This window comes from Hyla sarda, chromosome 11 (assembly GCF_029499605.1).
Source record: "Hyla sarda isolate aHylSar1 chromosome 11, aHylSar1.hap1, whole genome shotgun sequence".
Classification (NCBI taxonomy): Eukaryota; Metazoa; Chordata; class Amphibia; order Anura; family Hylidae; genus Hyla; species Hyla sarda.
Genome location: NC_079199.1, coordinates 37536306 through 37774146, shown reverse-complemented (window position 1 = coordinate 37774146; position 237841 = coordinate 37536306). Strand labels below are relative to the sequence as shown.

Below are 237841 nucleotides of genomic sequence, written 5' to 3'. Positions count from 1 at the left end.
TAGACCTTATGGCGTCACAATTGAAGAGATTAAATTGATTTTTTATGTAATTTTTATTTAATAAAATTTTAATTTATTTTAGTCTTTTTTAATCCTTTTTTTGTGGACCCATTCTGGTGAGCATGGAGCTGGTGGTCTACCACCTGGTCCAGCCCCTGCCTCTCAGCACCCCCAACTGTCTTACTCTGTGTGGAACAGCAAATGTTTCATTTAATCAGTTATGGTTCATTGTTATCGCTCCAACCTGTATAATTGGATTCTTGTGGTAATTCCAGAGGTAATATATGATGACTAGAGAGGAGTGAATTTAAAAAAAATTGATTTGTCCAATTTGATTTGCTTATCTCTATTGAGGACCCATTGGAGGGCACCAGCTACCACTAGCCGCGGTAATTCCTGCTCCAATAGTGTATAATTGCTGCAGTGTATAATTTTCTGTAGTGAAAAAGCTCGTACTTGTATCTTAAAATCGAGCTGGCGGTCCACCGTGAGGCCAGCTACCACCCATCCCAGCCCCTGCCTCTCAGTGCACCCCTGTACTCTGAATGTCCACTTGAAAAGGGAGGGACTGCAGTGCCAGCATCTTGGACAGGAGCACATTCAGCTTCTGTGCCGTTGGATAAGTTGGCGGATAAAGCTAGAAGTGGCTGCAATGAAAAAAGTTTGTACTTGTATCTTAAAATCCTCTGCCAGGCGAACTACCACCTGTTCCAGCCCCGCCTCTTAGCCCCCCCCCCCCCCCCCCCCCCCGACTGTGAAAGTGTGAATGTTTCATTTAATCAGTTATGGTTCATTGTTATCGCTCCAACCTGTTTCATCGGATTCTTGTGGTAATTCCACAAGTAATATATCATGTCAGCGACCATAGGACCACAGTCTTGAAAAGATTACATACATTTTTTTTTATTTAAACTTAAGATTTTGATTAGATTCACACGTTTAATGTCCCAGGTGCTCAAAGATTTTACTTTGAACTAATACTGTATGACCACAAAACCCAATATAACAAGGAGTCACATGGCAGCACAATAACAGAGCCTAGAGGTGACAGCAGCTCGACAAGACAATAGCGCCTCACAATAGAAAATATTAAAGATATTTTGTAAAATTCAAATTGGAGATTTTATATAGATTAAAATTTTAAAAGTTTAATTTAAGGTGCCAACAGCACGAGGAGACCATAAGGTGGCACAATTACACAGCCTGGTGGTGGTGGCAGCAGCATGAGGAGACCATAATGTGGCAGAATGGCACAGCCTGGAATTGGCGGCAGCAAGAGGAGACCATATAGTGGCAGAATGACCCAGCCTGGAGGTGGCAACAGCCTGACAAGACCATAGGGCCTCACAATTGAAAGGATTAAAGATATATTTAAACATTTTAATTGAAGATTTTAATTAGATTAACATAAAAAATGTTATGTAACAAGCCAGCAGCATGAGACCACATGGTGGCACAATAACACAGCCTGGAGGTGGCACAGGCATGAGGAGACCAAAATGTGGCAGAATGACCAAGCCTGGAGGTGGCAGCAGCCTGACGAGATCATAGGGCCTAACAATTGAAAAGATTAAAGTAATTTTTTTAAATTGCATGTGGCAAGGTTAACATCCTCCGAATACTTGATGCAAGACACCACAGAGTAGCTGATTTTCTCCCTAACAGTCCGCACTGACTGACTGCTACTGCCGCCGACTCCAGGGACCCCTGTTCCACTACCTCCCAGGCAAGTAGGCTGCCACGAAGCAGGTGATTTACCCTGGGTACGTTTGGCTCCAGACTTCCCACTGCTGCTTCCATGCTGACTGCCAACCATGCTGCAAACTTTCTAGCTCAACTGCGTCCTCAGGGGCAACCTGCAACCCTCTTCTCCTGATCATGATGAAGCCCCTTCTGCACCCAGCTCCCAAGTGCGATTGGCTTCACCATCATCGAGTTGTGTCTGCGCGTCACTGATGTCCTCCTCAGGTTCCTCAACAGTGTGTGCTTCAGGAGCCTGAACAATCCCAACACCACCTACCACGCCACTCTCCTCATCACTACTTGCCCACCTAGCGAAGGAAGCGGGGGATGTCTCTTCCACTTCTTGGCTGGGCAGTAGCTGCTGACTGTCCTCTAGTAGATCGTCCTGACTAAAAAGTGGAGCTGAACCCACAGCATAGGATACTTCTATAGGGGGAGGGAACAGCATAGGACAGAGGCAATTGGAGGACAGGGACTGCTCCCGGGCCATGCCAACTGAGGGTTGTGCCTAGGGAACCCACCGACTGTTGACTGGGGTGTCAGATGTCACTTGTGATGAAGTGGATGACCGAGTTAGCCAGTCAATGACAGCAGATGGGTTGCTGGTCGAGACAAGACCGATAGCTGATACCAGGAGCTCAGGCATCTCGCTGTGACTTCTGCTGCCACCCGCCCTTAGTCTGCTTTGACCTTTGCCTGCGCCCAATGAATTTAGGCCTCTGCCAATCCTCTGTGCACATCCTGGCACTTCTCTGCCTGACATACTTAGTGCATACTGTATATGAGGGGAAGGACAATACGCTCCACTACGTAGATGTATGTATGTGGTATGCACTTATGAGGGGAGTACAATACGCTCCACTACTCTGAAAACAGTATTTGTCTACAACACCAGCAGGTGTGTACTTTTGGCTGGCCTTTCACAGTAACTAGGCTCTAAGACTTGAACAGGAACAAAATGGTACACCACCTATGTACGCACAGGTTACACTTAATAGAGGACAATACACTGATGTGACTGGCTGCAAGATGGCTGCCAATTATATAGGGCTGTGACATCACAGGGGTGACTGGTTGCTGATTGGCTGCATGCTGCACGTGATTCAGGGTCATCCCGCCTACCCGTGTTCCTGCCTTCCCAGCATTCCTTGCCCCATATCCTGACATGTGGAGCCACCATCTTAGATGCCCTGGAACCTGGACTGCACTAAATGGAGTTTAATGAAGTTATTTGTGCAATCAAATCGTGGCGATATTCTGATTCGTTGCAAAGCAAATGTTTCCTGAAATTCGTAATTAATTCAAATTCGGCAGGTTCGATTCGCTCATCCCTAAGTGTGACTGCAGAAAGATAGAAAATCCAAAGTAGTCACAGCACTGGTAAAATGTCCATTTACTTTATTCCATTAAAATCCATAGGTTCAAAAAGGTGCAATCAAACATATTTAAGATAAGAACCTCCCCCCACTGATGCATTTCAACCCTAATGGGCCTTAATCATAGATACAGGGGATAGTATTCACAGGTATTTAAAGCGCAAGTAGCTCCACCTATCCTGGGCGTGAATATACAGCAAATTAAAAACAATCAGCAAATGCAAAAAGGAAAAACAAATAAAAGCTTCAATCTTTGAGACGGCGAAGGAGGACTGACTGCAGAAAGAGTCCATAGAAAGCTCTCACACTACAACACATTCTGGGCAAGGTATTGCATTTCTAGCAGCAGAGTTTACTAGGCGTTTTACCCCACGTTACCTTTTTTTTCTGGATGTATCCAAATATAATGAATTTCCAGCTAGTTTAAAAAAAGAAAAAAAAAAAAAAAAACATTACTAGCATTAAGAGTGAAAGTTTACTGGGCTGGCACTGTGGGCACCACCCATACCCATTTGCCCCGTCCCAGTACAGCAGCTGCCTGGGGTGTGGTGGTAGTGGTAGGAGAAGCATCAGCAAGCACAAGTTGTACATTTCTGCCTGTGGATGTGTTGCTTTGGAGGATAATATGGCCATTTTGGACTAATTGGCTCATTCTTGGTCTGATGATATGGCATTGAGCCAGGTGTCAGTGGTTTCCTTACCATCTACAGTTACACAGTGTGGTGGAAGTGGCCTTTCTAGATAGTCTGTTCCATCATCTCTGTCTTTGCTTTCCCTACAAAGGAATAGCATTAGCCAGGAGGAGGAGTTGTGTAAGGACAGTCAGCCTTTGGAGTGTGTTTCAGAGGCGGTGGAGGTGGAAACACTGGCTGAGCATAGTACTAGTGGGACTGATGGTGGTAGGCATGGTGGTGATACTGTAAAAGCACCATAATAGATATGCTGAGGGGAAGCAAGGAGCCTATGATCAGACATAGCAAGTTCATTGTGTCTTTATTTGCCAGACTCAAAACCTGTTGCTACTTTTAGAATGGATTATAATAAGGTATTAAATTACTTTATTTACCAATATATGTTAATTTATTGGACACTTGAAAATAGTTATTATTATTGTTGGAAAGACAGTAAGAGAAAAGGGAACCAGAAATGGAGGAGCATACAAAAAATATAGGGCGGGAGGGACAAAAAATCCCACCGCTGAAGTTCCAGCGTGCACCAAAGGTATCCCAAGGGTGTCTCACTGTAAAAAAAAGTTTGGTGTAGCCAAATCCATCACAACAAGTTCTTCCATTCTACAGATGTGATTCACATTCTCCACAAACTCCCATTTACTGGGGGATAACTGCCCTAGCCACCCCTAAGACGTGACACAGAAACCATGTTTCTCCTTTGATATAGCTGGATATACATACGTTTTAAAGACATTTAAAGAGTACCTGTCATGATCTTTTTCAATTTTATAATCCTCCCAGTTCACTGCCCCCATCATGATAAACCACCCCCTGCCTTTATTTTTATTATTTGTTAGTTTTCTACCTTGATATTGCTTTGTATTTTCTGCTCAGTCTCAGCCAGATTCACAGACTGGGAAGGGGCGTTTCCCAGCAGGTGTGACATCATCTGAAGCCATACAGGGCAGAACTTCCTCCCTCACTCTGCTACACACAGCCCAGAGCAGTTCAGTGTGAGATGAGCTATGATTGGATAAGGCTGCACACACCCTCCTCAGCATTTCCTGATTTTGGACTTCTGCCAGGCCAGCAGGAGTCTAAAGTCTGTGCAAGAGATGGGGGAAATGTGCTCTGGAAAAGTATGGAGACACCTAGTGGCAGCTTTTTTAAACACAAATAAAACATAAAAAACTTCAGTTTTTTTTAAACAAAATACATTAGAAAGTTTTTTTTATTTACCATAAGGAGTGCAACAGCAAAAAAAAAATTTTAATGACAGTGCCCATTTAAGAAATAAATTGTATTAAAAATAACCAGGCTGCTGGGAAAAGTTAATGCCATAGACAGCAAGCAAAAAGTATTCAAACTGCCGTCAGCACTTAATATGAATAAGCTTTTTACCTTACTTAAATCTGTATATAAGAGAAAACCAAATGACGTAATCTTTTAATAATAGATTTTATTACTGCTTACTTTGGATGCCTTCATTTTTTATGCAGTACAGACACAATGAGGAACAATCACAGGAAGCCTCTAAATCGATTCTGAAAATACAGCTATAGTTATGTTTATAGACAACTTGTGTTATTCACATCTCCATTTTCATAATCTATAGAAGATAAACATTTAACCTCTTAATGACCAAGCCTATTTTGGCCTTAAAGGGGTACTCCGCTGAAAAACATTTTCTTTTAAGTCAACTGGTGACAGAAAGTTAAGCAGATTTGTAAATTACTTCTATTTAAAAATCTTAATCCTTCCAGTACTTATCAGCTGTATGCTCCACAGGAAGTTATTTTCTTTTTGAATTTCCTTTCTACCTGACCACAGTGCTCTCTCCTGACACCTCTGTCCATTTCAAGAACTGTCCAGAGCAGGATAGGTTTGCTATGGGTATTTGCTCCTACTCCGGACAGAGGTGTCAGCAGAGAGCACTCTGGTCAGGCAGAAAGGAAATTCAAAAAGAAAAACTTCCTGTGGTGCATACAGCAGCTGATAAGTATTGGAAAGTTTAAGATTTTTAGATAGAAGCAATGTTACTGTGTGGTGGGGTCACATGTAACAACAAACCTGTGGTCAATCACATACATAGGGGGGAGTGTCAGTACGGGAGAGGCCGTGGTGCGCCTGTACTTTCTTGCTGCAGCAGTATGTCTCGGCTCGCGCAGTGTCAGCGGTGTGCGGCAGGGGAAGTGAAAGGAAACTGTGATGTGTAATAAAGAAGGAGCTGTAATGAATAATGTAGAGAGAAGTGGAATAGGGAGAATTAATACAATATAGAAAGAAGTGGAATGAGGAGAATAAATGTGTGCATGTGGGGAAGGGTGGATGAAAAAGAATGAGTGCAGGGCTAGGACCGGGGACAGGGGAAAGATAAGAGGGATGTGGGAGAGAGAATAAAGAGGGCTCAGAGGAAAGCAGGACTAAGAGACAAGCTGAGGGGAAAAATTAGTGGAGGTTAAAAGGAGATGAGGGTAAGACCGTAAGAATAGGAGAATAAAGAGGAATAAAAGGAGTAAGGATAGGGAGAGATACAGGTGGGATTGGGGTGGAAGAAGGATGACAGCAAGAAAGGAAGCAAGAGGAGAGAGGGAGAAGAAAAGAAATGATGAGGGGATGGATGTTGGCAGAAGAGCATATGAGGGGTGTTTGTGTATGTATATGGAATGGTCAAATAGTAAATAAAGGGACAATGGGTATGAGTACTATTAAGCATAAACAATAATGTGCCAGTGCTACTAACTCATATAGCTGACGAAAAAAGGCATATAGTATAGTCAATGTGTTCCTCAAGGTTACTGAGGAGAAGTGTAAGGTATGCCGTAATTCCCTAGATGAAAAAGCCAGGAGGAACAAAGTGTGCGTACATGCAATCTAGTATGATGCAATAACGTAAAACAGATACAATCATATCAAACATATTACAGTATGAGAAGATGCTGCAAAATGTGATAACCAAAGAATACAAAAAGAATATATATACATATTTACAAAAAAGGAGATACCAGAATTAAAGGTTACATTATATTAGTTCCTTGAGACCCCCATATAACAGTATGAGATGATGTGTCTTGGCATAATGTGGTAACCCAAGAGCCCAAAAGGAATATATATATATATATATATATATATATATATATATATATATATATATATATGCCTGTGTGAAATCTCTTTGCTGATTTGTTGAATGGGGGTGGCTTTGATGAGACCAAAATCTCCTGCATGTCATGTGGCGGGATACGCTATGCAACAGAAAACCGTCAACTGTGTTTCTCCGGTGTTTATTAATACATTCCCTAAAACACTGGATGGTCCTTCCAACATAGTGGAGTCCGCAGGGACATTGGAGCAGATAAATCACACATTGGGAACCACAATTGAACAAGGATTTAATTGGGTATGTTTTCTGTGTGGTGCTGGAAGTCAAAGTTTTGCATGTATGCGTGATGGAAGTACATCATTTACATCTGGAGAGCCCACATCTGTAGTTCCCAGTGATGGTAAGAAAACTGGAGGTGGCAGCCTTGGTGGTCTTGTTCTTGAACTTACTGGGTGCCACTATGTTGCGTATGGTGTGTCCCCTGTGGAAGGTCACAGGGGGTTTGGGGGGGGGGAAATCAAGCTTAAGTGCTAGTCTTTAAGCAGGATGGGCCAATGTTTGGAAAGAATCTTCCTAATGGAAGCATGTTCCCTACTGTAGGTAGTAATGAAATTGAGTTCTCTGTTGTGAGTGGGAGTCGCAGTGGGGGTTTGGGAAGTAAACAGTCTGCTTGAGAAAGGGTGCTGGCCCTGTTGAAAGAATATTGTACCAACATATGGGGATAGCCCTTGGCCTTGAAACGTGCCTTTGGAATGTTGCCTTGGGCTCAGAAATCACCTTTGCTGGTACAATTTCTCCTGATTCTTTTGAATTGACCGTAGGGCACATTTATTAGTCTATTCTTATAGTGCCCACTGCCAAAATCCAGGTAGCTGTTACGCCGAGCGCTCCGGGTCCCCGCTCCTCCCCGGAGCGCTCGCTTCACTCTCCCCGCGGCAGCGCTCCGGTCACGTCCTCTGACCCGGGGCGCTGCGATTCCGCTGCCAGCCGGGATGCGATTCGCGATGCGGGTAGCGCCCGCTCGCGATGCGCACCCCGGCTCCCCTACCTGACTCGCTCTCCGTCTGTTCTGTCCCGGCGCGCGCGGCCCCGCTCCCTAGGGCGCGCGCGCGCCGGGTCTCTGCGATTTAAAGGGCCACTGCGCCGCTGATTGGCGCAGTGGTTCCAATTAGTGTGTTCACCTGTGCACTTCCCTATATCACCTCACTTCCCCTGCACTCCCTTGCCGGATCTTGTTGCCTTAGTGCCAGTGAAAGCGTTCCTTGTGTGTTCCTTGCCTGTGTTTCCAGACCTTCTGCCGTTGCCCCTGACTACGATCCTTGCTGCCTGCCCCGACCTTCTGCTACGTCCGACCTTGCTTCTGTCTACTCCCTTGTACCGCGCCTATCTTCAGCAGCCAGAGAGGTGAGCCGTTGCTAGTGGATACGACCTGGTCACTACCGCCGCAGCAAGACCATCCCGCTTTGCGGCGGGCTCTGGTGAAAACCAGTAGTGGCTTAGAACCGGTCCACTAGCACGGTCCACGCCAATCCCTCTCTGGCACAGAGGATCCACTACCTGCCAGCCGGCATCGTGACAGTAGATCCGGCCATGGATCCCGCTGAAGTTCCTCTGCCAGTTGTCGCTGACCTCACCACGGTGGTCGCCCAGCAGTCACAACAGATAGCGCAACAAGGCCAACAGCTGTCTCAACTGACCGTTATGCTACAACAGTTACTACCACAGCTTCAGCAGTCATCTCCTCCGCCAGCTCCTGCACCTCCTCCGCAGCGAGTGGCCGCTCCTGGGATACGCTTATCCTTGCCGGATAAATTTGATGGGGACTCTAAGTTTTGCCGTGGCTTTCTTTCCCAATGTTCCCTGCATCTGGAGATGATGTCGGACCTGTTTCCCACTGAAAGGTCTAAGGTGGCTTTCGTAGTCAGCCTTCTGTCCGGAAAAGCCCTGTCATGGGCCACACCGCTCTGGGACCGCAATGACCCCGTCACTGCCTCTGTACACTCCTTCTTCTCGGAAATCCGAAGTGTCTTTGAGGAACCTGCCCGAGCCTCTTCTGCTGAGACTGCCCTGTTGAACCTGGTCCAGGGTAATTCTTCCGTTGGCGAGTATGCCGTACAATTCCGTACTCTTGCTTCAGAATTATCCTGGAATAATGAGGCCCTCTGCGCGACCTTCAAAAAAGGCCTATCCAGCAACATTAAAGATGTTCTGGCCGCACGAGAAATTCCTGCTAATCTACATGAACTTATTCACCTAGCCACTCGCATTGACATGCGTTTTTCCGAAAGGCGTCAGGAACTCCGCCAAGATATGGACTCTGTTCGCACGAGGCGTTTCTTCTCCTCGGCTCCTCTCTCCTCTGGTCCCCTGCAATCTGTTCCTGTGCCTCCCGCCGTGGAGGCTATGCAGGTCGACCGGTCTCGCCTGACACCTCAAGAGAGGACACGACGCCGTATGGAGAACCTCTGCCTGTACTGTGCTAGTACCGAACACTTCCTGAGAGATTGTCCTATCCGTCCTCCCCGCCTGGAAAGACGTACGCTGACTCCGCACAAAGGTGAGACAGTCCTTGATGTCTACTCTGCTTCTCCACGTCTTACTGTGCCTGTGCGGATGTCTGCCTCTGCCTTCTCCTTCTCTACAGTGGCCTTCTTGGACTCTGGATCTGCAGGAAATTTTATTTTGGCCTCTCTCGTCAACAAGTTCAACATCCCGGTGACCAGTCTCGCCAGACCCCTCTACATCAATTGTGTAAATAATGAAAGATTGGACTGTACCATACGTTTCCGCACGGAGCCCCTTCTTATGAGCATCGGATCTCATCATGAGAGGATTGAACTTTTGGTCCTCCCCAATTGCACCTCGGAAATTCTCCTTGGACTTCCCTGGCTTCAACTTCATTCCCCTACCCTGGATTGGTCCACTGGGGAGATCAAGTGTTGGGGGTCCTCTTGTTCCAAGAACTGTCTAAAACCGGTTCCCAGTAACCCTTGCCGTAACTCTGTGGTTCCTCCAGTAACCGGTCTCCCTAAGGCCTATATGGACTTCGCGGATGTTTTCTGCAAAAAACAAGCTGAGTCTCTACCTCCTCACAGGCCTTATGATTGCCCTATCGACCTCCTCCCGGGTACTACTCCACCCCGGGGCAGAATTTATCCTCTCTCTGCCCCAGAGACTCTTGCCATGTCCGAATACGTCCAGGAGAATCTAAAAAAGGGCTTTATCCGTAAATCCTCCTCTCCTGCCGGAGCCGGATTTTTCTTTGTGTCCAAAAAAGATGGCTCCCTACGTCCGTGCATTGACTACCGCGGTCTTAATAAAATCACGGTTAAGAACCGCTACCCCTTACCCCTCATCTCTGAACTCTTTGATCGCCTCCAAGGTGCCCACATCTTCACTAAATTGGACTTAAGAGGCGCCTATAACCTCATCCGCATCAGAGAGGGGGACGAGTGGAAAACGGCATTTAACACCAGAGATGGACACTTTGAGTATCTGGTCATGCCCTTTGGACTGTGCAACGCCCCTGCCGTCTTCCAAGACTTTGTCAATGAAATTTTTCGTGATCTGTTATACTCCTGTGTTGTTGTATATCTGGACGATATCCTAATTTTTTCTGCCAATCTAGAAGAACACCGCCAGCATGTCCGTATGGTTCTTCAGAGACTTCGTGACAACCAACTCTATGCCAAAATTGAGAAATGTCTGTTTGAATGCCAATCTCTTCCTTTTCTAGGATATTTGGTCTCTGGCCAGGGACTACAGATGGATCCAGACAAACTCTCTGCCGTCTTAGATTGGCCACGCCCCTCCGGACTCCGTGCTATCCAACGCTTTTTGGGGTTCGCCAATTATTACAGGCAATTTATTCCACATTTTTCTACCATTGTGGCTCCTATCGTGGCTTTAACCAAAAAAAATGCTGATCCCAAGTCCTGGCCTCCTCAAGCAGAAGACGCCTTTAAACGACTCAAGTCTGCCTTTTCTTCGGCTCCCGTCCTCTCCAGACCTGACCCTTCCAAACCCTTCCTATTGGAGGTTGATGCCTCCTCAGTGGGAGCTGGAGCTGTTCTTCTACAAAAAAATTCTTCCGGGCATGCTGTCACTTGTGGTTTTTTCTCTAGGACCTTCTCTCCAGCGGAGAGGAACTACTCCATCGGGGATCGAGAGCTTCTAGCCATTAAATTAGCACTTGAGGAATGGAGGCATCTGCTGGAGGGATCAAGTTCTCCTGTTATTATCTACACCGACCACAAGAACCTCTCCTACCTCCAGTCTGCCCAACGGCTGAATCCTCGCCAGGCCCGGTGGTCTCTGTTCTTTGCCCGATTTAATTTTGAGATTCACTTTCGTCCTGCCGATAAGAACATTAGGGCCGATGCTCTCTCTCGTTCCTCGGATGCCTCAGAAGTTGAACTCTCTCCGCAACACATCATTCCACCTGACTGCCTGATCTCCACTTCTTCTGCCTCCATCAGGCAGACTCCTCCAGGAAAGACCTTTGTTTCTCCTCGCCAACGCCTCGGAATCCTCAAATGGGGTCACTCCTCCCATCTCGCAGGTCATGCGGGTATCAAGAAATCTGTGCAACTCATCTCCCGCTTCTATTGGTGGCCGACTCTGGAGACGGATGTTGTGGACTTTGTGCGAGCCTGCACTATCTGTGCCCGGGATAAGACTCCTCGCCAGAAGCCCGCTGGTTTTCTTCATCCTCTGCCTGTCCCCGAACAGCCTTGGTCTCTGATTGGTATGGATTTTATTACTGATTTACCCCCTTCCCGTGGCAACACTGTTATTTGGGTGGTCGTTGATCGATTCTCCAAAATGGCACATTTCATCCCTCTTCCTGGTCTTCCTTCTGCGCCTCAGTTGGCTAAACAATTTTTTGTACACATTTTTCGTCTTCACGGGTTGCCTACGCAGATTGTCTCGGATAGAGGCGTCCAATTCGTGTCTAAATTCTGGAGGGCTCTCTGTAAACAACTCAAGATTAAATTAAATTTTTCTTCTGCATATCATCCCCAGTCCAATGGACAAGTAGAAAGGATTAACCAGATCTTGGGTGATTATTTGCGACATTTTGTTTCCTCTCGCCAGGATGACTGGGCAGATCTCCTCCCATGGGCCGAATTCTCGTATAACTTCAGGGTCTCTGAGTCTTCCTCCAAATCCCCATTTTTCGTGGTGTACGGCCGTCACCCTCTTCCCCCCCTCCCTACTCCCTTGCCCTCTGGTCTGCCCGCTGTGGATGAAATTTCTCGTGACCTTTCCATCATATGGAGAGAGACCCAAAATTCTCTCTTACAGGCTTCATCACGCATGAAGAAGTTCGCGGATAAGAAAAGAAGAGCTCCCCCCGTTTTTTCCCCTGGAGACAAGGTATGGCTCTCCGCCAAATATGTCCGCTTCCGTGTCCCTAGCTACAAGTTGGGACCACGCTATCTTGGTCCTTTCAAAATTTTGTGTCAAATTAATCCTGTCTCTTATAAACTTCTTCTTCCTCCCTCTCTTCGTATCCCTAATGCCTTTCACGTCTCTCTTCTCAAACCACTCATCCTCAACCGTTTTTCTCCCAAATCTGTTCCTCCCACTCCTGTTTCCGGCTCCTCGGACATCTTCTCGGTCAAAGAAATTTTAGCTGCCAAAAAGGTCAGAGGGAAAAATTTTTTTTTAGTGGACTGGGAGGGTTGTGGTCCTGAAGAGAGATCCTGGGAACCTGAGGACAACATCCTAGACAAAAGTCTGCTCCTCAGGTTCTCAGGCTCTAAGAAGAGGGGGAGACCCAAGGGGGGGGGGTACTGTTACGCCGAGCGCTCCGGGTCCCCGCTCCTCCCCGGAGCGCTCGCTTCACTCTCCCCGCGGCAGCGCTCCGGTCACGTCCTCTGACCCGGGGCGCTGCGATTCCGCTGCCAGCCGGGATGCGATTCGCGATGCGGGTAGCGCCCGCTCGCGATGCGCACCCCGGCTCCCCTACCTGACTCGCTCTCCGTCTGTTCTGTCCCGGCGCGCGCGGCCCCGCTCCCTAGGGCGCGCGCGCGCCGGGTCTCTGCGATTTAAAGGGCCACTGCGCCGCTGATTGGCGCAGTGGTTCCAATTAGTGTGTTCACCTGTGCACTTCCCTATATCACCTCACTTCCCCTGCACTCCCTTGCCGGATCTTGTTGCCTTAGTGCCAGTGAAAGCGTTCCTTGTGTGTTCCTTGCCTGTGTTTCCAGACCTTCTGCCGTTGCCCCTGACTACGATCCTTGCTGCCTGCCCCGACCTTCTGCTACGTCCGACCTTGCTTCTGTCTACTCCCTTGTACCGCGCCTATCTTCAGCAGCCAGAGAGGTGAGCCGTTGCTAGTGGATACGACCTGGTCACTACCGCCGCAGCAAGACCATCCCGCTTTGCGGCGGGCTCTGGTGAAAACCAGTAGTGGCTTAGAACCGGTCCACTAGCACGGTCCACGCCAATCCCTCTCTGGCACAGAGGATCCACTACCTGCCAGCCGGCATCGTGACAGTAGCTATTGCTATCAACCTGTTTGAAGTATGTTTTGGTCAATAAGGACTTGCCATTGTTGTGTGAGACCATGACATCAAGGAATTTAGCATTGTCAGCAAACACACTTTGGGTGAATTGAAGTGACCATGTATTGTTGTTGAGGTGTGAGAGGAATGTGTCAAGGGAGGCCTTGTCACCTTTCCAGATTAAAAAAATATCATCTATGTACCGCCGATAGTACATGCAGCTTGTGAATAGATGGTGCATGTAGACATGAAGATCCTCAAACATCCTGACAAAAAGATTGGCAAAACTTGGGGCCACCTTGGACCCCATTGCGGTGCCTTTATGTTGTAAGTAGATTTGGCCATGGAACTCAAAGTAATTGTGAGTGAGTATGAACCAGTGTCCATCAAGTATGAATTCTATATGTGCTGGTGGCATGCTGGAGTCTTTTGCTAGGAAATAGGAGACTGCTTGAATACCCAACTCAGGATCAATAACGGTGTATAATGAGGATATATCCATGGTGAATAAAGTGTAGTCAGGTAGGCAGTCAAATGGAAGGATGGTTTTGATAAATTCGGTGGTATCTTTCAGATGAGATTTGAGCCCTGTAACATGCTTCTGTTACAGCAGATCAATGTAGTGTGACAGGTTGGAGGATATGGAATCAATGCCGGAAATGATAGAGCGACCTGGGGGGTGAGTGATGTTCTTGTGGATTTTAGGGAGGTAGTAAAAGATGAGTGAAGCTTAGGTCAGTATCCCTTGTGAGTAACCTGAGTTATTGAGTTTGGTGAGTTCTTCTTGGAATGTTTTGGTGGGATTGTGGGTCAGTGGTCTGTAGTATGTAGTGTCTGAAAGTAGTCTCCTGGCCTCAGTAATGTAGTCGCTCTTGTTGAGAATAGCAATGCCACCCCATTTATCTGCTCAGGGGATGATGATAGAATCATTCTCAGAGAGGGTTTTAAGAGCTGTTCTTTCAGCATGGTAAGATTGGATGGGTATCTGTTAGGTTTGTCTGCCAGAAGTGTATCAAAATCTGATTGGACCATAGTGGAAAAGGTAATGAAACATCCTTTAGCGTGAATAAGATATAAGGTAGATTTGGGATGTAACTAGGTTTGTATGGGGAGAGGCGACAGAGTGCAGTTGGTAGGATCAGATGCACCGGTGCATGCCTGTCCGTGGTCCTCTTTTCTGGCAAAAATTTTTTGCATGGTGATTTTACGGATGAAGCTATTTAAATCTAGAAATAAATCAAAGCTGTCAGCTTTGTTGGTGGGACAAAACAACAGCCATTTCTTGAGTAATTGTAGCTCGATATCTTGCATGACATAGCTGGATAAATTGAAAATCTTGACTATATTCAGTTCATTTTCTTTTTTGATATGAGCTCTTTTTTCTTCTTTCCTTTCCCTCCTAATGCGACTTCTCCTACACCCCCTCTTTCTTGGTGTTTTCTTTTTGTGCCCATCGGAGGTGCCAGGTGTACCCTTTTTAGCGGAGGGAATTCGATGGGATTCTTGAGTAACGGGGTTCCTTGATGGTGGGAAGAAGGCCTAAAAAAAACTTGGAATTTGCAGTAGGGGAGGCTTCTGATTGTGGGGATGTGTCTGAATGTGGGGAGTGTGTGGGTGGAGCGCATTGGAGTGGGGTGTCAGACTGAGGTGTGCTGATGGGGGTGAAGAACTGATGTAAAGAAAGTCGTCTGTATGGTGTGGTGGGAGAAGCGACGTCTATGAGCGAGTCCTCAAAGTGGTGGTCTGATTCAGATTGGTATCTGCCGGATGGTAGTTTGGGGGGCTTATTGGAGAACTTACCCATGAGCTCGAGAAGATCCTGTGTGAGTATGTCCTCTGAGGAAGAGGCCGGATAGAGAGGAAAAGGATCGAGAGTGGAGGTAGAGGTGGACAGGGGGGGGGGGGTAATGGTGAGTAATCCTTACTCAATCGTGGTTCACAATACGTGATTTATCTGCTCCAATGCCCCTGCGGATTCCCGTATGTTGGAAGGACCATCCAGTGTTTTAGGGAATGTATTAATAAACACCGGAACAACACGGTTGGCGGTTTTCTGTTGCATAGTGTATTCCACCACATGACTGAGTCCCATGCAGGAGATTTTGGTCTCATCAAAGCCATCCCCATTGAACAAATCAGCTTTTTATACTGTGTATTTTGGTAGTCGATACCTATTAACCGGATGAGAGCATCCAACATTATGATCGGTGTCAAACACATGATGTACAATTTCTCCTCCCATAGAAGAACAACGAAGATGAACCTCTTTTCTTACCATTCAGAAATGGAGAACCAGCACTAAAAATTCTCCCTATGCAAGTGATCCAACTAGAGTGGCCATTTACTTTCAAACATTTTTTTTCTAACCAGAGACTATTGTGTTTCCTTTGGTTTTCCCATGTACCACCACAATGCCTTCTATTTTTTGAGAGTGTCTGAAGCTTCAGCCAGAGTCTTTCAGTAGCCAAAAAAGTCTAACCGTCAAATTGATGCATGATACTTGGGGGAGTATGGATTTTACATTGGGACCTGGACCATCTAGTTCACCACTGATGGTATGGAACTGTTTATAAAAATCAACCAGCAGAATCATTTGCGTCAGATAATGGTTACTGGAGCATGGATAGCTCTGGTACAGCACGTGTATGTGTGTGTCCTACACTTAAAACAGTACAATATTTAGTTAACAATATCTGAAATACTTAATCTACTGACAGTATGTTGGCTCCAAGTAATTGGTAACAAAAAAAAGAGAAATGTTTGCTGCAGGGTTCCCATGTCCTAGTTTTATTTTTAGTAATTATGAGAATGTAAAAATGTGCCAATCACATGATGCCAAGTACCCTGCTTTGAACTTTTGAGCAGGTGCCTAAAGTAAGACATAAATATTTTGCAAGTGTGCAGATCAGGTTTCCCTGCGCTGTAGTGACACGAGGAGAGAATGAACCACCATTGACAGATGCTTTGTCTAAGATGGAGATATTTGCAATCCTCCATACGAGGTCTGACTAGATAATGGAACAGTGTGGAATTGCTACTTGTATCCATAGTATGAAGGGCTTTGTTATATAACAAAAGATGTTTACCAAAAGAAAAAAAACACTATCAAAGTTAATGGTGTTTTTTTTTTTTTTTTGTGTAGGACTAGAGAACCAGCTTTCTTTCTTCTTGCGGATAACTCATTTGCATAACTTTGTTCCCAAGGAGCATTGCCTGGCCTATAAGACTCCCTATGCCAGCTGACACTACACACACTTGGGGGGATTTATCAAAACCTGTAGAGAGGAAAACTTGCCCAGTTGCCCATAGCAACCAATCAGCTCGCTTCTTTCATTTTTAGGAAGGCCTGTGAAAAATGAAAGAAGCTATCTGATTGGTTGCTATGGGCAACTGGGCAATTTTTCCTCTGCACAAGTTTTGATAAATCTCCCCCACTATGTTATTCTCCATAAATGCTGACTTGCCACTAGGGTTGCCAAGTTCCTTGCAAAAAAAATACCAGCCATGCTAATTTGCATTATTAATTATATATGCGTAACATCACAGGATACACATATGCAGGGGTACGGTGTCCATTTTAGGACGTCGTCAGTCGTCAGCCATAACTCTGTCCTCCGTCAGGTGAAACGGCGCCTGGCCTCCTCCCTCAGACCAATCGCCATCAGTCGTCAGCCGCAACTCCGTCCTCCGTCATGTAAAACGGCGTCCCGCCTCCTCCCTCACACCAATTGCCGTCCTCCTTCAGCCACAACTCCCTTGTCCAAAACGCCGTCATGCCTCAGACGCAACTTCCTGCCGCATAGCAGAGCCGATGCTCTACAGCATGTATAGCAGAGTTGAAACTGTCCAACTTGCACGTGTGTACTACAGACACTACATGTGCTACAGAGTCTGTATAGCAGAGCCGACATTGAATAGCGTGTACAGCAGAACCCTTATAGCAGAGAGCCGACACTGACTCATCTCTGCTACACGGCAGGAAAGTTTTTCGTCTGAGGGATGACGGAGTTTCCGATAAGAGACTTTAGGATGACAAAGGAGGAAGGAGGGAGTTGGAGCTGACTCCTGATGGAGATTGGCCTGGGGGAGGAGGCAGGATGCCGTTTCACCTGACGGAGGACGGAGTTACGGCTGACGACTGACCATGTCCTAAAATAGACACCGTATGGGGGAAATTTTGTCCACTTCTGACCCCTATCATTTTTTATTTCTCCTTATACAGGGCTGTATGAGGGTACATTTTTTGCGCCCCGATCTGTAGTTTTTAACAGTACCATTTTCGATTCAATGTGACTTTTTGATTGCTTTTTTTAAATTACGTTAGTTTCTAACTACAACTCCCAGCATGCCCTGATACAGCCTGTGGCTCAGCAGCTGCCGCAAACAGAAACTACAACTCCCAGCATGTTGGACTATGTAGTAGTATATAGTATAGGTCAGTGTTTCCCAACCAGGGGCGCCTCCAGCTGTTGTAAAACTACAACTCCCAGCATGCCCGGACAGCCAACGGCTGTCCGGGCATGCTGGGAGTTGTAGTTTTGCAACAGCTGGAGGCACCCCTGGTTGGGAAACATTGGTATAGGTTATGGTGCAACATTCCGGGAGTTGGAGGATTTGTTGGATAAATAACCGGCCATTGCATAGCCGGTATTTTTAATATAAAAATACCGGCAGGGTGGCCAAAATACCGTCTGTGCCGGTAAAATACCGGCCGGGTGACAACCCACCCTGGGACTTGGCTATGAACTTCTTAAAACTGGGCACGTATTATTTTTTGTTACCGCATTCAGTTTCAGCAGACATCCTCGCATTGTGTCATCGGCAATACCCAAGGAGTTAAAAACACAAATTTAGAAAGGTAAAGCTTCCACTGACCACGCTGCACACCTTTGTGTTGGCAGTTGTCATGGTAATCTCCGTTTTACAGAAGACTGACTAACCCAGTAAACAATGAACAATCCTCATACACTTTTCCCAGCTGGCATTCCATTGTTATGTTGGTGTGTTGCTCACTTTATTTCTTGATTTCGTACTTTTCCTCTCAATAGCAAAGTCTTTTAACACCCACTGTTTGACAGCGTTCCTCTGGATTGGCGGCTTGTGAAAACTATAGGTCGTAAATGGCTTATTTAGACAGGTATAGTAGCTGACAGAGAGTGATTTATTTCCCTCAGTACAGGAGGTTTATTGTCTCTGAGAACTGATAACAGGGTGTGACCCAGAAATGCGCAACCGAGAAATCCTAGAGCAAAAATTCATTTTGCATATCGGCATTCTGTGCCATTGTGCCAAAGCTAAGGTGATTGACAAGCGGGAAGAGAGCTAAAAGCTGTAAAAGGCTGCTCCCGAGTAAGTGAAAACCTTGACAGCTGAATTTCATTCACTTTAAGTCCAAGCAATGAATCACTATAAGGTAATGCATAAAAAAAAGAAAATACATTACATGGTACTAAAATACAGCAATTATTCCCAATTACTCATACCATGGAGGCTGGGTTCTCTCACATTTCTATATTAAAGCCTATATAATATGCTTCATTAAACATTTTCTGTGCTTATTCATCAATAACAAGACGTACAGACAACTTAAAGGGGTACTCCGCCCATAGACATCTTATCCCCAATACAAAAAATAGGGGATAAGATGTCTGATCGTGGGAGTCCCGCAGCTGGGGATTCCAACGATCTCCCTGCTGCACCCGGTGTTCATTTAGAGTGTCAGGTGCAGCGCCGGAGGCTCATGACGTCACGATCATGCCCTGCTTGTGATGTCACGGCCAGGGGCGTAGCTTGAAACCGAAAAATTGCCCTGGGCCCCACTACCACCTGATGACTCGCTTCCCCAATAACGGACGACCCCTTACTCGGTTGCACAAAGATACTGCATGGGACACAGTAAGGAGAATACACAACTATATAAGTGACTAACTGGCAGGGCCAGACAGACAAAACAGGCATTGAAAAATAGCCCATTTTTCTGGTGGGGGTCCAACAGCTGGGACTCCCACCAATCACCCAATCACCAATCAGCTGTTAGAAAGCTATAACTCCCATCATGTCTGGAGAGCCTCAGACATTATAGGAGTTGTAGTTTTGCAACAGCTGGAGAGCCACAGATTAGGGACAGCGTCACCCATCATCACTGTGGAATTTACAAGTGACTACAGCTCTGATAGGACAGTCAGGAGAACACACAATCATATGGGCGACCTGAGTGACGTCTTCTCTGTTCTCTTATCTTCTCTTCTCCATCTGGTCCAGACGTCGGGACGTTTTCCTGCTCCATCTTCTCTGCAGAGTCTGACACCCGGACATCATAGGCTCCTCACTTTGTCAGTAGATCCTCATCCTCTGTATGAACACAATAATCATTATTATCCTGCTAAATACTGTATCCCCTGAATATAATACTGCCACACACTGTATCCCCTAAATATATAACTACCATCCACTGTATCTCCTGCATACTGCCACCTACTGTACCCCCTGAATATAATACTGCCACCCACTTTATCCCCTGAATATAATACTGCCACCCACTGTACCCCTTGAATGTAATACTGCCACCCACTGCACCCCCTGTATATAATACTGCCACCCACTGTACCCCTTGAATATATTACTGCCACCCACTGCACCCCCTGAATATAATACTGCCACCTACTGTTCCCCTGAATATAATACTGCCACCTACTGTTCCCCTGAATATAATCCTGCCACACACTGTACCTGTCACGCCGAGCTCTCTGGGTCCCTCTCCTCCCCCGGAGCGCTCGCGGCGTTCGGCTCATGTTCGCAGCGCCCCGGTCAGACTCGCTGACCGGCAGTGCTGCTCTGTTTCGCCCGGCGGGGATGCGATCCGCGCGGCGGGACGTGCCTGCCCGCGGGTCGCATCCCATTCTGTTCACCTGCCCCGTCCTCCTTCTGCTCAGTCATGGCGCGCTCTCTAGGGCATCGCGTGCCGGGTCTCTCAGATTTAAAGGGCCAGTGCACCATTAATTGGTGCCTGGCCCAATCTGTTCCAAATCACTCCCAAACACTTATAAACCCACTTCCCCTTCCTGTCCTCGCTGGATCTTGTTGCCTTGTGCCAGTGAAAGCGTTCTTGTGAGCCCATTGCCTGTGTATCCAGACCCTTGCTGTGGCCCCTGACTACGAACCGTTGCCACCTGCACTGACCTTCTGCTATGTCTGACCTTGCCTTTGCCTTGTCCTTGTGTACCGGGTGGAACGACCTGGGGGTTACCTGCCACAGCAAGTCCATCCCGCTTTGCGGCGGGCTCTGGTGAAAACCAGTAATCCCTTAGATTCCGTTCCCCTGGTACATCCCACGCCATCGCCTCTCTGGCACAGAGGATCCACTACCCGTGTTCTCCCCGCATACCAGTCCAGATCCTGACAGTACCCCTGAATATAATACTGCCACACACTGTACCCCTGAATATAATGTTGCCACACACTGTGCTCTATATATAATCCTGCCAAGACTGTACTCTATGAATATAATACTACCACACACTATACCCTCTGAATATAATTCTGCCACACTGTGCCCCTGAATATAATACTGCCACACACTGTGCCCCTGAATATAAACCCTCAAAAATAACCATGCTATACGCTGTACCTCCCCACACATCATACATACATACATACATCCTTCTAGCTTACACACATCTCCACACATCATACTGTACATACATCTTGCTGTTACACATCTATCATTCATACACACACATTATTCATACATACATTATACATACAGTATGTACACGCATCATTCATACACACGCCACCTCTGGACCCCCCCCCCCCAACACATGCATAATACATACAAACACACACATCATACATACACATCATACATAAACACATATCATACATACACCCGCCGCCTCCAGATCCCTTTGCATAATTCATCTCTACACATCATACATACATCCTTCTAGCTTACACACATCTCCACACATCATACATATACATCTTGCTTACACACATCTATCATGTATACACACACATCACTCATACATCATATATACAGTAAATATACACACATCATTCATACACATGCTGCCTCTGGACCCCCACACATGCATAATACATACACATCATACATACACATACATAAACACATATCATGCATACACCCGTCGCCTCCATATCCCCACATAATACATGTCCACACATCATACATACATCCTTCTAGCTTAAACACATCATACATCTTGCCTACACAACATCTATCATTCATACACACACATCATTCATATATCATACATACAGTACATACACACATCATTCATACACACACTGCCTCCAGACCCCAAATGTCATATCACCCTTCCCCCCATATCCTCCCCAAATCTCATAAAGCCAGCCACAGTCCAATACTCCTCTCCTCCTCTGTCTAGGGGTGGAATACCCCTTTAAGGGAAGGGTTTACTATCATGGTCTGGTGGTTCAGAGTTGGGACATCATGAGAGTCCAAAGTTGGATCCATTTAGTCCATGACTTTGATGATCTGATGGTTCAGAGTTGTCATAGGAACATCAGGTGGGTCAAAAATGATATGTATCCATGTATTCCACATTCAAACTGCAGTTTTTTTTTTAAGTCTGTTGAAATCTAAGACTGACTTTACACACAGTATCTTGGGTCTTATTTTGGTCAGCATTTTTACCAAAACCAGAAATGGAACCAATCTAGAGAAAAAGTATAATTAAAAGAACTTGCCACTTTTTCGGTGTTTTGGACCCACTCTTGGTTTTTCTCTAAGTACTGACCAAAAGACTGAGTACGAACCTAGCTTGTATGTACTACGCAACCAATTTAAGATTGTAACAGTCGATATAAATATAAATTATTTTATTAGTTTGTGTATGCAGTTCTTATGTAGGTCTGTGTGTCTCCATGGATACATAGTTTCTATTTTTTCAAATTGGTAGATGCACCATGCAGGGCCCTGCTGCTCCACCTGTTGTAGTTTTATTTTACTCTATTATTTTTAATTTCATTTTCAATGTGTTATTTTAAATGCAGCTTTGGACCAGTTTAATAAGTGAATAGGATTGGAAAGTCCAAAAATTGGTTCCAATAGGAATGACAAGTGGTAATGGGATATGAGAGATTATCTACCCAACCACTAAAATAACCACAAATGGTAGTGTATAAAACAACCCCTATCTGACCCAAAGTTTGTGATTTTAATTCACCAATTTTTGATTTCTCACATAATAGTACCTTTTAAAAAACCAAAATAAAAGTTATATTTTATATTGGGGTTCCCAAGTTTTGGGAAATTAGTCCCAGGAAGGCGCAAGCCTAAATGGGAAATTGAGATAATATTGTAAATCCCAGGAATACTCCTTATGGATAATTTGGATTGATAGATGACAGGGACTGACTGGACTTGACTCTGTGACTTTAGCTTACGTGAAATGATGGTGGCTGCAGGATTTGACTTTGAGGTCTCCAACACTCTGGACACACACATTAGGCGACTGCACTGGACCTCAGCAGGAAGCAAGAGCTAAGAGCTCCAAGAGAGAGAAGCTCCACCCAGGGCTTATATGGGGGAGACTAGCAGGGAGCCCATAGGTCACTCTTGGGGTCAGTCATCTGGTCACTGATAACTCCTGGGTAATAATCACATGACATATCACATGGTATAACTCTTAAGCAACATTATGTATTATAACACTTTACATGGTAAAACATATTAGGTGCACAGTTTGGAGACCTCTGCTATATCCAATGACGCTGCCAATCATATGAACTCTACAGTAGTTTTGTGCTTAGCACAAACGGGGAGATTTATCAAAACCTGTCCACAGCAAAGGTTGCTGAGTTGCCCATAGCAACCAATTAGATAGCTTCTTTCATTCTTGAAAAGGCCTCTGAAAAATAAAGTGATCTGATTGGTTGCTATGGGGAGCTCAGCAACTTTGCCTTTGGACAGGTTCTGATAAATCTCCCCCAATCTCTACAGAAAGCTATTATCTTAGTGCTTTCCATATTTCATAACTACCAGGCACAGAAGCTGTCATAGGACCCAACAACTAAAGGGGGGCCCAGTGCAGTTAGTTGAATTATTGGAAAATCTAAGCTAAAAATGTATCTTTTGTATCTATCTATGTATTGTCTATAGGAGCGCCGGATATACCTGAGTACAGCGCTTTTGTATCTTCGGCATTAAGCACGTGTCAACTTGATGCTCCATGCACTGGGCCCCATTCTGGACATCATGGGAGGTCTCAGCAGTCGGACTCCTCCCGAACAAACACTCATCCCCTATCCTGAGGATAGGGGATGGGTTTTAAAATAATATAGAGTACCCAATTAATGTGATTTTCTTCCCCCTCTCCCTGGAAATATTTCTGCGGACACCCCTCTGTGATGTCACTGGGTATATTATTTTATTGCTGTGATGTCACTTTTCCCTATGCTGTCACATCACAAAAAGATTTTCATGTTCTAAATTTGGTGAATGTAGAATGTGTCACCTAGAGACAAATTTTGAAATATGTTCTTTTTTTCTAATCTGTTTCCATTCTCTGAATGTAATTTTTTTTAAATTACATTTTTTGTACATTATTATAGGGGCAGCCATCTTGTCTGAGCTGCAAGACCCATGAACCATAGACAAAAATGGACTGAAGCTGTCCCATTCAGATGAGCATTATCTGTGACCTTTTCAGAGCTCATTTGACAGGGAGGATGAGGCTGTGAATGATAGTAGATCAAGTGTTATCTATATACTAGTGTCACCTTTACTCCTGTCTGTGGTTAAAAGAAAGACATTACTGGGAGATGTTTTGTACAGAAAAGGAAAGTCTCATCTGAGTTTTATACCAACTGGGCAGAATGAAAACAGCAAGATTTCAGAATTATAAAATATAGATAGCATAATGAAATAAAAATAAAAAAATAAAAAATCATAAAAAATGTAAGAAATAGGGTTAACATAAAAATTTGAGTTAAACAATAGGTCATTCTCTGATGACACATTTCCTTTAATGTGGCCATCATGATGTGGCGCCCCATTCCAAGGTGGGGACCTAAGGCTCAGGGATGGTGCAAGGATTTTTGCCACTCTAGACGAAAGCTAATTTTGCCACCCCTTGACCCCGCCCATTGGCTCCACCCTTTTTTGTGCCCCACCCTTACTACTGCATGACTCCTCGCCATGTAATGACCTTATTACTGTGATGACACACTGTAACAAGCCCACTCCTCCTGTAATTTCCTTACTACTGGGTTGACACACTGTAACAAACATACATTATAGAGACAGTGGTGCTGGCTGGCTACAAACTTTTTTCAGATGCTTCAGATGCTGGCTGGCTACAAACTTTTTTTGCAGCGGGTAGAGCAGCGCCCCCATCAAGAGGGCACTCTAGGCGGCTGCCTATTTTGCCTATAGGCAAAACCGGCCCTGCTAAGGTTACTTGTTATATCCCTGCTTCAACTTTTTCTTACTCCATGTCTAAAAATAATCACAATACAGAATTCTCACATAGACATCATGAGATAAAGTTCAAATTTATATTCCAGTAGTGAAATATTTTAGGTGGATTTAAAAAAATAGCTGTGGATTGCTGGGAGCACTTTATGAAACTGGTGCATAACATATAAACGAGGGAGGTAACATCTGGCATGGAAAACAACTAAAAATCAACATTAACAATGGAACAATTTTTTTTCTTGATAACTATAAATAGAATGTCACAAACATTGAATCTCAGTCTTGTTCCTTCTTACAAAGTAACTCTTCAAATTAGGAGACTGTAAAGGGTGAATTGATTTTGGCATGGCTTGTTAATGTGTTGTCACAACACCAAACCTTCCCAAAGAATCTTCTGTCTTACCGTCAGGAAAAGTAATCAGTACTGGTCCGACCCCTCGGGAGGAAAGCAGGCTGTAATGTAGACAAGTCAAATAAAGAAAGGATAGGAAATGGTTCTCATGTTTATATAAACAGTAGCTGAGATTTTCAATTATTTCTCTTGCTGTTGCCAAAACCTATTGTCAAAAATTGTCTTACCGGCAGACGCGAAACCATGTTATGTCTGGGCACAAAATGTAATTCTCGGTAACAGAAACCATTGGAAATCCTTGTGGGTTGTTTTAAAAAGTTGGTCTTCCTTGTAGAATGTTAAAATCAATGTTACCTATAATGTGAATTAAGTGGGTTGTCCAGTATTTGAAAAACATGACTGTTTTATGCTGTAACAGTGCCACACCTGGTTATCTGTGGCATTACACTTAGTCCCATTACAGTGGTCCCTCAACTTACAATGGCATCAGGTTACAATATTTTCGATACACAATGGTCTGGACCATTGTAGCTTAAAGGTGAACTCCAGTACATAAGTACCTATCCCCTATGCACAGAATCCTGTGGATAGGGGGTAAGTGTCTGATCTCGGGTCTGCCCAGCACCCAGCTTTTCCAATGCACTGATTACTATCGACCACGGCACAAAGCCGTGGCTAACATGCCCCCCCATGTATCTCTATGGGAGAGCTTGTGGATCTTGGTCCCTCCCATAGAGCTATATGGAGGGGTGTGTCGGCCACCGCTTCATGCTGTGGTCCACAGTATCTGTGCACGAAGGGGAGGTCGCTCCATGCATGGCGAGAGCCAGGGTGCAGGGCAGGAGATCACAGACACTTAACCCCTATCCACGGAATCCTGCAGATAGGGGATAAGTACTTATGTTCCAGAGTTCCCCTTTAAAACCATACTCAACATATAATGCTACGGACAGTCCAGATCTGTGAAACGTGTCAATGGCTGGAATAATCACCAATCAGAATGGACATTTCACTGGTAAAACACCTGTATAACTGAAGTGCGTGTACTGACTGGCTGCCTGGAAGTGCCTCTCTACAGTACAAGGAGGTACTACATGTTTTGTACTACTCTTTACACCAGGTGAGGCCACAGGTTCTTTAAGACACACAAACTGTTACTATCTATGCATTTTGTGAGCTTTACGTTTTTCCTCACTAAGCTTGTCTTCAAAAGTGTCTTCACCTTTGTGTCCACGTTTTGTGTTCTTTTCTACATTAGGATTGGTCAGGGTGTGGTAGCCCTTCTGGGTGTCCCTCCTACCAGTCTAGGGGAGGTGTGTGTGTGGCCATCAGGTTCCTCACCTCCCTGCCATGCCCCGGGCACCCTTGCTTCGGCAGGATGCCAAACCGGTGTTACTGGCTCCTCGGTGACAACTTGGTTTTTGCCCGGTTGTTGCCAGGAGCACTTTCGGTCCTTGAGTAGCTTCAGACAAAGGGGACATTGTATCTGGAACCTTGCAGGTGCCTTTTGGCCTGGAGGCAAAGGGTTTGGTTTATTGGGGGGGCTCTCTCCTTTCGGGGAAGGGCTTGGGATGGACGGCATCCTTGTGCACTGTTTTTTATGTGAACACTTGCACTTTTTACTTGCACTTGGGTGAATTGAGAGCACGTACCTTGGCTCTTTATTATGTGTTTTTCAGAAAGAAAGAAAACATTGACTCTTTTGCATTTTGCTACCAAGATAACACTATTCCTTTACTTGTAGTGCAAGTGACAACAAGGAACAGATTGTGTTTCTTTGGAGGACTCGTATATGACTAGATATTTGTATAACTTATGTACTGTATATGCAGAGAATATTACAACTTTAACCATGCATCATTTTGAGATCAAGTTATAAATTATTAACATAGGACATCAGCAACTGTAGATCCCCAAAAGGATGTTAGTAGTTGCAAACTTTGTACAGAACACTGTTTGTTCTGTTTTTAATTTAATTTATATTACCAAGGAGGAAGCTTAGAGGAACACATTTTCCACTCCCAGGGAATGCAAACTCCCATTTCTATCCGAAAAAGTGACTGCATAGCGAGGTCCCATCTCTGTCCAGGTAGCTCTGTGTTTCCGATGTTTCAAGCAGTGTTTCCCAACCAATGTACCTCCAGTTGTTGCAAAACTACAACTCCCAACATGCCCGCATAGCTTTTGACTGTCCGGGCATGCTGGGAGTTGTAGTTTTGCAACAACTGGAGGTACATTGGTTGGGAAACACGGCTTGAAACATCAGAAAGAATATATATGTTAAAGGGGTACTCCAGTGAAGAAAAACATTTTTCAATCAACTAGTGCCAGAAAGTTAAATAGATTTGTGAATTACTTCTATTTAAACATCTTAATCCTTCCAGTACTTATCAGCTGCTGTATGCTCCACTGGAAGCTGAATTTCTTTCTGGAATTCTATTCAGTCTGACCACCGTGCTCTTTGCTGACACCTTTGTCCACATCAGTTCCTGATACACAGAGAGGTGTCAGCAAAGAGCGCTGTGGTCAGACTGAAAAGAACTCCAGAAAGAAATACAACTTCCTGTGAAGCATACAGCAGCTGATAAGTACTAGAAGGATTAAGATTTTTTAATAGAAGTAATTCACAAATCTGTTTAACTTTCTGGCACCAGTGGATAAAAAAAATGCTTTCCAAAGGGGTACCCCTTTAATATATGTTGATATTGTTAATATGTGAATATTGTTTGGTGTGATTGACTCAGCTCTATATATGGCCAGATAGCCGTCGGCCAAATGCTCATTCAGCTCTCTTTGCCACATACACATGCCACCTGGCACAGCAAAGAATGCATGTATTCAGAATTGAGAGAAAAAGCCACTGCCAAACTTATTTGGCAGTGGCTTATCTCCCTGAGAAGAAAAGAATTTGGCATGTTGAAATCCTCATGTATCCAAACTGAATGTATATGTACAGAACCATAGAATTAATGGACATTTTAAGTAAATAACAATAACATGCCCAACCATTCTTTCCCCACACATTTTCCATCTGAAATGGGTTGGGAGGCTCCCATTCGCATTATATGGTTGGCCAAACCCAAATTTGTATGGCTAGCTTATGTATAAATTCTCCATGGTCAATAAGAAGAGATTAACCCCTTAAGGACCAGGCCCATTTTTGCCTTAAGGACCAGACCAATTTTATTTTTGCATTTTTGTTTTTTCCTCCTCGCCTTCTAAAAATTATAACTCTCTTATATTTCCATCCACAGACCCATATGATGGCTTGTTTTTTGCGTCACCAATTGTACTTTGTAATTACATCACTTATTTTACCATAAAATGTACGGCGCATCCAACATTTATTTTTTATGTGGGAAAATTGAAAAGAAAACTGCAATTTAGCAAATTTTGGAAGGTTTTGTTTTCACGCTGTACACTTTCCGGTAAAAATGACATGTTTTCTTTATTCTGTGAGTCAACATGATTAAAATGATACTCATGTTATATGCTTTTCTATAATTGTGCTGCTTAAAAAAAATCGCAAACCATTTTAACAAAATTAGTATGTTTAAAATTGTATCAAAAAAATGGACCTCATGTCCGGGATGAGCAAAAAGGATTGATGTATATATTAAAACATAACGTTTAATTCTATCTAATAAAATAATCAATATATCAAATTCTATGGTCAATAGAAATCGAACTAGGCAGCTCTGGGTTCTGCAGGGCCCAGCCAGCCCAGGGCTGCCACCCACTTGGGGTATATATATAGCAAGAGCCACAACAAGTAGGACTATGATGCAAAATGCCAACGCGTTTCTGCCAGTTTGTATTCACTGGCGTCCTCAGGGCATCAAGAAATTATCTAACACAATTGACCATTGGTTAAGAATATATAAAGGTCACTATAATTCTAAACATCAATATTTATGCCAGCAGTTGTGGCTTGGTCATATATACTGTGACAATCGATTCAATTAGACCAGAGACTCTGCAAGAAAATATTTATACGATATATGCTTTCCCTAGTTTACTCCTGCAAGGGGAAACAGCATGCCAGGTTCCTGCAAAGAAAAATAGGGGGACGAAGGGAGAAGTCTATCCCTATTAATGGTCTCTGTTTCGGTCTTCTCCCTGTAAGAAAGATAATCCACATTTACTAATTGACCCTGTGAAGAAAAGGCACTAGAGCTGTACACGGACAGGTCCAGTCCTACTCACGGTTTTGAAGTGTCACAGCAGCATACGACGCTGTCCTGCTGATCAGCAGGACGCCTGTTTCGGCATCTCTCACCTAGTGCTGTGAGTTGGCGTCTGACGTCACGTCCACCCGCTCTTCCTTTATACAGCGCGAGGCGCCGCGCCTCCCATGACGCGACCTGGGAGGCGCGGTCCGGCTCTGCCTATCCGCGCTGTCACAACAGACAGCACGTGGGCGGGGCGGCGAATGTAAACAAACTAACAAACTAATTTATGTTTAAAATTGCCCTATTTTGACCACCTATAACTTTCTAATTTTCCGTATATGGGGCAATATGAGGGCTCATTTTTTGCGCCATGATCTGTAGTTATCAGTACCACTTTTGCTTAGGTTTTACTTTTTATAAATTTTTTTAAAAAATTTTGGGGAATAAAACGTGACAAACATGCAGCAATTTGGGACTTTTTTAAAAAAAAATTACGTTTACGCCGTTCACCGTACGGGATAATTAACAATATATTTTAATAGCTCAGACTTTTACGTGGCGATACCAAATATGTGTATTAATATTTTTTTTAAAGCTTTTTGGGGGGTAAAATGGGAAAAACCGACGTTTTACCTTTTTATTGGGGGAGGGGATTTTTCAAATTTATTAACTTTTTTATTTTACATTTATGAATAGGGGACTATTCATAGCAATCAGTTGATTGCTAATACTGTTCAGTGCTATGTATAGGACATAGCACTGCTCAGTATTATCGGTGATCTTCTGCTCTGGTCTGCTCGATCTCAGACCAGAGCAGAAGACCCCGAGAGATGGCCGGAGCCAGGTGAGGGGACCTCTGGCCGCCATGCTGGATGATCGGATCCCCGCGGCAGCGCTGCGGGCGATCCGATCATCCATTCAAAGTACCGCACTGCTGCAGATGCCGTGATCTGTATTGATCACGGCATCTGAGGGGTTAATGGCGGACATCCGCACGATCACAGATGTCCGCCATTACCGGTGGGTCCCTGGCTGCTGATAGCAGCTGGGACCTGCCGGGCATGACGCGAGGACAGCGTCATGGTGCGCTAAGTACTATGTCACCATGACGTACATTTACGTCCATTGTCGTTCAGGGGTTAAAGGGGCACTCTGCTGCTCAGCATTTGGAACAAAATGTTCCAAACGCTGGAGCCAGCACCGGGAGCTCATGACGTCATAGCCCCATCCCCTCAAGACGTCACGCCCCTCCCATAGACTTGCTTTGAAGGGGTGGGGTATGATGTAATTTGGGGGTGGGGCTATGAGCTTCAGGCTCCAGCATTCGGAACAGTTTGTTCCAAACGCTGAGCAGCGGAGTACCCCTTTAAGTCTTACAGGTCAAATCTCATGTACAGAAACATAAAATGTGGGTCGACATATAAGAACCATTTGGCCCATCTAGTCTGCCCAATATTCTGAATACTATCAATAGTCCCTGGTCCTATCTTATCTGAAGAATAGCCTTATACCTCTCTCTATCTTATATGAAGGATAGCCTTATACCTATCTCTATCTTATATGAAGGATAGCCTTATACCTTATCTCTATCTTATATGAAGGATAGCCTTATACCTATCTCTATCTTATATGAAGGATAGCCTAATAACTATCTTTATCTTATATGAAGGATAGCCTTATGTCTATCCTATGCATGCTTACACTCCACTGCACTTGCAGCTATCACATCTACTTTATATGTATGATATGATGTATAATTTCATACACTTACATCTACATCTTACAATCTACCATCAAAGTGTACAGTGCAAGCAAAATTTGGTTGTAAGCAAATATAGAATAATATGACAACTGGTAAACCAAGAGCGCATGTTAAGTAATGTCATATGAAATATGTCTGCACTCTACACAAAAGCATTTCCCTTTGTTGTTCTCCACTTTGTGTGTCCTCGAACCACCTTCCATTCGTATTATCCTCAGAGCCTTTTTTTTCTTGATGTTTCATCTAAGAAAGAAGTTGACAGTGGATTCAATTTTGTCATTTTACCCTCACTGTGAAAATGGGGGCTTTTAGAGTCTAAATATTGCAAAGATGTGTTTCCAACTCAAACAAAACTTTAAAGGACAAGTATCATGTAAAAAATGTATCCCCCATCCTATGGATAGGGCATAAGTTTTAGATTGCTGGGGGTCCGAACGCTGGAGCCCCCCGCGATCTCATGTTTAGAGCCCCGGCTCTCCTATACAGCGATGAGTCACGACCGTCACGCCCCCTCTATATAGTTTGATGGGAGAGCCGAAGATTGACGAATGGCTCTCCCATAGAGCTATATGGAGGTGGCATGACGTCCCCTGCTTCGGGCAGGGGTCATGATACGCCGCTGTATAGGAGAGCTGGGGCTCTAAACAGTAGATTGCAGGGGCCCGCAATTTAAAACTTATCCCCTTATCCTCTGATACTTGTTCTTTAAGAAAGAAATAGTGTACAAAGTGTGTAGACCAAAACCATATCTAAGAACTGTAGATCCAATTTGTCTAAATCTAAAGAAAAAGGCTAAACCATAAAATCTTAATAGAAGACATCTGTGAGTATGGACCCTCGTGATTCCTAAATGTCATTCCATGTTCCCTAGAGAACTCATGCCCTTTGGAGATAGATTGAGCCTATTGATTCAATACATTTAGCTCTATTAAAAGGTTGCTAAAACTTGCTATCACACAGACCCCAACTGCTAATTTAAGGGAACATGGGTGAGGGAATAAATTGATGGCCTACTCAGATCGCATCCTTAGATGTACCTTGTTTACAGAAATCTCAATGGACCAGTACATGTCATCCTAAAGATCACCACTCTGGATCCTATATTGATAAGTTAACTTATGATTAATCAATATGTGCAGAAACAAATCAGGTTTTAGGGTGGTTGGTGCCCTGTGCAGAACCTTCTATTGATGCCCCAAAACTAATGGTGTACCATAAAGTGTCACAATAACACAGCCCGAATAATAGTCTTGAGAACTGAAATTTCAAAAGTCATTGGATAAGGAATCAGGTTTTGTGGGTGCAGATACCAGGTGCCCAGGTCATCATGACCAGTGACCCAAACTTCAGTATAGTGACAAATGAAGCATTATGTTTGACTCTACAGGTTGCCCATATCTAACGCTGACGCTGCCTCTTAAACAAGACCACCAATTACTCCCAGTTTGAGGGACCTGGTTATAAATAGATTAACGATTACCATTGCAGGCCTAGAACAAGACCAATATAGACAAGAGACCTAAGACATCCAAGTTAATCCAAACTTTTTAAAGAATGTCTAAACCTGGATCTCCTAGCTATCAGCGACCATCATCAATATATGTGTAGAAATGTACCAATGCAAGGTGGGATTTCAGGACTTCTATTTAATCAATGCTATAAAAAATGAAGCAACAGGATTTTGGAACCCTTTTTTAATTCGACATTACTTCACGTTGACTTGCAGCATATAGTTCTACAGCGACTCCATGCAATACATGTTAAGAAGATATTTATTTAGTTTTGTTGTCAGACCAATGGTTACAAAGTCAAAATTCAAAGTCGCTCTTTTATTTACTGACATGACTATCTGTCCATGTCATTGGTACAGTAGAAAATTGACAAGCACATACTAGCATTCAAGAATATTTCTACATATGTATTAGTATTGCCATGTGTTTACACTATATTGGAAAATGCTGCAATTCGGATACTTTATATATGTAATATATTTCATGGTTGGCCTTAAGCTGAAGGCCAATTGTATGCTGTAAAATCCTTGTTCCTATAGATGTGCAAGTACAAATAAGAACTTTAAGTAAATTCAAATTGGCCTTACAGCCATTAACACCCAAAGAGGATTAAAAGGGTACTCCCCTCCTAGACATCTTATCCCCCAATCCAAAAGATAGGGGATAAGATGTCTGATCGCGGGGGATCACCTGTGGGACCCCCCCTGCAACCCCCGGCTTGGCACCACAGTCATCCCTTGTACTGAGTGAACTCCACTCTGTGCCAGATGATGGGTGACCACAGCCATCACGCCCCCTCCTTTCATGTCTATGGGAGGGGGCGTGACAGTTGTGTACTAGCCGACACGTCCCCTCCCATAGACATGAATGTAGATGAAGTGGGCGTTGCGTGACATCATGAACACAGAAGCTCCAAGCTGGCCTTAAGATCGGGGGGGGGGGGGGGCAGTGGCCAGACCCCTCACGATCAGATATCTTATCCTCTATCCTTGGTATAGGGGATAAGATGTCTTGTGGCGAAGTACCCCTTTAAAGTTGCTTAATCTAAAATGCATTGGATAAATAATAAATATATGGGATGCAAACTCCTGGTGGACTACCATGCTGCATGATATGCCCAATAGTTAAAATGTCTTAAGGAAAATTTACCCATAAGTTTTTATAATAATCTTCCCTTTAGTGGGTGGTCAATATGAGAAATCAAAGAAGGAGCCAATTGAATAAGTAATATAGTTGGGATGGTTTACAAAAACAACGTACTGAACATTTAAGTTCTTTCATGTCTTTACTGGGGGAAAAAAAGAAAATAATAATATAGATTCTCTGTCTGAATATTTTGCTAGACTAGAACATATTCTAGCTGTGACATATTGACAGAAATTCATTGATGTAAACCACCTATTGAAGATCAAAATGGACCTTGTTCTTTTTCATCTTTATTTGATCATTTATGATGATGAACATCCATTTATTCTTTTGTATTGTTGGTTATAGTAACCCCATCCCGTCACATGCGATGGAGTACTATGGTCAATATTAAGCTGGCCATACACAAGTTGTCGGCCAACCGCTATGTCGCCTGATGGCACAACAAGCATGCACCCTGGCTTGGCTCAGCATATACGATTATTTTAATGGGAAGAGAGGAATAGAGACCTTGCTGGCACCTATCCCATTTTTCCTAACATAAGCTGTCATGAGAGAGGAGGCCCCTACACACATCATTGGCCAATCCACCCTAAATCACCAGCCAACCTTTATCGGATGAGTATGGCCAGCAATAAAGAACAACCATAAAATACATTACATATAAAAGTAGTAAGGAGTGATTCAGTTTTTGTTCACTAGGCTATTGTGAAATTTCACTTTTTACAGAAAACATGTGAGAAGAACAATTCACATTTTGTATATTTGCTAACCGCCTGGTATATCGTGCCGTAGACTGTAAAAAGGCACCCAATCTTTTCCATTAGTATTATGTTCCAGGCTCCAGCATTTTCATTACATATCATCTCAAATTATTGCTCACTCCAAAATGAATATTGCAAACAATTTTTCAAAGCTAGGACATATGATGCTATCACATTATACAGTGATCTTTAGTAGAACATTTAGTAAACTTTTAACTCTGATTTGCTGCTGTAGGGATGCAGGCACATGATTTCTCATTGTACTGACTTGTTACCACTGCAGCCTATCATTGGCCTCGTCATTCACAAGCTGGCATATTTCCCATGGCAAGTGACTGGCTGCAGTAGGCACATGCAAGTACAGAACATTATTGCTGCTGTGATGTAAACGGTGGCTTACAGGGTACCATCAGAGCTGGAGCAGTAGGGCTATGTTAACATTACCGCAGTGCTCTGTCCCGTTCTGGTTCCATTTGTCTATTTATTTATTTTTTTGTGGCGACTGGCCGCACAATGGGTTGGAGCACAACTGACTCCACCGGGTCCCCACCAGGTCCTAAAGTATCCCACTGACTTGAATGGGGTCCATCTGGGATCTGGTAGTTTACTGGAGTCTAGCGGAGAAATAAAATAGCCAACGGAGCTCCATATAGTGGAGCATGACGGCAATATGAAAAAGGCCTTAAAGGGGTAGTTTGCTGCTCAGCGTTCGGAACAAACTGTTCCGAATGCTGGAGTCGGCGCTGGGAGCTTGTGACATCATAGCCCCGCCCCCTCATTGATGTCACACCAGCCCCCTCAATGCAAGTCTATGGGAGGGGGGGTGACAGCCGTCACGCCCCTCCAATAGACTTGCATTGAGGGGGCAGGGCGTGACATCGTGAGGGGACGGGGCTATGTTCCGACCGCTGAGCAGCGGAGTACCCCTTTAAACAGGTGGGCACGTGGCTGCTTTATACCCAAACACAGGTCCATTTTTTTACTAACCAAATTTTGGTGAAGACACAGTCAATAGTCTAATTTCCGAAATAGTTTAGTGATCTAACAAATTGTTATTACATAAGAATACAAGAGCCTACTGTCTACTAACTCCGACTATTTCATTCCTGTAAATTGGAGAGATTCTCTGCCTGGTTTATGCTGGATAAACCTTTGTACCTTCACTTCAACAGTTAAAAGGAAAAACAGATGATAAAATATTAGATTTGTTTGAAACTGACATATAGGATAGGTAAAGGGGACTAAAGGCACAACAATAGGTCAGTTCTACTAATGTAGATGAATAATTACAAAGTGTTACAAAACCTTTCCTTAAAGGTTCTTAAATTCATATACACAACTATTTCTTGCACATCCCAAGTTGCTAAGGTTACCATATTTGTAGTCAAAATTCAGAGAACATACTCAGAAATTCTCCTGTAGTATGCATCTTACATACCGATAGTCTTACATTAGCCAGCCGTATGCTAAAAGAGTGTCTTTTGGCTTACACCTGGGCTAGTATGCATTTGTATATCTTTGCTATATTTAACTATGTAGTCAACTATGTTTTCATTACATCTGCATTAAAGTGAATGGCAGATATAATCAAGTTCTATAGGCGCCCAATTGTGGGGCTAACATTTTTCTTTACGGACCTTATTCATTTCTATGGGGCTCAAAGCCATGATTACATACACCAGTTTATATGAGTCCTTTTTAATTTTCAAAGGGCTTCTCTCACCATGATAATCCCTGTCCATATGCCATAGAGGGAGGTCCTATACTGCTGGCTAAGAAAAATTTCTGCCATAGATTCGACCCTGTCATATATTACCTGGTCCCTATTTATTTAACTGGCTGCCTTACCTAGCAATGTCTGTTCCTTGGATGGGAGTAAGAAGGTGAACCAGCTTATTGGCAGAATGTTCTTTAGAGTAGAGGTTATCTTGTTGAGAGCAGTTGTAGAGCAAAAAAAAAAAAACATACTGTGAAAAACCAACAGACCGGGTCTTGTTTCTAAAGTCTCGTGAACCGGGGCACAAAAGGGACCATCCCAGCGGGTGTCACAGGGTGTTTCTAGATGGATTTAGGGTCGGGATTAAAGGCATACCCAAATACTTTAAAACACATTCCCTATATGCATGCACTGTCTATGAGAGCACTAAAGAGACACAAGTACAGTGCTCATGTATCTCCGCCACTCCCAAAGACAGTACATGAAGGGTGATTCGAACCCACTCTATGCACATAGAAAGCTGGGGCCCCATTCTGGAGGTCACAGGGGTCTCAGCTGTTGGACCCCACAATCAGACACTTATTTCCTAGGGCAAGGAATAGGTAAGGCATACATTTTAAAGTACTGAAGTACCCTATTAACTGTCCCAATTTTGGCTTTTAAAATTTTGGTAACTACGTCTGTAATAAATCTTCTTTGAAACATTCATCAACATGTTTTATTTCCTTTTTATGGCTAGGGCAACATGGGCTACTTTATTGCTGTAACATTGTTTTAGCAGTTCTGAAAACCCTGAACCATAGTGACTTATACCTCATTTTCATTACAAACCAATGTTGCCATTGGAATTAAGGGTAAACCACTATGGTTTCAAGGGGTTGTCCAGGATTCCTTACATAGTGCCACACCTGTCCATTGGTTGTATCTGAAACTGCAGCTTGGTCCTAGTACCAGAAACAACCGATACACAAGAGTGGTGTTGTTTCCTTATCTAGGACAACTAGTTACTAGGTCTGTCGGCATTGGGATCACAAAGCTGCCCATGTAGCACCAGCCCAGATTTGTTCATTCCTACTATTTACATCTCCTGCATTTTTGACAACAAATTCTTACAACGTACAAAAAATAGCTTGCTATAAAACGTATCACACGTACACTAAAAGGACTTTGCATATTAACACGTATCATTTCACTGTTGTATAAAAACAAACATGTACAAGACAGCATGCTGTCGACCTCAATGCATGATAATCACTACGGGGTGTTATACAGCTGGCTGATAGCAGTGATGTTGCAGGAACTGTATTCACTTTCTCGCAAAACTGTCATTGAATCCCAGGGTGTCTTGAAGCATTTCCAATCAAAATTCATCTTCTGAACTGTCCGCCAAGAGCATGACGCGGTCTTGCATGCTGTTAAACTCTCTCTGCTTAGGGACACAAAGAAGACCAGCCATTAACCTGTGTCCTGCCACCCCAGACATGGGCCTAGAAGCCTATGATAGGGTATTTGGCTACCTAGTAATCTACTTGAAGTTATGTCATGATGAACGGATAAGTCAAGACTGTTGCTTACCTTTCTTTTATGTCGTTTGAAGCCATTTCTCCTGCGGCGGTTCATAATCTTTATGCTGTACAGAACTCCAAGGATAAAAAGTGCTCCAGCTATACCAACTCCCACAGGTACCAGCATCCCAGACATGTATCCTGCCTGCATGGGAAACAGCAGACACATAAATATTCAGCATTCTGTCTCTCTGGTGCTATTAACCCTATGAAATCCCAAGATTAAAAATAATACCTTACACAGCCCAGCATCAGACATATTTTGCATTACAATTCTGTCATTTGGCTTAAACTCAGTCAGCACTTTAGGATTAGTCTCACTATGTTGCTTTAAGTGTAACTTCATGCCGAAAATATATACTCCTTTTTTTATTTTTTTTTTTGCTTGGCAAGACTTAAAGAGAACCTGTGGTAAGTTTCCAAAAAATTTAATATTTATTGTTACTTGATAGTAGAGATGAGCGAACTTACAGTAAATTTGATTTGTCACAAACTTCTCGGCTCGGCAGTTGATGACTTATCCTGCATAAATTAGTTCAGCTTTCAGGTGCTCCCGTGGGCTGGAAAAGGTGGATACAGTCCTAGGAGACTCTTTCCTATGAATGTATTCACCTTTTCTAGCCCACCGGAGCACCGGAAAGCTGAACTAATTTATGCAGGATAAGTTCGTGACGAATCGAATTTACTGTAAGTTTGCTCATCTCTACTTGATAGCATTGGGGGTGCCCCCCTCCCCATCAAAATTTATAGGGGTTATAGGGGTTTCCTGTTTGGTTGACCTTCCCCTGAGCCTGATTCACACCCCTCAGCCTCATATTCATACCCCCTTTACCTTAACCCAGCATTCATTCGCCATTTTCACATTTCTTAAATGGGGTTTTCCAGGACTAGAAAAACAGAGCTATTTTCTTTCAAAAACACCTCCCCGTCTGTCTCCAGGCTGTGTATGGTTCTGCAGCTCAGTTTCATTGAAGTGAATGGAACCAAGTCGTAATACCACACAGCTCCAGGCTAGTTAAGATTTCTTTGAGGGTGCATAGGCAGCTGGATATGTGCCAGGATCTATGTAAAAACATGCACCTCTACATATATCAGCGTGCCCAAGTGCCAGCAGGGGATTTTTAAGGACCATTTACTAAGATGTGTGCAATTTAGTTCATTTTTTAGTTCTTTTTTTTTTGGGGGGGGGGGGGGGGGTTTGCGTGACTCTGCCAAATTTATTACATGGTCGCAGGGCATGTGATACATTTTGTGCAGGTCACATTTTCTGACATTTCACTCTTCACATACACCAAAAAGGTCTGAGCTGGTGTAGAATTGCGCCTTATTGGGGGGTTTTGCGATTTTTTTGTGAAAGTCGCAGGTGATAAATTCATTACCACTGCACAAGACTAACCCTTAACATCTGGCCTGTACGCTCTTAAAAAAAAAAAAAAAAGTGTGAATCGAAAAGGCCCAAAAAATAGCCTGAGGCGCAGCGCTGCGCCTAAATAGAGACAAATCTACAGACAAAAACAGCTCTAAAGACAATGATAAATGCCCCCAGCTGTGTAAGGAAGTGGTCTTGGTATATCCCCCCCCCCCCCCCCCCCCCCCCTAGTATTTAAAGCAGGACAGATCTAAGGAATTTCTTCTCACCTAGGAGTTTCAGGAGCAGCTTACACATATATCTTTGAATACTACTAGTAACTCTTTTATGGAAGGTACTGGCATATATGGCATTTTATTTCAATTCATATTAATAATAGCAGAACAAAGCATTGGTTAAGATTATAAAATAAAAATAAATAATTGACCATAAAAAACAACTATTATTAGAAGTGCACAGGAGCCAGGAGTTTTAAAGGGTACCTCTCATCAAAAAAACTTTTGATATATTATAGATTAATGTATGCAGAATAACTTTACAATTGCATGTTATTAAAAAATATGCTTCTTTCTATTTAATTTTCCACTTTGAAGAAATGACCACTAGGGGTCTCCCTACCAGTCCTGGCAGCAAGCATTTCAGACTCATGCTGGAGTCCTAAACACTACGAGCTGCCAGTCTGCTTTGTTCACCAAGGAGAACACTCAGAGCTGCCAGCCTGCTTTGTTCACAAAGGAGAACACTCAGAGCTGCCAGCCTGCTTTGTTCCCAGCCTGTTTGGCTGTGAACAAAGCAGGCTGGCAGCTCTGAGTGTTTAGGACTCCAGCATGAGTCAGAAATGCTTGCTGACAGGACTGATCGGGAAAAATACAATAGAAAGAAGCATATTTTTCATTAACATGCTATTGGAAAGTTATTCAACATTCATTAATCTAAAATATATCAAAAGTTTATTTGATGAGAGGTACCCTTTAATAATATTATCACTGGCTATACAGTGCAGGACTCTCAGAAAGTAGTTGTCACCTCCGAGGAGAGGGTCACTTCTAAATTTACACATCACGAGTGCTGACAACATGCACCACTGGTCCAAAAATGGCTGTCCGAAACCTGGGGATTATGTACTGCATTGAGATGGGATCTATTAGCAATTTTTCACAACATTTCTATTTCAGCAGGACATTGGATGCTCTAATGGGTACATACAGACGTGTTTTATGCCTTTTTTCTGAACATTTTTAACTGTGCGGAAACAGGAAGCTAAACCATAGGTGTTTAAAAGGGTTATCCAGGAAAAAAAACTATATATATATATATATATATATATATATATATATATATCAACTGGCTCCAGAAAGTTAAACAGATTTGTAAATGACTTCTATTAAAAAACCTTAATCCTTTCAGAACTTATGAGCTGCTGAAGTTGAGTTGTTCTTTTCTGTATAAGTGCTCTCTGATGACATGTGTCTCGGGAACCGCCCAGTTTAGAAGCAAATCCCCATAGCAAACCTCTTCTACTCTGTGCAGTTCCCGAGACAAGCAGAGATGTCAGCAGAGAGCACTGTTGCCAGACAGAAAGAACAACTCAACTTCAGCAGCTGATTTAAACATTATAGGGAAAATATATCAATGCTCATAACAGAAAACTACACAGCAAAGAGTTTATTCATAGAGACATGAAAACATCCCTATTGACAGCTCTGACGACCTAGGAATCATCAAAATTTGTCCTCATCTTAAAAAACATAGAGGGTGTATGAGGATATACTGGGATACGCTCCAGCATGTACATTATTTGGATGTGGATGTTTTTAAGGGTGGAGAGAAACTGACTACAACATTATATTAAAAAGAAGCTATTCACAATAATTTATTGATGCGCCACAGTTGTCATGCACCAAAAACATTCGGGGGCATCCCTAGTAGTCAGTTTGTTAGGGCTCGTAGGATATGTAGTACGAATGAAGAGTACCATAAGAACAATGAAATGATTATTGATAAATTTGTTGAAAGTGGGTATAATAGAAAAAATTTGAAGAAGGTTGGAGAATAGGTTGGTATGACACCTAGAGAGAGTCTTAGACATAAGAAAAAGAGGAAGGAGATGGTACATACAGAAAATAGGATCACCAATGTAATCAAATACAATGGACATTCCCGTCTGATTAAAAACATTTAGAAAATACTGGAAATAAATATATACAGGGCAGTGTCTCAAGGCACATGCATGCTCATGTAATAGACAGAACCCTATTTTTAATATTGAAGGAATCTATAGTGACACAGAAGGTTCCCCAGGACTGGCACATTTCAGATGTGGTTCCGATATTTAAAAAGGGGTCAAAAGGTGACCCTGGGAATTTCTAACAGATGTTATTTTGGAGTATCTTGATAATAATAAATGTATGACTCCATATCAGCATGGCTTTTTGAGAGATCAGTCCTGTCAAACTAACCTGATCAGCTTTTATGAGGAGGTGAGCTCCAGACTGCACCAGGGGGAATCGCTGGATGTCGAATATCTGGATTTTTCCAAAGCATTTGATACGGGGCCACATAAAAGATTGGTGCATAAAATGAGAAGGTTTGGGCTGGGGGGAAATGTGTGTAAGTGGGTAAGTAACTGGCTCAGTGATAGGAAACAGAGGGTGGTTATTAATGGTACTTATTCTGATTGGGTGACTGTTACTAGTGGGGTCAGTATTGGGTCCTATTCTAGTTAATATATTCATGAATGACCTTGTAGAGGGGTTGAATAGTAAAGTAGCAATCTTTGCAGATGATACTAAACTCTGTAAAGCGGTAAACACAATAGAGGACAGTGCACTGTTACAAATGGATCTGGATAGGTTGGAGGTTTGGGCTGGGAAGTGGCAGAGGAGGTTCAACACTGATAAATGTAAGGTAATGCACATGGGGAAGAAAAATCCTGGCTGGGATTATGTATTAAATGGGAGTAGACCTGGGACGACTGCCATGGAAAAGGACTTAGGGGTCTTAGTTAACAGTAAATTTAGCTGTAGTGACCAGTGTCGGGCAGCCGCTGCCAAGGCAAATAAAATCATGGGGTGCATCAATAGGGGCATAGATGCCCACGACAAGGAAATAATTCTACCACTGTACAAATCACTAGTCAGACCACACATAGAATACTGTGTACAGTACTGGGCACCAGTGTACAAGAAAGATATAGTGGAGCTGGAGAGGGTTCAAAGACAGGCAACCAGGGTAATAAGGGGAATGGGAGGACTACAGTACCCAGAAAGATTATCAGAATTAGGGTTAATTACCGTAGTTTAGAAAAAAGAAGGCTTAGGGGCGACCTAATAACTATGTATAAATTTGCTGCGTCCGGGGCTACTGTGGCTGGACATAAGAAGGTGGACGACGTTCGGCTGGCGGATGCGGCGAAGGGCGAGGTTTACGTTTGTTTCGAGGGGGCGCTGGGGGCTCACCTGAAGGCTGAGGTGCGGGATGAGTAAGGTGGAGATTTTCTCCCTGTTACCTCTTGAGAAATTTTATTTGGACAGGGGTAAACCAGATGAGTCGAAAAAGGAGGAGGAGCGCAGGAGGTATCGGTTGATACCTCGCACTTTCTCCAACTGGTTACAGGCTTTTGCCATATTAGCTAGTGTTGTATATAAGATATAGTGGAGCTGGAGAGGGTTCAAAGACGGGCAACCAGGGTAATACGGGGAATGGGAGGACTACAGTACCCAGAAAGATTATCAGAATTAGGGTTATTTAGTTTAGAAATAAGAAGGCTTAGGGGCGACCTAATAACTATGTATAAATATATCAGGGGACAGTACAGAGATCTCTCCTATGATCTATTTATACCCAGGACTGTATCTATAACAAGGCGTATCCTCTACGTCTTGAGGAAACAAGGTTTCTACACCAGCACAGATGGGGGTTCTTTACTGTAAGAGCAGGGAGACTGTGGAATTCTCTCCCAGAGGAGGTGGTCATGGTGAACTCTGTGAAAGAATTTAAAAGGGGTCTGGATGCATTTTTGGAGAGTAATAACATTACAGGTTATGGATTCTAGATTTATAGGGACAGAAGGTTGATCCAGGGATCTATTCTATCTATGCCATATTTAGAATCGGGCAGAAATTTTTACCTCTAGTTTGAGGGTTTTTATGCCTTCCTCTGGATCAACTCAGTAGGGACTCATTAGGGATATAGGATGAACTTGATGGGCTCTGGTCTTTTTTCAACCTTATGAACTGTTACGCCTAGCGCTCCGGGTCCCCGCTCCTCCCCGGAGCGCTCACGGCGCCTTTCTCCCTGCAGCTCCCCGGTCAGCGCTGACCGGGAGCGCTGCCCTGTCATGGCCGTTGGGGATGCGATTCGCACAGCGGGACGCGCCCGCTCGCGAATCGCATCCCAGGTCACTTACCCGTTCCCGTCTCCTGCGGTCATGTGCTGGCGCGCGCGGCTCCGCTCTCTAGGGCGCGCGCGCGCCAGCTCCCTGAGACTTAAAGGGCCAGTGCACCAATGATTGGTGCCTGGCCCAATTAGCTTAATTGGTTCCCATCTGTTTCCTGGCTATATCTAGTCTCCTCCCTTGCACTTCCTTGCCGGATCTTGTTGCCCTAGAGCCTAGTGAAAGCGTTTTTGTGTGTTTATACCCTGTGTACCAGAACTTTGCTATCTCCCCTGACTACGAACCTTGCCGCCTGCCCCCGACCTTCTGCTACGTCCGACTTTGCTTCTGCCTACTCCCTTGTACCTCGCCTATCTTCAGCAGCCAGAGAGGTGAGCCGTTGCTAGTGGATACGACCTGGTCACTACCGCCGCAGCAAGACCATCCCGCTTTGCGGCGGGCTCTGGTGAAAACCTGTAGTGTCTTAGAACCGGTCCACTAGCACGGTCCTCGCTATCCCTCTCTGGCACAGAGGATCCACCTCCTGCCAGCCGGCATCGTGACAGTAGATCCGGCCATGGATCCCGCTGAAGTTCCTCTGCCTGTTGTCGCCGACCTCCCCACACTGGTCGCCCAGCAAGCCCGACAGATTGCCCAACAAGATCACCAGCTGTCGTACTTGACCACCATGACTCAGCAACTCCAGTCGCAGCTACAGCAGATTCAGTCTCAGCTACAGCAGCAGCAACCATCTCCTCCGCCAGCTCCTGCACCTCTTCCGCAGCGAGTGGCCACTCCTAGCCTCCGCCTGTCTTTGCCGGACAAATTTAATGGGGACTCTAAGTTTTGCCGTGGCTTTCTTTCCCAATGTTCCCTGCATCTGGAGATGATGTCGGATCAGTTTCCTACTGAAAGGTCTAAGGTGGCTTTCGTAGTCAGCCTTCTGTCTGGAAAAGCCCTGTCATGGGCCACACCGCTCTGGGACCGTGATGACCCCGTCACTGCCTCTGTACACTCCTTCTTCTCGGAAATTCGAAGTGTCTTTGAGGAACCTGCCCGAGCCTCTTCTGCTGAGACTGCCCTGCTGAACCTGGTCCAGGGTAATTCCTCCGTTGGCGAGTACGCCATACAATTCCGTACTCTTGCTTCTGAACTTTCCTGGAATAATGAGGCTCTCTGCGCGACCTTTAAAAAAGGCCTATCCAGCAACATTAAAGATGTTCTGGCCGCACGAGAGACTCCTGCTAGCCTGCATGAACTCATTCATCTAGCCACTCGCATTGACATGCGTTTTTCTGAGAGGCATCAAGAGCTCCGCCAGGAAAAAGACTTAGATCTCTGGCCACCTCTCCCACAGTCTCCACTGCAATCTGCGCCTAGGCCTCCCGCCGAGGAGGCCATGCAAGTGGATCGGTCTCGCCTGACCCTGGAAGAGAGGAATCGCCGTAAGGAAGAGAATCTTTGTTTGTACTGTGCCAGTACTGAACATTTTCTGGTGGATTGCCCAATCCGTCCTCCACGTTTGGGAAACGCACGCTCACACTCAGCTCTCGTGGGTGTGGCGTCTCTTGATGCCAAGTCGGCTTCTCCACGTCTCAAGGTACCTGTTCGGATTTCCACTTCAGCCAGCTCTCCCCTCTCAGCCGTGGCCTGTCTGGACTCTGGAGCTTCTGGGAATTTTATTCGGGAGTCCTTTGTGAATAAATTCCATATTCCGGTGACCCGTCTTGTCAAGCCACTCCGCATCTCCGCGGTCAACGGAGCCAGGTTGGACTGTACCATACGTTTCCGCACGGAGTCCCTTCTTATGAGCATCGGATCTCATCACGAGAGGATTGAACTTTTGGTCCTCCCCAATTGCACCTCGGAAATTCTCCTTGGACTTCCCTGGCTTCAACTTCATTCCCCAACCCTGGATTGGTCCACTGGGGAGATCAAGAGTTGGGGGTCCTCTTGTGCCAAGAACTGTCTAAAACCGGTTCCCAGTAACCCTTGCCGTAACTCTGTGGTTCCTCCTGTATCCGGTCCCCCTAAGGTCATTAAGGACTCTGCCTGCCACAGGAAATGCCCCTCCCCCCCTCCCAGGCAAGCTTCTGTGTCCCCTCATGGCCCTCGTCCTGGTGTCACACTGCCCCGTGCCAGGTCTCGCCCTCTGCCCTCTCTCCCCATTCCTACTCCTGCGGTTCTGCCTGCCGTTGAGGAATCCCTCCTTCCTTTCCCGGTGTCCTCATCCCAGGGGAGGCAGTTACCCGATAAAGAGAAGGGGAGACCTAAGGGGGGGGGTACTGTTACGCCTAGCGCTCCGGGTCCCCGCTCCTCCCCGGAGCGCTCACGGCGCCTTTCTCCCTGCAGCTCCCCGGTCAGCGCTGACCGGGAGCGCTGCCCTGTCATGGCCGTTGGGGATGCGATTCGCACAGCGGGACGCGCCCGCTCGCGAATCGCATCCCAGGTCACTTACCCGTTCCCGTCTCCTGCGGTCATGTGCTGGCGCGCGCGGCTCCGCTCTCTAGGGCGCGCGCGCGCCAGCTCCCTGAGACTTAAAGGGCCAGTGCACCAATGATTGGTGCCTGGCCCAATTAGCTTAATTGGTTCCCATCTGTTTCCTGGCTATATCTAGTCTCCTCCCTTGCACTTCCTTGCCGGATCTTGTTGCCCTAGAGCCTAGTGAAAGCGTTTTTGTGTGTTTATACCCTGTGTACCAGAACTTTGCTATCTCCCCTGACTACGAACCTTGCCGCCTGCCCCCGACCTTCTGCTACGTCCGACTTTGCTTCTGCCTACTCCCTTGTACCTCGCCTATCTTCAGCAGCCAGAGAGGTGAGCCGTTGCTAGTGGATACGACCTGGTCACTACCGCCGCAGCAAGACCATCCCGCTTTGCGGCGGGCTCTGGTGAAAACCTGTAGTGTCTTAGAACCGGTCCACTAGCACGGTCCTCGCTATCCCTCTCTGGCACAGAGGATCCACCTCCTGCCAGCCGGCATCGTGACATGAACTATGTTACTAAGAACTTTTTCTGTACTAAACAGCAGCTGATAAGTACTGGAAGGATTGAGATTTTTTAATAGAAGTAATTTACAAATCTGTTTAACTTTCTGGCACCAGTTGATTTAAAAAAAAATGTTTTCCAGTGGAGTACCCCTTTAAATGAATCCCCCAGTAGCGCACATAGATCCCTTTGCATTTGAGGCTGCCGATGCACCGTGGCTGAAACCAACTACTGTAAAGCGCAAACTATAGTAAATTTGGCACACAGTCCCTTTTGTTAATTTGGAATTAGTATTATTGTGTAGTATTGTGTTTTTGTTGCAAGGGCATGCTGAAAACAACAGCTGCAGACACCCTGGTTAGAAAACACTGGTCTACAGATGTTGTCTGCCAATGACTGACCAGTTGCTGCGTTGCTAACATGATCTAGCTGCCTGCAAGCACGTCAGAAATTCATGTAATCCAGATAAAAATGTGGATAGAATTTCATCCAAATGCAAAAATGGGTTGTTATTAATTTGTTGTAACGACATTTGATAAAAAGAATTTTTTTTTAAAAGTCAAAATCTCTACTAATTAATTTTCCATAACCTTTAGTGCTTTATGGGCAATTACAACCTTGATATTGATACAATGAATATTCAGGTTTATAGCTTAAAGGTCACTTTTGCGTCAGACTCCTCAGTCATATAAAATATATATTAATTCTGGTAAAATGTTCTGTTATGCGCATTAACGTATCAATTTTTCAAAAGCTGTCATCTACGCTTTTCCACACAATGATCAAACAATATAATAAATCTTCATGATTTAACACTCCGGTGACTTGGAATATGTATAACACTACATCAGAATGTTAGGTTTATGAGATTTCTGCCATAGAAAGGAACTTTATGTTACAAATCTGACAATCATACTGTTACCTCAGCTTCTTGTCTTCTCTTTATGACAATGAATAACAATGTTATGAAACCATTTTGTGTTAAAACGAAAGTAAAGGGTTAATAAAGAGGGCCACAGCACAGAACAGCTACGAAGATCATCTCACGTTTAGCATGTTCATGTATTACACAGATGGCCCTTGATTTCAATAAGTAGAATGGTTCATCACCCCACTGGGGGCGCGCCAGAGAGATTGAAAGTTAGCTTTATGGTTCTATCAGCTGATTATTGGGGTCTCTACCCTTGAAGAGGTTCTGGCAATTTCCTTATAAATCTATCTTCAAGCCAATTGGTTAAGTAAATGAGATACTTAGTTGATATTTGAGCAATGAAGTGCCATCAAAAACTGGAGTGGCTTGTAAAAACGGACAACAGGCCAGACTAAATGTACAGTGACCCCCCCCCCCCCCCCCCCGATCTACGATGGCTCCGACATACGATAATTTCAACATGCCATGGCCTCTGCAGCATCAACATACGATGCTTTTGTATGTCGGGACCATCGCAGAAAAAGCTATCCAGCAGCGCTGACTGCTTCAGCTGCCACCGGATAGCCGTTTACGGTGCCCCGTGTGGTCCGCTGATGATCACTTACTTGTCCTCGGGGCTCCGGCACGTCCTCTTCGGGATCCCCTGCATCGTCGGCGCTCTCCATCGTCGTCATCACGTCGCTGCGCACGCCGTCCCGTCATCCAATAGGAGCGGCGTGCGTAGCGACGTGATGGCGGCGACGGAGAGCGGTGACGGAGAGCGAGGATGCCGGGGAAGTAGAGGCCTTGACGGAGCATCGGGGACACCCCGGGGACGCGGCGACAGCGATGGAAGGCGACATCCAGGGCAGCAGTGACGAGCAGTGACGGTCCTGAGCAGTGGGGACAGGTGAGTACAACTTCCTATACCAGTGGTCTTCAACCTGCGGACCTCCAGATGTTGCAAAACTACAACTCCCAGCATGCCCGGACAGCCAAAGGCTGTCCGGGCATGCTAGGTGTTGTAGTTTTGCAACATCTGGAGGTCCGCAGGTTGTAGACCACTGTCCTATACTTTACATTGCACGGATCCCTCAACATACGATGGTTTCAACAAACGATGGTCCATTTGGAACGGATTACCATCGTATGTTGAGGGACCACTGTACATGGAACCCAAACCAAAAAAGGATCATGCAACACTTTGGTTCTCAACAGCCAGAGGCAGAGATCATATGGGGTGTTGTGCCCATATGATTGGCTGAGTGTCGCACCAAAACAGTCAAAGAGGGAGGTGCATCACATACACACAATGGGGGAGATTTATCAAAACCTGTGCAAAGGTAAAGTTGCCCAGTTGCACATAGCAACCAATCCGATAGCTTTTTTTTCATTTTGCACAGGCCTTGTTAAAAATGCAAAAAGTGAGCTGGTGGGCAACTTTTCCTCTGGAGAGGTTTTGATTAATCTCCCCCAATGTGGCCAGCAGAAAACAAGTAGATGAGTGCCGAACCCATACTAAGTCATAGAAAAGCGAGTGGTATAAAGTGTCAGAAATGGGGTACAAATTTCAGCTACAAGCAGAGGAAAAGAAGTACAGCAAACAAAAAGGGGGTGCTGTACCCTGCTGTATACACTGGAAGTAAGGAGCAGCAAAAAGTGGTAGTGTATTAGTGAATCAGCTAGTTATATACACAGTATGAAGAGATGCAACAGACACAGCCACCATGGACATACAAAATAAGTGGGATTCTGCTATCTTACAACTAAAGAGGAGGGGGCAGTCAGGGGTACTCCAACCAGTCAGGGGTACACCAACCGTCTGGAGAAGAAAAAGTTTAGTCTCAAGGGGCGACACGCCTTCTTTACCGTGAGGACTGTGAATTTATGGAACGGTCTACCTCAGGAACTGGTCACAGCAGGAACAATTAACAGCTTTAAAACAGGATTTGATACATTCATGGAACAAAATAACATTAAGGCTTATGAAGAAATATAAAATCCCATCCCTTCCCCAATATCGCGCCACACCCCTACCCCATAATTCCCTGGTTGAACTTGATGGACATATGTCTTTTTTCGACCGTACTAACTATGTAACTATGTAACTAACTATGTAACCAGTCCGGGGTATTCCAACTGGCGTAACTCTTCAGTTACACAGGGAAAGGATTTACAAGTACTACCCACACATGGCACTACCTTCTGCTTTCCTGTCCAAACTCCTTTCCCTCCGCTCCTCGGTCACAGTCATGGTCACTATCTGGGAAGCACATCTGTGTTTCACACCGAGACTCCCCAGTATCTCCTTCCCCAGCTCTGAGTCGCACCATACTGGAGTCCCTCATCTCAAACACTGACCAGACACACTATTACCATAATGGAGGTTTTCACTACTGCACATTCTACGCACACGGTAAAAGAAGGTAAAAATTGAGTGACTACTGAGTGATGGGGGGAGGGGGCAGGTTAGTTGACATGTCAGAGGTCCCTTTAAAAAAAAAAATTTTGGTGACATCAATATATTTCGCCAGCACTTAAGTAGGATAATGGCTGACTATTGTTCAAGAAGGAATGGAGATCTATCATAGTCATCCACTGATTGCAATTCCTGTTGCTAGGAAACAGCAGAAACTCTTTGTAGGCCGCCTGGCAAAACCCTTGAACTTCTCTTTAATATAGTTTCATACAATTGACTCTATGAGCCTAATGTATCATGAATTCCCTTTTTTCCTTTTTATAGTAAATATTTCCATTCACTTTTTAATCATATGCATGAATGGAGTTCTACATGTTTTAAGATTTTGGTCATCGAGAGGTTTTAACTTCTCTGTTGAAAATGAGAAATAACAGCCTGAAGAGATGGCAAATGTTCACATTTTAGAAAATAAGCAGCAAATGACAGATTGGTCAAAAAATAGCTTAAAGGGATTATCCACCATAAGGTTACTTTAATACTTACTTGCCAGACAGTAATGGATTTGTAATTGTCTTGGAGCTAAATGCCTGGGTTGTGAAATAATGCTGTGTCTATCTTTTAGTGAAATGGCTATTTCCTGTCGAAGTTCCCTCCATCCAACTACAAGTCCCATGATCCCTTGTCTGTAAGTGTGAGGTCACTTTTCTCCCTCCCACACATCAGCCTAGAAGCATAAAAAAGCTGCCTTCCATGCTGTGCTGTAAACAATAGACCAGTGTTTTCTAGCCAGGGTGCCTCCAGCTGTTGCAAAACTGCAATTCCCTGTAAAATGATCTCCCTACCAACCAGCAGTCGCGCCACCCATTGAAGCTGACAGGCTCCCATTGAACACCTGACTGGTGATGTAATGTCTCAGACTGCACTACAACCTGGAAAAACCTGAGACAACACTCATTTTGTATGCTGTTAAAAATAAACATTGGGGCAAAGATCACATAAGTATTGTGAGACCAGCTATCAAACACAGGTAGAGACACTATATTATGAACTGCACTATCTTTACTGCCCCTGTAGCATAGTCAAATAAAGAAAATCCTGGAATATCCCTTTAACTCCCCCATGTTTTCTTCACCACTTTTTGAAGGGAAAAGTGATAGTACATAAGGCCCTATATGACTTAATGAAATGTTAATCTATATATATAAAACTCAATGGCCCTGATTTACTAAGAGTGTTGTGTAGTTTTCTTTGTGGGTTTTTATTCCCTACCATTTTTTCCATACATTTTGCTTTTTTTTTACACCTGCTCTGATCTGTAGGGGATAAGATGTCTTAGCGCCAGAGTACCCCTTTAAGTCCCATGAAAGTATATAGGACTTCAAGTACCTTACTCTACCCTTTTTGTGCATTGGTCCAGCTTGCAAGTCATGCCCACTTCCACAAAACCATGGCGCCTTCTATTTTGGGCCTACAATCTCTTCATCACAGCTCAGCCCCACTTGAGGACAGGATATGAGGATGCCATATAAGGTCCGGATATGAGCACAAGTTCTTCAACTCATATGTTGCTTTTCCTCCCTCACAAGGATTAGGTAGGAAAAACCGGGCAATGCCGGATACTCAGCCAGTATACCATAATATCAGAGGAAATTCAGCTTAAGACATTTTTCTACTTCAAGTTTACTTGAAATATTCATAAAATATTATGGACAGCTGTCAGAATCGGTGACGGATAGGACTTTCGGCTATTCATAGCATCAGCCATCTATGTCATTTTGAAGAAAGAAAATTGTATCTTGTATATTCTTCCTCATTAAGAGTGACTGTGGGCCTGGGAAGTCTGATGATAATAGATGGAGGTTGAGAAGAAGTGGTTAAAGACTGCGGTCCTCTCCAGGGCAAGCAATCCGTTAACCTTGAAGACTGTGATGTCATTTCTGACACTGATAGGATTCTTGCAGACAACACATGGTCTCAGCTCCTAGTACAGCCCTTATCATTTGCTCCAGGGATCTATTGTGAGACTGGAATATTTAGCCTGCTCTTCTCATGACGTAACAAAATCACCTCCCTAAGGACTCAGGACAGTGAGGGCCTCTGCTGGAAAAAGAAGATCTCAAATAGATAACGGGTCTCCATTCTAAAAATACGACAGCAGATAAGAATATAGCGTGCATGGTGTTATCACAAGTTAACATTTCCTTATTGCATTTTATATATGATGTGCTGGACATGTGACTTGACCATTTGAGTCATGAACAAAAACTTATTTTGCCCATTCCTTTGTCAATGTCAAAGATGGTTGACAACCCATATGGTTATCATTACAGTTCTTCAAGAACCATCAATCAGAGGGAGGAAATACCTGTTTACGCAACATTAACAAAATATTGGTTGTGCTGAAAACCAACATAACTCTAACTCACTAAGCTTGACTCCTGTGATAAGTCCGAATGAGTGACCACAGGTCACTTCTGCCAGTGTAATCTGTGAAATCAATGGCTAAAATGTCCAGGCGTGGTATTATAGCAGTAAGCAGAAGAAGTCATACAGGCAGAGGTCAAGTGGAGTATGGTAGTCACTGGCAATAGGTCAGGGCAAGAAGACTTTGGTTGTGACAGGTAAGAGGCAGTAGGCCAGGGTAGGCAGCAACAAAAAGAATGGTAATGAAACAAAGGGGATTTGAACCTTAAAAAACAATAATGAAGTATAGTTTTGTTTCTCACTTGAACTTAGGAACCTTATTACTCAGGTAGGTGGTGGTTTCTGAATTCACAAATAGGATGTGGTGTCAGTGAAATGAAGGTGGAGCAGACCAACCAGTGCACCTACTCTAATAGAGCCTAAGATAGCAGCTTGGAGGAGACTGCAGAAGGGATGTCAAGTTTGGTGAATGGAGGTGAGCTGCAATACCAGATACATCCCACAGGCAAGAGTGGTGCTATTGCTGGGGGGGGGTATTTGATCATACCTTGATCAAAAGTGTCCATTATCAAATAGTAATAAAAAAAAATATATATTTTGGTAAGTAAAAATACTGCATTATATTGAAAGGTTTCAACAATTATAAACAAAAAAAATAAATGAAAAGTTTTAGAAATACCATAACAGAGTCCCTCGCATGTTGTTGGGTAGCAGTTGAGATTTCATTACCACAGACTGAGTGGGGGGTCAGCAATGCGACTATGTGATAGGGGTACATTAATGAAGGTTGACGCAGGTTCATTACAAGGGCCCTGTCTCGATCAATACATAGGAGCAATTCCACTTTGAAAATGGAAAATCGGGCTGTGGTGACAGTAAATAGAGAAGAAGAATTGGTAGATAATACCACAAACAGGGACAATCACAGAATCCCGAAAAAGGCATTACAAGTCTGAAATGACTGGAAGCGTACACGTTAGCGGGTGACTTAATGCATTTTCTATTGTATTTAACATTACTGTTGATTGTCTGATTTATAAGCTATAAGGGAAATAAACTGGGCCCAGAGATGGTCTTAGTTGTATTTATTATACTTAAAGAGGAACACTGGTATATAACATCTTATCCCCTATCCACTAGTGTTGAGCGGCATAGGCCATATTCGAATTCGCGAATATTCGCGAATATATGGACGAATATTCGTCATATATTCGCGAATATTCGCATAGTCGTTATATTCCCGTTTTATTTTCGCATATGCGAACATTCGCGTATGCGAAAACTATCATATGTGCATATTAGCATATACAAAATTAACATACGCGAAACTTCGCATATGCGAAAATTAACATGTGCTAATTTTCGCATATGCTAATTTTCGCATATGCGAATTTTCGCGCGCCAGTCTCACACAGTAGTATTAGAGCCTTCTTTACACCACACAAGCTGGAAGCAGAGAGGGATGATCACTGTGATGTGTACTGTGAAAAAAAAAAAAAAAAAAACCAATATTCGTAATTACGAATATATAGCGCTATATTCGCGAAATTCGCGAATTCGCGAATATGCGATATTCGCGAATAATATTCGAATTGCGAATATTCGTGAGCAACACTACTATCCACAAGATAGGGGATAAGTGTCTGATCTTTGGTGGTCTGACTGCTGGGACCCTCTGCAATCTCCTGCCCGATGCCCCAGCACTCCTCGTGCACAGAGCGATCTCCACTCCGTGTAAGGAGACTGTCGATCACCACGCAAAACTGTGATCAACACGTCCTCTCCATGCATCTCTATGGGAGAGCCAGACATACATGAGCCCTGTATCTCTGGCTCTCTCATAGAGAAGCATGGAGGGGACGTGTCGACCGCTCACAGCAAAAGAAGAGCCGGTGTTCTGAACATAAATGTTCAGAACACAGGGTGACGGGCAGGAGATCGTGGTGGGTCCAAGCAGTTGGACTTCCAGCGATCAGAAACTTATCCCCTATCTAACCAGACAGCTAAATTACTCTGACCCCAGACAAGAGCATGGTAAATCAGAATCCAGATCAGGACCCAAAATAAATCAGACCCCAGACCAGAGCCAGAATGAATGAGATCCCAAATCAGACTAGAGATGGTCGAATTTTCCGAAAAAAATTGTTTTGATCCGAATATATTTGCTGTGAATCACTTTTAAAAACGTCTATTTCTGGCATACAGAGAGCCTCAAAAGGGGTGTAGAACTTAGAGCCTTGTCGTAATACACATAGGGAGTGTACTGGGGTAGTGAAATAATACTGTTATTCAGTATGACATGCAGATTACAGAGTCTGGATATGGCTTGAGACCATATGGCGTCACAATGGTTGCTTGCAGTCTTTGAATGGGGAGTGCTTCCTGTGATGATCTCAATTGGCAGACTATGAAACAACCTCTAAACTCTCCCTGTCTGCCTGCCTGCAGTGATGCTGGCTTAAGGCAGTAACGCTGATTAGTGACCACACAGCGCCCCGTTTCTTCTTTCTACTTTTCTCTAGTCAGAAGGAATGCGGGCTTGAGGTGAATGGATCGTCGTTGTAAAGATCTGTATTGCCAGTAACGGTGATTAGTGCACACACACAGTCTCTGCTCCCTCAGCAAAACAGGAAATGCCGTCTTCGGCAATGGCTGCAAAAAAATATAGGGCTGTGACATCACAGGGCTGGCATGCTGCTGATAGGCTGCATGCCACCATGTAATTCAGGGTGACCCCACCTACCCGCCTTCCCAGACTTCCTTGCCCCATGTCCTCACACGTGTAGTTGCCATTTTAGCCCCCCTGGCCCGCACAAAATGTAGTAAATGAAGCGATTCGTTACCACAAAGCGCGAGGAAATTAGGATTCATTCAGAAGTGAATTTTTCATGAAATTCAGAATGAATTCAACTTCGTCAGCTTCGATTCGCTCATCTCTACCAACAACCAAAATGAATCAGACTTATACCAGAGGTCAAAAGTAATAAGACCTAGACCAGACTGAAAATTTTATAAAACCACAAGACTAGAGCCCAAATTTAATCAGACCCCAGACCAGAGCCCTAAATGAATCAGACCTAGACCAGGGGGGCCCAAAATTAATCAAGGCCTAGACCAGATTCCAAAATTAATCAGACCTATACCAGATGTCAAAAATAATCAAACCTAGATCACACCTCAAATTTAATTAGACCAGAGCCCAAAATTTATCAGACCCAAGACCAGACCTAGAAATTGATCAGACCCCAGCTCAGACCTGGACCAAACCCCAGACCAAAGCCCCAAATAAATCAGACCTATACTAGACCACAGAAGTAATCAGACCTAGACGACACCTTAAATTTGAATGAACTCCAGAGTAGAGCCCATATTTAATGAGATCCCAGACCAGGGCCCAAATTAATTAGACCTAGATCAGACCCTAAAATGAATCAGAACCCAGACCCAGACCAGAGCCCAAAATGAATCAGACCCTAGACCATATCTCAAAATTAATGAGACACAGACCAGATCTCTAAATGAATCCTAGACCAAGACCCAAGACCAGAGGCCAATATGAATCAGAGCTAAACCAGACCCAGACCAGAGCACAAAATGAATCAGACCTAGACCAGAACGCAAAATGAATCAGAACCCAGACCAGAACGCAAAATGAATCAGACCCTAGACTAGACCTCGAAATGAATGAGACCCAAGACCAGAGCCCAAAATGAATCAGACCTAGACAGTACCCCAGAATTAATCAGACCCAGACCAGAGCCAAAATGAATCAGAGCTAGATAGGACCTTAAGATAATCAGACCTAGACAGACCCCACAATGAATCGGAACTCAAGTTTAATCCAACCCCAGAATAGCCCATCATGAATCAGACCCCAGACAGAATTCAAACGTAATCAGACTCCAAACCAGATCTTTAATTAAATTCCTACAAAGACATAGCTCTGAAATAAACCAGCCTAGCCCCTTCATTAAAGGTGTGGGATCTCACCATGTTACTCTGCCCTGGCCCCCTAACCTACACCTATCTATTTGCCTATCTAATCTAAAAATAAAAATTTGGGCAAAGCTTGTGCAATTCTGATCAAGCTCCAGCGCCACGATATCAGTTTAAATCTTCCGAGACTACAGAGATAATGGATACAGATTTTCCGGAAGTCCCATCAACCTGCATGGGACTTAAGGCAATTCTGTATCCGGATTGTTGTAGTCTACGGACATGAAGTATAAACATATAACCTGCTGGATCGTGATCACAGTTTTGCTTTAACCTTTCATCTAAAACTCTCCACTTATAGAAATGTGGTAATATTGTAGCCTCCAGCCTTACAGTCCTGACTCTTATGAATATCCATTTCCATCAATCAGTGCGGATTAATCAAACTGCACCAAAATGAAGGAGAGACGATTGCTAATTATAGGGCCCGGGCTGTCAGCGACCTGAGTAAATTCAGCGCTTCTCATTCAATTACCAACATGTGGATGTGGTCTGATGGACTGTTTATTGTGGTTTATTAAATTCCTCACCAACAAGTGCCTGCGTTCCTTGCCTTAACAGCGTGCTAGGAAAAACAACAGGCACGCTGTTACGAGTTAGAACATAAGGGGAGCTTAGAGAACGCAATGGCTTCAGCATATGGTTTTTCTTGGCAGACTTCTAAAGAGACACTACATGTACATATCATTTTAGGCACAATATTACGTGCTGATTTATAAGTATCTTTACAGCAGTCAGATCTTCATTTTTCTAATACAGACCTCCAAGCACTCAGCAAAGACATAAATGATGCAACGAGGTACTCTGAAACGACGTGTCCAGAGCAAAATCTATCAAGCACTTTCCCAGCCTCTCCTCACGTCCAATCAGAAGACAGATAGGACTGTTAATCGTGGCTAAGAGGAGGAGCTAGGGATGCTCTCTACACAGGGAGCTCTGAGTCCCTAATACAAAACTCCTGCATCCTTGGCAATTGCCATAATGGCGGTTGGGACAAACAATATTTTTCATGTAGGTTACAGAACTGAAACAGGGGAGGGGAAGGTTGGTTCATGAATTAATGTGTGCAACTTTTGATGTCCCCCGTATCAGGTGCACACCTGTGCACAAATGGTGCACCTATTTTATTATATCTGCACAGTCTGTTGTGTCCCCTCAAAATAACTCAACAAATAGCCATTAAAGTCTCAACCTTGGCAACAAAAGTGAGTACACCCCTAAGTGAAAATTTCTAAATTGGGTAAAAATTGACAATACATTTTGTGGCCACTATTATTTTCCAGCAATGCCTTAAAGGGGTACTCCGCCCCTACAATCTTATCCCCTATCCAAAGGATAAGGGATAAGATGTCTGATTCCGGGGGTCCCTCCGCTGGGACCCCCGTGATCTTGGCTGCGGCACTCCAGACTCGACTGTGGCACCTTTTGTTGCCAAGGTTTAGACATTATTTGATGTGTATTGAGTTATTTTGAGGGGACAAAACATTATTGCAGCATTTGTGACCGTTATGAAATGCACATATTAGACCTCCAATATTTGCCAGTTTTCCCTTTTAGGGTAGGGTCACATGTGCCATATTTTGCTGCGTATTTTCTGAAGCTGATTTTTACTACTTATTGAATTCAATGGGTTGGAAAATACGCAGAAGCAAATACACAGCAAAATACGGCACATGTGACCTCACCCTTCATGTATATTGGGAGATAAGATTTAGCAATGGAACTTACCTTATCTTTAAGCTTCTCCATCCAACTTCTCACTAAAAAAAGACAAAGAAAAAAAAAACATTTAGAAAAAGTGTGCATGTGTATAGGGAGTATGGGAGAGATAGCTATCTATTATGTATGGTCAGCTTTAGGATAGGCGTACGTACGTTCAATGTATGCAACTGGAGAACTACTAGTGCACAAACTAAATAATATCAATAAGGCTTCACAGACCCAACTTGTACCATACTTAATGGCATACAGTGCAGGGGTCAAGTCCTGGGGAATAAAATGTGGGAACTCACCCTAGATTTCCACTTGAAGGGCTACTAGACATCTTATACCCTATCCAAAGGATAGGGGATAAGATATGTGATCCCGGGGGTCCTGCCGCTGGGGACCGCCACGTTTTCCCTGCCACTCGGCGTTCGGTTAGAGTATTAGGTGAAGCGTCAGAGATTCATGACATCACGGCCCCTCAATGCAAGTCTATGGGAGGGGGCGTGACGGCTGTCACGCCCCCTCCCATAGACTTGCATTAAGGGGGCATTACTGTGACGTCACGAGCCTCTGCCCTGCATCACCAGTCATCCAGCACAGAGTGAAGTTCGCTCTGTGCACCGGATGTCTGGGGTGCCGCAGCCAAGATCGCGGGGTCCCCAGCAGTGGGACCCCCTCGATCAGACATCTTATTCCCTATGCTTTGGCTAGGGGATAACATGTCTATGGGTGGAGTAACCCTTTAAGGGCTGGTCCTGCAGGACTCCTGCTAATGGGAACTGTGTTCCTGCTGTGGAAAAAGTGCAGGAACTCCGTTCCCATGAGTTCCTGCAGGACTTGAGCCCTAGTTATATGTTGGAGCTCTATATATTCTCACATACACTATGAGATTTAGCTTGTGTTACTAGGGAAGAATATTACCATAATAAGGCATCAAATGGAACATCCAATTTTTTATTGTTGGACTACAAAATCTGACAGAAAAGAACCTTGGTATGCTTATGTGTGAAATCAAAAGGCATACAAAGGTGTAGTGGGGGCCCCAAAGATTTGCACGGTTGCCATATTACAGTTTGTTACAACTCAGGGCCTGCAATAAGCCATGATATGGCCATGCACATAAAGCTTAGGGGGCTGCACATTCTATATTAGGAAGTATTAGCTCTTGATGCCCCTTGCGCCGTCAATTCTAATCACAGCTATGGTGCTAACAAATTTAGACAAGCACAAAAGCCATGTGGAGAAGGGGAAAAAAAGCCACACTCCAGTGTAAGTTTATTCAATATCAATGTCACCAAAGCCTCCGGGGTACAGAGGCGCATGTGTTTCCCATTGGGACACGCTCTATCATTTCACTAAATGCAAAAACATGATTAGGTTGAAAAGCTCTCATTGTGATACAGAGGCGGTGTCTTCAGCCGCCACGAGGCATTCCAGCTCTCTTTTGAAGAAGATATTAGAGTTGTGTTAATATTTAATATTGCAGAGATGTTCTTTTTGTTAATAATACCCCGAGGCTGTTGAAGACCTTAAATACAGCTGTGACATAGCATTCACCGCGGAATAATCACCCAATTGTATAAACAGAACTATTGTGCTCCATGGAGGCTAAACTGCAGTCGTTCACATATACAGGGCCATTTATATAGTTAATTTGGTGCCTCAGCAAAATAGATTGGTGCATTGATAAGACCATACACAGTTTCCACTTTTTGTTCCCTTTTGGCCCCCCATCAGGGGCACCGATCAGCCTCCACCCTCCCTCACTCTTCCCTGTCATGACTGATTGACATACAGGGCTCTTTGCTGGGACCCAAGCCTTGTAGATTAGTTTTGCAGGACATGCTGTGGGTCAGCACCACTTCTTTGGCAATTGAGCTTCTAAGAAAAACATGCTTTTATAACTGAGCAAATTTGCTTCTACTCTGGACAGCTCCCGAGACACACGTCATCAGAGAGCACTTAGACAGAAAAGAACAACTCAACTTCAGCAGCTCATTAGTACTGAAAGGATTAAGATTTTTTAATAGAAATAATTTACAAATCTGTTTAACTTTTTGGAGCCAGTTGATATATAAAAATAAGTTTTTTCCTGGATAACCCCTTTAAATACCATTGTACCTTTTAGCATACAGTCTATTTATTACAGCATCAATGACTTGATTAGAAGGTCAATGGGTTTCCTGCCTGGCTACAGTAAAGGACCTATTTCACACACCGCATTGAATTACAGGAAGCTTAGCTTTCAGTATTTCCACCCAAGACAAATGTGTGAGGCAGCAAGGAATAACACTGACTGCATCCTTGATGGTGCCACTTGAATGAGAGACTGTCCTTCCATTCTTCTTCCATCTGTTGACCTTCAGTAACCCCAGACCTAAGATAAACCAATTATGTAATGGAAAAAAAAAAGAGGCATCTTGCCAAGAGGACTCGGAGTTTTTTGTATACCGTATACACTCAAGTATAAGCCGAGTTTTTCAGCACGATTTTTCGTTCTGAAAATGCCCCCTATGGCTTATACTCGAGTTAACTCTCCGCCTGTCAATCCCTTCTCAGTGGTCTTCAACCTGCGGACCTCCAAATGTTGCAAGTTGTAGTTGGAGTTGTAGTTTTGAAACCTCTGGAGGTCCGCAGGTTGAAGACCACTGCGGCCTTCGTCATCATCCAGACCCCCCTTTAGTTTTCTACTCACCTCCCCTCGTTGGGAAGGAAGGGTGAGCTGTTCCGGGCCATCTATGCTGCAGGGACCGTTTGGTGGGGAGGGTTAGTCGTTCCGGGCTGTCCATTTTCACCGGGGGGGGCCTCTTTTTTGCTAGACTAGTGACGTTGCCTTGACGACGACGCACAGGGATGCGCATGAACGTCCCTGTGCGTCGTCGTCAAGGCAACGTCACTAGTCCGGGCCCGGAGTGCGGAGAAGAGGGCCCCCCCCCCCCCATTGAAAAAGGACAGCCCGGAACGACTAATCCTCCCCACCGGACGGTCCCTGCAGCATAGATGGCCCAGACCAGCTCACCCTAACTTCCCACCAGAAGGGGAGGTGAGTAGAAAGCTAAAGGGGGGTCTGGATGATGACGAAGGCCACAGTGGTCTTCAACCTGCGGACCTCCAGAGGTTTCAAAACTACAACTCCCAGCATGGTGGGATTTGTAGTTTTGCAACGTCTGGAGGTCCGCAGGTTGAAGACCACTGATGAAGGGATTGACAGGCGGCGATGATGAAGGGGGGGGGTAATGATGACATGGGGGGGATGATGTATTTCCCACCCTAGGCTTATAGACGAGTCAATAACTTTTCCTGGGTTTTTGGGGTGAAATTAGGGGCCTCGGCTTATATTCGGGTCGGCTTATACTCGAGTATTTACGGTAGATATAGATTTACCCGCTGATCTTGTATTTTTTATCACAAACAACCACAAATGTCTTTTGCTTTTGCATCTGTTAGCAATTATATGGCGCCCTGTGCCACAATTATAGGTGCATCATGCAAAACACACTTATTCTCTATCAAATCTTTTACAGCAGCCCAGCATGGAGCACACCCCCATACAGGGGATGATGGAAAAGTATACAGTAGTTCCCACTCATAACGGATCTTCTAGTAAAATGACACAGTGTGGACAGAAATTAATGAAAAAGTTCAATTTAGTAAGTCGGGCAAAGAATCTTGCATGCTGCATAAGTGACAACATTCTGTAAACTATCCTGTAGATCAGTGGTCTTTAATCTGCGGACCTCCAGATGTTCCAAAACTACAACTCCCAGTATGCCCGGACAGCCATCGGCTGTCCGGGCATGCTGGGAGTTGTAGTTTTGAAACATCTGGAGGTCCGCAGGTTGTAGACCACTGCTGTAGATCAATAGTACATCAAAGTTCCTCAGTCTTCAGTTTACCCTCTGTCACAAGAACAGATGTATAATGGAGGTTTGGAAATAAGTCAATATAGATTTGGATTTAAACCGTTATATTTAAGGTATATTTATTAAAAATTGAATGGTACAACAAATCTAATAATAGATAGATTCACAAACCGCAGGGCCCTACAGCTGTGTAATCTATGGACATTAATATATCTCTTGCACACACATAAATGGTTACCTATGTTAAATGTGTCTACTTGGAATTGGGATAATATACTGCATATTTGTTCCACCTATTAGTCATATAATGGAATATCTCTTACTAGGAAAATATAAATAAGTAAGTGACGTTTTCTGTAAAATCAATACGATAGCATTCAGGACAATACCAGTTATCATGCAATTACATAATATATATTAGTTGTTTGTGGTAATGGCGGGGTGTGTGGGGCAGGGCAGATGTTGTTACCCTAGGGAACCCTTGTGTTCGTGACGCCAGGGCGTGGTTTGGTCTTAACCACCCGAAGGTATACCGCAGGATCCTGGGCTAGGCACGGGGGCAATGAAGACAACGGCCCCAAGATACGGACAAAGGTTGCTTTACTGAGGATAGACAGTTGGTAAAGTCTATGCAGTACAGCCAGGGCCCAAGGAGGTGACTAGTGACTCAGAGACCTCGCAGGTTTGCTGGGACTTGTAGTAGACAGGAGAATTTAGTGCAGGCCACGCAGGATAGAAAGAAGACTTGATTTCACTGACAGGACTGCGACTTTAGCTTACTTTGCACTTGACGTGTAGCTGCAGGACTTGACTTAAGACCTCCAATGTTCTGGGCACACACACTAAGACGACTTGACTGCACTGGACCTCAGGAACAAGAGAGTGAAGCTAGCTCCACCCAGGGTTTATATGGGGGAGACTAGCAGGGAGCCCATAGGTTACCTTTGGGGTCAGCTGGTCTTTAGTACCTCCTGGGTAACAATCACATGGTACATATATTAAAGACACAACACACAATATAATACAAAAGAGATTAGCTATAGTGCCATAGGTTGCAAACTTCTTGATAATGTTGCGCACTGTGGACAAAGACAAATCTAGATCTCTGGAGATGGATTTGTAACCTTGAGATTGTTGATATTTTTCCACAATTTTAGTTCTAAAGTCCTCAGACAGTTCTCTTCTCCTCTTTCTGTTGTCCATGCTTGGGGTGACACACAGAGACACACTGTCATGACCGACTGTGGGACAGGGAGAATGAGCCCTGACTGACCCTAAAGAGACTCTCCCTGCCCACTTGCCCATCCATCCTAAACGATGAATTAACAACTGGGCGCCGGTCCCTTCCTGCGTTAAAGGGCAGTGGCGTAAAAACACATAATATACATAGACAGTCAACAACTAGACAACCAGATATACCAGACAGAACACAAACACCAACAGGCAGAATATAGTGAATTAACAAACAGTTCATAAACCGGATATCAGATAAACGGCAGACATGATAAAATGAACAAGACTAGGTATGATAGGAGTATACAGCAGAATCCAGGAGATGAAGGGGATAAGCAGAAGAACTGAGACCCAAAACACTAAACTGAACAGGTAACATAGAACACTGTTCACAAACAGGTACAAGTACAAAGGACAAAGATCAGATCAACTAAACAGGATATTAATATAGGACACTGTTCACACTGGGACACAGAACATACAAACTGGACTCCCCACTGCACTATAGGAGTAGCCATTAATAATAAAGCCAAATAGGCTACTGGCCAGCGGACACACTCAACCATGTGGACAAAAAGCTAACCCAGGAAATGGAAATATAATACATGAAACACTAGACTAGAACCGGATGAGTCTGAATAGACTCCAGAATACCGAACAAGAATATAACATACAGAGCACAGAGTACAAGCAAGACTCAGACACAGAGAACACAGACAGAGCAGAACGAACAGACATAATCCTAAAACCGACTAATATAACACAAACTAAAATACAAGGAGCATGCCATATAACCATGGCTAAAAACCCAGATAAAAAGACAAGATAAATACAAGGTAAATGCTCAAGCAGAATATAGCACAAACAGACATAGTAGTATTGCACTCAATAACCAGCCCCAGAATGCAAGAGAACTCTGGCTAAATAACTCCACCCGAGTTCTCATTCGCTCAGAGCATTAACTATTCCCTATCCAGGTGGAATAGCAAACTGCTCTGAGCCAACTAGTGTGTGAATACACACCTAAACAGAAAAATACAAAAATAAATAAACGGACATTACACACACAATGCAAAGACTAAGTGAACATCTCTCCTTTTTATCTGCCTTCAGGTGTGATTTTTTTCATATTGCCCACACCTGTTACTTGCCCCAGGTGAGTTTAAAGGAGCATCACATGCTTGAAACAATCTTGTTTTTACACAATTTTGAAAGGGTGCCAATAATTTTGTCCAGACCATTTTTGGAGTTTGGTGACATTATGTCCAATTTTCTTTTTTTTTTCCTCCCTTTTTGGTTTAGTTCCAATACACACAAAGGGAACAAAACATGTGTTACTGCAATCCTTTTCTGTGAGAAATACCGTACTTCATTTTCTTGAAAATTTTCAGGGGTGCCAACATTTACAGCCATGAATAAATCTCCAATCCCCTTCAGGAGGGGAACCCCCCCCCCCCCTTTTCCGGGGAACAATGCCCTAACTTATAACCCAAATAAAATTTAACTTTTATTGTGATTGATTAAAATAACATGGGAAACCTGAAAATCAAATGTAGTGATTTTAAACTATCAGGAAATACAGGGTGTCTTCTAGTGCTACAGTGTAAAGTTATGGACGCCGATATTTTTTGTGCCACTGAGGATGCCGATATTAAAATGAATGCCTCCTAAACTAACGTTTCACCCGTGGACCGGCTTTCTCAAACCCCCCCCCCCCCCCCCCATTTTTTCACTGTACATACCACAAGCACGTTAAGTTCTTCTTTCATATAAAGAATTAATAAAAGCTAAGTTTTAATAAGACTGTAGGTAGTCTCTAGTTTAGGGCAGTCCTGAGGGGCTTGTCTCTAAAATTGTGATTTATATATTATTTGCCCTGAGACTCCTAGGGAACCAATTTGGTGTTGTTAATGGGGTACCAATGTCCAAATGTCCAGAAATAATTCAAAACTAAACACGTTTCAGGATGTATAAAAACAAGAGCAAATGGTGCAATACCCCTTCTTCAGTGATGTATCAATATTATGCCACTGAAGAAGGGCTATAACACCATTTGTTCTTGTTTTTATACACCCCGAAACACGTTTGGTTTTTAATTGTTTCTGGACTTTTGGACATTAGAACTCCATTCACATTGAGGAGGACTACTACTGGGTTTTCCTTTTACATTATTTTATATTTGAATTTTGTTTCTGAAATAAGGTCAGTCACTAATAGAAAGTAATGCCTTGACATGTTTGGCAAGTGAAAAGTACATTGACTTAAAGGGGTACCAGGACACAGGTGCCAGAAAGTTACGCAGATTTGCAAATGACTTCTATTTCAAAATCTTAAAGGGGTACTCCACTGGAAAACAGAGTAAGAAAAATCCCCATAGCAAACCTCTCCTACTCTGGACAGTTCCTGATATGGACAGAGGTGTTAGCAGAAAGCACTTTGGTCAGACAGAATGGAAACTCAAAAAGAAAAGAACTTTCTGTGAAGCATACAGTAGCTGATAAGTACTGGAAGGATTAAGATTTTTAAATAGAAGTAATTTACAAATCTGTTTAACTTTCTGGCACCAGTTGATAAAAAATTTTTTTTACAGCAGAGTACCCCTTTAATCTTTCCAGTACTTATTAGCTGCTGTATTCTCCAGAGGAAGTTGTGTAGTTCTTTCTAGTTTGACCCCAGTGCTCTCTGCTGACACCTCTGTCCGTGTCAGGAACTGTCCAGAGTAGGAGCAAATCCTCATAGCAAACCCCTCCTGCTCTGGACAGTTCCTGACATGGACAGTGGTGTCAGCAGAGAGCACAGTGGTCAGAGTGGAAAGAACTACACAACTTCCTCTGTAATATAAAGCAGCTGATAAGTACTATAAGGATTAAGAGTTTTAAATAGAAGTAATTTCCAAATCTGTATAACTTTGTCTTTGTTTTCCACTAGAGTACCCTTTTAAGGGGGTTATCCCAGCATAATAACTTACCACATATCCTTAAGATAGGTGATAGGTATCTGACCAGTGGGGATCTAACTTTTAGGCTAGGTTCACACTACAGAATTTCCGCCTGCAATTCCGCTTTGAAATTGCAGGCAGAAATTCTGCTTGTTATAATGTATAGTGCAGTGAATGGGTTTCCGTTCCCAAATTCACACTTCGGTATTTGTGAAGCGGAATTTGTGAACGGAAAATCCGCTTGAAAATTTCCGCCTGAAGAATGGTGTTGCTCATTCTTCAGGCGGAAATACTCGTGGAACACATTGCAGTCTATTGGAGACTGCTGTGTCCGCGCGGTCCTAGCGCCGACTGATGCAGTCGGTGCTGTCCGCAGTCGCAATCTCCGGACGGAAATTTTCTGCCCGGAGAATCCGTAGTGTGAACCTAGCCTTAGGATCTCCAATGGTTACACAAGGTAAATGGAGCAGCAGTTGAGCTGCTCCAGGACTCTTTTGGTCTCTGCTGTGTGCTTTCGTTCTCCGGATCACTGGGGTCCTAACAGTCAGACCCCCACCTATCAAATACTTATCACTTGTCCTGTGGGTAGGTGATTAATCTTGAGTTCACCCCTTTAACCCTACATTATGTGTAGCTGTATGGAAGTACCGTAACTTCTTAAACTCCGTTCCTTTCCTACTATCAGGTTGCCACTGCCTTTTAAAGATAAGAATAGTCTGGCACGTTGCGCTTCTCTATCCATTACAAAATGACACTTGACAGAACAGTCAATGGGATAGGAAACAGATCATGATGGCCTAAAACTCGATTTACACTCGGAATACATCCTGGAAGTCATGATACTGGAATCTCATTTTCCCCCCTTGTGTCAACACTACTGAATTTCTTATAGTCTAGTCATAAGCTGGAGCTGAATTCTAAAACAGGCGTCTACCTTCTCCTCTCTCCGAGATAACACTTTTTTTCCCAAAAACAGCACCACATCTGTCAATAATAATATTTAAATGGTGCCAGCAAATTCTGCAGCGCTTTACAGTTAAAGGGCTACTATTAAAGGGGTGTTCCAGGAAAAAACTTTGTTTTATATATCAACTGGCTCCAGAAAGTTAAACAGATTTGTAAATTACTTCTATTAAAAAATCTTTTTTTTTTTTTTTAAACTTAAATTTTATTGAACATTTTTCAAGATTTTACAAAAAATTGTATTAAATGTAGTATGGTTATAAGATTCTAAAAAAAAATAAAAAAATAAATTAATCCTTTCAGTACCTATGAGCTGATGAAGTTGAGTTGTTCTTTTCTGTCTAAGTGCTCTCTGATGACACGTGTCTCGGGAACCACCCAGTTTAGAAGCAAATCCGCATAGCAAACCATTTCTACTCTGTACAGTTCCCGAGACAAGCAGAGATGTCAGCAGAGAGCACTGTTGATAATTATTGAAAGGATTAAGATTTTTTAATAGAAGTCATTTACAAATCTGTTTAAAAGGGGTATTCCGCCCCTAGACATCTTATCCCCTATCCAAAGGATAGGGGATAAGATGTCAGATCGCCGCGGTCCCGCTGCTGGGGACCCCTGGGATCCCCGCTGCGGCACCGCGCTCTCATTACAGCACAGAGCGAGTTCGCTCAGCACGTAATGATGGGCGGTACAGGGGCCGGAGCATCGTTACGTCACGGCTCCGCCCCTCGTGATGTCACGGCCTGCCCCTTTCAATACAAGTCTATGGGAGGGGGCGTGGCCGTCACGCCCCCTCCCATAGACTTGCATTAAGGGGACGGGCCGTGATGTCACGAGGGGCGGCGCCATGACGTCACGCTGCTCCGTCCCCCGTATCGCCCGTCATTACACACAGAGCGAACTCGCTCTGTGCTGTAATGAGAGCGCAGTGCCGCAGCGGGGATCCCAGGGCTCCCCAGCAGCGGGACCGCGGCGATCTGACATCTTATCCCCTATCCTTTGGATAGGGGATAAGATGTCTAGGGGCGGAAAACCCCTTTAACTTTCTGGAGCCAGTTGATATATAAAAAAAAAAAAAAAAAAGTTTTTTTCCTGGAATACCCCTTTAAGCTGTGCATTGCAGTTCTATTCAATTCACTTGGAAAATAAGTAGGCCCTCAGGTGCTATCCTGGACAACCATTGTAATGTGAAGATCTATAGGAAATGAGGTAGATACTTATCCAGGCAATACGGAGTAAATGGAATCATTAGCACAAGTTTTATTTCTGCAATTCTATTTTTTCCAAATTGCCCTTTAGATGTAATGACCAAACTTAGAAGTGGCTGAGAAATCGATAGTTCCCTGTCTGCTCCTGCTGAAAAATTAGCAGCAACTACTTCATTTATAACATTGATTCTACGAGCCGTTTTCTGCTTTCTGGCGTTCGCTTCCGAGACAATGGACATGATCTATTAATATTCAATTAATCTCAATCCTTGGGATTTAACATAATGCTAATCAGTTTTTGTCATGATTCCTGTTGCAACCGTCCTGTGCTGTAATAAGCAATGGCTTCTCTTTATTATTTCACTACTGCAATGTGATGTTGGCTCTTTTTAGTGAAATGAATATTTGATGAAGAAAACAGGAATTATTTTTCGTATACACATAGAAGATAAGTCTCAGCACCTTTCCTTACGTTGCATAGAACTCAAATGGATGGACACTTGATCCACACAGTCCCTGGAAACCAACAGCAAATGACATCAATTGAAAAGAAGATAGCAGAGCACTCACCAGATCAGTTAAAGGCTTCTTTTATTGATCATGACGATCAGTCGGGATACATGCAGGGGAGGATGGAATGGACGCGGGGGTACAGGGAACGGCGTTGCCGTTCCCTGTACTCCCGCGTCCATTCCATCCTCCCCTGCATGTATCCCGACTGATCGTCATGATCAATAAAGAAGCCTTTTACTGACCTGGTGAGTGCTCCGCTATCTTCTTTTCACTTGAAGGAATTCTTTTTCAATATGTGATGTTTCCCTGTGCTGCAGTGCGTATAATGCAGATATATCATCTACTGCTTATTGAATATTCTATAGATGTGTTTGATTCTATTCTCTATAGAAATGAATAAATGTGATCTATCAAGGATGACGGTGCTGTTTTATTATTGAAATTGTTTAAAGGTAGCACACTGTATTTGCTCTGCTCTAAACTACACAAAAAATTCCCTTGACCAGGATGAAATATTCCAGTTTGGACTACACTGTCATTTTTTTTTTTAACAATTATTGGCCGGAGTTATACTCCTTTATGGCCTATGACAGGGTGGTTGGAACTACATGACAGCATCATCAGCCTCATGTGGTCCTGACATCAACAACAAGACATAAGTGATTTCTTTAGTCTCAGCAGCACCCAATTCTACCAATAATGCAATGCTCTGTCAGGCTACTTTAACAGTACCAACTCCTGCCAACACAATGCTCATTCAGGCTGTTGTATGAGGATCGACATTTGCCAACAGTGCAACAACTATGCTCTTGCAGGCTAAAGGGGTACCACGCCCCTAGACATCTTATCCCCTATCCAAAAGATAGGGAATATGATGTCTCATCACGGGGGTCCCGCCGTTGGGACTCGGCTGCGGCACCCCAGACATCCGGTGCACGGAGCAAACTTCGCTCCATGACGAATGACTGGCGATGCGGGGCGAGGGCTCGTGACATCACGGCCACACCCCTCCATGCAAGTCTATGGGAGGGGGGGGGTGATGGCAGACACGCCCCCTCCCATAGACTTGCATTGAGGGGGCGTAGCCATGACTTCACAAGTGGGGAATGGCCGTGACGAACGCCGGGTGCAGCAGGGTGATCATTTGTCTACGGGTGAAGTACACCTTTAATAGTGCCACCCCGAAGCTTGGCAAGACTACCTCATCAGCATCAACTCCTATAAACAGTACAGCTGCAATGCCAATGCCAATGCCAGGGTGCCAATGCCAATGCTTAGTTATGCTACTCGAACAGTATACAATCCCAATGTTCACTCATGAGTTAGCAACAATATAAACTTCTGCCAACAATGTCACCATAATGCTCAGTCAGGCTACCTCCCCAACATCAGCTCCTGTAAGCCATCTAGTTCCAATGCTCATTTAGGCTTCCAGGACAGCACCCATTACTATAATTCATGCAGCCCAAGTGTTTAGTTAGGCTGCCTTAATAGCCCCATTTCCTACCAGTGATGAAATCCCAATGCTCTATGGGGGAGATTTATCAAAACCTGTCCAGAGGAAAAATTGCCCAGTTGCCCATAGCAACCAATCAGATTGCTTCTTTCATTTTGCAGAGGAGAGATCTGATTGCTCAACTTTTCCTCTGTACAGGTTTTGATAAATCTCGCCCACATGAGGCTAATTCAACAGAACAAACTTCTGCCAAATATACAGCCCTGATGTTAATTCATGATATTGCAAACAGAGCAACAACTATGCTCATCCAGGCTAACTCAACATCATCAAAGCCTGTCAATAGTGTCACACTAGGGCTTAGACAGCCTACATCATTATTATTTACGCCTATAAACAGCCTATCTACAATGCTCAGTCAGACTGTTTCATCAGCACCCATTACTGCCAATTGTGCAGCCCCAATGCCCAGTCAGGCTACCAGAATAGAATCGACACCTGCCAACACAGTAGCCCCAATGCACATCCAGTGTTCCCTAATTATCTCAATTCCTACTTACAGTGCATCCTGGTGGCTCAATCAGGCCACCCCTATAGCACCAACTATTTCAGGCAGCCATAACTATGTCAGGCTGCCTTAATAGCATCCCCAGCTAACAATTAACCCTTAATGCTGTGTCTGGGGTTCACTCAACTAACGTCTCTTTGTTCCGCTACCTACCTTCATAGTGTTCCGGGTAGTACTAAAAAGACCCCCCTTTACCAAACTTAATAATATAGGGGTTACCCCCATAAGGTGATTTTAGTATGTACCTGGCAGACAGTAATGGACATGCTTAGGAAGGATCTGCACTTGTCTTGGGGCTAAATGGCTATGCTGTGAGATTTCCATAACACTGTGGCTAGCTTTTTGTGAACTGGTATTTCCGTTGGTTTGAATGTTCTTTTTTTTTTAACTATAAATCCCATAATTCCATTTTCCTCCCTTCCACACATCAGCCACCCCACCCATTGAAACATAAATGAGCTGCATCCATTCAAAAGACCTGTGGTTTTCAATCAGGGTGCCTACAGCTGTTGCATTATTTGCAGATTGACCTCTCTCCCACCAAGCGATCGCTCCACCCATTGAAGCATACATGCTCCCTGTCATCAGCTGACTAGTGAGTCAGGTCTCGGCCGCATTGTAACCTGGGAAAAATCTGAGACAACAGTCATTTTGTATGCTGTTAAAAATAAATATTGGGGTGAAAATCACAGAAGAATTGTGAGAAAACCATCACACACAGGTACAGACACTATATTATGGACTACACTAACTTTACAGCCCCTGTAGCATAGTCAAATAAAAACAATTCCTGGAATACCCCTTTAAGATTGATCACAGAGCAAGCCTACACCTGACCATTATACACAAGAGAAAAGCTAAACCTGCTGATATAAACAGGATCAGATATATTATGTTGGATTTAACATGCCTGACTCTTCGTTCCTGTAGGAGATAACCCACTGACAGTGGGGTCTGGCGGTGGCTCTATTCCTTTTATCATGTAACAGTTTATTGTCAGTAAATGCACTCCTGTAAGACGAATGTTCTGTGTCTGAAGGCCACTTTTCTATATTAACTTTAGCATATTTTGTCAAAAAACTGGACGCTGTATCAGACAAGAAAAAAAAAATTAAGGCAAAAATATTTTCCCAGTCCCACAGCTGAACGTCTGCCAAGGAATTTATGAGAATTTTCAAAGTTTTACAACAGATTGTAACTTCTCTGTTCGGAACAAATTTGCATTAAATGACTTATGAGTTTGTGTAGGATGTCTGACATTGAGTGGTGCCCTGAGGATAGCTCATATTTATGCGTATGGGAACTTATATTAGATATATCATAGAGCTGAAAAGAAGAGAGAATATTTACTGAAGTGTGACCAAACCATAGGAGGCCCAATGCTCTCCTCTGCCAGGAAGACAGGTTGGACTATACAGAGAATACATGTATGTCAGATGGATACATGTAATACAGGTTTCAATGGACCTTACAAAAGCCTCAAATCTGCTATATAGGACCTTGTAGGATTATTTTAATGTACAATAGAAGAAAAAACTGAAAAAAATGAAAAGAATACAAGTTCAGAGACCATCAAATGAATATATGAAATCACTTGTATTAGTGGTTGGATGTGAACTAGTAAGTTAGAGAAAATACTTATTAAAAATGTTAACGTTTGGGCGATTACCTTTAGTTTTATGAATTCTTAGAAATAATATTGCTTCAAAGACATGCACATTTGACTTGACTGAAGTGCATATATAATGGTGCACGGAGAAAGAATTCCCATCTGCACTCACCTGGGTACAACTTCACTATATTTCATCATCATCATGAGTGGGATTGGGAAAAGGAGCGCAACAGCCGGAGTTGTGCGGGTGGGCGGCAAACAGCTGGTTTCGTGGCAAAAACCGCTTCCTCTGGCCTCCTCAGGAGGCCAGAGGAAGCGTTTTTTGCCGCGAAACCAGCTGTTTGCCGCCCACCCGCACAGCTCCGGCTGTTGCGCTCCTTTTCCCGATCCCACCAGGCCGGCTTTCCTTTACATGATGATGATGAAATAAAGTGAATTTGTACCCAGGTGAGTGCAGATGTGAATTCTTTCTCCGTGCATTTAATACAGATGTCTCCATTTCTAATGCATCTTTCACCCCCTGCTCTCCGGACGTTACTATTCCCCGCTCAGGACATTCCACTTGTATTTTGCACGACCTTATCTTTAGTAGTGCCGTCTCCTCTTTCGTCCTACCATCTCTATATTTTGTGCATATATAATGGTGCTTGGCAGGTAAGCGTTTTATTGCACGGGACGATTATCGGCCAAGCAGGACAAGGAATGACCAAACATCACTGCGCATTTCCCTGTATAATAGGGGATGTGCAGCTGAAGAATGATGAAAGCACAGGGCCACATGAATGATAAGCTCCCTAAACAAACGCTGATCTATGAGATCAGATGATTTAGAGTGCTCTTCAGCCCGTGTAATAGGGTCCTAAGGATCTGTTCACAATTCAATTCGGAGCCTCTGACGTAATTCTGTCCACAAGGAATTCCTATTCTTGCCTTCAAAACAACGAAAACCACAACAGATGGTTAATAGTCAATAGGGTTTGTTGGGCACCATTTGGATTCAGCACAGCATTTTGGCCACTTTTTTAAACAGATTGCACAATGCCGACATAAGATCCTTAAAGGGGTTATCCAGGAAAAAACTTTTTTATATATATCAACTGGCTCGAGAAAGTTAGACAGATTTGTAAATTACTTCTATAAAAAAATCTTAATCCTTTCAGTACTTATGAGCTTCTGAAGTTAAGGTTGTTCTTTTCTGTCTAAGTGCTCTCTGATGACACCTGTCTCAGGAAACGCCCAGTTTAGAAGAGGTTTGCTATGGGGATTTGCTTCTAAACTGGGCGTTTCCAGAGACAGGTGTCATCAGAGAGGATTTAGACAGAAAAGAACAACCTAAACTTCAGAAGCTCATAAGTACTGAAAGGATTAAGATTTTTTAATAGAAGTAATTTACAAATCTGTTAAACTTTCTGGAGCCAGCTGATACGTAAAAACAAGTTTTTTCCTGGATAACCCCTTTAAGGTAGCCAAACAAATAAGACACTGTTCATGTGTTCAGAAGGGAGCCAGATGCCTCTGGTGGTGGATTATGTCCCTCAGAATGGAGGGATCAAGAAGTTGAAATTCAACATGCCTAATCTTTCTTTTTCATTTAACATCATATGTCTGGGAAAAGTTGCGTAACCTCCATACACATTAGTTGGTTAGTCACTCCCACTGAAGTTAGCGGATATGGTTGATAAATGTGTATGGGGGCCTTTATTCCAGGTACTGCTCACCCTTTTGGGGGGGGGGGGGGAGAAAAAAATAATGTGAAGAAATTCGAAGTGGATACAGCAATTCCAATAAAACATCGATTTTATTAGTAGTTAAAGGGGTACCCCTTTAACTACGAATAAAATCGATGTTTTATTGGAATTGCTGTATCCACTTCGAATTTCTTCACATTATTTTTTTCTCCCCCCCCCCCCAAAAGGGTGAGCAGTACCTGTGAAAAAAAAATTTTATTTATTTTTTTTAAATCAACTGGTGCCAGAAAGTTAAACAGATTTGTAAATTACTTCTATTAAAAAATCTTAATCCTTCCTGTACTTATTAGCTGCTGAATACTACAGCGGAAATTCTTTTCTTTTCTGTCTGCTAACATCACGAGCACAGTGCTGACATCTCTGTCCATTTTAGGAACTGTCCAGAACATCCTATGTTTGCTATGGGGGATTTCCTTTTACCCTGGACAGTTCCTAAAATGGACAGAGATGTCAGCAGACAGCTCTGTGTTTCAAACGGAAAATAATTTCCACTGTAGTATTCAGCAGCTAATAAGTACAGGAAGAATTAAGATTTTTTAATAGAAGTCATTTACAAATCTGTTTCACTTTCTGGCACCAGTTGATTTAAAAAAAAAAAAAAAGCTTTTCACCGGAGTACCCCTTTAAAAAGCATAAAAATCTTTCACAGATAGCACTCACAGCACACCACCTAGCCAGTGATACACAGCAACATGGACGCGAACGCGTCCATGTTGCTGTGTATCACTGGCTAGGCGGTGTGCTGTGAGTGCTATCTGCAAAAGATTTTTATGCTGGTTAACTACAAATAAAATCGATGTTTTATTGGAATTGCTGGATCCACTTCGAATTTCTTCATATACTACATATCAAGCTGGGCCAAGCTGAGGACCCATGCAAAACCATTGGGAGGTGAGCTGAAGATTTTTCTTTTCGCTTAAAAAAAAAATATATATATACATTAGAATAATCCAGAGAGATTAGATTCCAAATGCATAACATCAAGGCCTTTCAGGGTCTTGGGAAAGTTTTCTTGACTGCTTCCACCAGGTAATAAAAGCAATTTTATAGATTACAGAAGCACAGACAGATACTATGTGTCGTCTCCTTCGCTCTAATAGCTATCTAACAGTGTCAGCAGTTTGGACCATGAACTGCAGCTGACAGATTCCCTTTAAAAACGCCAGCCTGTTACCATGAATAGAAATCCACGTGTGGACCAATAAAGAGTGGCATATCACTTGGTGACGCATTTCTATATGGATTCCACATTTGCAGCAATTTCTCAGTGAAAATCTGCATCAGAAATCCAAGGATATACAGTCTGTACATATCCTAACAACAACATGCAGGACCAACATGCATGATATAAAATGGCGAGATGTCTGGTTACTGGTAAATCTCAGTCATAATCTCGTTAAATTTTTATCTTTGGTATTAGGGACACATCACCCAGACCCCCCCATAGGTCTATAGAACAAATTTTGGACCACCATAGCACCATAGTTCAGTGCAAGAGAGCCAAAGATACCTTGGCGCAACACAGGGCTGTAGTTTCACCACCAGAGAAGTTGCTTTTGTGCGTAAACGCCATTTAGGTAAATAAATAAAATAATTTAGTATTTTACATAATTTAATATAAAATAATTTAAAGGAAAACTGTCACTTATTTTCTCCCGCACTATCCACAGGCACTGATGGATAGTGCGGGAGACGCTGATTAAAACGAGCCCTACCTTGTCCGGATCTGCGCCGCCGTTCTCCCGCAATTGTAGTTTTACTATCTGTTGAAATCTTCCTGTAACTGGCACGGGCGGGGCTTCGGCGATTAACTGGTACTGACGTCAGCGCCGCTTATGAATATTCATCCCCCCTCCCTCAGTTAGGAGCGGCAAAGAGAGGGAGAACTGGAGGGAGGGGGGATGAATATTCATAAGCGGCGCTGACGTCAGTGCTAGTCAATCGCCGAAGCCCCGCCCGTGCCAGTTACAGGAAGATTTCAACAGATAATAAAACTACAATTGCAGGAGAACGCCGGCGCAGATCCGGACAAGGGAGGGCTCATTTTAATCAGCGTCTCCCGCACTATCCATCAGTGCCTGTGATAGTGCGGGAGAAAACATGACAGTTTTCCTTTAATATAAAACAGTGAATATTACATTTAAAAATACAATTCTTCCCTAGCATTCTAAATACAATCATTTTTTCAAGAAAAATCTTTGTATGCTGCATTAGTGAGTACCGCAGTCTTTGAAAACACAGCGTAAACCTAGATTCATCAATGATACATTTGCTTTCTGACATCGCCACTTTTCAGAGCTCCTTTCCTTCCTCTATGCTGAATCTTGTAATAAAAAGTGTTCTGAACAAAAGAATGAGAACTGTGAATCTCCCGTTTTCCATTTATGTTGCTTTAATGGTCTCTATTTTACCCTACCGTCCTCATTTGTATCAAAAAGTGCTCCTAACACTAGCTCCGTAACGCCCACCAGTTACTGAAGTGGAAAATTGAAAATTCCGGGGCTGTTTATAAGGGGATCAGAGCTTAAGACGGAGCTCAAGGTACAGCAATGGCTTCTCAGGCAATTTAACTCTTTATCTTCCAAATAGGTTGCAAATCATTTTCATGGCTGGTCCATAAAGGTTTAATGAAAAGAATACATATCAGACAGGAATGTGGCTGCTATAGAATCTATAGAGACAGGGAGCCCCGGCCTTTTTGGTTCTAGTCGCTTTGCAACTCCACTCTAGGGTATGGTCACACACTGCAGATTTTCTCCAAATGATTTTGAATAGATCACATACATTTGTTTGGGTGCAGAATCGCTGGAATTTTTTTTTTACTGATCTGCTTTAGATCTGCAGAATGTGAACACACCCTAAAAGAGGAAATATACATGAAGCGTTTATGCACTCACCTCCGGGCTGGAGTCAAGGCGTTCCGGGGTCCGGATCATGGGTAGCGGGATCTTACTTCAGACGCATGATGGGAGCGCTCCCACCATGCGTCTGAAGTAAGATCCCGCTACCCATGATCCAGACCCCGGAACGCCTTGACTCCAGCCCGGAGGTGAGTGCATATAGGCTTCTTACATGTTTGCTCGTTTGATATTTTATCTGAGTGTATGCACCCCGGAGGTGTCACACATACTGGATCACTGAGGACTGCTGTCAGCTCCGCTAACTATTAGGTATTAAGGATTGAGTGATAGCAAGGATTCTGCTGAGTGTGACCGACCCGTTCTGTTCTCTCTTGTAGACACCCTAAAAGAGCAACTACATTGCTAGAAAACAAGGGAGTCGTGAAACAAAGAGCCAGGTCCTAGAGTTACTCCACTTCCTAAAGCCGGCCAATTTCAGTGAGATTAACTGGCCCAAATTACCCCAGCTGCTGCAAAACTTCAACTCCCAGCATTCTCTGCTTATTGATTTGGTATCTTTGTTGCTTATTGATTTGGTACCTTTGTTGCTATCTTGGTTTGGGTCTGGCTTGTTTGATCATTCCTTGTTGGTGTGTTTATTCCCCATGTTTTGTCTCTTGTACTTTGCCTGTAAATGTTTTGTTCCCTGAACTGCTTCCCTGATGTCTATACTGTGTTGTTTACTGTTTCAGACCTTTTTACGCCCCTGCACTTACTCAAAATAGGGACTGTCACCCAGTTGAGGATCCGTCACTGTAAAGGCTGGTGGTGTGGATCCACTGCACCTGTGTTGACAATTGCTTGAGCTGCACTCGGGAGCGGAGTCTAAGGAGCCACTGGTTTTCAAAAGCAGGATGGATTTGCTACGGCAGGCGGCTCCCAGGTCGCTACCCCTGGCACGACTTGTCTGCAAAGGCAGCCGATGTGATGCATGGCACAGATAGGAAGAGACGAACTTGTAGTGAAGACAGGCAGTAAGGTCAAGGGCAGGCGGCACTGAAGCGAGGTCAGGGAACGTAGTAAGGAGGTCTGGTACACAGTAAGGCAGATCACAAGTATGGAACGCTTTCTCTAAGGATGTGGGACACAAAGATCCGGCAGGGGTCAAGGGAAAGTACGTCCCTTTTATAGAGTCAGTGCCCAGCAATAGCCAATTGCCGGGGCGCTGGCCCTTCAAATCTCAGAGAGCCAGCGCGCGCGCACTAGGGAGCAGGTGCGCGTTCCAGCAAACAGAGGAAGAGGAGACAGAAGTAGCATGGCGAGGTAAGGACCTGCCGGCCACAGGAGAGTGCCCGCAGCAGGACATGCGAGCCGTGGCGCTGCCCGGCCCTGACATGGAGCAGTGAGACGGGGGGAAGCGTGCGCCCCTGGCCGGCATGTCGGGCCGCAGCACCGCTCCTTACAGTCACTTAAGGCAGATACTCAAGTAGGTAGGAAAAGTGGCTGTGGGCGAGCTCAGGGCTGTATTTATGCTGCCGTATGTGACATCTTAATTTTCAATACATGTTTATTTATTGGTTGAAAATATATTTTATCATCAGACAACCCCTTTTATATATCACTAGGTTTAGTAGAAGTAATCAGATACAACATTGTGCATAAGACAAAGATATTTCTAGCTTACCCATAAAAATAAATGTATTTATGGTAGACTTCAGCACAACAGCCTTCCTGGAAACCATTATTACCGAGTACACAAATAAATGTTTTGGACTATAAATAAAATATGCCTTTCCTGTTTCAGATTACATTAGGTTGCAGGTATAGATCTCTGCATGGATTAAATATCAGGAACATCTATCCCTGGATGTACTTGCTGCTGCTTCCACAGCCAAAACAGTGTTTGCTGGTGCTGCGTGGTCTGGTTTCATATGACTCTGCAGTTCTTAAGAAAAAGGAGCAACAACAAATAGAAAACTGAAAGATAGGATGCGGCGAGCTGATGAAGTCGGGAAGATTGCTGCATTTTCTATGAAACAGTATAAGGCAAAGCTTGGGCCACGTATAAAACGTTCAGCTCTCAGTAAGATCCTGCAAGCAAAGGGGCATCTAGCCTTATTGGTGTCTAATACACCACCTAAAATCGTGGTTTTCTATTCTTACCCTTGAAGATAGGAAGGGTACACAGTCTATTAATCAAAGTACTCTCTTTTTTGAAGCACCTAGAAGATCATCTCATCTGTAGAGGTTTTAAGAATCACAAAGTATAACAAAAGATTCCATACAGGACCACAGGGTCATATTAAAATCAATAACCTCCTAGATTTAATTGGACACCCCGCAGTACTCTGTAGGGAAGATTGGAATTTAGGGTATTTTTACACATTGTTGATTTGTTGCAAAAATGTCTACAATTGAAAATCTCTTATTTTAATCTCAATGGGGTTGTTTATGTAGCATACAAGGATTTCTACAAGCCCTATAATGATGAGCTATACCACTATACAGCAGATCCCCTTACAATAAACATTAACTGCAAAAAAAACAACAGCAATTAGATCCCCCACTAACAGATGCTGGTGGGACCTACAATATGGCATTGTTCACACCATGTAGACTAAGGCTGTGCTCACATATGGCTGGATGTCTGGCTGTCCAAAGATACAGAATAAGAAACTCAGCACTCAACGATAATGCTTAATCATGAGGATTGATTTATAGTAGAAATCATGACATGAAGGACGCTTTTCGGCATATTGCCTTCCTAAGCTTGCGGCCGAGGCAGCAAGCTGAGGAAGGCAATATGCTGAAACGCGTCCTTCGTGTCATGATTTCTACTATGGATCAGTAAATCCACATGATTTAGCATTATCGGTGAGTGCTGGGTTCCTTATTCTATATACTGGCTTACTCCCAACTCGTGCACCACCACCACGGACGCAACTGACGACCTGACCATTACCATGGATGTCCAGACATGTCCTGGTTGGGAACGCCAGATGGAACAAATTGGATGTTTCTTTAGACTTTCCATGAGCTGAAGGAAGGCACCTCAGCAGACCTATAGACCATACAGCATGGTTGCTCCGGAGTGGTTGCACCAGATAAGAAAAAAAAGCTGCATGCAACTTCTGATCAGGTGCAACCAAGCCAGACGGCAGCTATGCCACTTTACAAGATATATGTAAACACAGTCTTCCTGAACCTCCACCATTGAAAAAGGGGACGCAGCTCCCCTAAAACGCGTCTGGGGTTAAGACAACCCTGTACATCATCTGAGACAATCCTTACCGCATTGCCGGTCCTCACCTACCCTCTCACCAGCTCCCCGTGCCGTCGAGGTAGAGAGGATACCTTTAGCGCTGCCATACGCTGCTACGATCGCTAGGCTTCACATCGCTGCCACACGCTGCTTCCCAGCCATCATCTCCGACCCCCAGCACCGGATCATATCACCGCTCCTACATTTCTCCCGTGCCGCCGGGACAGAGGGACGTGTATCCGGATCGCAAGCACAGCCGCACACATCTGACTGTGCACACTGTAGCCGGTAAGAGGCACAAAGTGCCTGAACTGTATAGCGATTGCCCTCTTGCATTCACTCCCGGGGTAGGGGGGCATAACCTGTATCTCTGCACCTAAAAACATTTATAGTGGGCCCCAATCTTGGAGGCTCCAGAGCTACTGAAAATTGCCCTATTGGATTATTAACTTTTTTGCCATGCACTTTCATCTGGTTTAATCCCGGCTCCTATAATATGACTTTGCAGTATAACTAGATACTGTTTGTACTGTCCCATTGCCCCACTTTCATTGTCTCATTGTCCAATTGTTGAAGTGCAATATCACTGTTTATATTTTATATATTTTTTGTATTTTATACCATTGTAAACATTTTATCTAATGACCAGTCTGCGACAAGGGCCCTGCCGCAGACCTCACATCATCTCACATCATCATCATCATCATCATCTATTTTAGACACGTTTTCTCTTTCTCTTCTAATATTTTACCATATATCTTTTACTCTTACCTAGCCTAGCAGGACTGCCTCCTTTTTATACTATTAGTACTCTTTTTTGGCACATGGGTATGTGCAACAAAGTATCCTCGGTATAGGTTTTCCCTCTTTTTTACGTTGAGCTCCCACATTTTTTGTATATATGTAAACACAGCCTAGTGATACTGTACATACCCAACATACATAAGGCTAACATTTTACGGTTTAGACTTAAAGGGGTTATCCAGGAAAACGCCCAGTTTAGAAGCAAATCCCCATAGCCAACCTCTTCTACTCTGTGCAATTCCCGAGACAAGCAGAGATGTCAGCAAAGAGCACTGTTGCCAGACAGAAAACAACAACTCAACTTCAGCAGCTGATAATTATTGAAAGGATTAAGATTTTTTTAACAGAAGTAATTTACAAATCTGTTTAACTTTCAGGAGCCAGTTGAATACCGCTTTAACAGAAAGCAGAACGTATATTTGGGAAACAGCCGTTTTAATATATTATGGAATGCCTTCTAGAGAAAAATACATCTACAGCAAGATAACCACCTCAAGCAATTGCTATGAAGGTCAAGGTGTTCTTCTCAAACATAGAAGATGCTGAAGTCCACAGCACAATGGGATGACCACCCCCAAGCCCAAACCTTGATGAGTTGAATGGGGTTACTTTAATCATAAGAAGCAAAAAAATACTTGTAAAACTTGAAAATATACCCTTGTCGATTTCTCCAACTCTTGCACAGTAAACATATAGTAGTACAAAGAACAAGACTGTTGAGACCCAATTAGCTCCTAGCCGGCTATAACTACCCCTCCCCCTTACTACAATAAATAATTAAATAATAACTGACACAACAACAATTTAACTTTTCCGTGGTTGGGGATCGGCCACAGCTTTATTTATAAAATTACTTATATAAATAACAATTAAACTGTAACAAAGACACCGATTGGCTTCTTGCCAACCCGAGAGGTGCTGCCACACCGTCCTGTGTGGAGGTCTACCCCGGGATGACCCCGCTTTCACCGTCTTCTTACCGCCAAGCTGTGACTTACAATAAAGAGAGATACAAAAAGGGAGGGAGGGAGGGCAAAACTCCGGGTCCTGGGCAGATTGAGGGGGGAAGGGAGGCACCACAGCTATAAATACCCAGGGGAGGGCCCCTGAAAGCCCGGGAAACTATTAAACCCCTGATTGGTGCACTCCTCCCCCCCCCCCACACACCCAACCATGGGACATACCACTGTAGCCACTGGCAAGTTTTACAGGCGGAGGAGGGGGCTAAAAACCTTGCCTGTATATTTCTTAACCTCTTACTGCTCACCGGTCAGGGGGCAAGCTAGTTATGCACAGCTTGCCCCTCCAAAACGTCTGTGCAATGGAATGAGAGGAAAATCCTTCCATTATTTCATTCTACATTATGCAGCAGCAACGCCGGAGAAAACTAGGTCTATTGCAGTAAGACTGTATCATGTTTTGACTGCACAAAGGGTTAATGTTTACCCGGTGGCAAAGATGATGATTGCTTATCTGGAAAATAATCCAAAAATTAGTCACAGCTTCCTACGAAATGCCAGAGACAAGCTATATATTTGGCTAGCCCTGTGTCTACAGCTGCAAGCTCCGCTCCCCACACCGAGCGGCCCGCTGGTGCTGAATACTAACGAATCTTGTTAGCTCGAACCTTCCATAGATGCATACAAATAAATTCTCCTGCAGCATTTCCTGGCCATTGATCTTACTAGCAGAATGCACGATAAAGGAGAAATCCATCATTAACACCAAGACCTATTTATTTTAAATGACCCAGACGATGCTGCACACATACATCTGCCGTACGCAAACTGCGACAAGCTGGGAATATCATAGTCCGAAATATTACTATCCTGCAATCAATGAAAACAATGAACCCGTCTGGTAATAATAGGACTGACACAAAACAAGAAGGGGCATTCTTCTCTGAAATTAAGATAAATATCCAGAAATATAACCCCTAAAACAAAATCTTCTGAGCAGTATTTCGAAGGGGGTTGTCTACTTTGGAAAGTCTCTTGTTGTTGGAATGACTGCCTCAAAATAAACCGATCACAAGGGATCCCAATACTAGAATCCCAGTAATCAGTTGCAATATATATATATATATATATATATATATATATATATACAGTGGTCCCTCAAGTTACAATATTAATTGGTACCAGGACGACCATTGTATGTTGAAACCATTGTATGTTGAGACCAGAACTCTATGGAAACCTGGTAATTGGTTCTGAAGGCACCAAAATCTCATCCAAAAATATAGGAAAAAGGGAGAATTAAAGAAAAATAAGTAGATAACTAATACAGATAAAGAAAATCCTTACATATAAAAGTAAGAAAGATCTGCTGGGAGCTGTAAATCACTGTCTATGTCAGTGTTTCCCAAGCATGGAGCCTCCAGCTGTTGCAAAACTACAACTCCCAGCATGCCCGGACAGCCTTTGGATGTCCGGGCATGCTGGGAGTTGTAGTTTTGCAACAGCTGGGGGCACCCTGCTTGGGAAACACTGGTCTATGTAGAGGACAGGGGGTCCTGTACAGTACACGCAGTACTGTAACATGGAGTAAAGTAATATGGAGTCGCCCTTACCTGGTGTCCACAGGAGCAGGTAACCCTGGTACAGGTAAAGAGTACAGAACATGTAATACCTTCCTGTACTGTAGGGGGCGCTACCAGACATCAGTCAGTGCATACGCTCCAGTAATACAGGGGTTTTACCAGTGAAATGCCCATTCTGATTGGTCAGTTCTTCCGGTCATTGACACGTTTTACAGATCTGGACTGTAGGTAGCATTGTATGTTTGTTACGCCTAGCGCTCCGGGTCCCCGCTCCTCCCCGGAGCGCTCACGGCGTCTCTCTCCCCGCAGCGCCCCGGTCAGTCCCGCTGACCGGGAGCGCTGCACTGTCATGGCCGTCGGGGATGCGATTCGCACAGCGGGACGCGCCCGCTCGCGAGTCGCATCCCAGGTCACTTACCCGTCCCGGTCCCCTGCTGTCATCTGCTGGCGCGCGCGGCTCCGCTCTCTAGGGCGCGCGCGCGCCAGCTCTCTGCGACTTAAAGGGCCAGCGCACCAATGATTGGTGCCTGGCCCAATTAGCTTAATTGGCTCCCATCTGCTCCCTGCCTTTATCTGACCTCCTCCCATGCACTCCCTTGCCGGATCTTGTTGCCTTGTGCCAGTGAAAGCGTTTAGTGTGTCCAAAGCCTGTGTACCTGAACTTCTGCTACCCATCCTGACTACGAACCTTGCCGCCTGCCCCCGACCTTCTGCTACGTCTGACCTTGCCTCTGCCTAGTCCTTCTGTCCCACGCCTTCTCAGCAGTCAGCGAGGTAGAGCCGTTGCTAGTGGATACGACCTGGTTGCTACTGCCGCAGCAAGACCATCCCGCTTTGCGGCGGGCTCTGGTGAAAACCAGTAGCCGCTTAGAACCGGTCCACTAGCACGGTCCACGCCAATCCCTCGCTGACACAGAGGATCCACTACCTGGAAGCCGAATCGTGACAGTAGATCCGGCCATGGATCCCGCTGAGGTGCCGCTGCCAAGTCTCGCTGATCTTCCCACGGTGGTCGCTCAGCAATCGCAGCAGATTGCCCAACAAGGACAGCAGCTGTCGCAGTTGACCGCCATGTTACAGCAAATTCTGCCTCTGCTACAGCAGCAACCATCTCCTCCGCCAGCTCCTGCACCTCCTCCGCAGCGAGTGGCCGCTCCTAACCTCCGCTTGTCCCTGCCGGACAAATTTGATGGGGACTCCAGACTCTGCCGTGGATTTTTGTCTCAGTGTTCCCTGCATATGGAGATGTTGTCAGACTTGTTTCCTACAGAACGGTCTAAGGTGGTGTTCGTAGTAAGCCTTCTTTCAGGAAAGGCCTTGTCTTGGGCCACACCGCTCTGGGACCGCAATGATCCTGCCACAGCCACAGTCCAGTCCTTCTTTGCTGAAGTCCGAAGTGTCTTTGAGGAACCTGCCCGAGCCTCTTCTGCTGAGACTGCCCTGCTGAACCTGGTCCAGGGTAATTCTTCCGTTGGCGAGTACGCCATACAATTCCGTACTTTTGCTTCTGAACTATCCTGGAATAATGAGGCTCTCTGCGCGACCTTTAAAAAAGGCCTATCCAGTCGCATCAAGGATGTGCTGGCCGCACGAGAGATTCCTGCCAACCTCCAAGAACTCATCCATTTGGCTACCCGCATTGACATGCGTTTTTCTGAGCGACACCAAGAGCTCCGCCAGGAAAAAGACTTAGATCTCTGGGCACCTCTCCCACAGCATCCTTTGCAGTCTATGCCTGGGCCTTCCGCCGAGGAGGCCATGCAAGTGGATCGGTCTCGCCTGACCCAGGAAGAGAGGAATCGCCGTAGAGAAGAAAATCTCTGTCTGTACTGTGCCAGTACCGAGCATTTCTTGGTGGATTGCCCTATCCGTCCTCCACGCCTGGGAAACGCACGCACGCACCCAGCTCACGTGGGTGTGGCATCTCTTGGTTCTAAGTCTTCTTCTCCACGTCTCACGGTGCCCGTGCGGATTTCTCCTACAGCCAACTCCTCCCTCTCAGCCGTGGCCTGCTTGGACTCTGGTGCCTCCGGGAATTTTATTTTGGAGTCCTTTGTTAATAAATTCAGCATCCCGGTGACCCGTCTCGCCAAACCGCTCTACATTTCCGCGGTCAACGGAGCCAGATTGGACTGCACCGTGCGTTACCGCACAGAACCCCTCCTGATGTCTATCGGACCCCACCACGAAAGGATTGAGTTCTTCATTCTCCCCAGTTGTACCTCTGAGGTCCTCCTCGGTCTGCCATGGCTCCGGCTTCATTCCCCCACCCTTGATTGGACCACCGGGGAGATAAAGAACTGGGACTCTGCCTGCCATAGGAAGTGCCTCTCCCCCCCTCCCAGTCCCGTCAGGCAAACCTCTGTGCCTCCTCATGGCCCCCGTCCTGGTGTCACACTGCCCCGTGCCAGGCTTCGCCCTCTGCCCTCCCTCCCCATTCCCACTCCTGCTGTACTACCTGCCGTTGAGGAAACCCTCCATTCTTTCCCGGTGTCCTCATCCCAGGGGAGGCAGTTGCCGGTCAAAGAAAAGGGGAGACCTAAGGGGGGGGGTACTGTTACGCCTAGCGCTCCGGGTCCCCGCTCCTCCCCGGAGCGCTCACGGCGTCTCTCTCCCCGCAGCGCCCCGGTAAGTCCCGCTGACCGGGAGCGCTGCACTGTCATGGCCGTCGGGGATGCGATTCGCACAGCGGGACGCGCCCGCTCGCGAGTCGCATCCCAGGTCACTTACCCGTCCCGGTCCCCTGCTGTCATCTGCTGGCGCGCGCGGCTCCGCTCTCTAGGGCGCGCGCGCGCCAGCTCTCTGCGACTTAAAGGGCCAGCGCACCAATGATTGGTGCCTGGCCCAATTAGCTTAATTGGCTCCCATCTGCTCCCTGCCTTTATCTGACCTCCTCCCATGCACTCCCTTGCCGGATCTTGTTGCCTTGTGCCAGTGAAAGCGTTTAGTGTGTCCAAAGCCTGTGTACCTGAACTTCTGCTACCCATCCTGACTACGAACCTTGCCGCCTGCCCCCGACCTTCTGCTACGTCTGACCTTGCCTCTGCCTAGTCCTTCTGTCCCACGCCTTCTCAGCAGTCAGCGAGGTAGAGCCGTTGCTAGTGGATACGACCTGGTTGCTACTGCCGCAGCAAGACCATCCCGCTTTGCGGCGGGCTCTGGTGAAAACCAGTAGCCGCTTAGAACCGGTCCACTAGCACGGTCCACGCCAATCCCTCGCTGACACAGAGGATCCACTACCTGGAAGCCGAATCGTGACAATGTTGAGTCTGGTTTCAACTTACAATGGTCCAGAAAAGACCATTGCATGTTGAAACTATTGTATGTTGAGGCCATTGTAAGTTGAGGGATCACTGTATATATATATATATATATATATATATATATATATATCTCAAGTGGTTTCAGCAGCTAAATACTTCCCATCAAAATCAACGTGTTGTCCATGTCTTACAGGTTAGGCTTCTTTCACACTACCGTCATGTTGCTCCATTTTGATGCTGAAAGACAAAATAGACAAAATAACTGAACATAACGGATGAGAACGGATGACCAATGTCTGTTATTTTAATAGGCATTCTGTCAAAATAACAGACATGTTCCATCCGTCATCACATTATTTCATCCATTATAGTCTGTTATTTTATGTCCGTTATTTTATGTCTGCTAATTATTTCCATGTTCTGAGCATGAGCAGTACAAATAATGGATCATAACGGACGTTAAAATAACGGGCACTAACAGATGTCAATTATGAACATCCGTCACCCATAGACTTCAATGTTAAAATTTTAACAGCCGTTATTCCATGTTATTAGTGCTTGCACCGTCTTTTGTGCCGTCAAAAATAACGGACGTTAGTCATAACGGGACATAATTGGTGCTGCATGATGGTCAAACAATCCCATTGACATGAATGGAATTTTTGGGGACTTTCTAACGTGTGTTCATGACGGAAGTCTTTACAGGTGCCTAACGATAGTGTGAAAGGGGCCTTAGACCAGTTAGGTCCTCCATAGAGAACGGTGCTCTTGGTGCTTGTGGCCTGGATTGAGTACTCAATGGAGATCATCTATGATACATTCTCAATTCTCTAAATCAGATATTTAAATTATTTTCCTAAACCAGACACCCTACATTATAAACACAGAGAAAAACTTCCCACCAACATTAGCAACACAAACCCTAGAGAGAGGTTGCTTTCTAAACAGTTATAACTTCTAATAGCATTGTTTAAAATGTTCTCCCAACATATACATTTCATCATAAAATAGTAGTAATGTGTCCCAAAGATCCACAATGTGGAAAACACATTATTTACTTGGTTACCAGGTTATTCAGTATATGTTCAAAGGCTCCTTCTTTTGTTTGGATAGAGGGACAGCACCAAATGGTTGTTTCAACGGGCAGCAGCACCAAATCTGTCTCTATATGCTCAATGTATATCCTCCGTAAATCCCTAACTGTTAGTACGCAGTTGGGGCACCTGCCCTAATACCTCTCAAACCTAAGCCTTACTATAGTAAGGGCAATATAACCACTGCGAGCAAGAAGAATGGGCACTGTACTGCATAACACAAAGCCACTGTCATGATCCGGACTGGCAGGAACTAGCAGTAGCTGGAGGTGGATTCGCTGTGCCAGAGAGGTGATGACGTGGGCCGTACCAGGGGAACGGAGTCTAAGGAGTTACTGGTTTTCGCCAGAGCGGGATGGTCTTGCTGCGGCAGGTAACCCCCAGGTTGTTCCATCCAGTAGCGACTCAACCTCTCTGGCTGCTGAGATGAGGCAAGGTACAAGAGGATCAGGCAGAGGCGAGGCCAGACATAGTAAAAGGTCAGGGCAGGCAGCAGCGGTTCTCAGGCGGTAGTCAATAGCAACAGGTTCAGCAACAGGCAGGGAATGCACACAAACGCTTTCTCTAGGGCACAAAGGCAACAAAGATCCGGCAGGAAGCTGTGGGAGGAGATGGTACTTACAGGCAGTGCACAGGTGCAGGCCTAATTAAGTCAAAGCAGAACCTTTAACCCTAGATTAACCACTTTGGACCAGGCACCAATCACTGGTGCACTAGCCCTTTAAATTTAAGAGTCCCGGCATGCGCGCGCCCTATAGAGCGGGGACGCGCATGCCGAGACCGGGTGACCGGAGCGCTGCCTGGGGACACACGCTGTGAGCGCACCGAGGTAAGCAGGGTGCCCGGAGCGCTCAGCGTAACAGCCACCAGCTAAACCATGGGAACCAGGGGGCACTGGGGTGCCAGGTAAGCATAAAGGGTAGAAGCAATGGATAAACCGAATACAGTAGAATTGTTAGTTGATGCGAAACAGACTGTCGTCTGGTGATACGGCCCTTTTTGCGGCTTTGTGCCGCTCTCCCTCTCTGCACCGGGTGATGTCTGCCTGGTGAGTGCAGAAAGTCTTCTTTTCTACTGTGTTCGTCTGTAAACCCTAATTACTTAAAGGGGTTATCCACCATAAGGGGATTTCAGTACGTACCTGGCAGGCAGTAATGGACATGCTTAGGAAGGATCTGCGCTTGTCTTGGGGCTAAATGGCTATGTTGTGAGATAACCTTAAAGGGGTACTCCAGCCCTGAGACATCTTATCCCCTAAAGGATAGGGGATAAGATGTCTCACCATGGGGGTCCCGCCGCTGGGGACCCCCGCAATCTTGTATTCGCTACCCACCTGTTTGAGCTGCACGCCGCGGTGCCAGCTCACAAACAGCCGGGTGGCGACCACGGGGCCGGAGTAGCGTGACGTCACGACTCCGCCCCCGCTATGCAAGTCTATGGGAGGGGGCGTGACGTTATCCATCGGGTTTTTAGAATGATGCTCAGCATTTAACTGGACAATATTTGGCAGACTATTTTGTCCAGTATTTTTGACAGAAGGAGCCTGTAATACAGGTGTGAACTGAGCTTTATAAAGCCTTTTGACTGTCATTGTTATGAGATCAAAAAGCCCCTCTAAATGTAGTGCTTTACTCTGCCTGGTATTTACAGACATAAGTCTTTGTTATATGTTACCTAAAAGAGTTAATTCAATCCCACAAAGCAAAATTGCTCTTCTTGCTCCTTTTCATTTATGGCACATGGGCCGACAAAATACCTCAGCATTGCTGATCTGAGCTTTTATTACAAACCACGTGATGTCCATCAACTACCGTATTTTTCGTCCTATAGGACGCACCAGCGTATAAGACGCACCCAATTTATAGGTGCAAAATCTAAAAAAAATTAAGATTTTGAACCCAATAGTGGTCTTCAACCTGCGGACCTCCAGATGTTGCAAAACTACAACTCCCAGCATGCCCGGACAGCCGTTGGCTGTCCGGGCATGCTGGGAGTTGTAGTTTTGCAACATCTGGAGGTCCGCAGATTGAAGACCACTGCATAGGAGGTAATACTCACGTGTCCCCGCCGCTCCGGACCCGTCACCACTGCCCTGGATGTCGCTCCATCGCTGTCGCCGTGTCCTCGTCGCTCCGGAACGTCTCTGCTGCCGGACGGGTATCCTCGCTCTCCGTCGCCGCCATCACGCCGTTACGCACGCCGACGCACGTACGCGACGACGGGATGACGAGGAAGGAGAGCGTCGGCCATACAGGGGATCCCTGAACGGAGAAGACACCGAGGAGGCAGGTAAGGTCCCTCCCGGTGTCCTGTAAGCACTAACCCGGCTATTCAGTCGGGCTGTTCGGGACCGCCGCGGTGAAATCGCGGCGGTCCCGAATAGCCCGACTGAACAGCCGGGTTAGTGTCACTTTCCCTTCAGACGCGGCGGTCAGCTTTGATCGCCGCATCTGAAGGGTTAATACAGGGCATCGGTGATGTCCTGTATTAGCCGCGGGTCCCGGCCGTTGATGACCGCAGGGACCACCGCGATAGGGGTGTATTCGCCATATAAGACGCAACCGACTTTTCCCCCCCAAAACTGAAGAAAAAGTGCGTCTTATATGGCGAAAAATACGGTACGTGCTACCTGCATGAGAAATGAGAGCACTGCTGGAGCATGGCAGAAGTCAGGAGAAATGCCAGACCCCAGGAAGCTGGCAGCGGAGGTAAAATGCCAGCTGCTAATGTTCTGCTGCAGTGTATACCTTACACCGAAAAATGGCATTTAGATTTTTTTCTTTATTTTTTGCATTTAAATGTCTCATTTTCTAGAAGAGTAGAATTTGAAAAAAAAATTAAACTACAATATAAAGAGCTACTGCTAATAGTTGTAAGACTGTATTACATAAATTTCAGTATAATATGCATATTCTAAGTTATTCTTTTTAAAATCCTTCTAGACATGAACCTCAGGGTACAAATGCTATAGGTATATGTCTGTTGAGATTATATTAGAGTATTTTAGTTGTTTGCTACTTTAACAATACTACCATGAAAATGAATGGACTCCCTAAGACAACAGGGAATTTAGGAATATTGTGGGGTCAGCATTTCTCATGTTGTTTTCTTGACTACTGTGTGAAACCATTTACATTTTTTTAACCCCTTAAGGACCAAGCCCATTATGACCTTAATGACCAGAGCATTTTTGCACATCTCCCTACTGTCACTTTGAGTATTACTCAGACCGATCCCTCCAAGGAACAGCACAGGATATAAAAGCGGCGCACAAGACTTCAAAAGTAAAGTGATTTATTTACCCGACATGAAACGCGTTTCGCTGGACAACCAGCTTCATCAGGCAGCTGGTGATGAAGCTGGTTGTCCAGCGAAACGCGTTGCATGCCGGGTAAATAAATCACTTTACCTTTGAAGTCTTGTGCGACGCTTTTATGCTGTGCTGTTCCTTGGAGGGATCCGTCTGAGTGCTTCACCTGTGTTACCAGGAGCGGCTGCCGATATTCGCCCGTTGAGGGTTATTCCATGTTTACACTATAGCTGCACTTGGCTGTAGTACAACTATACTCAGTGAGCATTTTTGCTTTTTTCATCTCCTTTTTACATTACATTATCACACTAGGAGCGCTTCTCCTTGTCTATATTTACTTTAAGTATTAATAACTCTGGAATGCTTTTATTTATGAATTTGATTCCGAGATTGTTTTTTCGTGACATATTCTACTTTAACATAGTGGTAAATTTTCGTTGATACTTGCATCATTTCTTGGTGAAAAATTCAAAAAGCTCTCTGCTCTCAATTATATATTGATTCACATATACAATATGTCTACTTTATGTCTGCAACATAAAGTTTACATGTTTTTACTTTTGGAAGACATCAGATGGCTTCAATTTCAGGAGCAATTTTCCAATTTCTCACAAACTTTTCAAAATCGGATTTTTTCAGTGACCAGTTCAGTTTTTAAGTGGATTTGAGGGGCCTTCATATTAGAAATTCCCCATAAATGACCCCATTATAAAAACTGCACCCCTCAAAGTATTCAAAATGACATTCAGAAAGTTTCCCAGGAATAGCAGCAAAGTGAAGGAGAAAATTCAAAATTCAAAAAAATGTCATTTTTTTACACTTGCATGTTCTTGTAAACCCAGTTTTTGAATTTTTACAAGGGATAAAAGGAGAAAAAGCCCCCCAAAATTTGTAACCCAATTTCTCTCGAGTAAGGAAATATCTCATATGTGTATGTTCAGTGCTCTGTGGGTACACTAGAGGGCTCAGAAGGGAAGGAGCGACAATGGGATTTTGGAGAGTGAATTTTGCTAAAATGGTTTTTGGGGGGCATGTCACATTTAGGAAGCCCCTATGGTGCCAGAACAGCAAAACAAAAAAAGCCAACATGGCACAATATTTTGGAAACTACACCCCTCAAGGAACGTAACAAGGGGTACAATGAGATTCTACACCGCACAGGTGTTTTCCACAAAATTTGGGTGTGAAAATGAAAAAAAAAAAATTTCTTTCACTAAAATGCTGGTGTTACCCCAAATTTTTCATTTTCACAAGGGGTAATAGGAGAAAAAGCCTCCCAAAATATGTAATACCAATTCTTCGTATGGAGATACCCCATATGTGGATATAAAGTGCTCTGCGGGCGCACTACAATGCACAAAAGAGAAGGAGCACCATTGAGCTTTTGGAGAGAATTTGGTTGGAATGGAAGTCGGGGGCCATGTGCGTTAACAAAGCCCCCACGGTGCCAGAACAGTGGACTCCCCCACATGTGAACCAATTTTGGAAACTACACCCCTCATAGAACGTAATAAGGGGTTCAGTGAGCATTTACACCCCACTGGCGCTTGACAGATCTTTGAACCAGTGGGCTGTGCAAATGAAAAATGTAATTTTTCATTTTCACGGACCACTGTTCCAAAAATCTGTCAGACACCTGTGGGGTATTTCCGTACTCAGGAGAAATTGCGTTACAAATTTTGGGGGTCTTTTTTCCCTTTTACTTCTTGAGAAAATGAAAAGTATGGTAAAACATTTTTACAATAACATGCTGGTGTAGACCATAACTTTACCTTTTTACCTTTTCCCATTGACCGCGACGAACATATCGGGTGCCACTGTCTGCACCAGCACAGCACCCCATTTGCGGCTAAATTGTTGCCTTGAAATACGACAGGTCTCCAAAGTGTGAGAACATCATGCACATTTGAGGCCTAAATTAGGGATTTGCATAGGGACAGACTCGGATGAAAGAATTACACTTGCCTCCGATACCGTTTACCAAACAGAGTGCCTCCAGCTGTTGCAAAACTCCCAGCATGCTTGGACAGTCAATGGCTGTCTGGAAATACTGGAAGTTGTTGTTTTGTAACAGCTGGAAGCTCCGTTTTGGACACAGTTCTGTAAGAGACGTTTTTCATTTTTATTGGGGGGGGGGGGGGTAACTGTGTAGGGGCATATGTATATGTAGTGTTTTACTTTTTATTTTGCGTAGTGTGGTGTAGTGTTTTTAGGGTACATTCACACGGGTGGGTTTACAGCAAGTTTCACGATGGGAGTTTGAGCTGCAGTGTAAAATTTGCTGCATCTCAAACTTGCAGCGAGAAACTCACTGTTAACCCCCCTGTGTGAATGTACCCTGTACATTCACAATGGGGGGGGCAAACCTCCAGCTGTTGCAAAACTACAACTCCCAGCATGCCCTGTGGCTGTCCGTGCATGCTGGGGGTTGTAGTTATGCAACAGCTGTTGGCACACTGGTTGCAAAACACTGAGAGTTTGTTAGAGTGTGTCTCCAGCTGTTGCAAAACTACAACTCCCAGCATGTATGGTCTAATCAGTGCATGCTGGGGGTTGTAGTTATGCAACAGCCGGAGGCACACTGTCACGATTCGGCTTACAGGTTGTGGATCCACTGTGTCAGCGAGGGATTGGCGTGGACCGTGCTGGTGGACCGGTTCTAAGAGGCTACTGGCGTCCACCAGAGCCGGCCGCAAAGCGGGATGGTCTTGCTGCGGCAGTAGCAACCAGGTCGTATCCACTAGCAACGGCCCAACCTCGCTGACTGCCGAGAAGGCGTGGGACAGAAGGACTAGGCAGAGGCAAGGTCAGATGTAGCAGAAGGTCGGGGCAGGCGGCAAGGTTCGTAGTCAAGATGGATAGCAGGAGTTCAGGTAACACAGGCTTGGACAACACTAAACGCTTTCACTGGCACAAGGCAACAAGATCCGGCAAGGGAGTGCAGGGGAAGTGAGGTGATATAGCCAGGGAGCAGGTGGAAGCCAATTAAGCTAATTGGGCCAGGCACCAATCATTGGTGCACTGGCCCTTTAAGTCTCAGAGAGCTGGCGCGCGCGCGCCCTAGAGAGCGGAGCCGCGCGCGCCAGCACATGACAGCAGGGGACCGGGACGGGTAAGTGACTTGGGATGCGATTCGCGAGCGGGCGCGTCCCGCTGTGCGAATCGCATCCCCGACGGCCATGTCAGTGCAGCGCTCCCGGTCAGCGGGACCGACCGGGGCGCTGCAGGGAGAGAGACGCCGTGAGCGCTCCGGGGAGGAGCAGGGACCCGGAGCGCTCGGCGTAACAGTACCCCCCCCCCTTAGGTCTCCCCCTTTTTTTGTCCGACAACTGCTTTACCTGGGACGAGGACACCGGGAAAGAATGGAGGGTTTCCTCAACGGCAGGCAGTACAGCAGGAGTGGGAATGGGGAGGGAGGGCAGAGGGCGAAGCCTGGCACGGGGCAGTGTGTCACCAGGACGGGGGCCATGAGGAGGCACTGAGGCTTGCCTGACGGGACTGGGAGGGGGGGAGAGGCACTTCCTATGGCAAGCAGAGTCCCAGTTCTTGATCTCCCCGGTGGTCCAGTCAAGGGTGGGAGAATGAAGCCGGAGCCATGGCAGACCGAGGAGGACCTCAGAGGTACAGTTGGGAAGGACGAAGAACTCAATCACTTCGTGATGGGGTCCAATACACATCAAGAGGGGTTCTGTGCGGTAACGCACGGTGCAATCCAATCTGACTTCGTTGACCGCGGAAATGTACAGCGGCTTGACGAGACGGGTCACCGGGATGCAGAATTTATTCACAAAAGAATCCAGAATAAAATTCCCAGAGGCACCAGAGTCCAAGCAGGCCACGGCTGAGAGGGAGGAGTTGGCTGAAGGAGAAATCCGCACGGGCACCGTGAGACGTGGAGAAGCAGACTTTGAACCAAGAGACGCCACACCCACGTGAGCTGGGTGCGTGCGTGCGTTTCCCAGACGTGGAGGACGAATAGGGCAATCCACCAAGAAATGCTCGGTACTGGAACAGTACAGACAAAGATTTTCTTCCCTACGGCGATTCCTCTCTTCCTGGGTTAGGCGAGACCGATCCACTTGCATGGCCTCCTCGGCGGGAGGCCCAGGCGTAGATTGCAACGGATACTGTGGGAGAGGTGCCCAGAGATCTAACTCTTTTTCCTGGCGGAGCTCTTGATGTCTCTCAGAAAAACGCATGTCAATGCGGGTGGCCAAATGGATAAGTTCTTGCAGGTTGACAGGAATCTCTCGTGCGGCCAGCACATCCTTGATGCTATTGGATAGGCCTTTTTTAAAGGTCGCGCAGAGAGCCTCGTTATTCCATGATAATTCGGAAGCAAGAGTACGAAATTGGATGGCGTACTCGCCCACTGAAGAATTACCCTGGACCAGGTTCAGCAGGGCAGTCTCGGCAGAAGAAGCTCGGGCAGGCTCCTCGAAGACACTACGGACCTCAGCGAAGAAGGACTGGACTGTGGCTGTGGCAGGATCATTGCGGTCCCAGAGCGGTGTGGCCCAAGACAAGGCCTTTCCTGAAAGAAGGCTCACTACGAACGCCACCTTAGACCGTTCTGTAGGAAACAAGTCCGACAACATCTCCATATGCAGGGAACACTGAGACAGAAATCCACGGCAGAGTCTAGAGTCCCCATCAAATTTGTCCGGCAGGGACAAGCGGAGGCTAGGAGCGGCCACTCGCTGTGGAGGAGGTGCAGGAGCTGGCGGAGGAGATGGTTGCTGCTGTAGCAGAGGCAGAAGTTGCTGTAACGTGGCGGTCAACTGCGACAGCTGCTGTCCTTGTTGGGCAATTGGCTGCGATTGCTGAGCGACCACCGTGGTAAGGTCAGCGAGACTTGGCAGCGGCACCTCAGCGGGATCCATGGCCAGATCTACTGTCACGATTCGGCTTACAGGTTGTGGATCCACTGTGTCAGCGAGGGATTGGCGTGGACCGTGCTGGTGGACCGGTTCTAAGAGGCTACTGGTGTTCACCAGAGCCCGCCGCAAAGCGGGATGGTCTTGCTGCGGCAGTAGCAACCAGGTCGTATCCACTAGCAACGGCCCAACCTCGCTGACTGCTGAGAAGGCGTGGGACAGAAGGACTAGGCAGAGGCAAGGTCAGACGTAGCAGAAGGTCGGGGCAGGCGGCAAGGTTCGTAATCAAGATGGATAGCAGGAGTTCAGGTAACACAGGCTTGGACAACACTAAACGCTTTCACTGGCACAAGGCAACAAGATCCGGCAAGGGAGTGCAGGGGAAGTGAGGTGATATAGCCAGGGAGCAGGTGGAAGCCAATTAAGCTAATTGGGCCAGGCACCAATCATTGGTGCACTGGCCCTTTAAGTCTCAGAGAGCTGGCTCGCGCGCGCCCTAGAGAGCAGAGCCGCGCGCGCCAGCACATGACAGCAGGGGACCGGGACGGGTAAGTGACTTGGGATGCGATTCGCGAGCAGGCGCGTCCCGCTGTGCGAATCGCATCCCCGACGGCCATGTCAGTGCAGCGCTCCCGGTCAGCGGGACCGACCGGGGCGCTGCAGGGAGAGACGCCGTGAGCGCTCCGGGGAGGAGCAGGGACCCGGAGCGCTCGGCGTAACACACACTTTTTCATTGAAAAACCCCCAGCATGCAAAAACTACCAAAGGGCATGCTGGGAGTTGTAGTTGTGCCTTCTGCTGTTTGCTAACAACAACTCCCAGCATGCCCTTTTGTGCATGCTGGGAGTTGTTGCTAAGCAACAGCAAGAGGCCAGCCTTACCTCCTGCTGCTGCAGGATCCTCCTGCCTGCCGCCGCCGCTGACACCGCTCCTTGGGCCCCGATCTTGCCGCCAATGCCAATGGGGGCCCCGCTCAAGGTACATACTCCCAGGACCAGCTCTCGCCCTCTAGAATAGGGGCGGAGCAGGTGCCGTTAAGGACACTCCCACAGCAGGAGTTCTGATTCAGGACCATCGTGAGGTGGCACCAGTGCCACCTCACTCCTGCCGCTAAAGAGTGATAGGTGCCGTCTCGGACGGCACGTATCACCCTTTTTTCCCGGGTCACCTAGGACCTGATTGACCCAGAATTGCCGCAAATCGCCGATCTGAATTGATCGGAGATTTTGCGGCTATCACCGACATGGGGGGTCTCAGGCATTGTCACGGGATGCCTGCTGAATGATTTCAGCAGGCATCCCTGTCTGTTCCCAGCCCGGCGAGCGGCAGCGACCGGAACTCCCACAGGCATACAGGTATGCCCTGGGTCCTTAAGTCCCAGGACGCCAGGGCATACCTGTACGCCCTGTGTCCTGGATGGGTTAATGTGTCTCACATTACCCAGAATTTGTCAAATCTCAAATTGTGGCCCATTGCACCCAAATCTCTTACATATATACCATGGTTCATCTTTACCTCACAAACTTTGGGATAGAGGAAAGATTACTTGGTGTGAAGACCCCAGGAAGACACCAGAGGTCATATTAACACTTTTTAAAAAATTCATAGAGACACATTTTGCACAGGAGGATAAACCTAGGTGCTAGTGTCTCCAGCAACCAAAATGTGACCCCATCTCTATCTACAAGCATAATAACAGAGGCAACCATGGTGGCTGAGGTGAATCCATCTCAAAATTCACCTTGTGGTACTGAGGAAGATGGAGGAAGTGGCTGACCAGCTCAGCAAGAGTTGGATATAGAAAACTTTTCACACCAAGAAAAATTATGAATATTGAGGAGATATGTTTGTAGTTGATGACTATAAGGGCGGCTGGTGCTAGGACCAAATGGACATTGCCAGTCCCCACAGACGGCAATGTATTCCACAAAAAGAATGAACGTGTTCATTACAAGGGTGGCTGGTGCTAGGACCAAGTGGACATTGCCGGTCCCAACAGACGGTAATGTATTCTGTCAAGACAACGAGCATGTTCATCCTTTCAGCGAAGTAGGAAATCCAGAATTTCCAAGGTTGAACATTCACTACAGAAATTCTGCAGTGTGAATGATGCAGCACACAACAATGGGAAATTTGAGCACTGGAATTTCCGAGCCCTTAACTACACTTGGAAGCAGAAATAGCTTAAAAAAAAAAAAAAAAAACATGGCCATTGAGAGTCAAAGTGATGCTGGTAGTAGGGGTTAAAAATATTTCATAAAAGTGATTTCAGATTTAAAAAAAAAATAGGTTGGAGAAATATTTATGTCCACAAAAAGAAAAGCAGAAATAATGAAAAAACTATTGACAAATATAATGGTCAATTTCCCTACATTTGGCAAATATTTTCAGCAAGGAATCCTATGTAGATCCTGACCTGACACTTCCCACAGGGTTAAACAGATAAATCTGATTGTAAATCAGGCTTCCCTATGTATGTGTCACGATGCCGGCTGGCAGGTAGTGGATCCTCTGTGCCAGAGAGGGATGGCGAGGACCGCGCTAGTGGACCGGTTCTAAGCCACTACAGGTTTTCACCAGAGCCCGCCGCAAAGCGGGATGGTCTTGCTGCGGCGGTAGTGACCAGGTCGTATCCACTAGCAACGGCTCACCTCTCTGGCTGCTGAAGATACTGAAGAAAGGCGAGGTACAAGGGAGTAGGCAGTAGCAAGGTCGGACGTAGCAGAAGGTCGGGGGCAGGCGGCAAGGTTCGTAGTCAGGGGAGATAGCAAAAGTACTGGTACACAGACTATTAAACACACAGGAACGCTTTCACTGGCACTAAGGCAACAAGATCCGGCAAGGAAGTGCAAGGGAGGAGACTAGATATAGCCAGGGAACAGGTGGGAACCAATTAAGCTAATTGGGCCAGGCACCAATCATTGGTGCACTGGCCCTTTAAGTCTCAGGGAGCTGGCGCGCGCGCGCCCTAGAGAGCGGAGCCGCGCGCGCCAGCACATGACAGCAGGGGACGGGAACGGGTAAGTGACCTGGGATGCGATTCGCGAGCGGGCGCGTCCCGCTGTGCGAATCGCATCCCCAACGGCCATGACAGAGCAGCGCTCCCGGTCAGCGGGACTGACCGGGGAGCTGCAGGGAAAGAGACGCCGTGAGCGCTCCGGGGAGGAGCGGGGACCCGGAGCGCTAGGCGTAACAGTACCCCCCCCCTTAGGTCTCCCCTTCTCTTTATCGGGTAACTGCCTCCCCTGGGATGAGGACACCGGGAAAGGATGGAGGGATTCCTCAACGGCAGGCAGAACCGCAGGAGTAGGAATGGGGAGAGAGGGCAGAGGGCGGGACCTGGCACGGGGCAGTGTGACACCAGGACGAGGGCCATGAGGGGACACAGAAGCTTGCCTGATGGAACTGGGAGGGGGGGAGGGGCATTTCCTGTGGCAGGCAGAGTCCTTAATGACCTTAGGGGGACCAGATACAGGAGGAACCACAGAGTTACGGCAAGGGTTACTGGGAACCGGTTTTAGACAGTTCTTGGAACAAGAGGACCCCCAACTCTTGATCTCCCCAGTGGACCAATCCAGGGTTGGGGAATGAAGTTGAAGCCAGGGAAGTCCAAGGAGAATTTCCGAGGTGCAATTGGGGAGGACCAAAAGTTCAATCCTCTCGTGGTGAGATCCGATGCTCATAAGAAGGGGCTCCGTGCGGAAACGTATGGTACAGTCCAACCTGGCTCCGTTGACCGCGGAAATGTGGAGTGGCTTGACAAGACGGGTCACCGGAATACGGAATTTATTCACAAAGGAGTCCCGAATAAAATTCCCAGAAGCTCCAGAGTCCAGACAGGCCACGGCTGAGAGGGGAGAGCTGGCTGAAGTGGAAATCCGAACAGGTACCGTGAGACGTGGAGAAGCCGACTTGGCATCAAGAGACGCCACACCCACGAGAGCTGAGTGCGAGCGTGCGTTTCCCAGACGTGGAGGACGGATTGGGCAATCCACCAGAAAATGTTCAGTACTGGCACAGTACAGACAAAGATTCTCTTCCTTACGGCGATTCCTCTCTTCCAGGGTCAGACGAGACCGATCCACTTGCATGGCCTCCTCGGCGGGAGGCCTAGGCGCAGATTGCAGTGGAGACTGTGGGAGAGGTGGCCAGAGATCTAAGTCTTTTTCCTGGCGGAGCTCTTGATGCCTCTCAGAAAAACGCATGTCAATGCGAGTGGCTAGATGAATGAGTTCATGCAGGCTAGCAGGAGTCTCTCGTGCGGCCAGAACATCTTTAATGTTGCTGGATAGGCCTTTTTTAAAGGTCGCGCAGAGAGCCTCATTATTCCAGGATAGTTCAGAAGCAAGAGTACGGAATTGTATGGCGTACTCGCCAACGGAGGAATTACCCTGGACCAGGTTCAGCAGGGCAGTCTCAGCAGAAGAGGCTCGGGCAGGTTCCTCAAAGACACTTCGAATTTCCGAGAAGAAGGAGTGAACAGAGGCAGTGACGGGGTCATTGCGGTCCCAGAGCGGTGTGGCCCATGACAGGGCTTTTCCAGACAGAAGGCTGACTACGAAAGCCACCTTAGACCTTTCAGTAGGAAACAGGTCCGACATCATCTCCAAGTGCAGAGAACATTGCGAAAGGAAGCCACGGCAAAACTTAGAGTCCCCATTAAATTTGTCCGGCAAAGACAGGCGGAGGCTAGGAGTGGCCACTCGCTGCGGAAGGGGTGCAGGAGCTGGCGGAGGAGATGATTGCTGAAGAAGTTGCGACTGAAGTTGGTGCACAATGGTGGACATTTCTGACATCTGGTGGGTTAGATGGGCGATCTGTCGGGCTTGCTGGGCGACCACCGTGGTGATATCAGAGGCAACTGGCAGGGGACCTCAGCGGGATCCATGGCCGGATCTACTGTCACGATGCCGGCTGGCAGGTAGTGGATCCTCTGTGCCAGAGAGGGATGGCGAGGACCGCGCTAGTGGACCGGTTCTAAGCCACTACAGGTTTTCACCAGAGCCCGCCGCAAAGCGGGATGGTCTTGCTGCGGCGGTAGTGACCAGGTCGTATCCACTAGCAACGGCTCACCTCTCTGGCTGCTGAAGATACTGAAGAAAGGCGAGGTACAAGGGAGTAGGCAGTAGCAAGGTCGGACGTAGCAGAAGGTCGGGGGCAGGCGGCAAGGTTCGTAGTCAGGGGAGATAGCAAAAGTACTGGTACACAGACTATTAAACACACAGGAACGCTTTCACTGGCACTAAGGCAACAAGATCCGGCAAGGAAGTGCAAGGGAGGAGACTAGATATAGCCAGGGAACAGGTGGGAACCAATTAAGCTAATTGGGCCAGGCACCAATCATTGGTGCACTGGCCCTTTAAGTCTCAGGGAGCTGGCGCGCGCGCGCCCTAGAGAGCGGAGCCGCGCGCGCCAGCACATGACAGCAGGGGACGGGAACGGGTAAGTGACCTGGGATGCGATTCGCGAGCGGGCGCGTCCCGCTGTGCGAATCGCATCCCCAACGGCCATGACAGAGCAGCGCTCCCGGTCAGCGGGACTGACCGGGGAGCTGCAGGGAAAGAGACGCCGTGAGCGCTCCGGGGAGGAGCGGGGACCCGGAGCGCTAGGCGTAACAGTATGTTTTTCTCCCTATCTACAGCCTGTGTGAGCTGCCCTCTCTGCTGCTGTCTCTAACACTGAGACAGCAGATAGTAGATCTGATGGATTTGTTTTTCTCTGAGCAGCCTCTAAAAATGGTAGGAAATATTTTAATGGAGGCTATCTAAAAAGTTTTAGGAAACAATAGGGAAAAAAATCAGTCCAAGAGTGTATTTAGCCTTTAAATACTGTAATAGATATTTGCATGTCTATATTTATCTTTTTACAATGTTTTCTGATCATATTTGGTTGTGGCCTCCCCCAATAGAATAATAAACAGACAAAGAGATTAATGTGTGATTGGATAAGTCATTAGTCACTTATGCATTCGATATAAAATACGTAATTAATGTAATTACAAGATAAGCTGTACTGTAGGCGTCTGATTACCTCTCCCACATATTACAAATTGTACTATAGCATTGACTTACTCCTTAAAAGAACACAGAATCTAGTTGCTATTATAGTAGGTGTAACCGATGAAGAAAATTAATATGCAGTAATTCCCTAACATAGAAATCTAGAATTATTAAAAGTGCCATATCTAGAGCAAGCAAAGTCTCTAGATGAGAATACCCCTATAATACTGCATGTAAGGGACATGAGCACTGTACTAATATTCAAGTGTACATGAGGCCTTCAAGGGATCACTCACCAGGAGAGGTTCAGATTAGGGCAGCCTATCATAGCTAACCTATTAGGCACATAACCAGGGACTAAATATTGGGATTGGAGAGGCTTCCTGTATTAACAAATGCCAAATGACCGAGCTAACCAAATTGTCACCTATACCCACGGTGACCAAAAGGAAAGTAGTGCAAAAGGAGCTTTGGGGCCCAAAGTCACAGATGCAGGACAACCTGGCTGATGGACTATCTATCTGCATAATTGAGGTGACCGCCATCTCCCCCCCGCAGCGATCTCTCCATGCCACTGAGAGCGCTTTTGCTAGATTGCCGGCTAATAAGGTGAGCGGTATTTACTCCGTTATGCCTGCACCTGCCTGGACCTCTATTTGCACGTCTGAATCGGTGAGTGGTGCACTGCACTGACCTTTTGCTATCTGATTATTTACTGATATATTACCAGTGGACATAGTGGACAAGTGAAAGCGGATGCCAGCTGCTCAATTCTGCATAATCTTCTGCATTTCCTACATCTATCATTGGTGACCAAGTAGCACTTTAGGTTTATTGGACAATTCTGCTGCTTCATTTATGAGATATTGCAACTATGCTATATTAGCATTTTATAGGTGGTCTCACCTATTTACCTTTTACTATTACTATTTCTATCATTTTAACTGTAGCAGTGCACAAGGGCCCTGTGCACTGCAGGTTATTATTATTTTTTTTTTTTTCATTTTATTCTTAAAGGGGTACTCCGGCACTTAGACATCTTATCCCCAATCCAAAGGATAGGGGATAAGATGCCTGATCGTGGTGGTCCCGCTGCTGGGAACCCCCGTGATCTTGCAGGCAGCACCCCAGTTAAAATCAGTCTCCGGAGCATTTTCGCTCCGGGTCTGATTACCGGCGACCACAGGGCCGGCGGCATGTGGCGTCACGCCTCCGCACCCGTGTGACGTCACGCTTCGCCCCTCAATGCAAGCCTATGGGAGGGGGCGTGACAGCTGTCTCAAAGGTAACAGGAGTCATGTTGTTTCTCTTAAGCCGTGTCATTTCTCCGAACTGAATAGCCCTGTGTTTGGGGTGATTGCTGTCAGCCCATAGCAAAGTATTTCCCAAAATGGGTTTTCTGTATGACTGGGATTGAACAGCACACCCGTCCTTACCTATCAGGGTTAAATCGAGAAATGACACAGTATCCCTGTACACTTTAAAACTGAATTTCAAATAAGGAGCAGATCATTGATGTATCTTCTGTACCATTGGATGTCAGCAACAAAAGGATTGGTGTCAGGAAATACAAAGAGGGATTCCCAATATGACATAGTGAGGTTTGCAAGTAACAGGGAGTGTCTGGCCCCCATAGAGACTCCACTCATCTGTAAAAAATAATCACCATTAAATGAAAAGTAATTATGAGACATGAGAAATTGTGCCACTTGCAAAATAAATTCACATAGGTCTGGTGAATAATGACTATGTTTGGCTAGATGAAATTCTAGAGCTGATAAAGCCACATCCCATGGGATGCTAGTATAGAGCGAGGTGACATCACATGTCACCCAGCTATACCTAGAATCCCATTTGATGCCATCCAACTGCACCAATACGTCCTTCCGTGTCTCTAAGAAAACCAGGGACACGAACTAAAGGCCATGATGGTATCCATGACTGTAATGATGCCCCCTTTATCTGACATTTTGATGGTTAGATCTTTATCCTTATTTAGAGACTGCATCGCCAGTAGTTCACCACTTGTTGGATTGTTGTGTCTACGGTAATCTGAATGACATTCATTCCCTAGGGCTACAAAGTCCCGCATTACATTTTCTTGAAATTGGTGCATGCATTCAGACCTTGACTGTACTGGATAACAGTAAGGATTGGAATTACCATGGGCAATATTGGTATGAACATCCCGAACAACTATAGTGTTGGAAGCTTCCAATTCTTGTAGTGCCAAAAGGGACAGTTGTTCATTGCAGTTCATACCTTTGTATTCATTAACAATAGGCTGCTGTATGTACATATCAGTATCACCACCAGTGTAAAGTAATATAAAACAAATCTGTAATATACAACAAATCTGCAAACAATCCAAACCCACACCGCAGATATATATATATATATATATATATATATATATATACACATATCCTGTGTGAATTCAATGGTATCGTTGTCAAATGAACACCATGCAACAACCTAACTTGAGTGGGGTGTAAAAAGAATTAAGTGACTAACTCACTTTAAAAAGTTAGTGCTTGTTATATTCGCAGACAATGAAAAGCAATTTCCTACTGCTATGACAAATAACCTGAACCTCTATAGTGAACGATTTTAAGTAATCATCAATATCACAAATAATTGTTGTTTTTCCGTCTCTGCGGCTCCCAGAATTTCTCATACAATGACTTTCTCTAGCACATAACTGTACCAGTGAAGACGAACAGTTCAATTTATTCCTTTAATCAGCGATCTTATTACAGAAATGTCGCAACATCTTATGACTATTGTACAGCTGTTGATTATTGTACAACCTGTACAGCTACCGAGGGACCCAGAGCATAAGGGAACCTAGTGTCACCTGAAAGGGAACCTGTCAGTTTTATGCTACCCAAACCACATGTAATGGTGCAGGAATCGCGATCCCAACACCCTCAGAGAATCATAGTTTAAAAGTGCCCCTGGGACCCGGGTTACTAGTCATTGGGGAGGTCCACTGGAGCAGCCCTGCCAGTATAGGTCCCTTTCACACTGAGGAATTGGCGAGGAGGAATTCCGCTACAGAATTTCCATTTTACTTTCACGCAGAAATATACAGAAAAATATGTTTTTTGTTGATGACAACCACCAATTAGAATTTTCCCTTTTTTTGCGCAGAATACTCATGCAAATCTGCGCAAATTCCGTGCAAATTCTGCGCGAAGACAGTGTCGGGCGGACTTTTTTTTTACAATTGAGTTCTATGGGATTCTGCTTCAGAATTCCACTAGAAGAATGAACATGCTCTTTCTTCAATCGGAAAGGAATTCTGCCACGGAATTCCACAAGCGGAATTTCCGCAGTGTGAACGAGAAAGAGCAAAATACATTAAGGTATAGAAGAGATGTTGTATCATTAAGTCACGACTCCGCCCCCATGTGACGTCACGCCACGCCCCCTCAATGCAAGTCTATGGGAGGGGGCGTGACGTCATACACTTGCATTGAGGGGGCGGGGCGTGACATCACAAGGGGACGGAGTCGTGACGTCACAAAACTCCGACCCTGTAGTCGTGACCCTTCAGACATGGAGCGAATACCGCTCTGTGCAGCTGCTACAGGTGGGTGTCTGCATGAGAGATTGCAGGGGTCCCCAGGCATCCGCCCCTGGCATCTAATCCCCTATCCAAAGGATAGGGGATAAGATGTTAGATCGCCACGGTCCCGCTGCTGGGGACCCCGGGGATCGCCGCTGCGGCACCCCGCCATCATTACTGCACAGAGCGAGTTCGCTCCGTGCGTAATGACGGGCGATACAGGGGCCGGAGCAGCGCTACGTCATGGCTCCGCCCCTCATGACATCGCGGCCCATCCCCTTAATGCAAGTCTATGGCAGGGGGCGTGATGACCGCCACGCCCCCTTCCCATAAACTTGTAGCGACGGGGGCGGGCCGTGACGTCACGAGGGGCGGAGCCATGACGTAACGATGCTCCGGCCCCTGTATTGCCCGTCATTACGTGCAGAGTGATCTTTGGATAGGGGGATAAGATGTCTTGGGGCCGGAGTACCCCTTTAAAGACACTATAGAAAGCATAAAATAGTGAAATAACCTCTATAAGAACATATAAAAATATATATATATATATATATATATATATTTTATATATATATATATATCTGTGCAACAAACAGCAGCAGACATGATATATTGGAAACTCTATATGGTGCCATGTAAGGCTATATTACTGTGCTGTAACAAATCTTGAAAGGCCTCAGTTTATTCCCTCCACAGAGTGAAACTTTAATACGCGCCCTATGATATATAGACCTTGGTATTTTTCCTTCAGCATTTGCTGCATTACAAGCAGGGTAAATCCCATGAATGTCTGCAATATATCAACTCACTTCTTTAAACATAGACAATTTTCCTGCAGATGACTGAACCCTTCCCCGATGCCAACCCCGGGAGGCTCTGGTTGTCTTTTGATAGGATATTGACAGGTTTATACGGAATGATGAGCTCCTGTCAGTGATATAGAGCGCTGACAATGGAGACAATCTAATGGCTGTCCCTGCAAGGAAGGAAGGGAATGCAGCATTTATCAACATGACCACATAGACCAGCGGTCTTCAAACTGTGGCCCTCCAGCTGTTTCAAAACTACAACTCCCAGCATGCCCTGACAGCCAACGGCTGTCCGGGCATGCTGGGAATTGTAGTTTTGCAACATATGGAGGGCCACAGTTTGAAGACCACTGACATAGACAAATAAATGTTAGAATTGTTATAATGTAGAATTGTCTAAAAAAAAAAATACAATTTTAATTACAATATCAACCAATTGGCTGTCTTGTTTGCGGTAAGTTGGACATGGAGTATTTAAAAGGTACCAGTAACTGTATATTGTTTTTAAAGGGTACATATTATCTACAAGATGCAAGTTCAGGGTTTAACAATTCAGCATCATATGCATCAATCTACATTAGTCATACGGCTGACATTATACCCTTATCTGCCTGCTGCCTCTATAATGCCTCCATTACATGGGGCAATTATTAGCGACCTGTCGAATAATTGTCATGTGACAATGTGCACATCTCCCTGTCCAAGGGCACGTTCCCACTTGGCGTATACGCAACGTATTTCACGCTGTGTAAAATCAGCAGAAGCAGCGGGAAAATACGCTGCGTATCCCTCGCTCACCATTCGCACAGGGCTTTCCGACGGCAGCCCTATGTGTGAAGTGGGTGTTGGAGGCGGGGCCGCGTGTGTCGGCGTGACTGTGACGCGCGGCTCCGCCTCCAAAACTCACTACACACATAGGGATGCTGATGGAAAGCCCTGTGTGGATGGTGAGCGAGGGATACGCAGCGTATTTTCCCGCTGCGTCTACTGATTTTGCGCAGCATGAAATACGCTGCGCATACGCCAAGTGGGAACGTGCCCTTATAGTACAATGGAAGCAAAGAGCTGCACAAACGACCCATATACATCAGTATAAAGTTGGATTAATCTAGCAGATTTAAGGATGTTTGGACAACCGTCTAATGTGTATAAAGCCACATTAGATGTTCAGTGGGTAAATTATATGATATATTTTATATACACTGCTCAAAAAAATTAAGGGAACACTAAGATAAGACATCCTAGATCTGAATGAATGAACTAATCGGATGAAATACTTTCGTCTTTACATAGTTGAATGCGCTGACAACAAAATCACTCAAAAATTATCAATGGAAATCAAATTTATCAACCCATGGAGGTCTGGATATGGAGTCACACTCAAAATCAGAGTGGAAAACCCCACTACAGGATGATCCAACTTTGATGTAATGTCCTTAAAACAAGTCACAATGAGGCGCAGTAGTGTGTGTGGCCTCCACGTGCCCGTATGACCTCCCTACAATGCCTGGGCATGCTCCTGATGAGGTGGAGGATGGTCTCCTGAGGGATGTCCTTCCAGACCTGGACTAAAGCAAACAATCTGTGGTGCAACGTGGCGTTAGCGGATGGAGCGAGACATGGTATCCCAGATGTGCTCAATCGGATTCAGGTCTTGGGAACGGGCGGGCCAGTCCATAGCATCAATGCCTTCCTCCTGCAGGAACTGCTGACACACTCCAGCCACATGAGGTCTAGCATTGTCTTGCATTAGGAGGAATTCAGGGCCAACCGCACCAGCATATGGTCTCACAAGGGGTCTGAGGATCTCATCTCAGTACCTAATGGCAGTCAGGCTACCTCTGGCAAGCACTAGAGGGCTATGCAGCCCCCCAAAGAAATGCCACCCCACACCATTACTGACCCACTGCCAAACCGGTCATGCTGGATTATGTTGTAGGCAGCAGAACGTTCTCCACAGTGTCTCCAGACTCTGTCACATGTGCTCAGTGTGAACCTGCTTTCATCTGTGAAGAGCACAGGGCACCAGTGGCAAATTTGCCAATTTTGGTGTTCTCTGGTAAATGCCAAATGTCCTGCACGTTGTTGGGCTGTAAGCACAACCCCCACATGTGGATGTTGGGCCCTCATACCACCCTCATGGAGTCTGTTTCTGACCGTGTGAGTGGACACATGCACATTTGTGGCCTGCTGTTGGTCATTTTGCAGGGCTCTGGCAGTGCTCCTCCTGCTCCTCTTTGCACAAAGGCGCAGGTAGCGGTCCTGCAGCTGGGTTGTTGCCTTCCTACGGCCTCCTCCATGTCTCCTGATGTACTGGCCTGTCTCCTGGTAGCGCCTCCATGTCCTGGACACTACACTGACAGACACAGCAAACCTTCTTGCCACAGCTCACATTGATGTGCCATCCTGGATGAGCTGCACTACCTGAGCCACTGGTGTGGGTCGTAGACTCCGTCTCATGCTACCACTAGAGTGAAAGCACCGCCAGCATTCAAAAGTGACCAAAACATCAGCCAGGAAGCATAGGAACTGAGAAGTGGTCTGTGGTCACCACCTGTAGTACCACTCCTTTATTGGAGGTGTCTTGCTAATTGCCTATAATTTCCACCTGTTGTCTGTTCCATTTGCACAACAGCATGTGAAATTGATTGTCAATCAGTGTTGCTTCCTGAGTGGACAGTGTGATTTCACAGAAGTGTCATTGACTAGGAGTTACATTGTGTTGTTTAAGTGTTCCCTTTATTTTTTTGAGCATTGTATTAATTGGCTTCACTACAACATTTACACTAGGCAAAACAACTACATCGTATAGGGTCGTATACCGTGGGAGTCCAAAAATAGAAACCTGATTAGCTTTTAGGGCTAAAAATATTCTTCATAAAATTAGCTTTCCACCCATGGAACTAAATGCCAACTACCGTATTGTATCATCAGAATTCATCCCCAAAACACCCTCAGGTCACTTTGTAATAGGCTGTTAATTAGATTGAATTAATCAAGCTTTACGACTATTGTAGCATGTCTCTCGCTTTTCCATGTCTCACAACGATATCTGATTTTGCCTTTCCAGATGCCATCAAGGTATACGATCCGGTAAACACTAAGGCTGCATTCACACGGCCGTCTAGACCTGTCACGTTCTTCTCCCGTGAAAAATAAAAACAGACTTTAAAAAAAAGGACAATAACGGATGCAAATGGATAACATTAAAGGCTCATCCGTTTTCCATAGACTTCAATGTAAAATTTACTGTATCCATTTTTTTGACTGAAAAAAAAATACTGCATGTGCCGTTTTTTCTGCTGTCAAAAAAATGGAAATGAGTGCAGATGGGTACAAACGGATGTAAACAGATTGTAAAAAAAAAAATCCCATTGACATGAATGGGATTTTTTTTAACCGTTTTTAATCCGTTTACAGCCTGCAAGAACAGAATCGAAATGGGGATAAAAAAAAAAGGGGGACAGACGGCCTTGTGAACGCACCTTAGAGAAACATAGACGCCTTTGTTTACTGTTCCTTGCACTCCTTTCCGGAATCCGACTCATTCTTGTAGAAAATTGCCCTGGCTACAAGGTGCCTTTGAGCAGCTGAGGTTTGTAGATAGATGAGGTCATTACTAAACATTTATAAAGCTTTAGAAGAATGGCTCATTACCATTCGCATTTAAATAGGTGGAAGATTGTTCAATAATGGCAGATTTATACCAGTCACTTAAAGCGACATTGTAAATGTCATCTCCTTGTCACTAGTGGCTACATGACATAAACCACTCGAATATACACAATGGAAGACATTTATCATTACTGTCTTTGGTAAGCGAGTTCTGAAGGTATTTTTTTTTCTTGCTTTAATTTTGCTTATGTGCTACATATTTATCATACTAACATGGGGGGGGTGGGGGGCAAAAAGAAAAGTCTCAGTTGAGACTTTTTTGCGACTTTTTAAAAGTGCTTACCACAGGCAGATTTGTACTCCAGGTTAGACCTGGAGTAGACTTTTTTTTAAGGGGTTTGCACCTTTTTTGTTTTTGCCTACATGCGACATTCACACATCATTAAAGGGGTATTCCAGACCAAAACTTTTTTTCATATATCAACTGGCTCCAGAAAGTTAAACAGATTAGTAAATTACTTCTATTAAAAAATCTTAATCCTTCCAATAGTTATTAGCTTCTGAAGTTGAGTTGTTGTTTTCTGTCTAACTGCTCTCTGATGACTCACGTCCCGGGAGCTGTGCAGTTCCTATGGGGATATTTTCCCATCATGCACAGCTCCCGGGACGTGACATCATCATTGAGCAGTTAGACAGAAAACTTCAGAAGCTAATAACTATTGGAAGGATTAAGATTTTTTTTAATAGAAGTAATTTACAAATCTGTTTAACTTTCCGGAGCCAGTTGATATATATAAAAAAAACATTTTGCCTGGAATACCCCTTTAATTCCCGACCACTGCAAAGTGAAAACTTAACATTGCTTAGGTAAGGTTGTTTGCAACTTTAAAGGGGTACTCCGTTGCTAGACATCCTTTCCCTATACAAAGGATAGTGGATAAAATGTCTGACCCCGGAGGTCCAGTCGCTGGGACACTCTGAGATCACCATGCAAACACATATGGGGGAGATTTATCAAAACCTGTCCAGGGGAAAAGTTGCCCATAGCAGCCAATCAGATCGCTTCTTTCATTTTGCAGAGGCCTTGTTAAAAATGAAAGAAGTGATCTGATCTTGCTATGGGCCACTGGGCAACTTTTCCTCTGGACAGGTATTGATAAATCTCCCCCTTGGTGTTCTGAACATTATGTTCAGAAAGCTGGGTTCCGGAGGCCGTGGTGGTGACGTTACACCACGCCCCCTAACTTCATGTCTATGAGAGGGGTTGTGACAGCTGTCACGCAGCCTCCCATAGACATGAATGGAGGCGGTGTGGTGTGACATCATTCGGAGGCATGACGTGACATCACAACCACAGCCTCTTGAATCCAGTGTTATGAACATAGGGGGAGATTTATCAAAACCTGTGTAAAGGAAAAGTTGCCCAGTTGCCCAAAGCAACCAATCAGATCGCTTCTTTCATTTTGAAAAAGCCTCTGAAAAATGAAAGTGATCTGATTACTATGGTTACAATGGGCAATTGGGCAACTTTTCCTCTTCACAGGTTTTGATAAATCTCCCCTATAATGTTCAGAACGCCAAGTGTCTGCATGGGAGATCGCACGGCCGGACCCCTGTGATCAGACATCTTTTGGATAGGGCATAAAATGTCTAGCAACAGAGTACCCCTTTAAGCTTATCCCCAACTTGGTGTGTACCCAGAGTACGCAAAAAAAAAAAAAAAGGCTCTAATATATTCAGAAATGTTCCCCAATGTGTACAGAATATTCTAAATATTGCTGAATTTACCTTTTTTGTGTCAATGTCAACCTTTTACCACCAAGTTGTTAATAAATTCAGGAACCTGTGTAGTCAGAGCTGATAATAATTGGGCATAATGTAACAAAACCATTTCAAAAAATTATTGTGAAAGATTTGGTACACGTTTAAAATTCCTACACACTAAATACACAATAAACAGCTGCCTAAAAATATTTACCACACAAACCATTGTCTATTTTTTACCTTCTTATGAATATTAGAATTTAAATTAAAAGTCATTTTAATCCTGCCGGTGTTCGTGACTTACTCTATGACACACACATTCTAGCATGAAATAAATTAAACTCCCCAATTCCTGTTATATTGCACAAAGAATACTATCATCAAGGTTTCTTGCATTTATTGGTCTCCATGGTGAAGTATCGTCCAGGTCAGAGGTAATTTATATTTGTTCGGAATGGTTCTTAAAATTGAAGTTATTCTGACTCATTCTATGTCTGTTTTGTTCTATGGTGTTAATGCACTTTAAAAAAAATATACATTTTATTTTATTGCTTGGAAACTAGTAGGAACATTTATGGTAACTACAATTGCTTTATCCTGCAGTGGATCTAACATGCCGTCAATGTTGTTTCTCTGCTTCTATGATTGAGCAGAACAGGAAGCCCAAAGGAGATGTGAACAAGGCCTTTCAGCTGCATTCTGTACCGATATATTATAAGGTTCCTATGGGGGTGAATGAGCCCCCTAATGTACCTCCCTACAGCTCCAATTGCATACATACTGTACATAATTCTACAGAAAAATTGCTCCATGTTGCTTTAGACTTTGTATGCACAAAGATATTCTCCCCTAGAAATAATGCTCATATAGTAGAAGATTTCTCACAAGATATCCAGAGCATCCAGCTCCATTACTAAAAATCAGGCTCTGTACGCAGGGCTCGGCTTTGTCCATGAGGCATAATACTGGCAATTAACCAGAAGCTGCCACCTGCACCATATACCCAGGACCAGTAACATGGTAGTATGCTGATGTCTGGTGGTCTTATGGAATAGAACAATAGCAAAAAAAATAATAATAATAATAATAATAATAATAATAAAAATAATTTGACATTTCACTTGAAAGAGTAGTTTCACTAATATATAGAGCAGTTTCCCCTCTTTGGTTGTCACTTACATACATGAAGTGAGAGAATGACATCATCCAGCCATCCACTCAGTCTCTGAAAGCAGCCCCCACCCTCCTGCGAGACACAGACCACATGGTTTCTGCTCTGCACTGATGAGTCATGCTTTCTTTAGTGCTGAGAACTGGGAGGTGTGTGCAGCCTCAGCCAATCAGACACTAAATCTCTCTCTGCTGCTCAGAGCAGGAGGGTGGGGGCTGGCAGAGAAGAGCAGCAATGATTGCTGGGAGATGTAGACAAGGGGAGAGAAGGATGGCAAAAATATCAAGAAGCCAGAGAAGACAACAGAGGTCACAGGAACCAGCAGCCATGCATATCAGGGAACACATCCAGGTTGTGATGGCTTTGGAGCTTTATTTTCCCTGGAGTATCCCTTTAATGAGATGATCCCATAGACTTGAATTATAAGACCAACTCATTCATGTGACACAGTGTGTGGAAAGAACCCACTACTCCCACTTACTATGTAATGCAAAGAGTATGTCTCATAGATAACTACAATAATTTTCTTTGCCCTAATAGACCATGCTAGGAAAAGGTGAGGTTCTTCGGGGTAAGGTGTGAACCGTTAAACCAAGGTTGGGAAAGGGTTAAGTAAACTTTGCAATAGAATAACCTTTTGCTAGAATGTTCTGTTTTGATTTTGATTATTTTTTTTAAATCATCAACTATACAAAAAAAATCTATAAAAGACCAATGTAGCAATGAAAATGTCGTTAGAATATTATTAGTCATTGACCTCTTTCTGCCAACCAAAAGCTTAACCAGAGGGGTCTATGGATTGCTGTGAGCGCTAGCAAGCAAACCAGGTTATGGACTTGTTGCTGTAGAAACAGGACATTGTAGTACTCTGAGCTTCATATGTACTGTGAGTAATCTTCATACATCTTATTGACAGGGTGCTAGACTAAGTGTGGAAGCAACAAGCAATCACATGAGTAACATTCATTACAATCAGACTTTTTATGACCATATTTTGCAGTAGGGCATCAAACAGCTTGACCATACTTAGGTCAGTGTGAGACGTCTATGCTTGATGCTGCATGAAACAGGCCTAACTTAAAGGGGTACTCCACCCCTAGACATTTTATGCCCTATCACGAACCACTGGTGCTGCACCCGATGCTCTAAAGGAACGCTAGATGCAGCAGGGAGATCGTGGGGGTCCCCAATGGCGGGACCCCTGCAATCAGACATCTTATCCCGTATCCTGTGGATAGAGGATAAGATGTCTAGGAGCAGAGTACCCCTTTAAGAAGCCCTTCCTATCCTGGGAATAATATATAAGATACTATACATAGATAATATTCCAATAGATCACATTGACTGTTAGAATACTCATTGAGTTGCCATTTTTAAGCTCTCTCCATGACCTATGTCAGCAGGGAACATCTAATCTTAAGGTGGTGTTACATGGGCAGACTAGATAGATCAGTTATTGTCCTCGGCAAAAGCCATGATCTTAGGCCTCACAATAGGCTGATACTTCCTGTTTAGTAGAGATCACTTCTGCGCAGCCATCTTATTGGCTGCCACGCCCCCTCCCATAGACTTGCATTGATGTCACATGCTGAGGGAATTTGCAGACTGTGTAGCCATTAAAAATGTTCAATAACACTTAAAGGAGTTGTTAGATAAAAAGTCTGTTTTTATCCCAAAAGAACAGCACTTTAAGCAATAGCAGCTCAGCCTGTTCAAGTGAACATTGCAATACCAGACACAGACAAATGGATAAAGTGGCACTTCCTGGGAAAAAAAAAAAAGGATTTCTTTTTATTCTTATAAAATTGTTTCAAATTATCTACTTACTGACACGTTTTGGATACAATCAGTTCTAGAAAATTTTCATGAAAAGTAAAAGAAATACACACTGCAAAAAGCATAGCAAGGATGGAACATGCAGAGTTTTCAAACACAAGGGATTTTCTGGGATATTCTAGAACTTATATACCAACTGATTACTAAAAAGTGGGGGTCCATACCGGACAAGGAGGATGGCTTCACAGGTTTTTGTCAAGGCGACAAGTCATTTTTAAAGTGGATCTGTCAGCAGGGGGTGCAGTAAGCTCATGGCTACAGAGGACTAGGCACCAGGATCCTTGGCATACATTTTTTTTTTTTCAGTAGGCCTCTCCAGCACTGAGAAATAAGCCTTTTTGTTATTATGCAAATTAGACCCAAGTGCCTAGGGGGTGTTTCCCAGCACAGCAAGAGTCCATGTAAGTCCAAACTATGTCATATTTATCTAGTCCAACAGGGTAGGTGGGCCGGACTTGACGCTAGAGAGGACTAACAGAGTAAAAAGGGTAAGCCCGGAATCTTGATGACTATCCCTATCTAGCCATGGGCTTATTTACACTTTCCTGCTGACAGGACATCGCTAAGGCTTCATACAGTTGTGCTTTGGGACCTATACAAGACTGTTGAGACCCAATTAGCTCCTAGCAGGCTATAACTACCCCTCCCCCTTACTACAATAAATACTTAAATAATAACTGACACAACAACAATTTAACTTTTCCGTGGGTGGGGATCGGCCACAGCTTTATTTATAAAATTACTTATATAAATAACAATTTAACTGTAACAAAGACACCGATTGGCTTCTTACCAACCCGAGAGGTGCTGCCACACTGTCCTGTGTGGAGGTCTACCCTGGGTTGACCCCGCTTTCACCGTCTTCTTACCGCCAAGCTGTGACTTACAATAAACAGAGATAGAAAAAAGGAGGGAGGGCAAAACTCCGGGTCCTGGGCAGATTGAGGGGGAAGGGAGGCACCACAGCTATAAACACCCAGGGGAGGGCCCCTGAAAGCCCGGGAAACTATTAAACCCCTGATTGGTTTAATAGTTTTGGTTTAACCCCCCCCCCCCCCCCCACCCATGGGACATACCAACGTAGCCACTGGCAAATTTTACAGGCGGGGGAGGGGGCTAAAAACCTTGCCTGTATATTTCTTAACCTCTTACTGCTCACCAGTCAGGGGGCAAGCTAGTTATGCACAGCTTGCCCCTCCAGTCTATCTGGCCATACTTTACTTCCATATGCCACCAATTTTATATGTATCATGACCTATTAGATGCTGTATTATGAAAAGAATCCCCTCAGTAAAGCATGTATATAGAGAGAGAAAACCCCCATGATATGGTGTTGTATGGACAAAACATAAAGCAGCACACAATGTGGAACTGTAGGGACTCCTAGTACAGCCATACAGGCTCACTGCACACAGCTCTGCCCTATGTATGAGGTCAGGGAATAATCTAGGAACTAGGGGACATTTATCATAGTCTTTAGAGCCATTCTTTTTATTATATTTGGTGCATTAAATGTTACACGTGTGAGATCATACTTTCACAGAGCCTGCGTTAGGTTCTATATGACTGGTTTGAATATGGATTATTATGCATGCAGCGGCTGAGCAAATACGCATGAAATTACAAATCCATTTTAGAAATTCCAGACACCTTTCACTTCAGGATTTACATTCTAAGCATACCCAATGAAAGCCATCACTAACATTTCAAGGGAAAATAATTTTCATGTCAAGTCCTGCGAATTTTAATGGAAGAGGCAGCAATGCCACAATAAGAGTCATTTATAAGATTTAAAAAAAATCTGCACGCGTGTTATACTTCTAAGATCTGAGGGGAGAATTTACATGTCACTGCACTATTATTCAGCCTCATGGAAGATGTATGGAACTGCTTTTATACTAGCAGGAATCTATGTGAGCCGTGCAATGCTAAAACAGATGAAGAAACCATTTAAAGGGACACTCAAGTAAAAAAAAGTGAACCAATAAACAATTTTAAGGATGTCTTATGGGCCCTTGAATTGTCCTGTTGCAGATCAAAATCTATGAAATATAGTCTTTCTATACATCTCCCTACTTATTACCATAGCTGAGAAGCAGCTTTCTGCAATGAGACAATCAAAGACCTGTGCCCTTTGGCTTTGCCCATTCTCGAATGTTCCCAGATGAAATAGAAGGAATTGGGAAGGTCTTATCTTATTTGTTTTTCAATTGTGTCTATCTAAGGCTTTAGTAGACATTTGGAGCAATGTTTTTGGATGTAGTTATCCTTGGATGGAGCAAAACTTGGTTTAGTGCCAGTGGAAAACATTGATATAAGGCTCCCAATCTTCTAAGATCAAAATATCAAAATAGTATGTCTATTATAAAGCCAGGGTAGGCACCCACACTTTCTACAGGCCAATTACTAACCCTCTATTTACTTACAATGTAGTTCCTCTAATAGATTGTTGCCACCCATAGGGAAAGGAACCAGACCGGGCACCCTCTCTCCAAGGGTCATATAGCAGCCTTAGGGCCCGCCCCTGGTATGTACAGTCTTGTTATTTAGCACCTAATTTGGAAATGTTTTCACATATTTTTATACCACAATATATATATATTATATAAATATATTAAGACAATGTCAGGAATTGATGTTGGGGATCACTATATTTCCCTAAGATGCTTGTCATAGGTAGACACTAGACTTCTGGAAGTGCATATGGGTGAGATATGGGGAATTCAGGAAATAGTTCAAATTCCTGGCGAGACGTAGCTTGCTAAGAAATTTGGTAGTTCCTGTATCAGGCCTGGATTTTTATGGAATGAAAGACCTTTTACCTGGGCCAGTCCAGATTTTCAGGTTGGCCCCAAGTCAGCACAGGTGCTGAAGCTGATTAATACTGGTCTTACAAAAGGTGTGAGGCTGGGTTCACATCACGTTTTTGCCATACTGTTTTCAATCAGTTTTTCTAAAGAAAACCATATGGTAAAAAAACGGATGGAACAGTATGGGAAAAAGTAAACCGTATGCGTTTTTAAACCATATACTGTTTTTAAAAGTGCATACAGTTCCGTCCGTTTTTTTTTTTTTTAAACATACGTTTTTGAAAATGTTGGCCATTTTTAATGGGAGGGGTCTTGGGTGAGGACTTTAGGATGCAAATGCGCATGTGCAAAGTAAAAACAGTATACGGTTTCCCATATGGAACCGTATGTATGTGCGTTTCCCATTGACGTCCATGTTAAAAAAAAACGTATGCGGTTGCAGTACGGTTTTTAAACCGGAGACAAAACCGTGGTCAACTACGGTTTTGAGTACGGGAGAAAACCGTATTGCAAGCAAACCGTACGCAACCGGATGCATATGGTTTTCAATTATTTGTCTATGTATATGGTTTTCAATACGGTTCCATACGTTTTCAATAATGAAAACGTATACAGGAAACGTACTTGAAAAACGTGGTGTGAACCCACCCTAACCAAGTCTGAGTGGCTGGGAGGAACCTCTTATGCAAGCTGGAGTCATGAGGTGGGCAGCTTTAAAAAAGGGACATTTCCCTGGGTAAAACATATCTGGTGATTGTTCTGTTGGGTGGCTGGTAGTAAGCCATCTGTAAAGAGAGGACATTTTTTGTGTAGTTAATGCTGGACAAGAAGGATGTTTTTGTATTTGTTTCAATAGATATACACACATATAGATAGACACATTTAGCTGTAACTTGCTTTTCTATCTTAAGGGACTGGATGAAGTAATATAATCAACAGAAGCTGAAATCTAATCATTATTCATTATCATTGGGCACTGCTTCTATTATTAATGGATCAGCATTATAGATTACTCTCAGGTTTTGTCTGCTTGCAGTATTCGTAGTGTTATGGTACAATCTGAAGGGAGAAAACATTGGCGTATTCCTCTGAGCTTGCAGGAACACCGCCATCTAGCAGCTGTTTATCCTCCGTGCACCTCTAATCACAGACGTAAATTGCACAACCCACGTGAGATTGCAGCCTTCAATATTTTATAGATTTTTTACTAGAAGTCGAGGATGAAGAAAGGAAAACAAAGAAAAAAAAGAGTAAAAGCTTGGAGCATTAGACCGCATCAGCGCTGTTATATCTGCTGCAGCCTGACCCTCTGCCAGAAACAGCAACACTGCTCACTTATTAGGATTGGGGGAATTGTCGCTGCTAGGAAACGGAAGTTTTGTTACTATGAAAATGTTGTTTAATATCCCAACATCATGTTACAGGCAAGAAGAGCTGAGCAGATGCATAGGGAATAGCTTTTTATTGAAATCTCTGCTCTTTCTATGCTTAAGAGTCCAGTGGATGGTCTCACTACATGACTGACAGCCTTCCCTATGCATACACTAATTAGGACCTCCTACTTGACACCTGAACACAGAAAGAGCAATCAAAAGGTTACTAGTTGTACCATATCTTCTACCACAAAACTACAGTGGTCCACCGACATACGATGGCCCTGACATACAATCATTTCAACATACGATGGCCTCTCAGATGCAGCATCAACATACGATTCTTCTGTGTGTCGGGGCCATCGCAAAAATGGCTATCCAGCAGTGCTGACTGCTTTTGGCTGCCACCGGATAGCCGTTTAATGTACCCCATGTGCCCCGCTGAATGATACTTACATGTCCCTGCCACTCTGGCCCATCATTTCGCCACTCCCCTGCGCCGTCGCTCTCTGTCGCCATCATCACGTCGCCACTCACGCCGCCCCATCTTCCAATAGGGGCGTGAGCGGCGATGTGATGACGGTGACGACGCAGGGCAGCGGCGATGTAGTGATACGGCAGCAGAGGAGCAGCAGAAAGTTAAATAGATTTGTAAATTACTTCTATTAAAAAATCTTAATCCTTCCAATAATTATCAGCTGCTGAAGTTCAGTTGTTCTTTTTTGTCTGGCATTAGTGCTTTCTGCTGACACCTCTGCTTGTTTCGGGAACTGCACAGAGTAGTAGAGGTTTGCTATGGGGATTTGCTTCCACTCTGGACAGTTCCCGAGACAGGTGTCATCACAGAGCACTTAGACAGAAAAGAACAACTCAACTTCAGCAGCTCATAAGTACTGAAAGAATTAAAGTGTACCTGTGGTCAACAAAAACTTTTGATATAATGTAGATAATACCATTATATGTATATTTGTATTATAAATTGGTTAAAAATTGTGTATATTTTTGGGTGAAAAAATGCTGCCCCTGCTGCTATTGTCTGTGTGTCTCTATGAGGAGTCCAAAAACAGGAAGTGAGGGCGGGAAAAGCAGGGCTCTGTGCAGGTTTTTGGCTTGTCAATCATCCTGCTGTAGGAGTTAGTACCATGTTATAGAGCCTCAGCGCACACTGTTCTGCTTTTCCTCAGTGTACAGAGCCCTGCTTGTCTACCCTCACTTCCTGTATTTGGACTCCTCATAGAGACACACATGCAATAGCTGCAGGGACAAAAATATGCAAACTTTTTAAACAATGTATATTACAAATATACATATAATGGTATTATCTACATTTTATAAAATGTTTTTGTTGACGACAGGTATACTTTAAGATTTTTTAATAGAAGTAATTTACAAATCTCCACAAACGCAGCAGAAAAGGGGAGAGCACTCTTAGGAACAATATCACCTTATATCAGTAGAACGGTCCTCGGTGACCTGTGGCAGTGTCTCCTGCGGGGTGCACATACAATAGTATGAAGTATCCGAAGTAAATACAAAAAGGGGTACGTACGTGCACTCACCGCAAAGTAGAGACAATCAGGCGTGTAGGTCCGGTAACGGGGTGCCGGGTCTCGGCATCGGCGCTGGCGTGTGGCGCTCCGAGCGCCACACGCCAGCGCCGATGCCGAGACCCGGCACCCCGTTACCGGACCTACACGCCTGATTGTCTCTACTTTGCGGTGAGTGTACGTACGTGCCCCTTTTTGTATTTAATTTACAAATCTGTTTGACTTTCTGGAGCCAGTTGATATATATATATATATATATATATATATATATATATATATATAAAGTTTTTTCCTGGATAACCCCTCTAACTCCTTCACTGTATTTGCAGCTACCACTTCTGCAGGAAGGCTATTCCATGCATCCACTACTCTCTCAGTAAAGTAATACTTCCTGATATTACTGCATAAACCTTTGCTCCTCTAACTTAAAACTATGTCCTCTTGTGGTAGTTTTTCTTCTTTTAAATCTCCTCTCCTCCTTTACCGTGTTGATTCCCTTTATGTATTTAAAAGTCTCTATCATATCCCTCTGTCTCTTCTTTCTTCCAAGCTATACATGTTAAGGTCCTTTTAACCTTTCCTTATAGATTTTACCCTTTAACCCTTCAACCTGTATTCTTTCTTTGGTGTTCTTGGAACCCCTGTTTGATGTTCCACCTCCATCTGGTTCTCCACTAAGAATAACACAATGTATACATTTTACCCGGAGTCTTTCTTTAAAGCACTGTATATGCATATCTCCCTGCCAATGAAACAAAACTGGAGCGCTCTGTAATTCTGCTGTTCTTATTCCATTCAATAAGCTAAAACACAAACACCCTCGAAGTGTGACATATCCAAATCCTAACATAAAGCATTTTCTGGGCTCCATATAATATCAACCTGACAACTTTCTAATCTTCCATAGTCTGGTAAACAGGGCTGTAATCCAGCGTGGTATTATTATTGCCTCTTGTGAAAGATGTCCAATTAGTAGCTGCATTCAGGAGAAACGCCGCAGTCTGCATGTGCTCGGAGTTTGTGCGGATGGATAAAAGCCATACTATGCCATTCATGAATTATTTATGTCCATTCAATTCCGCCAATGATCTACTTGTTAATATGCACGTAGGACTTTTCTAGACTGTGAGTACACCATCCGAGGAGGGGATAGAATTACCGTATTTTTCGCCGTATAAGACGCACTTTTTCTTCCCCAAAACGGGGGGGGGGGGGGGAGTTGGTGCGTCTTATAAAGCGAATGCACACCTATCGCGGCGATCCCTGCAGCCATCAACGGCTGGGACCCGCGGCTCATATAGGACATCACCGATCGCGGTGATGCCCTGTATTAACCCTTCAGACGCGGCGATCAAAGTTGACCGCCGCGTCTGAAGCGAAAATATCACTAACCCGGCTGTTCAGTTGGGCTGTTCGGGACCGCCGTGGTGAAATCGCGGCATTCCGAACAGCTTACAGGACACTGGGAGGGACCTTACCTGCCTCCTCGGTGTCTGCTCCGTGCCGGGATCCCCTGAATGGCCGGCGCTCTCCTTTGTCGTCATCACGTCGTCGCGCACACCGTCCCGTCATCCAATAGGAGCGGCGTGCGTAGCAACGTCATGGCGGCGTCGGATAGCGAGGATACCGGGCAGCAGAGACGTTCCGGAGCGACGGGGACACCCCGGGGATGCGGCGACAGCGATGGAGGGCGACATCCAGGGCAGCGGTGATGAGCGGTGACGGGTCCGGAGCGGCGGGGACACGTGAGTACTACCTCCTATACCAGTGGTCTTAAACCTGCGGACCTCCAGGTGTTGCAAAACTACAACTCCCAGCATGCCCGGACAGCCAACGGCTGTCCGGGCATGCTGGGAGTTGTAGTTTTGCAACATCTGAAGGTCTGCAGGTTGAAGATCAATGTCCTCTACTTTACATTGTATTTGGTTCAGAATCTTTATTTTCTAGATTTTAATCCTATAAAATTAGGTGCGTCTTATATGCCGGAGCGTCTTATATGGCGAAAAATACGGTACCTGCAAATCTTAGTTTTTTTTCCTAACATATTATCATTAAAATATTTAGTTTCTACACTCATTAAAGAAATCAGACACAAAATACAATATTATTCATATTAACCTAAGTTTATGCAATGTGGAAATCAAGTTACTTCCCACCTTCCATTAAAAGGGGTGTCTGTGGGTACAAATGAAGGGCCACTTTTTTTCCACTTTTTTTCCACTTTTTTGTACTGTCGTGTCCCAGTACAGAGTGTGGTTGTGTACAGTTCCTAAAGTCCCCTCAGGTAGAGTCCCTCAAGTCCACAGGGCTCCCCTGCAAGATCCCCCTAGGTCACTATTATGATTTCTATTGTACATTAATTATGTATGTTTATTATCAGTATTGTACAGTGAATATAAGCATATATATATAATATGAATATATGTGCAAAGGTTATTAGGATGTTTAAACTGTATAGGACCTTCCTAAGGTCATGTGATATAGTCATGTGATATGTACAACCAGAAATTAGAAAAGAAAAAGCAGAAAGTGATAGCACGCCAAAAATATATATATCAAAGTAATTCTTTATTATACAAAAATAGCCATATAATGTTAAAAACATTTAAAAAGGAGGTCCACAAAACATCTCGGACCGACCTAAAGCCATAGGGAGGGATCCCAGACTTACTCTGGTACTCCCCCCACAAACAAAGACACCCGTCTAATATCTATGGGGGAGATTTATCAAAACCTGTCCACAGTAAAAGTTGCCCAGTTGCCCCTAGCAACCAATCAGATCGCTTCTTTCATTTTTAACAAGGCCTCTGCAAAATGAAAGAAGCGATCTGATTGGTTGCTATGGGCAACTGAGCTACTTTCCCTCTGGACAGGTTTTGATAAATCTCCCCCTATGTGTCTAAAAAATGAGATGCAATAGTCCCCCTGTGACTTCTGGCCCCAACACAGTATATTCTAAGGTACAGAGATAGCAGCTCTTGTGAGTAAAAAATGTATACAGTCTTGCTGCAAAAAGTGCAGTTTCTATATCAACCAAGCTTAAAGGGGTACTCCGGTGAAAACCTTTTTTTTCTTTTAAATCAACTGGTGGCAGAAAGTTAAACATATTTGTAAATTACTTCTATTAAAAAAGCTTAATCCTTCCTGTACTTATTAGCTGCTGAATACTACAGAGGAAATTCTTTTCTTTTTGGAATACTCTCTGATGACATCATGAGCACAGTGCTCTCTACTGACGTTATTATGATAAGAATAACGCTTTATTGTTGTCCTTAGTGGGATTTGAACCCGAGTCCCCAGCACTGCAAGGCAGCAGTGCTAACCACTGAGCCACCATGCTGCCCTTAGCATACATCTGCTATGCATGGTTGCTAAAATGGACAGAGATGTCAGCAGAGAGCACTGTGCTCGTGATGTCATCAGTGTTCCAAAAAGAAAGGAATTTCCTCTGTAGCATTCAGCAGCTAATAAGTACTGGAAGGATTAAGATTTTTTAATAGAAGTAATTTACAAATATGTTTAACTTTCTGCCACCAGTTGATTTAAAAGAAAAAAGGTTTTCACCGGAGTACCCCTTTAACAATCCATACACTGCTGCTGCAACAATAAATAATTCAAATAACCAAGTCACATGATATAATCAAGGGAGCAAATACATATACATCACACTATCATGTAGAGAGCGGGTGTCTCACAAAGTCCCTAAGTCCATGACGGTGTGATGTATATGTATTTGCTCCCTTGATTACCGTATTTTTCGCCGTATAAGACGCACTTTTTCTTCCCCAAAACTGGGGGGAAAAAGTCGGTGCGTCTTATACGGCGAATACACCCCTATCGCGGCGGTCCCTGCAGCCATCAACGGCCGGGACCCGCGGCTAATACAGGACATCACCGATCGCGGTGATGCCCTGTATTAACCCTTCAGACGCGGCGATCAAATCTGACCGCCGCGTCTGAAGGGAAAGTGACACTAACCCGGCTGTTTGGTCGGGCTGTTCGGGACCGCCGCGATTTCACCGCGGCGGTCTCGAACAGCCCGACTGAATAGCCGGGTTAGTGCTTACAGGACACCGGGGGGGACCTTACCTACCTCCTCGGTGTCTTCTCCGTTCAGGGATCCCCTGTATGGCCGGCGCTCTCCTTCCTCGTCATCACGTCGTCGCGTACGTGCGTCGGCGTGCGTAACGACGTGATGGCGGCGACGGAGAGCGAGGATACCCGTCCGGCAGCAGAGACATTCCGGAGCGACGGGGACACGGCGACAGCGATGGAGCGACATCCAGGGCAGCGGTGACGGGTCCGGAGCGGCGGGGACACGTGAGTATTACCTCCTCCTGCAGTGGTCTTCAATCTGCGGACCTCCAGATGTTGCAAAACTACAACTCCCAGCATGCCCGGACAGCCGTTGGCTGTCCGGGCATGCTGGGAGTTGTAGTTTTGCAACATCTGGAGGTCCGCAGGTTGAAGACCACTATTGGGTTAAAAATCTTTATTTTTTTAGATTTTGTCCCTAAAAATTGGGTGCATCTTATACGCCGGTGCGTCCTATAGGACGAAAAATACGGTATATCATGTGACTTATTTGAATTATTTATTGTTGCAGCAGCAGTGAATGGATTGTTAAGCTTGGTTGATATAGAAACTGCACTTTTTGCAGCAAGACTGTATACATTTTTTACTCACAAGAGCTGCTATCTCTGTACCTTAGAATATACTGTGTTGGGGCCAGAAGTCACAGGGGGACTATTGCATCTCATTTTTTAGACATATAGATATTAGACGGGTGTCTTTGTTTGTGGGGGGAGTACCAGAGTAAGTCTGGGATCCCTCCCTATGGCTTTAGGTGGGTCCGAGATGTTTGGTGGACCTCCTTTTTAAATGTTTTTAACATTATATGGCTATTTTTTGTATAATAAAGAATTACTTTGATATATATATTTTTGGTGTGCTATCACTTTCTGCTTTTTCTTTCCTAATTTCTGGTTGTACATTTCGCTTTGAAGCAGGGATAAGCACCCATTATTTATAATAGTTTTGTGGTCGAGCCCACTTATTTATTAATAATATAGTCATGTGATATGTGATCACCTGATACCCAGAGTTCCAGAGGCACAGGTAACCCCAAGGCAACCATCTACCAATGGGCTTTAGTCCAGCCCCCTGATATATAAGGGGCTGTAGTCTCCACACTAACTCTCTTCTCCCTTCACTTCCTGGGCAGTAAAGCACCAGTCCTGTACAAGTTCAGTCCAGTCCAGCTAGACCAAAGCCTACAAGTCTGCAGTCACATCTAATCTGTAAATCTCATCTCTGTCTACAAGTCACGTCTCTACTGTCCCTACCAAAGTCATAACAGTAGCACAGTGGCCGCATCATCATTATTATCACTACAAGTCCAAGCAAGCCTGAGAGATTCCCTGTGTCCCGGTCACCTCTGTGGAAGTTGGCTTTTTGTAAAGACTGTCTTCTTCAGTAAAGTTCCAGTTGCATAAAAACCTGCTTTGGACTCTTATTTAATACATGCCGTTCTGGGTTGGTTGTCGTTGGTTGCCCTACACCATACAACCACATCCTGGCGTCACGAACACTACAAGTGATTACTTCAGAGTTGGTCTAGGTTCCTAAGTCTGGTGCCCTTGTTGTGTGTGGGATGTGACATTAACAAATCTGGTGCAATTAAAGCCATCCCTCTTTTCCTTAAGGCGCTCACCTGCTAGTACAGGCTTATATGGGGAGATTTATCAAAACCTGTGTAGAGGAATAGTGGTGCAGTTGCCCAAAGCAACCAATCAGATCGCTTCTTTCATTTCTAAAAAAAAAAAAAAAAAGCCTCTGAAATATGAAAGAAGTGATCTGATTGGTTGCTATGGGCGACTGCACCACTCTTCCTCTACACAGGTTTTGATAAATCTCCCCATAGTATAGGTTATGCTGATTACAATGGTCTTCAATTGTCCTCCATTCCTTAGCTGTACCCGAAATGTAAATGTGAAAATAGGGTGGCTTGGTGCACTCTGGGTGTTCCCTAGCCTCAAGCGCAACGTAACGTCCAGCACACATTTTTCCATTATAAGGCCCTATTTTCAAGTTCCTTCCCTGTAAGCAGAGAGATCTCATGTACTGTCTGCTCACAGTGACAATTGCGCTTGCAATATAATATTTCTCTGTGTCGGTTTAACTCCTGGTTTGGGATAAAAATACTGATAAAAAACGCATTATAGCGTATAGTTTCTGCAATTCCGCAATAAACAGCAATCAGCTGTTAATATTAAAGGAGAAAGGTAGTATTACATAGTTAATAATAATAATACTCATCATGGTTTTGTTGAGATCACCAAAAATGGAGCTTCTCTATCTTGCTCGGGACACCCTACATTATACCAATATGCCCTAATAGGGGGCTGCCTATTTAGGACAACATTTTTTAAGGGAATGTGTCATTAGAAACTAACACAGAGTTTAAATCAAGTTTTTATGTTGTATTTTTTTTTCTGTGCTGCTAACTATGTAAAAGAAGACAAAATCTTGCAATTTTTTGGCCACTAAGCCTAATAATAAACTGACACTTGCTGTTCTGTAAAAAAAAAAAACTTTCAGCAGTCTCCTTACTATCATTACAGACTGGATTACAATGAAAGTGTGAAACTGGCCTAATCTCTAAAACAGCCACATTGACTTCTATGGGAAAGTATCCATCCCATGATACTTTCCCATAGAAGTCAATGTGGCTGTTTTAAAGCTTTGGCCGGTTTCACACGGGTGTATTAAAAACACATACGGCCACGAGTCCAGGCCTGACTGCTGTTAGTTCGGAACATCAGACCTGCAATCAGGCCACGGCTTACAGCTCTAATAAAGATGCAAAACTGTGGCCATAATAGGCTTATGTAAAGCCAACGCCAACCTTGTCCTACATTAACAGCTGCTAAGGTAGATACAACCACCAACAACCCCCCCCCCCCCCCCACCCCAACCCCCACCATTGCATATAGAAATATATGCAATCAAAAAATAAAAATAAGAAAAAAGAATGTTTATTAGTATCTGGGTTTGATATGTAGGTGATAAATTCCATTTAAAGTTGGTATATTTCATATTGATAGATACAATATACTCATACATGCCTCATTACAGAACAGAGACTATAACCTCTTGCTGAACCTAAAGGAGACAGGTTCATACACATTCATGATTCTGAATAGTCTGACAATGTTTTACAGAGTAACGATTAAATGGCGACTAAAGCCCCAGAGATTTATGCTGCAGGAGGGAAATGAAATAGTATTGACAAGCTGAAAGTGCATGAATCTGCTGATAGAGTTGTTGATAGATTATTGTGGAATATTCATTAGGAGAAAGCGGTGAGACCAAGGCAGATAAGTGAATACGGTCTTCATCCGGCTTCTGCCATGCAGTTGTCTCTTCACAGCATATATCTGTATGTCCTGAGCAATAAGGGGGGACAACGGCAGCTTTACTGAGGTTACACAGGTGGAAAAGTCTACACAGTTCAGCCAGGGCCACGGAGGTGACCAGTGACCAGAGACCTTAAGGGCTTGTTGGGACTTGCAGTGGTTTTGGACAGTTAAGTGCAGGCTACGTTGACTAGACAGATGACCTTGACTTGACTGACTTGTGACTGACAAGACTGTGACTGTGACTTACTTGCAGGCTCCTATGACTCTGGACACACAGGAATGACTTGACTGGACCTCAGCAAAAACTAAGAGAGAGTGCAGAGTCTCCACCCAGGGCTTATATGGCGGAGGCTCTGGTGGGGTCCCAATAGTCCCCCCCAGGTCACTGATACCTCCTGGGTAACAATCACATGACAAATCACGTGGTAAACAGTCCTAAAGATATAACACTCTTACATATATGACATAGGGATTATATACAATAACAATAAACATATGCGGGGGAGGGGGGGGGGATGTTTCCAAGGGGACAATGCAGGAGGCTGCCTGACAGGGCAGCAATGGTACTGGGTAACACCTCCCATACTGGGCCACCACAGGAAGGTGCTGTTTGGGCCTAATTCTGACTTTACCAGCTGCATAGAGAAACAGAAATCCGGATTCATCTGACCAGGTTTTTCCACTACCCAATGATTCAATTTCTGCTCAGTGGAGTCTTGGAGTTTTCCATAGAGAGTAACGACACTGGAGCTGGTCCCCTACTATTACAGCCCATCTGTGCTTAGGAACTAGTTGTACGTTTGGACATGTTAGTTGGACACCAGCATTGCATTTGGCAGTAGTTTCCTTGACTGTGCACCTCCTGTTCATCAGAATGGGTCTTGACATCCCTGACCATTTGTTTATATCCACAGGATCCTCTTTCACTGGATGTTTTTCCATCATCGTACCATCTTGATACAATCTCAACACTGCTGCATGTGAAAACCCCGCAATATTGACTGTTTCTGATATTCTAACCCCGGGAAATCTAGGACCAATGACCCAGAGGTGTAGCGTCGGGGGTGCAGGGGGGGGGGGGGCCACCGCAACGGGCGCAACATCTGGGGGGGGGGGGCGCGCTCGAACTCGCAGCTCTCTGCCCCTGCCTGGCTCACCTACTCTTTCTGCAGTGCTGGTTGTGCGAATCCGATCCGAGCCGCGGGGTCGCCGCCCACTGTGGAGGCAGTGGTGGATCCAGAGGGGGGGGGGGGCAACGGGGCAACTGCACCCCCCCCTCCCCGAGATTGTTGCCCCTCTTCCTGAACTATCGCATGGTGGAGCGGGAGCTGTTGGCTGTCCTGCTCCACCACCCCTTTCTCACCCCCGTCACCTTGCTATCACACGCCGTGGCTGCTCCATTCCTGCAGTCAGTGAGAGCCAATCACGGCAGGCCGGCGCGATAACATCACATCATCGCACCGGCGCCTGGAGATCACGTCCCCGCAGCTCTCACTGACTGCAGGAATGGAGCAGCCACGGCGTGGGAGAAACGTGACGGGCGTGAGAAAGGGGAGGGGGGAGCAAATTATAAGTGAGAGGGGCAAATGATGAGTAAGGGGCACATGTCAGGGGGGCAATATACGTGGGGGCACATGACAGGACCCCCCCCCCCCCCTGTCATGTGCCCCTCATATATAATGCCTCACATATAATGCCCCCCGCATTATATGTGAGGGGCACATGTCAGGGGGCAATATATGTGGGGGCACATGACAGGGGCCCCCTGTCATGTGCCCATATAATGCACATATAATGCCCCCCTGACATGTGCCCCCACATATAATGCCCCCCTGACATGTGACCCTGACTTATAATGTCCCCTGTCCTGTGCCCCTCACATATAATGCCCCATGTCCTGTGCCCCTCACATATAATGCCCCCCCCCCCCCCCGACATGTGCCCTTCACATATAATGCCCCCTGTCCTGCCCCCTCATGGGGCATTATATGTGAGGGGCACATGTCAGGGGGTCATTATATGTGAGGGGCATAGGACAGGGGACCTTATAAGTCAGGATCACATGTCAGGGGGGCATTATATGTGGGGGCACATGACAGGGGGGCATTATATGTGAGGGGCACATGTCAGGGGGCAATATATGTGGGGGCACATGACAGGGGCCCCCTGTCATGTGCCCATATAATGCACATATAATGCCCCCCTGACATTTGCCGCTTATAATACCCAAAGTCATGTGCCTTGGATCATCTCCAGGGTATGGTTCCATTTTGATGTTTAGTTTTTGTTCTTGATATTTTTTGTAGTTTACGATGGTTGTGAGACGACATATAATAGCGCGGCCCATGCTAGGTTACTACATTTGTAGATTTGTATCCATAGACCTGCTGAGAATGTGGAGAATGTGTAATGCATGTTCGCACTCAATAAAGTGTTTGAAAATAAAATTGTATTTAGATGCATTTTACTTTAATGACATCAGTATTTTCATAACAAACAATACATGTGCTTAGGGGGTAAGGGTTTCTTTAACTAATCTAGTGGAAGAGACTCGAGTGCTAAAATCCACGTGTTAGGGGGCGCAAATGACTTGCCTTGCCTCGGGTGCTGACAACCCACGCTACACCACTGCAATGACCAGATCTCGTGGAGTCGCTTAGATCTCTGGATTTTCCGAACATAGATTCACTATGAATCTTATCCACAGAAAACTTGGTCACTTGATTTTATGCTGCACTTGGGGGTCACGAGTCTAACAGCTGTACAGGAAAGCACTATTGGTAAAAGGGCAGTGGTCTCTAATAAAGTAGCCATTCAGTATATATAGATATAGATAAGTATAGAGATGTGTTTCTTGCTTTCTTAGACATACACAAAAAATTCATATAGATGACTAAAACAGCTGCAACATAACTGCATGCATAATTTGCGCAATTAGGTAAACTAAGTCTTAAAATCTACACCACAGATTCCGTACACCTGATGATACCATAGTAACTAAAAGGAAGAGTAATTGGAAGAATAAATCACCTCCGCTTCCTACTGCCACATATAATTGACTGAATAAATCACTTTTGCTCCCTCACATTGATGTGCACTTATCTCAATCACAATTCCACCATCAATGCATTTAGGAGACATAAAAAGAGACCTCCTGTGTCACTTGTGTTCTTACTGGAGACGCCTTTTTATAATATGCAGAACCAGAATGGTATTTGTAGGTTTGGAGAAGAGTCTCAACTAGTAACATACATATGTAACACGGGTGTCATTTCAGTATCAAATATATTTATTTAATTTAATGTTTTAACACAGAGATTATTAGGCTCAACTAACAATGGGCAAAGCAGGTTTTACTGTAAGATCCTAATATGATATAATACACTCTATAGGGTACATGATCATATTATGTACCATATGATGAATAACCTCTAAATCAGTGGTTCTTAACCTTGTTGGGTACCCCACCAGTTTCATATGCGCATTCACCGAACCCCTTTTAATTGGAAAAATAAAATATGATTTTTTCAAATTCAAAACATAGGAGGTATATATTTAAAGGAGTAGTCCAGTGGTGACTCAGTGGTGAACAACTTATCCCCTATCTTAAGGATAGGGGATAAGTTGCAGATCGCGGGGGGTCCGACCGCTGGGGCCCCCTGCGATCTCCTGTACGGAGCCCCGAGAGCCCGCGGGAAGGGGGCGTGTCGACCTCCGCACAAAGCGGCGGCCGACACGCCCCCTCAATACAACGCTATGGCAGAGCCGAAGCGCTGCCTTCGGCAATCTCCGGCTCTGCCATTGAGATGTATTGAGGGGGTGTGTCGGCCGCCGCTTCGTGCGGGGGTCGACACCCGCTATCTGGCCGGAGAGCCGGGGCCCTGTACAGAGAGATCGCAGGGGGCCCCAGTGGTCGGACCCCCGCGATCTCAAACTTATCCCCTATCCTTAGGATAGGGGATACGTTTTTCACCACTGGACTACCCCTTTAAGTATATATTTATACATAGGTGCACAAAATGAACAAAACCATTAAGAACAAAACCATGAAAACATGATTTTCACACAAAAACAAAAACATAATGAATATTTACTGCAAATCAGTGTGACTTCTGCTGTTGTCTTTCAGAGACCAGTTCAGAAATGTGCGGCTTTACCTTGGCAAGTGCCACTCTCATGTCATTTTCGCAACAATGGCAAAGTTACCCCACATTAGGCAGGCAGTGTTCACCCACATTAGGCCGGCAGAGTTCCCCCACATTAGGCAGGTAGTGTTCCCCCACATTAGGCAGGCAGTGTTCCCCCACATTAGGCAGGCAGTGTTCACCCACATTAGGCAGGCAGTGTTCACCCACATTAGGCAGGCAGTGTTCCCCCACATTAGGCAGGCAGTGTTCCCCCACATTAGGCAGGCAGTGTTCCCCCACATTAGGCAATGGCAGGATAAGACTTCAAGGTGTGATGGGATTCAATGGCGCTGAGCAGGAGCAGACACGTCAGGTAAGGTGGAGGATGACTTTATTAAAACAATGCTACGCGTTTCACCGCGTTTCAACGCGTAACATTGTTTTAATAAAGTCATCCTCCACCTTACCTGACGTGTCTGCTCCTGTTCAGCGCCATTGAATCCCATCACACCTTGAAGTCTTATCCTGCCATTGTCTCGCTTGGATGGGAAGGCTGCAGACTGGACTTTTCTCTCACTCACTGTGAGTTTACACAACCGCTCATGGTAAGGGCATTTCCTATTTTACCTGTGGATCCCCTACCTTGCGGTATTACGCTATGGAGCGCTCTTTCCTTCTTTTTTTTCTAGTTGCCCACATTAGGCAGGCAGTGTTCCCCCACATTAGGCAGGCAGTGTTCCCCCACATTAGGCAGACAGTGTTCCCCCACATTAGGCAGGCAGTGTTCCCCCACATTAGGCAGGCAGTGTTCCCCCACATTAGGCAGACAAAGTTCCCCCACGTTAGGCAGGCAGTGTTCCCCCACATTAGGCAGACAAAGTTCCCCCACGTTAGGCAGGCAGTGTTCCCCCACATTAGGCAGGCAGAGTTCCCCAACATTATGTAGGCCAGTGGTCTTCAACCTGAGGACCTACAGATGTTGCAAAACTACAACTCCCAGCATGCCCGGACAGCCGTTGGCTGTACGGGCATGCTGGGAGTAGTAGTTTTGCAACATCTGGAGGTTCACAGGTTGAAAACCACTGATGTAGGCAGTGTTCCCCGACAGACATACAGCCTCCAGCCATATACAGTATAGCTGGAGGCTGTATGCCTGTGTACTGCCCACTTCAGTGCTCCGACCGGAGCGGCTATAGCAGTAGGTCTCGGGACCGGTGGTCGGAGCACCGAAGATGACGTGCCGCTGGTCACTTACCAAGCTGGCCAGCGTGTGTCTTCCTCCTTCTCTATCCTCCGGTCTACGGCGCCTTCGTTTACATGGCCGCACATACGGGACGTCAGTGACGTCCCGGCGGCCCTGCATTTTTAAACTTAACGCGGGGCCGCAGGGAGTTAATAGTGATGGGGGGAATTGCCCCGTCGCTACAGGACGGGCAAACACCAGCTCTGCTCGGGGCCCCAAGCAATTGCTTGGTTTGCCTGTCCTGTTGTGACCTCCCCCGCCGAACCCCCGGGACTGACTCACCGAACCCCTGGAGTTCGATCGAGAGTAATTCCACATTATGGTGCTATACGTAGCGCTATACGTCACCACATAGATTGGCACTATGGGCACCATGACATAAGGCTTAAGGAACTCTACCTGCCTTTGTACAACCTCCTGGATATAAACAACAATATTCTCATTCACTGAACAGGCCTCTTGATGGTGAAGAATTTAAACAAAAATCCTATTAGAAAGTTGCAGAACTTTAGCTTTATGTATATAAAATGACATGGTATCTAGTTTATCATGTTTTATATCCAAGACATATCCCAAGGTAATGGTGATAACTGGCCCCACTATATGGTATGTACAGTACCAACCAACAATATATAATCCACTTAATTTTCTACAGACGTTTCGGTTCTCAAGGAGAATTTTCAATGATAATTCAAAGGGCACTGAGAACATCCTTTAAATGGAAGTCACCTCAAGAAGTAATCATCATATAGTCAGTCACTCTGTGTGACCTTATTCCACCATATGTGACTCCCGCTGCATCAGGGATCATCCACTTATAGATCACTTTAAACAGATGTCTTTGTAGTGACCCAGCGCTCTGAGTGACTCCATGAAGTCTGCACAGAATTTGAAAATGTAGTTTGGGAATCATTACTCTATGGGGGAGATTTATCAAAACCTGTGCAGAGGAAGAGTGGCGCAGTTGCCCATAGCAACCAATCAGATCGCTTCTTTCATTTTCCACAGGCCTCTTTAGAGGCCTGTGGAAAATGAAAGAAGCAATCTGATTGGTTGCTATGGGCAACTGCACCACTCTTCCTCTGCACAGGTTTTGATAAATCTCCCCCTATGTGTAGGGGATGAAAGGGAGAGATAGATGTTTGCCAAACATTCCGTTGACAGATATTTAAAAGGTGCATGGGGACCCTCAAGGGGTTATCAAGCTTTAAGAAAACGTATCTATCCCCTGATCTCTAGAATAGGACCTGATTCTTCCCGTTAAAGGGGTACTCCGCCCCTGGCATCTTATCCCCTATCCAAAGGATAGGGGATAAGATGTTAGATCGCCGCGGTCCCGCTGCTGGGGACCCAGGGGATCGCCGCTGCGGCACCCCGCCATCATTACTGCGCAGAGCGAGTTCGCTCTGTGCGTAATGACGGGCGATACAGGGGCCGGAGCAGCGCGACGTCATGGCTCCGCCCCTCATGACATCACGGCCCGTCCCCTTAATGCAAGTCTGTGGCAGGGGGCGTGACGACCGCCACGCCCCCTTCCCATAGACTTGTATTGACGGGGGCGGGCCGTGACATCACGAGGGGCTGAGCCGTGACGTAACGATGCTCCGGACCCTGTATTGCCCGTCATTACGTGCAGAGCGATCTCGTAATGATAATGATAGCGGGGTGCAGCAGCAGCGATCCCCGGGGTCCCCAGCAGCGGGACCCCGGCGATCTGACATCTTATCCCCTATCCTTTGGATAGGGGATAAGATGTCTAGGGGCGGAGTACCCTTTTAAAGGTTATAGGAGTCAGAATTGGACAAAATTTCCCCCACATATATGTATCCCGTGATATTACGCATATATAATTAATTATGCAAATTAGCATGGCCGGTATTTTTTTGCAAGAAAGGTGGTAACCCTAGTCAAGAGCAGTTCTTCCGTGATGAGTAAGCCCTTTAACAAGCAGGGGTTTCCCTAGGCAGACAATGGGAGAAATGAATCAAAACCTGCCCAGAGGAAAAGTTGCTGGGTTGCCCATGGCAACCAATCAGATTCACAATATAATATTATTGCAGCACTTGCTCTCTTCACAAGCAGAGGTTTTTCAATAGTAATCCTACAGGGCTGAGGGTCCTCTCTGCAGTTCAGCAGGGACTGTCAGCAGAGCACATGGACTGTTTACTACAGGCTGTATTTACTCCAAGTTCTTGAAGGGTAATAAAAGGGACTCTAACAGCTATGTATAATTACTGATCCTTCTTGCCTATAAATGGAGCATTTTGGTATGGAACTTTTCTAGTAATGCGATCTCCTACTATGCTCGTTACAATTCTAAAAGACTCTGTCTGCCAGTGGTAGAGTTATTATCCAAAGCAGAGAATGTTCACAAAGAGCATATTTGTGGTAATTTGCATCTTTTCTTGGTGAAAAATTCCCAAATTTGATGAAAAAATTGAAAATTTTGCATTTTTCTAACTTTGAAGCTCTCTGCTTGTAAGAAAAATGGATATTCCAAATAAATTTTATTTTTATTCACAAATACATTATGTCTACTTTATGTTTGCATCATAAAATTTATGCGTTTTTACTTTTGGAAGACACCAGGGGGCTTCAAAGTTCAGCAGCAATTTTCAAATTTTTCACAAAATTTTCAAACTCACTATTTTTCAGGGACCAGTTCAGGTTTGAAGTGGATTTGAAGTGAATTCATATTAGAAATACCCCACAAATGACCCCATTATAAAAACTGCACCCTCCAAAGTATTCAAATTGACATAGAGTAAGTGTGTTAACCCTTTAGATGTTTCACAGGAACAGCAGCAAAGTGAAGGAGAAAATTCAAAATCTTCATTTTTTACACTCGCATGTTCTTGTAGACCCAATTTTTGAATTTTTGCAAGGGGTAAAAAGGAGAACATTTGTATTTGAAACCCAATTTTTCTCGAGTAAGCACATACCTCATATGTCTATGTTAATTGTTCGGCGGGCACAGTAGAGGGCTCAGAAGGGAAGGAGCGACAAATGGTTTTTGGGGGGCATGTCACCTTTAGGAAGCACCTATGGTGCCAGAACAGCAAAAAAAAAACACATGGCATACCATTTTGGAAACTAGACCCCTCGGGGAACATAACAAGGGGTAAAATTAACCTTAATACCTCACAGGTGATTCCCGACTTTTGCATATGTAAAAGAAATAAAAAAAAATTTTACCTAAAATGCTTGGTTTCCCAAAAATTTTACATTTTTAAAAAGGGTAATAGTAGAAAATAACTCCCAAAATTTGAAGCCCAATTTCTCCCGATTCAGAAAACACCCCATATGGGGGTGAAAAGTGCTCTGCTGGCGCACTACAGGTCTCAGAAGAGAAGGAGTCACATTTGGCTTTTTGAAAGCAAATTTTGCTCTGGGGGCATGCCGCATTTAGGAAGTCCATATGGTGCCAGAACAGCAAAAAAAAACACATGGCATACCATTTTGGAAACTAGACCCCTCGGGGAACGTAACAAGGGGTAAAGTGAACCTTAATACCCCACAGGTGTTTCACGACTTTTGCATATGTAAAAAAAAAATAATAATTTTACCTAAAATGCTTGGTTTCCCAAACATTTTAATTTTTTTTTAAAGGGTAATAGCAGAAAATACCCCCCAAAATGTTTAACACAATTTCTCCCGAGTACGGCGATACCCCATATGTGGCCCTAAACTGTTGCATTGAAATACGACAGGGCTCTAAAGTGAGAGCGCCATGCGCATTTGAGGCCTAAATTAGGGACTTGCATAGGGGTGGACATACGGGTATTCTACGCCAGTGATTCCCAAACAGGGGGCCTCCATCTGTAGTAAAACTCCCAGCATGCCTGGACAGTCAGTGGCTGTCTGACAATACTGGGAGTAGTTGTTTTGCAACAGCTGGAGGCTCTGTTTTGGAAACAGTGGCATACCAGACGTTTTTCATTTTTATTGGGGAGGGGAGGGGGGCTGTGTAGGGGTATGTGTATATGTAGTGTTTTTTACTTTTTATTTTATTTTGTGTTAGTGTAGTGTAGTGTTTTTAGGGTACAGTCACACGAGCGGGGGTTCACAGTAGTTTCTCGCTGGCAGTTTAAGCTGCGGCAGAAAATTTGCCACAGCTCAAACTTGCAGCCGGATACTTACTGCAAACCTCCGCCCATGTGAGTGTACCCTGTACATTCACATTGGGGGGGGGGGGGGGGGACATCCAGCTGTTGCAAAACTACAACTCCCAGCATGTACGGTGCATGCTGGGAGTTGTAGTTTTGCAACAGCTGGAGGCATGCTACTTTGGCTAGGAATACTGGGGAATGTAGTTATGCAACAGCTGGAGACACACTGGTTTGCTACTTAACTCAGTGTTTCACAACCAGTGTGCCTCCAGCTGTTGCAAAACTACAACTCCCAGCATGTCCGGTGCATGCTGGGAGTTGTAGTTTGCAACAGCTGGAGGCACACCGGTCGTGAAACACTGAGTTAAGTAAAAAAATAAAAAATAAACTCTGTGTTTCACAACCAGTGTGCCTTCAGCTGTTGCAAAACTACAACTCTCAGCAGTCACCGACAGCCAACCGGCATGCTGGGAGTTGTAGTTATGCAACCAGCAGATGCACCACTACAACTCCCAGCATGCACTTTAGCTGATTGTGCAAGCTGGGAGTTGTAGTTATACAACAGCTGAAGGTACACTTTTCCATAGAAAAAATGTGCCTCCAACTGTTGCAAAACTATAAGTCCCAGCATGCCCATAAGGGAATGCTGGGAGTTGTGGTGTTCTGCCTCCTGCTGTTGCATAACTACAGCTCCCAGCATGCCCTTTTTGCATGCTGGGAGCTGTTGCTAAGCAACAGCAGGAGGTTGTCACTCACCCAACTGCTGATCCACGCTGCAGGTCAGTCCCTCGCCGCCGCAGCCGCCGCCGCTCCTGGGGCCCCGATCCCAACAGGAACGCCGGGGATTGGGGTCCCCAGCTGCCGGGGTCCACGTCCCGCACCCGCTCATGTCCTCCGGAAGAGGGGCGGAGCGGGTTGCGGGAGTGACACCCGCAGCAGGTGCCCTGATTGGTCGGCCTGTAAACCGGCCGACGAATCAGGGCGATCGTGAGGTGGCACCAGTGCCACCTCACCCCTGCTGGCTATGGAGACCCAATTGACCCAGAATCCGCCGCAGATCGCTGGGTTGAATTGTACAGCGATCTGCGGCCATCGCCGACATGGGGGGTCATCATGACCCCCCTGGGCGATATGCCGCGATGCCTGCTGAACGATTTCAGCAGGCATCGGGCACCGGGTCCGCTCCAGATGGCTGCGGGGGGGGCGGGAAAGCACATGACGTTCTCATACGTCATGTGTCCTTAAGGACTCGGAAATGGAGACGTATGAGAACGTCATGTGTCCTTAAGGGGTTAAAAAGCCCCGGGACCGGGTTATATATTAAATGTGAGAACACTTGGGACGACTGACATGAAAAAGGACTTGGGATTCTTAGTTAACAGTGAATTTAGCTGTAGTGACCAGTGTCGGGCAGCTGCTGCCAAGGCTAATAAAATCATGGGGAGCATCAATAGGGGCATAGATGCCCACGACAAGGAAATAATTCTACCACTGTACAAATCACTAGTCAGACCACACATAGAATACTGTGCACAGTACTGGGCACCAGTGTACAAGAAAGATATAGTGGAGCTGGAGAGGGTTCAAAGACGGGCAACCAGGGTAATACGGGGAATGGGAGGACTACAGTACCCAGAAAGATTATCAGAATTAGGGTTAATTACCGTAGTTTAGAAAAAAGAAGGCTTAGGGGCGACCTAATAACTATGTATAAATATATCAGGGGACAGTACAGAGATCTCTCCCATAATCTATTTATACCCAGGACTGTATCTATAACAAGGGGGCATCCTCTACGTCTTGAGGAAAGAAGGTTTCTACACCAGCATAGACGGGGGTTCTTTACTGTAAGAGCAGTGAGACTATGGAACTCTCTGCCGGAGGAGGTGGCCATGGTGAACTCTGTAACAGAGTTCAAAAAGGGGTCTGGATGCATTTTTGGAGAATAATAACATTATAGGTTACGTATTCTAGATTTATAGGGACAGAACGATGATCCAGGGATTTAGTCTGATGCCATATTTGGAGTCAGGAAGGAATTTTTACCTCTAGTATGAGTTTTTTTTTTCCTTTTTCTGGATCCATTCAGTTGGGACTCATTATGGGTTTAGGTTGAACTTGATGGACTCTGGTCTTTTTTCAACCTTATGAACAATGTTACTATGTATTACAAGGCTCAAGGATCACGTGGAGAGCGCTATGCAAATTATTGCTGGATCCTTCAAGTGGCCCTTTATTGGCTGAACACCCCCTATTACACAGGGAGATATGTGGTGGACATGATCGGCTGATGAACCAGCGCTTGCTCGTTTGTCTGTTGATCGCCTGCCCTATCACACAGGATGATATTAGCATATTCGGCCTTTAATAGGGCCCTTACTTATAGATAACAGATCATCTCAGGGTGGATTCACACAAACAATTGTATATATGTGAATGTGGTTGTTTTGGCGACAAGCAAATGGATTTCTGTAAGTTTTATAAGATAAAAGAGAACCCGGGAATGGACAGAATGGCAATGAAAGGGTGCATGACAGGGGGCATTTCAGCAGCAAGTAGAGTGAGGGGTCAAGTACAGGTCAGTGAAGTGGGAGGGGGTGGGGTCAGGTTAGTTTATAAATGTTTCAGCTATGAAGGGAGGGGGATCAGTTGTGAGGAGAATTCAGTTAGGAAAGTTGCCCGCTCACCCGCCCTGTACTTATAGGGTTGTGGGGTTTGGAGACTTTTGGGGACTAGTAGTTTAATTGTCGCAGCGGCAGGAGCTAGAGGGGGACTTGGAGTCAGGTGGAGAGAAGTTGGAGGAAATGGAATGGTGAGGCTTGGGGGCGGAACCCAGCCTCTGGTGGTGAACCCCTGCGGGAGAGGCCCAAAGGGGTGGGGTCTCTGAAGGAGGTGCCCTGGGGTTTAGGTGTGGGACGGCTCAGGGCAAAGTAGGAGACCCCATGAGGATCAGGAAGCCTCGAAGTCCCTCTCTGGCTAGGTGGGGAGAGTTACTTTGGGAGTTAAGGAAGTTATTGCACTAATTTTGATAATGTTGTAAATGGTTGGTCAGGTAATGTTCACCTGATTATTTATTAATAAGTTAATAATAATATGTTGTGTTATTTAATAAAGTGGCCGCTGTGGCCTTTTATACCAAAGTATGGTGTTGCATGATGTTTTGGTGGGAAATGGGGGTAGTGTGGGGGTCATAGCGGAGGTAAATGTTGCCCTAGTCATGAAAAAACTGCAGAAATTTCTACAACACATTCTACCAAGTGTGAATCCATTCTAATGCTGCATCATTTCTGGTCTTGATCTTTACTGGTCTACAAAATCCTGAGGATCGCTAAGTTTACAGCTTTTACCAGTGCAGCATTCAAAACATTGAAAGCAAATGTAAAATACATGTTTACACAAAATTGTCCTATTAATAATTCACTTTAATGGAAATGTCACGAGCTTAGAACTTTCCCAAGCCAGTCTATAATGTTTTGTGTTTTTATAGATGCCTTAACACATAAATGCTTTTTAATTCCTTTTTTTTTAACCAACAGGGAATCGCCTACGGGGTATGACTCAGTCCTATGAATTTACTGAAACACGTATTAAGATATTCTATGTACATAAAGATTCTTTTCTATAGTATTAAACAATAAATGTGCATCATTTAAAATGTCAAAGGACTGAATCAAGGTCTATAGAAAAATGTCCTTGGATGGGTTCGCTTACTTTCACTTAGAACCAAGGGCATACCATTAAGGCAACTCCTGGAACTGCTGCCTGTAAAGAGATTTCACACAACCCTCTCCACTTTCTCTCCTTCCCATTGGGAATCCAAAAACAGAGTGTCAGGAATCTAAACCACCCTGAAGTGATAGGACCCTAACAAACATCTCTACATATCTCAGCCTACTGGACAGTATTACTTATTAGCTATTTTATATACAGGGCTTGTCTCACAGTCACAACATTTTGGTCATATCACTAGGATGTGTGCTTCACAGAGGCTCCATGTTCTTCCCACTATAGGCAATGGCCAAAAAAGCTAGCAGAGCCTACAGGAGCACACCAGTTTACAAGCAATGTTGCCACTAAGCTTCACTCATCTGCAAAAGTCCCACCTCTTCCAAAAGGACACTGACGTAAAAAAAAAATCCACCACTTCAGCGTCAATTGGACATTGATGGTATATCCTAGTGATATGCTGTCTTTAAGCCATCAACCCCTTTAAGGTTCAGAAGCTTTTAAAAGAAATATATAGAGGACAAATCCTCTACATCCCTCTGCTTTCCACAACTCCAAGGGGGACATTTATAATCGTTGCTTTGGTAAGCGAGTTCTATAGGCATTTATGTGTGACATATTTATCATACTATCATAGGGGGTTGATAAATTTGGCTCACATAAGCAAAAACCAATAAAATCACTTTGGAATACCATATTCTTAAAGGGGTACTCCGCCCCTAGCATCTTATCCCCTATCCAAAGGATAGGGGATAAGATGTCAGATCACGGGGTGCCACTGTGGACCCCTGGGATCTCCGCTGCAGCACACCGCTATCATTACTGCACAGAGCAAACTCTCTTTGTGCATAATGAACAGCAATACAGGGGCCAGAGCATCGTGAAGTCACGGCTCCGCCCCCTCGTGATGTCACAGCCCGCCCCTCAATACAAGTCTATGGAGGGAGGCATGGCAGCCATCATGCCCCCTCCCATAAACTTGCATTAAGGGGGGGGCTGTTACATCACAAGGGGGCGGAGCCTTGACGTCATGATGCTCTGGCCCCTGTATCGCAGGTCATTATGCACAGAGCGAGTTTGCTTTGTGCAGTAATGATAGCGGGGCGCTGCAGCGGAGATCCCAGCGGCGGGACCCCCGCGATCTGACATCTTATCCCCTATCCTATAATGTATGTGTGTCTATCCTGTGGGCTACTTCAGATTTGGTGGACAATGAAGACCAGCATTTTTTTGTGTAATATTAACAACATGTTTTTTTTATAAAAGTTTTTTAAATGTGTTTTTTTTTTTTACTTTACAGGCTTAGTAGTGGAAGCCATATTATAGACGGAGTCCATTACTAAGCCATGGCTTAGCGTTAGCCCCAAAAACAGCTAGCTCTTTTCCAGGGGCCTTACTAAAAATGAAAGAAGTGATATGATTGGTTGCTATGGGCAACTGGTCAACTTTTCCTCTCCATAGGTTTTGATAAATCTCCCCTATAGTTTTGTAGGAAAAGTTCCAGGATAACTTGTCATTTATCCATAGAAATGTCTGCTCTTTCCTGGCTAACTAGTCATGTGGATGGTCCTACTAAATGACTAACAACTATCTGTGTATAAGTGTGCATATAGGTGGAGATTTATCACTGTCGGTGTGAGGTAGAAATCATTTAAACCATGTCAGCGCTTTCTATGTTTTGTATGTCTGTGCAAAATTTGTCAACCGTGCGCAACTTGTTGATAAATTTTGCTCAAACATAGACATTCCTTCATGTTTCTACCGTCTGACAGATTGGTACGTGCACTCCTCGGTGTTCTATATATTTGCGCTAAATCTGTTGCGTTTCCGAAAGTTTTAATATCTAAACAAAAAATGTGCAATAGTAAATTAGAGTGTAAAGCATTTTTCTTTCTACGGTACACGAGCACGTAGAGAACAACCGAAAATATTCTATAAAAAAAAAAGCACTAAAAAGACGCACTGAAAAGACGCAATGAAAGTCACTGCACATAGAGTAGGACTGTCCACATAACTACTTAGCTCAGAATAAGCAAAGATTTACGAGAATAAATTGCAGGTTTTTCCGAATTTCCCCCCAAAATATTATATATATCTATATATCTATATATATACATATATATATACTGTGTATATATATATATACTGTGTATATATATATATATATACACATATTAATCCGCTCATCCCCTCCCTCTTTATAACATGATGCTGATAGATTAGATAGCATTTTCATAAGGACCCGTTCCCTTTAAGCATCAAAAGGAGTCTGACAGCCACTTGTATGGCCAGGAAAATAAGTTTTAATCCTCATCATGCTGCGATTGTAAGTGTCCTTTGGGCGATCCTTCTCGTGCAATGCTCGAAGCTCTCTCCATTGAATGCTCCCTAACCTCTCCCCTTTGTGTGAAGTTTCAGTGCCCATCCAGGAGATTCCTAAAGACTGTTACCCAGAGGGGAGCAATGAGGAAGCGTTCAGTACAGAGTCCCCATGACACTGCACAGCTAGGGACCGCATAGTGGAAACTTGCAATTGCAGAGTGAGGAGGATTAAAATTTGCTTTGTAGCATGACCATTCAAAAAAGATTTGTTTAAACTGCATTACCCCCTCCCCTCATATAGCACTGTCAGTACTTTTGTGAGGGTCATAAACTGCTGACAAGCTCCCTTAAATGCTTAAATTGAACCCATCACATTTAAAATGATGTCCAATCTGCAGTCATCATATTATAGAACAGGACGAGCTGAGAAGATTGATATATAGTTTTGTGGGAAAAGATTCAGTGGAACTAGTCATTTAGTCATTCTGGGCTCAGGAGTCCAGTGGGTGGTTCTGCTCAGTGATTGACAGTTATCACTGGATAGGTCTGCCTAATGGACTCTTAAGAGTATTAAACAACAAGTTATACTAAATATAGTAAAGTTATACATAATTATATATCAATCTGCTCAGCTCTTTCTGTGCTATAAGATGCTGACTGCAGATTCAAATGCATTTTTAAATAGAAAAGGTTCCCTTTAAATCAGTAGCAGTAGAGGGAACTCTGTTTGCTGAGGGATCTGAGGGGTCAAAACTGCAGACAGACCCCTGTTAGGTTACCTTAGGCTTTTCACACTTTTCTAGTCTCCGGCTAGCCGTAACTTTATCATATTATCACACAACAGCTGCATACAACGCCCATCTTATAAGGTGTATTATGCCGTTCTTAAGGCAATTAGATGGCTGATTTATTTTAGAGTACTTGCTATTTCTGAACACCCTCTGGGTAGCTCGTACTTGACAGTTTTCTTTTCTCGGCCACAATTGAAAACTGATGATATTCATAACTGTGACAAGATATAAGGACAAGCAAGGTCAGGCTGGGATAATAGTGATGATACGACGTGGTGCGACACATGTATAGCTCATGCAGAGACTGATTATTGAGCTGGAGTAGCGGAATGCTTCGGGTATAGAAATCGAACACAGCAAATTGAATAAGGTGAAGAAACACACAGCGGACAACACACAAGATAATATCTCACGGAAAAGTCAAGGAGAGCAGTATGTTACATTTAGTACCAGATTAGTAATGGCATGACCCACATTTTACGGGTTCACTAAATTACATCATTATTTGTTCCCCAGAGGGGGGGAACTTTGCATGGCCAGGAGAATAATCCTTTTCTATACCATCAATTGTTGCAGACTTTTGCTGCCCTCTAGTGTCTAAAACATGAAGACGTGACAGTTTTGATTTGAAGCTGTTTACAGATGATATTACGGCAGTGCTTTCCAAACAGTGTGCCTCCAGCTGTAGCAAAACTACCACACCCAGCATGTCTGGCCAGCCAAAGGCACACTGAAAAACAATGTAATAGGGAACCGTATTACAAATCTACATGACAAAGTAAGTATATTGCTTACTGCTACCTACTGGAAGCCATCTACCAGTATATTGCAACCTAGATTCTGACAATGAACTGCACACAGACATTCATTTACAACACCAGGTATTGCATTATGGCAGGAGGTTTAATCATTGTACTTCATAGGTAATCATTTTCCATATTCTAGTAACATATAGAATAACACAACCCCTTCTTTAAAAAGCTATTATAGAGTTTGCTTTCAAAATTTAACCTTAAAGGAGGACTCTGGTACTTTTTTCTTATCCCCTATCCACAGCATAGCGGGTAAGTGTCTAAAAGCGGGGGATCCAACTGCTGGGACCCCCTGCCGTCTCCTACCCAGCGCCCTGGTGTTCAGAATACCAGCTATCCTCGTGCATGGAGTAGAAGTGGTCAACACACCCTGTCTATGAGAGAGCTGGAGACACTCATTTCAATGAGATGACCAGAACCCTCGAGCGGTTCATTTTCCCACCATAACCGTGTTTTTTTTTATTTATTTGTTGTTGTTTTTTTAACCGGACTGAAAACCGTGGTCTGCTGCGCTTTTTAGTCTGGTTCAAAAACCAGATACAGTTGGAAAATAAGCCAACCGGTGTCACCTATTGAAATGAACGGGGTACAGCACGGGTATGGCAGGGAGGAGAAGGGGGTTTTAAATTTCCCCTGCTGGATCTGACTGCCATATTCCCTAAACATGGTGTGAATGCAGCCAGGGGGAGAGTCATGTCCAATACTGGTTGATAAGAAATTCCTCTTATCCCATTCTAAAGGAAGATCTGCATTATCGGAGGTATGTCTTAAGATGGTTTTCAGCAGATGGAGAACTGTGCTATATAATACATAGCATATATGCATTCTTTTTATCCCTACACCTGTTTTTATGATTTTAGTCATTCACAACCTAGGTTGTCTCTTTGTGCTATATATATACATATATATATATATATATATATATATATATATATATATATATACACATGTATATAGCTTTTTATTTCTACAGCTGACAGCCCCTAACAGCTCTATGTACTTTGTGGCCTTTTTTTTTTTGCTACCATAGTAACTTGCTTATGTGACCCTGATCATGTGACCATTGTTTTACCTGCTCATGTGACCTATTCATGTGACCTGCTCATGTGACCATGACCACATTTCTTTCCATTATGCATATTTCTGTTTATTTATAATAGTATTGTACGTAATTGAAATCCTAGAATATATGATGTTAATTATCTGTGTTTTTAATGCAATATTTTTGTGATATTGAGAGAGATTTATCAAAATCTGTGTAGGGGAAGAGTGGTGCAGTTGCCCATAGCAACCAATCAGATTGCTTCTTTCATTTAAAAAAAAAAAAGGCCTCTGACAAATGAAACAAGCAATGTGATTGGTTGTTATGGGCAACTGCACCACTCGTCCTCTACACAAAATTACACACCTCTCCCACAAGCCTTTTTATGTGGACCAATCAGATCCTTTGGCACCTTTTCTTTGCACATATAGGGGGGGGGGGGGGGGATGTATTAAGCATTTTACCCGTCTTTTGGTGCATAAAAAAGACAAAATTTGGTGCACATATGGCTTTTCGAGCATTTGTGAGACAACTACAGCTAGCTGAGATACAACTACTTCACAGAAGCAAAAACCCACACATGTGCACATGCTCCAAATTTATTACACCACGTGTGACTTTTGATAAATTAGGAGCACAAACACATAACTTGAGCCTGGTAGTTTAGTTTTAAAAACGTGTGAAGCTAAACACACTGGGGGAGATTCATCAAAACTTGTGCAGAGGAAAAGTCCCATAGCAACCAATCAGATCACTTCTTTCATTTTTGAAAAGGCCTCGGAAAAATAAAATGTAGGTTTCCTCTGGTAGAAGAACCATATAAGAAAAAAAAAAAGAAAAAAGAGAGAGGGGAATTTGCGCCCCCTAGTGAAGGACGTTACAGACCAGATTAGGGTGGTAAGGTTAAACTCACCAAATTCGGTTGCGCTCAGAGCACAACACCTCAAAAAGCGTTCTTAAATCGGTATGTCTCCAGACCAGACCCGCAGCCACGATCCTCTGGTAGCAGCTTTGCTGTTCCAGTTTGAAGCAGTAGGGAAGGTAGTGGAAAATTGGACTGGTCCTGGCGCTGGCACTCTGGATATGAAAAAGGACTAGGAACACCGTTGTATTTCCTTAAGTGGATTTTATTTTACAAACACATATGCAACGTGTTTCTGGTCCGAAACGGACCCTTCGTCAGGCAAGGTGTGTCACACACCTTGCCTGACGAAGGGTCCGGTCCAATTTTCCACTACCTTCCCTCTGGTAGAAGAGGAGAAAAGAAAATCCTGCTTTCCAGTAATACAAAACAAAAAATTTAAAAGCAAACAGTGTCAGACAACGAGTTTTGACGGACAGGACCCCCTATTCGCCAGGTCCCGATTCCGCCTCTCGAAACGCGTTGTCTGACACTGTTTGCTTTTTTACATTTTATTTTGTATTACTTTTGGCAATAATGACTTTTTTTTTTTTTTGCAATAATACTTTGAGTCCACCTCGGTTTGTGGTACCACTCAGCTGAGACATCCCCGTGTAGAGCACCTGGAAAGCAGAACTTTCTTTCTCCTCTTCTACCAGAGGAAAACTACGATGTTGAAGTACAACACCATAAGGTAGCGCGCACTGATCATTTTTCTTGCATATCGCATTTACTAGAGATAATTACACATAGCTGCGCTTTGTGTTTGTGTTTTTCTCTAATTTGTGCTCTGAAAAATAAAAGAAACAATGTGATTGGTTGCTATGGGCAACTGGTCAACTTTTCCTCAGACAAGTCTTGATGAATCTCCCTCAGTGTGATACATCTCCCCCAGGGGGAGATTTATGTAAACCTATCCAGAGGAAAAGTTGCTGAGATGCCCATAGCAACCAATCAGATCGCTTCTTTCATTTTTAAAAAGGCCTCTGAAAAAAGAAAGAAGAAATCTGATTGGTTGCCATGGGCAACTCAGCAACTTTTTTTCTGAACAGGTTTTGATAAACCTTCCCCAAACTTCCTATTTGCACCTTTTTGTAAACATGTCCTGGAATCTTATGAAGGGATCTACTCCCTGAAAACGCATTTATTTTGGACAAATAAATAGATTTGCTTGTTATTTTAAAGGGGTACTCTTATCCAAAGGATTTGAGTGTGAAGCTTGACAACCATGGGGCTGTGTGAAGCGTGACGACTCTGCCCCCGTGTGACATCACGCCTCGCCCCCTCAATGCAATTCTATGGGAGGGGGCGTGACGATATGTGTGCCACTTTTTTTTTTTCTTACAATTCTTTAAATATTAAAACTGAGCTAATTTCATCCAGAACAGCACCACGCATGTCCTCAGGTTGTGTATAATATTATTGGCTCCATTCACCTCAATGGTACTGAGCTGCCATACTGCACACAACCTCAGGACAGAAGTGATGCTTTTTTTTTTTTTTCTTTTGAACAAATTAAGAAATTTTATGCTGGATAACCCCAGTTTTTTTTTGCAAAAGTGCAGCAACTTTGTAGCACCACTCGTTTCTGCATAACCATCACATTTTCATAATACAATGGGATGTTCCTAAACATATTATTTATAGACTTATCAATGGAAATTTTCCATTTAAACACAGCGTAATAAAAGTATCGGAGAACTGTTTCGAAACAGAGTTCCTTATAAAATATATACAGTGGCTACAAACTGGATATTCATGTTTACCATTTGTCTACTGGCCTCTAGATGTTGCAAAATCTAATAATATTACACAAGGAGTTTAAAAATTCTGATATTTATATAGATTCACATAGAGTTATCTCCATCCTTTCATCTGCCAACATTTTTTCCCATATTATCCATGAATAGTAATGGTCACTTCTTACCTAGTCCTTGATTTTGTTGTTCCCACGCCATGCTGTCTGGGACTGGATAAGCAGCTCCTTCAATCAGGGCAATGTTGGCATCATCTTCAAGAGGTTCTTGAGAGGACAGTCCTGGGAGGGTGAAGAGTGGAACATCCAAATCTCTCTCTGAGCTTTCATCCACGGAGTCATTATCTTTATTATCATCATCCTCTTCTTCATCATCTTCATCTGTCTCATCATCGTCTTCTTCATCTTCCTCATCGTCGTCCTCCTCATCTGCGTCTGCACCAGCAAGAAGAATACAGGAGGTTAGAGAGTCTCCAGTAAAATACCCACCATAATTGCGCAATGTGGTATATTTTAGTTGATATATACTGTATGTGTTGATTAGCTTTGTACTGTATTTTGTAGGGGAGCCCTGTTTTCTTAAATGTACCTATAAGCATTAGGGATATGTCATAAGTGTTGATAAGCTGGTGTCTGTGAATGAGACCTCCGCCAGTTGTAAGATAGAGCTGGGAGAAGCACACAGTTGAGCTCTTCTCTTCCCAGTTAGCTGCCATTTCCGTCTGACTAGAGGAAATGGGTTTCATATCTATGGGACCATCTCCTGCAGTGAGATGGAGATCACAACAAGCTTCTCATGGCTCTATGCAATGATCAGTAGAGGGGTTTCTGAGACCCCGGCTGATCAAAATGTATAAAGTGACAGGGACGCTTTAAAGGGGTATTACCATCTTAGAGAATATGCTAGAATATGCCATTGGTGGTTCTGACCTTTGAGATTTCCATTAATACTAAGAATTAAGGTAGATGTAGCACTGGTTTAGCTCTGCGTCCCTGTCACTGCAGTGTGTCTCAATTAACGTGAATAGAGCTGGCTGCATTTCCCTGTGCAGCCAGATGGGCAGAAGTGCCACTGTCCATGAAAAAGCAGCACTGCATCCTGTTTATTCTCAGGAGTGACACTTGGGACCCCCACTGACTATATGGTATTAGCATATCCTATATAGAAACAGAGAATGTGTTAGCAGATCCATTCAGCCCATCTAGTCTGCCCAATTTTCTGAATACTATGAATATTGCCTGTCCCTATCTTATATAAAGGATAGCTTTATGCCTATCTTCATCTTATATGAAGGATAACCTTATGCCTATCCCTACCTTATATGAAGGATAGCCTTATGTCTATCTCTATCTTATATGAAGGATAGCATTATGCCTATCTCTATCTTATATGATGGATAGCCTTATGCCTATCCCTATCTTATATGAAGTATAGCCTTATGTCTATCCCTATCTTATATGAAGGATAGCCTTATGTCTATCCCTACCTTATATGAAGGATAGCCTTATGTCTATCTCTATCTTATATGAAGAATAGCATTATGCCTATCTCTATCTTATATAAAGGATAGCCTTATGTCTATCCCTATCTTATATGAAGGATAGCCTTATGTCTATCCCTATCTTATATGAAGGATAGCCTTATGTCTATCCCTATCTTATATGAAGGATAGCCTTATGTCTATCTCTATCATATATGAAGGATAGCCTTATGCCTATCCCTATTTTATATGAAGGATAGCATTATGCCTATCTCTATCTTATATGAAGGATAGCCTTATACCTATCCCATGCATGCTTAAACTCCTTCACTGTATTTGCAGCTACCCCTTCTGCAGGACGGCTATTCCATGCATCCTTTGCAATACTTTCTGATATTGCTGTAGAAACATTTGCCCCTCTAATTTATCCTTACCCTCTTATCTATACTCTCTTCCTTTACCGTGTTGCTATATCCCAGCTCTTATATTATAAGATGGGAATACCCCTTTAAAGATTTATATGAAAATGACTGCATGCTACCTCTACCACTGGAAAAGTTAAAGGCATCCCATGGAAAGTTAGAGGGTTACTTTACTGAGAGAGTAGTGGATGCATGGCATAGCCTTCCTGCAATAGTGATAGCTTCCAATACAGTGAAGGAGTTTAAGCATGCATGGGATAGGCATAAGTCTATCCTTCATATAAGATAGGGCCAGGGACTATTTATAGGATTGTAGTTCTATGTTTCTATTTAAGTGTTGACTTCAATAAAAGCAGGAATCTAATATGAGCAGCACAGCAAGCAGGCAGAAGTAGTTCAGTGTTGGCCCATTACAACATGTATGTTCTGCTGCTTTTGTAGGGGAATCACTGGTTGCAGTCAGGTTTATTGCACTGCAGTGATGGTGTCCACTTGTACTGAACCTTATAGTTTATTGAAGACAACATTCAATGTGGATGTCAGGTTGTGTTTCCCACAGATGTCTATGAGAAAGCAGAGATGCCCAGCTACAAGCTACTTGCTATATCTTTATATAATTTCGAGCAGTATTTTACTTTTTCTGGCTCTGCTTGTGCGGGTGTTAGCATTCACTGCCTTTCATGCATTCTATTCCTGAAAATCTCAGTGCAAGTAAGAGTCTGATAAAATACATTAGATAAAATGAGAAATAACATTAGATGAAGTGATGAGTGACTACAACCTATGGACCCTCTGATTACATTTAGACCTATTTTTTATATAGGGCTAAATGTAAGAGCTGAAAAGAAACGGGGACTACAGATGGGCTGCAGATGTTAGTTGGGAAAGGAAAGGCTAGAAGCATGGTAGCATGGAGAAAAGACAGGAGATCAATGAAGCAGCAGAGCAGTTAGGAGAAGTAATGACACTGTGACAGCTGAGTGACAACGTACCACTTCGGCAGTTCGGCATGGCCGGAGGAAAGATGTAGCATGCAAGGCAGCAAACTGAATAAAAGCTGAATAAAAAACATAAAGTGGTGCCAATCATGAGAAAACAGTAGACCAAATGACTCAACAAGACCTTATAAAAAAGCTCAATGTCCTAAAAAAAAAGCCTCAAGGCATGATGGGAGGTGACATAGGTTCTCATATGGCCTGTTTACAGTCACTAAAATGTTATGCGTCACATCGGGGTGCAATTTAAGGGGATGTTTTACTACATAATGGTGCACAATTTCTCTGTTATTTGCAACTTGAACTATGACATGTTCACACATGTCTGGCATCAGTCTTAGCCTAAACTCACCGAAACTGATGTCACAACTGATGTGTTCCCCTGTCCAGCACGCATGTTTCAAGTTTAATCGCCTGGCGTCCAACTTGAGAAGGAACCAGAATTTAACCGGGATGTAAGGGATTTTTTATGCCCCTGCCACCTGTAACCCTCTGCACAGTGAGATGACTAGGCTGCAGTTACGCTGCATCCATAGTAACCTACAGGAAGTGCTACCTACTAGTGCCCTCTATGAGTTGATAAGTCCTCACCATTGGCCAAGACTATGTGGCTCCTGGTTTTGTCACAATTTGCTGTAAGTGTGAGGACACAAGTATCTGAAAATCTGGGCCGAAAAATCGACAGAATTTACAGTAGCAGCAAATAAAAAATCTCATCCACATGCTGCAAAAAAAAAACTGCACAAATTCCATGTCAGTAATGGCGTCAGGAATGCTGCAGATTTATTGTAGATTTTCTCCATCAACTTCATCAGCAGCAAAATCCACAAGTGTGAATTTTTGTCTAAAATGCTGAGGTCTATGGCCGACATTTATCATTGTCTTTAGACAGTTTTTTGTGTTTAGATAAGGCGCAAGCAGAGTTTATTTGCGCCTTTTTGCGCCTTTTGGTTTACACATTTCCGCTGATTTTGAATTGCAATCCACTGATTTTGGCAATACACGTGATATGAACGGGTTTTATGAACTGCGCATTTTTGTGAAAAGGCTCAAAAAAGGCGCAAAGCCACTAAAAATTCTCTAAAACTCCACGAGCCCAGACTTAGCTTAGCTTTTTGTTGTATGTAAAGAGAGAAATTTCAGAAAATGTGACCTGCACAAAATGTATCAAATGGTCTGCGACCATTTAAAGGAAATCTGTCATCAGAATCACCCGCACTAAACCTGTTACACAGGCTTGTAGTGCGGGTGATCCTGATTAAAACACTTCTTACCTGGTTAAAAATGGTTTAGCGGTTCCTCAGATATCTTTATTTTTAGTTTTCTGTTATTCCCTGGCTTGGGACTCAGTGGGAGGTCTTATCATCTGGGACTCGGCCACACGTCATTCTAGCTGGGCGGAGCTGCCGCCCGGCTCATGAATATTCATGAACTTATCCTCGCGGCCCTCCCCGCCAGACCTAGCAAAAGGAGTTAGACTACGAGGATAAGTTCATGAATATTCATGAGCCGGGCGGCAGCTCCACCCAGCTAGAATGACGTGTGGCCGAGTCCCAGATGATAACACCTCCCACTGAGTCCCAAGCCAGGGAATAACAGAAAACTAAAAATATAGATATCTGAGGAACCGCTAAACCATTTTTAACCAGGTAAGAAGTGTTTTAATCAGGATCACCCGCACTACAAGCCTGTGTAACAGGTTTAGTGCGGGTGATTCTGATGACAGATTTCCTTTAATAAATTTGGTTCTCCTACACATTACCAGCACACAAAAAAAGTCTAGAAAAATGCTTCACTTAGACCTACAATGATAAATGCCGGCCTATTTCTCTATGTTTATTACACTGTAAATATCATTTCTGTTTTTCTGTAAATATTATTTCTGTATTACCTGCACACACTGAGTCTTAAGCAGAATGTTAGGCTATGTTCACATAGCAAAATTTTCTGTATGGAATTCTGCATCGGAATTCTGGATAGAAATTTTGCAGAGTCTCATCTGGCACGGAAATTCTAATTCTGATGACCACAGAAAGAATAGACATAGAATGCATTGCCGTCTATAAGATGACGCATTGCCGAGCGGTCTTAGCGCTGGCACATTATGCAGCTGCTCCAAATTCAGGGGAATGTCTGCACTGAGATTCTCCGTGGGGACATTCCCCCCATGTGAACATACCCTTAGGTTAAAAATTACTAACCTAAGTCCATTGCACAAAGCAGAATCTAGTCACATGTCTGCATCTTAGCCAATTAATGTTTAAAATCTTGCTCCATCCCTATCCAAGATAAGGATTGCATAGTCCAGATTCTAGTCAGTCTAGTCTAAGCCCTAGTACAGCTATGTGCTCAGCTCCACAGCTCTGCTAAACCACATACAACCCTCTGGTGTCACAAACGTAACATATTGCATCACCACAGCAGCCTGCCTGCCCCATTACACACACGCAGCACCTACAGGTCTATAGATCGGAGCCTAGGGATCAAATGTACCAATGTACTGTGGTAACAGGGTGTGATGAGGGCAGATGTTGTTACTCTAGGGGCAGATGGAATTAACCCCCTGTATTTGTGACACCAGGGCGTGGTTTATCCTCGATACCAACCGAAGGTATACCGCTAGATCCTGGGCTAGGCAGGGGGGCAATAATGACTCCTACACCAAGTTACAGACAACGGTAGCTTTACTGAGGGTAGACAGATTGTCAAGTCTATACAGTTCAGCCAGGGCCCATGGAGGTGACCAGTGACGCAGAGACCTTAAATTCCTGCTTGGACTTGTAGTAGATGGGGTCAATTTAATGCAGGCCATGTTGACTTGACAAATGACTGTGACTGACTTGACTTGTGACTGATGACTGACAATACTGAGACTGTGGCTTACTTGTAGACTTGTACCTTATGGCTGCAGACTGGACTAGAGGCCTCCTATGACTCTGGACACTCTCTAGGACTCGACTTGACCTCAAGGAAAGAGAGAGAGCTGGGTCTACCCAGGGCTTACATGGGGGAGACTAGCAGGGAGCCCATAGGTCACCCTTGGGATCACCTGGTCACTGGTACCTCCAGGGTAACAATCACATGACAAGTCACATAGTAAAGAGTCTTAAAGTGACAACACTTTCTGAACACATTACTTGGTATAATACATTAGAAACAAATTTACACGGGGGGGGGGGGGGGGGGGACAGATGCAAGAGGGCCCAGGGGACACTGTAGGGAGGCTGCCTGAGAGGGCAGCAAGGGTACGGGGTAACACCTCCCGTACTGGACCACAACAGTACCATAATCCCTAAGTGAGAAAAGCTAGCTAATAAGGTAAAGGTCCACAAATCAATAAGTGATGTGTCTTATCCTTTCTGGAAGGGGAACATTTAGGACCATGATGGCAATCCTAAAAACTTTCATTTGTTTTAGGGGAAAAGTTACTGTAAGGCAAAAAGGTGTTAAAGCTCAACATAACCCTTACAATCATAAAGTTAAAAATTAACCAAACATGGCTCATTGCAAAAGTTGAATTGTTACATATTTGCGATGTTTTTATTTTATCTCTATTTTCTTTCTTTATTTATTTTTATTTATTTATATAAAAACATTTTGAGAAAGATTATAGGAGGCTACAATACATTTTGTCTGTATTGTGGATTGTGGAGCCCTCTGCTGGACTCGCAGAGAGTCTGGATGTTTTACCTATATTAATCTGGGAGCAAAAAGACTGGGAAGAAAATGCCTGGGGCAAAAAGTAATCATCCTCTTCATGATGTCACTGCTCTGGAAGGCAGCACTATAAAAAGAACGTACGGATTGTGTGCAGACTCACCTCTTAGATAAAAAAAAAGCTTAGGTGCAGGATAATATGGAGCACAGATAGGATGCAGTATTACTAGAGATACACTGAGGTACATTATGCAGGGGTCTGAAAGGGTCATATAAAATATCAAAGTACATTATCCACCAACCCAAAGGCTGCCCAAGACCCTGACAGCTGTTTTACATCTTTTATCTACCCAATGAATAGTATTTAGTTCAGGTGACCATGGACACAATTAAAGGAATTTCCCAGCATTATAATTGATTACCACAGAATAGGCATTGCCGGCGTTAGGGTAGGGCAAACAGGGCAATTGCCCAGGGCCCCCATCCTCCAGAGGGCCTCCTGCAGCTTCCCTGATAAACATGGGTTCAGAGAGTGCGTCAGCAGCAGCCTGCAGCATTTGGGAGTGCACCTCTCTGTAGTTAATTACTGCTAGCAGCAGAGGCTCACTCCACAGGGCAGTGTGTGCTGTCGGTCCTCTGCTCCTTTAAGAACCACCCTCCACCTGGCCCCTCGGCTCACCGGGATGTCTTCCATCTTCCTGCTGCTGCTGATGTAATACAGCTGAGCTGTCGAGACGAAGAAGACGGGAGGTAGTAGACAGTGTCATGAAGCTCACAGCCCTGCCTCCACAGCTGCTAAATGATATGGCCTCTTAGCCCACTGCACACAGCTAGATTTCTAAAAGAAAATGTAAGTGTATTCCTATGTAGTGTGGCCATGTATGGTGTATGTGTGCAATGTGCAAACTGTGTATGAGTGGCCTGTATTGTTAATAAACATGTACAGTGTGTGAATATTTATATGTGTATGTTTATTGTTTATGTTGTTCTTTCAAATTGTATTTTTATTAAGGATCATTTTAATATGTTGAGGTATTAAAGAGGTTGTGCATTACCTCTGCATTAAAAAAATGCTGCTGTGCGCCAGGCAGCATGGCTGCCTACGTGACCATCTGATGCATGGCAGTCAGTTATCATGTGCACACACTATTAAAATAGGACACATGACCAGTACTTTTCAGGTGTTAAACCATACCCAGTAAAGCAGCACTGCACTGAAAACGGTAATCCTGGGTTATACTGTGGGTGAATAGGAGACTGATGAGGGGTCACTGACTAAAATACGTACCTTAGGTCTAAGATATCTCCCCCTGAAGATCCGCTTCTATCTTCTCTGAATTGCGCACTGAAGGCGGACCCGCCAGCTAACTTTGCATATTCATTGTGACTCTACATCCAAGTGACCTCAAGTTGCTGGTCATCTGAGCGCATCCGCTAACTGAGTGTTCACGTAACTAGTGACAATGAATATGCAAATTGAGCTTTCAGGGCCCACCTCAAACACACAATTCAGTGAAGATAGAAGAGGAATTTAAGAGAATTTAAGTCAGTGACCCCTCATCAGACTCCTGTTTACCCACATTATAACCTAGTGTATTGGGTATAGTGTGGATGAACAGGATGATTGTTTTCCTTCAAGGCCCATTATCATTACGATGCACACATATGTTTGTATATATAAATTTAAGAAAAGGATCAGCGATAAATCATACTACCATTTATGGCTGATCTTGTGCGAGTATGCCCTAAAAATTATCAGCAAATGTAAATGCCATTCATGTTGACATTGCCATTTACATTTAGTCCCCTTTCACACTACTGTTGTCTCCCTGCAAAATCTTCCGTCATGAACTCCCGTTAGAAAGTCCCTAATATGGCCATCAAAATATCCCATTCATGTCAATGGGATTTTTTGACCATCCTGCAGCACCAGTTATGTCCACTTGTGACTAACGGTCTTTATTTTTGACGGCACAAAAGACGGTGTTACGCCGAGCGCTCTGGGTCCCCGCTCCTGCCCGGAGCGCTCACGGCGTCTCTCTCCCTGCAGCGCCCCGGTCAGTCCCGCTGACCGGGAGCGCTGCACTGACATGGCCGTCGGGGATGCGATTCGCACAGCGGGACGCGCCCGCTCGCGAATCGCATCCCAAGTCACTTACCCGTCCCGGTCCCCTGCTGTCATGTGCTGGCGCGCGCGGCTCCGCTCTCTAGGGCGCGCGCGCCAGCTCTCTGAGACTTAAAGGGCCAGTGCACCAATGATTGGTGCCTGGCCCAATTAGCTTAATTGGCTTCCACCTGCTCCCTGGCTATATCACATCACTTCCCCTGCACTCCCTCGCCGGATCTTGTTGCCTTGTGCCAGTGAAAGCGTTTAGTGTTGTCCAAAGCCTGTGTTACCTGAACTCCTGCTATCCATCTTGACTACGAACCTTGCCGCCTGCCCCGACCTTCTGCTACGTCTGACCTTGCCTCTGCCTAGTCCTTCTGTCCCACGCCTTCTCAGCAGTCAGCGAGGTTGAGCCGTTGCTAGTGGATACGACCTGGTTGCTACTGCCGCAGCAAGACCATCCCGCTTTGCGGCGGGCTCTGGTGAACACCAGTAGCCTCTTAGAACAGGTCTACCAGCACGGTCCACGCCAATCCCTCGCTGACACAGTGGATCCACAACCTGTAAGCCAAATCGTGACAGTAGATCCGGCCATGGATCCCGCTGAGGTGCCGCTGCCAAGTCTCGCTGACCTTACCACGGTGGTCGCTCAGCAATCGCAGCAAATTGCCCAACAAGGACAGCAGCTGTCGCAGTTGACCGCCACGTTACAGCAACTTCTGCCTCTGCTACAGCAGCAACCATCTCCTCCGCCAGCTCCTGCACCTCCTCCGCAGCGAGTGGCCGCTCCTAGCCTCCGCTTGTCCCTGCCGGACAAATTTGATGGGGACTCTAGACTCTGCCGTGGATTTCTGTCTCAATGTTCCCTGCATATGGAGATGTTGTCGGACTTGTTTCCTACAGAACGGTCTAAGGTGGCGTTCGTAGTGAGCCTTCTTTCAGGAAAGGCCTTGTCTTGGGCCACACCGCTCTGGGACCGCAATGATCCTGCCACAGCCACAGTCCAGTCCTTCTTCGCTGAAGTCCGTAGTGTCTTCGAGGAACCAGCCCGAGCTTCTTCTGCCGAGACTGCCCTGCTGAACCTGGTCCAGGGTAATTCTTCAGTGGGCGAGTACGCCATCCAATTTCGTACTCTTGCTTCCGAATTATCATGGAATAACGAGGCTCTCTGCGCGACCTTTAAAAAAGGCCTATCCAGTAGCATCAAGGATGTGCTGGCCGCACGAGAGATTCCTGCCAACCTGCAAGAACTTATCCATTTGGCCACCCGCATTGACATGCGTTTTTCTGAGAGACATCAGGAGCTCCGCCAGGAAAAAGACTTAGATCTCTGGGCACCTCTCCCACAGTATCCTTTGCAATCTACGCCTGGGCCTCCTGCCGAGGAGGCCATGCAAGTGGATCGGTCTCGCCTGACCCAGGAAGAGAGGAATCGCCGTAGGGAAGAAAATCTTTGTCTGTACTGTGCCAGTACCGAGCATTTCTTGGTGGATTGCCCTATTCGTCCTCCACGTCTGGGAAACGCACGCACGCACCCAGCTCACGTGGGTGTGGCGTCTCTTGGTTCAAAGTCTGCTTCTCCACGTCTCACGGTGCCCGTGTGGATTTCTCCTTCAGCCAACTCCTCCCTCTCAGCCGTGGCCTGCTTGGACTCTGGTGCCTCTGGGAATTTCATTTTGGATTCTTTGGTGAATAAATTCTGCATCCCGGTGACCCGTCTCGTCAAGCCGCTCTACATTTCCGCGGTCAACAGAGTTAGATTGGATTGCACCGTGCGTTACCGCACAAAACCCCTCTTAATGTGCATTGGACCCCACCACGAAAGGATTGAATTTTTCGTCCTTCCCAACTGCACCTCTGAGGTCCTCCTCGGTCTGCCATGGCTCCAGCTTCATTCTCCCACCCTTGACTGGACCACCGGGGAGATCAAGAACTGGGACTCTGCTTGCCACAAGAAATGCCTCTCCCCCCCCTCCCAGTCCCGTCAGGCAAGCCTCAGTGCCTCCTTATGGCCCCCGTCCTGGTGTCACCCTGCCCCGTGCCAAGCTTCACCCTCTGCCCTCCCTCCCCATTCCCACTCCTGCTGTACGGCCTTCCTTTGAGGAAACCCTTCAATCACTCCCGGTGTCCTCATCCCATGGGAAGCAGTTACCGGACAAAGAAAGGGGGAGACCTAAGGGGGGGGGGTACTGTTACGCCGAGCGCTCCGGGTCCCCGCTCCTCCCCGGAGCGCTCACTGCGTCTCTCTCCCTGCAGCGCCCCGGTCAGTCCCGCTGACCGGGAGCGCTGCACTGACATGGCCGTCGGGGATGCGATTCGCACAGCGGGACGCGCCCGCTCGCGAATCGCATCCCAAGTCACTTACCCGTCCCGGTCCCCTGCTGTCATGTGCTGGCGCGCGCGGCTCCGCTCTCTAGGGCGCGCGCGCGCCAGCTCTCTGAGACTTAAAGGGCCAGTGCACCAATGATTGGTGCCTGGCCCAATTAGCTTAATTGGCTTCCACCTGCTCCCTGGCTATATCACATCACTTCCGCTGCACTCCCTCGCCGGATCTTGTTGCCTTGTGCCAGTGAAAGCGTTTAGTGTTGTCCAAAGCCTGTGTTACCTGAACTCCTGCTATCCATCTTGACTACGAACCTTGCCGCCTGCCCCGACCTTCTGCTACGTCTGACCTTGCCTCTGCCTAGTCCTTCTGTCCCACGCCTTCTCAGCAGTCAGCGAGGTTGAGCCGTTGCTAGTGGATACGACCTGGTTGCTACTGCCGCAGCAAGACCATCCCGCTTTGCGGCGGGCTCTGGTGAACACCAGTAGCCTCTTAGAACCGGTCCACCGACACGGTCCACGCCAATCCCTCGCTGACACAGTGGATCCACAACCTGTAAGCCGAATCGTGACAGACGGTGCATGCACTAATTTTTGTCCCGTCAAAAATAGCGGTGGATTAATGGCTGTTAACATTTTAAAGTTGAAGTCTATGAGTGACGGATGTTCACAATTGACACCCGTTAGTGCCCATTATTCTACCGTCCGTTATGATCCGTTATTTGTACTGCGCATGCTCAGAACATGGAAATAAAATAACGAACATAAAATACTAAATAACGGGTGATAACGGATGGAACATGTCCGTTATTTTTACAGAATGCCCATTAAAATAACAGACATTGGTCATTCGTCCTCACCGTTATGTTCAGTTATTATGTCTATTGTTTCATTACCTTTTTCAGCAGAAAAACAGCTGTCAAAATGCAGGAACATGACGGTAGTGTGAAAGAAGCCTAATGCTGCTGGCACCTGCAAGTGATGGTGCAAGTGTAGTTGCTATGACCGCACTGATAGGCTAAGTTTCTACTTAGGTTTTTTTATGCGTTTTTCCCACCCAAAAAACACCAAAACGGCCCCATGGTGTGTCTTCATTGAAAAAACACTGTGGCTAGATGTTAGCTGTAAAGCAATGAGAAATCGCAAAATTCTTTTTCCACTTTGTGTTTTTCATTTTGGGCATGTTTAATCCTTTTGGCATTTTTTCACTCTTTTTTAGCTCCTTGGCGGTTTTGCAATGTCGCAGCATATTGAGCCTATTGCGTTTTTTTCACTGAAATCGTGGCGTTTTTCTCCAATAGATATCTATGGGAGTTAAAAAAAACACCAAGAAAAACGGCATGTGGGTTTTAACTTTGGCATTTTTGCAGGCAGTTTTTATTCTTTTTTGGACTTTAGCGATCCAAAAAAGTGATGGAGATACCTTTTTTAATAAAATTTCGTAGGTTACCATTAAAAAAAATTGTATCTACCAAAATGTACCTTTTTTATAACACATTTTTTATTAATTTTTTAACCTCTTAAGGACCCATGACGTATGCATACGTCATGAGTCCCGGTCCTGCGATATAACGCGGGGTCACACGGTGACCCCGCATCATATCGCGGCGGGCCCGGCGTCATAGTGAAGCCGGGACCCGCCTCTAATAGCGTGCGGCACTGATCGCTGTGCCGCGCGCTATTAACCCTTTAGCCGCGCGCTCAAAGCTGAGCCGCGCGGCTAAAAACGAAAGTAAAAGTGCCCGACTAGCTCAGGGAGCTGTTCGGGATCGCCGCGGCATAATCGCGGCATCCCGAACAGCTGTAGCACAGGAGGAGGTCTTCTTACCTTCTCCTGTGCTGTCCGATCGCCGAATGAATGCTTCAAGCCTGAGATCCAGGCTTGAGCATTCAATCGCCGAAAACACTGATTGATCCATTCCTATGGAGATGGATCAATCAGTGTAAAAGATCAGTACATGCAATGTTATAGCCCTTTATGGGAGCTATAATGTTGCATAAGAAAAATGAAAAAAAATCATTAACCCTTTCAATTATCCCTTCCCCTAATAAAAGTTTGAATCACCCGGCATTTCCAAAAATAAAAAAAACATTATGTAAATAATAATAAAAATAAACATATGTGGTATCGCCGCTTGCGGAAATGTCCGATTTATAAAAATATACCGCTTTTTAAACCGCTCGTTCAATGGCGTACGCGCAAAAAAATTCCAAAGTCCAAAATAGCGCATTTTTGATCACTTTTTATACCACAAAAAAGTGAATAAAAAGTCTGATCAGAACAAAAATGGTACCGCTAAAAACTTCAGATGACGGCGCAAAAAATGAGTCCTCAAAGCGCCCTGAACACAGAAAAATAAAAAAGTTATAGGGGTCAAAAGATGACCATTTTAAACGTATAAATTTTCCTGCATGTATTCATGATTACATTTTACGTAAAAAATGTAAGAAATAGAGTTAAAAAAAATGTGAAACACACACACTTTATTAAAAATGTATTACATTTTTTTTATAAAAAATATTAATTTTGTTAAATAAATGTTTTTCCATCACTACTGCATCCTTTTTTTTTTTTTTTTTTTTTTTTGGTACCGAACAAATTATGAAAAAAATGTCAAAGGGGCCAAAAATTCAATTTTTCAAAGGCAAATAACACCAGAACAAAAACAAGAAAAAAAATGCCAAACCCAGGAAAATCCTGTGGAGTCTTTCCTGGCATTTTTTTCTCCCATTTTTTTGGGCCACAAAAAAAAAAAAAAGTTGAAACTTAGCCTTAGGCTATGTTCACACTATGGAATTTCCTGCTGGAATTTTACTTGCAACAGAGTCCCATTGCCTGCAACTTAAAGGGGTATTCCAGGATTTTTTTTTATTTGACTATGCTACAGGGGCTGTTAAGTTAGTGTAGTTCATAATATAGTGTCTGTACCTGTGTGTGACGGTTTTCTCACAATTCTTCTTTGATTTTCACCCCAATATTTATTTTTAACAGCATACAAAATTACTGCTGTTTCAGATTTTTCCCAGGTTGCAATGCGGCCGAGACCTGACTCACTAGTCATCTGATGACAGGGAGCCTGTCTGCTTCAATGGGTGAAGGGATCACTTGGTGGGAGAGAGATCAATCTGCAACTAATGCAACAGCTGTAGGCACCCTGATTGAAAACCACAGGTCTTTTGAATGGATGCAGCTCATTTATGTTTCAATGGGTGGGGTGGCTGATGTGTGGGAGGGAGGAAAACTGAATTATGGGATTTAAAGGCAAAAAAGAAAAACTCAAACAGGAAATGACAGTTCACAAAAAGCTAGCCACAGTGTTATGGTAATCTCACAACATAGCCATTTAGCCCCAAGACAAGCACAGATCCTTCCTAAGCATGTCCATTACTGTCTGCCAGGTACGTACTGAAATCCCCTTATGGGGGATAACCCCTTTAACACAATGTGAAGCTCTAAAGGGGACTCACCCCTGCTTTTGCGGCTCTGGCCAGGCCTAGACCATGTTCAGCACTCCTCCCCCTGCTCCCCGCCCTACTAGATATCAGGGATGCCAGGACTGATCAGACCTTAGATGTACGTGATGTCATGCCCTGTTCCCCTGCATTTCTTAAAGGAACATGCAGCAAATTAACCCTACACCTGCTGCTGATCACTCCCCGCCCTCTGGGGTAGTAGTTGTCTTCTGTGGTGGGGCACATAGGGATAGCTGCAGCTGTAAATCTGTTTGACAGCTGTCACTGGTTGCCTGTCTGCCTCTGCAGCCAAAAAAATGTCCAAACCTACATGCCCCGGGCATCGGGCAATATGAATTCCACACCATTGTAGTCGTACTATTTGATAACCATGCATATAAATATTTTGTGTGTTTTTAAAGAAGACATATTCCTTGTGGTTTGTGCCCCGGATTATTCATGACACCAGCAACATTCCTGGCATGCCACCCTGCCTATATTGGCTGAATGTGACAGCATTGATGGTACAATATATTACCATTTGGGGACCCACTTTTAATTATTCCCAGGGCCACACATTGTTTAAAACCGTCCCTGAGCATAGGTGATAAGTATTTAAGCACAGTGCTCAGTTATCTTTGACAGTCCCATTGAAAGTAAATGAAGCTTCGGCTGGGCACACGTGCTGCCAACCCTACTTAGGGGATATGGAACTACAACTGTAACAACCCACAGAATAATGATAACTCGCTCATTTATAGTGCAATTGTTGCTGCTTTTTATTTATTTATTTTTTAAATCCTTCCTCAAAATACCACATGAATTTACAATTTTTTTTTGTTTTTTGTCTTTTACATCTTTTTTGTTTATTACATTCTGAATATAAAATTGATAATAGTCAATCAATAATTTCTATGAATCCCAAAATGGTACCTTTTGGGAGAATCTTGATAACAGGGGAAAGAATCATATTTGTCTAATAAGATACAGTGATCCCTCAACTTACAATGGCCTCAACATACAATAGTTTCAACATACAATGGTCTTTTCTGGACCATTGTAAGTTGAAACCAGACTCAACATACAATGCTACAGACAGTCCAGATCTGTGAAATGTGTCAATGGCCGGAAGAACCGACCAATCAGAATGAATATTCACTTTACCTGTACCAGGGTAACCTGCTCCTTTGGACACCAGGTGAGGGCGACTCCATCTTACTTTTTTAGGACACTGTACTGTACAGGACCCCGAAGAAGCTCCTGTCCTCTACATAGACCAGTGTTTACCAAGCAGGGTGCCCCCAGCTTTTGCAAAACTACAACTCCCAGCATGCCTGGACAGCCAACAGCAATTGTTGCTGCTTTTTTTTTTTTTTTTTTTTTTTTTTTTTAAATCCTTCCTCAAAATACCACATGAAGGTACCCAAAAAAACTACAACTCATTCTTCAAAAGCACAAGCCCTCATATGGCTACAATAGCAGTAAAAAAAAAAAAGTTATAGCTATAAAGCCTACATGTAATTTACAATTTTTTTTTGTTTTTTGTCTTTTACATCTTTTTTGTTTATTACATTCTGAATATAAAATTTATAATAGTCAATCAATAATTTCTATGAATCCCAAAATGGTACCTTTTGGGAGAATCTTGATAACAGGGGAAAGAATCATATTTGTCTAATAAGATACAGTGATCCCTCAACTTACAATGGCCTCAACATACAATAGTTTCAACATACAATGGTCTTTTCTGGACCATTGTAAGTTGAAACCAGACTCAACATACAATGCTACAGACAGTCCAGATCTGTGAAACGTGTCAATGGCCGGAAGAACCGACCAATCAGAATGGATATTCACTTTACCTGTACCAGGGTAACCTGCTCCTTTGGACACCAGGTGAGGGCGACTCCATCTTACTTTTTTAGGACACTGTACTGTACAGGACCCCGAAGAAGCTCCTGTCCTCTACATAGACCAGTGTTTACCAAGCAGGGTGCCCCCAGCTGTTGCAAAACTACAACTCCCAGCATGCCCGGACAGCCGTTGGCTGTCCGGGCATGCTGGGAGTTGTAGTTTTGCAACAGCTGGAGGCTCCCTGCTTGGGAAACACTGAAATAGACAGTTATTTACAGCTCCCAGCAGATCTTTCTTACTTTTATATGTAAGGATTTGCTTTATCTGTATTAGTTATCTACTTATTTTTCTTTAATTTTCACTTTTTCCTATTTTTGGATGACATTTTGGTGCCTTTAGAACCAATTACCAGGTTTCCATAGAGTTCTGGTCTCAACATGCAATGGTTTCAACATACAATGGTTGTCCTGGAACCAATTAATATTGTAACTTGAGGGACCACTGTATATTATATTACAAAGTTTCACATATTTGCTTGAACTATTGAACTATGCAAAGTTTGTTGAAATGACAGCAGTTATTTAGTTATTAGTACCTGCCACCATGTGCAGTCTGTATATTCTGGTGCTGGTATGCTCCCCTCTTCATTAGGTGTCCCCTGCAGTTTTTCTTTTTCAATTTTGCTAAGTATTTCTTTAGTTTTCATCTTCCAAAGCTTGCTCACTGCATGTAAGCTTTTTCAGCTGAAGGGGGCGTTACACAGCAGGCGTGAAGCCTGCTGAATAACATGTCCGCCCTTCCCTGTTCTATGCTGTGCTCGGGCTCCAGAGTGCGCATAGAACAGGGATCCAATCCCGGCAGGCAGGCTGTCATTCCCCTCCTCTCTGTTATGCACAGCACAAGGCATGCAGAGAGAAGGGAGATCGGAGCCGTGCTGCCTGCCGTGCACAGCGTTGAGTAGTTTTAGACATTATTATGATATATTTACTTACAATTAGGAAAATGAGACCTCGGTCAGATCCAATACTGTAGGACCTCACTCTCCTAGGACCATCAGCGCTGCACTGAGCTGCAGTGATCGCTGGCAGCCGGACCAAGCTTATCTGAGGGGCAGGGACAAGAGGCAGGGGGGCATGGAGAATATCTGTGTTCAGAGAGCCCTGTGCGCACAGCGTTCGCTCCCACCTGCATGATTGACAAGCAGGGAGCGAGAGCTGTGAAGAGCCATGCTCATGTCCTGCCCCACCCGCACTTCAGGACTTTGGACTTGTGCCAGTCCGACACAAGTCCGAAGGCTATGCGGGGACTGCAAAGCAAGATAGAACAGAGACCCCTAGTGGACACAATTTCAAAGGTAAAAAACACATGGAAATATTGATTTTTTTTAAACAAGATAAATTGCAAATAGGCATAACTTTACTTGAGGAAGAACATATAAAAAGTTTTAGTTGATGACAGGTACTCTTTAAGGGATCGTTCACAGAGTGCACATTCTACTGGCGGAATTCAGCTGTGAAACTCTGCACGCAGCAGAGTCTCATTTTTTTATACGGGATTCTGCTGCTCTGTGCATACTGCGGAATCACCTCAGCAGAATTTCGATGTTTATTTTTTGGGACAGATTGCTGTTTATGAGATGGAGAATGTCTGTGCAGGCAGACGGGCTGAATGTCTGCAATGTAAACGAGCCCTGAGGGGTTAAAAATCCATTCCCTGACCATGTTTCTGGAAACAAAGTATAGTGTTTCCCAATCAGGGTGTCTCCTGCTGTTGCAAAAATACAACTCCCAGCCTGCCTGGACAGCCTTTGCCTGTCTGGACATGCTGGGAGTTGTAGTTTTGCAACAGCTGGAGGCACCCTGGTTTGGAAACTGGATAGCTGGTAATGCCTAAAAATTTCAAATTATCAATAACAAAAATCTCAGAGCATTGCCAAAGGGGTCTGAGTGCAATTCGCTCTGTTAGGGTACGTTCACACGAGCAGACCCACAGCGTATTTTACGCTGCAGATCCGCCGCTGAAGGACCTCTGTATGGTGCCTTTACATGTGCCTGCACGGAGCGGCAATATGCCGCTACGAGCAGACACACTGCGATGTACTCGCACACATCGCGGCCACTTCCCCTGCTCCATGAGCTAGGCCGAGAGCTGCCACGATGTGCGAGTATACTGCGCATGCACGTTGTAAATCAAACATCACAGTGTGTCTGCTCGTAGCGGCATATTGCTGCTCCGAGCAGGCACATGTAAAGCCACTATGCAGGGGTCCTTAAGCGGCGGATCTGCAGTGTAAAATACACTGTGGGTCCGCTCGTGTGAACGTACCCTTATTCTGACATTTTTTCAGGTTCAATGACATAAGAGATGATCCCATGGAAGTAAGTACATAAGCCTAGGAAGAGAATAATACTGCACGCGGTTTAATCCAGACATTAAATAGATTTGTATAATGTGTGATAAATGATATCATGCACTGCCTTTAGTGCCACAGATTGGGGACCACTGATCTATGCACTATGGCAAGGTATATCTATAACAGTTTTGTATAAACACATATATACTGAACATTTTTTTTAAGTGCTTAAAATCTGCAGCTTTTCTGCAGTAAACTTTTCACTCAGCAAGTCTGTGCGTAATTCTGCCGAAATTTCCTGCATGGACATTCCACTGCGGCAGAGTCCCATTGATGTCATATTTTTTTCTAATATTTTTTTCTTTTACTACACTAGTAAATCAATAAATTCTATGAATCTCAAAATGGTACCTTTTAAAAATACCTCATTCACCAAAAATGCAGATGGGGTGGCAGGGTGTGTGGTGCAGGGCAGATGTTGTTACCTTAGGGGCAGATGGCATTAACTCCTTGAATTTGTGACGCCAGGGCGTGGTTTAGCATATAACCACTCAAAGGTATACTGCTGGATCCTGGGCTAGGCACGGGGGCAATAAAGACTCCGACGCCAAGTTATGGACAGCAGTAGCTTTACTGAGGGTAGACAGATGGTGAGTTCTATACAGTTCAGCCAGGGCCCAAGGAGGTGACCAGTGACTCAGAGACCTTAAAGAAGATATCCCATGCAGCAAAGAAAAAAAAAATACCTAGCCATTCCATAGTATATTCACCTACCACCTCTCTGACATGTTTGTGATTTTTTTTCTGGCCCCCATTCACCAGCTATTCAGCTCATAAATTCCAGTTACTTCCTGGTTATGGTGGCTATGCCTATGATCTCAAAGACTACATTTCCCTGCATGCACTGCTCACATTTCCTGCTCTCAGCTGCCTGAGCAGAGAACTTGTTACCTCCCCTAACTTATGTTAGCCACTCCCACATAACATTGAGCTCCAATCATAGCCCTATACAGCAGGGTGGCCACGAGGAAACAAAATGTAATCCCAGTGCTCAGAGAGAGGGACCCTGGAGTTGAAGCTGCAGTTTTACACTGTAAAATCACTCCCTCCCCCTCCTCCTCTCAATGAAACAGCTTTACAGTGGCACAATCACCTCCCCCCTCCTCTACCCTGCACTCCTCTCTCCCCAGTGCTCAGTGTGACAACTCTACTCTCCCTCCCCTCCATTCTCAGTGTGACAGCCCTACGCTGGCAGCTCCCTCCCCTCCCCCCTCTCCTCCGTTATCAGTGTAAAAACATTAGCAAGGAGAGGGGAGAGAACTATGATCTGAATCAGCCGGCATATAGGCAGTGCTGCTCAGCCAATCACTGCAGAACAGAGGGAGGACAGTGTGAATATTCATCAGATGGGAGGGGCTAAGGCCGAGCTCAGGCAACTCTCTGCAGCACAGGGGTTTTCTGGGTAATTGTCACGTCACGGCCCCTGAATGCTGCTGATAACAGCCTGAATAGGGGGTCGAAAGTCATGAAAACCTGGAACAGCTGAATTTCCTGTCAGACAGAAGAATGCAGATAAAGCTGGTTTCTAAGCAGCATTGGTAATGGAAGTGATTTACAAACCTATATAACTTTACCTTCTGCACTAAAAGCTGTTTACTGTGAGACTTGTCCTTTAAGGGCTGGAGGGGCAAGCTGTGCATAACTAGCTTGCCCCATGACTGGTGAGCAGTTAAGGGGTTAAGAAATGTACAAGCAAGGTTTTTAGCCCCTTCCCCCGCCTGTAAAACTTGTGGGTAAATATAGTGGTATGTTCCATGGGTGGGGGGGGAAGGAGTGCATCAATCAGAGGTTTAATAGTTTCCCGGGCTTTCAGGGGCCCTCCCCTGGGTATTTATAGCTGTGGTGCCTCCCTTCCCCCCTCAATCTGCCCAGGACCCGGAGTTTTGCCCTCCCTCCCTCCCTTTTTGTATCTCTGTTTGTTGTAAGTCACAGCTTGGCAGTAAGAAGACGGTGAAAGCGGGGTCAACCTGGGGTAGACCTCCACACAGGACGGTGTGGCAGCACCTCTCGGGTTGGCAAGAAGCCAATCGGTGTCTTTGTTACAGTTAAATTGTTATTTATATAAGTAATTTTTATAAATAAAGCTGTGGCCGACGAAAAAGTTGAATTGTTGTTGTGTCAGTTATTATTTAATTATTTATTGTAGTAAAGGGGAGGGGTAGTTATAGCCTGCTGGGAGGTAATTGGGTCTCAACAGTCTTGCTGGGACTTGTAGCAGGACTGGACAATTGAATGCACACCACGCTGACTTGACAGATGGCAGGGACTGACTTGACTAGACTCGTAAAGCTGTGACTTTAGCTTATTTGACTTGATGGTGGCTGCAGAACTTGACTTAGAGGCCACCAACACTCTGGACACACACACTAGGCACGACTGAACTGGACCTCAGCAGAAGAGCAGAGCTCAAAGAGAGAGAAGCTCCACCCAGGTTTATATGGGGGAGACTAGCAGGGAGCACATAGGACACCCCTGGGATCACCTGGTCACTGGTACCTCCTGGGTCACAATCACATGACATATCACATGGTATAACTCTTAAAGCAACATTACATTTGATAACACTTTACATGGTAAAACATATTTACAATGTGGAAACAAGTGCAGGGGGCCTTGGGGACACTGAAGGAGGCTGCCTGACAGGACAGCAGGAACACGGGGTAACACCTCCCGTACTGGGCCACCACACCAACATAGGACTGGTTGTTTAAAAATACCTGTAATTTCTGGTGAATTTACAGGATAAGCTGACCTGTGTACATGAGGAGCAGCACTATTTCTGGCCATTATATTACTTGTATATAGTATTGTTTAGCGGATTCCTCTATAATTTGCAGTTTGCAGAGCTCCCCCCATAGACTTGTATCGCTTGTCTTACAGATATAGGACAAAGCTGACCTGATTTTTAGAGAAAAAAAGATTTGGGCAGCAGAAGGGGGGGGGGGGGCAGAGGGCAGAAACTTGATAACAGGAGGAAATCATTTTTTTTCTAATAAGGTTTGTAAAAAAAAATTCTTATATTTGCTTATATTATTGATCCATGCAAAGTTTGTTTAAATGACAGTGGTTATTTAAGGGCTCATTCACACTGCGCACTTTCCACTAGGGGGAATTTCGCTATGAAACTCCACTTGCAGCAGAGTCCCATTGTTTTCAATGGACATCCACCCAAAGAATAAGAATGTTCATTCTTTGGGTGGCCCCCTCCTGTCGGCTTGCATTGAGGGGCGGAGCGTGACGTCACATGGGGGCGGAGGCGTGACGTCACACGCCGCCGGCCCTGCGGTCGCTGGTAATCAGTCCTGGAGCAAACACGCTCCGGGCACTGATTACAAACGGGGTGCCGTGTGCATGATCCCGGGAGTCCCCAGCTGCGGGACTCCCGCGATCAGGCATCTTATCCCCTATCCTTTGGATAGGGGATAAGATGTTTAAGCACCAGAGAACCCCTTTAATCCAGACATTAAATAGATTTGTCTGACGTATGGAAAATTATATCATGTGCTGATACACTGTGGCCTTTAGAGCCACAGATTGGGGACCACTGATCAGTGCACTATGGCAAGGTATATCTAGAACAATTTTGTATAAATGCAAATATATAGAACCTTTTCTTTTAAAGATGCTGAAAATCTACAGCATTTCCACACCAAAATCTGCAAAAGAAAATCCACTAAAAACACAGATTTTGGTGTGGATTCTTCACTGCAGATTTTTAGTCCAGATATACAAACAAATTAGATTTTGACTTTCCCACGGAGGTCAATATGGAAGATTTGCAATAAATGCACAGTGTATAGAACACAAAAATTGTCATGCTGTGGATTAAAAATCCACACATACACAGATTTTCTCAGACATATTGGGCTAAGTCCAACATGAAAGGCTCCATTTTGCCTCCAACAAGCCATCTTTATATGAAGTGTAAACTGCTTCATTCAGAGATCACTTTAAAAAAGAAAAAACATTAAATTGTGTAACCTGGAATATGCTGACATCAATTCTAGCATGTTCCCATTTCCACAATGACAAAAGGCCGAAAGTTCCAAAACAATGTACAGGTTACGGCCAGATCTCACGGTAAATGAGACGAGGTGGCCGCTATTGGCGAACATAGCCAAAATATATGACTGTTGTTGATATACTGGTAGAAGTCACACGTCTCATTATATGTGTGTGGTCACTGGTAATTTTCCTGTAGATGGGTACTGCCTAGTGCCAAATGCAGGGGAATTTGCACAGTGCTGTCACTATCACAGGTCTTCCTCTGTCCTGGGGAGGCCATTTATACTCAGAAGTCCGTACCACGGGATCTACTTGATTGACAGCAAGAGATCATAAAAGCACCTGGGGACAGGAAGTAAGGGCGGTTGATGGGAACAGAGGACACAAGAAGATGTCATGAGGTAGTAAGCCATCTACACCCGCCCCAAGGGGAGGGCGCATGCCAAGATGAAGGCCCTGAGAGACCGTCCCAGGTGCTGCTGTGCGTCATGAAATGTGTGTCAAGATACGGTAACAGTGTAGTTACGTATTATGTCTTTTCCACTTTTCTTTGTTCCTATATACAATAGCTACTTTGTTACATGCAACTAGTAACAACAAGTTAACTTCTTAGATGGTAAGAATCAGAGTTAAGACGTGGATGTCATTACGGCAATTGAGATAGCGAATAGGTATATTAAATCTCCATTTAGAGATTGTAGTATGTTTAGTATATAGATCATCCAACTTTCCTCTGCAGAGAAAGGGGGCATGGCCTATGCATATCAATGCATTAACAGTAGTGCACATTTAGCATAGTTGACCATTCTTCGCTACCTTATTTGTCATAAATAAAAATATCTAAAGAGCAGGGGGGGTGCCGTTCTGTATTCATCTTGATATGATGAGTGGAGTGATGCCATAGATTTGATTTGCTGACTGTGTGGTGACTGATGTGTGTACAACACAGTCACTTGTAGCTACTGTAATTCTGTAGTCTCTACATAGCTACTATCTGCATAAGCTTAGCGAGCTTCTATATATGTTCTATACATTTCTTATTTTACACGCTTCACATATGTAGTCATTGCGCTTACCGTATTTTTCGACGTATAAGACGCACTTTTTCTTTTCCAAAACTGGGGGGAAAAGTCGGCGCGTCTTATACGGCGAATACACCCCTATCGCAGCGGTCCCTGCCGTCATCAACGGTCGGGACCCGCGGCTAATACAGGACATCACCGATCGCGGTGATGCCCTGTATTAACCCTTCAGACACGGCGATCAAAGCTGACCACCGCGTCTGAATGGAAAGTGACACTAACCTGGCTGTTCAGTCGGGCTGTTCGGGACCGCCGCAATTTCACCGCGGCGGTCCCGAACAGTCCGACTGCATAGCCGGGTTAGTGCTTACAGGACACCGGGAGGGACCTTACCTGCCTCCTCGGTGTCTTCTCCGTTCAGGGATCCCCTGTATGGCCGGCGCTCTCCTTCCTCGTCATCACGTCATCGCGTACGTGCGTCGGCGTGCGTAACGACGTGATGACGGCGACGGAGAGCGAGGATACCCGGCCAGCAGCAGAGACGTTCCGGAGTGACGGGGACACGGCGACAGCGATGGAGCGACATCCAGGGCAGCGGTGACGGGTCCGGAGCGGCGGGGACACATGAGTATTACCTCCTTTCAATAGAGAGTCAATGCATACGGTTTTCAATATGGTTCCATACAGTTTTCAAATTGAAAACGTATACAGGTACTGTATTGCAAAAACGTAGTGTGAACCCAGCCTCAGTTTAAAAAAGTTTATTTGGTGACAGGTACTTTTTAAAAGGTTACTCCCGTGGAAAACTTTTTCTTTTAAATCAACTGGTGCCAGAAAGTTAAACAGATTTGTATATCACTTCCATTAAAACGTCTTAATCCTTCCAGTACATTTAAGGGGCTGTATACTAAAGAGAAATCCAAAAAAGAAATGCATTTCCTCTCATGTCATGACCACAGTGCTCTCTGCTGACCTCTGCTGTCCATTTTAGGAACTGTCCAGAGCAGAAGAAAATCCCCATAGCAAACATATGCTGCTCTGGACAGTTTCTAAAATGGACAGCAGAGGTCAGCAGAGAGCACTGTGGTCATGACATCACAGGAAATGCATTTCTTTTTTGGATTTCTCTTTAGTATACAGCCCCTTAAAAGTACTAGAAGGATTAAGACTTTTTAATAGAAGTGATTTACTAATCTGTTTAACTTTCTGGCACCAGTTGATTTAAACAAAAAAGTTTTCCACGGGAGTACCCCTTTAAGCTCCATAAGAGGCTTTGCTACTAGCAAGGCCTTACGTACTGTCCACATTATCCTCTTGTTTTACAGTCTCAAGTTAGTTTTGATCGATTTGTTTTCAAAGAATACTAATGGATCCCACTGACTGATAATAGGGAGTCCGTCATGTTTCCTGTATTTTCTAATAATGCAAATATTCTTACCTTAAAAAAGCAATGGAACACTAAAGGGGAAACTGGAAATGTGAACAGAGCCTTACTCTAATTTTAAAGGGGTTGCTGGGGACCCCGGGGATCGCCGCTGTGGCACCCAGCCATCATTACTGCGCAGAGCGAGTTCGCTCTGTGCGTAATGACGGGCGATACAGGGGCTGGAGCAGTGTGACGTCATGGCTTCGCCCCTCATGACATCACGGCCCGTCCCCTTAATGCAAGTCTATGGCAGGGGGCGTGACGACCGCCACGCCCCCTCCCATAGACTTGTATTGACGGGGACGGGCCGTGACATCACGAGGGGCGGAGCCGTGACGTAACGATGCTCCGGCCCCTGTATTGCCCGTCATTACGTGCAGAGCGATCTTGCTCTGCGCAGTAATGATAACGGGGTGCTGCAGCGGCGATCCCCAGGGTCCCCAGCAGCGGGACCACAGTGATCTAACATCTTATCCCCTATCCTTTGGATAGGGGATAAGATGTCTAGGGGCGGAGTACCCCTTTCATTTGTGTGATTATCCTGAAAATTGTGGTTCAGTAAGGCCTCGTTCACACAGCTAAATTTCTGAGCAGAATCGAAAATTCCATTGCCACAGAGTCCCATTTTTTTAAATCGAATTCTGCGGCACTGTGAACACAGCGGAATTTCCGTGGCGGAAACATCTGCCACCGATTCTGGTTCCTGCCTCCGCAGTAAGAAATTAGATGTCAGTTCTTTCTGCAGAATCCGCTTGGAAATGCACTGCTATCTGTGGAAACAACGCATTTCCATGTGGTCCTAGTGCCGACGCTTGCCGTGGATGCAACGTCCAGCTGAAAATTTTACCGCAGGACATACCTGCATAAATGACACTGTGTGAACAAATCCTAACACACTTTTTAATTCGGCAACATCTAGCTAAATTTTTCTGTTCTTTTTTGTGCACACAGCATAATAAATATTTTTCAATTACTGTGCTCCATAATTTTGGTGCATATGAAGACAAAATTCTGGTGCTTGAGGCAAAGTAAATGTGGGCCAATGTCTTACAAAAATGCTACATTTTACATGTTACTGTATAGTGTTATATAGGTCTAGAATGTCAGGTATGTGGGTGTTAATGATAAGCAAAACTTTTGGAGACTTTTGCAGACATTAAAGCCAAGTTATCCCTTGCTTTTTTGGCAAAGTTTTTTGGTCCAGAAAAATACCGTATTTTTCGCCGTATAAGACGCACTTTTTCTTCCCCAAAACTGGGGGGGAAAGTTGGTGCGTCTTATACGGCGAATACACACCTATCGCGGCGGTCCCTGCGGCCGGGACCCGCGGCTAATACAGGACATCACCGATCGCGGTGATGACCGCCGCGTCTGAAGCGAAAGTGACTGCTCAGTTGGGCTGTTCGGGACCGCCGCGGGGAAATCATGGCGTCCCGAACAGCTTACAGGACACCGGGAGGGACCTTACCTGCCTCCTCGGTGTCTGCTCCGTGCCGGGATCCCCTGCATGGTGGCGCTCTCCTTCGACGTCATCACGTCGTCGCGCACGCCGTCCCGTCATCCAATAGGAGCGGCGTGAGTAGCGACGTGATGATGGCGACGTGATGACGGCGATGCAGAGCGTGGAACCCGGCGAAGAAGACGTCTGGAGCGTCGGGGACACCACGGGGACGCGGCAACAGCGATGGAGTGACATCCAGGGCAGCGGTGACAGGTCCGGAGCGGCAGGGACATTATTATTAGATTACCTCCTATCCAGTGGTCTTCAACCTGCGGAGCTCCAGATGTTGCAAAACTACAACTCCCAGCATGCACGGACAGCCGTGGGCTGTCCGGGCATGCTGGGAGTTGTAGTTTTGCAACATCTGGAGGTCCGCAGGTTGAAGATCACTGTTGGGTTCAGAATCTTATTTTTCTAGATTTTGCATCTTTAAAATTGGGTGCGTCTTATATGCCGATGCGTCCTATAGGGCGAAAAATACGGTATGCCATAAAACTGCCACTGTTTTCCTGCAGGTTCATTACAGGTTGAGAAACAATGTTTTATAGTAAAAATGATATGGCTATAGCAGAAAAAGTCTCTTTTTTTACCTTCAGATTCTAGCCTGTCCAACCCATAGGATGCTGTGGTTGTGATTCTTCTGGTTGGGGGGATGTCGACACTCACATGGGACACAGAAGTGACTGTACTGATGATGGTGGTAGAGTCAGCCTCTGTGGTGGCCATTGGTGCAACTGGTGATACAGAAGTAGCTGGAAACTCCTCTTCTTTGGATGATGGATTCAATCCTAGAACAATATTAAAACACAATGCATTGTTAAACCTAAAAGAAAAAGACTGTAGAAAAACATTGAATTTACGCTTTTTTCGAAACACCCATCTAGTAACGCGGTGAACCAACTTTAGTGCAGAGAACTGCAGCAGTTCATGGTGGCATAGATTCACTCTGAAGGAATATTGCCATTGCTGTACATGAGATGAAGGTGCTAACATGCTAAGAACAACCTTTTCTGCCTTGTCCCAGATATTAGGGACGTCACGCCCCCTCCCATAGACTTGCATTGAGGGTGCGTGGCTGTTATGTCACTAGGGGGCGTGGCCAACCCCCGCAGCGGGAAAACAGTGGCCAGTGGAGTGCCCCTTTAATGTGCAATCATCCATCCACAAGTATCAGAGGACCAAGGGTTGTGCCAAGAAAACATTCCCCACATCATTACACCCCCTTCACCAGACTGACCGGTTCACACCTCACAGAAAGGGGTTCATTGATTCATGCTGCTTCTCCCAAGTTCTGACCTCCCATCAGTATGGTGCAGAAGAAATTTCTATTCATCTGACCAGGCAATGTTCTTCCACTGAAAAAATATTGTTTTGCCCACTTGAGTGTTGCCTTTCTGTTTTCCTAAGACAACAATGGCTCTGGAACTGGTCTCCTGCTGTTGTAGCCCATCTGTGATAAGAAATGCTGAATTGTGGGTCTAGACACTTTATTTGGAGACCAGCGCTCTATTCAGCCTTCTTTTCCTGACTGTCCTCTGCCTGTTCCTTATAGAATTCCTGGTATCCTCCTCAGATCCTTTGTATCAAGCAGTTATTTACATCCACAGGATCATCTTTTATTAGATATGTGTCCCCAATCACACCATTTTCAATCACACTGTGGTGAGGGTGTGATGAGGGCAGATGGAAATACCCTAGGGGTAGATGGCACTAACCCCTTGTGGTCGTGACACCAGGGCGTGGTTTATCCTCTACACCACACGAAGGTATACCGCTGGGTCCTGGGCTAGGCATGGGGGCAAATAACGACTCCGATGCCAAGTTACGGAACAACAGCAGCTTTACTGATTCAGACAGATGTAACAGTCTATACAGCTTGTCTAGGCCCACGGAGGGGACTAGTAATTTCAGAGACCACAGGGCTTGCTGGGACTTATAGTGGACTTGGACGATTTGATGCAGGGCCATGCTGACTTGAGACAGATTGACTGACCTGATTGAGACTATGACAGACTTTACCCCGTTTGTAGCTTACCAGGTTTTGACTTGGACCTGGGGGCTAGTGGACTTGTGGATCCATGGCTGCGTGGTAGACGTTAGGCCTCTTTAGGACACCAGACACTCTCTCCAGACTTGACCTTGCTGCACTCAGTAGAGAAGAGCATAAGAGAAGAGCTAGCTCCACCCAGGGTTTATATGGGGGAGACTCTAGAGGGGTCCCATAGGTCACCCAGTAGGTCACATGGTCACTGATACCTTCCTTGGTTACAACACATAGCAACATTATTATTGAAAGGCATATAACATCTGTACACTACACCATATAACATAGGCACTTAGGGGAAAACATAAGACACAAGTACAGGGGAGGCCCAAGGGTCACGGAATGGAGTCTGCCGGACAGGGCAGCAAAGGTACAGGGGTGCAACTCCTGTACTGGGCCACCACAACACCATTCTCAATATACACCATTTTTAATATAATATTGACACCGTTGCACTTTAAAACTCCACAAAGTTTGTAAAGTATGTAATAAATCTTGAGTCCTGGCCAGTCTAGCACCGATGACCAGGCCTTGTTCCAAGTCACTCAGATCACTGTATTTTCTCATCCAATGTGGATTTACACAGAAACCGATCCACAAAACGGAATATTTTTTTGCTACACTTTGGGCATTTAATTTCCACACAGGGAAACTCCAATGATAAAAGGATTGGAAGCTATTTAAAATAGACCAGTGTTTCCCAACCAGGGTGCCTCTACTACAACTACAACTAAAACTACTACTCCCAGTATGCCCAGAGAGCCTCCATCGGTCGCCATCCAAACAGATAGAGCTTGAGAGATTCTGCAGAGAATGGCAGAAAATTCCCAATTCCAGATGTGCAAACCTTGTGGCATCATATCCAAGAAGACTGGAGGCTGATATTATTGTCAAAGGAGCTTCAACTAAGTACTAAGTAAGGGGTTTGAATACTTATGTCACTGTAATATTTCAGTTTTACCTTTTCAATACATTGGCAAATGTTTCTAGCATGCTGTTTTTACCTTGACAATATGGGATATTGAGTGCAAAATAATGGAGGAAAAACAGATATTTTTTTATTTTACAACAAGGCCTCAACCAGGGGTCAAATCCGGGGACAACACTGTGGGAACTCACCCAAGATTTCCACTCAAGGGCTGGTCCCGCAGGACTTCTGCTAATGGGAACAGTGGGGGTATTCATGAGAAGTGGTGTAGGTGAACGTCTTTTTACTTCATTCATGTGGTGAAAACCTGCACCAAATGTATTACATGGGACAGGGCAAGTGATAAATCTGGTGCTGATCACATTTCTTACTTCAGTACACCACTTTGTATGTTGTTCCCTCTGTGACTTATTGTGCCACAAATGTGGCACCTGAGATCTCAGATGCCAACCACTAAGAAAGAGATCTCAAGTTTATGATCTTAGACCATATTCCGCCACTCAAAAGGGGTTGGGATCATGTTACACTCCTAAAAAATGCAAACTGAAGTGGATCTTCAGACTAGGTACCATAAGACCTCACGGTCTCAATACTGAATTTAAAGGGGACCTTTCATGAAAAAAAACTTTTGATATAGTATAGATTAATGTATGCAGAATAACTTTCCAATAGCATGTGATTAAAAAATATGCTTCTTTCTATTTAACTCTCCACTTTGAAAAATGACCACTAGAGGTCTCCCTACCAGTCCTTTTTTTTATAGATTTCAGACTCATGCTGGAGTCCTAAATCTCAGACTGGAGCCCGGACACAGACAAACTCAGCACTGCTCCCTGTCAGGGAGTTTGTCTGTGTTCTGGCTGCAGTCTGAGATTTAGGACTCCAGCATGAGTCTGAAATCTATAAAAAAAAAAAGGACTGGTAGGGAGACCTCTAGTGGTAATTTTTCAAAGTGGAAAATTAAATAGAAAGAAGCATATTTTTTAATAACATGCTATTGGAAAGTTATTCTGCATACATTAATCTATAATATATCAAAAGTTTTTTTGATGAAAGGTACCCTTTAAGACTACAGCTAAAATGAGGACGAGGTAGCTTCTCTGATGTAGCCCCTTACCTGATCTATGTAATTCTCTGTATTCTTTACTTATTGACCCAACTAATATCATGTTTTTTCAGTTTGAATTTCAGATAAAAATGGATCCTACATTTTCTTGCCACCAACAGAGCAGCTATAGTGTCCTGTACATGAGATGGAGCGTTTTTTCTTTGTATTATAATACAGGAGCTGTGGCACATCATTATTCATGTATGCTAGTTTGTCTTAATTGCTTAAGTGGGTGCAGATCACTCAAAGATAGCTAGATAGCAAAGACACCTGTACAGGAGTACAGGTGACAGCGTCTGTGATGCAGCAATGCCCTAATGTTTATGTTAACATATTTTTACTATGTTTTTATTGAACACTATTGTTATGTACACTGTATGCTAATGATGTAATTATGCAATTAAATGAGCACATTTAAGGCTGCACTGTGGGTCAGTCAGTTGAGCTTGAAAATGGCGACGAGAGGTCGCGGAAAGTCGCTGCTGTATAACACTGGTATGATGCAATACATTTTTACCAATTTTGCACAAAGTTCTGTGTGCTGCTGGTATCTGGTTTTGATTGACAGATGGATATGAGATAGATAGATATGAGATGGATAGATATGTGATAGATAGATAGATAGATAGATATGAGATAGATTGATAGATAGATATGAGATAGATGGATAGATAGATAGATATGTGATAGATAGATAGAAAGATATGAGATAGATTGATAGATAGATAAATAGATATGAGATAGATGGATAGATAGATAGATATGAGATGGATAGATAGATATGAGATAGATATGAGATAGATGGATAGATAGATAGATAGATATGAGATGGATAGATAGATAGATATGTAATGTCCCAGTACGGGATATGCTCCTACAGTCCTGTCAGGTTGAGTCCCGGTACGTCCTCAGTGCTCTCCTGCAGTGTTCCCCCATATTTTGTATAGGTTGTATATTTAATTTAAAGGACCTTTGATATGGTCACATGATTGTTAGTCACCTGATAATGGTTGTCACATGTTTAAGTCATATGTTTTGTTACCCAGAGAGCACCAGTTGACCAGATGACCCACAGCTAGCCTATGGGCTCCTTGCTCAGCCCCCCTTTATAAGAGGGGGAGGTACTACAATCACTCTCTTAGATCCTGAGGTCAAGTCCAGTCCAGACGTCTCAGAGCCAGTGTCCAGTACATCTGGAGGCCTTAAAGGACAAGTCTCACAGTAAACAATTGTTCAGCTTTTAGTGCTGAAGGTAAAGTTATATAGGTTTGTAAATCACTTCCATTACCAATGCTGCTTAGAAACAAGCTTTATCTGCATTCTTCTGTCTGACAGGAAATTCAGCTGTTCCAGGTTTTCATGACTTTCGACCCCCTATTCAGGCTGTTATCAGCAGCATCCCGGGGCCATGACGTGACAATTACCCAGAAAACCCCTGTGCTGCAGAGAGCTGACTGAGCTCGGCCTTAGCCCCTCCCATCTGATGAATATTCACACTGTCCTCCCTCTGTTCTGCAGTGATTGGCTAAGCAGCACTGCCTATATGTCGGCTGATTCAGATCATAGTTCTCTCCCCTCTCCTTGCTAATGTTTTTACACTGATAACGGAGGAGAGGGGGGAGGGGAGGGAGCTGCCAGCGTAGGGCTGTCACACTGAGAATGGAGGGGAGGGAGAGTAGAGTTGTCACACTGAGCACTGGGGAGAGAGGAGTGCAGGGCAGAGGAGGGGGGAGGTGATTGTGCCACTGTAAAGCTGTTTCATTGAGAGGAGGAGGGGGAGGGAGTGATTTTACAGTGTAAAACTGCAGCTTCAACTCCAGGGTCCCTCTCTCTGAGCACTGAGATTACATTTTGTTTCCTCGTGGCCACCCTGCTGTATAGGGCTATGATTGGAGCTCAGTGCTATGTGGGAGTGGCTAACATAAATTAGGGGTGGTAACAAGCTCTCTGCTCAGGCAGCTGAGAGCAGGAAATGTGAGCAGTGCATGCAGGGAAATGTAGTCTTTGAGATCACAGGCATAGGTGTTACGCCGAGCGCTCCGGGTCCCCGCTCCTCCCCGGAGCGCTCGCTTCTCTCTCGCTACCGCAGCGCTCCGGGCAGCTCCACTGACCCGGTGCGCTGCGATACCATCTCCAGCCGGGATGCGATTCGCGATGCGGGTAGCGCCCGCTCGCGATGCGCATCCCGGCTCCCGTACCTGACTCGCTCTCCGTCTGTCCTGTCCCGGCGCGCGCGGCCCCGCTCCCTAGGGCGCGCGCGCGCCGGGTCTCTGCGATTTAAAGGGCCACTGCGCCGCTGATTGGCGCAGTGGTTCCAATTAGTGTGTTCACCTGTGCACTCCCTATTTATACCTCACTTCCCCTTCACTCCCTCGCCGGATCTTGTTGCCATTGTGCCAGTGAAAGCGTTTCCTTGTGTGTTCCTAGCCTGTGTTCCAGACCTCCTGCCGTTGCCCCTGACTACGATTCTTGCTGCCTGCCCCGACCTTCTGCTACGTCCGACCTTGCTTCTGTCTACTCCCTTGTTCCGCGCCTATCTTCAGCAGTCAGAGAGGTTGAGCCGTTGCTAGTGGATACGACCTGGTCACTACCGCCGCAGCAAGACCATCCCGCTTTGCGGCGGGCTCTGGTGAAAACCAGTAGTGACTTAGAACCGATCCACTAGCACGGTCCACGCCAATCCCTCTCTGGCACAGAGGATCCACTACCTGCCAGCCGGCATCGTGACAGTAGATCCGGCCATGGATTCCGCTGAAGTTCCTCTGCCAGTTGTCGCCGACCTCACCACGGTGGTCGCCCAGCAGTCACAACAGATAGCGCAACAAGGCCAACAGCTGTCTCAACTGACCGTGATGCTACAGCAGCTACTACCACAGCTTCAGCAATCATCTCCTCCGCCAGCTCCTGCACCTCCTCCGCAGCGAGTGGCCGCTTCTGGTCTACGACTATCCTTGCCGGATAAATTTGATGGGGACTCTAAATTCTGCCGTGGCTTTCTTTCCCAATGTTCCCTGCACTTGGAGATGATGTCGGACCAGTTCCCTACTGAAAGGTCTAAGGTGGCTTTCGTAGTCAGCCTTCTGTCTGGAAAAGCTCTGTCATGGGCCACACCACTCTGGGACCGCAATGACCCCGTCACTGCCTCTATACACTCCTTCTTCTCAGAAATTCGAAGTGTCTTTGAGGAACCTGCCCGAGCCTCTTCTGCTGAGACTGCCCTGTTGAACCTGGTCCAGGGTAATTCTTCCGTTGGCGAGTACGCCGTACAATTCCGTACTCTTGCTTCAGAATTATCCTGGAATAATGAGGCCCTCTGCGCGACCTTTAAAAAAGGCCTATCCAGAAACATTAAAGATGTTCTGGCCGCACGAGAAATCCCTGCTAACCTACATGAACTCATCCATCTTGCCACTCGCATTGACATGCGTTTTTCCGAAAGGCGTCAGGAGCTCCGCCAGGATATGGACTTTGTTCGCACAAGACGTTTTTTCTCCCCGGCTCCTCTCTCCTCTGGTCCCCTGCAATCCGTTTCTGTGCCTCCCGCCGTGGAGGATATGCAGGTCGACCGGTCTCGCCTGACACCTCAAGAGAGGACACGACGCCGCATGGAGAATCTCTGTCTGTACTGTGCCAGTACCGAACACTTCCTGAAGGATTGTCCTATCCGTCCTCCCCGCCTGGAAAGACGTACGCTGACTCCGCACAAAGGTGAGACAGTCCTTGATGTCTACTCTGCTTCTCCACGTCTTACTGTGCCTGTGCGGATATCTGCCTCTGCCTTCTCCTTCTCTACTATGGCCTTCTTGGATTCCGGATCTGCAGGAAATTTTATTTTGGCCTCTCTCGTCAACAGGTTCAACATCCCAGTGACCAGTCTCGCCAGACCCCTCTACATCAATTGTGTAAACAATGAAAGATTGGATTGTACCATACGTTTCCGCACGGAGCCCCTTCTAATGTGCATCGGACCTCATCACGAGAAGATTGAATTTTTGGTCCTCCCCAATTGCACTTCCGAAATCCTCCTTGGACTACCCTGGCTTCAACTCCATTCCCCAACCCTGGATTGGTCCACTGGGGAGATCAAGAGTTGGGGGCCCTCTTGTTTCAAGGACTGCCTAAAACCGGTTCCCAGTACCCCTTGCCGTGACTCTGTGGTTCCCCCTGTAACCGGTCTCCCTAAGGCCTATATGGACTTTGCGGATGTTTTTTGCAAAAAACAAGCTGAGACTCTACCTCCTCACAGGCCTTATGATTGTCCTATTGACCTCCTCCCGGGCACTACTCCACCCCGGGGCAGAATCTATCCTCTGTCCGCCCCAGAGACTCTTGCTATGTCGGAGTACATCCAGGAAAATTTAAAAAAAGGCTTTATCCGTAAATCCTCCTCTCCTGCCGGAGCCGGATTTTTCTTTGTGTCCAAAAAAGATGGCTCTCTACGCCCTTGCATTGACTACCGCGGTCTTAATAAAATCACGATAAAGAACCGCTACCCTCTACCCCTCATCTCTGAACTCTTTGATCGCCTCCAAGGTGCCCACATCTTTACCAAACTGGACTTAAGAGGTGCTTATAATCTCATCCGCATCAGAGAGGGGGATGAATGGAAAACGGCATTTAACACTAGAGATGGACACTTTGAGTATCTGGTCATGCCCTTTGGCCTGTGCAACGCCCCTGCCGTCTTCCAAGACTTTGTTAATGAAATTTTTCGTGATCTCTTATACTCCTGTGTTGTTGTATATCTGGACGATATCCTGATTTTTTCTGCCAATCTAGAAGAACACCGCCAGCATGTCCGTATGGTTCTTCAGAGACTTCGTGACAATCAACTTTATGCCAAGATAGAGAAATGTCTGTTTGAATGCCAATCTCTTCCTTTCCTAGGATACTTGGTCTCTGGCCAGGGACTACAAATGGATCCAGACAAACTCTCTGCCGTCTTAGATTGGCCACGCCCCTCCGGACTCCGTGCTATCCAACGTTTTTTGGGGTTCGCCAATTATTACAGGCAATTTATTCCACATTTTTCTACCGTTGTGGCCCCTATCGTGGCTTTAACCAAAAAAAATGCCAATCCCAAGTCTTGGCCTCCTCAAGCGGAAGACGCCTTTAAACGGCTCAAGTCTGCCTTTTCTTCGGCTCCCGTGCTCTCCAGACCTGACCCATCTAAACCCTTCCTATTGGAGGTTGATGCCTCCTCTGTAGGAGCTGGAGCGGTCCTTCTACAAAAAAATTCTTCCGGGCATGCTGTTACTTGTGGGTTTTTTTCTAGGACCTTCTCTCCGGCGGAGAGGAACTACTCCATCGGGGATCGAGAGCTTCTAGCCATTAAATTAGCACTTGAGGAATGGAGGCATCTGCTGGAGGGATCAAGATTTCCTGTTATTATTTACACCGATCACAAGAACCTCTCCTATCTCCAGTCTGCCCAACGGCTGAATCCTCGCCAGGCCAGGTGGTCTCTGTTCTTTGCCCGATTTAATTTTGAAATTCACTTTCGGCCTGCCGATAAGAACATTAGGGCCGATGCTCTCTCTCGTTCCTCGGATGCCTCGGAAGTCGAACTCTCTCCGCAACACATCATTCCTCCTGACTGCCTGATCTCCACTTCTCCAGCCTCCATCAGGCAAACTCCTCCAGGAAAGACCTTCGTCTCTCCACGCCAACGCCTCGGAATCCTCAAATGGGGTCACTCCTCCCATCTCGCAGGTCATACAGGCATCAAGAAATCTGTGCAACTCATCTCTCGCTTCTATTGGTGGCCGACTCTGGAGACGGATGTCGTGGACTTTGTGCGAGCCTGCACTGTCTGTGCTCGGGATAAGACTCCTCGCCAGAAGCCCGCTGGTTTTCTTCATCCTCTGCCTGTCCCCGAACAGCCTTGGTCTCTGATTGGTATGGATTTTATTACAGACCTACCCCCATCCCGTGGCAACACTGTTGTTTGGGTGGTCGTTGATCGATTCTCCAAGATGGCACATTTCATCCCTCTTCCTGGTCTTCCTTCAGCGCCTCAGTTGGCTAAACAATTTTTTGTACACATTTTTCGTCTTCACGGGTTGCCCACACAAATAGTCTCGGATAGAGGCGTCCAATTCGTGTCAAAATTCTGGAGGGCTCTCTGTAAACAACTCAAGATTAAATTAAACTTTTCTTCTGCATATCATCCTCAATCCAATGGACAAGTAGAAAGAATTAACCAGGTCTTGGGTGATTATTTACGACATTTTGTTTCCTCCCGCCAGGATGACTGGGCAGATCTTCTACCATGGGCCGAATTCTCGTATAACTTTAGAGTCTCTGAATCTTCCTCCAAATCCCCATTTTTCGTGGTGTACGGCCGTCACCCTCTTCCCCCCCTCCCTACTCCCTTGCCCTCTGGTTTGCCCGCGGTAGATGAAGTGACTCGTGATCTTTCCACCATATGGAAAGAGACCCAAGTTTCTCTTTTACAGGCTTCATCTCGCATGAAAAAGTTTGCCGATAAGAAAAGAAGAGCTCCCCCCATTTTTGCTCCCGGAGACAAGGTATGGCTCTCCGCTAAATATGTCCGCTTTCGTGTCCCCAGTTACAAACTGGGTCCACGCTATCTTGGTCCCTTCAAAGTCTTGTGCCAAATTAATCCTGTCTCTTACAAACTTCTTCTTCCTCCTTCTCTCCGTATTCCTAATGCCTTTCATGTCTCTCTTCTTAAACCACTCATCATCAACCGTTTCTCTCCCAAATTAGTTTCTCCCACTCCTGTCTCCGGTTCTTCTGACGTCTTCTCAGTGAAAGAGATACTGGCCTCCAAGACAGTGAGAGGAAAAAAGTTCTTTTTGGTGGATTGGGAGGGCTGTGGACCTGAAGAGAGATCCTTGGAACCTGAGGACAACATCCTAGACAAAAGTCTGCTCCTCAGGTTCTCAGGCTCTAAGAAGAGGGGGAGACCCAAGGGGGGGGTACTGTTACGCCGAGCGCTCCGGGTCCCCGCTCCTCCCCGGAGCGCTCGCTTCTCTCTCGCTACCGCAGCGCTCCGGGCAGCTCCACTGACCCGGTGCGCTGCGATACCGTCTCCAGCCGGGATGCGATTCGCGATGCGGGTAGCGCCCGCTCGCGATGCGCATCCCGGCTCCCGTACCTGACTCGCTCTCCGTCTGTCCTGTCCCGGCGCGCGCGGCCCCGCTCCCTAGGGCGCGCGCGCGCCGGGTCTCTGCGATTTAAAGGGCCACTGCGCCGCTGATTGGCGCAGTGGTTCCAATTAGTGTGTTCACCTGTGCACTCCCTATTTATACCTCACTTCCCCTTCACTCCCTCGCCGGATCTTGTTGCCATTGTGCCAGTGAAAGCGTTTCCTTGTGTGTTCCTAGCCTGTGTTCCAGACCTCCTGCCGTTGCCCCTGACTACGATTCTTGCTGCCTGCCCCGACCTTCTGCTACGTCCGACCTTGCTTCTGTCTACTCCCTTGTACCGCGCCTATCTTCAGCAGTCAGAGAGGTTGAGCCGTTGCTAGTGGATACGACCTGGTCACTACCGCCGCAGCAAGACCATCCCGCTTTGCGGCGGGCTCTGGTGAAAACCAGTAGTGACTTAGAACCGATCCACTAGCACGGTCCACGCCAATCCCTCTCTGGCACAGAGGATCCACTACCTGCCAGCCGGCATCGTGACAATAGGCACCATAACCAGGAAGTAACTGCAATTTATGAGCTGAATAGCCGGTGAATGGGGGCCAGAAAAAAAATCACAAACATGTCAGAGAGGTGGTAGGTGAATATACTATGGAATGGCTAGGTTTTTTTTTTTTTCTTTGCTGCATGGGATATCTTCTTTAAGCCTAAATTGCAGCCACAAGTCCAGTAAGTCAAGTCATCTCTGTCTGCTGTCACTATCTTCAGTCAAGTCAAGTCAGTTACAGTCAGTGTGGCTGCGCTAAAGTCTGTCAAGTCACTGCAAGTCCCAGCAAGCTGCAAGGTTGGTCCCCTGTGTTACTGGTTACCTCTCTGGGATCCTGACCAAGCTGTAAAGACTGTATCATCTGTCTACCTCTGTAAAAGCTACCATTATCCTTATCCTGGCCTTGGACTATTATTTGCCCTGCCTAACCTAGGACTAGCGGTGCTACCTTCGCGTGGTTACATAAGCAAACCATGCCCTGGCGTCACGAACACTAAGGGATTAACACCATCTACCCCTGGGCAACACCATCTGCCCCTACACCTCACATCTCACCCCGACACCACAGAAAGATAGATATGTGATAGATAGATAGATAGATAGATAGATAGATAGATAGAATTTTTTACCATCACTGCTGGGGACTTCACTAGCCTGAGTCTTAACAGTGGGTGATGGGCCATCATTAGTTTCATCCTCCATGTGTGGAGTAACACTATCCATTACTGTCACTCTCTCTTCATTGGTCACTTCAGGCTCCCAGGTGGTATCTTGACTTGTAACATTCATATAGATGGCAGCTGTCATCGTGACATTGCTGTTCTCACTAACATCTAAGGTCAGCTGCTGAATACCTGGCAAAATAGATGAAGAATCATGGTAAAGGTAAACATATTAGACTGGAAATCTCTTAAGAATTCTAAAATATTATAGATAATATATTGATAATATATAATAGGTAATAAACATTATAGATAATATGATGGTCTGTATTTCAGCATAAACCATGATTAAATAAGGTTTGCTTATTAAAGGAGTTGCCTAAGTGGCACACCCAGCCTATGCTTAAACTATATGGTTTTGAAGGGCTGTCATGTAATATTAGGCTCCTTTCACACTATGAGTATTCATCCGTTATTAAACGTCCGTTTTCTGTGTAAAAATGGATGAATAATAACGGATGAAGTAACGGGTGCTAACGGCTTAATAATAATGGAGGGGCAAGCTGTGCATAACTAGCTTGCCCCCTGACTGGTGAGCAGTAAGGGGTTAAGAAATATACAGGCAATGTTTTAGCCCCCACCCCCACCTGTAAAACTTGCCAGTGGCTATAGTGGTATGTCCCATGGGTGGGGGGAAGGAGTGCACCAATCAGGGGTTCAATAGTTTCCCGGGCTTTCAGGGGCCCTCCCCTGGGTATTTATAGCTGTGGTGCCTCCCTTCCCCCCTCAATCTGCCCAGGACCCAGAGTTTTGCCCTCCCTCCCTCCCTTTTTTGTATCTCTGTTTATTGTAAGTCACAGCTTGGCGGTAAGAAGACGGTGAAAGCGGGGTCAACCCGGGGTAGACCTCCACACAGGACGGTGTGGCAGCACCTCTCGGGTTGGTAAGAAGCCAATCGGTGTCTTTGTTACAGTTAAATTGTTATTTATATAAGTAATTTTATAAATAAAGCTGTGGCCGATCCCCACCCACGGAAAAGTTAAATTGTTGTTGTGTCAGTTATTATTTAATTAATTATTGTAGTAAGGGGGAGGAGTAGTTATAGCCTGCTAGGAGCTAATTGGGTCTCAACAGTCTGGGAATATTCATCCGTTAAGACCGGTTATAATATCCTTCATCAGCTGTTTTAACACCTCTGTCTACAGACCCCCACAGCTGGGACTGCTACTACTCCCATCATGGAACAGACTTGTTTCCATGATGGGAGTAGTAGTTCCCAGGCTGCGGGAGGCTGCTGGTGGCTGGGGAGGCTACATTAGTGATTGTACTACTACCCCTATCATGGAACAGACTCTGTTCCATGATGGGGGTTGTAGTACAGGGGCTGAGGGAATGATCACACCAGGTCTCACTTCTGAAGCCCGATGCGATTAGAAGTTATTAAACAGGGGAGCGGGCGGCATGCTCCACTTCCCTGCGATGTACAATGTATTTTACCTTCATTTTTAAATTCCCTGCAAGGAGCCCTGAATGGCCTGTGCTGAGGAGCCATTCAGGGCTCCCGGCTGGGTTTTCAAATAGAAGTGCTGCGCTGGGGAAAGATATATAGAATCGCTGGGGGGGTATATGTCTGGTTCCCACAGCGCTTCTATAGATATATCTTGCCCCTTGCAGGGATTTATTATATCCCCCCCCCCCCCCCCCCCGCAGTGCTATCATAAATCCCCAGCAGCAATATGAATGAAAAGTATTCTATTAGCAGCGCATCAGGCTGGCCAGATGCGCTACTGAAAGAATACTTGTCATTCATAGCGCTGCGGCATCTGTATATAGATGTGGTGCGGAGGTCAGACATATATCCATATGTCTAGCCCCCACAGCGCTTCTATAATCATATGCCTCCGCAGCGCTATGAATGAAAAGTGTTCTATCAGCAGCGCATCTTCCCGGCCAGATGCGCTGCTGATAGAATTGATAGAATACTTGTCATTCATAGCGCAGCTGCGGCATATGATTATAGAAGCGTTGTGGGGGCCAGACATATAGCGTTGTCTGGCCCCCACAGTGCATCTATGTACATATGCCACCGTAGCGCTATGAAAGACAAGTATTCTTTCAGCAGCGCATCGGGCCGGGCGGCTTCCCGTCCCAATGCGCTGCTAATAGAATAGTTTTCATTCATCGCTGCCGGGGGTTTATGATAGCGCTGCGGGGGGGGGGATATAATAATGCCCTGTGGGGGGGGGGGGGGAATATAATAATGCGCTGCGGGAGGAAATATATAAGCACTGCGGGGGGGAAGATATATATATAAGCGCTGTGGGGGGCCAGATATATAGAAGCGCTGTGGGAGCCAGACAAATACCCCCCCCCCCAGCAATTCTATATATCTTTCCCCACCGCAACGCTTCTATTTGAAAACCCCGCCGGGAGCCCTGAATGGCTCCTCAGTACCGGCCATTCAGGGCTCCTGGAGAGGAATTTAAAAATGAAAGTAAAATACATCGTACATTGCAGGGGAGTGGAGCATGCCGCCCGCTCCCCGTTTAATAACTTCTGATTGCATGGGGTCGCATTGAGACCCAGTGCGATCAATCCCTCAGCCCCTGTACTACAACCCCCATCATGGAACAGAGTCTGTTCCATGATGGGGGTAGTAGTCCAAACACCAATGTAGCCTCCCCAGCCACCGGCAGACTCCAGCAGCCGGGGAATTACTACTCCCATCATGGAAACAAGTCTGTTCCATGATGGGAGTAATAGTAGTCCCTCAGCACTGCAAGAGTCTGCTCATGTCACCTCTTCTGAGCATGCTCAGAATTAATAATGGATATTATAAAGGCTCATCCTTTTGCCATAGGCTTCAATGTTAAAAATAACGGCCGTTAATTTACCCGTTTTTTGTGACGGAAGAAAAATTAGTGCATTTGCCGTTTTTTCTTTCGTCACAACTAACGTCCATTATTCATGACGGACTATAACGGGTCATAACGGATAATCAAAAAATCCCATAGACTTGAATGGCATTTTGTAACGGCCGTTTAACACTGCTTTTCTAACAGACGTTTATAACGGATCTTTTAACGGAACAGCTTTATAGTGTGAAAGCAGCCTTACAACTTTGCAACTTTGACTAGTGTAAAGCTAAATGTCAGGGGATTCAGAAGCAGGATCCACAGAGATGAAGTCAAAATATACCGTATTTTGAAACTTTGAACCACATCTTTGGCCATTCCTGATCAATACGCTCAGAATAAGTGACATGCCACTTATTACAGTGTATTTTAACCCCTTAAGGACCAAGCCCATTTTTACCTTAAGGACCAGGCCAATTTTATTTTTGCATTTTCATTTTTTCCTCCTCGCCTTCTAAAAATCATAACTCTTTTTATATTTTCATCCACAGACGATTATGAGGGCTTGTTTTTTCCTTTAAACTGTAATTTTTTATTAGGGTTTTACATAACAAAAGAGTACAATCAAACAACATGGAAAGGGAACGACATTCCCGGTAGCAATAACCAACAAATGGCATTTCAAGGACGGAACAGCACAATGGAGCAAATCTTGATCAGACATATGAAGTCAGGCTTAACAAAATAATAATACTGAACAAAAGTATCTACAGAAGGGGGGGTGGGGGGCGGAGGAAACACCGTATGACAGACCAACAACGTAAAGAGGGAGACAAGAAGGGAAGAGGTACCAGAAAAGGAGGGAAAAGAGGGAAAAAGAGTAAAAGAGAGGAGGTCCAATCGTATGGAAGGAAAGAGAATGAAAGCCAGGGGGGTTACCTATCAGTGAATCTATCCCATAGATCCCATTTAGAGAGAAATGTGGGGATGGTGTTGTTCAAACAGGCAGTAAGAGATTCAAGAGAGCGAATCTCACGCACCCTAGCAGCCAACTCATCTCATCTTCAGACGGCAATGAGGGTTTTGGCCGCAAGGACAATGTGTAGAAAGAGTTTTAACTTTTTTTGGCCAAAGCCCTAGTTAACAAGTGTAAAAGAAAGACCATAGGGTCGAGAGGGACCACGACCCCCAAAACTGTATGAATCAACTTCTGCACCTGCACCCAATATGAAGCTATTAGTGGACAAGACCAAAATAAGTGGAATACGTCACCCAAACCCACCACACATCGAGGGCTTGTTTTTTGCGTGACCAGTTGTCCTTTGTAATGACATCACTTATTTTACCATAAAAACTTTTTATTGATACCACGTTTGCGTATATGAAACTTAAAATTTTGTATTAATTATTTTGGAATAAGCTGTGACAGATAAAAAAAAGCAGCAATTTTGGACCTTTTTTTTTTATGTTTACGCCCATAGGCGATAATTAACATTATATTTTGATAGTTCAGACATTTACGCATGTGGCAATACCAAATATGTTTATTAATTTTTTTTACATTTTTTTTAATGCTTTTTGAGGTTAAAATAAAAAAGGGACGGTTTACATTTATATTGGGGAGGGGAATTTTCAAATTTTTATACTTTAAAAAAAATGTAAATCTTTTTTTTTTTTCTTTACACTTTTTATGTACCCATAGGGAACCATTTATTGCAATCACTTGATTGCAGATACTGAACAGTGCTATGCATAGGACATAGCACTGATCAGTATTATCAGTGATCTTCTGCTCTGGTCTGACAATGATGAAGGTAAAGTGCTGATTCAATTCAGCTATTCATGTGGTCTTAGTTACATAGTTACATAGTTAGTACGGTCGAAAAAAGACATATGTCCATCAAGTTCAACCAGGGAATTAAGGGGTACCTGCATGGTGGCTGAGATATGTTAGGGCTCATTAAACAAGCGCATGAATAGGGAACAGGGTTGGCCATCTAAAGATACTTAACAAGTCTTCAGGAGTAACTTTCTTTAGGGGTGGTCTCTAGTTTAGGATTTGCCCCACAGTGAGTTACCCCTAAAGTATCTTGAGTTGCCCAGAGACCTTTTAGAGAATTTTGGTTATTTAGCCTTCCTGAAGGCTCTTACTGTAGTGAATACCATTCTAGCCCCTTAAGGACCGGAGGTTTTTCCGTTTTTGCATTTTCGTTTTTTGCTCCTTGCCTTTAAAAAATCATAACTCTTTCAAATTTACACCTAAAAATCCATATGATGGCTTATTTTTTGCGCCACCAATTCTACTTTGTAATGACGTTAGTCATTTTGCCCAAAAATCTATGGTGAAGCGGGAAAAAAAATCATTGTGCGACAAAATTGAAAAAAAAACGCTGTTTTGTAACTTTTGGGGGCTTCCGTTTCTACGTAGTACATTTTTCGGTAAAAATGACACCTGATATGTATTCTGTAGGTCCATACGATTAAAATGATACCCTACTTATATAGGTTTGATTTTGTCGGACTTCTGGAAAAAATCATAACTACATGCAGGAAAATTAATACGTTTAAAATTGTCATCTTCTGACCCCTATAACTTTTTTATTTTTCCGTGTATGGGGCGGTATGAGTGCTCATTTTTTGCGCCTTGATCTGAAGTTTTTAACGGTACCATTTTTGCATTGATAGGACTTATTGATCACTTTTTATTCATTTTTAAATGATATAAAAAGTGACCAAAAATGCACTATTTTGGACTTTGGAATTTTTTTGCGCGCACGCCATTGACCGAGCGGTTTAATTAATGATATATTTTTATAATTCGGACATTTCCGCACGCGGTGATACCACATATGTTTATTTTTATTTTTATTTACACTGTGTTTTTTTTTTTATTGGAAAAGGGGGGTGATTCAAACTTTTAATAGGGGAGGAGTTAAATGATGTTTATTCACTTTTTTTTTTCACTTTTTTTTTGCAGTGTTATAGGTCCCATAGGGACCTATAACACTGCAAACACTGATCTTCTATGTTGATCACTGGTTTCTCATAAGAAACCAGTGATCAACGATTCTGCCGGATGACTGCTCATGCCTGGATCTCAGGCACTGAGCAGTCATTCGGCGATCGGACAGCGAGGAGGCAGGTAGGGGCCCTCCCGCTGTCCTGTCAGCTGTTCGGGATGCCGCGATTAGCCGCGGCTATCCCGAACAGCCCGACTGAGCTAGCCGGGAACTTTCACTTTCACTTTTAGCCGCGCGGCTCAGCTTTGAGCGCGCGGCTAAAGGGTTAATAGCGCGCGGCGCCGCGATCGGCGCTGCGCGCTATTAGAGGCGGGTCCCGGCTTCACTATGACGCCGGGCCCGCCATGATATGACGCGGGGTTACTGTGTAACCCCGCGTTATATCAGAAGAGCAGGACCAAGGACGTACCGGTACGTCCTTGGTCCTTAAGGGGCTAGGAAGTGTAGGCTTTATACCTGGTTTCATACAGTAATCTAATATAAGATAATACTAAGGTCCTTTTAAGATGGGCCGCCTGCAGAACAATGCAGAGTGCTGATCTCATAGATCAGTGCTGGTTTTAAAAGCCTTAATAAAGCTAAATAATCCTATAGTCATGGCTGCACAAACGATTGCTGGATTGTTTATGCGTCCTTTCACCTTCATCATTGTTGGCTGCACATTCCTTGTTGCATGCATGGGATAGGCTCCATTTTGGTTTACTAATGCACGATAATGTGGGTTCTGTAATGCAGCCTACATTTCCCATGAACCCTCTGGCTTTTGCAAGGGTGTTTGATCACTACACCTGGTCATCTCATCAGGCTGCAAGTGCTGGAGATTACCCAGGTGAACTGATTATACTCATAAGTGGGTTTTGTGTCAGTTCACACAATGTGCAGTTTTCATGTGTCCTCTTACTCTAGAGCAATATTTCCATTAGGAGAAAGTGATTTAACCTATAATCACCATTGAGGTGTTTTATGAAGATCTAAAGTCTTTAGGCTCTGTTCACACAATAAAGTTTTAATGCAATATACACAAATTTTTACTGCATTTTAGCTGTTTTCGCAGCCATTTTCCAAAATCGTGGTGAAAATTAGAAAGTTTTTCTACCATATTTTGCACAACTGCGGTACAATCTCCATTATTGCCATCATTTGGGGAAAATCATAGCCAAAACAGAAAAAAAATCAGATCACATACATGTTTATAGTATGGTGATCATTAGTGTTGCTCGCGAATATTCGCAATTCGAATATTATTCGCGAATATCGCATATTCGCGAATTCGCTAATTTCGCGAATATAGCGCTATATATTCGTAATTACGAATATTCGTTTTTTTTTTTCTTTTTTTTTTTCCACAGTACACATCACAGTGATCATCCCTCTCTGCTTCCAGCTTGTGTGGTGTAAAGAAGGCTCTAATACTACTGTGTGAGACTGGCGTGCGAACATTTGCATATGCTAATTTTCGCATATGCGAATTTTCGCTTATGTTAATTTTAGTGTATGCTAATTTCCCCATATGTACATTTTCGCATACGTGAAGTTTTCGCATTTGCGAAAATAAAACGAGAATATTACGAATATGCGAATATTCGCGAATATATGACGAATATTCGTCCATATATTCGCGAATATTCGTGAATTCGAATATGGCCTATGCCGCTCAACACTAGTGATCATCCCTGCCCCACCATTTCGGAGATATAGGATTGGTAGGCCCATCTGATGATCTAAGGTCTAGCTACTCTCTCAGATGAGGACAGAATTATACAGTGTTTCGCATGAGTTGGCTGTACTAGGACAGGGAGCCTGCAAACTTAATGGCCATGTATTTGGCTAAATGCATGCCACAGCCATTAAAAGGGAACTCCAGTACATAGGTGTTTATCCCTATCCACAGAATCCTGTAGGTAGGGGATAAGTGTCTGATTGCAGGGGTCTGACCGCTGGGACCCCCCCCCCCCCCCTCCTGTGATCTCCTGTTTGGCTCCCTATGCACAGAGAAACCTCCGGATTACTGTGCACAGATTACTATCAACCACCACACAAAGCGGTGGCCAACATGCCCCTCCATGCACAGATTGGCGGACACTCCATGCATGGGGAGTGCCAGGGTGCCGGACAGGAGATTGCAGGCGGACCGACCGCTGGGCTAGGGGATAAGTACTTATGTACAGGAGTTTCCCTTTAAGTATGCCCCCCCCCCCCTATCCTACTACAGTGCACATACATCCTACACAGTACAATGTTATCTCCACCCATCTGGTGGAGTAGCTAGACCATCAGATAGGCTAACAAGTCCTATACCTCCGGAATGGGGAGGGAGCGATTACCATAAACAGGTATGTGTCTGTCTGTCTATAGATGCCACTATCTCGTTTTTCACAAAGAGACCAATGGTTTACTATAAGGCCTTGCCACTAACATTAGACATCACACACATCCTGCCTAGAGTGTTCCCTTAGTTATGAGAAAAAATTTAATTAAAAAATTCCTAAAACCTTGAATTTTCCAGCATCAGTAATGTGAAAAGAAATATCAGTAAATTCCGCCATCTCTCTCTGCTCTGTATGGTGCAGCATCAGGTTAAGCCAACACAGTAAAGAAAAACAGGAGTCTGATCTAATCTTCTTAGGCAGCCATGACTTTTACTATCTCTTGCTTGTTAATTGAATCAGTGAGCATTCCTTACGCCTTACACAAAATAATTCCCTTCCTAGCAAAATAAAGCTTAACCGTGACAGCAACGGACAGCCGGAGGGGAGTCAGAAAAATTCAAGGAAAGGTCTCTGCTTCCTCCAATAGATCTATCAGCCCAAAAACGAGCAGTGGTTGAGACTTCCATCTGCAATGCTTACTCCCTGAGCATTCACTGGAATGTGAGCCAGGTATAAGCATTATGAGATGTGACAAGGAAGTGACTTGAGACTGATGTGACATTTTCATTTTGCTATGCGTTTCCTGTTATTATTTCCTTCTCTTACCTGTATTTTCTGCAGAGAAGTCTTGACTTTGGTTCACCTCTACATTGGTCTGGGGTGTGAACATGGTAACATTAATTACTGGGGTTAATTCAACTGAATTGGTGACTCCTGGTTCGGTAACATGTGAATTTTCTGTAACATTAAAGACTGATTTGTCGTCAGACATCACAGTTATTCCAGGAGATGTCGTAAACATTGCTGCCACGGCACCTTCTTCTTGGACAAGATGGTCAGGACCTGCTGTTGTAAGCTCAGCCCTACCTACATATTTAGGACTCTGGGTTGTACCCTTTGTATCATCCCAGTCTTCTCCTAATTCTGACACCATCAGTTCTGCATTCTCATTACTTTTACTGACTATCGTTGTAAGGTTCGGGTCTGCAGGAATCTCAGTGTTGACCATAGTAGATGACTGGTCAACAAGATGAGAAGATACTGTAGAATAGTCAAGTTTGGTTTCAACAATGCTGGTCCTTGGGTTGGTTGTTAACATCTCTAAGGTGCTGATCTGAGATGAATTTTCCAAATTGCTTAGATTTAAGTCAGCATCACTCTCTTCTGTTTGGGTAAGACTTTCCTCTGTATTTTCCTTGTTGGCTTCAACTGGAGAGGCCACACTTGGGACATAATCTGTGGTGGAACCGGCTGTGGTGAGAAGCCCATTCTTACTTTGTCCAGACGGACCTGCCTCTGTAATAAGTCCAGGATTACTGACGTCTAGGCTCATTTCATCCAAAGTGTTGTTACTCAGTAGACTTGAGTTATTCTGAGGTTTTTCGGAAACTGCAATGTCTGATGAGGTCACATAAGAAGACATGTTCGTATCTTTTTCAAAGACAGACGGAGTGGGTGGAAGAATATTACCATCATATGAATTAACTGTTCCATCAAACCCTCCATTGCCTTCAGGGATATTCCGCTTAACCAGTCTCTGTAGAGAAAGGCATGTTGCATTTGGTGATAGCAGCAGGATACTACATAGCATCCCACATATATGGAAGACGAGTGACTTCTTCATGGCCGTTGATGGGACAGTTGATATACCCAGAAAGAGGAATCCTTAAAGAAATAAGGAAATATATTACTGGTTAGGTATTACAATAGGTTAAAGGGGTAGTCCAGGATTTGGTAAAGGTTAGTTTTTTTTTGTGTGCCACATTTGGCATTCTCTAGTATTGCAGCTCAGCTCCATTTAAGTGAATGGAACCAAGCTGATAAACAAGAGGGGCATCTTTTTTAATCCTGGACAACTCTCTTTAAGAAAAATAATGAATATTGTTACTGTAATATACACACTGTGAATGTTGGCTATTGATATGGCAATATAATATACTGCAGGGTGTGTAACAGGCACACTGTGTGAAAAAAGTCATAAGAGAAGGGATTCCAACAAATGTTTGCCAAAGGTAGCGTTCTTAATGTGAGGACAGTATGCAAAGACCATAGGTCAATATGAAAAAAGTATTTTACAAGGAGGCGTGTGAATTAAATCTCTGATACAGCTTATGCATTTTTATTATGTATGAAGTTAAGAAATCTGTCCAGAAGACTGAATGAACTCCACAGCCACACCTTGCCATTGACATACCTTGTACACGTCCACTGGTATACACTGTTTCTAGCTTCTGATCAAGCTAGCTCTGTGGTCTCCAAAATGTGGCTCTACAGCTGTTGCACAACTACAACTCCCAGCATGTCCAGATAGCCAACAGCTGTAACATTATGCAACATCTGGAGGCCCACAGTTTGGAGACCACATTTCCTCTAAAATTGTCTGAGTGACATCAACCTTTTACTAGAATCCAGCCTGACCAGTCTCTATTTAGAACATATGCTACCCCCAAGGAATATACCAAATACACAATGCTCACTTTAACACCAAACCAAGAAGTACCGGGTTGGGAGGGGGGGGGGATTAATTATATTGATGCAGGGTGCATAGAGTTAACCTTTAAAAAAATAATTACACATGAAGTGTAATACATGGCAAGGTCAGAAGACTGACCTTTTTCCACTCTAGTCTATGAGAACCAATCAAGCTCTCATGGGGGCTTTACAATAAGATGCACCCACCTTTCAAGTGTAACACCCCTGGTGATTAGTCGGTTATGGAGGGATTGGTTACTAAAGCTCTGGTGATCAGCTCAGCTTCTGCAGATATTAGGCAATACACAACGCACATTCACAGTGTCACTCCAACACCATGGTTTACTTTTGGTCATGGCTCTCCATTCTCGCAAAATGTGGAGGCCCCAAGCAAGAATCCCCAAGCCCTGTCCAAATGTCCTGCGAAGACATGTGATCAGGGCTTGCTCTGAGCAGGCGACCTATTTAAGGGGATCTCACGATCTGAAAATATGTTCAGGGAAATACATCAGCATCCTGTTAAAAACAGATATCAGCATATACTATGGCACACTGTCAATGGGTCCACTGAGTTTAAAGTGTCCTTGTAACGGAGACAATTTCAAACGTTTTGATGGGGTGTTCAGAACCCCACAGATCTATAGATATACCTGGAAGAAGTGCGTGGCGGAGCACTTCACTCTCTGGCTTGCTGCAATCTCACTGTACGAGATAAGCTTCATTACAAGTCTATAATGGTAACAAAGAAAAGGGGGTCCGGCAACTCACAGTTAGACGCTAGACGAAGTGCTTTTGCACGAAATCAACTGGTTAATCGCCTCCTGAGCTTCCCGCACTTACCTCTGCCCCATGGACGGACTTCAAGCCGATTAGCAGCTAGCGTCTAACTGTGAGTTGCCGGACCCCCTTTTCTTTGTTACCATTATTGTCTCGTTTGCATTGGTTCTGTCCTGGCACCACTGTCACGCAGGACATTTAGAATGTACATGGACTACCACTATAGTCCGCTATTTGTGGGACCTCTATAATAAACATTTTTGCATTTTTTAATATACCGTTAGGTGCCACTGCCACTATCTGTTTCTTCTTTACATTCATTACAAGTCTATAGAGCCCATCTCATGCTGCGTGACGGAGACTCATTGAAGTGCTTTTCCCGGCTAAATCTACAGATCGTGGGGGTCTAAACATTTAGACCACAACTGATCAAAACTTTTGACACGTCTCTGGGAATGGGCCAGATAATGTGCAGGTAGCGCAAAACATATGTCGTTCTTACTGAAAGCACCGACTGTATGTACCCCAATGGATGGATGTCTGAATAATTTCCTATTAGAAGAAAAATGGTGAGTGCAGCCTTATTCTTATCTACTATTGCATAAATGTCACTTGGATGAACTCTGGGCTTAAACACAGTGCCTGTTTACCTTAAAGGGGTTATCCAGGAAAAAAAACTTTTTTTTATATATCAACTGGCTCCAGAGAGTTAAACAGATTTGTAAATTACTTCTATTAAAAAATCTTAATCCTTTGAGTACTTATGAGCTTCTGAAGTTAAGGTTGTTCTTTTCTGTCTAAGTGCTCTCTGATCACACGTGTCTCAGGAACCGCCCAGTTTAGAAGAGGTTTGCTATGGGGATTTGCTTCTAAATTGGGCGGTTCCCGAGACACGTGTCATCAGAGAGCACTTAGACAGAAAAGAACAACCTTAACTTCAGAAGCTCATAAGTACTGAAAGGATTAAGATTTTTTAATAGAAGTAACTTACAAATCTGTTTAACTTTGTGGAGCCGGTTTATATATATATATATATATATATATATATATATATATATATATATAAAAGTTTTTTCCTGGATAACCCCTTTAACCATACACCTGAGAAAGCTTGGGCATCCAGACGTAAGCCAGAACTTGGTAGTGCCAGTTTTGAACTTCTTGTGCATGTAAAAGTATGCCACAGTATATGTTGACACATATATTGTCAGAACATAGTCAACTAGTGTCTATGTTTAGTCCATTTTTCCCGAGTATGTTTACTTGGACGAAGTTGATGGACGAAGAAGCATAATTTGCTGTTCTTCTGACTCCTACAAAGTAAACATATATGTAAAGAAAATAAACAAAACGTATCACTTGTTTACTATGTACATTGCAGAGTACGCTGGTATGACAGCTAATATATACCCCGATTGTATTGTCCAATCCTAATGTGAACAGCCCCTAACTACATCCATACATGTTTATTGTTTACACCGACAAATGTTACAATAAAACGATTGCGAGGAAATCTCTACAAAGACGAGTAACAATTGGCACGGAAGGTGTTGAGGATATTATGGGGGAGATTTATCAAAACCTGTGCAAAGAAAAAGTTGCCCAGTTGCCCATAGCAACCAATCAGATCGCTTCTTTCATTTTGCAGAGGCCTTGTTAAAAATGAAAGAAGCGATCTGATTGGTTGCTATGGGCAACTGGGCAACTTTTCCTCTGGCCAGGTTTTGATAAATCTCCCCCATTGGCCCTCATTTACTATTCTAAACCCGACTTGTTTTGTCGGGATTTTTGGCGCATTTTTGTCTGCGACATGTCGCAGACATCGTGCGCCAGTCTGCGACACGATGCAACATTTTTACTCGACGGACCTGATGTGGATTCTCCCAAACCCGAAAAAGGGGCGTAACCCGACATTTCTGAGCTTTCCCACGTATTTATAAAGGTTTCCAACCCGAATTTGTTGAATTGTTGTGGATTTTTTCCCAACAACTCAGAGGAGTTGGAAACCAAAACCAACAAAACCCACGTGCGACAAACAGGATGCGACATAATAATAAATACCAGGGGAAAAAAGCAGACGGGTAAGAAAGCAAGATAGACTTACAACCCGATTTTCTAAGTACTGTATTTTTCGTCCTATAGGACGCACCGGCGTATAAGACGCACCCAATTTTTAGGGGCAAAATCTAAAAAAATAAAGATTTTGAACCCAATAGTGGTCTTCAACCTGCGGACCTCCAGATGTTGCAAAACTACAACTCCCAGCATGCCCGAACAGCCGTTGGCTGTCCGGGCATGCTGGGAGTTGTAGTTTTGCAACATCTGGAGGTCCGAAGATTGAAGACCACTGCATAGGAGGTAATACTCACGTGTCCCCGCCGCTCAGGACCCGTCACCGCTGCCCTGGATGTCGCTCCATCGCTGTCGCCGTGTCCCCGTCGCTCTGGAACGTCTCTGCTGCCGGCCGGGTATCCTCGCTCTCCGTCGCCGCCATCAGGTCGTTACGCACGCCGACGCACGTACGTGACAACGTGATGACGAGGAAGGAGAGCGCCGGCCATACAGGGGATCCCTGAACGGAGAAGACACCGAGGAGGCAGGTAAGGTCCCTCCCGGTGTCCTGTAAGCACTAACCCGGCTATTCAGTCGGGCTGTTCGGGACCGCTGAGGTGAAATCGCGGCGGTCCCGAACAGCCCGACTGAACAGCCGGGTTAGTGTCACTTTCCCTTCAGACGCGGCGGTCAGCTTTGATCGCCGCGTCTGAAGGGTTAATACAGGGCATCACCGCGATCGGTGATGTCCTGTATTAGCCGCGGGTCCCGGCCATCGATGGCCGCAGGGACCGCCGCGATAGGGGTGTATTCGCCGTATAAGACGCACCGACTTTTTCCCCCCAGTTTTGGGGAAGAAAAAGTGCGTCTTATACGGCGAAAAATACGGTAAATGAGGGCCATTATGTCTGACATGGTACGAGTAACGAAACATCTCCCACATGAGATCTCTAAAGACAGAAGACGTCATCTCAGGAGACTCCTCAAGTCTGAAGCAACAAAAGCAATAAACCACTTCCTCCAGGCACAACAAAAAGAAAAGAAAAAAGAAACCTGTTTGAATCCATTATCGCATACACATCTACTATAACTCCTATTTTCTATCATACACTTTAATATACTGTGATCAGATTTTTTTAGACTCCAGGAACAAAAAGGTCCTCACATTTTGTAAACAATACGTAATGCATCAAGCATGGAGCGCTGGGTGAATCTGATGCGCTGCTGTCTGAGGGTTACCATGGAGATGCTATCATCCTACTGATGAACGATGACCCACAATGCAATGCTTTAAAACACCCCCTGTGACTGGCATACAGTGGCACTGCAGTCAGAAAGGACTATGCTTGGTCTTGCAAACAGGACTGCAATGCAGTAAATGCTGACAATGGAGAGCATTAACCTGTTTGGTGCCAGATGCCCCGTGCACATAGACTGGTAGATAAAGTGGCAGATGATCGGGGAGAGTCTCACGCTCTACAGGCCTTAAAAGAAATGACAATAATATTTCTGCAGAAATGGATCGAATGAATAAGGCAGAAAGAGAAAAAGTGTCACGACGTGCGACGGTGTTATGTGTTATCACATCATTCAGCTTGTACTTGTAAAACCCATATGAAAGTTTATTGTCTGTAACATTTATATTAGCAAAGCTTTCCTGCGATCTCAGGAGCCGTATTATGTGTACTAGGAATGTATTATGTTCACACAGCCAAATTTCGGAGTTAAATCCAGCAGAAAAATTCCACCCGGAAATTTCGTTTCCCATTGTTTTCACTGCCACTCTACTGCACCGTGCACACAGCAGAATTTTCTGCTAAATTTCCAATTTCAGACTCGACACATTCAGCCAATCACAGCTTTCATTTTTGCTTGTTAAAGGGGTTATCCAGGAAAAAACTTTTATATATATATATATATATATATATATATATATATATATCAACTGGCTCGAGAAAGTTAAACAGATTTGTAAATTACTTCTATTAAAAAAATCTTAATCCTTTCAGTACTTATGAGCTTCTGAAGTTAAGGTTGTTCTTTTCTGTCAAAGTGCTCTCTGATGACACATGTCTCGGGAACCGCCCAGTTTAGAAGCAAATCCCCATAGCAAACCTCTTCTAAACTGGGTGGTTCCCAAGACAGGTGTCATCAGAGAGCACTTAAGACAGAAAAGAACAACCTTAACTTCAGAAGCTCATAAGTACTGAAAGGATTAAGATTTTTTTAATAGAAGTAATTTAGAAATCTGTTTACATTTTCTGGAGCCAGTTGATATATTAAAAAAATGTTTTTTCCTGGAATACCCCTTTAAGACTGAAAGTTTAGCTGTGATTGGTTGTTATGAGCATGTTAGTTCTTTCAGCGGAATCCGCTCGGAAATGTATTGCCATTTATGGAGAGGGTGTATTTCCAAGCGGTTCTGGCCTGCTGTATGCGGAATGTCTGCTGGAAATTTTCCGAATCGACATTCTGCAAATATTTTGACATGTGAACATGGCTTTACACTTACTTTACCATGATAATAGATTATGTATAATGTAGCATGTTCTGCAAGAAAAAGTTAGTGGGCTTATAAGGTATGGCAGGATTTCTGCTTTATCAGAGTTTCCCTTTTACTTTTATGCGACATACATGCGGTTATGCTACAGTTTATGCTACAGACCCCTGTTAGGCCCCTTTCAGATATATCCAGCAGGCATATTCCTCTGGTGCTGTATGGAATCACTCAAGAAAAACTGATAGCAGAAATGATCTCATTCATTTGAATGGGACAGTTCACATTCATCCAGCGCTTTAATTTGGATGCTAAATCTTTCTGCGTCTCCCCGTCCGGCCTAAACAAATAATCGCCGCCGGATCCTAGACAACTGATGACAACTGATGCACTTTGTCATCAGTTGTGACATTACTTGCAGACAGTTTTAGGCTGTAGGTACTTGGCTTCAGAGGAACCCAGCTCACGGCGCTGATCGACCAGACAGAATGATATGCTTAAAAGAGGATTTATTGACCAGAATGCAATGCGTTTCGCTGCGCATGCGCAGCGAAACGCGTTGCTTTCTGGTCAATAAATCCTCTTTTAAGCATATCTTCCTGTCTGGTCGATCAGCGCCGTGAGCCGGGTTCCTCTGAAGCCAAGTACCTACTACCACTTATACTCCGGAGGGCAGCAGACGACCATCTTCTACATACCTATCCCATTGTTGTGTATGTGCTTACACAACCACCCAGGGTGAGCAGTTCTAATATATATATATATTTAGCCCCCTGGGTCCAACAATATTATTCTATGGATCGCTTACTTCCTTGTCTCTAGAGTTTTAGGCTGTGTCCACTAACGGCTTGTTCACATATGTCCGGCGTCAGTCAACTTCACCCTCTTAAAAACACCGGAGGGAAACTGATGCTAGAACTGATCACATTCATTTGAATGGGAGAGTTCATAATCATTCGGCATCTAAGTTCGGACGCCGGATGGTTAGACTTGTCGTACCAGCACCGGACAGGGGAACACATCTTGCTGCATTCCCCCGTTAGAAATAATGGATGCTGGAAGCTAAACAACTGATGACAACTGATACATGTTGTCATCAGTCATAGCATCTGTTGTTTTGAGTTTTAGGCTGGGTTCACGCCAGACATATGTGAACCCAGCCGAAAGGGCAAAACGGGTGACAGTGTGTGACTGCTAGAGCGGTGCGAGACAAGCAGTGTGGCGTCTCATGCGTTGAAAACATTAGTTGCCCTAAAACAGTTGTCTCCAAATTGTGGACCCCCAGCTTTTGAAAAACTACAACCCCCAACATGCCCAGACAGCCATCAGGTGTCCGTGCATGCTGGAAGTTGTAGTTTTGCAACAGCTGGAGGAACGCAGTTTAGAGCCTGCTGCCATATGAACTGTGCAACAGAATCGCAATATCAGTAGGACTCTGCTGGTGCACAATCTCTGTGCAGATTCTGCACAGAAATTCCATTGTGTGAAAATAGCCTAAGTGACCATCCTTCCTGCTCCTTCTGCCGGCTGTAAAATGGAGTCAAAGGCCGGCATTTATCATTGTAGGTGTAAGTGAAGCATTTATCTTTGTAGGTGTAAGTGATGCTGTTACGCCGAGCGCTCCGGATCCCTGCTCCTCCCCGGAGCGCTCACGGCGTCTCTCTCCCTGCAGCGCCCCGGTCGGTCCCGCTGACCGGGAGCGCTGCACTGACATGGCCGTCGGGGATGCGATTCGCACAGCGGGACGCAACCGCTCGCGAATCGCATCCCAAGTCACTTACCCGTCCCGGTCCCCTGCTGTCATGTGCTGGCACGCGCGGCTCCGCTCTCTAGGGCGCGCGCGCGCCGGCTCTCTGAGACTTAAAGGGCCAGTGCACCAATGATTGGTGCCTGGCCCAATTAGCTTAATTGGCTTCCACCTGCTCCCTGGCTATATCTGCTCACTGCCCCTGCACTCCCTTGCCGGATCTTGTTGCCTTGTGCCAGTGAAAGCGTTTAGTGTTGTCCAAGCCTGTGTTACCTGAACTCTTGCTATCCATCTTGACTACGAACCTTGCCGCCTGCCCCGACCTTCTGCTACGTCTGACCTTGCCTCTGCCTAGTCCTTCTGTCCCACGCCTTCTCAGCAGTCAGCGAGGTTGAGCCGTTGCTAGTGGATACGACCTGGTTGCTACTGCCGCAGCAAGACCATCCCGCTTTGCGGCGGGCTCTGGTGAATACCAGTAGCCTCTTAGAACCGGTCCACCAGCACGGTCCACGCCAATCCCTCGCTGACACAGCGGATCCACAACCTGTAGCCGAATCGTGACAGAAGCATTTTTCTACACCTTTTTTTTTGTGTGCTGGTAATGTGTAGGAGCACAATATTTATTAAATGTTTACAGAGAATTTGATAAATTTTGTGCAGGTCACATTTTCTGAAATTTCTTTCTTCACATACACCAAAAAGTCTGGGCTGGGTGTAGTTTTAGAGACTTTTAAGTGGCTTTGCGCCTTTTGTGCACCTTTTCACAAAAAGGTGCGGTTCATAAAACCTAAAACCCTTCCATATCATGTGTATTGCCAAAATCAGTGGATTGCAACTCAAAATTAGCAGAAATGTGTAAACCAAAAGGCACAAAAAAAGGCGCAAATAAACCCTGTTTGCGCCTTTTTTGCACCTTTTCTAGACACAAAAAACAGCCTAAAGACAATGATAAATGTCAGCCAAAGTGCAAAGGGCTTTGTACAGTAGACTCGAGGTGATGTTACCGAGAATGTGAGGAAGAATATAAAGCCATCTCCGCTGTTTGCTGTGTATGGCAGTTCAGTAAGGTCCGTCACGTTGAACCATGCTGCGGCGCCCCATGAAACCAGATGTTGCCTTGTAATCCAGAAGGTTATACACCTTGCCTCAACCCAGTGCCTTCAGGCCCCTGATTCAGGCTTTTTAAACTCTACTTCATAGGTTTTATTATTTAATATTTTATTTAAATCTTAACAATACATGTCATGCATATAAGTCATATACAATCTTCATCTTCGAATACAAGACCCCCAACCTCACCCACCCTTCCCTCTCCCTCCCCACAGCAGATAATTTATTAATAAATAAAATTAAAAAAAATGCAGTCCCCCAAATCCCCTAAGACTCATTCACATTTCCCATTCCTTCCAGATATAATTGACTTTTCCCCTCCTTCTGAGGGATGAACCAGCATGTAAATTTTTTTTAATTTTGCAGACTAAATTTCTCCATTCCAGGATATTGGGGCATTCCTCCGACAACCATACCCGGAGAATAAGCAACCTTGCCAAAAAAAGCAGCTTAGACATTAAGTCTCCCAAACTCCCTCGCCATTCCCAAAACCGCTTCCCGCACTAAGAGGGTATATTTCTGACCAAGTACCCCATTTATGGTATCCAACACTTCAACCCTACACCTATATCCTCTTCTCTATATAGATAACCTTAAGCTGTATTAACTGGTAATTACTATTTATCGCATTATTTCTTACATTTTTAAATGTTTCGTGCCATTTAATTTCATTAATATCCCCCTTACTTTATAGGTTAAATGGGCAATGTCAGAATAAAAAAACTTTTTATATATTGTACATCTTGGCAAAACATTAACCATTATGCTTCATAAAATAATTTTACCTCCTTTTTATAAAAAAGACAACTAGGGGTCCCCATACAATCCAGGACATAATCCTGTCCAGCTGCAGCATCATTTTAGTCCCAGCTTAAGCACAGGCTGGAACAAAGTCCAGAAAGTGAGGGCGGGACTAGCACTCCTCTGTGCTCATTCCTGTCCTATCAGACTATCGTTTGAAAACAGAGAGGAGTGGGTTACAGAGCATCCTGCAGTTATTGGATGAAGAGACTCAGCACAGCACAGCAGACTCAGGGAGGAAGTGAATGCATGATGAGTAAGGGCAGGCTCAGTGCTTCCCTTGGACACGCCCCTTCCTGAGCAGTGGATGTCAGAATGAATTAGCAGAAGAACAGTGGGATTTGTGAGCCAAATACAGAAACTAGACACATAAAAAAGACATGAAAAGAATCGGCATGACCTAGTCAGTTATATATATATAAGCATTTTTTTTGTCTGTGATATGACAGATATGACAGCACCTGTCAAAGAGAGTTAAAGAAGTTTTTCTGGTCTACAAAACTGATGGCCTATAGGCCGACAATATCACATCAGTAGGGATGTGACTCAGCAATCCCACCGATCAGCTGATTGAAAGAGGTTCAACGTTCCAGCAAGTACTTTATCCCTTTCTATGTTCCCCAGGCACGGTGCCATTCTTTTCACAGTGGCTAGTTCTAGTAAAAGTATTGCCTTGTGCATGATAAAAGAAAGGTACAATCGCTAAAGGTTCCGCAGAATCTAACCAGTTTTCTACGTGCTATGGTGACAAAAAGTTACAATTGTTTCTCTGTGAGCGTTCAATGATGGTACCAGTTTACACTGGTGCAGTTGTTGTGCATTTTTTATCATAAGATGCATTTTTTTTATGGGGTTTCTGTTTCTGGCTGACTGATAACTGTGGATATGATACTCTGGCAGCCAAAAAAAGGAATCCTGATGGTTCTATGATAAGTTAATAAGGGTAATCGATCCTACTAGATCATAAAGCTCAGAAGATTCCTCATACCTATACTATATCTTATAAAAATGGAAGCAACAACACCAGTGTGAACAGAGCCTTAGGGTCCTCACAAGCTGTTTTTGGGGGCATTTTCGGACAGCTTTTTGAGCCACACACAGGAGGGAATACAAAAAAGAAAGTGTCAGCTTTTTCCTTATGCATTTCTTTCTTTTTGCATTTACTGACCAACAAACTAGAAAAGGCAGCCGCATCCTAGGTAGATGCCTTTTCTTAGGTTTTGACACCAAGAGTGGGGTGGGGGATGCCAGCTGTGGGTACCAAGGCCATCAATTTCCTATTCAACATACACTGCTCAAAAAAATGAAGCGAACAATAAGAAAACACATCCTAGATGTGAATGAATGAACTAATCGTATGAAATACTTTCGTCTTTACATAGTTGAATGTGCTGACAACAAAATCACACAAAAATTATCAATGTAAATCAAATTTATCAAGCCATGGAGGTCTGGATATGGAGTCACACTCAAAATCAAAGTGGAAAACCACACTACAGGCCGATCCAACTTTGATGTAATGTCCTTAAAACAAGTCACAATAAGGTTCAGTAGTGTGTGTGGCCTCCACGTTTCCATTTGACCTATCTACAATGCCTGGGCACGCTCGTGATGAGGTGGAGGATGGTCTCCTGAAGGATGTCCTCCGAGACCTGGACTAAATCATCTGCCAACTCCTGGAAAGTCTGTGGCGTTGGTGGATGGAGCGAGACATGATGTCCCAGATGTGCTCAATCGGATTCAGGACTGGGGAAAGGGTGGGCCAGTCCATAGCATCAATGCATTCCTCTTGGAGGAACTGCTGACACACTCCAGCCACATGAGGTCTAGCATTCTCGTGCATTAGGAGGAACTGGCAAATGCCAAACATCCTGCACGGTGTTGGGCTGTAAGCACAACCCCCACCTGTGGATGTCGGGCCCTCATACCACCCTTATGGAGTCTGTTTCTGACCGTTTGAGTAGACACATGACATTTGTGACCTGCTGGAGGTCATTTTGCAGGGCTCTGGCAGGGCTCCTCCTGCTCCTCCTTGCACATAGATGACATCTTCATCATCTGGGACAGCTCTAAGGAAAATCTCAAGAACTTCCTCACGTCCCTCAATGAAAACTCCTGGAACATCCAATTCACCTCTAACCACTCAGGGGACTCCATTGAATACCTGGATGTCATTGTCTACCACACCGAGGACAACCAGGTCCAGACTAAGACCTACTTCAAGTCAGTGGATGGGAACAGCTACCTCAACTTTGACAGCTGCCATTTTAAGAAGTGGACTCAGAACATCCCCTTTGGTCAATACAAAAGAATCAGAAGAAACTGCACCGAACCCTCAGACTTTGTGGACCAAAGTAGAATCCTGGACCAGTGCTTCAAATCCAAAGGCTACCCCACCCCACTCATCAACCAGAGCAAACTCAAGGCTAGCAAATTCTAACAGAAAGAGTGCTTGAGACCTAAAGTCACCAACAATGACCCACCCGAACATACCCACTCCTTCAACTTCATCACTACCTACAATGATGACCACAAAAGCATCAAGAAGATCATCACAGACCACTGGAAGACTCTCCTGCTGGACCCCTTCCTTAAAGACATTCTGCCACCCAGACCTAATATCACTTTCAGAAAGAACAGGTCTCTCAAAAATATGCTGGCACCCAGTAAGCTCAAAGCACCAAAGAAACAAATTACCCTGCTGGACACCCCACCTGTCACTGGCTCATACAAGTGCAGCAAACCCCTTTGCAAATGCTGCAACAACATTGCGAACAAATGCACCAAGTTCACCTGCAGGATCACCAACATCACTTACCCCATCAAGAGTTTCATCAACTGCAGCACCTCCTACAGGATCTACCTCCTCGAGTGCCCCTGTGGTCTTCAGTACGTCGGACGTACCATCCAACCACTGAATCAGTGCATTAACAAGCACAGATCCAATGTCACCAAGAGGTACCAACTCCATAGTGTCTCCAGGCATGCAGCGGAAAAGCACAGCAATGACTTCAGGTGTCACACCATCACACCCATTGAACACATCTCCGCCGACACCGCCCACCACTTCGCAGTACTGAGGAAACGTGAAAATTTCTGGATCTTCACCCTCAAAACTTTGACGCCCTCTGGTCTGAATGAATACATCGAAAACGTCACGTAATCCATACCCCCAGTCCACCCACTGATGCCAGCTAAAGGCAGCACAAGGTCCCGATGACATCATGACAGCCGCACCAGATGTCTCCTCACTGCGGGACAAGCTGACAGCAAGCCGCCGCCAAAACCACCTGTCTCTCCCCTTCTACCTCTTTACTCCCTTACAGGTTTACAGCTCCTCCATGACAAGTTCCGAGTGTGTTCCAGACTTCGATGACCTCCAGATTAGATGACAGCCCGCCAGGACGATGATAAAGTCTGACACCGGCATCCTGACAGCACTACAACACATCCCTCTTCATGATTGGTCGCCGCCGGGACCTGCCCAGCAGCTATTGGTCGTATTCTTCAAAATGGATTTGCCGCTGATGCCTCTAGGAATCACCCGTAGAGGATATACACGTCTTCATTCTGATTGGCCGCCACCTGGACTGGTCCAGCAGTGATTGGCTGACACTTTTGAACTTTTTTCTACCACCACCAGCGACAAAGACTTGCAACCCGTACTTATACGTCCCCCCTCTGATTGGCTCATCTAAAATCACGGACAGCCAGTCAGCTTCCCGCCCACTATCCCCTTAAACATCTTTGGACTACATCCCCATACGGCCTATGTTCCTCTATGACAGCGTAACTGTACACAGCCAAGTACGGCTCGCTACTGATTGGCCACCTCTTCACCTCTCGCAGCAAGCGGCCAATCAGCTTCAAGAGGCTCGTCTCCATTAATACCCCACAGCGGTAACCCTGCATAGCGATGACAGCCTCCTCCTACTGCCTCCTGATTGGTCGCCACCACGGACATTTCTCGCGGTTCAGTTTGAACAACAAAATACTCCTGTAAAAGACTATACCTATGCTTTTTTACATGTTTTATGTGGTTCTCATGCCCCTTCATTGAGTATGTTTTTTATATAGGTCTTTAATGCCCGGCCCTTACCTGGCCCCGGCATCTACCCCACATGACGTCACCAGCTCACCTGGTTTTGGCGCCATTTTTCATGTATTTAAACACGTATACCTGTTACCTTGCCATACAGCAACCACCTGCAATTGAAAAAGGGAGCTGTGACTCCCGAAACGCGTCTTGCTTTATATTTATTATTTTCTTTGATTTCTTATGCTGTAAGAATAAATTATTTATTTACTTTTCACCAATACCCACGACTTCGGGTTATTTCCTTGGGAGCGCCATCACAGCTTTTTCTCCTATACCTCTGCATTACTCTACGGACTCTCCTCTGGGCCACGTCCTCACGCTGCTGGCCTGCATACCAAGCTACCATCACCGGCAAGGAATAGGCTACCCCCACCTGGGTACTCACCTACACCGGCTAAAGACCTACACCGCACCCGGCGCTACCTCCGCTTTTTTCCTCCATTTATTGCTCCTTGCACAAAGGCAGAGGTAGCGGTCCTGCTGCTGGGTTGTTGCCCTCCTACGGCCTCCCCCACGTCTCCTGATGTACTGGCCTGTCTCCTGGTAGTGCATCCATGCTCTGGACACTACGCTAACAGACACAGCAAACCTTCTTGCAACAGCTCTCATTGATGTGCCATTATGGATGAGCTGCACTACCTGAGCAACTTGTGTGGGTTGTAGACTCCGTCTCATGCTACCACTAGAGTGAAAGCACCGCCAGCATTTAAAAGTCACCAAAACCTCAGCCAGGAAGCATAGGAACTGAGAAGTGGTCTGTGGTCACCAGAACCACTCCTTTATTGGGGGTGTCTTGCTAATTGCCTATAATTTCCACCTGTTGTCTGTTCCATTTGCACAACAGCATGTGAAACTGATTGTCAATCAGAAATGTGATTGACTTGAAGTTACATTGTGTTGTTTAAGTGTTCCCTTTATTTTTTGGAGCAGTGTAGATAAGTGATGAGCCATGTATGCCTACACCCCTGTGGCCAATTTATATATAGCACTTATACTACAATTACACATGAAAGATATGTCTATAATTATGACGATTAATTTGCATCAATATACTTTAGATACATCTTCAGATTAATGGAAGAACATTCTACTCCACATTGTGATCCACATTTACCCACATTTAGGATGTTATAACCTTTTAAACACTTCTGCCCTAGTGGACAAAAGATAAAGGACTTGTCTACTTTGGATGCGTTATGCACAACCTCACATGGAATACAGAAAAGCTTTTATGTAGCAATTAAAAAATATTTTCATTGCAACATCTGTCCATGTATGGAGAACCTGAAGAGAAAACAGAAAGCTTGATCCAATGTTATAAAGCAGGAGGAGCTGAACAGACTGATAGTTTTGTATGTAAAATAAGTTTTCCCAACTTGCAAAGTCATTTCCTATGCCCACAGGGATCGCCGGGGGTCCAACTGCTGGGACTTCATGATCTCAAGAACAGGGACCAGAGCTGCCAGAGATAGCCAAGTACAGTGACCGGCTATGTCCGCAGCTCCCATAGAGAAAGAAAGAAGCTGTGACACGCATGCTAGTCCCACATCTCCATTCTATTGGGTGAGCTGTTCTCGAGATCACAGGTGGGCCCGGAAGACAGATCAGTGGACAATTCCTGGGTTTAAGAGTCCAATGGGAGGTCTTAAAGGGGTATTCCATGAAAAAAATAAAAAAATGTTTTTTCATATCAACTGGCTGCAGAAAGTTAAACCTTAGAGGCCGAACGAAGCACGCACTCATGTGCAAAACTGCCAGCGTAGCCTCTGAGCGCCATACCTCCTGCGCCATCGCTGAGATCCAGCTCCCGGTGAACCGGACCCCTACACGCTACAGTCTCCGCTGAGCGGTGAGTGCACCTACATTTTGTCTTTTTTTACCTTTTTGATACTTTACACTTGTGTGTGTGCACCCCGCAGGAGACACGAAGACAGGTACCGAGGTTTGATTACATTGCAGTTCAGGGGATATTTGCCCTTAGTGTGCTCTCCCCTTTCTTGCCTGTGTTTATATACCAGACTGGTAAATTACTTTTATTAAAAAATCTTAATCCTTCCAGTACTTATCAGCTGCTGAAGTTGAGTTGTTCTTTTCTGTCTGACAACAGTGCTCTCTGCTGACACCTCTGTCTGTCTAAGGAACTGTCTAGAGTAGCAGCAAATCCCCATAGCAAACCTATCCTGCTCTGGACAGTTTCTGAGACAGACAGAGATGTCAGCAGAGAGCACTGTTGTCAGACAGAAAAGAACAACTCAACTTCAGCAGCTGATAAGTACTGGAAGGATTATGTTTTATTAATAGGAGTAATTTACAGATCTGTTTAACGTTCTGGAGCCAGTTGATATGAAAAAAATTCTCCATTTTTTCATAGAATACCCCTTTAATAAGTCATTGACAGTGATCTCTGTATGCCATGATTCCTTTTGGGGTGCCAACCTTAGCAACCAATATGAGTATTAATATAAACAGAAACAATAGGCTTTTTAGTGATTGATTGATTGATTAATTACTTATTACATTATTTCTAGGCAGACATTTGCACTGGCTGCAGCTGGGATTTGTTGTACGATGGATCTGGCATAGCATCCTAGTATTGTGGATCCTATTCCTAACAAAAGCCACAAAACAAATGTGGTATGGGGTGTGAGATGCAGGGCAGATGGAATTACCCTAGGGGCAGATGGCATTAACCCCTTGTATTTGTGACGCCAGGGCGTGGTTTATCTATACCACCCGAAGGTATACCGCTGGATCATGGGCTAGGCAGGGGGGCAATAATGACTCCGATGCCAAGTTACAGACAACGGTAGCTTTACTGAGTGGCAGATGGTACAGTCTATAGAGATTGTACAGTCTATACAGTGTAGCCAGGCCCACGCAGGTGACCAGTGACTTCAGAGACCTTAAGGGCTAGCTAGGACTTGCAGTGGTTTTGGACAATTTTAGTGCAGTCCACGTTAACTTGACAATAGATGACAGTGACTTGACTGGAGACAGACTAAGCTGTGACTGTATCTTACTTGTAGACTTGTAACTTGTGGCTGCAGACTTGACTTGAGGCTCCTAGGACTCCAGACTCCTAGGCTCGACTGCACCTCAGCAAAGACTCAGGAACTAAGAGAGAGAAGAGACTCCTCCCAGGGCTTTTTTGGGGGGAGACTCTGGTGGGGTCCCATTGGTCACCCTTAAGTCACCTGGTCACTGATACCTCCTGGGTAACAATCACATGACAACTGGTGATCACATGTTAACCTTTCTTAAAGATACAACATTCTTATATACATAACATAGGGGATAATATACAATTACAGTAGAATAGATGCTGGGGAGCCCCAGGGGACACTGCAGCGAGGCTGCCTGACAGGGCAGCAAAGGTACGGGGTAACAACTCTCATACTAGGCTACCACAAACATGACTCTTGAAACATGTGGGCCGCGGCAACTTTGCAGGCCTCCGGCACCATCTTGGGACTCTCTGACCTCGTGCTTGCCTGTTCCGCCATGTTGCTCCACTTGCTGACTTCCAGCAAACTGAGAGGATCTGGCGGCACCCGCTCCTTTTATGCAGGGCTTTGGGAAAATGGCCGCCGGCAGGAAGTGCGTCAGTGGTACAGCGCTGACTTCCGCTCCCCCGGCCACAAGGGGTGGATCTTTACAGTTGCACTTCAGCACCGATACAGCAACATGGTAGTCACGTCCAGGGGCGGGACACTGACCAGCGTGGGACATTTTCACATGCTTCTCTGGCATATCTTTAAAGGGGTATTCCAGGAAAAAACTTTTTTTTTTTTTTATATCAACTGGCTCCAGAAAGTTAAACAGATTTGTAAATTACTTCTATTAAAAAATCTTAATCTTTTCAATAATTATCAGCTGCTGAAGTTGAGTTGTTGTTTTCTGTCTGGCAACAGTGCTCTCTGCTGACATCTCTGCTTGTCTGGAACTGTACAGAGTAGAATAGGTTTGCTATGGGGATTTGCTTCTAAACTGGGTGGTTCCCGAGACACGTGTCATCAGAGAGCACTTAGACAGAAAAGAACAACTCAACTTCAGCAGCTCATAATTACTGAAAGGATTTAAAAAAAATTATAGAAGTAATTTACAAATCTGTTTAACTTTCTGGAGCCAGTTGATACATAAAAAAAAGTTTTTCCCTGGATAACCCCTTTAACCCTTGCAGGTACAGGCAACACTTTGTAAAGCAACATAGCTTCAGACCTGATCTTGCACATGGTTGACACAGTACTTGAACACTTCACAATGAAGGACAACAGTCTTTTCTTCACCTCCCCGTCTATTTCACAAGCGCCTTAGGTAAAACAGTTTTCACTGGTAAAGTCCTGAATACTTTCTGGAGCAATTTTTTTCGCATTGCCATGCGATTTTCTGACAATACTAGACACAGTTCAGACTGGGGGAGGACTTGTCGCGTAAGGCGCACATCCGTATCCTGTTCGTAGGACGCCAAAAGTTGTGGTATGGGGTGTGAGATGCAGGGCAGATGGAATTACCCTAGGGGCAGATGGCATTAACCCCTTGTATTCGTGACCCCAGGGCGTGGTTTACCCTCAATACCACCTGAAGGTATACCGCTGGATCCTGGGCTAAGCATGGGGGCAAAAATGACCCTGACGCCAAGCTACGGACAACAGTAGCTTTAATGAGTGACAGATGGTACAGTCTATACAGTGTAGCCGAGCCCAAGAAGGTGACCAGTGACTTCAGAGACCTTAAGGGCTTGCTGGGACTTGCAGTGGTTTTGGACAATTTAGTGCAGGCTATGTTGACTTGACAATAGATGACACTGACTGACTTGACTGGAAACAGACCAAGCTGTGACTTTAGCTTTGTTGCCATCCATTCTGGGGGCTTTTTGACGTATGTTTGGGGTCATTGTCCTGCTGGAAGACCCAAGATCTCGGACGCAAACCCAGCTTTCTGACACTGGGCTGTACAGTGCGACCCAAAATCATTAGGTAATCCTCAGATTTCATGATGCCTTGTACACATTCAAGGCACCCAGTGCCAGAGGCAGAAAAACAACCCCAAAACATCATTGAACCTCCACCATATTTCACTGTAGGTACTGTCTTCTTTTCTTTGTAGGCCTCATTCCATTTTCAGTAAACAGTAGAAGACGTTTTCCCAGAAGGATTTTGGCTTACTTAAGTTCTTTTTGGTAAAATGTATTCTTGCTTTTTTATGTCCCTGTGTCAGCAGTGGGGTCCTCCTGGGTCTCCTGCCATAGCGTTTCATTTCATTTAAATGTAGACGGATAGTTCGCTCTGCCACTAATGCAGGACAGCTCGAATATCTTTGGAACTTGTTTGGGGCTGCTTATCCACCATCCAGAATATCCTGCGTTGACACCTTTCATCAATTTTTCTCTTCCGTCATGCCCAAGGAGATTAGCTACAGTGCCATGGGTTGCAAACTTCTTGATAATGTTGCGCACTGTGGGCAAAGGCAAATCTAGATCTCTGGAGATGGACTTGTAACCTTGAGATTGTTGATATTTTTCCACAATTTTGGTTCTCAAGTCCTCAGACAGTTCTCTTCTCCTCTTTCTGTTGTCCATGCTTAGTGTGGCACACACAGACACACACTGCAAAAACTAAGTGAACTTCTCTCCTTTTTATCTGCTTTCACCTGTGATTTTTATATTGCCCACACTGTACATGGAGAAGGCGTGTTGGCCGCAGTGTCATATCATGTTAGACATGTTAGGGGATAAGTGTCTATGGCTGCAGATCTCCTTTGATGTTCATGTGTTCATAATGGAAAGGGGGGGCTAAGCTTTTGCCAGAATCCTGACCAGTCCTTCAGTCCCTCTACATCATATAATGGGGGAGAGTTGAGGAGACCCCCATACAGATTAGATGTTCAGTCAATCCCAATGAAACTGGTGGTTTTGGCAAAACATGATTAATGTGTAATAGTGTCCTGAAGGTAATCAAGCCTAAAAACCTTCCTTTACTGAATAGTAGGGGTGTGAATCGCCAAGAATTTGGCGATTCGATTCGAATCGCGATACCAGTGTGGCGATTCGATATATCCCGATATATCGCGATACCGTCTAGGTGACGATACATCGCGATATATCGCGATATATCGCCCACCTGGGAGCATTCATAGATCCCAATAGACGCCGCTGTCAGCTTTGACAGCGGCGATCTAGTACTCCGGTGCTCACTTTTCTCATGTTATCCCGTCCGGGCTGCAAAATAAAATAAAACGCACTTTATCTTACCTGCCAACGAGCCCGCGGAGCTCCGGTACAGTCCGGTACAGGTGTTCGGTCCCCGGGCTGTATTCTTCTTACTTCCTGTTAGTCCGGCACGTCACATGGAGCTTCAGCCTATCACCAGCGGAGGCGGGACATCGCTGCGGCTGGTGATAGGCTGAAGCTCCATGTGACGTGCCGGACTAACAGGAAGTAAGAAGAATACAGCCCGGGGACCGAACACCTGTACCGGAGCTCCGCGGGCTCGTTGGCAGGTAAGATACGGGCGTCCGCAGATAAAAATTTCACATCCCTAAAAGAATCGATTCAAAAATATTTTGAATCGATTCTGTATCGGCAAATGAAAAATCACGATTATCGCGAGAATCGATTTTTTCTTACATCCCTACTGAATAGTAACAAAATATACGGAGTAATAAATCAGTCAAAAGCAGCTTGTTGACAGTTCCCATATTATATTGAATAAAAACAAAGTGATCAAATCACAACAGCAAAAAAAAAAAAGTCATGTAAACATACATATATACATATAATGGATGACTATACAGCCAATGTGTTTTTACAGGAGGGACTTCTAATTAATGGGATTATACACTTTGAACAATCCCTATTAGATTGAAGGGTCCCTTGACAATAAGCTGATCACAAAGTGTCCTCTTGCCAGGATCTACAGAGGTCAGATATAGGACAATTTGACACATGCAGAAATGTCGCTGTATTATTGCGGCATGGCCCTGCCTGACCGTGGGTCTAGTGATCCAAACCAACAGCGTCAGAGATCAATATGATGTTGTTAGTTCAGGTCATTAGACCAACAGTCAGGGCAGGGCTTGTGGCCATATTATGGGCATGAAAATGCTTCTGTATTATGCTCAAGTGGAATTGACTAAATCTGTGCGAAAACCTGGCAGTAAAGCCGGCCATACACCTCATTATTGTCAGCCAGAAACCATTAACCATCTAATATGTATGGGGGCTACCAAATTCTGCCTCAACAGGGGATGTCATGGAATAAAGGCATTGGGCAGTAGAAATTCAGAGAAATCTGGCAGTGGCTTACCCTTTCTCTCCACAAGAGAGAAACATGCACATTTGGCTGAGCTCAGTGTGCATATATATGGCATCAGCTGAAAATGTTAGAATGACACATCAAAGAGAAGCCCATGTGTCAGGCACTGCCACATGTGGAGTCACAGCCACGCCCCCTCGTGATGTCACGCCATAACCCCTCCATTCATGTCTTTGGGAGGGGGCGTGACGGCAGCGCCAAACACAGAATGCTGGGGGCTGCACTGAGATTGTGGGGGTCCCAGCGGCGGGACCGCTGCAATTATACATCTTATCCCCTAATCTTTGGATAGGGGATAAGATGTATAAGGCTGGAATACCCCTTTAAGTGGCACTTAGTAGTTTACCTGAAATAGAAGAGGTTAATTCTAAAGAGACAATTCATGTTCCATGATTAGATCTGCCAAAGACACTAAATTGTCTGAGAGTCAAGTGACACTACATTCCGCTATTTCCCAGTTGGTCCAGATAATATGTCACTTTGTAAAACATTATCCACAAGGACAAGGAGATTAATGATGTGATGGCATTCATTATAACATCTGACTTTAGTGCAGGAACGCAGGCCTATCAATTAGGAAGTCATCTCTTTATGCAGTATAGCAGTAGACTGCAGTATTCTTCTGAACCGACACATCATGTCCCGTCGTGATGTCATTGCTGAGGGTCGTCTCTCTTTTTAATCTGCCCCAAATGTGCAGTACATTATTTATAGTGTACTTACGAAGCCTATTTCAGTCATATTTTTCATATATACATTTTCATATTGTTTTCATGATTCAGCTCTGAAGTGATACAATAATTTAAAGCCTACCTGTAATATCACAGAAAAAAATAATGCTTCTATATGTTACGCACTAGGTCATGCAGGTGCTTTACATGTCTTATGTGTCTAGATTCTGTATTTGGCTTACAAATCCCTCAGTTCTGCTGCTCACTCATACTGACATCCACTGCTAAGGAAGGGGCAAGTCCAAGGCAAGCACTGAGCCCGCCCTCACTCCCTATACAGTCACTTCTTCCATGAGTCTGCTGTGCTGTGCTAGGTCTCTTCATCCAATCAATGTAGACTGATCTGCAACCCCCTGCTCTCTGTTTTCAGACAAGAGTCTGATAGGACAGGGGTGAGCACAGAGGAATGCTAGTCCCACCCATTCTTCCTGGACTTTGTCCCAGTCTGTGGTTTAGCTGGGACAAAGATGAATCTGCAGCCAGACAGGATTATGTTCTGGATGGTATGGGGACCCCTGGTGGTCTTTTTTTTTAATACGCCATAAGTTTAAAAGATAAAAAAAAAGTATAGTAGAAAGGTTAAAGTTTTGCCAAGATGTACAACATATAAAAAGTGTTTTATTCTGACAGTGCCTATTTAAGAAATCCTCAGAAACTTTTTTATGCACTTATGATACATGGAATGAGTCATTCCAAAACAAATACATATCCTATCTATATACAATTATAAAATTAACTTATTCCTTATCCACGGGATAGAGGATAAGTAGCGGATCGGGGGGAGGGGGGGGGTCCAACCGCTAGGTACCCAGCGATCACTAGGACGTTACCTTGTACTGAGTGAGGAGTGTGTGCTGCAGCCGGTACACGCCCTATTCATTTCTATGGGAGCGCTGAAAAGAATTTCAGAAGAAATGAATGGAGCACGTGCCGTCTACCAGGGTCCCGTCCTGGAGCTACCTAGCCCCTATGGGGGGTAAGTTAATGTTCGCCAGAGTACTTCTTTAACTGGGCTGTCACATTTTACAATGAGGTATCCATGTTTGATCTTTTGGCCATGCTGGTAGTTAGGCTTCATTTGCCTTATGCAATTATTATTGAGATATCTATCTAAACATATCTATAGACCACAGTGACCTTATTGAGGCCAAACCAGATTCATTTTTGGCCTCCATTTAGGTAGTTTCCATCTGAGTTTATGTTTATTGCTGGATGAAATATCACAGGCCTATGTGCTATTCCATAAGGCAAGAGCCTATAAAAATTACAAATATAATACAGCATAGCAGTGTTTCCCAACTAGGGTGCCTCCAGCTGTTGCAAAACTACAACTCCCAGCATGCCCGGACAGCCATAAGATTGCAAATAGCTTACAGTGGATTTTCATTTATTACAGGATGGGTAGGATAGATCAGCAATAATCTCTGCAAAAATTATTTTTAAGGGGAGGGTCACACGTGCCATATTTTGTTGCAAATTGGCTATAATAAATCCGCAGTTTTGCGGCAAATCCATAGCAAGTGCAGATTTTTAGACCCATATATATTTTTTTTTATTTACATAATCTACACAATTTGGTGTGGATTTTCAATTACAATTTCACAGCAATTTTCCATGGTAGTTTATCTGTGTTTATCCAAAGGATAGGGCATAAGATGTATGATTGCAGGGGTCCCGACGCTGGGGACCCCCGCAATCTGTCATTCCGCCCATCTCTTTGAGCTCTCCGCACGCTTCGCACTCGGAGCCTACAGCGCTGCGGTGAGCTAAAAAAGGTGGGTGCGGAATGACAGATTGCGGCGGTCCCCAGCGGCGGGACCCCCGCAATCATGCAATTTCATCCCCTATCCTTTGGATAGGGGATAAGATGTATTAGGGTTGGAGTACCCCTTTAAGGCTAGGACTAAACTGTGGCATCACAGCAAATCCATCTACGCTGTGAGACCAAAATATGTGAGCGATTTGTCTGCTATTTGCTGTCACACAGCTTTGTTACAGTTGTGAATTGACAGTAAAAACAGCAGCTAAATCTAAAGACCCCTTCATATATATGTCTGGTGGCGTTTCCCTCCGGCACTGTAAAAAGATGCTCTGTAGGAAAACTGACTGTAGAACTGATCCCATTCATTTGAATGAGACCGTTCACATTCTTCTGGCGTCTCAAGTTGGCTAACATGGGTGCCGGACAGAGGAACACATCTTGTGGCGTTCCCCAGTCCGGCATGCCCAATTAATGGAGCACTGGATCCTAAACGACTAATGTCAACTCATGCACTTCTCTCATCACTTGTGGCATCAGTTGCACCAATTTTAGGGTTCATGAGCCAGATGCCAAGCATATGTGAACCCAGCTTTAGATAAGTTTCTGACAAGTTGCAGTCACACTTGACTTAAACTGAGATCAGTGCTAGCAAAGTTACATACAACTTGGGACCTGCAAACTACAACCTATGAAATTTGGATTTTAGGTGACTGTCATGTTGCAGTTGCATCATTTACAAGTCACATTGCGACAACACTGTTGCCATGTAGCTAAGTCTAAAGGAGAGGAAAAAAACTTTTGTAAAGAATTATACAGACTGAATTTTAGTTACACACTGATGAGAACTTAAAGGGGTTATCCACCATAAGGTGACTTTAGCCATAAGGTGACTTTAGTACTTATCTACCAGACAGTAATGGACATGATTATGAAGGGTCCATGCTTGTCCACCATAACACTGCTGCTTTCTTTTTGTGAAATTTCTGTTGGAGTTCCCTCCCTCCAACTACAAGTCCCAGAATCCCTTGTTTGTAAGTGTGAGGCCACTTTTCTCCCTCCCACACATCAGCCACCCCACCGATTGCAGTACAGCTGAGCTATAATTCCCTGCAGTCCTGTGGAGAATGATCTCCTTCCTACACAGCGGTCGCTCCACTCATTGAAGCACAGACAGGCTCCTTTTAAACACCTGACTAGTGATGTAATGTCTCCGGCTGCACTGTAACCTGGGAAAAGCTTTTATGTGCTTCTAAAAATGATCACATAAGAATTGCGAGACAAGCTGTCAAACACAAATACGGACACTATATTATGAACTACACAAATTTTACAGCCCTGAAGCATAGTCAAATATTTAAAAAAAATCACAGAATACCCCTTTAAAGAAGTTTGCTGGGTGTTCCCCATATGGATATACAGTACAGACCAAAAGTTTGGACACACCTTCTCATTCAGAGTTTTCTTTATTTTCATGACTATGGAAATTGTAGATTCACATTGAAGGCATTAAAACTATGAATTAAGACATGTGGAATTATATACATAACAAAAAAGTGTGAAACAGCTGAAAATATGTCATATTCTAGGTTCTTCAAAGTAGCCACCTTTTGCTTTGTTTACTGCTTTGCACACTCTTGGCATTCTCTTGCTGAGCTTCAAGAGGTAGTCACCTGAAATGGTTTTCACTTCACAGGTGTGCTGGTGTGGAGGAGGAGGTGTGATGGTGTGGGGGTGCTTAGCTGGTGACACTGTTGGGGATTTATTCAAAATTGAAGGTATACTGAACCAACATGGCTACCACAGCATCTTGCAGCGGCATGCTATTCCATCCGGTTTGCGTTTAGTTGGACCATCATTTATTTTTCACCAGGACAATGACCCCAAACACCTCCAGGCTGTGTATGGGCTATTTGACCAAGAAGGAGAGTGATGGGGTGCTGCGCCAGATGACCTGGCCTCCATAGTCACCGGACCTGAACCCAATCGAGATGGTTTGGGGTGAGCTGGACCACAGAGTGAAGGCAAAAGGGCCAACAAGTGCTAAGCATCTCTGGGAACTCCTTCAAGACTGTTGGAAGACCATTTCAGGTGACTACCTCTTGGAGCTCATCAAGAGAATGCAAAGAATGTGCAAAGCAGTAATCAAAGCAAAAGGTGGCTAGAACCTAGAATATGACATATTTTCAGTCGTTTCACACTTTTTTGTTATGTCTATAATTCCACATGTGTTACTTCATAGTTTTGATGCCTTCAGTGTGAATCTACAATTTTCATAGTCATGAAAATAAAGAAAACTCGGAATGAGAAGGTGTTTCCAAACTTTTGGTCTGTACTGTATTCACATGCAGATTTATTACAAAAATTTCTATGACTGCCCCATTAATCTAAATAAGACCTGAATAAACGAAATCCACATACTGACGCATGGTACTTCAGTTGCATAAACCTTTGTAACATGATAGGTGATAAATGCTTCTGGCTTGAATACTTCTTTATATTTAGCTGGGTGCCCATTTGTAGAATACCATCCATTCACTGTATACAATGGCATGTTGGCAGAACAGGTTGCCAATGCATATTGCTGTGTGCCCAAACCATACCCATTTATTTCAATAGACCAAATGTACTATGTTCAGGCCACTTACTACATGTACATACTTCATTAGCTGGACTCAATGGTGTGGTCTGCTGCACTACTGATTCCAGCTAAATAAGCGCAGACATACAGAAAGTGGCCTATAGGAAAGTCACTAGTTAACTTTGTTTCAAGCATTTACGCGAATGGGCTTTCTGTGGTGCGCCATAGTATAGATTGGCATCCCTTATTTGACAAGCAGCTGGTGTATACCTAGGATGGAAGAAATAAACGTTTTGTGAACCAAGCCTAATTTTGAGGGACTTTAAAATGGGGTCACCAATGCTGTAGTCTTGAAAAAATACAGTATATGCTCAGAATGTAGTCACAAGTAGACTAAGTTCAGTCCACTTAAATAAATGGGCATGGCTCTGGTACATGGCAGACACTGTATGCTGATGAACCATAGAGAGAGAAGTGCAGGTCCTGCTCCAAAAACAAAAAGTGGATTAAAACTTAAAACTTCAATGAATGTCCATATTAAAAACAGAGAGGCAGCAACATGTCATTGAAAAAAGTTTAAAAAACGCCAAACGCGTTTCGGGCTGAAATATTAACCCTTAATCATGGCAATGATACATAAAGCAAGCAGTGTTTAAATACAGTGATCCCTCAGCTTACAATGGCCTCAACATACAATAGTTTCAACATACAATGGTCTTTTCTGGACCATTGTAACTTGAAACCAGACTCAACATACAATGCTATGGAATCTGCGAAACGTGTCAATGATTGGAAGAACCGACCAACCAGAATGGACATTTCACTGGTAGTGAAGTGCATGGTCCTGAAGTGCATGCACTGACTGGTGTCTGGTAGCGCCCCCTACAGTACAGAGAGGTATTACATGTTCTGTACTCTTTACCTGGGCCAGGGTTAGCTGCTCCTTTGGATATCAGGTGAGGGTGGCTCCATTTTTTTTCCTTTTTAGGACATTGCGTGTTCTGTATAAGACCCTGAAGAAGCTTCTGTCCTGTACATAGACCAGTGTTTCCCAACCAGGGTGCCTCCAGCTGTTGCAAAACTACAACTCCCAGCATGCCCGGACAGCCGAAGGCTGTCCGGGCATGCTGGGAGTTGTAGTTTTGCAACAGCTGGAGGGACCCTGGTTGGGAAACACTGACACAGACAGTGATTTACAGCTCCCAGCAGATCTTTATTAATTTTATATGTAAGGATTTGCGTTATCTAATTATTTTTCTTTAATCCTCACTTTTTCCTATTTTTGGATGACATTTTGGTGGCTTCAGAACCAATTACCAGGTTTCCATAGAGTTCTGGTCTTAATATACAATGGTTTCAACATACAATGGTCGTCTTGGAACCAATTAATATTGTAACTTGAGGGACCACTGTACCTTGACTGCAGGATGAAGAATGTACTACATGTGTCAAACAGGGGGAGGGGAAAACCAAACCCCCGGATGGAGTATGACGTGTGTTCCTGTCAATCAAGGTGAAGAGCTGTGAACAATACGCTGTCAAGAAAAAGCATCATGTGGTCAAGGCAACCCCTTACATTGGAACAAGTACAGAGAGTCCCCATGTCTGATATTCTGTATGTAGGCACTGCGGACCGGACAAGCTGAAAGGTAATCACTATAGCTACACCATGAATATTATAGGTTGGTTTGGTTTTCCCCTCCCCTGTTTGACACATGTAGTACATTCTTCATCCTGTATTCAGGGTATTTAAACACTGCTTGCTTTATGTATCATTGCCATGATTAAGGGCCAATATTTCAGACCAAAACGCGTCAGAATTTTTTCACTTTTTACAGTGACATGTTGCTGCTTTTCTGTTTTTAATGTGGACATTCATTAAAGTTTAAAGTTTTAATCATGTTCACATGGGATACGGCCCATTGTTCTCCGAGCTCCCATCTCCTATACATGCCACGGACTTGATGCGTATTCGCATTGAAGTGGTGAGCTGATCTGTGTTTTTTTCACTGTACGCTGATGTACACAGGTAAGGCCCATAACAAATGTAAACAAAACCCTACATGTCCCTGTCTCACTTATAGGTATCTTGAGTTGGTAAATTCTGTAATAACATTTACCTAAGTTGTTCCATCTCCTTTAGGTTGATGGTAAACAAAGTCATTATACTTTCCATTGCACAAGTAACTTAAAGAGTACCTATCATCAAAAAAATGTTTTGATATGTTAGAGCTGTTTGTATATAGAACAACTTTGTAATTAGATTTAATTAAAAAAAATGCTTCCTTTTATGTGTTTTTTAGTTTTGAAAATGTGGCCACTAGGGGTCTCCCTAGGCGCAAGCTTTTCATTGATTTCGGACTCATGCCGGCCTGGCAGTTAGTCCGAAATCGCAGTGCTGGCTGAGCACGTGACCAGCTCAGCGCAGCTCCCCGCCTGTCAATCAGACAGGCGGGAGCGCTGTGCTCACATGCAGGGCACTGAACACCGAGGATAAGCGGCGCTCTGAACACTTGGGACAAGCAGGCATCTGGGCAGAGAGGACAAGCGGTGCCCCGTACACTGAGGACAAGCGGCGCCCCGTACACTGAGGACAAGCGGCACTCCGTAGACTGAGGACAAGCAGCGCTCCATTCACTGAGGACAAGCAGCGCTCCATTCACTGAGGACAAGCAGGCATCTGGGCAGTGAGGACAAGCGGCGCCCCGTACACTGAGGACAAGCAGGTACTATTCCCATGCCCCCCCCCCCCCAAGTGAGGGCGGAAGCAGTCCCCCCCCCAGCAGGCATCAGTGACGTGGAGCCTGCTGGGGCACGTCCACATCCTCCTGCCGGGTGCTCACACTACGTGAGCAAGAAGATAGGTAAGTTACAGAGCTTTTTAAAGCTCTTTAAAAAGTTTTTAAGGGCAGGGAAGGTGTTAGATGTAGTTAGGGAACATAGCTTAAGTTAGTGTAGAAAAGTTTATTTAGTGATAGGTACTCTTTAACTGTATTGCAGTGTTTCCCTGATTGGCAACCAGGGTGCCTCCAGCGGTTGAAAAACTACAACTACTAACATGGCCAAACTGCCTTTATGCTGGGATTTGTAGTTTTGCAACAGCAGGAGGCACCCTAGTTTGGAAACACTGCCATATTGAATTTCTTCCGTTATTAGAATACACGACTAAGTAGGTTTTCTGGTAAGGAGTTGAATGATAACCATTGCCATTATAGGAAACAAAAAGCAGAAGCGTATCATGGTGCAGGCTTGCTACAATGTGAGGACGGACAAGGGATGGGAGATCAGCGGCTTACCGGAGCAGGTTGTGTACCCGCATACACAACAATGGTGAGTGCGTAACTGGAGACAGAAGTTCAGCCTGACTGAAGCCTTCCTGTGTGGATATATGGAACAGAAAACGACTTCAGCAGTACTCAGGAATTCATCAGCGCTGTCAAGGACTTCAGACACGGAAGCCAACAGGTGACGTGTAAAAACTTTACTGTAGAACCATGTGACGCGTTTCACTGCGCATGCGCAGCTTCTTCAGGCATCGTACTGTCGGACATCACATCGAACGATGCCAGACATCGAATGATGCCTGAAGAAGCTGCGCATGCACAGTGAAACGCGTCGAATGGTTCTCTAGTAAAGTTTTTACACGTTACCTGTTGGCTTCCATGCCTGACGTCTTGTACAGCCCTGATGAATTCCTGAGAACTGATGAAGTCATTTGCTGTTCCATATATCTACACAGGAAAGCTGCAGTCAGGCTGAACTTCTATCTCCAGTTACCTGTTGGCACCCGTGTCAGAAGTCCTGTACAGCGCCGATGAATTCCTGAGTACTGGTGAAGTCGTTTGCTGTTCCACATTGCCATTATAGGGACCTTATTGTCTGTCACCCAGCTTTCTCAGAAATAAAGATGCAGTTCTTAAAGAGTACCTGTTACCAAACTAAACTTTTAATATATTGTTCCTTATATAATTATAAGACACTTTGCTATTTACTTGCTGTTAAAATTCTCAACCTTTATATGTTTTTTATGAGATAAAAAAAAAATGGCCACTAGGTGGCTCTGTTCTGTTCCCTGCACAAGTCAGTTAGTTACTCCACCCGGACTTGCAGATGTCCAAACTCAGGAAGTGCGTGCGGGGCATGGCGAGTCAGATCTCTCACAGGATTCAGTGACATTGCCCCTGCTGGGGAACGCCCTCTTTCTCCAGCCGGGAGCTCACACAATGGGAGCAAAGGGGACGGTATGATACAGATTTTTAAAGCTCGGAAATCTTTTTAGGGCAGGAGGGGTGTTAGGAGTAGTTAGTGAATATAAGTTTAGAAAATATGGTTTGATGACAGGTACTCTTTAAGACTTTTTTTTTTATGAAGGGGCTTTTCTCTCTCTCTCTCTCTCTCTCTCTCTCTCTCTCTCTCTCTCTCTTTTTTTTTAAATTGCCTCTAAAACCAGCTACCCTGTCAATTAGTTGATCAGAGGGGAACCCCAGAGATTAGATAATATTATTTTGACACACATGGGGAAATGTTGTATTACATGATAATCACTCAAATAACTGGTGGCCCATAGACCAAAGGTTATTTTGCCCTGGCTCAGAAAGGCATTTTCTACTTCATACGAACTGTACAACCTCTTTAAGAGAAAATGCTCTTCATATCATCTTCACATTTTTAAAGAGTAGCTCCCACCATGTAACAAAATAATGTTTCTGTCCCTGCCTATTGCCCATCTATCCCTAACCCCATCCCTGCCTGTAAAAATGTTTTTAACCCCTTAGAAATATATTTTTGTGCTCACTTACCAGGCAGACTTCCCCAACAGGCGCAGCGTCACTGATGCCTGCTGGGGGGGCCCGACTTCCGCCCTTAGCTCATCTATGCTGCGTTTTCCTATGGGGAGTGTGCACAGACTAGCGGCCAATAGCACGGCAGGCTGCTCCGGGGTCTCCTCCTCCCTGTTTAGCAGTGTAGTGTTATCCAGGGAGGAGGAGTATAGAAGCTGTGCTCACGGCCGAGACCCGGGACCAAAAAGAAGTATGGGTAAGTGAAATAAGACCTCACTTACCCGTACAGGACATATACTGTTCTGGAGCATCAGCGCAGCACTGAGATTCAGTGCCGCGCCTCCTCCAGACTGTACATGCTGGGGGTGGACAGCCAATGAGCACAGGCAGCTGTAAGGCCAGGCAGCCAATGAGCTCAGCCCAGGCGTTCACAGCGTTTGCTCCCGGCTGTCTGATTGACAGGCAGGGAGCGAGCGCAGGCTGACTGCCTGGCCGGCATCAGTCTGAATTCAGTTGTGACTTCACAGCAGGCTGCAGCCGGCAACTAGGAGGGAGACCCCTAGTGGCCGGTTTTCAAATGTAAAATAAAATATTTTAAAGGGGTTCTCCAGTGCTTAAACATCTTATCCCCTATCCAAAGGATAGGGGATAAGATGCCTGATCGCGGGCTATCACGCCCCCTCCCGTAGGCTTGCATTGAGGGGCGGAACGTGACGTCACACGCCGGCGCAGGCGTGACGTCACACGCCACCCGCCCTGTAGTCGCCGGTAATCAGTCCCGGAGCGAACAAGCTCCGGGGACTGATTACAAACGGGGTGCCGCGTGCATAATCCCGGGGGTCCCCAGCGGCGGGACTCCCGCGATCAGGCATCTTATCCCCTATCCTTTGGATAGGGGATAAGATGTTTAAGCACCGGAGAACCCCTTTAAGCAAAAAATTTATAATGGAAGTATATTAGAGATATGTTGTATTACATATAAAAAAAAAGGGTTGGTGACAGTGCCCATTTAAGCATTTCTACTGCAAAGTAAAGCAGTGCTTTCTAACCAGGGTGCCTCCAGCTGTTGCAAAACTATAACTCCCAGCATGCCCGGACAGCCTTTGGCTGTCCGGGCATGCTGGAAGTTGTAGTTTTGCAACAGCTGGAGGCACCCTGGTTAAGAAACACTGAAGTAAAGTCTAGTTTGATAAATGTGCACCTCAGTGGTGATCCGGGCAGGCAAACAACAAGTATTTCTGGTACAGCAGCTATATACAGAAACAAGGTATTCCAGATTTCGCTCATTGTCACATTTTCACACATTTCCCTTTTCCTGTCATACAAACGAATGCAAATATGCCTTGAGAGCTTTGAGAGAAACAACCAGCTACAATGTCACCAGTCGGTCCGTACACCATTGTGGAATATGTTGGTGCTATAAATAATAAGCATTTTCATTTCGGACAAAGAGCCTTTAATATAGGCAAATTTAACATTCAGGAAGTCTTGAAAAGTTGGGTGGTGGTCATTTTGGTCACCCAGCTTTCCTACTTCCAGATACAACTAGTAAAAACAGAGAACAACAGTCCTGAGCCAGTAATGGAAGAAGTTCTGTTCTGACTAGTAATTCCCTATACAATTCTATACATTGTATCTCTTTATTTGTAAACAACTTGGTTACTGTTTGACAGAAAGGTAAATAAGAAAGTTCACACCCAGTCAATGAGACATGTGCCAGTCTAAGACAATAAAAAAAATTTAAAAAAAAGTTAAGGATGCCATGCTGTGCCAACCTTGTCATCATGGCATAAGCAGATCAGTTGCTACATTTTAATCTGCACCATAGAAACATGGAAATTCTAACAAAACCTGGATAAACATTGTTGCCATTTCTTGCTGTTCATGCTAAGCTTATTGTAATGGGCAAAGCATGATCTGAGCTTGTATCATGTCATCTGCCCTTAAATCTACAATGAAAACAATAGTAAAGGGGGCATCGTTGAAGAAGACCCTTACCAGCCAGTCTCATGGGCAGCCTGCTCTTGCAATGAGCCATTGGCATCAGTCATGTCCAGTGATCAGCATTGTCTCCATGCACCCAGGGCTGCCCTTTCAACAATCGGATGGTTGTATTGATCTTCCTCTCTGGTCTCCAGTGAAGGACCCGCCCAGGCTGGTGCTATTCTCCGGAGAGGGGCAGGTAACACACACATCAATCTATGAGCCTGGCTCTACAGCCACAGCCTGGTACTGAGCATGCGCAGCCCTCCTCCCTCTTTGCCCACACCATTCATTCCAGTCTGCAGATGTAGTCACAGCATGGGCTGAAGGGGTGCAGGGGAAGTGACCTCTGTTATAGGCTGCTGCTTGTAAATGTGCAGTGTCAGTGATCACAGGCTGGTCAAGGAGGCTGCAATAAAGTTCCCTACTCCAACACAGACATAATTGCACATGTAACATAGGAATTGTATGGCATTCATCCAAGGCTTTGAATTTTACTTCTAAAATTAAAGATACTATCCAAAAAATCCAATTGGTAAGTTTCTTCATTTTCAGATTTTGATGCTAAAAGTGTTGATTTTTAAGTTCTTTTCTGAAAAAGCTGGGTGACCACTGATATGACCACTATCACTGTACTTATCAGAGATGTCATTCAGCTTCCCCAGACTCCTGATAGTTACTTTAATTACAAATAAATCATATATATATATATATATATATATATATATATATATATCCATGTGCTGAATAAAAGGTACATTTTTCACATTCCATTGGATGTGCTGCTGAATCTTTTGTTTATATATATATATATATATATATATATATATATATATATATTAATATACAGTGACCCCTCGACCTACGATGGCCCCGACATACGATAATTTCAACATGCGAGCCTCTCAGAGGCCATCGCATGTGGAAGGCAGCATCAACATACGATGCTTTTGTATGTCGGGGCCATCGCATAAGCGGCTATCCGGCAGCGTAGACTGCTTCAGCTGCCACCGGATAGCCGTTTACGGTGCCCCGTGAGCTCCGCTGACGATCACTTACCTATCCTCGGGGCTCCGGACCGTCCTCTGCATCGTCGGCGCTCTCCATCGACGTCATCACATCGCTGCGCACACCGTCCTGTCATCCAATAGGAGCGGCATGCGTAGCGACGTGATGGTGGCGACGGAGAGCGCGGATGCCGGGGAAGCAGAGACCTTGCCGGAGCGTCGGAGACACCCCGGGGACGCGGCAACAGTGATGGATGGCGACATCCCGGGCAGCGGTGACAAGCGGTGCTGGTCCGGAGCGACGGGGACAGGTGAGTACAACTTCCTCTAACAGTGGTCTACAACCTGCGGACCTCCAGATGTTGCAAAACTACAACACCCAGCATGTCCGGACAGCCAACGGCTGTCCGGGCATGCTGGGTGTTGTAGTTTTGCAACATCTGGAGGTCCGCAGGTTGTAGACCACTGTCCTATACTTTACATTGCACGGATCCCTCAACATGCGATGGTTTCAACAAACGATGGTCCGTTTGGAACGGATTACCATCGTATGTTGAGGGACCACTGTATATATAAATGTACAGTGGTCCCTCAACATACGTTGGTAATTCGTTCCAAATGAACCATCGTTTGTTGAAACCATCGTATGTTGAGGGATCCGTGCAATGTTAAATATAGGAAATTGTACTCACCTGTCCCCGCTGCTCCGGACCGTCCCCGCTGCCCTGGATGTCGCCGTCCATCGCTGTCGCCGCATCCCTGTGGTGTCCCCGCCGCTCCAGACTGTCTCCGCTGCCCAGGATCGTGGTTCCTTATCGCCGTCATCACGTCGCTACGCACGCCGCTCCTATTGGATGACGGGACGGCGTGCGCGGTGACGTGATGACGATGATGGAGAGCGACAGCGATGAAGGGGATTCTGAAGAGGACGCTCCGGAGCCCCGAGGACAGGTAAGTGATCGTCACCGGACCACACGGGTGTTACGCCTAGCGCTCCGGGTCCCCGCTCCTCCCCGGAGCGCTCACGGCGTCTTTCTCCCTGCAGCGCCCCGGTCAGTCCCGCTGACCAGGAGCGCTGCACTGTGTTGGCCGTTGGGGATGCGATTCGCACAGCGGGACGCGCCCGCTCGCGAATCGCATCCCAGGTCACTTACCCGTCCCGGTCCCCTGCTGTCATGTGCTGGCGCGCGCGGCTCCGCTCTCTAGGGCGCGCGCGCGCCAGCTCTCTGAGACTTAAAGGGCCAGTGCACCAATGATTGGTGCCTGGCCCAATTAGCTTAATTGGCTCCCACCTGCTCCCTGCCTTTATCTAGTCTCCTCCCTTGCACTCCCTTGCCGGATCTTGTTGCCTTGTGCCAGTGAAAGCGTTTAGTGTGTCCAAAGCCTGTGTACCTGAACTTCTGCTACCCATCCTGACTACGAACCTTGCCGCCTGCCCCCGACCTTCTGCTACGTCTGACCTTGCTTCTGCCTACTCCCTTGTACCGCGCCTATCTTCAGCAGCCAGAGAGGTGAGCCGTTGCTAGTGGATACGACCTGGTCACTACCGCCGCAGCAAGACCATCCCGCTTTGCGGCGGGCTCTGGTGAAAACCAGTAGTGGCTTAGAACCGGTCCACTAGCACGGTCCACGCCAATCCCTCTCTGGCACAGAGGATCCACTACCTGGAAGCCGAATCGTGACAGTAGATCCGGCCATGGATCCCGCTGAGGTGCCGCTGCCAAGTCTCGCTGATCTTCCCACGGTGGTCGCTCAGCAATCGCAGCAGATTGCCCAACAAGGACAGCAGCTGTCGCAGTTGACCGCCATGTTACAGCAAATTCTGCCTCTGCTACAGCAACAACCATCTCCTCCGCCAGCTCCTGCACCTCCTCCGCAGCGAGTGGCCGCTCCTAACCTCCGCTTGTCCCTGCCGGACAAATTTGATGGGGACTCCAGACTCTGCCGTGGATTTTTGTCTCAGTGTTCCCTGCATATGGAGATGTTGTCAGACTTGTTTCCTACAGAACGGTCTAAGGTGGCGTTCGTAGTAAGTCTTCTTTCAGGAAAGGCCTTGTCTTGGGCCACACCGCTCTGGGACCGCAATGATCCTGCCACAGCCACAGTCCAGTCCTTCTTTGCTGAAGTCCGAAGTGTCTTTGAGGAACCTGCCCGAGCCTCTTCTGCTGAGACTGCCTTGCTGAACCTGGTCCAGGGTAATTCTTCCGTTGGCGAGTACGCCATACAATTCCGTACTTTTGCTTCTGAACTATCCTGGAATAATGAGGCTCTCTGCGCGACCTTTAAAAAAGGCCTATCCAGTCGCATCAAGGATGTGCTGGCCGCACGAGAGATTCCTGCCAACCTCCAAGAACTCATCCATTTGGCTACCCGCATTGACATGCGTTTTTCTGAGCGACACCAAGAGCTCCGCCAGGAAAAAGACTTAGATCTCTGGGCACCTCTCCCACAGCATCCTTTGCAGTCTTCGCCTGGGCCTCCCGCCGAGGAGGCCATGCAAGTGGATCGGTCTCGCCTGACCCAGGAAGAGAGGAATCGCCGTAGAGAAGAAAATCTCTGTCTGTACTGTGCCAGTACTGAGCATTTCGTGGTGGATTGCCCTATCCGTCCTCCACGCCTGGGAAACGCACGCACGCACCCAGCTCACGTGGGTGTGGCATCTTTTGCTTCTAAGTCTTCTTCTCCACGTCTCACGGTGCCCGTGCGGATTTCCTCTACAGCCAACTCCTCCATCTCAGCCGTGGCCTGCTTGGACTCTGGTGCCTCCGGGAATTTTTTGTTGGAGTCCTTTGTTAATAGATTCAGCATCCCGGTGACCCGTCTCGTCAAACCGCTCTACATTTCCGCGGTCAACGGAGCCAGATTGGACTGCACCGTGCGTTACCGCACAGAACCCCTCCTGATGTCTATCGGACCCCACCACGAAAGGATTGAGTTCTTCATTCTCCCCAACTGTACTTCTGAGGTCCTCCTCGGTCTGCCTTGGCTCCGGCTTCATTCCCCCACCATTGATTGGACCACCGGGGAGATCAGGAACTGGGACTCTGCCTGCCACAGGAAGTGCCTCTCCCCCCCTCCCAGTCCCATCAGGCAAGCCTCTGTGCCTCCCCATGGCCCCCGTCCTGGTGTCACACTGCCCCGTGCCAGGCCTCGCCCTCTGCCCTCCCTCCCCATTCCCACTCCTGCTGTACTGCCTGCCGTTGAGGAAACCCTCCATTCTTTCCCGGTGTCCTCATCCCAGGGGAGGCAGTTACCGGACAAAGAGAAGGGGAGACCTAAGGGGGGGGGTACTGTTACGCCTAGCGCTCCGGGTCCCCGCTCCTCCCCGGAGCGCTCACGGCGTCTTTCTCCCTGCAGCGCCCCGGTCAGTCCCGCTGACCAGGAGCGCTGCACTGTGTTGGCCGTTGGGGATGCGATTCGCACAGCGGGACGCGCCCGCTCGCGAATCGCATCCCAGGTCACTTACCCGTCCCGGTCCCCTGCTGTCATGTGCTGGCGCGCGCGGCTCCGCTCTCTAGGGCGCGCGCGCGCCAGCTCTCTGAGACTTAAAGGGCCAGTGCACCAATGATTGGTGCCTGGCCCAATTAGCTTAATTGGCTCCCACCTGCTCCCTGCCTTTATCTAGTCTCCTCCCTTGCACTCCCTTGCCGGATCTTGTTGCCTTGTGCCAGTGAAAGCGTTTAGTGTGTCCAAAGCCTGTGTACCTGAACTTCTGCTACCCATCCTGACTACGAACCTTGCCGCCTGCCCCCGACCTTCTGCTACGTCTGACCTTGCTTCTGCCTACTCCCTTGTACCGCGCCTATCTTCAGCAGCCAGAGAGGTGAGCCGTTGCTAGTGGATACGACCTGGTCACTACCGCCGCAGCAAGACCATCCCGCTTTGCGGCGGGCTCTGGTGAAAACCAGTAGTGGCTTAGAACCGGTCCACTAGCACGGTCCACGCCAATCCCTCTCTGGCACAGAGGATCCACTACCTGGAAGCCGAATCGTGACAACGGGGCACCTTAAACGGCTATCCGGTGGTAGCTGAAGCAGTCAGCGCTGCCGGATAGCTGTTTATGCGATGGCCCCGACATACAAAAGCATCGTATGTTGATGCTGCCTTCAACATGCGATGGCCTCTAAGAGGCCATCGTATGTTGAAATTATCGTATGTCGGGGCCATCGTAGGTCGGGGGTGTATATATATATATATATATATATATATATATATATATATATATATAAAATATCTTATGCAGAAACACTGTGCTGCATAAATAGGCAGATTTTCCTTTCTGGAACCTCGGAAAGATGGATGACAACTACTAATGGACTAGTGATTGTCAACATGCTTTCCAATAAACAAACCCTAAAGCTATCTTAACTCCATGCTTCCGGTACACAATTGCATTACTATCAAGGGGGTAGATAAATTTGACGCACATAAGCAAAAAACTATAAATAACTTCAGAATGCTATTTTGTATGTTTTCTCCTCTCCTTACTTTTTTGTGAGCCTTTTTAAAAGTGCTCTCCAAAAGCATTTTTGTAAGCCATGTCTGACTTGGCCTTGACTTGCGACATTTTGGAGGAGTTTGCAACGTTTTTTATGCCTGCGTGCAAAGTTCGCACTTCATAAATTTGCAACCACTGCAAAGAGAAAACTGAAAGTTGCGTAGGTAAGGCTGTTTGCTACTTTATGCGTACCCACAAAAGTCACAAAAAAAAAAGTGTTTAGGTGCACGTGCATCATTTTCTTTCCCCGGAGTAAGCAAATTAAGCTCTAGATGGATATTATATTCCATAATCCCCCATTACTTAGCGGAGGTCAAAAAGAGCATCATTTTGGCCTCATCAGTGTAATGTTTATTGGGGTTTAAGTTTTTTTCACTGTATGGCATAGCACACACTGGGTACTTCAGGGTAACTTTATTTGGGGGTCTATCTATGAAGGGAATCATTATATATATATGTTAAAAGTATACATTGGGGAGTTACCCTGACGCATACCAGAAGTCAGATTATAAAAGAAGTCTGTAACGCCTGTCATGAATCTGGAGCTCAGTTCACTTTTTCCAATGCATTTGTACATTTTGGGAAAAAAAATTCTAAAAATAGCATTTGGATGGAACGCTACAGTTCAAGTTATTAAATCGTCATAACTTAAATTTTCGGCTTGCTTTCAGTGAATTCAATATTCTTTAAAACATTCAGAAGCTACAGAAACCTGTCCTGACATATCTGTGCTTTGTTACAATATAGTGAATATATTGACAATATAGGACGTGACCGGTTTGGACTGTTTGGCTGCTTTTCTGCTTTCAGAAATTTGCATATACTAATAAACTGCTGAACTCTCAGCCATGGACGTCCGCCAATGAAATTCCATAGTGTGCACTGTGCAGCGGAATCCCATTGCCAGCAATGGGATTCTGCTGCACCCGAATTTCCGAGTGGAATTTCGAAGCAGAATTCCGCTCAGAAATTCTGTAGTGTTATCCTTGCCTAAGAAAATCATCCAAGGTTGCCAATGATGGGAATTCTGGTTCTTCGGCCTTAACTTGAAGGTCATCAGCTGGTCAACAGAGGCTGTGTGACTGAAGAAGTTAGCAGTGTGGAGGAGAGAAAGCCAAGTGGTAGGGACGCTCTGCTAAGAGATATCATAGTACTAATGTACCAAAAGAGAGAGAGAGAGAGAGAGAATATGAGTGACACTTGTGGTGGTGAAGATAAGGGTCTATTCATACAGCAGAATTTCTATGGGCTTTAGTTTGAGGTGGAATTCCGCAAGCAGAAATTCTTTCGTGTGAATAGACCCAAAGGTTCTAGGTTCACACTACGGAATTTCTGCCTGCAATTCTGCTTTGAAATTGCTGGCAGACCCCTACTATGATAGCCACCCTAAAAGCCTGGTCGCAGTTCCATAGAATTACCGCCTCTGATTCACCACCCTCCATCGCGAA

The 237841-nt window shown here is 44.9% G+C and overlaps 1 protein-coding gene across 2 annotated transcripts; it reads right to left on the bottom strand.

Annotated features, from left to right (window-relative positions):
- Positions 1–32786: 32786 nt before the first annotated feature.
- Positions 32787–231135, bottom strand: ARMH4 (armadillo like helical domain containing 4). 2 transcript variants are annotated; one of them, XM_056547376.1, is made up of 8 exons: positions 230904–231135; positions 196792–197850; positions 187909–188133; positions 176131–176328; positions 149054–149317; positions 58068–58099; positions 37869–38003; positions 32787–37719 (listed from the first exon to the last, which is right to left on the bottom strand). In XM_056547376.1, exons 1-8 carry the CDS (start codon positions 230947–230949, stop codon positions 37654–37656), a joined length of 2025 nt encoding a protein of 674 aa, XP_056403351.1. In that variant the 5' UTR covers positions 230950–231135; the 3' UTR covers positions 32787–37653. The 2 variants fall into 2 exon arrangements, with proteins under 2 accessions (XP_056403351.1, XP_056403350.1); XM_056547375.1 differs by having other exon boundaries at positions 32787–37722; positions 230904–231134.
- Between the last annotated feature and the right edge of the window lie 6706 nt (positions 231136–237841).

What these genes read in the sequence shown, in the direction of transcription:
- ARMH4 (XM_056547375.1), bottom strand. Translation starts at nt 230,949, where the DNA reads ATGCCAATGGCTCATTGCAAGAGCAGGCTGCCCATGAGACTGGCTG. An exon ending in GCTGCCCATGAGACTGGCTG is followed by an intron (nt 197,851 to 230,903) that starts GTAAGGGTCTTC and finishes TATTTCTTTAAG; the next exon opens with GATTCCTCTTTCTGGGTATA. An exon ending in ACAACAAAATCAAGGACTAG is followed by an intron (nt 58,100 to 149,053) that starts GTAAGAAGTGAC and finishes GTCTTTTTTTAG; the next exon opens with TGAGAAGTTGGATGGAGAAG.